Consider the following 288,358-nt stretch of genomic DNA (forward strand, 5'->3'; position numbering starts at 1 on the left):
CTGAAAAAACCATAGGTTATAGACCATATATAGTTAGGAATTAGCATTTACAAAACCTTGAAAATTCACTGAAAAAACCATAGGTTATAGACCATATATCGTTAGGAATTAGCATTTAAAAAACCTTGAAAATTCACTGAAAAAACCATAGGTTATAGACCATATATCGTTAGGAATTAGCATTTAAAAAACCTTATTTTACCCACACAAAACCATTGAAATTCCATATATAGTTAGTTGCACTAACTATATATCGCGCACCCGCAATCCACTGCTGATGATGTCACATATTACATCATTCATGACATGGTCAGTGACATCACTGATGACATATATATATATCTCTATTGCAGGAACCGGACAGACGAATGCGGACCCAAAAGTTCTTCGTGCAGAAAATATTTTATTTGTTGCCCTGCATATATATATGTTTAATACATATGCAATTTTTAATAATAAACTTGTTAGTATAACTAATATTTTAGAAAATATACTTACATTAGTAGTGCTTTACTTTTGTTGATGGTATGATTGGATGGTTGATGTTTATTCACTGTTCTATTTTCTGTTGGTATGAAAGCAAAATGTTTATGTTATTAAAATGTTAATGATATATTTTTTCTTTTATTGTATCATTTTGTATTTTGTAGTGAAACAAGTAATACTTACTAATTGCAGTTGATTAACTCAATTTCGTGGATGTTTTTGTTGCTGCAGTTTGTAGAAGCTGTGAAGAGAAAAGTATTTATTAGTAAAAAATTATTTTATTTTATTTATCGTTCATTATTTTGTTCTATTTGTTAGCTCCTTTATAGACTTACTAAGTTTGATGTTTTTCTTTAATGTAGATTTTGTAGTTTTCTTCAAAGTTGTCTGTTATCACCATTTTTGGTGCAGTTGTAGTGAAGTGCAAGCTGTGAAATAAAAGAGAAAAGTTTATATTTTTAGTTAATTAGATTATTTTATTAATTTACGACCACATGTATGAATCTAAAGAATTGCGAATCTCTAATAATGATATTTAAGGAATAGCTATGTAAGAGTCGCAATATTTAATGCATGTATGAATTGCTAAATACATTGATATTTATACACAATCTGTAATACGGAGTAGAATCTTTTGTTATTAATTGTTATGGTTGTAGAGGGCCATAGGAATGAATTGGAAACTATTTGCATTTTGATAGTACCTATTTTGCTATTGCGTTTTGAGTTCATGCATTTTAAAAGTACTTTTATCAGTTGTAAATGAGGCTATCTTGAGATCGTTTGCGACCCGTAATACGTTTGATGTATGTGCTCATTAGTCTTTATTTTAAAATATTTAGTAATACAAATTATATACTTACTATTTTCCGTTGATGAAGTGTTTTTTGTTGATCTTGATGTTTAGTAGAATTTTGTGGCAGTTGTAAAAAGAAAAGTATTTGTTAGCTATGTTTTGTACTATTATTCTGTTTAAAAAATCTAAATAATTTACTTTTTTTGTAGGTTAACTTCTATATATACTTTGGTATATTTTTAATGACGTTGAGTTAAATATTGTGGGCATGAAAATATTTGTCCTGTATTTTCTAGGTGTATTTGTAATGAAGTTTAATGTGTGATGTTTAAAGAAAAACGTCATGATTTTAGTTAATCAAATTACAAAAGTATTTTGTTTTTACCTGTATTGTACAATTATCAATGTAGTTGTTTATGTTGTTCTTGTTTCTTCTCTGTTCTCTCTCGCAAAGTAACGCTCTTCCTCCTTGTTTGGCCGATATACGGTAAAATTGCGTTAATTAATTAATTGTTTTTATAGTGTTTATTTAATTAGTTAACCTTTTCTATTGGTTTGTGTTTCTTTAGTTTAAATATATTGGTCGAGCTACCTTTTTTGAATTTTTTAGCAGGTACCCATAATTAGTTAAATATATATGTAATATTTATTTAATGTTTGCATTTATGTTATTTAATGTTGTTATTTAAATATATTTTTAAATAAATGTAATTTAAATTATCTATAGTTGTAATATTTAATTTGTTGTTCATTTTCCATTTGTTGGATATTTATTTAATGTTTTAGTGTTAATTTATTTATTTGTGTTCGAGTTATTTTATAGTATTTGTTTTAAATAATGTAATATATTTGATATATATTGTTATACTTTATTTTAAGTATTTGGGACATGCAATTTAATTCTATACTTGTAAATAGTATATTATTAATTTGAATGTTATTTTCAATATAGTTTATATGTATTGTATTGATATTTGTGTAGTCGATATTGTTAATATCGATATTTTTGGTGTGTTTCATTTTATTTTATTGATATTGATATTTTTGTAAGCTATATTTTTGTTGTCTATATTATTGTCATTGATATTTTCATAGGTGATATATTCTTTTTGATGTTTGTGTAATTTCTTGTGTAAATTCTTGTTTAATTTCTTGTTTAAGAAACCAAGTATCCTTGTTTTCATAGATCTTTGAAGACATGGTTATTTAATCAGTAACTCTTTTTAGTTTTCTCTCCTGCTTCCAGCACCGTCCAGGCACCGAGAAACCCTTTTTGGGTATCTGTTGCACCTTACAAATTCATTAAATAAATAAATAATAAATAAGTAAAGGGTGTCGATATTTTTGTGTACAATATTTTTTCTGCAATATTTTTGCAGGTCGAGGTTTTAGGAGCCGATTTTGCATCAGTGATTCAGCCATGGGCAAGTGCAACCAAGTACAATACTGTTCTTGTTGGTTCACAGTATAGCAGTGATGGTATTGCTCTAAACAATTGGTTGATTCTCTCTGTCTACCCATCGGTTTGGGAAAGATGGTTAGTTGATTTGAAGTTGGCCGTGCCCAAACAATCAATTAGTGTGTTACAGAATTTAGAAATAAATAGATATTAGAAATGGGGTCTCTAGTTGGCAGTGGTTTTCACCCAGTCCAAGTAGAGACCCACACTCAGAGTAAGTGTAATACACACTAATTTACCTCTGCTCACCCTCAGGTAGCTTGGCATAGAGCAGTCATGCTAAATTAAAGAAGCAATGTGTAAAATATTTGTGCACACACACACACACAGTAACCCAGTGAAAACACCACAAAAGTGCTCTACGCCAGTTTAGAAAATAGCCAATATTTATCTGAGTAAAACAAGATCAGAGTGACAAAAATCCAACATACACAAGTCAAGATACAAATCTTTCAATATGCAATCCAGTTGTAGAGTTTAGAAAACAATAGCTCCAACTGGGGCTATTTGGTTGCGCTTGACCGGGACAAATCCACAAGTTCCGCCCAAATGCGATGGAGCGCGGGCCAGCTACAGGAGACACATGAACCCCGGGACATATCTTGGATGAGTCACAAAGTCAAAGATGAGGTAATGCGCAGGGGAGATGAGGCGTCATGAAGGCAGTTAAGGCATCGGTTCCTTACTGCTATGCCATTGGCACGTTGGCACTCGGGGAGATTGCATTGCTTGAAGGAGGTGAGGTGTCACAGTAGCAAGGTCAGGCACCGGTGGTGCACCATCGTTGAGCCACTAATGCCCAGGGGCAATGTGGGGTGCAGGGTAGGAGATGAGTCAGTTGCAGGTGCGAGACCTCAGGTCCTGAAGGCAACGTGATGTTGATGATGCGTTGATTTCACAGTGTGGAGCATCAATTTCATGGCGTCGGTGTCAAACCACCATACTGCAGATGTGGTATTGGAGTCAGAGCGGTGTGTCACGGACTTAGGTGAATAGGTGCTCAAGACACATGCATCAGCGGTACTTCAGAGGTGCAGCAGCCCCGTCAGGGCTTGCGCTGTAAGTTGTGGTCATTGTGTCATGCACTCAGCGAATGGGGACCATGACTACAGTGCAAGGACTTGCCATTATGCACGACCAGATCTTATGACCATCGCGTCAAGAGACTCATCTGAGCTCCGCTAGGAACCCCACCGTGGGTCGAAGCGCTGATCCGCCGTATTTTGGGCTAATCTCCACCCTGCACAAGAAACCCCCCCTCCTAACTGAACCCGCTGTTATCCTTACAAGCAGGGTCCATCCACGGAACCCGACTCTGAGACCTAGAAAACGTGGCATTCAAGCATGCGCCACTCTAAGGCGTTATTCTTATTCATATAACCAGGCAATTATTATTGGTCCTGATGATGATCCCGCTAGTATAGGGGCAATGGATCGAAACGTCGACTTTCACATACAGTGTCGCAATTGTACCATTGTGTTAATATATTGCTGCCACTGACGTTTTGAGCTTGCAGTACTATGTATTAAGATGCAAGCCACGTTCTGCTCCAAAAAGTTATTGCCTGAAAATCTGATTTGTTTTCTACCTTTTCCTTGATTTTTTCTTTTCCCTCATACTGGGTACAGGACTGTGCCCTTTATATTTGAGTGTGTTCTAATTCCAAAATATTTTCTACATTTATGAAATAAATATTCCATGTCCGGCTGGACAGTGGAATTGACTTATAGCACTCATTGTGGTCTATAATTGAATTTGTTCAAATATTGTTTTCTTTTTTTTTTATTAAAAGTTTTTATAATTTTCCATCATACCAAACCAATAAATGTTACAGCACAATTATACATTTCAAGACCATAATCATTACATTACAATATTCATACCATCATTTGCGACTAATTATAATTCATCTAATTAAAACAGTTATGGAACTTAAGCTTACTACTCGATACAATCAGCCAACCCTACCTGATTTATCACCCCATTTTTCCAATTTGTCACTGGGTACCAGATCTTCTTTCCCAAAGATCTACTTTTTTTCCCCTTTCTATCATATATCGCTTTTTCTAGATTATAAGTTGATAATAACCGAGCTATCCACATCTGGAAAGTTGGTGGGACCCTTTCAAGCCATGATATCGCTACACAAATTCGGAAAACTGCAGCCAACATAAAAGTAAATTCAAGAAAAACATTCTCAGTTCTCCCCGAAACCCCCAGCAGTAATATCTCATCTGTGAGCTTAAGTTTGCATCCCAGTGATTCATCCAAAAATTTCTCAATCTCTTTTTTGAGGGAAAACAATTGTGGGCACTGCAAAAACATATGAATAATGTCTGCCCCAACTGAGTCGCAACGTGGGCATGTTATTCCTGTATTGCTCCCCCATTGTGCAAGTCTGGCTGGAGTATGATAAAGCGAATATGTAGTCTTGTAGTGTTGCGACTGCAGGGTAGCAGAGCATAAAACAGTTCTTCCCAGATCAAGAGATAACTGGAACTCTTCTGGCTGTACCCCTAGTCTAACCGACCACTTCCTGGCATATTTCTCTCTATCGTCGATTTTATATGTGCATAATTCTGCATATAAATTACGAATCATGCAATGAGGGCTTCTCTCTAAATGATCCATTATGCGACAAGACCCGAAACCCAACGTTCCACCCTGTTTGTTTGCCAAGTAACTTCTAATCTGTAAATATTTAAAGAAGCTGTTATTAGCTACTTTGAATTTGCTTTGGATTTCTTGGAACTGTAGGATTTCACCCTGTTGGTTCATAAGATTCCCAACTTTCTTAATCCCTTTGTTATCCCAGTCCCTCATCATCGTATCTCTAAAAATGTCACCAGGTAGAGAGCAATTTGTATACATTCGTGTGTAGTTGTTATATCTTCCTAAACCTATTTTCTTTTGTAAGACCTTCCAAATACTATAGGCAGCTTTTAAAGTTTTGAATCTAGTATGCTTATAATAGCTGAAATCAATTGTATTTAAGAATCCGTTTACAGCCCCTTTTCCCAGCAGTGCAGCATAAACATTAGTGTATCCCTGTATATCTTCTCCTGTCTCTATACCCCCACCACCTATTAGTCCCTGAAAATATTGCATCGCTGTGGCCCAGTAATAAAAACGAAAATCCGGTGCTCCCCATCCCCCCTTTTCTCTTGAAAGTGTTAAGTGGCGATATGCTCTCCTGGTTTTGCCTTGTGCCCATATAAATTTATTTAAAATAGCTTCTATTTTGTCAAACCAAGAATGTTCAAAGAAGAGTGGTATTGCTCTGAATAAATACAGGAATTTTGGAAAGGTAGTCATTTTGATCACGTTTATTCGGCCCATCAACGTTAAATTAAGCTTGTCTATCCTTTCCGTGTTCTCCTTCACTTTAGCTACCAATGGTTTCATGTTCATTTCTACCAGATTATCTAGATCGGCAGTGACTTTGATTCCTAAATATATGGCTACTTTAACGACTCTGCTGTCTTGATATATCATAAAGGAATTTTGTACTATTTGTGTTTTCTCACTATTAATTTTATATCCAGAAATTGCTCCGAAGCCTGTTGCTTCCATCTCTATCTCAGGTAGAGCAATATGCGGGTTGTTGGTAATTATTGCCACATCATCCGCGTATGCGAACACTTTATAGCTGATGTTATGTAGCCTGATTGGGGAAATCCTACAATTGTTTTCAAATCTGCGCAGGATAGGGTCAGTATACAGGGCAAATAATAGCGGAGATGCAGGGCATCCCTGCCTTGTGCCCTGTCTAATTTGTACTGGTTCAGTGTATCCCTTATTGATCCTTATTCTAGCATTTGGCTCTGCGTACAATGCCTGAATTGCCTTAATGTATCCATCGCCCAGCCCAAACCATTTCATTACTTCCCATAAATATTTCCAAGAGACCCTGTCGAAAGCTTTCTCTGCATCCAGAAAAATGGCCGCGATAGGGTCCCTTGCAACACCCATGGCATCTAAAATCGTGATCATCTGTCTCGTGTGTTGTGTAGTCCCTCTCCCTGGAATAAACCCATGCTGTGAAGTGCTCACCAAGTGCCCTATAATCTTACTTAATCTTTGTGCAAGAGTTTTAGAATATATTTTGGCGTCTGCGTTCATGAGTGTTATCGGACGATATGACCCGGGTTCTAATGGGGGTTTACTTTTCTTAAGTATTATAATGATATCAGCCCCACCCCATGAGGGAGGAATTGATTCACCAGACTGTGCCTGTAGGAGAGTTTCATGCATATCTTTCCCTAATACGCCCCAAAAAACTTTATAAAACTCTGCTGGGATTTGGTCTGGGCCTGTGGCTTTTCCTCCTGGGAGGATACTTACTGTTCAGTTCCAATGCTTTATTCGATTATTAAAAACAATCATAAAAGCGTACAGTAAAAAACACAATACAAACATTACAATGGGGAACAATAACTCAGCAATAAAGCATTTCAAGGTATTAAAACACCAGACTTTTCCTATGCAGAATGGCTTTAAGTAAAAAGGTAGCAGTAAAAAAGCAAATATCTGCAGAGTCAAGTGCAAATAACAATTTCATGGCTTGGGCAGTAGTATACACTGAATATTTTAAAAACACAGGTCTGAGGTAGAAACGGCGAAGATGCATATAGAGTGGGCAAATAAGCATAAAATGTAAAGTACTTTGTCTAGACTGACCATCACAAGGACAGGGAGAATGACTATGGAATTTCATCTCTGGAAAGGCAACTAGGTTATGTACAATACCAAGTCTAAATCATGTCAGAACAAACTGGTGGGATTGCTTGGTTATGAATTTTAAATACATAGGCATGCCCTTTACTTCCAACTTAGTAGTATTATAAAATACATAGGTAGACATAGTAATACATTTCGCCCTGCGCAAATCAGACTTAGTTTGGATAAAAGCATCTTTGAGGTCCTTTTTCGATAAAGTAACGGCACAGTAAGGGTCCTTGACGATGTCGAAGTTAAACACATCGCCATAAGAGGAAGAGACATAACTCAGCCAGGGGATCTTGAGGGCTTTGTCCAGCTTCAAACAATCAGTAATAATCCGCCTGGTAAAGGTAGTCTCGTCTTTTGCCCATATCGACCTCCATACCATGAGCCGTCTTAATCCCGTCAGATCTGTCAAATAGGTCAGGCAAACCTCACTATGGCACAGTATAGTGGGTGCCGAGGGAGGTAAACAGAGAAGTCTTCTAAGGAACCCATTCTCAGTAATTTGCAGTCCCCTACTTACTGCTTCCTGAACTTCTTGTGCTGTGAATCTAAGCTCTAGTTTTTCCCTTTCCACATCACATAGCCCTGCACAATATATGCCTTCGAGATAACCCGAAATCTCACGTTCTGCATTTACTAGTGACTGATCATAGAGATTAGTATAAAACTTTCTAAAAACCTCCTGTATTTCTGATAACTTGTTTACTGCCTCCCCTACCTCGTTCCTTACTTCCTTTATTTGCCCTGCAGCCAAGTTCTGCCTAGTACGAATTGCGAGGAGGTGTCAGATTCTTTCACTGTACTCATAGCTTTTCTCCCTTTTAGACAAGTAATTAGCTGCCGTTCTCCTCACAATACTTTCACTTGTATCAGCTTTGTTCAGTACTATTTTTAAGAGTATATCTTCCAAAGGTTCTTGTTTCGAAATGGCTTCTAATAAGCGCTCCTCCAAATCGATTAAATCCCTTATCTTTTTCGTCATTTCCTCTTTCTCCTCTTTTGTCCTTCGTAGCGTATAACCTAAAGTCTCTCCCCTAACACCCGCCTTAAAGGCGTCCCATACCATGCCTGCTGAAGTTGAACCTCTGTTAGTCTCCCAAAATTGGCTAATCCAAGTTCTCATTTTATTCAGATATTTTTCGTCTTTCAAGAGGCCTCTCTCAAATGTCCATATGTAAAGCTTCCTTTCCCCCTTATCAACTAGCGGGAGAGTTAGTACAAGAGGGTTATGATCCGATAATATCCTCGGTAGCCTCTCTATGTGGCTATTGCCTAACAGAGAGTTGGAGACCCAGAAGTAATCCAGCCTGGCCACCGTTTTATGCGGTGCAGAGTAGTATGTGCTCCCTGTGTCATATGGGTGTTTATAAGACCATACATCAGTCAATGCATTATGAAAGGCAAGGTTACCTACTGCCTTACATACTTTCTTTTTCCTTCCCCCATATATCCCCCCTCCCATCGTACCCAAACCCATCAATCCATTCACATTAAAATCCCCACAACAGATAATTGGTTCAGGCCATAAAGGTAATTCATGGTCTAAAAATTCAAAAATCTCCGGATCATCTTCGTTAGAGCCATATACCGAAACAATAGTACAAAGTCCTGCCTTTGATTCACCCTCAATCATAACCCATCTCCCTCCCTGATCCTCTCTCCTTCTCTTTACTATAAACACTCCTTTCTTTGCTAGAATGACTACCCCCTTCGTCTTTGAATTTTGTCTCGTAAAAGCTAGCACCTCAAAGCCCATTTGTTCTAATAGATATTTGTTATTTCCCTCAATGTGGGTTTCTTGTAAACATATTATGTCTAATTTTAACATTCTTAGCATGGCTGAGACTTTCTGTCTTTTCCCTCCGTCATTTAAACCACAGATATTTATGGTAGCTATCCTTATCGCCAATCAGGTATAATAAACTTTTCCTTCCTGTAGTTCCACTCGTAGTTATTATACCCATAACCAAGCAGTGCTTCTTTCCTACATACGTGATCTTCATCTTCATCTACTTCCTTTTTTAGTGCTGTACTTGCCAACTTTGATTCCTCCCCCCCCAAACCCCCCCCAGCCCCCCACCCTCCCCCCCCCGGGATCCCACCCCCCCTTACTACAGGCAAATAGGTCAATCTTGACCTATGTGTAGCCTCTGTAGTCTGTAGTGCCGCCTCTCCCCCCTACCCTATTCTCTTATCTCATTCATTTACAGTTGTGATTTTGCCATTTATGTCCTTTCCTCTACGGGGTTTTTGGTGGACTTCTTCCTCTATTCTCCCTCCCCTTATGTTGCTTAGTAATCTCTGTCAGAGATTCTCCTGCTTTTATTTCAGAAAAGAACATCCTAGTATGCTCCTTATTGATAACTTTTAATCTTGCTGGGTATAATAGATATGCTTCTGCACCTTGTTTCTGGAGGGGAGCAATCAATTGCCTTAGCTTCCACCTTCTTTCGACAGTAACATGACAGAAATCAGGCCTGGCGAAAAATGTAACTCCATCAAATGTTTTCCTGGACTCTGGTCTAGCCCTATCCATAATCTCTTGCCTCGCTAAAAAATTCCCTAGAAACACCAGCATTGCCCTGGGAAGTGTATTCTGCTGAGCCCCTCGATTTTATTTTAAGAATAGCGGGTATCTATGGGCTCTTTGAACTTCTAGTTCCCATTGCCACTGCGAATCCGGGAAGGCCCCTTTCAAGAGTTTTATCCCATACCCTCTAGGATCCTGCCCCTCCAGCCCTTCTTCAAGTCCCAAGAGTCTCACGTTGTTCTGCCTTTGGCGGTTTTCAAAGTCTTCGACCTTCCACTGCAGGTCTTCCACTATCTTTCCTTGTTCAATTTTGAAGGTCTGCCAGTCCGTTACCTCATCTTCCACCCTGCTGGTTCTTTCTTCCACCTGGGTTACCCTTTCCTCCACCTCTTCATATTTTCTATTTACTTTTCTCAGTGAGGCTTGCAATTTTTTCGTGTCGCGCCTTGCCCTCCGGCTTTCTGCCCTAGCTTCAATTTGCATCTGCTTAAGCGTGCCAAACAGCATCTCCAGTGTTACATTCTGTGGTGTAGACTTTGGTAGTCCACCATTATCGCCTTCTCCTTGACCGCTTTCTTGATAAGTCTCTGAGGTGGCAGAGTTATCCCAAGACAGTTTTTTATTCATACTATTCCTGGACCCTCGCCCGTTTCTTCTTGCTCCAGCTTTCTTTCTTTTTTGTGTACTTATGTCTCTGGAGCCTTTGCTTATATCTGAGCCAGAAGTACGGTCAGTAGAGCTTCCCTCCTCTTCATTTTCCGGTTCACTAATGTCCGTTGAGTCTGTCCCTTCATTGACTGAGAAGAATTCAGGAGATCCCCCTCTATTGCCTCTGTTACCTTTGCCACCATCTTGTTCCTGCTCCTGCTCTTGCCGAGATTCAATGCTTATTTACAACAAGGGGTGGTGATGGACAGAGTCTCTGAATTAAGCAGAGTACTCTCACCCAGTCAAGAGATCAGGGCTAGATCCAACACCGTTTTTTAGCTCATTGCACCATCCCAGTTTCAGAACCCGGCTGTATGCAAATTAGTCTGTCCCTGGCCCAGTGCATCATGGGAACAGGGCAGACCAGACTACAAAAGCCAATTCTTACACTGGGAAGGAAACAAGCTTCCGGGGACCGGTTTCTGGCATTACAGCCGTCTTCGGCCCGGCTTGCTTGAATCCTGATGGTGCAATGAGCAAGGGACTCACATCTGAGTATACCCTTCCACGCTTAGGGTGGACAAAATTATTTACAACAAGGGGTGGTGATGGACAGAGTCTCTGAATTAAGCAGAGTACTCTCACCCAGTCAAGAGATCAGGGCTAGATCCAACACCGTTTTTTAGCTCATTGCACCATCCCAGTTTCAGAACCCGGCTGTATGCAAATTAGTCTGTCCCTGGCCCAGTGCATCATGGGAACAGGGCAGACCAGACTACAAAAGCCAATTCTTACACTGGGAAGGAAACAAGCTTCCGGGGACCGGTTTCTGGCATTACAGCCGTCTTCGGCCCGGCTTGCTTGAATCCTGATGGTGCAATGAGCAAGGGACTCACATCTGAGTATACCCTTCCACGCTTAGGGTGGACAAAATTATTTACAACAAGGGGTTCACTAATGTCCGTTGAGTCTGTCCCTTCATTGACTGAGAAGAATTCAGGAGATCCCCCTCTATTGCCTCTGTTACCTTTGCCACCATCTTGTTCCTGCTCCTGCTCTTGCCGAGATTCAATGCTTAGCGTACTCCCCCAATTAGATTCTGAAGGCTGGTTGATTTTATTGTTAAGCCCTGCTTCTACTGTTAAAAGGGCATCTAACATTTGATCGTTATTCTGTCTCTCAATCTCCTCTTGATGCGCCCCAACCGTCTCCTTTCCCCCCTCACTCGCCTTGCTCAGCTTTGCAGCACCTTTGCTCACCTCTGTTTCGGCTTCCGCGAGATGCGTGCTGCTTCCCGTCATGCCTGCTGGTTGCCCGGCAACTGAAGCTTCGACGTTTGCGTCCTCGCGGACGGCTTTCTCTGCCTCCTCGCTGTCCGCGCTCAGCGCGGCTGGCTGCTGTAGATCACCGCCGCGATTCTGTGAAGCTTGGGGCCCCTTGAGCGCGAAGGATTCAGTCAAGGTAGGCTGCCGCATGGGGTCCTTTGACAAAGAGGGATGCGCTCGATGTATTCTGCTGCCCTCGACAACCTGTGGCGTCTCTTTCTGTGCTTTGCTCAAGCCGACCGCGGCAAGCCTTGTCTCTGGTTTTCTTTTGGGTCTGTCGCTTTTTTTCCCTTGTGAGCCCTTTGAGGAGCGACTGAGGGGGTCCATCTGCTTCTTAGCGCTCAACAGAACTTTAGGTATAGCTTATGAGCGTTGATCGTCCCGAGATGCTGGACCTTTATTCGTCCTAGTTAATGATGGTTTCTCTTTATCCTGTTTGCTGCGCTGCGACATCCTGATGGGTATATTGCAAGCGTTGACTATGCTTCTCCAATACCTGCACCAAGCCTGTTTCGCTGCTAGGGTTACTTGTCTTAATTGTCCCTTGCCAGACGTTTCACCAATGATGCGGTGTAGCAGCCCAGCCGAATTCCACATCCCTGTATTCCAAACCCCGGTACCATAGAAGCAGGGTAGGAGAGAGGTAAAATGCGACTTTCCTCTACAGAGCTACGGCGGCCATCTTGCCTCACAAATACTGTTTTCTAATCGTAGGACCACTGTTCCTTATAAAAATTAGTTACCCGCGGTCCGAAGCGATCCTATCAGGTCCCCTTGTTTTGTTTAATTGAAACGTAGGCCCACTAGTAGCATTTGATTTACAGCCCTAGGCACACACAATGCACTGTACTGGGGACTTATTAGTGAATCAAATAGGCCAATCATGGAGAAACCAAATGCCAAGATATTTTAGACACAGAGCTCTTAAGCACTGGTCAGATGAGATAAAGTGCCCAGAGTCCTAAAACCAGCAAAACGGTAGTTCAGCACACAATCAGAAACAGCAGGTCAGAAGCAGAAAGACATGAGAACCCATGCCCAAGATTCCAGGTCAAACAATAGAGAACCTCTATCTGTCACTATTTCATGGAATCTCACAGTCTCCTTCAGAAAAACAATGACTCATCGTCGGAGGGAGGTATATTTTGTAGTAGAACAAAGTGCGTGTACTTGGTAAACAGTTCCACGACAAACAGAACTTCTGTGTACTTTTGTAAAGAGGGCGTGGACATAAGGCAAGTGGATCTAAAAGTGTGTCATGGGCCCTAGTGTAAGGAAATACATGAGCACCCTAACCATTACTTGAACTGTGAGATGCAGCAATAATCAGGGGTTAGTTGGCACTGGTACCTCTGAACCTGCAGCAAAAAGGAATGCTACGCTCCTTCATAGAGCCTGGAGACATACAACATTCCACCCATACCCTGGTCCCTCTCTGTGTGCTGCTGTCTGACTATATATATGCACTTTAAGCTAGGATTCAGCCGCTTGCCTCTATGTGATCACAGAACACCTCGGTGACTTGCAATATCTTTAGACTTTTCATTTGTCCTGTATTTAACATTATTGTGCAAAGTTGCAGCTAAAAGGGAAAGTGTGAGGTCTTTGCAGTGTTTTATGGAATTATACACAGAAGCTTATCTGTTGCCTGTGCTTCGCTAAATACAAAGAGAGAGAATAGAGCAATGAAGAAAGCTAGACCAACTCATTTTGCAGAAATGATAATTAATGTACGGACATGACTTTAATTCATCTGCAAAGTGTGAGGAGGATTCCTTCGAGCGTCGGTTTGGATTGGAGCTGTGAGTCAGAGCTGGCTTCTTGCCCCATCTCTCTTTAATAAGTAATATAGAAATCAAAATTATATGTTAATGGAATATATTCAATACGAGGCAAGAATGACGATTCCACCACTCTTTCATGTTTTCAGATGATGTGCTGGGATTTTAAAAAGCGGAACATAGAAGAAATACATTCAATATTCCAGGGGACTATTATGGAAGAAACATGTCTTGACAAATAATATTAAGATGTGAACATTTGCCCAGGAAGGATTATTACAATTCTGTAATGTAATCCTAACAGAATGCATTTACAAAACAAATGGGCAGCCTGGAGAAAGTTTCGGAACACCTAATTAGAATGAACATAATCAGTTCAAATACATTTACATTCAGATTTGTCTTTTACCCTGGGCAAAGCAGAAATTCAGTGCGAGTTCTGTTTACAGCATACATATATGAAACCTATTTAACCAATGCGGCCATTCGTAAATGTGTGACTCGGTTTTCTTTCAGCTTGACACGGCACTAGTACTGCCAATAAACGATTTGTTGCCCACCACAAAAGAAAATATTCATATGTACTGATCGAAAACAATGGTCGTGACTCTATTAGGCAAAAAGGTACATTGTATTTGAGCCAAGCACGTTTCCTCCTTTATGTAAATGAGTGAATGCATACTCCTAGAGCACATACCATTAACTCATTGAATCTGTCAGCCCCTAGAGGCAAATCTGATAGAATTATTCAAGGAAATATAGAACTTCACCCTCAATTACTCCTGTTAGGAGCAATTCCTGATACAACTTTTGTTAGAATAAATAGAAAAATGTATGACAACATATAATAAACCAGACATCAATTCACAAAGGTCCAAACTCATAAAACGTCCATCCTTTGTCTTATCCTAATGTTTTCCTTTATAAAACAAGCAACAGAAAAAACATTTAAGTTTGTTGTGTAATAATTGTAGATACAGCAAGGCCGGACGAACATAACTAAAACAATGGCCTTTCATCAATTATATTTTAAAATGCCTGGCGTTGGAAACTTGGGTTATTGGTTGACCCGTGGTGCACTGTACTAGGGTCTGACAGTAAATCAAATAAGCCAATCATGGAGTCACTAATCCATACATCAATTTACAATAGGGAGAGCATATGCACTTTTGCACTGATTAGCATTTTTAAAGTTCCCAGAGTCATAAAAGCCGGCCGGCATCATCTTCAAGCTGCCATAGATAAGGGATGCGAGGTCCTGGATTGAAGATGCGCTGTGCCATCAGCGACACGCTGGTTCAGAAGATGCAGGGTGATGTAGACCTTCTGCGCTAGCCCAATAAATGCAGCAGCAGCAATGCTCCGGTTCTGCTTGAGGATGTGCCACTCAGCTAAGGAAAGAAGATGCGTTGGTTCGGCTCAAGGATGCCCCGCTCAGCCGAGAAGATGCATTTGTTTCACTGGTAAGCGCCTTAGGGCCACCTCCATGGGTCCACCACTAGGCTGGCACCACTTACAAGGTAGACTCACAGATGGCAGAGGCTAGGTGCAGATGCAAGGTTGTTGGAAGCCTGTTGTGTCCCTGAGACTTCGAAAGAGGAGGCCAGCCAACTAGCCCTTGGAGTCACTCTGGGTTCAAGTAAAGCAGGTCTAGTCCTTCTCACCCAGGCAAGGTGGCCAACAGGCCAGCACATCAGTGTAGCAGTTCTTCCAGAACAACAGTACTGCCAAGTGACAGTCCTTCAGCCGCACAGCAGTCCTTCACCCTTGCAGAGTAGCCACATGTCCAGAGGTGTACCGAAGTGGTGGTGTCTGAGGTCCAGTATTTATAACCAGTAGTGCCTTTGAAGTAGGGGTGACTTCGAAGGCAAGGCTTTGAAGTACACAGATGTCCTGCCCTCTCATTCCTGGCTCCAGACTTACTCCAGGGGGTTAGGCAGAGTTTTATGTGGGGACAGGACAGAGCCTATTCAGGTGTAAGTTAGGCTGGGTCCAGCTCTACTCTCCCGTCCTGTCAGGATAGCTCCTTCAATAATACCAAAGCTCCCATTGTGTGTGGCTGTCTAGGTGGGATACACAATGCCCAACTGCCAACTACACCCAAATGGCCAAGGCAAGAAATGTCCAACTTTCTAACAGTGTCAATTCCAGAATTATAATTTAAAATCCTACTTCACCATAAGTAAGGATTTCAAATTAGGATTCCAGAGACACCAAACATTAGCCAGTTATATCTTACCATTTGGAAATTGCTCTTATAAAACGTAATAAGGTAACTCCAATGTCATCCTATGGGAGTTGTAGGCCTTTTAAATAGATTGCACCCTACTCTCTGAACTGTCCAAGGCCTACCCTTGGGGTGACTTATATGTATTAAAAAATAGATCTTGGTGACCCAAGTTGAAAAGCCAGTCTTTAGCCAAGAAATATACATCACACTGTCTAAACTTAAACCGTCTCTTAGTACTGCCTGTCAGAGATTGGGTTTTCGGTTGAGGTGGATGAAAACTACACTCCTTGCTAGGGTGAACCACAAAAGTCACTAAAGTAACCTGTGCTTAACACACTGATATTCATGCACCACATAAACAGTAGTAAAGTGAAAACACAACACAAGAAAAATCTCAGACCATTTTAGAAAACTAGATTAGACTTTAACAAATAGAATTACACCAAAATTAACAAACAGAATCCAGTCAGCAGAACCGGAGTTATGAACTGTTAACATTTTAAGGAAAAGGAGCTGCAAAAAGCACAGCATGGCAACTGTAGTTATCCTATCTCACTGGCTAGAGACAAAGTCACAAGTTCATGTCAACCACGATGGAGCGCGGGCCAAGTACATGTCTGCATTCCGTTCACTGGATGGTGTACCTGAATGAACGTGTGCTGCGTCAAGTTGCAATTTGCTGTGTCGATTTCGATGAGGTTCTCGATGAGGAGCTGCAATGCGAGGTCTTGCATTGAGTTGCATCGTGCTGCATTGGTTCCAATGAGGCTGCCAATCAGGAACTGCAACGGGCTGCAATGTGGGGTCCTGCATTCAGTTGCATCATGCTGCATCGGTTCCTGGGGAACCCTCATTTGGTCAAAGAGGGATGTACTCCACCAAATGAGCTAATCACCAGATGAGTATCCTAAGGAAAGTGAAACCCTTCCTCCCACAGGTCGACTTAAAAATAGCTGTAAAAACCTTAGTGTTGCTAAGATTGGATCTATGCAGACAGCCCCAAACACAATCTGGCTCCACTGAGGGCATCGCTTAACACCGCGGCCAGGTTGGTCTCCCGAACAAAAAGAAATAACCACATTTCTCCGACCTTAAAAGCATTGAACTAGCTACCATATGAGGCAAGAATACAACTAAAGATCACCTGTATGACTCATAAAGCCCTTCATATCAAAACCCCCAGTTACTTAACACAAAAGCTAGAGCTTTCAGGAGGTTACAGATATTCGCGAAACGCGAGCTCACTACTACTGAAACCACTGACCTTCCACAAAAAGAGAACGTGCTGCAGAGTCTTCTCAGGTATCACACTGAAGATATGGAACTCCTTACCACCAGATGTATGCAGAATCTCTTCCTCTTCCTCTTTCAAAAAAGAAGTGAAAAGTGCTGGTAATGAACAAATTCACATCCTAAGACTTCAAATCATACTTTACTGTTATCAGTATATGTTATCTTCTCTACCTCTGTCTACCCCTTAAAACGAATGTATATATATTACCTCATCAACCTTCTCATGTATCCAACTAGTGTAATGTAAAGCGCTCTGATACCCTCTAGGGTGATGTTGATGGAGCGAGATAGAAAACAAAATTTTGTTTAAACTCGCAAAGTCACATTTCCATAACATGAATAAAATTATTAATGATTTGTGATATGTCGTGCTAATACAACCTAGATTAAACTTTACACGTGGGGGGACTAACATGTGTGCTCATAAACGTGCATAAATGTTGCATCTTTTTGTTCGTGCAAAATAATAAAATAATTTATTGTTTTCGTTTTTGTCATTACTAACTGCTGCAAACTTAAAATAAGCATGTGCTTGTTTTGCTTTTTCTTGTCTGTGTGATGTCATTTCTACTATTCTAGGTGCATATGGGTCTCATAGAAAAACGGAGACTGGTAAATATAAACGCTGCTTTATTTGTTTGCAATGGCTAGGTAACATTTTGATTAATCGGGTGGGCTAATTATTTAGTAAACCATGGGGTGGATACAGAAAATACTTTATTTCTTACATTAATACTTTTCTTGTGTTTGTTTTATACTAGAAATCATAAGTTGCCTGCTTTTGAGGCCTAGCTATTTGAGCCGCAAAATGAGAGTTGAACTATAATTCTGCAGAAAGTCACGAGACGCCCATTCTGAATTAAAACGTTTATTGAAGCTGCATTCACAAAGCAAAAACTGATGAGCTGACATCATTCTGTCGGACATGGCCAAGGTCGAAAGTGAACTTTTTGTCAGTCCTTAACTTGGCATCCGCGGAAGTTGTGCTGTAAGATTATGGAAGCTGCGAGGATGACTTAAAACAAAGTTGCAATCGCAGGAAGCCTCTGGCTTCACGTGGAAGAGACAATGGTCTTTGTAAGACATGATTTTGTGGAACTTTTTAAGAATCGGGTGACATGTCACTTGTCACTCTCAGCCAATGGGACGTCGAGTATTTCTGAAAACTTTCCTTTGCTAGTTTAGTTAGCGTAGAAAGGTATAAAAAGTCATGCCCTTAGGGTTGGGCTGGCTGCTGCTTTCTGACTTTCCGATGAGGGTGATGTGCTGCTGGACTTTGCGTGGAGCACGTAAGAATCCTCAAAGAACTTTACTTTAATTTCTGTCTATTTAGCTCAGTTAGGGAAATAGGTTTTAGAAATGCTAAACTTTATATAATTTCTTTAAATTGATTCAATTGCTTAAATTGTATTTTTCTTATTTCTTACCATCATGCTTGCTTTATTGCAAATAAATTTCATTTATAAGACTTACAACATATATACCATAATTTAGAAAATAAAATCTTACTTTTGACAAACAAGCTGGTCTTGGTTATTTAGAAGTATAGGTTACCATTAGCTAGATCACGTCGCCTATGGTGGTCGTTTAAATGGTTGGGTTTTATTCTAATGACAATATTCTTTCTGCAAATGTATAAAATGTTTATAGTTTGTAAATAATGTATATATAGATTTATTCTGACCACCTGATTCAGTAGGCCCAAAATATATCAGGTTCATAAATGGGTCCATATTTAGTATAGAATTTTGTTTATAGGTTATGAAGTTGGGTAGCGTAGTTTATGATATATTTTCTATAGCCCGCTGGATCAATTATCTGGTAGCAGAAATTGATGGTTGCTAAGCGGTAACCAAGGTAACATGTTGGTTGCTAAGGATTGCGTCATGGTATGAAAATAGGATTAATGTTTTAACACTTGTTAAGTTCGTTTTTCGTGCCTATCTGTAAGCTATACCGGTATAGATTGTGTGGCGAGAAATTAGTCACGCAAGCCATCTGTTCGTTTGTAGTGATATCGCCGAGTATCACAAGAGGTATCGCCGTGTACCATAGTGTTGTCGCCGAGCAGCACAGTTTTAGGGCTAGGTCTGATTCTTGTATAGTGAGGATTTTCTAAGAAATCAAAGCAGCATGAGAATAGGGACAAAGCGCCTTCCATAAAACTCACTGTGATGAGAGTATTAGTTATATCCAAGCTTGAGTGAAGGGTAAAATTTAACGTCGGTGCATGATTATCTATAAACAGGTTAGAGTCCTGTACGGGTACATGTTTCATATCTATAAACAGGTGAGAGCCCTGTACGGATAACGTCGTTATTTTGCTAACGGTGCATGATTTCTATAAACAGGTGAGAGTCCTGTACGGATTTCGTGTGTGTTTGAATTTAGGGAATTTTCCGTGTAAAAGTGCGAGTTTGAGTTGTATTTTATGTTCAAGTGGAACTCTTAGAACTTTCACTTCGCGGTGGGTTCAGAGCAAAGCGAGTTCATAATTATACTTGCTTGAAGGGTGGGGTAAGGTTACTCTACTAACAATTGAATATTATCCTTAGTGTGAATAGCGCCGTCTATTCCGAAGTGTGGATACTTGAATGTATGTAAACTATCCTAATTAGTGAAACGAACAGATGTTGTCTTTATAAGTCATTGTTAAGAATTAATTTACACTGAAAAGTGTTCTTAAAATGGCGCTGTGAAAAGATTTTGTGAAGGAGGGGTAAGCGCCAGGAGTGAGAAGCGAGAAACCGCAGCTGCTGTGTACGTCACAGAGCCGCGCAGGGATTGGGTGACCTACGTCACAAGCTGTATTCTGATTGGCTCCTGAGTCTCTGACGGCCTGTGAGCTGATTGGTCCTTAGGAAAATCTCAAAAATTATTGGTCGAGCTGAAAAGTGACGCAGCTCAACTGCCATTGGCTTGTTGGTGTGTTTCGCGCACGGATTGGTTGTTTTGCGGAACATCCCGGAAATATTTTACGAACGATTTTGTGAATTAAATTTAACTTTTAAAAATGAGTTATCATTTTAAACATGTTGAGAAAAAGACAACATTATTTCAGAAATTTAAGAATTTATTTTCACCTGACAAGAAAATCGAAACGCGAGGTGGTAAACTACTTCATAAGTATAAAACACCTGCAGCGTACATGGAAGGTGAATATGGATATCATACTGTCTTATGGTTCGACAGTTGGAAACGTTATACTAAAAACGATGGTGTTTTGGCTTGGCCTGATGATGGTTCATTTAATGTAAGAGTTTTAAGAAACTTACGAGAGAAAATGAATGCTCTTGTTCCAAAACCGAGACCAACTCAATTTGAAGCTTTAGTTGAGTGGGAAGATGAGATGTATCAGTTACAAAGAGAAGCTAGTGGAATTAAAAGACCTTCTAAAAATCCACCATGGAAAAGAGAAACTCATGAAGATAGATTACGAATGTGGAGACAGGGAAACATGAGTGAAGGATTGTATTTAATTCATGAAATGGTAATGGGTTCTCCTACAGGAAAATCTATGGAAAGTGAATCTGAGGATGCAATTATGGAAGAAATATATACAACTGCTAGAAAGAAACAGCCTAATCAGCCTTTGAGACCTCCTAGATCATGGTCTACTCCGGTGGTTTCTACTGAAACTTCACCGAGTGCACCTCCAATTAATGAAGCTCCTAAACTTTATCCAAATAATTGTGAAATTACTGAAACTCCTAGAAGACCAGAATTTGAGAATGCTCGAAATGAGGGTAGACATTTTTCAATGACTCCAAGAGCAAGGGAACCTCCAAAAGATTATACAAGAGAAACAAGAAATGTTGAGGATGATGATTATAATGAATACTTAAGGTCTAAAGAAGAATTAATCAAAAGAATGACAAAAGGCATGGAAGCTGTCACAGTTCCAGTAACAATAGGTCCTGTTCAGCCTGTATTTGATCAAAGAAATACAAACAAAACTGGATTAACTATTCCTTTAAATACAGAAATTCAAAAGCCTGCTGAAAAATTTTATTCAGATTTGACAGAATTAAACACTTCTAGATCGAGAATGCCTGATTTAACCTTTAATGAGGATTTATCTCCAAAAACACCAATGGGTGCTATGTCAGATGTAGGAAGTCCTGAAGTCAGGGTAACTACACCAAAGCTTGATGTGGCCAAATTAAAAGCAAATATTGAAGAATTAATAATTGGAACAATTGGCCCAGATAGTTTAAATTACTATCGGGATGATGAACTATTATTCATTTGCAAAAGTATTCAATGGAAAACGAAAAATAAATATGATCAATTAGAGGATCTAGCTGCAGAACTTGAAATCGATGTGAGTAAACAAAAGAATTTTGCAAAACATTACAGATTAGATTTCTCAGAAAGCGACATTGAGAGTTTGAACTCAATGGGAAGAATAGTTCACATTAAAGATTTAATTGTCTATATCAAAAAGCTAGGAGAACTGAACAAATGGAGAGTGAAATGGACTAAAAGGAAGGAAGATGAAAGGTTAGAAAAATTGTCAAAACAATTTCCAATGAGAGAAGTTGCAGGTGGAGGATATGTTCATGTCCCATGGTCGAGACAAGACATTCTGTTATTCACAAATGATTTTCCTAAATTAAGAGAGAAACCTGTTGAGTGGTACAGGCAAGTCGATAGATTTATCAAAGTGTCAAAAGTTCTGTGGATTGATTTGGATGGATTTTTTGACATTGTTGTTCCATCTGATCTTTGGACAGAATGTAAAATATCTATTAGTTGGCCAAAAACAGAACCTGAGCGAATCAAAGAAACAGGTGCCCCAAATCCACTCGTAATGGATTTTTATGAGAAAGTAATTGTTTGGATGAAAAACAAAATTCCACCCAAAGAAGTTGATTGGGTTAAAATAGAAAGAACAGAGCAGGAAACAAAAGAATCAGTTCATTCTTTTTATGAAAGACTACTGTTAATCTTTAAACAATACAGTGGTTATGAAAAATTAGATGAGAAAGACATGAGTCATTTTATCTATAGATTTGTTTATGGACTAAAACCTGAAATTGGAGAAATGATCAGAACTAGTATTGTCGGATGGCAAGCACTATCTATTGATGATATTCTGAGAAAGGCAAAATATTGTAGCGATGAATTAGAAGTAAAACAGAAGAAGCTGAAGGAGAAAGCCATGTGGGCACAGGTAAAAGTGGCTGAGCAACAGATTGCCAGCATGGGAAATAAGAACACTAATTTTGTTCAAACTGGAAATACGAACCAGATACAAGGAAAGTTTAAAGGTAATAATTTCCAAAAGAAATTTAGCCCAAAGATAGAAGAGCTGAAACAAAGATTACCTTGTTTTAATTGTGGCGAAATTGGACATTGGAGGGACGAGTGTCCTCATCCTCCTAGAAACTTAAAGAATCCCTTATTGAATCCACAGATGCAGAATGGTGTTAACGTGCAGCAACAGCTACAGATGCAACAGGGGTTAAATGAATTTAATATTCAGCGACAATTACAACAACAGCAACAACAACAGGTGAATAATCGTCAGGACCAGTTGCCACAACCACCTTTTCCGAATTGTGGGGGAGTTCAAAAAATATAATCCAAACGTGGGATTTCAGGGATGTGAACAGGTAATAAAACCACAAAAACAGCAAAAGCAGCAAAGGGTTCAAATGCAAAATGCTTCACAACAATTTTTATTAACAGAAAGCCAAGACAGTGATTCTGATGATTATTGCTGACGGTGCCCGAGAGAGGAGGAAGAGTGTGTTGTTGGAGCCACTCTTGAGGTTGACCAGTCCGGTCCTTATGTAAACGGGAAAGTTAATGATGTAGACATCACTTTTCTAGTGGACACTGGTGCTACCCGTTCTACTGTTAGATCAGTGGAAATTGAAAACCTACCTCTCTCTGGGGATACCATCCAAGTTGTCGGAGTAAGTAATCAGCAAATTAAAACAGACCTAACTGATCCAGTACCAGTTGAAATTGGAAATTACAGAGACAAACACAGATTTGTGGTTTGTAATAGTAGTCCAGTAAATCTATTAGGTAGAGACATACTATGTAAAATGAATTGCAGAATATATTGTTCTCCTGAAGGAGTTGAATTACAAACAATGGAGGAAGATGGTTTGTACAGAATGACAATGATGATGATGGAAGCAGAAGAAACAAAATTGTTTCCTGCATTTGAAGAAAAAGATTTACCTGAAGAGCTAAAAGAAACAGTGAAATCTGAAATATGGGATTTTACTGGGAATGAGATGGGTCTGATGAAAAACGTAGATCCTGTTAAAATTGCATTGAAACAGGGAATAGAATTTCCAAACACTCCACAATATAAAATGAAAACAGAGACAATTGAAGGTATTACACCTGTAATTGAAAAATTAATCAAGCAAGGTGTATTGAAAGAAATGAAGAGTAGCTCTTGTAATTCACCAATTATGGGAGTTAAAAAGGCTAACGGAACATTTAGGATCGTACAAGATCTGAGAAAGGTTAATCAAATTGTTATTCCATGTTGTCCTGTGGTTCCAAATCCAGCAGTGATTCTATTTCAGATTCCATATGATGCTGAATGGTACACAGTTATTGACCTTTGCAATGCATTCTTTACTGTTCCTCTACACCCAGACAGTTATGAAATCTTTGCTTTCAGATTCCAAGGTAAGACCCTTGGATGGACAAGAATCCCTCAGGGTTATACAGAAAGTCCTTCAATCTTTAACGAACTGTTAAAAAGATCATTAGAAGATTTAGACTTACCAGGTAGGTCTACGTTGGTGCAGTATATTGATGATTTGTTAATAGCTGCAAAGACAAGAGAAAATTGTGTAACAGACACAATAATTCTGTTAAATCGCCTTGCAGAAGAAGGACATAAAGTGTCCCCAGCAAAACTACAGTTTTGCAAACAAGAAGTGAAATATCTTGGTCACAGAATTGCAAAGGGAAAAAGACAAGTAACAATAGAGAGAATAAAAATGATTCAAGCAATGTTACCGCCAAGAACACAAAGACAGGTCAGAATGTTCCTGGGAATGGTAGGTTACTGTCGACAATGGATAAGTGGATTTTCAGTAATTGCGAAACCACTACAAAGACTGACCAAATCAGATGTAAAAGATCCAATTATTCTCAATGATGTTGAGATGGAATCTTTTGAAAACTTGAAAAAGAGCTTATGCCAAGCTCCTGCTTTGGGTATGCCAAATTATGAGAAAGATTTTGAACTGTATTGCAGTGAGAGAGAAGGATGTGCATTATCTGTGTTAATTCAGAGACATGGAAACCTAAAGAAACCTATTGCATATTTCTCTGCAGTTCTTGATCCAATTGCAAAAGCATTACCAGGTTGTTTAAAAGCAGTTGCAGCTACAAGTATCAGTCTTGAACAAAGTGAAGGAATCATTATGGGATTTCCTGTGAAAGTTTTTGTGCCTCATTCAGTTGAAATATTACTGACAAGAGGTAAGACTCAACATTTAACAAGTAGCAGATTGACAAAGTATGAGAAAATCATACTAGGAGCAGATAATGTTTCGATTTCAAGATGTTTGAATCTGAATCCTTCTACATTACTGCCTGATTCAGAAATCGTTAATGACATCGAGACAGAACATGAATGTTTAGATGTCATGGAATTCTGCACAAAACCAAGAAAAGACATCAAAGACAGACCTTTGCCTGAATCGGATTTTGTCTACTTTGTAGATGGCTCATGCTTAAGATCCGAAGGTGGTGTCTTGAAAGCTTCATACTCAGTTTGTACAGTCGAAAACATTAAAGAAGCATCATGTCTTGAAGGAGTTCGTTCAGCTCAAGTAGCTGAATTGATTGCTTTAATTCGTGCATGTGAAATATCAAAGGATATAAGAGTTACCATCATTACTGATAGCCAGTATGGGTACGGAGTTGTGCATGATTATGGACAACTCTGGTCACAGAGAGGATACATGACATCAACAGGATCACCAATTAAAAATGCAGTTTTTATTAGAAGATTAATTGAAGCAATACAATTGCCAAAAGAAATTGCCATAGTCAAGTGTGCAGCACACACTAGAGGAACTGATTATATTTCCAAAGGAAATGCCTTCGCAGATGAAACAGCAAAGTACTGCGCAAGGAAAAATTATTCTTACAATCGGAATAGAAGTACAGAAACTGATTCAAATTCATTAATGCTAACAACTATTGTAGAAACATGGAATGAGATTAGAGATTTACAAAACGAAGCAGATGATGAAGAAAAAGACCAGTGGTTAAGATCAGATTGTAGACAACGTGATGAAGATGGAGTGTGGGTTTACAAAGATGGCAGAGTAGTTTTACCAAATTGCATGATTTCTGACATGGCCAGATTATATCATGGTCCTGCACATTTAGGAAGAGATTCTATGGTCAGACTGTTTAAAGAAACATGGTTCAATACCAAATTTAGAACCATTGCAGAATCTTTTTGTCAAAGGTGTTTGTCATGCCAACAAATGAATCCAAACAGAAAATCAGTGGTGGGGACAGGAATAATTGGTCGAGAGGGTGGTCCCTTTACCAGGTTACAAATAGATTTCATTGAAATGCCATTACACAACTGTTTGAAATATGTACTTGTAATTGTATGCTTGTTCTCAAGGTGGGTAGAGGCTTTTCCTACACGACATTGTGATTCAATTACAGTAGCAAAACTAATGCTCAGAGAAATCATCCCAAGGTACGGTTTTCCAGTTACTATTGAGAGTGATGGAGGAAGCCATTTTGATAACAAACTGTTGAAATTAATTTGTGAAGCTATGAGCATTGAGCAGAAGATACACTGTGCATACAGACCAGAGGCATCAGGTGTAGTTGAACAAATAAATGGAACTATCAAAAACAGAATTGGAAAAATGTGTCTAGAGACAGGAGTTAAGTGGACTGATGCTCTTCCACTTGTTTTGATGTCAATAAGAAGTACACCAGATAAAAAGACAGGTTTGAGTCCTCATGAAATTTTGATGGGAAGAGTTATGAGGCAAGCTTTTGTACCTGTAGGTAAACTGTTGAGCATAAATGACAGTGCAATTTTGGATTACTGTAAAAGGTTATCTGATATGGTAACTTCTGTGTCTAATCAGGTGGGAACTGAAGCACAATCAAATGACAAAGTTTTGACACATGATCTGAGACCTGGAGACTGGGTCAGAACGAAAGTACATCGGAGGAGGAATTGTCTATCTCCTAGATGGCAGAAACCTAGGCAGGTAATCTTGATCACTACTAATGCTGTAAAGTGCAGAGGATTGAAGCGCTGGATTCATCCAAGTCATACTATTCCAATACCAACTCCTGAGAATTCTGATGTTGAAAGTGATACCACAGATGACTCTGATTCTGAAGCAGAAGACAGAACAGAAGGTGAAGTAATTCCAGATTCTGAAGATCGACAAGAAAGTCGACATCTGGAAACTGTGCCAGTGAATGGAAATCTGACAAGAAAAGACTTAGAAATAATTGAAATAGATTCTGAAGGTGAAGAGAATCTGTTAAAAGGAAAGATAACTGAGGATTCGGTCGTCTATATTGAAGACAAAGAAGCTGAACCAAAAGAAGTTTCAGACCAGGAGAGTATCGAAAGGCAGAGAACAAGCTCTGAAGTAAGGAACAAAAATCCGAAATCTGGGAAGCTAGAGGTAATTGAGGAAGAGGAGGAGAACGAATTACCGAGTACCAGTGATGGAAGACAAAGTGAAGTTCCTGAAGGAGTGAAATTGCCGTATAGAGAAGTTCCTGAGTCAATAGAAATTTCAGACTACGAAACTGAGGAAAGTGACGTGGAAGGTGGAAGTGAAAGCAGAAAGAAAAGGACTTGGAAATCAGAATCGAATAATTCTGAACCAAAGAAAAAGTACGTGAGAAAAGCAGACTACTGGCCTGGTGGAAGATTGAGAGTCAGATTGATTAAAAAGCCAATAGAACAAGTTGAAGAAATCAGTAGTCAAAAGAGTCCTGGAAAAGAGGTTGGAGTTGGAAGGAAAATAGAAGTGATATCAAGAAAAGGGAAGAGAATAATTAGACCAAACCAGAAATACAAGTCTCCTGAGTGGACTTACTTAGTAATTCCACCTGTTATTGATGTATATGATAGTAGTGAAGAAGAAAACGAAATCCAAGAAATTAGTGACAATGATTGAAGTACAAATTTATTAAATTGGCATAAGGCTGAAGAAATCCTGTTAGTTGACACAAGGTCGAAGAAAACTGTCTAGTAGAAGAAAACTTATGTATGACATAAGGTCGAAAAAATCTTGTTTAGGGTTATAAAAGAAAAATATATTTTAAAAGGGGGGTGTATATAAATTTTAAAATTTATTTTTAATTTTATTTTTGAGGCTAAAACTAACCTAAAAATGCCTTACATTAAGGAGAGCACTTCAAAATGCTCTGTTTTTAAAAGATGCTGTAAGATGACTCTGGTGTGTCTGCTCATTTTAGTTCTGCTCTGGTTGGTACTAGCTGTGATTATACCTTTAGAAATGAGTAGAGAATTACACAAAGTTAACTTAACAAGCAAAGCTCTGGTTAGCCAAACTAAACATAGTGCATCTGCAAAAGTTATTGATCATCAGCCTAACATTCATCAAGATAAATCAATAGGTGATTTTTCAAGCAATACTTTCACAAAGCTTTTGAGTGAATATGTAAAGGTAATGGATGCAAAGGATTGTTATGTATGCGTTAAGTTACCCGCTTCTGTTTCTGAGGGAGTAACATATAATATGCTTCCTCTCACTTATGCTGTTACATGTAGTGTATTAACTAGTTTATTTTATCAAACTGGTCGTTTAGAATATTACTATTCAAATTATGATGAGATTTTTGCTAATGTCAAGATTGATAATGCTTTAAATAAGCATAAGAAAGCTAAACAATTGAGAGAATATTTCCTTGTTACTAACGAACTCACTTATGAGTATGCTTACAAGAATAATCTAACATGTAAATTAAGTGCTGAAGGGAAGAAATTTCTAAATATGGTTGAGGAGAGAAGAGCAATTTATAAGAGAAATGAATTAGTCAAGCAGACTAAGTCATCATTCTGGCAAAAAGAGGATGAGAAACTAAATGGCAAAATGCTTGAAAATATTGCAATTCACATAGACAAACCTGTTAGTGGAAAGCTTTGCATTAGAAGAGATAACACACTTTTTGATAATTATTTTGTAGGTGCAAGCAACTGTGAAGATACTTATCAGATTATGGGAGGTTGGGGATTTAAAGGTGGAAAAGATCCTATCTTTCCTGGAATTTATTTTGTTTGTGGTGACAAAGCCTACTACAACCTTCCAGACCATTGGTATGGAACTTGTTATGTGGGAATTGTTTTTCCTAAAGTGTTTCATGTTGACAGAGATTCAGAAGGGTTATTTAAAATTCATAATTATGTAAATAGAGCTAAAAGAGAAACTTTTACTGAAGTTCTGGGAGATATTTTCCAAGCTGTAATACCTTTTGTTGGTATAACCCTAAATGCAGGGAGAATCAGAAAATTGTCCACTATAGTTGATAGATTATCAACTGACACTGCTGATGGGTTTCAATTAGTGAATGTTGAAGTTATTGCAATTAGATCCATGGTAATTCAAGACCGTCTTGCTTTAGACATACTCCTAGCAAAAGAGGGAGGAGTCTGTGGCATTTTACATGTCCAACATTGCTGTACATATATACCGGATGAAAGTAAAAATATTGAAATGTATATTAAGAATATTACACAAATGCATTCTGAAATAATTCCTTTAGAAGAAGAAGATTTTACTGGGAAACTTTCAAATAGGTTTCAAGCAATTAAAAACTGGTTTCATAATATCGGAAGTTCAATTCTTGGCAAGATTCTGGCACCTTTGATTATAATTATATTTATTTTTATTTTGACTAAAGTAGGTTGTCTGTTGCATAAAAGAAAGAAGCATTTAAGAGAAAAGAAGAGAATTTATAAACTCAGAAAAGAAGAGGAAAGGGAGATTGAGTTGCAGGAGTTACATAGAGAGCGTCATGTTAATTGTAAAGATTATGCTGAAACAGACTTTTAGGTTTACTAATACAATGAATTTGAATCGATTTCTTATAAATTTAATTTACCAAAATTTTGAGTGCTGGTGTGGTGATTTGTTAATCACCAGATGAGGGAGTTGATGGAGCGAGATAGAAAACAAAATTTTGTTTAAACTCGCAAAGTCACATTTCCATAACATGAATAAAATTATTAATGATTTGTGATATGTCGTGCTAATACAACCTAGATTAAACTTTACACGTGGGGGGACTAACATGTGTGCTCATAAACGTGCATAAATGTTGCATCTTTTTGTTCGTGCAAAATAATAAAATAATTTATTGTTTTCGTTTTTGTCATTACTAACTGCTGCAAACTTAAAATAAGCATGTGCTTGTTTTGCTTTTTCTTGTCTGTGTGATGTCATTTCTACTATTCTAGGTGCATATGGGTCTCATAGAAAAACGGAGACTGGTAAATATAAACGCTGCTTTATTTGTTTGCAATGGCTAGGTAACATTTTGATTAATCGGGTGGGCTAATTATTTAGTAAACCATGGGGTGGATACAGAAAATACTTTATTTCTTACATTAATACTTTTCTTGTGTTTGTTTTATACTAGAAATCATAAGTTGCCTGCTTTTGAGGCCTAGCTATTTGAGCCGCAAAATGAGAGTTGAACTATAATTCTGCAGAAAGTCACGAGACGCCCATTCTGAATTAAAACGTTTATTGAAGCTGCATTCACAAAGCAAAAACTGATGAGCTGACATCATTCTGTCGGACATGGCCAAGGTCGAAAGTGAACTTTTTGTCAGTCCTTAACTTGGCATCCGCGGAAGTTGTGCTGTAAGATTATGGAAGCTGCGAGGATGACTTAAAACAAAGTTGCAATCGCAGGAAGCCTCTGGCTTCACGTGGAAGAGACAATGGTCTTTGTAAGACATGATTTTGTGGAACTTTTTAAGAATCGGGTGACATGTCACTTGTCACTCTCAGCCAATGGGACGTCGAGTATTTCTGAAAACTTTCCTTTGCTAGTTTAGTTAGCGTAGAAAGGTATAAAAAGTCATGCCCTTAGGGTTGGGCTGGCTGCTGCTTTCTGACTTTCCGATGAGGGTGATGTGCTGCTGGACTTTGCGTGGAGCACGTAAGAATCCTCAAAGAACTTTACTTTAATTTCTGTCTATTTAGCTCAGTTAGGGAAATAGGTTTTAGAAATGCTAAACTTTATATAATTTCTTTAAATTGATTCAATTGCTTAAATTGTATTTTTCTTATTTCTTACCATCATGCTTGCTTTATTGCAAATAAATTTCATTTATAAGACTTACAACATATATACCATAATTTAGAAAATAAAATCTTACTTTTGACAAACAAGCTGGTCTTGGTTATTTAGAAGTATAGGTTACCATTAGCTAGATCACGTCGCCTATGGTGGTCGTTTAAATGGTTGGGTTTTATTCTAATGACAATATTCTTTCTGCAAATGTATAAAATGTTTATAGTTTGTAAATAATGTATATATAGATTTATTCTGACCACCTGATTCAGTAGGCCCAAAATATATCAGGTTCATAAATGGGTCCATATTTAGTATAGAATTTTGTTTATAGGTTATGAAGTTGGGTAGCGTAGTTTATGATATATTTTCTATAGCCCGCTGGATCAATGTTCACGCTATACAAAACTTTATAAATAAAAATATAAAATATACCCTGATGCAAGACAAGGGTCCAGTACCCGGGGTGAACCTCTCGAGGATCAGGACTCACTCCAGCGAAGGCCAGTAGAATGGCACAGGAAGGTCCAGTTGGGTATGGACTGATGAAGGACAGGTCTCGGGAGCTTGTTCTGTCCATGTAGGTCACACATGAGGCCAGCCAGTTTGACATTTAATTTACAGGCCCTGGGTACGTGGAGTACTATTTACTAGGGACTTACAAGTAAACTGAATGTGCCAATTAGGTGGAGACCAATTGAACCATGTTTTTTATAGACAACACATGTGCAAAGCCAGCAAACTAGGAGGGGTGAAGGCCAAAAATTTGGGGGCTACCAATAAAATGACACCAAAACCAAAACATCCATTCAGTAGAACCAGAGAAGACATTTTGAGGATTCCTGAAGAAGGTAGAGTACTCTGCGGTGCCATACCAAAGGCTGTATCCGATAGGAGGCTGTCAATGATAGGGAGATACTAGATGAAGTTTCAGAGAAGCCATCAACAATAGAGGGAAATGCTCCAAGCAGGAAAAGCTGGATTTTCAGACCACGGAGGTCATCGTTGTTGATTGGGAGATGGTCGTCTTCGAGCCTAGTGAAGATTCCCACCTAAGGACTTGACTTAGAAGTTTTTTGAGGCTACAGGTTATAGCAGAAGAGGTTTCCACAAGACTGGATACAGTCATCGACAGATCCCTCTCAAAAGGAAATGCTGCGGAGAAGAACGTAGCAGGAGCTGAAGTGAAGTCAATACCTCCAGCGATGCACCTTTATTGGATCGGCTTGAAGGTAGGTTCAAGTCTTCAAAAGGTTCTCAGAGCAGTTTTTGCTGAAAAGGTTTCTAAGTCTCAGGTTTTGGTTTTTGATAGGAGAAGGACAATCTAGCAGAACACCAAGGGTCCGGTACCTGTGGGGGCACCACTTGGAGGATATGACTCTCTCCAGCAGGCACCAGCCCTTGGAGTCACTCTGGTGGTCCTAGATTCAAGGAACAGGTCCAGCCTTTCTTACTCAGGCAGCAGGACAGTCTTTCCATCAACAGGGCAGCAGGGTTGCCCTTCTTGTGACTCTCTCACAGGTTCAGAAGTGATTTGGGGTCAGTGAGTGCCACATTGTATCCCCAATGCCAACCTTTGGGTGGGAGGCAACCCCATGCCCTCTACCAAACTAGTGCTGTCCAGTTCCTTGCGCTCCTGGGTTTGGCTTTCAAATGTCTAGGGTGATCCAGGTAGGACCTTTTGAAATGTAAACAGGGATGGGTTCAACTCTTCCCCAGGTATTCTACCAGGATGGTCCACCTAAGCCCCTTTGTCCCCATGTCTGGAAAGAATCAACAACCCATATGGAGAGACACCCACAGTCATGTGGACCTGGTTGCTGGCAAGAAAGCACTGCTGATTTGAGCACCCTAATGACAACTTTCTATAAGTAGATTTCTAGAATTGGGGCTTAAAATCAATCTTTATCATAATTACAGAGGATTTGAAATCACAATTCATGTCAAGTCAAGTCAAGTCAAAGATCTTTATTCGGATTTTGAAAACATCCATAAAAGTATATGTAAATCACAACAATCATCCATAAAACACAGTAAAACAGTCATTTAAAAAAACTAATAAAAGATGACATAATTGACCATCATTGTACATTACATAAAATGCAGATATCAGGCAGAAATGGTGATTTCAGAGAGTATGCAAGGCTAAAAATGGGATACTCAACAATTAAAAACAATGCGGAATCAATGGCTATGATATGTGCGAGAGAACAGCTACTAGTGCAAATAAGCAGTGTGCAAACTGGGCAAGAAATAGTGTAAAACATATCAGACCATGTTCAATGATACTCGTGAACGAACAGCAGCTTTAAAAAAGCAACTGACTCTGAAAATTACTTCGTCAGAGCGTAACATCAGTAAATCTCCAAAAGCTACATTAAAATTCATCAGGGCAGTCTTTCGAAAATAAGGGATTAAATAATGTTTAGTGTATTTTACATAAAAGCCACAAAAAAGCGTAAAATGTAAAAGGCTTTGTTTCCCGCCTAGGTTACAGGGACAACTTAGGTTTTCCAAATTTTTGTTAAAACCTAACGGGAAGCATAATAGATTTTTAATGCTCCCATCCCTGAACCGGAACAGCAGGCTCCTGTTCCATTTGCCCAGCTTTTTACACAGATAGCCTTGGGGCATATCATAGGGCCTGTCGCATGGTACCAAAAGGGATATGTACCTTATAATAGCTGGTTTTGCAAACTCGATCTTTTCCCTCTCATTACTGTAAAGGTTGTACAAAGCCCTTTTTACTAAGTTCTTGTGCGAGCGGTCGATAGTTTGGGGAGATGTAAATAAATGCCCCTGCTCCACACTTGCTAGGCTTTTCTCCACCGCCCTGAGCCATGGTATATAATTGGCCCGCTCACTTTTTAGACAATCCGAAATAATATCACGGGTCAGAGAAGCCGCTGTATTCAGCCATATTTTCAGCCAAAACAGGGCAGGTCTAGATCTTATGAAATCATCTGTGTATGGGAGATTCAATTCCTGATGGCACACGTAAGTTAGGGCGGAGATAACCCCCCCAAAACCTTCCTACAAAATCTGTTCTCCTCGGTCTGTATATTAGTACAGTTCAAGTATCCCCACACCTCAGCACCATAGGTTCCTGTGGGTAAACATTGGGTCTTATAGATTTGTAGCAATGGTATAATAACCTCTGCATATTTAGGTTGGCGGAGGGAGGTTATAGAGTTAATAGCTTTGCCCAATTTGTTCCTCCCCTGGGCAACGTGAGGTTGCCATGAACCAGACTCAGAGAACAACAGGCCTAGATATGGAAAAATGCATGTGCTTTTTAAAACATTATTCCCTGACAAGATTTGGTTAATTTTATGTTTTTTGGGGCCACAACACATTATAAATGATTTATTAAAATTAGTGCAAAGGCCAAGATCTGCCATATACGTGACAAATCCTGATATTAAAGTGCGCAGTGCATTGGGTGTGCGGCCCATAAGGACCGCATTGTCCGCATAAAGAAGGGCGGGAAGTGGTCTACCATTTACGTGCGGGACATCACTTGTTAACTTACACACAAAACTACTTAATTCATTTATGTACAAGATAAAAAGCAAGGGGGCCAGGACGCAGCCCTGTCTGACCCGCCTGCCAATTAAAATATCACCGGAGACTTCACCATCATTATTCAATCGAACTCGGGCTCTCAAATCGCTGTGTAGGTGGGCCAAAAAATAAACCAAGGGTTCATCTAAACCATAATTCAACAAATCTGACCATAAACGAGAACGGTTAACAAAATCAAAGGCAGAACTTAAATCCATAAAACCTAAGTACAAAGGGGATTTTTTGGCGATGGTATATTTAGCCATTAATAGATTTAAATGTAGGCATTGCTCCACAGTTCCCACGTTGCTTCTAAAACCTAACTGGCACGGGTGTAGAATGGCATTATCCTCTGCCCAAGTTCTAATCCTGTTGAAGATGACCCTACCTAAGATCTTCAAGGTGTTATCTCTTAAAGATATCGGGCGATAACAGCCAGGGTCCAATCTATCGCCTTTTTTAAAAATAGGCACAATAATGCTATTTGACCATGTTACTGGACTGGGGTATGTGATAAATATTGAAGATGTTACACAATAAAGGAGCCCAGAAGTCAGGTTCTGATTTAATTTGGTCGATGGATAAACCATCGGGCCCTTGAGCTTTATTCCCCGCGCTTTCTGAGATGGCATCTTCCACCTCCATTATGGTGATGTTCAGTGTAGTTAAGGGGGGGGCAGTACCCGTGGAATTAAGCGGTGCCTCATAGATTTTTGAAAAATTGTCCACCCACACATCCCCTAATATATTGCAATTGATGGGGGTGATATTTGTTCCCATTGATCTTAAGTTCTTAACTTCACTCCAGAACCCTGTGACATCTATCAACGATGCTGTGCGCACAAGGGAATCCCAATGGTCTTTTAGTAACTCCTCTGATCTTAATTTTAAAGTGCGCTTGTAGCTAGACCTCAGTCTCCTCACCACAGACTGGTCCCGTGGATCAGCTGTGAGGGCAGCCCTTAGTTCCCGATTTGCTTTGGAACATGAGGTGTCAAACCACCTTGGTTGTTTGTGATTGGTGGCTAAGGCTGGTTTAGAAATCTCCTTTTTTATAGCCTTACAAAGACCTGTGAAGGCCTCAACAATATCATGTTCAGAACTATCGGTGGATAGACAAACAGACACTAGTAAGGGGTGCTTTTTAATAGTACGAGTTAAAACCCCCTTATTATCTATCCCCCTCCAGACCACCCTAAGTTTGTCTGTGGATGCCACCAGATTTTGTGCCCCGATTTCTCTCTGGTTCCCCTGTTTTTTGATGGATTTAAGACTAATTAAAATCGGGTAGTAGTGATCACTATATGGAACACTGGCACCCTCAGCCTTTAATAAGAGGTCCCCTAACAAAGAGGATATAAATACATAATCTATTGTAGTAGAACTCCCACGCCCTACATAGGTGGCCTCAGGTTCTTTGTTCACAGTAATGTTTGCCTTCTCCATAACATTAACTAGGTCGCGTGTGGCTAAATGGTTGAGCAATTCTTCTCCTCTTTTACAGTTAGGGGTTCTTGGGTAAATGAGGGCATTGAAATCGCCTCCTATACAAATACCATCAAATTTACCATATTTATGTCCATCAACAACTTCATCAATCAAATCAAATGATCTTATAAAATTAGCGTTAGGATGAGTTGTGAAGTCATTATTATAAAAATTGATTAAGCATAGCTTCATCCTGCTAGTGTTTATCAACGCCTGAAAATTCTTATTGTTAATAAGCAGTGTTTCAATTTTTAACTCCTGCCATAATCTTGACCCAAATAGATAGTCCCCCACTAGGTCGGCCCATGGCCGGGGTGGGTACAATTTGGTTGTAACAACTATATCCTTCGTGAAGAAGGGGGCTGGTACACCAGGTTTCCTGGAGCATTAAGACACCAAAGTTAATAACCCAATCTATCCACTCCTTGATTTTCATTTTTGCGTTAAGACCGGCGATGTTCCAATGCAGAATGGTCAGGTCATCAGATGGTATGGGGGTAATGGTGCCCTGAGAAGATGTTAAGTGTTTAGATGGTAACACAGGCGCTCTTAGCCCATTAGGCACCATTACATTGGGGCAAATTGGCAATTCTTCCACAGGATCCATTACATTCAGCTGATCGCTGGCTGCTATATCAGAGAGGATAGGTGGTGGTGGTCAGTCCAAGGTGCCCAGCTCAGATAGTACACTGTATCTATTAAATAATGGATATGGTGGTGGAACTTGGCTAAATGATCTCTGAGGGGGCCTATAAAAGTAACCCAATGATAGAGGGGTTATAACAGTTGTTGGGCCAGGGTAGATGTTATTGTTGCTAAGTATATATTTAGCTGTACCAGGGTGCCTAAAATTAATTACGATGCAATCACCATTAATGTTCTTAAATAGGGGACCGATCCAGCTTACTCGGCGTGCTGACAGGATTTCGTTCGAGATGTCATGATCTACCCCTTTATGTTTACACAGCCAGTCAATGCATTTGTTATTCAGCTGGACCCAGGACTCTCCTTGGCCCTCCTTAAGTGGTGGTACGCCTGCTAAGATTAGGACATAAGGACATGCGTCTGGGGGTAGGTGAAGGGCAGGTCCCTGGAATTTTGTGGGCCTAGTAGTAGCAGCTTGTCCCTTATCAGGGCCGGTGTTAGTTGGTACTCCTGATTTAGTGATGGCTGGGGTAGGGCCACTCTTAGGTATGCCGCTAGCCGTACTGATGGAACAGGAGGACCCGGCTGCCACGACCGGGGTGTACTGTGGTTTCGTGGCAGTTTGGATTTTCCCAGCGGTGTCACTCCTAGGTGCAGTATTAGATTTTGGTATACTACTGCTAATAATATTGGGCCCACCACCCATAATGACCTTACTAGCAGACTCTAGATCTTTCAATAGGCGATTTCCCCTCTTTAGATCAAGACTAATCACCCCTTTCCTTTTTGCGTCTTCCTTTTTTACAAGGTTTTCCAATCTATCCAGTCTTTTAAAAATAGTATTAAACTGTTTGTTCATTAGACTTTCCATTTGTTTAAAAATTGTATCAACAATAGTCTCAATAAGATTCCCGTTAGACTTTGGTTGGATAATACTTTCAACTAGCGACTCAGTCTGTGTGCAGGCAGAGATATGTCCTTCTTTTAAGAAAATTTTTGGGGATGCAACAGGAACCACGTCATCATGTTGTGTAGACTCATTGGTGTCAGTGCCACCCCCTGGTAGTGGATTGTTCCCTTTAGTCCACATACTCTGTGGGGTCGGTTGGCTCTTATTGCGAGGGGGTTGTTTCCTCTTGTTTACTGTTAATTTGGAGGCGCCTCTTTTTCTTTTCTCACCTCCAGACTTGTTGCTCGGGGTCAAGGCGACAATAACAGTTTGTACAGCAGGGTCAGGCCTACTACCCCCCGGCAACGGTACCAACGGATTGACAAGTGGGGTAGGTTTCATAACTGTAACCACGGGTGAAAGCGGCAGAGCATTATTGGAATTTGCTTGTGATGGCTCTGGGTGTATATTTGCGAGGCAAATTGACATTCTCCTCTCGGTATTGGCAATTTCATTTGTTACCATGTTAAATGCATTTTCCAGCATGATTTCAAAGGAAGGCGGAAGAACTGAAGATCCCTCAGGTGCCTGTGTCACAGTGCTAATATTTCGTTTCACCATTATGGATTTTAATGTTTCGGGCTCACCTTTTGTAACAACTTAGAGGGGTGGCCTGCCCGACCACTGTTGACCTCTGAGGGCCTAAGAGGGCCCGCCCTTTGCCCGGGCTTCGCCGGCGACCCGTTCACACCCCGCGGACCGGGGTGCTCGCAGGCTTTGTAGCACCTCCTGGCGCCGAGATGACGCTTTCAACAAGCGCCACCACAGGGGTCGATGGGGAACCGAGTCCTCCGCTCGGCGGCCGCGGGGATAACAAAAGCAGCGGCGGGAGGACTCGTGCAACACAGCAGCAGGGTAAGGAGAAGTCCAAGTTGCTATAATAAATGCCCCAAGTCTATTCAAGAGCCACACCCGCTCCGCCGGGTGCTCGCAGGCTTTGTAGCACTTCCTGGCACCGAGATGACGCTTCCAACAAGCGCCGCCGCAGGGGTCGATGGGGAACCGAGTCCTCCGCTCGGCGGCCGCGGGGATAACAAAAGCGGCGGCGGGAGGAATCGTGCAACACAGCAGCAGGGTAAGGAGAAGTCCAAGTTGCTATAATAAATGCCCCAAGCCTATTCAAGAGCCAATTCATGTGAATGTAAACATCTGTCTATCTACTCCCATTCTAAAGTTAGCACTAATTAAATGTAAGTAACCCTTAGACTGTGGGAGAGACAGCCTTAAAACCGTGAAAATCATCTTGAGGAGCTTTTCACTGCCAGGATATATAAAACTTAAACCCACATGTTCTAGATTTTAAAGACGATGCACCCAGTCCAAAGAGCTTACAGGGTCTACATGGCTTTTGATGTATATGTATTAAAAAGAACGGTTTAGGCCTGGCAAAAGTTTTCTTTTGCCTGGTCAAATTGGCAGGTTAAAACCGCTTCATATGCGGTAGTAGCAAGCCTGAGACACATTTTAAAGTGCTACTAGTGGGTGGCACAATGAGTCCTGCAGACCAACAAGAACTGTAGTCGGTGTCTGGGTGGGGATTACCCCTCCACCTGCCAAACAATAACCCATTTTCTTACAATACCCTTAACTGTCTTAAACAACTCTCAACTTCAGGGAACACAGTTAGTGTATGGTCAATTGTTTATGCATATAAAGCCCACAATCATTCTAAAACGTAATGGTTATTCATATCACTTTCTGTTTGGGGTTGCCTACACTATTCCGTGATCCAGAGGGTGTTTTGAAAAATGTGTTCTTTCAGGTGTACTGATTTACATTTGAAAGCTAAAAACAGAAAGATATTCAACAGATAACAATTATTCTACCCAAATCCAAGGTACGTTTAAAAAATCCCAATCTTTCCCCTAAACCCATTTTTCATTAATTAGACTTTACTTTATGAATTGATGCATGATGTTTGATACACAATAAAAATGCATTATAGCCTGCAGCTCATTTGATTGCTCCTTATATCACATATTTGTGGGCAACCAACAAACACTATCTATCCCTGTAACCAAAAATGTCTGACACATGTAACAGAATATTAATTTTGCAAATCAACTATCTGTGCAAACAATTATAGATAAAACCATTGACTCATATCTCAAACAAAAGTGCAGTGCATACCCCTCGGTGCCCATACATATTTATGTAAGGGCACCAAAGGCTTGGTGCCCTTACATACTTATGTAAGGGCACCAAAGGGTATGCACTGCACTGCAGTGAATACCCCTCAGTGCCCTTTCATAAGTATGTAAGGGCACCAAGGGGTATCTACTCCAGTGCATACACCTCTGTGCTCTTACTTATGCACTAAGGGTTATGCACTCCACTGCAGTGCATACACCTCAATACCCTTTAGAAAGTATGTAAGGGCACCTAGGGGCCCTTATGTATGTATGTATGGGGATCCCTTACATACGTATGTAAGGGTACAGAGGGGTATGCACTGCACATTGTGGTGACCATCCTACCCTCCACAGAATTTAGTGAAATTTTACAGAATTTTTATGGAATTCTACAGATTTCCACACAATGAAATTCTGCCAATTCCACCCTCCTCTAATTATAAGCATCCACAAAATACTAGGAACAAAACTTAGAATTGCTTCCAATAACAAGGTAGGAGCTGGGATCCAGAATATATTTGTATTATTAGGTACAATTTTCTTTTGGTAAAACGCTGTGTACTAAAAGCTCAGATGATTTAAAAACAATTAATGAGCTCTTAGGACCCTATTAAAAGTCTGGCAGTGTTTAGACCACCAGACTTGTGGTGGTGTGGCGGTCGCGGAACCAGGCACCAGCAGTCTGACTGCCTGATTAAGACTTGGGCAGTCTGACCACCCTGGGACTACCGGCTCTACCAAGGAACCGCTGTTCCCTGGCGTAGGAGCAACGGTCAGAGGCCGCTATGTGCCTGGCGGGAACGTCATAACCCGCCAAGCATATTATGAGTTTCCTATGGGCCAGGGTTTTTATGGCGGTTCCATCACCATGAAAACCCTGGCACAGAGGAAACAAATAGGGCCTCCTGTGCCTCAACCCCATGTGCATGCACAAAGGAGGCATAACGCCCTCCCCTGTGTGCATGCACATAGGTTCCTGCATGCCAAAGACTTTGGAGTCCATGCCATGCAGGAACCTTGTAGTGCTGTCCCATTGTTGTACCTTTTTTAATGAAACCAACACCTTTAAAAGAAGCATGCCATTGGACCGCCCACCTGCCAGACTACTAATAAGTCGTAATCTGGCAGTTGGGCGGCGCAAACTTTGGTGGAGCAGTGTTGCGGCACCACTCCACCAAACACTCCTAATAGGACCCAGAGTGTTTAACAGCATTTTACGGGCCTATCTAAACAGATGTGGAATTCTTTGCTTGTTAGCTCATGATTGTGTGAATAAATGCTGGATTTAGCTCATTTTCTGGCTGTAGGACTTTCTTAGAAAGTAGATTCTGTGTATTTAAGTTTTATTTACTATATGTTTTCATTTTTATTATGATTAGGTGCCCTGGAAGAGATACCTTTGCACTAAATAACATTTTATAACAAGATAAAATAAACAAGAAAGCCTATTCATCTTTAATGTGAGCCAGAGGCGCTGAGTAGAGAGATCTATAGAGGGCTCACTTGTATTCACCAGATATTTCTTCCCTAAAATGAATTGCAAGAAAAGAACATGAGTTAATCTTCCACCGCACAGAAAACGTATCTTTAGCAGTGCCACATTTATTTCTGAATGCTTAGATTTTATGCCTTTTTCTGGATCCTAACCTTGCTGCTATTGGAACTTAGTACACTGTGACACTGCAGTTCAGTGCGACAGAGTGAGTGCTTTGGCTTTAAAATGGCAGTGTTAAAATTGGTGTCAAGCAATTGGTCTATTTAACTTTCCTAAGGATCTTAGACAGCGTAGAAATTGCACACGTTTTCAGGTATTTAAATGTTATTTATATCTGCAGTACTCATTTACAACAACCGCTTATATGACAAAATATTACATAGTTCTCAGGAGCACCACTGTAATCAGCCTGGACTGCCATTTAAAGGTGTCTTAAAACAATGGGAGCAATATGTGCTCGGGAAAGAGGAAGGAGAGAAACAGAGGCACTGGATGTTATATCTCTGCCTGGATACAGAACTCAGCTCATTCGTCAAACTTGGGAATGTTTATATCTAGAGACAGGAGGAAGCTTCTAATGATTTTATCATTCTAGCCCCAGCACTTAATTTCTGATATTGTATACATTTTAGCCATATCTGTATTTGCAAATCTGTATAGTTTGGTGAAACTATGTGTCTTTCTCAAGCAGAAACACAATAACTATTTGATATACACAAAGAGTATTCAGAATTATTATGACTCTCTTTTTAGATATAACTACCTTCCGTGGTATAAGACCACACTCTGGGGCATATTTACAAGCCCTCAGCGCCACCAGAGCCTCACTTTTTTCAATGCTCTGGTGGCGCAGCAACATTTTTCATATTTACCTGGTGGTGCTTAGCTACTTTGTGTGGCTTAACTTCACCTGGTAAATATGCTCTCTTCCGCTGCAGTCTTCTGCGGCAAAGATGGGTGTTGTATTCAGGGTCGGATTGAAAATCGGCCCGGGCACACAAAAAAATCGGCCTCCATTTGCATAATTCCTTTCCTCAAATCACTCTTCAGCGTAATTGCATTAAAAAGAAGGAGGAGGGGGGGGTTAAAAAAATGCACTCATTCGTTTACACTAGTGAAACACACCTGAAAACAAGTGAGGCCACTTCTACTCAGGCCCCCTGCCCCGCTCAGTATGTGCATACATTAATGGGCCGGCCAGCGAAACAAAGGGATACCTCTGCCTGATGCTAAACCGGTGGGTGGAGGACCGGCGGTATTGGTGGGGGAGAGGGGTGAGGGGGGGTGCTAATGAGCGTCCATCTGCCTGCAGAAAGGCCACATAGCCACCCACTGGGCCGCTGGCTGCATTCCGAAAATAGAGACACCGCCTAAATTGGCCCCAGACTGCTCAAAAAAGCAGCCCACAGCAGGAATTCAGACACCGGCCCCTCGGGCATTGCCCGAATGCCCGCGTTACCAATCCGAGGCTGGTTGTATTCCACCACAACACTCATTGCTTTTTGACACTGCCCCAAATTTACAAGGCTGAGGCAGCTTCAAAAATGAACGCCATGGTGTAATGTTTACAACCCCTGCATGGGGAGCGGAAGTTCCCATCCTCATGGCTATCATGTGACACATGTATTGCTCCCATGTAGTGGATGCATACCATGCCTCCTTAGAAGAATCACAAGGCGCATGGTGGAGCAGCAGATTTCCGTGCTCTATCCCTGACGGAGCCTCGACAGGGATCAGATCTGGGTAATGCCGGGGGACGAACTGCATATGTTGGCAGTGGAGCTGCTGCTGCCACAATTTTGTGCAGGGCTGAGTGACCGCGGCCGCTACTGCCTTCTTCGCTGCTGAGCCCCATCGGTCGTGGGTGACTCTGTGGTGGAGGCCCCACTGTGGTGCACCACTTGGAGCGTGTGGCGGAGAATCCCCTGAGGCTGACCGGTAGGTGAAAAGAACATCGTGTGGCTGGCCTGGAGGCCTCCGGCGTAGGTACGGCCATCCAGGCCTGGATGTGTGGCCCTAACTAACTGATTACGTGGGCTGGATTCCAAAATAGGGGAGACTCTGAATTTTGCACATTGAGCATGCTGTGTTCTCCTAGCGGTGGTGTTATATAGTTATAGTTATATGTACCGAATCGCTGGGTGATACTGAGGTCCCTGCGATCACCCTATTGGAGATACCCTGACCCTACTTGTAGATGGGAGATTTTTAAGGGTCATTGTCAAGTGTTAAATGCTCCCCACCGACTGGCTGAGTCTCAGTGCACAATATTCACTGAGAGTTGGAGGTGCGGGGGTACTACTGTATTTTTCTCCATAAATGGGCATTCTCGTACCCCTCCCCCCGTGTTTTGATGTGCGGTGGGACTCTAAATCATTTGTTCCAGCCCTGTACTACTTAACTACGCGGGGACTCAGAAGCAGAGGAGAGAGTGGGCAAACTACACGTCCCATTGATCCAGCGGGCTTTTGGAAATATGTCATAAGCAACGCTACCCAACTCTACTATATACACCATCAATCAATAAACACTCATAAGGCCCATAAATCTAACATGACATATTATAACCAACTGAATCATGTGACCTAATTAACCTATTCACAAATTATATACATTTATATACAACCATGGTAAATGAATTCATCATACTTCACAACTCTACAAGCTAATTAAGCCACTGTGGCGATAAGATCTAGCTATGAGTAACCTATTTCCATGAAAATAACAAGACCAGCTTGTTTTTCAAAGTTAGATTTTTATTAGCTACTCATTTGGATAATGTATTAGAAATTTTATTAAAGCATTTTTATTTGAATCATTGCAAATAGTTATGACAATTTTATTATGAATCAAAATTATTATTGCAAATGAGAATTATCAGTTTGGCATTTTTCAAAACCTAAGTCCCTAGCTAATGCTAACTATAAGCAAAATTAAAGAGTAAAGTCTTTGAGGGTTCTTACGTGTTCCAAGAGAAGTCCAACAGCATAACGCCCTCATCAAAAGGTCTGCAAGGAGAAGCATAACTCTTCCACGGGGCAAGAGTTTTTATACCTTTCTACGCTAAGCTAACCTGAGAAAAAGTAATTTTTACTGCTGGAATCAGAGCCTCATTGGTCCAAAAGTGACAGGCGACGGGTCACCGCATTTCAGAATCATAGTTCCGTCATCATTCTTAGAGACCATTGTCTCTAGTTTTCGAACAACGCAGTTTCCTCCAGTTTGCAACAATTGCAACAAATAAAGTTTTTGTTAGCTTCCTCGGATGCGTGAATGTCATAAGCCTTTTGCCGGTTCATGGCCTTGGCCTTGTTCGGCTAAGAGAATGTCATCTCAGCACGACAAACTTTTCAAGCAGGAGAAAAACTGTTGCCATCATGGACTCACTCTGGCTCCAAGCAGATTTTTGCAAGCACGGAAAATTCCACTAGGCCCAAAGCCTTTTTCATTAACTATTATATAAACAAACACAAGAAAATAATTAATGCGAGTAATATAAATTGTTCTGTTGCCACCCTCCATTGCTAATAATTAACCCATTAGTCTAAGTTACCTAGCAGAAGCAAACAAATAAAGCAGCATTTCATATTTACCATTCTTCTTATTATCCAGCAAGGTTCTTTATGCACCTATAGAGAATAGAGTGACACCACATAGACAGGGAAGCAAAATAAACTCATGCCATTTATTCTAAACAGCTGCAGTTAATTTTTGACATGACAAATAGACACAATTAATTTATTATTTTTCACAAACAAGGAAATGCAACATAATGCACGTTTATGAGCACACATGTTAGTATCCCGCGTTTTTCATGTGTAGATGCAACTTAAACTAGGTTGAATTAATACATACACAGCACAACTGTTAATTTTATTATTTTATTTATGGAAGTGTGACTTCACGAGTTGAAATGAAAAACATTTCTGAATCTCGCTCCATCAACTCCCTCATCTGGTGATTAACCAATCACCACACCACACCCAAAAATTTGGTAAATTTTATCTCAAACGAAAATGGTTCAATTTCATTCTGTTAGTATTTTCCAAAGACTAGTTTCAGCAAAATCTTTGCAACTCTCATATTGAGCTCTGCGCAACTCCTCAAGCTCTATCTTTTTCTCTTGCTCCTTTTTGATTTTATAAATTCTTCTCTTTTCCCTCATGTGCTTCTATCTCTTGTGTAACATGCAACTGATCTTTGTCAAAACTATCACAAAAATTATCACAAACAAAGGTGTTAGAATCTTGCCAAGAACTGAACCACCAATTTCTTGAAACCAGGTTTTAATAGCTTGGAATCTTTTTGAAAGACGTTCTGAAAAATCATCCTCTTCTAAGGGGACTATTTTTGAGTGCATCTCTGTGATGTTTCTAATGTACATTTCAATATTCTTACTCTGATCTGGAATGTAAGTACAGCAATGCTGCACATGTAAAATGCCGCAGACTCCTCCCTCTTTTGCCAGGAGTATGTCTAAAGCAAGGCGATTTTGCATCGCCATTGATCTGACCGCAATAACCTCCACATCCACTAACTGGAAACCTCCTGCTGTGTCAGTGGACAATCTGTCAACAATTGTAGACAATTTTCTGATTCTTCCTGCATTCAGGGTTATACCTACTAAGGGTATCACTGCCTCAAAGATGTCTCCCAAAATTTCTGAGAAACTTTCTCTCCTAAACCTGTTTGCATGGCTACTGATTTCAAAAGAACCTTCTGCATTTCTGTCAACATGAAAAATCTTTGGAAAAACAAGACAAACAAAACATGTCCCGTACCAATGGTCCGGAAGATTATAATAAGCCTTATCTCCACAAACAAAATAGATCCCAGGAAAAATTGGATCTCTGCCACCTTTGAATCCCCAACCCCCCATGATTTGGTAAGTGTCCTCACAATTGCTAGCTCCTACAAAATAATTATCAAACAGGGTATTATCTCTCCTAATGCAAAGCTTACCACTAATTGGTTTGTCTATGTGAATTGCAACATTATCAAAAGATTTGCCATTTAGCTTTTCATCCTCCTTCTGCCAAAACTTTGATTTGGTCTGTTTGACCATCTCATTTCTTTTATAAATCGCCCTTCTCTCCTCAACAAGATTCAGGAAAGTCTTTTCCTCAGCTCTCAATTTGCAAGTTAAGTTATTTCTGTATGCGTACTCGTAAGTAAGCTCATTAGTTACTAAAAATAATTCCCTCATCTGTTTAGCTTGTTTATGTTTATTTAAAGCATTCTCTATTTTCACGTTAGCAAAGATCTCATCATAGTTGGAATAATAATATTCCAAACGACCAGTCTGGTAAAATAAGCTAGCTATCACACTGCATGTTATGCCATAAGTAAGAGGAAGCATATTGTATGTCACTCCCTCAGAAACAGAAGCAGGCAACTTCCCACAGATATAGCAATCTTTGACACTCATGACCTTAACGTACTCTCCCAAAAGCCTTGAAAATGTATTGCTAGAAAAATCACCAACAGACCTGTCCTGATGAACATCTGGTCTGTGATCAATAACCTTGTTAGCTTTGTGTGTTGCACTATGTTTATCTTGACTAACTGAAGCTTTGCTTGTTATATTGACCTTGTACCTCTCCTTATCGATCCCGAAAGGAAAGATGACAGCTAAAACTAACCAGAGCAGAATTAATATGAGCACACATACCAGAGTCATCTTACAGCATTTCTTGAGAATGGAACATTTTGAATTACCACGCGCCATTACATAAGGCATCTCTTTTTTTTTTTTTTTTTCAAAACTTATTTACAAAAAGAGAAAACAAAAATTTTCAACATTTTCTAAAACCTCACACCCCCCTTTTAAAATTATTATTTTTTTTTTTTTAAACCCTCTAACAATTTTTCTTCGACCTTGCGTCACAAGTTATTCTCAAACTAAATACAATTTCTTCGACCTTGTGTCACCTAACACAATTTCTTCAGCCTTACGCCAAGAACAGAAACCTAAACTTAGTCCTAAATTCTAACAGGTTAGTACTTCAATCGTTGTCACTATTGTCCTCAATTTCTTCCTGACTGCTACTGTTTATTTCAATTACAGGTGGTATTATTATATAAGCCCATTCAGGAGACTTATATTTTTGATTCGGTCTCAAAACTCTCTTTGTCTTTCTAGAAATCACTTCTATTTTCTTTCCTTTCTCAGCTTTCTTTTCAGGATCTCCCTGACTAGTGATCTCATTCACCTGCTCCTTCGATCTTTTCACTAACCTGACTCTCAACTCACCGTTTTCAGTTGGCCAGGTCTCTCCTTTCCTCAAGATTTTTCTTTTTGGCTCAGACTCATTAGATTCTGTTTTCCATGATCTTTTCTTCACTCCTCCTTTCTGACATTCTTCATCACTTTCTCCAGAGTCACTGTCAGAAATTTCAATTGTTATCCCAGGATCTTTTCTTATCAGCAGCCTTACTCCGTTAGGAACAGCACTCCTTCTCCCATCACTGGTACTCGGTAATTCGTCTTCCTCCAATTCTTCAATCACCTTTAACTTCCCAGATCCAGATTTCTTGTTCCTGCTTTCAGAGCTCGTTACCTGCCTTTCGATACCCTCCTGGTCTTTCTTCTGAACTTGATCAGACTCTTCTGTTGTTTCTTTTTCTTTTCCCGAATCTTGATCAGGTTCTTTCTCTTCACCTGTTTCCTTTTCTCCTTCCTCTGCTGATTCTTTGTCTAGCAGGTTATTTTCATCACCAGAATCTATTTCAATAATCTTCAACTCTTTTCCAATCAAATCCCCATTCACAGATGGTTTCTCCAGATGTCGACCACTCTGTCGATCTTCAATATCTGGATTTCTTTCTACTTCCTCTTCAGAGTCTGAATCATCTGTCGTATCACTCTCTTCATCTGAGTTTTCAGGTGTAGGTATTGGAATAGTGTGACTTGGATGTATCCACCTTTTCAATCCTCTACACTTCACTGCATTCGTTGTAACAAGGATCACCTGCCTCGGTTTCTGCCACCTCGGGATCAAACAGTTCCTTCTTCGGTGAACTTTCGTCCTGACCCAATCTCCAGGTCTCAGATCATGTGTCTGCACTTTGTCTTTTGATTGTGCTTCAGTTCCCACCTGATTAGACACAGAAGTCACTACGTCAGACAGACGCTTACAATACTCCAAAATCGCACTGTCATTAATGCTTAACAGTTTTCCTACAGGTACAAAAGCTTGCCTCATGACTCTACCCATAAGGATTTCGTGAGGACTCAAACCTGTCTTGTTATCTGGTGTACTTCTCAAAGTCATCAGAACAAGTGGAAGAGCATCTGTCCACTTTACACCTATATCAAGACACATTTTTCCAATTCTATTTTTTATCGTTCCATTAATCTGCTAAACTACTCCAGATGCCTCTGGTCTGTATGCACAATGTATTTTCTGCTCAATGTGTAATGCTTCACAGATCAATTTCATCAGTTTGTTATCAAAATGTCCCCCTCCATCACTCTCAATAGTGACTGGGAAACGATACCTTGGTATTATCTCTCTAAGAAGCAACTTTGCCACTGTAATTGAATCACATTGACGTGTGGGAAATGCTTCTACCCATCTTGAAAACAAGCATACAATCACCAAAACATATTTCAAACAGTTGTGTATGGGCATCTCAATGAAATCCATCTGTAATCTGGTAAAAGGACCACCCTCCCGTCCTATGACTCCCGTTCCCACAACTGATTTCCTGTTTGGGTTCATTTGTTGGCAAGTCAAACACCTCTGACAAAGAGATTCTGCAATTGTCCTGAACTTGGTATTAAACCATGTCTCTTTGAAAAGCCTGATCATAGAGTCTCTTCCAATATGACCAGGACCATGATACATTCTGGCCATGTCAGCAATCATGCAATTTGGTAAGACTACTCTGCCATCTTTGTAAGTCCAAACTCCATCCTCATCTCGTGGCCTACATTCTGCTTTCAACCATGTATTTTTCTCATCATCATCAGCTTCATTTTGCAAGTCCCTAATTTCCTCCCATGTCTCAACAACAGATGTTAGCATCAATGAACTTGAACCAAAATCTTTGTTCTTTCCCCGATTGAGTGCATAATCATTTTTTGCACAAAATTTAGCAATTTCATCTGCATAATTATTGCCTTTGGTGATATAATCCTCACCTTTTTGATGTGCTGCGCATTTTACCACAGCAATCTACCTTGGCATTTGTATGCCATCAATTAGTCTTTTTATAAATTCTGCATTTTTAATTGGAGAACCTGCTGACGTCATATAGCCTCTCTGAGACCAGAGCTGTCCATAATCATGCACAACTCCGAATCCATGCTGGCTATCTGTAATTATAGTAACCCTCAAGTCTTTTGCTATTTCACAAGCACAAATTAAAGCAATTAATTCAGCCACCTGTGCTGAACGAATTCCTACAAGACATGAAGCTTCTTCAACATCTGCCACTGTGCAGACCGAGTATGCTGCTCTCAAAACACCTCCCTCTGATCTCAGACAGGAGCCATCCACAAAGAAGCCATGATCTGATTCAGGCAATGGTACATCTTTAATGTCCTGCCTTGGCTTGGTACAGTATTCCATGACATCCAAGCATTCATGCTCCACGTCATTTTCATCAATATTTTCAGTGTCAGGCAACAGTGTGGAAGGATTTAAATTCACACACCTTACGATTGACACATTATCTGATCCCAAAATGATTTTCTCGTATTTGGTCAGTCTACTGTTTGTCAGGTGCTGCGTTTTACTCCTTGTAAGGAGAATTTCAACTAAGTGAGGAACATAGACTTTTACAGGAAATCCCATTATTATTCCCTCACTCTGCTCCAGGCTAACACTTGTTGCTGCAACTGCTTTTAAGCAACCTGGTAAGGCCTTTGCAACTGGATCAAGAACTGCTGGGAAGTAAGCAATAGGCTTTCTCATGTTACCATGTCTCTGTATTAACACAGACAAAGCACATCCTTCACTTTCACTGCAATACAGTTCAAAACCTTTTTCATAATCTGGCATGCCCAAAGCTGGAGCTTCACATAAGCTTCTTTTTAATTTCTCAAAAGCTTCCAACTCAATGTCAGTAAGAACAATTGGATCTTTCACATCTGATTTTGTCAGTCTCTGCAGTGGCTTCGCAATTACCGAAAATCCACTAATCCATTGACGACAGTAACCAACCATTCCCAGGAACATTCTCACCTGTCTTTGTGTTTTTGGAAGTTGCATTCCCTGAATCATTTTGATTCTCTCAATTGTTACCTGTCTTATTCCTTTTGCAGTTCTATGACCAAGGTATTTTACTTCCTGTTTACAAAACTGCAACTTTGCAGGAGACACTTTGTGTCCTTCATCTGCCAAATGATTCAAAATTGTAATTGTGTCTGTCACACAAGTATCTCTTGTTTTTGCTGCAATCAACAGATCGTCAATGTACTGCACTAATGTCGATCTGCCTGGCAAATTCAAATCTTCCAAAGATCTCTTTAACAGTTCATTAAAGATAGAAGGACTTTCTGTATACCCTTGAGGGATTCTGCACCATGCGAGGGTCCTACTCTGGAACAGGAAAGCGAAGATTTCCTGGCTTTCTGGATGCAATGGAACCGTAACGAACGCATTGCAAAGATCAATGACAGTATACCATTCTGCATCATGCGGAATCTGGTAAAGAATGACAGCAGGGTTTGGACAACTGAGCAACAAGGAACGACAATCTGGTTAATTTTTCTCAAATCCTGAACTATTCTGCATGTTCCATTCGGCTTTTTGATCCCCATAATCGGTGAGTTACAAGGACTGCTCTCAATTTCTTTCAAAACACCTTGCTTGATGAACTTTTCAATTACAGGAATAACACCCTCAATCGTTTCTGCCTTCATTTTATATTGAGGAATGTTTGGAAAATCTATTCCCTGCTTCACTGTGATTTTTACTGGATAGACATGTTTCATCAGACCCATCTCATTTCCAGTTAAATCCCAAATTTCAGATTTAACTGTCTCTTTCAATTCCTCTGGTAAATTTTCTTTATCAAAGGTAGGAAACAATTTTTCCTCTTCTGCCTCAATCATCAACATCGTCAGTCTATACAACCCATCTTCCTCCATGGTTTGTAATTCAATTCCACCAGGTGAGCAATATATTCTGCAATTCATTTTACACAATATATCTCTTCCTAGTAAATTCACTGGACTGCTATTACAAACTACAAATCTGTGTTTGTCTTTGAAATTTCCTTTTTCTACATTTACAGGCTCAATAAAATCAGTCTTCATTTGTTGATTGCTAACTCCGACTACTTGGATGGTATCCCCAGAGAGAGGTAGGTTTTCAATTTCCACTGATCTAACAGTAGAATGGGTAGCACCAGTGTCCACAAGAAAAGTGATCTCTACATCGTTCACTTTTCCATTTACAAATGGACCAGACTGGTCAACCTCAAGAGTGGCTCCAATTACACACTCTTCCCCCTCTCTCGGGCACCGTCAGAAGCAGTCATCAGAATCTCTTCCTTGGTTTCCTGTTAACAAATATTGTCCTGATGCACCTTGCAGATTTTGTCTTTGATTTCTTATTACCTGATCACATCCGCTGAATCCAATATCTGGATTGAATTTTTGACCTCCCCCACAGTTTGGGAAAGGAGGCAGTGGAATCTGATTCTGCTGCTGGGTCAACTGCTGTTGTAGCTGTCGCTGAAGACTCAGATCACTCATTTGACGCTGCAGCTGCAGTTGTTGCTGCAGATCAACATCATTCTGCATCTGTGGGTTAAATGATGTATTTTTTGGGTGGGTTTTTGCACTCGTTTCTCCAATGTCCAATCTCCCCGCAGTTAAAGCAAGGCATCGTTTGTTTTAGTTCTTCAATTTTTGGATTAAATTTTGGCTTATTAGGATTATTGAAATTATTTTTAACATTTCCTTGACCCTGATTCTGATTTTGCACAAAATTTCCATGTTGCACAAAATTCCCATTTTTATTTTCAAAACTTGCAATCTGTTGTTCAGCTACCTGTGCCCACATTGCTTTTTCCTTTAATTTCTTTTGTTTAGCCTCTAACTCATCACTGCAGTATTTTGCTTTTCTCAAAATATCATCAACTGAATTTGATTGTCATCCGACAATATTATTCCTGATCATTTCTCCAATTTATGGTCTGAGACCATATACGAACCTGTAGATAAAATGGCTCATATCCTTTTCATCTAATTTTTCATAACCACTGTATTGTTTGAAAACCAATAATAATCTTTCATAGAAGGAATGAACTGATTCTTTCGGCTCCTGGTTTGTCCTGTCTATTTTAACCCAATCTACTTCCTTTGGGGCAATTTTTTGTTTTAACCAGTAAATCACTTTTTCATAAAATTCCATGACCTCGGGTGCTGGAGCACCTGTCTCTTTAACTCGATCTGGTTCAGCTTTTGGCCAACCCACAGCAATTTTGCATTCTGTCCAGAGATCTGATGGGACAACAATGTCAAAAAATCCATCCAGATCAATCCACAGAACTTTTGAAACTTTAATAAATCTGTCTACCTGTCGGTACCATTCCACCGGCTTTTCTCTCAGCCGAGGAAAATCATTAGTAAAGAGTAGAATGTCCTGTCTTGACCAGGGAACATGTACATACCCTCCACCTGTGATTTCTCTCATTGGAAACTGTTTGGACAGATTATACAACCTATCCAACCTCTCATCTTCCTTCTTTTTGGTCCATTTCACTCTCCATTTACTCAAGTCACCCAATTTTTTGATGTAAACAATCAATTCTTTTATGTGTGTAATTCTTCCTCCTGTATTGAAAATTTCAATGTCTTTTTCTGTAAAATTTAATCTGTAATGCTTTCCCAGATTTTTCTGTTTGTTCAAATCAATTTCTAATTCCTCTGCCAGTTCCTCCAGCTGATCATATTTATTCTTTATTTTCCATTGCATACTTTTGCTGATGAACAGGAGTTCATCATCTCGATAAAATTTTAAACTGTCAGGACCAATTGTGCCAATTATTAATTCTTCCAAATCTGCATTCAATTTTGCAACATCAAGTTTTGAATTTGATTCTCTTTTCTCAGGAGACTCAGCATCTGACTCTGCACCCATTGGTGTCTGGTTAAAAGAACCTTGATTAAAAGTCAAGTCAGACATCCTTGATTTTTCACGATTAATTTCAGATAAATCTGAATAAAATTTTTCAGCTACTTTTTGAATTTCTGCATTTAATGGAATTGTTAAACCTGGTTGTTTAATTTCTTTTTGATCAAAAACAGGCTGAACAGGACCAATCGTTACTGGAACTGTCACTGCTTCCATGCTCTTTGTTATCTGCTGAATTAATTTTTCTTTCGATCGCAAGTATTCTGAAGTGTTTGCAACTTCCTCATTCCTGTCAGTTCTCATCAGATTTCTAGGGGCTTCCCTTTCCATTGGAAAACTTTTGTTTTCAATATAAGCACTAGAATTAGTTCTTGTCTCAAACTGTTCTGGAGTTCCAAAAGATTCACAATTATTTGGGTACAATTTTGGAGAATCATTTATTGGGGGTGCACTAGGAGTGATTCCGGCAGAAACCGTTGGAGTGGACCAAGAACGAGGCTGTCTTAAAGGGGCATTTTTATTATTTGTCGTAAAAATTTCTTCTAAGACTGGATCCTCTGATTCGTTATCTATAACAACATTATTTTTCTTTTCAGTTCTCTTTTCACCTGGAGACCCTAAAACCATTTCTCTAATTAAATAGAGACCATCACACATATCTCCCTGTCTCCACATACGCATTCTATCTTCATGCGTTTCTCGTCTATAACTCGGTGTTTTTGGAGTTCTCTTAATCCCATTTGCTTCTCTCTGAAGTTGAAACATCTCATCTTCCCATTCAACTAAAGCTTCAAATTGTGTCGGTCTAGGCCGTGGTACTAGAGCTGACATTTTCTCTCTCAGATTTCTTAAAACGTTAACATTAAATGAACCATCATCCGGCCAAGCCAATACGCCGTCGTCCTTTGTGTAATTTTTCCAAACATCAAACCACAGAACAGTATGGTAACCATATTCACCTTCCATATACGCTGCAGGTGTCTTGTACTTAGGAAGTAATTTACCACCTCGCGTTTGAATTTTCTTGTCGGGTGAAATCAAATTTTTAAATTTTTGAAGTATCGAAGTCTTTTTCTCAACATGTTTAAAGTAATAAGCTATTTTTAAATCAAATCCGCTTAATCAGAAATGATCGTAATGTTTTCCTGGTTGTTCCGTAACAGCAGCCAATCCGTGCGCGAAACACACCAACAAGCCAATCAGGTTCGAGCTACGTCACCACCTTGCTCGACCAGTAAAAACAGAGCTTCCCACCAATGCCAATCAGCGTTCAGCTCGACAAAGTCACATGAGCCAATCAGAGTACAGCCTGTGACGTATAGTACCCAATCTCTGCGCGGACCGTGTGACGTACACAGCCGCTGCGGTTTCTCACGTCTCACTCTCAGCGCTCACCCCTCCTTCACAAAAACTTTTCACAGCGCCATTTTAAAGACACCTTTCTCAATGAAATTCGATTAATCAACAACAAAAGAACAAACCATTTGTCTGTTTCTCTAAATAAGGTGATCGTTTTTACAGACACACGAGAAATTCTTTGCGTGGAATAGACGACGCTATTCTCACAGAATATGCATTTGCCGATAAAGTAAACCTTTACTCTACCCTTCACATACGTAATAACGAACGCGCTTCTCTCTGAATGCACATAAAGTAGCAATTCAAAGTTTGACTCGAACGGAATTACAAAACCATTTACGCACTTTCAAACGGAAAATATCCCTAACCACACACACATGAAATCCTGGCGGGACTCTAACCCCCCACTGATAACATGAATCGTTAGTAAAATAAGCGACGTTACCTTACCCTTCACTCAAGCTCGAATTAATTCTATTACTTTCCCACAGAGAGTTTTAGAACAGGCGCATTGTCCCTATACTCAATGCTTCGATTTCATAGACAATCCTCACTATGCATACATTCTATCTGACACACCTATATCCCTAACATGTGCTGCACGACGACAACACTTGTGATATACGACGATACCACTATTCTGAAACAGATCAAATGCACTGTGTGACTTGTGACTTTACACTCTGGCCACACTACTCTGTACCGGTACAACTAGGGGTTTCCACGCCGGAAAAACCCTTTCGACTACATATAACGCAAATGAACAACCTCAACATATGTTAATCATCGATCCTATGCAACTACCATATAACATATCAGTTACCATAGCAACCATCAAATCTGCTACCAGAAAAATTGATCCAGCGGGCTTTTGGAAATATGTCATAAGCAACGCTACCCAACTCCACTATATACACCATCAATCAATAAACACTCATAAGGCCCATAAATCTAACATGACATATTATAAACAACTGAATCATGTGACCTAATTAACCTATTCACAAATTATATACATTTATATACAACCATGGTAAATGAATTCATCATACTTCACAACTCTACAAGCTAATTAAGCCACTGTGGCGATAAGATCTAGCTATGAGTAACCTATTTCCATGAAAATAACAAGACCAGCTTGTTTTCCAAAGTAAGATTTTTATTAGCTACTCATTTGGAAAATGTATTAGAAATTTTATTAAAGCATTTTTATTTGAATCATTGCAAATAGTTATGACAATTTTATTATGAATCAAAATTATTATTGCAAATGAGAATTATCAGTTTGGCATTTTTCAAAACCTAAGTCCCTAGCTAATGCTAACTATAAGGAAAATTAAAGAGTAAAGTCTTTGAGGGTTCTTACGTGTTCCAAGAGAAGTCCAACAGCATAACGCCCTCATCAAAAGGTCTGCAAGGAGAAGCATAACTCTTCCACGGGGCAAGAGTTTTTATACCTTTCTACGCTAAGCTAATCTAAGAAAAAGTAATTTTTACTGCTGAAATCAGAGCCTCACTGGTCCAAAAGTGACAGGCGACGTGTCACCGCATTTCAGAATCATAGTTCCGTCATCATTCTTAGAGACCATTGTCTCTAGTTTTCGAACAACGCAGTTTCCTCCAGTTTGCAACAATTGCAACAAATAAAGTTTTTTTTAGCTTCCTCGGATGCGTGCATGTCATAAGCCTTTTGCCGGTTCCTGGCCTTGGCCTTGTTCGGCTAAGAGAATGTCATCTCAGCACGACAAACTTTTCAAGCAGGAGAAAAACTGTTGCCATCATGGACTCACTCTGGCTCCAAGCAGATTTTTGCAAGCACGGAAAATGTCACTAGGCTCAAAGCCTTTTTCATTAACTATTATATAAACAAACACAAGAAAATAATTAATGCGAGTAATATAAATTGTTCTGTTGCCACCCTCCATTGCTAATAATTAACCCATTAGTCTAAGTTACCTAGCAGAAGCAAACAAATAAAGCAGCAATTTATATCTACCATTCTTCTTATTATCCAGCAAGGTTCTTTATGCCCCTATAGAGAATAGAGTGACACCACATAGACAGGGAAGCAAAATAAGCACATGCCATTTATTCAAAACAGCTGCAGTTAATTTTTGCATGACAAATAGACACGATTAATTTATTATTTTTCACAAACAAGGAAATGCAACATAATGCACGTTTATGAGCACACATGTTAGTATCCCGCGTTTTTCATGTGTAGATGCAACTTAAACTAAGTTGAATTAATACATACACAGCACAACTGTTAATTTTATTATTTTATTTATGGAAGTGTGACTTCACGAGTTGAAATGAAAAACATTTCTGAATCTCGCTCCATCACCATCACCCTTTGCGGCAGGAAGAAAGAAGCCAGCACTGTAGCCAGTCCGTGCCTGGAGGCGCTGCCCAAATACAACTAGGACTCCTGCTGCACTGGTGGGGACTCAGCAGGAGAAAAGAGCGGGGGCAAACCACAAGCCCATCACCCTTTGCAGCAGGAAAGAAGAAGCCGTTGTGCAGCCATCCCACGCCCGGAGGCGCTGCCCAAATAGAACCGGGGCTCACCTGGTCAAAGACTAGGCCAAGAGCCTGGAAGAGCCGGACTGGACCCTCTCTCTTGGTTTTTCACCCCATTACTTTTCTTTTGACCTTCCAGATAAGATAGGAAGTGCATTCTATTGTTAACCCTTTAGCCCTTCCCGTTTTAACTTTTATATCTTATTCAATTTGATTATAAATTATGGAACCATGGTGAAAAGAAAATTACTGGACAGTAGTGATGGGAAGCACGTCAAGGGCAAACCATCAAATTCAATCACGAACTAACTAACGAGCGCTGAGTGGCATATAGAAAGTGAAACTATAAACGTGGAAGAACAGTTAGCCGCAGCTAAACAAGTTACAGATGCGGCTATGGGCTGTGTTGCCATGCATGTACATAAAAAACAAAAACAGTTGGCAGGTAATTCAAGCATGGATCACACAAAGCCACTAAATAATCCATGCGTCCTAACTAAACCCCTTGAAATAGCAGAGAATACAGATACCTCAGAATTGATCTCACCACCACTCAAATGATTAAATTGCTTAATAAGACTCCTATCTATTAAAATAAATCCCCCAAAAAAACTTAAAACAACTAAACACTGGTTAACTAAAAAAAGGGACCAGGGGAAAAATGCAAAAAAGCAGCCAGATCTTGAGATCCAAAAAATACTCGAATTGTTGGTGGAATAATTATACACTAAGATAGACTCTAGGGACCAAAAGGTTTTGCCGGATCTAAATGAGATAAAAGAACGGGTTGCTATCTTAGAAAGATACTGCAAATACACCCCTTTTAGCAATAACTCATGTAAAACTTTTGGAGATACAAACGAGACCCTACACACTAAGAAAAAACAAGCCAGCAATACTGATTCCTTGAGTATCTACCCCGTCAGACAGTTTAAGAAATGTATCACCCCAACAGTGATTTGGATCCTGAGGTAGAACAAACAGAGAGACTAGTATTAAGCCACATGCATTGGAGCATAAGAGGAATGGGGTACTTCAGCAGCATACCAATGAAGAAGATCAGGTAACTTTCCACCCCCCATGCTGCATCCTATGTCATTGTTTTAAAGGATGTAGATATATTAAAATCTGGGACTAAGAACGCGGGGTCAGCTTAAGAACAAAGTGGTGCATTGGTTGTCACATAGAAATTTTAATGAAACTCTTTTACACACAGAGATTATCATGGTAAGGAGTATTAGTTGGGTGGGCTCTAGAAATAAATGAGAAAGTGGTGACTGTGTTATAGTTAATTTACTCAATCACACTCGGGTTCAAACACTTCTCTTCAATTTACAACAGAGACAGAGGCACCAAGGATGTCACAGTGAAAGGACTGTAGCTATTAATCTAGCTTATTTTTACAAGTTTTCAGAGCCTCTGCAGAGAGACCAGGGGTCATATGTAGGTAATTTCCATTTTTGCGATTCCCAAATAGCGATTTTTAAGGAATCGCTATTTGAGAATAGCAAAATGGAATGTAGGTAAAAATTTCAATTTTTTTGCGAATCTCTAACATTCCTTAATTGCGATTAGTAAATTGCGAATCGCAATTAAGGAATGAGTGTCCCATTCATTCCTATCAGCTAAGAGGCCCATAGGAATGAATGGGGATACATTCTCAAATTGCGATTTTCTATGAGAAAATCGCAATTTGAGAATTGCATTTCCAAGGATGCCAGGTTGTCCAAAGGACACCTGTTGCACCCCTGGAATGTGCCTCTAAGTACATGTGGCGCACACACTGCGCATAAGGGCATGTATGTGCGCCACATGGCACTTAGAATTTAAAAAAAAAATGCATTTAGAAAGGGAATTGCAAAATACCATCTACTTGGAGTAGGTGGTATTTTGCGATTCCTTAAACCAAAATCGCATTTTAAAATTCACTCCTACGTGGCATTTAAGGAATCGCAAAATTGCGATTCATTAAATGCTTGAGCAAAATAAGGAATCACAATTTTTTCGATTCCTTATTTTGCTAATGTGCACCTACATACCAAAGCACCGTTTGTGATTTGCAAATGCCGAAATTCGCCGAATTTCAGCATTTGCGAATCGCAAACGCTTACCTACATATGCCCCCAGGTGCGGAGACCCACTGTTATTCAAAATAAACCACAGAGAAACTAACACAGCACTGTCAATCAATAGATTCGCTCCCCTTTTGTCCTTTGATAACCAAGATTGACTAGGTAACGATATCAATCAGAGTGGTAATGGAGGCGTCCACTGTGATGTTGATGAAAATAAGGGGAAGGCAAACATATCCATATATATTGTCATGAAGACCCTTATTTTTAGATCTTGGAATATTGTGCTCGTTAAAAGTAAGCTGGCTAACACTGAATGGTGCAATTACATCCGCAATGCAGATTTTTTGTGTTTTCAAGAAACTTGGCAGATTGGGAATTATTCTATAAACAGGTTTACTGCTCTCATTAGTCCTGCAACACTATCAGCACATGGGTGAGGCAAGGGCAGTTTGTCTGTCCTGGTTTCAACTACAGCTCCTGTGACTGTTATAAAGTCATACATTCTTTCACCCTTTTTCCAATTGGTCCTATTTAAGACTAACATGAAATTATTTATTGTTTTAGTAAATTATTTGTTAGATTTGGGGTCCCTAGTTGACACAGGTAGGTACTTGTGACAAATAGGGACCCTTGCCTCAAGTCAGGATAAGGGGATTACACTCCTAAAATAACCCCTGCTCACCCCCTTGGTAGCTTGGCACGAGCAGACAGGCTTATCTCAGAGGCAGTGTGTAAAGCATTTGTGACCACATATAGTAACCCAGTGACAACACTACAGATGGACACCACACAAGGTTTTATATCAAAAATAAGTATACTTTCTATAGATTTACCACAAGACCATGAACAACAAAAATACACAATACTGTTACTTTAAGATGGTAGATTTAGCTTAGTACAGTTCAGTTCTTAAAATGCGACACTTTGCGTCAATGTACCTTACGATGTTTTTCGCTTCCACGACAAGCAATGTCGCAGCAAGGGAAATGCGGCAAAGTTAAGGTGCAAAGAAATAAAGACATGAAGATTTTCCAGATGCGGCATGCTTCTCCGGGGATGGGACAAGTTCTCGGTTCGATGCGTGGACTGCAGCTGCAAAACCCTTGTTCAGAAGTGCGACGGCAACAGCTTCAGCTGCGACACTCTTCTCCCATGATGCGTGAAGCTTCCGCACAATGCGACAACTACAGCAGCGACTTCCTTGTTCAGAAATGCGACGGCGTCGTGCTTCTCGGGGATGCGAGGGGCTTTCCTCGACGCGGTGCAATGCGACAGTTCCAGCGGCGACACCCTTGTTTAGAAGTGCCACGGCAGGTACAGCGACGGGACAGGTTTCTACCTCATTGCGAGACTCTTCTCTCGATGAGGTGCAGTGCGACAACTCCAGTAGCTACACCCTTGTTCAGAAGTGCAACAGAAGGCAGCAGCGACTGCGACATGCTTCCTCTTCATTGTGGCACGCTTCTCTCGATGCGGTGCAGTGCGACAACTCCAGCGGCGACACCCTTGTTCAGAAGTGCGACGGCAGCAGCAGCGACGGCGACACGCTTCGTTCTCGTCGATTCGCGCATCCAGCTCCTTGCGACATGCAGTTCCTCAGAAGTCCCAAAACAGCTGCAGGCAGTTCCAAAACATCTCTGGGGAGCTGGGGGTTGAAGTCTGTTGTCCCTGAGACTTCAGCAGGAGGCAAGCTCTTTTCCAAGCCTTTGGAGATTCTTCACAAGTTGAAAGCAAAGTACACAAAGTTCCTTTCTTCTTCCTTTGGCAGTAAGGCAACCACTGCATGCCAATCCCCCAAGTAGCACTTCAGCTTGAGAATAGTCTCTCCTCAGTTTCTTTAGGGGCCTCTCCTCAGTAAAGGTTTCTTATTGTAGTCCAAAAGTGATCTAATTTCATGGGACCAGGGTCCCAATATTTATACCCCAAAATCCTTTGGTCTCCCAGGGGAGAGGGGCCTTGGCCCAGTCCAAACCAGTTCTGAAGCACTTTGTTTACCAGACTTCTCCTTTCCTTTCAAAGTGCAGGGCAGAAACATCAAACGCCCCACAGGAGGTGGAGCCAGCATTGTGGAAGGCAAGTACAGTCCTAGAGCACTTTGTTGACAGGACTCCTTTTCTTTCTTTCAGTGTGTAGGGCAGATACATCAGCCGCTCCCCAGGAGGTGGAGCCAACATTGTGAAAGCCAGGCACAGCCCTTTTCAAGGTTCAGGTGCAACTCCTCCCTCCCATATATATGCAGATCTTTCTATTCACCACTGAACTGACTCATCCTGTCTCTTGGAATCTCCCAGCCTTGTCACTCACAAAACCAGACAAAGGAATACACAACCTAGCAGAGGCAGACTTGAAAGGTTAGACAAGCAAATACATACTTTCTAAAAGTGGTATTTGCAAACACAGAATGTTAAAACCAACTTCACTAAAAGATGCGTTTTATCATTCTGAGTCCAGGCATACTAAACTCGAATTTCTGCCATGTTCTCTGAGTCAGTTAGGATTATAAAATGTAATAAGTCTAACAGCCCATTCTGGCCTATGGAGAACAGGTAGCCTTGCAATAGTGAAAAACTAAAATGGCTGTAATTCACTATTAGGACATACCAAACACATCAGGGCTTGTCCTACCTTATCCTTACAATGCCCCCTGCCCCTGGGCCTACCATAGGGGTGACTGATATGAAGAAAAGGGAAGGTTTAGTGACTGGGAAGTGGGTGCACTTGCCCAGTCAGCATGACAGTACCAGACTGTACGCGCGCTGTGCAATGGCAGACCTTAGACACATTTTACAAGGCTGCTTCTGTGGGTGGCACAACCAGTGCTGCCGGTCCACAAGCAGCATTTGGATTTACACGCCCTGGGCACACTCTGTGCACTGTACTAGGTTCTGAAAAGTAAACCAAATAGCCAAACATGGAACCACTGATTAATACATCAATTCACAATAGGGAGCACTTGCACTGTGGCACAGCAGTGGCACAGTGCCCAAAGCATCTAACACCAGCAACAATACATGAGCCAACAGCAATAATGGAAGGGAGACCCACACCAAGGGTGCCAGGTCTAATAACAATGTTTTTAGTAAGAAATGCTGTGAGTCATCAGGTCCCTCGAAAGAACTGGACTCTTTTTATAAAGAATATTGCTGGAGACTGTGTGCTTATTTGGGCAAGAGACTTCAATATTGAGACTTATGTTATTCACCTGATGGTATTTGTGGCCATGAGGACAGGTAATAACTTGATGCATTTTCCCCATAATACATATGGGAACAGCTTAAATGTGCTAATATACAAGTACAATTTAGAAATACTGACTCAAAGCGGATGCACCCCCCTGTCAACTTTTTGTAGAAATAGGGTACTTCCTGTATGGACCATTTTTTCATTTCAGCAAACACTGCTTAATTTATCTGGTGCATTAACTATTGATGCCTCCTACTATAGCGACCACGTTCCACTCACACTCACAGTAGTATTAGCAATTTAGCCACAAGAAGTTTTTCAGATGTCCATTTCGGTCGCAATAGGCAGAAAAAATGAGTTTAGCTTAAAATGGTCGGGAGTAATTGCACCACTGTTCTTGGAAGAATTGGTAAAAAGCCATCTAAAAGAGTTCTTTGCTTGTGCAGAATTGAACGCTCAACTGAGGAACTTGTTCTAGCTTTCAGTAGAATTACTTCAGCCATAGCAGACATATAAAAAAAAGAAGAGCTCTAGAAAACAGGTACGACACACTGGATGGTTTGACCAACATTGTACACAGGCAAATTACAAACTAAGAATGAGTCTACATAAATCCCCCAGGGATAGAGAAGAAATCAAGCTCCTTACGTCTAATTAAAAGCAGGCCCTGGGCCAACGTAAGACTGTAATGCGGGATCAAGCCAGCCTGCACAGTGGATAGTGGTTTATTTTGGAAAATGATAAAGTCACCTTTTCTGTCGGATAATACGGATCCCAAAATAGAAGTCTTGGTTGCTCCATCTATTTGGATCAAACATTTTGAAGGCATTTTTAACCCTTGTATGGATTACTCTGTCGCAATACAGAAAAACAACACAAGTGGTCTGCCTCTAATTCCTTTAAAACAGATTACAGTGGAGAAGGTGGTTGTAGCCATAGGAAATCTACTGCTTCTAAAGCCCCTGGCCCCGCCGGGGTACCAGGTCACACTTTTAAGGGCGCTACTGATTTATGGGCACCAATTCTAGTTAATGTTTTTAATGCTGATGGTAGAGGAATTATCCTTCGTACCTGGACTGATTCTATTATTGTACCCATATACAAAAAAGGAGACTGGGGGGACCCTAGGTGTTACCGCCCGATATCCCTCCTGGACTCATCGGCCAAAATCCTGGGGAAAAATTTCTTAGGACGATTGGATGGTGGATAATCATGTGCTGACTGATGTTCAGTGTGGTTTCAGGAAGGATATTGACCATGGAACAATGTATAAACCTCCATCTTATATTGAGTAAATATACATTATTGAAGCAGGGTTTTATTTACCTCTGTTTCGCTGATTCCTCCAACCCCTTTGATTTAGTTAACCATTTAACCCGCTGTAAAACTTTTACAGGGTCAGACTGATTTGCATATAGCCATGTCTGAACTGGGGGGGCAGAGTGGGCTAAAGAACGGTGATGGATCAAACCCAGATCTTTTGACTGGGTGTGAGTGTTTGATAGGCTCAGATGCTCCGTCCATCACCACCCCCTTTTGTACCGCTTTGGCCACCATAAGTGTGGCAGGGTATGCTCAGACGTGAGTCTCTTGCTCACTTTGCCACTGGATTCAAGCAAGCCGGGCTGAAGACGGCTGGAATGCCAGAAACCGGTCCTCGGAAGCTTGTTTCCGGTCCAGGGAAGACATGGCTTGGCAGTTCGGGCTGGACTGTTCCCATGAGGCACAGGGTCAGACTGATTTGCATATAGCCATGTCTGAACTGGGGTGGCAGAGTGGGCTAAAGAACGGTGATGGATCAAACCCAGATCTTTTGACTGGGTGTGAGTGTTTGATAGGCTCAGATGCTCCGCCCATCACCACCCCCTTTTGTACCTACTGGAAAACTTTTATTGACATGGGTGCTCCCATGGATATTGTCTCTCATCTCTCTCAGATGTACTCTTCTTTGACCTCAAATGTAAGATTCGGGCTGGAGGGAGAGCGCGCATCGAGATTTAGTGTTAAAAGAGGGATACGACAAGGGTGCATCATGGTTCCCATTTTTTTCCTCTTTATGTGAATGGGATTGACAAGGAACTACAGCTGATAGATGATGATGCACCCAAAAATGGACCTCATTGTACCCCTGTGCTCCTATATGCCGACAATGCAGTGTTAATGTCCAGAACCACAAATGGTTTACAAAAATTAAATGATGGTTTTGTCTGATACATAGAGCATAAATATCTCAAATTACATCTGGCTAAGACCTACACTATCGTGTGCGCAAAAGGCAGACCCAAAAAGAAATCATCCTTTGTTAGAGAATTCAAATTATCAGAAGTAAAGAATTTCTCTTATTTGGGAGTATTATTCTCAAGTTCTGGTTCTTGGACTTCGCACTTAAAATTAGCAAAGTCACGTTTTGTTAGATCGATTGAGGCTTTGTTTAGGTTTGCCAACATAGGGGCCCATTATGATAGCGGATAATCCGCATCCTCCGGGCCGGCGGAAGCCACCACCGGCCCGGAGGATGCGGATTATCTGCTGCGGACTGAGAAAAGACCCCCCGCCAGATTAGGATGGCTGGGGCATCTTTTTTCAGTCCGACGCTTTTCCGCCGCGGTCGCCTTCCGACCGCGGCGGAAAAGCTCTAACATGGCTGGCGGTGTCTATCAGACACCGCCAGCCATATTAGGATGGCTGTGCTCCTATGCCTTTCCACGGCGGCATTTCCGCCGTGGAAAGGCATACGGTGTTTACTTTGGGGGCCCATTGCGGGTCCCCAGGGGTGAAGGGGGGCTGGGGGGTGCACATGGGGGGTACCTATGGTACCCCCCTGCCTTTACGTGCACGAAGTGGCAGGCACCACGCGGTGCCTGGAGCTTCGTGCATGCAAAGGTAAACATGCCTTTTTTAACATTGCGGCGTGTGCTGCTTCAAGCAGCACCCGCCGCAATGTCAAATATACAGGATGTGACCGCCAGGGTGGCGGTCACATCCTAATTAGCACGGAGGGACCGCCGCTGCCCCTGCGGACGGTCCCTCCTCCTCCTCCTAATAGGCCCCAAAGTCGGCAATGCACCCATTCGGGAGATGTTACATCTATACAGGAGCAAATGTATACCCTCAGCCATCTATGGAGCAATTCTCTGGACGTTGAGGGAGCAAAATACTTTGCAAATACAGGAGAACTTATTCTTGGCCAGGCTTCTTGCTGTATGACGCTCAACCCCTATCTTTATTACTCACAGGGGACTAGGTGTAACATATGTGGGAAATAAAATCGACCTATCTGTAATTACTTGTTGGCATAACTTTTGGAGCAAAACAGGTATGACATTTACCATAGATGTAATTAATGACTGCCTTGCCTTCGAGCAATGTAATACAATTCCTTGGCTGGTGTACTTCAATAGGCTTTTTAGGGAAATTGACGTAGAATTTAAAATTAAGAATCCAGCGAACATCCTAAAGTATGGCAAATATGAACTAAAAGTCATTTTTACCAATAAACATTCAGGATAGAAGGAATTCAAAGAAATGCAGCACACTTCAGTAAATAGTTACCTGGAAGGGGCCCTACAAAGTGGATTGCAGGGCTATCTTGTGATGGTCCCAGTTATACAGAAAAGATTTTATCTTACCAGGTTCCGATTAGTTATTGCACATCGTCTTGTAGCAATCCCAAAAAGAGACATATGGTCTAATAAACTTCCTAGATGCCCTTGTGATGGAGCGTTAGTCCAATATTCAACACACTTTATATTATTTGGTGTTTTTTATTGCCAAATCAGTAAACGTGTTTTATGCCCTGTCCTATTATCGAAGAATTTTACAATGCATCAGGAAGCCTATAAGTATCTATGCAGTCATGAGACTGATTATATTTGAAACGCTTTTTCTCTTTTTATTAGTTGTGTTATAAAAGTAAGGAATACTCTTACCTTGTATGATAAATCAATGAATGAATGCTATTAGCTATGTGACATATATTTGGAATATCCTCCTTGTCTGATATTATGGTGTATTATATTATTCTTAGCTTTTCATGTTGTTATGTATTTTTAAACTGTGGTTTTATGATATAATAAATTTGATGATAGATTTATATAATTATGTGTACATTTATGATTATATATAATCGAATAAAGTTGATTTTTACTTGACTTATCACTATGAAATACCAGGCATCCGAATGGTGTAATGAGGAGAAATTATTAATTTCTCTTTGTTTTTTGCTGTTTCCCTGTGCCCTACATTCTGCAGCACACATAGAAGGTGCAAACCACCGTTATTGATTGTTTATGTGCATGAAGGTGTCCCTTACAGTTGCGCAGACACTGATGCAACATGGCAGCAGGTTTTTTTTGCGCCAGTGCAAGGGGGAACACAAGGGTGCGCCGTATTCTTGTGAATACGGTGCATCCCTGCGTTTTGAAAATGTCAGAGCGGGGCGCTTCATTTTCTTGTGACAATGCCCCTCTCTGATTTGAATTGTATTCAATGTGACAGATTCAAAAACTATAACACAATAACTGCATAGTAGTATTTTAGTGTACACCTAACAATAAGCAATAATTTTCTTCTCTAAGGGCCAAATGTATCAAAGGGTTTTACCCATTCCGTGTCTATGGGAAAATGTGTTCATACATATGGCCCTAAGTGGAAACAGTCGTACCATACTTACAAAAGAAATTTATCAAAGTATGTGCAAACGTGGATAATTTTTGCTACTCTCGTGGAAAAACAAAGCTGGATATGTAAGAGTTCACAGTTCTCAAGGGGCAACTCTTGAAAGAAGTGTTTCAAAAGCCAAGAGTCCAGCTTAGAAATAGAATTCGGTGGACAGCACATTCTTTTGCAAAGACCACTAATTACCCTGCTTGTCAAAGTCTAGATGAGCCCGCCTCATTTAGAGATAAGTGGGCCTGTGACCGAGGTCAAGGTAATAAGACCTCGACCTCCGTCACCGCCGCTGAGCCCCCTGCCTGGGAGTTTGAGGCTACTGTATGACCTGCCGCCGCTTTTTTAAATTTTTTTTTTTTTTTTTTTTTTTATGTAAGACCTTTATTTACCATTGTTAAACATACACGGCCATGAGCCTACAACCCTGGGGCCGGCTGCGAGTTATAGCGTTGATTGACGTTGAATTCACACAGCCCTTTAGCTGACAACACTAGGTCCGGCGGCGTAATGCAGCGCATGAAGTCTTACATTTTTTATATTTATAGGTTATAACAACAAACAGAGGACCATAACTTAGAGACCAATAATACATATCAGTACATTTAGCAGCGCTAACAGCTCTAACCTGCCGATTCCTGACGTGCTTCCTTGCCTGGGCTTTACGGCACACCACTCTCACAGTACACGTCCTCACCACTCAGTAAGCATAGGTAACTCATTCATCCGTGCCCGTTTGTAATGTGTTCATGTGGTCCGTGAAGTAACTCCAAATGTCCCTGGGTCTCAATTTCGCTTGGAGCTCTTCCTCCTATGTTAATAACTTATCTCTACAACCTGACATGTCTTTCAGCCATCTAGATGTCTGTGGCGCTTTCCTACTGTGCCAGCATTGCGCAATCTGTCTTTTGGCCAACAACAAGGCTATTACACAAAATTTACGTTTGGTGGCTTTCAATTGCGGTACTATACCCAGCAGACAGGATCTCATTGTGCATTCTACCTCCACCTCTATCATAGTTGAGATCGTATTGGTTATATCTGCCCAATATTCCCGTATCTTAAGACAAGACCAGGCTAAGTGTATGAAATCTGCGCCCTCTGTACCACATCTCTTACATCTGTCGTCCTCCTGTAGGCCAAATTTAAGCATACGTGCGGGCGCGTAGTATGCTTGGTGTATAAACTTAAAGTGTATAATTCTAAGGTTGCCATTAGGGGTGAGTATTTGTGTTAATGCGCACGTTTGTTGCCATTCTAGATCTGTCAATGCATCAACTAAAGCCATGTCCCACCTAGCTCTAGCTTTATTAGTGTTGTGTGATATTTCGGCCTGTGCTGAGGAGTATAGCCTTGACACTAAGCGCGATAGATCCTGGGTGGTAATGATCATCTGCAGCGAGCACAGACTCTCTGGTTCGTCGGGAAATGTCGGATAGAGTTCTTTCAGTGCCCGCTTCAACCTGTAATATGTGAAGTAGAACATTGGCGATTTATTTTGGATACATGTTAGGTTCTCAATGTCTAAAATTTGCCCTCTTGGAAGAGATCCCCCATCCGAACTATCCCTGCACATTGCAGTAGTGACATGCCCACTTTCTCGCTTGTTACCGATAGCCCTTGATGGTAATGCAGTGGCACTGCAGGTGCGTACAGCGGCGTTTTGTGTGCAAGTTGCCCCAGTTTCTGCCAGGCTTTGACTGTGGTGTCTATAGTGTTGATGTCTTGGGCATGAAGGGGCTGTGTGACATGAGATAAGATTGCTGTCAATGGGACGGGTTCCGCATCGCCCTCTTCGATGGCAGTATGTGTGAGATACGGTATCTCATGATACCAATAGACCGCGTATTGTGCCTGAGCACACAAATAATACAATAGAAAATCTGGCACCCCGAACCCACCACGTACATATGGAAAAGTCAGTGTTTGAAGATCTATGCGAGCCTGTTTGCCTGCCCAAATGAGCTTCAGTACAAGTGACTTTATACGGCGGAAGACCTCTCCAGGGGGTGTGATAGGGATGTTATTAAAAAGGTACAATAGTTTAGGCAACACGTTCATCTTTACAATCGCTATACGGTCCGCCAATGACAGTGGAAGTTGTATCCAGCGATGTATTTTGTCTTCCAATTTGGAGATGGCTGATCCATAGTTCGACCTTATTACCTCCGCAGGGTCTCTATGGTACATTACGCCCAGGTATTGTATGGGATCATGCTGCCATTCCAGTGGGTATTCAAGGGCAATGGGAGTTGTCGCATCCGTTAGAGGGATGATGGAGGATTTGGACCAGTTTATGGCCAATCCCGAGTGACCCCTAAATTTGATGTATTCCCTGAGCAGCCTGTTGAGGTGTGGGTCTGGATCGCGAAGGTATAGTAGCATGTCGTCCGCGTATAACGAGATATGAAGAGGTCTGGAATTGAATCGCAAAGCCGATTCTTTGTAGTTTTGTCTTATGAGGCAGGCCAATGGTTCTAGGGCAAGCGCGAAAAGTAAGGGCAAAAGAGGGCACCCCTGTCTTGTGACTCGTTCTATAGTAAAGACGTCAGACACATATCCATTTACACGAACCCGGGCGCACGGTTTGGTGTATATTAACGCCACCCATTGCACGAAGCGTTTGGGGAAACCCATTCTATTCAAAATGGTAAGCAGATAGCTCCACTCAATGGAGTCAATAGCCTTGGCGGCATCAAGAATGACCGCCGCCGCTTTCATGGAGGGCTGGAGGTAATGCGATAGGGCAAAGAGCGACCTAGTGTTATGTGATGTTGTTCTAGTAGGGATAAAACCTGCCTGCTTTGGGAGGACCAGTTTCGTCATCAGTGGAGTCAGCCGAACCGCAAGTAGTTTGGCGAGTATTTTGGAATCCACGTTTATGAGCGATAACGGTCTGTAAGAGTCACATATCTCCGGGTCTTTGGAGGGTTTCAAAAGGGCGATTATCATGGCCTCTCGAAGTGTGGGGGGCAGCTCTGATTGATCGAAAGACGCACCGTACATTTCTACCTTATAAGGTGCAAGGACATCCGCGTATTGTTTATAAAATTCGTTCGTGTACCCGTCGGGCCCAGGAGCCTTTCCATTAGGGAGTGATTTGATTACGTCAGTCACCTCCTCAACCGTGATAGGCAGTGCCAACCATTCCCTCTGGCCATCTGATAGCCAGCCTATCGCCACATCATTCAAATAGCTGAGTATCTCCCCCTCTGATTGTATTGGCTGTGATTTGTATAATGTCCCATACGTGTCAACAAAGCTATTCAGTATGTCTGCAGCTTGTGTCTGTGGTGTACCATCTTTTGACTTTATGCGCAGTATAGCAGTGTGTCCCCTACCCTCACAAATTTTGTTGGCAAGTACGCTGCCAGGTCGACCTCCCTCACCGAATAACCTCGCTGTGTGTTTCCTATCTAGGTATTTTATTTCATCGTCGACAAATGCTTGATATTCTGTGTGTATGTGGCGTAATTCCCCCAGTAATACAACGTCCTGAGTGGACTCATAGGCCACCTCCAATTCTGTCATACGTGTCTCACAATGCTTTATCTGTTGTCTAATGTACTTCAATATGCCTATTGTGGTGCTTATGCACGCGCCCCTTATCGTGGCCTTAAAGGCCTCCCACAGTAGGCCTGGGTCTTCAATCACTGGCATGTTTATCTGGAGGTATTCCTGAATCGCTGTATTGATGGTGTCAGCGTAAACAGTGTCAGTAAGAGCACGGGAATTGAATCGCCAGTAAAACGGGGGTGGTGTGTAGTTCGGTATCGTGAGTTTGAGCAATACAGGGTTATGATCTGACAGTGTCCTCGGCAGAACACATAGATCACGTGTCCACAATGTAATGCTGTCTGTGCCTAGCCAGTAATCCAGGCGCGACCAACTATTTTGGATCGTAGAAACGTGAGTGGCTCCTGGCGTGTGAGTATGTCTATGTCTCCATATATCTGTTAACGACAGGTCCGTCAGCATATGATCTAATTTCGCCCTTGCCTGTTTGTGTTGTTCTGAGGAGTGTAAGGAACGATCCACCCCATCCACCCTAGTCACGTTCCAGTCTAATTTGTAAAATATGAAGTGCAGGTGCTCACATTTTTTTAGGAGGCCACACCCACTCCCCCGGCTCCTCCCACTCCCTCCAGTGGCTCCACCCACTTAATTTATTGGCTCCACCCAAACCCATAAGCCTCAACACATCAGCGCTAACTCCATACTTCTTGAGTTCTGCAAGAAGCTGCAGCCCTGGCTTAACACATAAGCACCTCGGAGGCCTCACACCTACATACCTGCCCAAGCACCTGGACACCCTCTTGAGTGATTAGTTCACTATACAAATCAATATTACATAACATAATTTAACATATAGGAAGCCTATGACAACAAACTTAAAAATTAACTCAAATGTGGGAGTGTGTAAGAATCTCAAAATGCAGCTTTAGGAAAGGTCACTTGAGTACTTGAAGCAGTTTTGCAAACTAAAGAGAATGTGCTTGCACTGCGCTGTTCAAAAGAAAGGAAGGGATGAAGGAAGGAATACATTAAAGAAGGCAGCAACAAATGCAGGTGCGAAGGGGAGTACTGGAGTGAGGAAACAAATAAGTCATGGATGAAAGAAGGAGAAAATAAGAAAAGAAAGTGAAAGGAAGAAATTAAGGAATAGTGCGAGAAATAAAGTGAACTATGTGTAATGATACATAGAAAGAAGAAAGGAAGGCGGAAGAACAGCAGAAGGAAGGTTTAAAGATAAGAAAGGAAGAAATTCAAGAATGGGGTGAAGGGAGGAGAAAGGAAAAAAAGAAAGTAAGGAATAAATGGAGGAAAAGTGCACCAAGGGAGGAAGGGTGGGGAATGAATGAGGATGTATGTAAGCAAGAATGAAAAGAAGAAAGGAGGTATGGCTGGAGAGGCGGAGGAAGAGAAAAGGGAAAAAGATGGGACGAAGGAAAGAAAATAGGTCAAGGGAATGTATGCACGTTTGAAAGGTACTGGATGAATCAGGGACAGAGGGAATAATGACAGTTTTATTGCAAAAAGATTGAAAAACAAAAGATTAAAATTCATTTATCTCTCCTTAACACACCATGTATGTTTGTAAAGCACATATGCACCAGAGGGGGCCTTGACACCAAATTCAAAATGTTGCTATCCAGCTCAATGGCACTCATTTTATTGACCCCAGAAAGGTGAAAGACTGAGTGACCACATCAAGATTTAAATGTATAACCCTGAGATCAACACACAGATTCCTAGAGTGGATATAAAGATATGTACAAGAAGGAAAAACATAAAAGGGAAGGGGAGGAAGAAGGAGAGGTCTGAAGGCAAGGATAAATACAAAGATACAAAGGTAGACAAAGAATGTGAAAAGAAGTGGGGAAAGCAGAGATTGGGAATGCAAATTTGGAGTGAAACATGATGAGAATGAAAAGTGGAAAGAGGAGAAAAGCAAGGGAAGAAGAGCAGACAGCGGGGAGTGCATGAAAGGAGAGTGTAAGTGAAAGATGGAAAGGTGTAAAATGAAAAGCAGTTAATGAGGGGAGACGGCCATTAAGAGGAAACGTGGACGTAAGGCAGAAAGTGAAGGTAAAATGGAGAGAAGCAAAGGAGTGAGTTATGAATGGGGGAAGAAAAGCAGATACTGAGGGACAGCCCCTTCTTCCCCTACCCCCTCCACAGTTCTGGTGTAGCTTTCCTGTGACTCTGCTCCGACCACTAGGAGAGGAGTAAGGGGATATGGAGTTAAGTGCTTCTCGCATTTTGGGTGATCATTATACGTTCTGTTGATTTACTTCCTTTCCTCCAGAAATCCCTAGATTTATAATTATCACCAGACTCGTTGGGAGGGGGCAGTTACCAAACCCTGCGGGGTTTGAGATGGAATCGCTGTAAGCTTTTCCTTTCAGAGTTTGCCTTCCTCTGTTCCAAAAATGTTTTGAAAAGAAGGGGGACCTGGGTTGGCTCTACCAAACTTGAGAACCTGGGCTTTCTTGTGGGACACCACCGGCACAAATTAAGCACTGGGAAGTAAATTTGGCAGTGCTCTTGGGAGGGGCAGACACAGGATGGACAAGGAAACCCTTCGAATAAGAAGCAGGCAAAAGAGAATGGCAGGAGATCAGTTGTAATCAATAGGAGGGCTCTAAGCGAATGTATGGTCTTAGAAACCCCACAATATGCCTTACATGAGCGCATGCACTGTCTTGGAGGCTCTACCTACCACGGAGCCAGACACAGACCTGGAGGCATGGAAACATACAATGAAGCTGACGCATGGTCTGGCTATCACATATACAGAGACCACTGGATGTAAGGAGAGCTAATATGGGCCCTTACTGATTTATAAGTTGGAAATTATTATTATAAAGCAAACTCTGAAAGAATGACAGGCCAGCCAACTTAGTAAAGAGTTTGGAGGAATTCAATTACAGATGTCTTAATCGCAAAATGATAAACTGTGGTCCTTGTTCTGGCAACCTCTGCTCTACTTAATTAAGTGAAATGCATTAATTTAGTGTTGCTCGCTGAATCACTAAAAAGCGTATTCTCTCAGGTGTGCCACGCTAAAAAGTCATATGTAATTGCTGAGTGATGCAATACATTGCAGAGTAGTTAGTGAATGCCCTTTAACATGCAAGTTTATGGGAGTGCACAGCCTCATGGGGCATTCCAAACCAGAAACTAGCGCTTCCTGCCTACTCCTAGTCGCTGTATGCAGTGCTGTGCGAAGGTGGAAAAGTGATAACCTTCCAAGAATCTAGACACAGATATAACAGGAGCCACAGCATAATTAAAGACGCTGTTAAACTGATATAATGGGAACGCTGCTCTAATCGGTCTACTTACTGCATGGCACTAAAAGAGTAAAGTAATTTGGAAGTATCATATTCCTTGCACAAGAAGATATTGTATACGACTCCCCATCCCTGAAACGTTTGGTTTGGTTAAAAGTGGGAGGGGGGGGTGGGGATAGTTTAAATTCCATCTGGTTACTGCCTTGGTTGGGCAGAATGTCCTCAACCTGGTATTGCTCAGTAATGCCATGTTATTAGTCAAAATATTATACTCAGTTAAACAGAACTCTGGGCAAACAAATACCAGATCAGATATACATATGTCGTAGAGTCACGGGTGTCAGTGTGCCCACAACAGCTCTAAATAGCGCAGAGCATCATAAAATACAAAATATTAGATGGAATACACTTCCAGCACTGCACAGATGTACCACGTAGATGTATTTTACTGTGCCCACAACAGCGCTTGCACACACCATCAGGACCCACCAACAAACAACAGAATGTGTGTAAACAGAGCTCCTTAACTCCACACAACACAGCCCACGAAAGCTTTCAGTTGGCTATCCAAGTTCACAAACAGCACCCACAACATCAAGTTAATACACAGATATACCTCCGGCCACACCCAGGAAACGGAAAACACATATGATTATCAAATATCAAACATTGTCACACTGACTGCACAAATCACTTGGCATGAGCATTTAAAATTCCAGTCTGCCATGAAATCCTTTAAAAGAAGGTGACAAGACACCGTTCGCAGTGGGGTTTTTAAGGCAATACCCTTAACAGCCCGATGCAAAACAATTAATTATAACATAAAATAACAAAACAGATGACTTGATTATGACTTATTTGGAATTTAAAAAAAAACAAAAATCGAACACAAAACAACAGTCCTTACACAAACAAACCTTATATTCACAGATGATATTTACACATAAACGTTATCAAATCTATACATTTACAGTTAAATATAAACATGCGCGCACTCATACCTTTCCTCCGGCTCTGTCGCCGCCTTCCTCTCACTTCCCCTGCCCCTTCTCTTCCTAGGTGTCTGTACGTTTCTGCTCCAGCTAGTCTTCTTTCCTCACACTCACTCGCTCTCTGCACTTCACTTTCCTCAGGTTTTCTTTGCGCTTCTTTTCTCTTCTCTCTCATCCCCATTGTTCTCCTAATTTTCATTATCGTCTCCTCTCCCGCCACCTCTTCTTTCCTTCTTGGCAGGACTGTCTATGCGCCTCGCTCAGCTGTGCTAGCATGTCCCGGTACTCTGCCCTTCCCAAAGTTATGGCCTAGAAATGGGAACAAGTAAGATACCCCGGCGCCCCTCTCACCTCACTCCCTGTTACACAAACCCCAGCACAGCCCACACACCGAGAGCACTGGGGACTGACACAGCCACGTCCTGCCCAGAGAGAGCCGGGGTGGAGGCAGGATCTCGCTCCTGTTATCCCAGAGCGCAGTGAGCGCTCAGAGTTTGACTTAAGGAAAGTTTAGCATTTAAAGTATGCGAGGTGTCAGGGGGCGCAGGACCCCCGAGCTGTGTCAAGCCGAAGCGTAGCCCTCCTTTGTGGCCGGGGCCCGGATGGGACAACCAACCAACCAACCAACCAGCTCTCACGCTGCCAAGAGTGCCCCGGAAGTCGATTTTCTGTGCTGAAATCAGCACGTTCCGTTCGCGCCGAGGCCTGCCTGTCCCTGCAGATCCTTTAAGGTTCCTCGGACCACAGCCCTGCTCACCACTTCACTCGTCCTTGCTCCGCAGCTGACTTACTCCAATCAAGCCTCGCTGCCTCAAGCAATGAAATAAACTTTACCCGACCCGGAAAAAGTCGGCACCTGCAACATACTCCTCTGGAGCATACCTATGCTCATCAATTCTATAGACCCGGTGCTGAGAAATAGGTGCCGGTGCTTAGCACCGGAAGGCACCGGCACAAATTAAGCACTGCCCACATATGATATGCGTGTCAGTGAATGTCTGTAAGTGCCCCCAAACTTCTTGAAAGAATTCTGGCGCATCCACATTCGGACCGTATACATTGAGGAGTGTTATCCGTTGTCCACGTAACACACCGGACACTATAACATATCTCCCATCAGGGTCCTGAAGCACATTGTGTACCGTGAAATTCACGCCCTTTTGGATCAGTGTTATTACTCCCCTCGAATAAGAGGAGTACGGGGCAGTGTAAGATGATTCCGCCCATCGTTTGCCTATATGCTGATGTGTGTTAGGCGCAATGTGGGTCTCCTGCAGTATGGCCACATCTACATCCCATCTGTTCAGATAAGCAAACACCTGCCTTATTTTCTTAGGTTGTGTAAAGCCTCTGATATTCCACGTTAGGAAATTTAAGTGTGTTCTGCCTGTAGTTTTATCTGCCGGAGTCATTGAAACGGCCATATAGTACATGTCAGGAGCTGATAACAATCAGGATCAGAGTCCAAACTCACTGCAGTGTGTGAGGCTATTCGTGGCCGACTAGCCCTTTGCCAAGCAATGCACAAGATCGCATCAGTGTTCAAATTTCTTGGTCCCGTAACATGAACAACATCCCTACTCCCCCCCACCCACTCCAGCAACCCAAACCTGCCGAAGCCATATTCCCATTTGAGACACACCCTTCAAACTAGCGAACTTCAGGTCAGTGCCTGTCTTAACCAAAACTTATTTGGGGAATACCCTTGTGGAGGTCCGCGTGGGGCACAACTCAGCACCCAACTCAATGGATGCGGACGACTCTCTTGTATATCTATACATACACGTTTGGTGTGGTAGGCTGCCCTTACCCCATACACCTCCAAAAAGAAACTCGGATCAGGTCTGAGAACCGCAGCAACAGTACCCATGTAAGCAAGGCATTCATGTCGGCAAGCGGCCACCGACTTAGGAGCGTCCGCCTCCCGGTGGTGCCCACCAGGTGCTCCGATCTACACGTTGGATTGGGAATAAGTTGTAAGGCTTACAATTACATGTAACATTTACACCTGTAATATTGCAGTTTTGAGGGTATCAGTGATAGTACAGATGACACAAAGTACGCAAATTAGCGTCTCTGACCCGCCCAGAAACAAGACACTGGTTACGTGCGTCGACAGTCCGGACAATGTGATACAGTGTTCCACTCTCCTAGTGCAGCACATCACAATAAGTGGTCTCTGGATGGTCCGGGATCAGTGAGTTATTGACTCCCTGGACGGGACTTTGAATGCAGAAGAGAGTGCAGGCCACATTGTGGGTTAATATCATGTTCAATGACCCAAACGCTACAACAGGTCTACGTAACCAAAGAAACAGTGGGCTTATTTGGTGGGCATAGTAACTATACACTGTTCCTTGCAGTGCATGGGCCACCCTCCCGATGTGGGAGGCAGCACGATCCAGTTGGTAATGTATCTCGCAAGGACAGCACCAAACCCCGAAAGCAAGCATGTGATATCTTACCGCAGTTCACCAGTGGTCCTTACCAGCGCCTTCATTCCGAGTCTTGATGCTGTTCCACCCTAGCATTAGTCTTGTTGTGTTTCAGTACTTTTTTAACAAAATCCTGCGCCGCTTTGGGAGACGACAACAGCACCGCCTTGCCCTCCCATGTTACACGCAGTCTGGCCGGGTACAGCATGGAATAAGTGATGTTAAGATCTCTGAGTTTGGCTTTCACGGATGCAAATTCCTTTCTCGCCTGTTGTACTGCAATGGTGTGGTCCGGGTAGAATTCGAGAGTGTTACCCTGGTAGGTAATTTTTCCTTTTTCACGTGCCAGACGCAAGATGGTATCTCTGTTGCGATAATTTAATATTCTCGCTACAATTGTTCTAGGCGCAGCTCCAGGTGGTGGGCGAGGCGCCAGAGACCTGTGTGCGCGTTCCACTATGAAGATCTGGGAGAGCGCATCTTCGCCGAAGAGGTCCCTGCATAGATTCTCTACATATAGTTCCATCCTCCAGGTGTTTGTCGGCTCTGGAAGGCCTGAGATGCACACATTATTTCGTCGTGAGCGCGCTTCCAACTCCTCCTCCTTCGCTTTTATCACCTCCAGGACGCGCTCCATGCCGGTGCATTTGGTAGTTGTTATGCGCGATTCATCCCCTACAGCTGAGATCTGAGTTTCGGCCGTGTCCAGTCTCTCGCCATGTTTTTCTTGTTTGGCAGCCATGCTGTCCATCCTGCACGTCAGATTATCCAGTTTGCCGTTGATGTCCTGCAGGTTCGCCTGGATAGACAGCAATATCTTTTCCATGTTGCTGCTCGGAACTGGGTCTGCCGGACCCCCGCTGTCTGCCATTTGCTCCGAGGGTTTGGGCGTTTTTTTGCTCTCGAAGGATATCTTTTGCTGTTGCCTGTCGGGTTTCACCATCGTTACTGGCAGCGATGTTGGTGTTTTCGCGGTGTGGCTTGAAGACCTGGTGACCCTGATTGACGTCGCCGTATTGATTCTCGGGACGATGTATGCACCTGGAGGCTACGTGTGTGATCGAGGGCGAGATGTCCTTCCTGCTATGGCCCGGTAACAGCACCCTGCAAGTAGATGCACGCCACAATCCGATTGATCCCCGAATCCAGCTCTGGGGCCGTGCATGCAATGCCTGTGCTCCCCAGTTTCACGGTGCATACACCGGGGAGAACGGTGGGCAGTCTCAGCAGCAAATGAGGAGCTTCAGAAGGGTGTAGTAGCGCCCGGCATGACGCTCGTAGTGACCCCCCCTGTTCCGATCCCCATCAATGCGCAAACGCCACCTTTTTCTCAGACAGGGTGCCTCAACAGATCCACCAGGAGTCGCGGGCTTGTCGATCGACGCGGCATAGGGTTTCGCGCTGTTTTACCAGCCTTTCCTCCGAAGCAGCATTATTCATTCATGTCCCGACATCGCGTGGATAAAGCCGATGCACACAACTGATCGCATAGTCATCAGTGAGGTATGTCCTTCTTTTATTGCATTTTCATGCCGTTGATGGTTATCAGAGAGAATATGTACGTTTGTCTGGCATCGGCCACTCGGGCGCCGCCATCTTGTTCTCACGCATAGACGGTTGCCTGTCGGACCTCGCAGTGCGGCACCCGTGAATCGATAAGCGTTTCTAAAGCATTGAACGCGGCCCCAGCTATGCAGCTTTTCCTGCCCCTCCAGCGTCCACTGCAACCTTGTGCCACTCTGTACTCACTGTTGCGCTGCGGTGGTGTGTGAAACGGCAGCCGCGTCCTCTGCCATCTTGCACTCCGGGCAGCCGCGCTCGCAGATCCAGGCTGTTTTCTCCGCGTTGCGTTCAGTGTTTCAGTCCATCACTGACCCGAACGTGCATGGTGTGTTTACACGCCTTGGGGAGCGGTCAACTGGTACTTTAGAGGAGCCAGAGGCAGGTACAGGCCATGACGCTGTCGGTCGTCCGGCGGAGCTGCGGATCACCCAGCCATTCCGCTGTGCGCCCCTTGGCGCCTCCCCGCCTGCTGCTTCGCGGTAACTGTTGACCTCTGAGTTATTGTTGCTTTACTATTGCCTTACTGCTTATTTTTTGTCTTTTGGCTTGTCATTATCATGCCCCGCTCACTGTGGTTTTTTTCTGCTCCGCCCACTGTGTTCTATTTTCTGCCTTCCGGTAACTGTTGACCTCTAAGTTATTGTTCCCTTACTATTGCCTTATTGCCTATTTTTTTGGTCTTTCGGTTCGTTCAATTATTGTGCTTGTGCCCCGTTCACTGTATACTTTCCTGCTCTCCATTCACTGTTTAACTGCCCCTCTCCATTCACTGTTTCACCCCTCTCTGCTGTGTTTGCTTGGCTGTCACTTTTTCACCCCTTTCTCATACCTATCTCGCCTCAATTTCTCTATTGTGCCTTTCTAATTTTTATGCCTGTTATATCTTTGTCTTTCCATCGACCTGTCAGTTGTCTCTTTTTTTGCCTTTCTTAAACTTTTCTTCTCTCTCCCTTCCACACCGGTCTATCTCTCCAACATATATTGCTTCATCCTTCCATCTCTCTCTGCGGTGTCTTTATTTTTCTTTCTCCTTATAGCTCTCAGACACAGACACACACTAACCTTTTCCTCTGTGGCTCACCTATCTGTTTGGTCTTCTACCTGTTCTCCAGTCTCTCTGTTGCTCCTACAACCTTTTTGTAACTCTTCTTTTCTCTGTCCTCTTTGCCCTATTCTTGCTTTCCCTGGCATGCCTAGAACTATTGAAGCGCTTTTTTACTGGGCTCTCTCAATCAGTAACAACAAATTATGTTGCAAGTGTGTTCTTTTCATTTCAAAGGCACCCTGCTGGGTTCTTGCTGGAGATGCATGCTTCAAAAGCAGCTCCGACCATGTCACCTAGATCACGTGTTAGGGTTTTCTGGGGTTAAACATACTTTTACAAAAAAGCTCTGTTTTAACGCGTCTGACAGTGCCTTTGCTTTGCGGTCTCTTAGGATAGGGCTCGAAAGGGCAGTGTTAGAGATAGAATCCAAAGAGAAATGAACTCTGTTAAAGGAGCGGCGGCTGGTGACATTTGAAAGTGGAGGGCGTAAACTAATTTGCATATTGCACCACAGCGAGCGAGCGCAGCGAGCGAGCCCAAACCACCTTGCATCCATCCATACATCATTCATGCATCCACCCATCCATCCATCCACCCACCCACCCTGCATCCATACATCATTCATTCATGCATCCACCCATCCATCCATCCACCCATCCATCCTGCATCCATCCTGCATCCATCATTCATTCATGCATCCACCATCCATCCTGCACCCATCCTGCATCCATCATTCATTCATGCATCCATCCATCCACCCTGCATCCATCCTGCATCCATCATTCATTCATGCATCCACCCATACATCCACCCATACATCCACCCACCCATCCTGCATCCATACATCATTCATTCATGCATCCACCCATCCATCCTGCATCCATCATTCATTCATGCATCCACCCATCCATCCTGCATCCATCATTCATTCATGCATCCACCCATCCATCCATCCTGCATCCATCCTGCATCCATCATTCATTCATTCATGCACCCACCCACCCATCCTGCAGCCATCATTCATTCATGCATCCATCCATCCATCCTGCATCCATCCATCATTCATTCATGCATCCACCCATCCATCCACCCACCCATCCTGCATCCATACATCATTCATTCATGCATCCACCCATCCTGCATCCATCATTCATTCAGGCATCCACCCATCCATCCACCCACCCACCCATCCTGCATCCATACATCATTCATTCATGCATCCACCCACCCATCCATCCACCCATCCATCCTGCATCCATCCTGCATCCATCCATCCATCATTCATTCATTCGCCCCAATGGACGCACCGCGCCTGCTCCACTCTCCCTCCAGTCTCTCTCTCTCTCCATCTTCAAGTCTCAGCCGCTCTCTCTCTTCCATCTCCGAGGCCCCGCACCCTCTCAGTCTCTCCCCTCTCCACCCTCAATAGGATAGCTTCAATTTCGCAGACCGGGAGATAATAAGAGAGAATGCCTGGTGTCAGCTGGAGCATTGTGCATAATGATTGCATAATGATTGGCCGTGTTGCTCGTACACACACTCTCTCTCTTTGCTCTCACTCTCTCCCTCTTGCTCCTGCCACACGCCCTCACCTCGGCAACCCTTACTATCTTCCCTCCTTCAGACTCAGAGCCGACGTGCCGCTGCCACATTCGAGGGTTTCTTGGAAGGCAGTGCCGGGCGTTCAGCTGCTCTGTGGTGCAGGAGGGAGGTCTTACTACAAAACTCAAACTACAAGTACCAGATTTCAAAGTGACGTATAACTGGATGACCTAGGCGGTTGGGGAAGGTGGGGGGGGGGGGGGGGGGGTGATAAGGAAGGCGTTTCATTTAATGATTACATAAAAACAAATAAATAAACTTACCAGGCATCTCCCGCTCCGGTCCCGTGTATCATCACCCACAAGATGTCAGTGGAATTAACTTCTCCCCGCTCTTTTCTTTGAAGTGGACTGGCAAATCAGAAGAATGGGGGCAGCTACTCGGCTGTGTCCTGGCATGGGACAGGGCATAGGGCGACCCTACGTCACCGCCCGAGCAGGATCCTATCCTCAGACTCCACCACTACACTAGGCATGCGCAGCATACCTAATGTAATGTCTATGGAGTGGGGAGCTGAAAAACGAAAGCGCCCTTCTCGCAGATGCGCAGTCGGAGTCCATTTCTGGACTCCTGCTGCTCTCACCTGCGTGCGCTGTGCGTCTGTTGACTCATGCGCACTTTCACTTGTGAAGCTGCTGCCAGCACAGGTCGGAAATGTAAACAGACGATAGTCTGCTTGCATTCTTGCCCGATTCAGTGAGCAGTTTCTCTTTGTGATTGCTTAGTGGGGCGCTGCCCAGCTGCCCCTATGGACCAGCCGCCGCTGCCTCGCACTCATGTCCAGCTGACCGTAGAAGAGTCAATAACCAAAGGCAAAGCATAGAATCTACTTAGATCAACAAGTAGTTATCAGATAAAGAATATATCTAAATTAATGGCACAGAAAATTAGTAGCATGCTTCACACATGTATTTACAAAAAGAAGGGATGCCAAAAAGGCCTGAGACTGATACAGTTGCATTGAGCATAGCAGACTGACTTTGTGCACCAAATGTCTCACATGTTTGGCCTCTTCACTAGTAGACAAACCCTTACACATGAACAATATCATCAAAATAACTGCGTGCTTTGGTTTTCAGCTTCTCAAGTGAGTATTTGGTGCTCTGCGAACTTTCACACTACAGCATTTATTTGACTAAATATGGGAAGCATTCTATATTTGTATGTGTGTCGGCAGTGTGGAAAAGGCAAATTTAGATGTACTTTTCAGCGCTCTCAGATCCTCAGTACCACCAGGAGTGACTCTTCGGCTGCTATTATTGTACATATCAATCACTGCCAGGAACTTTGAAGATAAAAGGCCATTTGGGTGGCAAGAAAAGGCGAATTTATAAAGGAATGGGGGATTTGAGAGTACATTTTTATTCGCGCAGCGATTCAGCATACGACTGATCCAGGTTCTTACATGAAGGTGTCAGATCGGTTGCTAAGGAACGAGTTAGTAGAACAAACATAAGAAACGATGCCATTATAAGCTGTTATGAAATGGATTGCTCTGCACGTGTTTGTTGCTTTGCCTTGAACAGACAGCAGTGAGAATATTTAAAGACTGACAGACTAGTCCTTACCCCTGTGAACTCAAAGTATGATAGTTTAGTGTTTTTAAAACTATGCTATATAGTGCTTAGAAGCAATCCTAGGTTATGGTAGCCGTTACTTAGGATACCAGCAGCAAAACGGTGCCAGAATGTGTTCATAAGTAATATTTTCTACATACCTCATTGCCCTTAATCTGGCATGGGCTGATCACAAGATAGACAGTATTTGTGGGGTGGTAAATTCGTACCCAAAATGACCCTTTCTCTGGGATTTCAGCCCACAATTACCGCCGTTATAGGCATGGTCAGTGACGGCTACCGCCCCCTCCCATCGAACCCTTACCAACCCGAACACAGACATGAAACATGATTGTCTTTGGAAGGCGGGGGATCCGAAGGTCCCCCCGGCCGTATTTATTAAAGTATAAAACAATAAAATTGTAATATAAAATATAACATTTCCTATGCAAAATAACAGAATATTAGATACAATATTTTCAACAGGTATGAGAGGCTAACCTTAACAAACTTCTAATACAGATTGTTTCCTAACCGAATCTAACATCCTCATCTTCATTTTGCATACTAACATTTCTGGCCATATGGCAAGGTCGCTAACCGGTGTCAGGTCCCACTAGCTGCACCTCCCCGTAGGTGCGCATGAGCAGCCGAGCCCGTTAATTACTCGGTCCACGCCGTGAACTCCATTTACCCACTAAAGGAGGGCCCTTACTCTGCGCCATTCGCTGACGTCATGAGTACGCGCGGGGTGGCTACCGGCCTATGGGAAGCGTGACTCACCCACCCGCGCCCCTTTGAAGCACCAGTTCACCCTGCCCCTGAAGTTCTAGGAGGGGCCATTGGCCCCTCCCCCACCTGGGCGGGCACCTCCGAGGATGATGCCGCCCCCCAGACCTTAAAATAGTTGCTCACGGTCATAACCTTACCGCATGTCCACACCTAATAAATACGACGACCTGTGGAAAAAAGAACTAAAGGACAGCTACACTAACTACATCACCATGTCATGCCAATATTGTCGAACTACTAAAGGAAAAAAGGCCTAAGCAAAATTGTAACCAGACATTATACATCAACACCACTTAGTAAACTGGGAAAAAAGGCCTAAAGAAAACTTACACAAGATATTTACACATTAAACCGGTATCAAGTAATGCAAAACAACTTATAATTCCAGGGATGGTGGGTGGGGAAAAATTAGGCAGCCCCGAGTGCGGGGCACGACCAGTGTGGGGGAGCGTCCGGGCAACAAGGGCCATCCGAGCGCTCCCCCCGCCTTTATTCCAGGGGCGCAGGGAGGGGGCAACACGCCCCCTCTGCCCGCCCCTTCAGCAGCCCGGCCCCCCTGACCCGGAAGTCTTGCTTTGCCTTCCGGGTCACGGTCGGGTGCCAGCCAATCGGTGGTGGGGCGCACACCCCCACGTCATCACTGGACGTCGGGGGGGTCACGCCCCACCACCGGGAAGCAGGAGGAGGGGAGGGTCGCCGCACAGCCATGCGGGCGGGGGGGCCAATGGCCCCCCCCTTTGACATGGTCAGTGACGGCTACCGCCCCCTCCCAATGAACCCTTACCAACCCGAACACAGACATGAAACATGATTGTCTTTGGAAGGCGGGGGATCCGAAGACCCCCCGGCCGTATTTATTAAAGTATAAAACAATAAAAGTGTAATATAAAATATAACATTTCCTTTGCAAAATAACAGGATATTAGATACAATATTTTCGAAAGGTATGAGAGGCTAACCTTAACAAACTTCTAATACAGATTGTTTCCTAACCGAATCTAACATCCTCATCTTCATTTTGCATACTAACATTTCTGGCCATATGGCAAGGTCGCAAACCGGTGTCAGGTCCCACTAGCTGCGCCTCCCCGTAGGTGCGCATGCGCAGCCGAGCCCGTTAATTACTCGGTCCACGCCGTGAACTCCATTTACCCACTAAAGGAGGGCCCTTACTCTGCGCCATTCGCTGACGTCATGAGTACGCGCGGGGTGGCTACCGGCCTATGGGAAGCGTGACTCACCCACCCGCGCCCCTTTGAAGCACCAGTTAACCCTGCCCCTGAAGTTCTAGGAGGGGCCATCGGCCCCTACCCACACCTGGGTGGGCACCTCCGAGGATGATGCCGCCCCCCCAGACCTTAAAATAGTTGCTTACCGGTCATGACGTTACCGCCACAGGCCAGCATTGGTACCCGACGATCTGGCCTCCCCCCACTCCTACTCTAGAAAGGTCATACTTCCTTTACAAAACCTTCTAACCATGCCAGTATATTCTTGGCCCACAGGACATTACCTGCCTCTGTCAAATGTACACCATCCCTCAGGTAGAAATGTTCCCCCCAAATACACCCATGCAGGATCATCTGCAACCGGGGGGCTCGAAACAATTTGTCCAGTTGCGTGTTGATCCTCTTTACCGAGTGATTCAACACCTTAACCGAGTCCCCCCTCGCCACTGCCACCGAGGTGTAAGTTGAGACCAAACTACAGTGCAACCCGGGCACGTCTTGGCCACCCACCCCGCAGTGGAGATGATTTCCTCAATAAGGATGCGCCTACCTAATTTGGCCAGATCATTCTCCCCCAGGTGAAGTATCACCACTGACGGGGGGCGGGCTGCTGGGATAGTATTTTCTGAAAATAATCTCTGAACTGACTCAGACATAAACCCCACCCTCCCAAAGAAGGAGACTGCAAACCCCTTTTGCTCAGCCCTTTTCTTAGTGTCACCTGTAAGAAAGACATTTTTAGCGCGCCTCACTTAAGAGTGGCCCACAATCCACGTCACCAATGTCCGTTACTCCTTTTGTCGCTTGTCTTGAGTTGTTGAAATTTCTTGACGCCCCGCGGCAAGTTCCTCCCCCGCGTAACAGGTTTGAGAAACTGCAAGAAACGAGAAAAAACACCCGGCGTGAGTCCCTTGCAAGTTACAACATGTCAATCCGTACATATTGCTTGTAACAATCACTAGACCATCTCCCAATTCTCTTAACATTCTCAGCTGGGAGTCCCCTACTCACTGCTTCCGTTGCAGCCCCAATTCTAAAGGAGTGGGTCCCAAATTCCTTGGGGTCCAAGCCTGCCTTCCTGACCGCCGATTCCAAGACTCTCCTAAACTGATACCTGGTCAATGGTGTCCCATCAGTGTGACTCAATAGTGCCACCCCCGCTGTCCCTTCCCGCTGCTTGCTAAAGACCTCTACGTGTGATACCGGGCAGCAGGGATTGGTCCGAGCCCGGTGGAGCACTATGGTGTCCCCCCGTGCCTCCTGGTCCGTTTTCGATCTCAGGATTGTCCCCCACATTGTATCCTCCCTTATCTTGACGCAGGCCCAGTGAAGGCCGCCCTGTTTGTCTCCTTTAGAAGCTGCTACCAACTCGCCTATTCTCAACGCCCCGTAGAACGCCAATGCGAACGCGGCTTTGAACAACAGCACTTCCCAAGTTGAACTACAGACCTCCTGCAGTGCTGACAATAGGGCTGCTAATCGCACTAGCCCTATTGGTTTTCTTGAATCTACAGAGTGTCCCTGCATGCGGCACCAACCCCTCAAGGCTTTGCGTACTAGAAAAGTGTTAGTGGGATCCCTCACGCCCTTGGCCTGCGCAAAGAAGGAAATCGCCGCCCTATGTCTGCTTGCCATTGCCGCTGAGCTGTCGACTTGCGCCCACCTAACCTCCCACTCACACCCCAGGAATGTACGGTAAGACAAGAACGCCCCTTCGTATGCTGTCTTGGTCCTGGGGGCTAGGCTAGCTACCACGAGGTCCTGTAATCTAGGGCACCAATCCGCCAGAGTGCTGTCGGGAATTGCGCTGGCCATTGGTCTGCTGCCGGAAGCTGTTCCCTGAATACCTGCATTTTAGAGCGAGAAAGGGCATCAGCTGCATTATTGAGGACGCCTGGCACATGTTTAGCTCTGAAAACTACGTTCCACCTTAAGCACTGCAGTACAATCTCCTTCACCAGGCGCATTATGAATGCACAGCGTGCAGCCTGCTGGTTTATGCATTCCACCACACTCATGTTGTCCGACCAAAACACCACTGATTGATTACATAGGTGTTCTGGCCAGATCATCAGTGCTACCCATATCGGGAACAATTCCAGGAAACCGATGTTGGTGGTCAGACCCCAGGTCCTCCATTACTCGGGCCACCTTTGCGCAACCCATTTGGTCCCTAGGATGGCACCAAAACCCACACTACCAGCCGCGTCTGTCCACAAAGCCAACTCTGCTGATGTGGTGGGGGGGCCGGACCACACCACCCTGCCATTGAAGGGCTCCAGGAAAGCCGACCATATCCGCATATCCTGGCGAACCTCACATGACAACCTAGTGCGGTGGTGTTTCTCCCGCAGGCCTTTCACGGCCTGGGCAATGGAGCGTGAGAAAGGGCGCGCCATGGGGATGACCTGCAATGCAAAGTTCAGTTGCCCCACCACCTCCTGTAGTTGTTGGAGGGAGACCTTGTCTTTGCGTAAGCATTGCTGGAGTGCTGCCTTAAACTTAGAAACTTTGTCCCTGGGCAACCTGAAGCACCCTTCCACTGAGTCTATTTCGATGCCCAGGAATTCTAGACACGTGGACGGGCCAACCGTCTTCCCCGGCGCCAGCGGGACCCCAAAAGCCCGCATGAGCACGCAAAATTCCTGCAATGCCCAAGCACACTCTCGAGTTCCCGCTGCCCCAAGAAAGAGGAAATCGTCCAGGTAATGCATGACCCGTTGATGGCCTGTCGCCTGCCTCATGACCCATTCTAGGAAAGAACTAAAAGTCTCAAAGCATGCACATGATATGGAACAACCCATTGGCATGCACTTGTCCATGTAAAATTTTCCTTCAAAAGTGAAACCCAGGAGGTGGTGATCCGAAGGATGGACTGGGAGTAGACGAAAAGCAGATTCAATATCTGACTTTGCCATCAGTGCCCCTGGCCCTAGTCCCCGCAGCAGTTCCACCGCCTGGTCAAATGAAGCGTATCTCACACTGCATATATCAACATCAATTGCATCATTCAATGAGGCTCCTCTTGGTGCTGAAAGGTTGTGAATGAGCCTGAACTCTCCCTTCTCTTTCTTGGGTACCATGCCCAGCGGTGAGCACACAAAGTTATGGACAGGGACATCCTGGAAAGGGCCAGCTATTCTGTCCAGCAACAGTTCTTTCTCAATCTTGGCTGCCACTACTGCCGGATTATGTGTGACTGACAACTGGTTTTTACAATGTGTGCTGCCCTCAAACCCCCCAGCCGGGATCCTAAAACCTTGGGAGAACCCCTCCTGAAGTAGGGTAGCCGCTGTGTGGTCCGGGTATCTGTTCAACCATGGTATCATCGCTAAGACATCAATAGGAGTGTGGCCAACTAATCAGTCCCCTCTATTCTGGTTTCCTTCTCCCTCTCTGACCTTGATTCCCATTTTTGGACCTGCAAGTTGTTTCAGGGTGGGATGGGTGACCGCAGATCCCGCAGGCATGTCTAAATCTACACGTGCCAGCCGGTCTCGAGCAAGTTCGTTTATTGAAATCCCAGCAAACCCCCCTCCTGTCACCCCCCCTACTCTTTCCCGGGAAGTCATTCCCCTGCGCTGGCCGAAAGGGCTGCTGGGGTCTGGCAGAGAAAACTTTGACAGTACTGGTGGACTGAGTCACGCATGTATTCCCAGAGAACTGTTTGTGCCATGCCATTGAATCAACCCTGTCCCATGTCAATGATGCATTAAACTCTTTGGATTTCCTAAAATTAACATCATACTCCTTCCATGCGTCCCCAGGGTACTGCTCACTCCACCCCGCAATCCTACTCTGGTAGCAAGCCATTGCTGCATGTACATCAGGAGTGCGTTCAGTCATGATAGCCGTAAAGACCGAGAAGGCCCGGAACCAATTAAGCAAAGTCTCTTCTACCCTGAATCTAGAACATTGCGCCCTCCATTCACTAGGGTGCATCCATTCCTTTAGTGTCTTGGCATGTTCCATCTCCCTATTATCTAGCAACAGGGAGAAAATATATATATACTTTCCGGCCCAAATCATCTCTTTCACAGTCTGAGAAACATGTTGCGCTAAATCTTCCCTCCCGGACGGCATTGAGCCGTTGCCCAAGAGAGGCAGAGCCACCTCCTTACCATTTCCAGACACTTGGCCCGATACAACTCCGTTTCCGTTCGGTTGGGCGGTGTTAGAACCTGTAAGGGAAGAAACAGAGGGCCCTGCAGCACTATCTGTGGCAGTCGCTGCTCTAATCTTTTCCAATAACTTCGCCGCCTCTGCGAAATGATCTGATGCGCCCCCTTTCTGTAACCAAGGCAACACTGCCGCCAACTGAGCTTCCAGCTCGGGGGGGATTGGGGCACTCACAGCTGGCACCACAGCGGGCACACCCACCCCACCCGTCGGTACACCTAAAGGAACTGATGGCGTTATCGGGGCTGACACCGGTACTGCTGGCGTGAGTGGCGCCACCAGTGCTGGCACTGGAACTACCTGAGGGGCAACCGGGAGCGGTGCCACCAGAGGGATTACCGGGGCCTTTGGGGGCATTGGCGGCGCTGGTGTGGAAGGACCTGAGGGTGCCACCAGAGGGATTACCGGGGGCAGGGCCGGGGCCTGTGGAGGGAGTGGCGGCGTGGGAGCTGAAGGACCTGCGGGCCTGGGAGCGGCCGAAGCGCACCTCGATCTCTTGGCCCTGCCCCTCTTAGGCGGGGTGGCGAAATCCCCCCTTGGTAAAGGGGGTGTAATGTGACGCTTGGGCCTTCCTTGTGGCTCCGCTGGACCATAAATCCGTTCACTAATGCGGTCCAACCTTTCTCCAAACTCATCGACCCTCCCCAACCTCTTATCCATAGCGGTCATTCTACGCATCATGGCATGCATCATTACCTCCATTGGTGACCTCTTTCCCCCCCTTGCCACAGGCATCTTGCCGCCAAATGAAGCTACACTCCTACTTAACGCCCCCTAGTGCACGTCTGCGCTTGTACCTGTTCAAAGATGGAGGATAAACGGGGGGCTGTAAGCACCATGCAACTATGACCACAACACACCGGCTTGCCCGATAGTCCGGGGCGAGTGAACTCTAACGAAACTCACCCGGCGGCCACAAGAAGCAATGAAATGCAAGCCCCCCGCACTCCCCTTACCAGACGTGGAAACCGACACCACCCAGCGCTCGTCTCTACGTCCAGAACCCGTACACTGCACCCGCAACTGCTGCGTGTCCCTCCTGCCAAAGCACGTCACCATCACCGGTGATTCCTTGACTGCGCAGTCCGCAGCAGCAAATTCTGAAAGCACCAGGAAAACAAGCACCCTAGGAAGAAACAGAAATTAATATGTGCAACAGTTATCCTCATAAAATACTGGTCCCAAAAGGTCACTCAGCTTGTTTAGATGTACCCAACATACTGGCTCAGTTATAAGCCCCCAGCTCAAAGGACACAGTTGAAAGCAAGGTTCATTCCAATCAAAACAGGGTTCATGTAATTCAAAACAATCCTTCCCAGAACCCCGCTCTCTAGCTCTCCCAGCAATCAAAACCAAACAGGGTTCATTCAAAACGCTTTATACAACATTAACGCTGTCTATTATGCACCCATGTCTCCCCTCCAATTGCTGCCCTAAGGACTCCTGCTTCGCATCCCCTTAGTAAAACCGGCAATTTCCCTGCTCTCGCCGAATAACAAATGCGCCGATTCACCCGCGGAGGCAGGGGGGGAGCGGGGTGGTTGTGAACTCTCCTTACTTGGACCAATGCGATTCACACGCTCAGGGCCCCTATGCGCTGCTGTTCGCACCCAGCGATCTCCACCACACGCGGGAAGCCGAGGCAAAGCACACGTGCAGCTTGCCCGGCTCCCGCTCTAACAAGACCTCACCGGAGAAATTACAGCCTTGCCGGTCGCCTTCTCTGCCCGGGATGCCGCACTGCCGGTCGCCTTCTCTGCCGGTGATGCCGCCTTTCCTCCAGCGCTTTTCCCTTAATTGTCACGGCGCTGATGCTGGTCACGCAACACCAGATCCACTCGACGACGTCCCTGTAAAAGAAAGAAAAAAGAAAAATTAGGCAGCCCCGAGCGCGGGGCATGATCAGTGTGGGGGAGCGTCCGGGCAACAAGGGCCATCCGAGCGCTCCCCCCGCCTTTGCTCCAGGGGCGCAGGGAGGGGGCAACACGCCCCCTCCCCCCGCCCCTTCAGCAGCCCGGCCCCCCTGACCCGGAAGTCTTGCTTTGCCTTCCGGGTCACGGTCGGGTGCCAGCCAATCGGTGGTGGGGCGCACACACCCGCGTCATCACTGGACGTCGGGGGGGGTCACGCCCCACCACCGGGAAGCAGGAGGAGGGGAGGGTTGCCGCACAGCCATGCGGGCGGGGGGGCCAATGGCCCCCCCTTTTCATTTTTAGCTCACACAGTGAGAAAGACGATGGAGGATGCGTAATTACTGCACTGTTTCTGCACGTCTTCAGCCATTACAGTGCCTTTTACAGAGCACATCTTCCATATGCTTTGTCAGGATGATCTATGCCCGAATTCACGCACCTTTTATAACTGGATGTTCTAAAGGCCTCCATCTTGTAATTCCCTTTCACTGAAAACTGACCTTTACAAAAGATAAGTCTATAGAAATCTGAACGTAATCGGGGCAATTCACAAAGACATCTATAGTATGGAAAGTAGCACCACACAAGTACTCGTTTTTGTGAATTGGCCTTGAAACATCCAATTCCTTATTAGTAAAATTGCAAAGCGCATGGTGGTCTGTTCTACTTGTACTAGCTTATCTTGACACAGTTATTTTGAGTGACATATGACTTGTTTTGGGTTTGTGAATAGGCACAGAAGAGCGGCAGTGGAAGCAGGAAATACATGAAAAGCTAAATTATAGGGAAAAGAAAGACTATACGTTTCTGATTTTTTTAACCAAGAATTGGAACATCAGCCACTCACGTGAGTCAGTGGTGTAGTCAGAATTCCTTGACTAGTAGGCTTAAATGTTAGGGGTGGCTCCTCCGTTATGGTGGCAGAGCATCGCCCCACTGCTGAAAGGCAGCAAATGAAAAATAACAAGGTAATAAAACTATTTTCTCATTTTATTTTTCACTTGCTCGGCCCAGTTTGCTGTGTCTAAGGAGGGGCAGGGCCATGCTCCGAATCAGCAACAGCCAGGCCCAGGGAGGAGGAGTGTTAGGTGCACTGTTGATAGAGCGTGGGCTTACCTGCTTGTTTTAGCAGACTCAGCTGGGCCCATTAAACAATACACACTTTGAACAGGTAAACTTATGCTAATCAGCAATTTAATTTAACCATTTAGGACCTATACCAAAGATTTACCAATCCTTGTCATCTGTACCTTTAGTCCTAAGGGATCAAGGTAGTTAGCATAATAGGCAGTATATAAACATTTGCACTCAAAAATAACCACAGACTCGGGAAAGGTTTAGACACTTTATCTAGGTAAATTCTTAAATGTCAGAGTCCATACCAATTCAATTAAAGTTAGTTCAATTAGAAAGAATATGATCAAAGCAAGATGATGTGAAAATATTACAAGACTTTCTTTAAGCATTTAAACATAGTAAGGGTAAGAAAGAGAGAAACAGGCACAATGACATACCCACATTGATTTATACTTACCTAGAATGGTGGGAAGACCAACCCTGGCCACGGGCTGGGATAAAGGACAGGATCCCAGATAGTTCAGGTGCCAACAGAACAGGACAGGTGTAGACCAGAATCAGGACAAGTACGGACCAAATTGGATCTGGACAGGACCACCGCAGGTCAGGACTGGCACCCAAAGCTAAAGTGCAATGCCAGCGTCACACCCCTCTCTGCAGCTAATAGTCGAACCCCGATTGGGTTATCAAACTCCTCCCCAGAACCCCGATTGGGTTATCATACTGCTTCCCAGAACCCCGATTGGGTTATCGAATCTTCTGACATAGTGCTCCGGCAGCACCTCTGCTCTCGATCGCCTATTGAGTGCGTTGGGTCAATGACAGGTCAGCTATTCGGACAAGTCAGACAATCTAACTAGCTAAGCCTACCTTAGATATACCATTTTCCAGGGCAGTGTACCACCCCCCAAAGTTGCAAGTTTGTGTATTCCCGCAATTTGATTGATCAAAAGATGAGGAGAGTTCATCACACCATACCAGTTATGAGGTCACTTGATTCAATAATGCAAATTATCTTTCCCGCCCTTAACTTTATTTTCCCATGCTTTTTATTCCACCCAACAATGGATGTTCTAATAGTAAATACAATGTTAAACAATTTATCAAATTTGTCTTCCTCTTGGAGGTTCATACGGTCGGGTTCCCAGGCGCATCACAGGTAAGACTGTCGTTGGCAGGGTTTCAAATCCATGGCTTGTGGACTCGAGGGATGTCAGCACATGCGCAGTTGCGGGACCCAAAATGGAGCAACATTGTACTTGTTTGGTCCAAACACGAGCTAATAGCTAAATCAAAAAGAACAGTTTTAGAACAAAGAATAAATGAATGCACTGTATACCACTTATCTCTACTCTATTCCCATTACTTTATTTTAACTACAGCAATAGGAATTAAGCAGAACGAACAGTTTAGTAAAAGCGGTAATGCAAGCATTAGCATGTGAAAACATAGAGCAGCCATCTTTAGTTCTAGTGCGCAGAAGTAAAGATTTCCCACCAAGCAGAGAATACGTCATGTCACGTGAGTGTGACAGACGCATGCGCAGAAAAGTTCCCACATTGCGATGGCCATTTTAGGACACTCGAGTTACGGTTACTAAAGGCACATAGAAAAGCTTCCCCTAGATACTAGAAATGTCGTGTGGTTCATTATTAGTAAGAGAAAACATGTTTATTAGTGCATTATAAATTATTTCGAGAGGGTTGAGTCCAAGCAAGTCTCTTTACGTGCGAAACCTTGCTCCATCAATCCCCTATTTGATGATATTTGATATCATCACAAATTACAGAAACAGAATCCAACTTTCAACATTTACTCAATTCTATTTCCTTAAACATTCTTTTAGGTTTTTCCCCATTATTCATGTGGAAGTTTTTCATCTTTTTATACAAATCCCCATTTAATTCTCCAAGTTCAATTTCATCGAAGTTTCTTTTCTTCCCTTTCTTATTTACTGTATATGTCTTTTTATGCCTGTGACATTTGCAACAAATTATTATTCCTAAAATCAGTAGGGCTACTCCCATATTCGATAAGCGATCCACCACTGTTGACAATTTGCAAATTCTTTAAGTGTTTAGAACCGCTTACACTGAAGGTATTATTGCACTAAATATTTCACCTGCAATTTCAGCAAATGATGCTCTTTTACTACGAGTTAATCCATTAGTTTCTTCATTGCTTCCAGTGATTTTCTCTACATGGTACACCTTTGGGAATACTATTCCAAATTAGCAACTCCCATACCAGTGATCAGCCAACATAAAATAGGCCTTTTTCCCGCAAATATAATAAATCCCAGGAAATACAGGTGCAGTTCCATCTTTGAAACCCCATCCCCCAATTACCTTGAAGTTATGTTCACACTCACTGAAACCAATTAATATATTGTTATAATAATCTGTTTTCTCTCTATGGAGACAGAGTTTCCCTTTCTTTTCGAAATCCAGCAACATAGCAGCTTGAGTCTTGCCATTAGGGTTAAACTCTTTAATTTCAGCCCATTTATGAATCTTTCTTCTATGATCAGATGCTTTCTTATGGAAATCGTGTCTCCTTTTCTCAACTAAATTTGAAAAACATCTTTTCTTTCTCGTGCAGTATGCATGTTAGATTATCTTTGTGAGCCTTAGCTTTATATATTGATCCTACTGTTAGAAGATAATCACCCATAAAGTGTGTAGAATCTCTAGTACTAGAAATACAATTTAAATTTCTACGTAAAGGAACTTAAGAAAAGATTACATCAATTAGAATAATAATACTGAAATTTTCCAGTCCTATAAAACAGACTAGCTAAAATGCTACATGAAATACCATATGTAAGGGGTAAGTGTTGATAGGTGACCCCTACAGCTACTGATGTGGGCAATTTCATGCATGCATAGCAATCACTGATCTACATAGCTTCTACATAATGCACTAACAAATTAGCAAATAAATTTAAATATGTTCTATTTCTAGCTCTTTTATAATGTAAATCTCCCTCATCTAGTGCTTCTAAACCTACTCCAGGTTGCTTAGGACTAACTGCTTTCACATGTGTATATGTATTTATTTTCTTAGGTGAATCTACTTGCTCAGGTATATTAGTGTTATTCTGCATTTCTTTGCTCATTAGGTAAGGTATAGCTAATGTCAATCGAAACCATTCTATAACTTCTATTACTATACTACATGTGCATATTCTACAACATGTCTTAAGAAAATTTATTTTCGGTATTCCGTTAACAATATAATCAGTCATTTCTGACAGACTTTAACCTGTGAATTTTTCTCAAGTTGGTCTCACTTCTTCAGCAGTCTGATCAACAATGAGTTTGTCATCATTCAGTTCTAGATTTTCAAAATCCTGTAGTATGACGTAGGTCCACTCAGGTCTTTTGAACTTGTTATTCAGTCTTTTCAAACGTAGACCTCTTCTTCTTGGTTGCTTTTGGGACGGTCCAGCTTGATTTGTTACTTCATTTACTTGCTCTGGTTCTTCATTTATTGTTTTAAGGCAAAATTTTAGTCTTTTGACAAAACCAGGCCACTTATCTCCTTTTCTGAGTCTTTTAGCTGACACTGTGCTTTGACTTTCTTCAGATACTCTTTTATTTTCGTTCAGTTGTGGCACTACCTGTTCTTTGTCAACTTCTGAATTCCTCTCTATCTGACTTGGTCCAGGTCTTATTTTTGTTTCTTTTGCCTGGATTCTAATCTGACATTGTTCAGGAGTTTGCTGTATTTGACTTTGGGTTTGACTTTGTTCGCCTTCTTCTTCCTGAACACACTTTTCTACACCTATCTGGTCCTGCTCAGGTCTTTGGATTTCTTGATTGTATTCTGCCTGAGCTTTTGCCCTTATACTTATCTTTCCCTCCTCAGACTCTGGATTTCTGACTGGAGTTTCAAATGTCTGAGTACATCGATCTTTCCTTATCTGGTCCTCCTCAGAATTACTATTGGCTTGGATTTCTGTAATCTGAGTACATTCTTCTTTTCCTGACTCTTCCTCACTATCACTCTGTCTATCTAGATAGGTTTGACTTCTGGATCTCACAAATTCTGCAGGTATGTCGACTACTGGAATCCATTCATCCTGACTGGTGCTCAGTTGCTCCTCATCAACTACTTCGGGATCAACTTCTTGAGACCCCTCAGCTGCACAATCTTCAGCTTCTACTTCATCAGGTTCAGTCACCCTCTTGGTATGACTTCCGTGGATCCAATTCGGAATTCCCCTGCACTTCACAGCTGTAGTGGTGACCAATATCACTTGATGTGGGTCTCCCCACCTCGGTGCTAAGCAAGATTCCCGATTATGTTATTTTATCACTACCCAGTCACGTGGATTCAAATCATGTGCTGGAGTTGATTGTCTGGTGACAGCTTCTTCCCCAGCCTGGTGAGAGATAGAACGCACTTGGTCAGCCACTTCTTTGCAGTACTCGAGTACCAAATCATCAGATATATTTATCAGCTTGTGTCCTGGTACCCATGCTTGCCTCATCTCTCTTCCCAAGGGTATTTCATGGGGAATCAAGCCTGTGTTTCTGTCTGGAATGCTTCTGAGCCCCATCAGAACAAGAGGTAACCATCAGGCCACTCCAATCGGGTAGATTCATACATCTTTTCCAATCGTGACTTGATTGTGCCTTCAGTTGTTTTACCTCTCCAAAAGCCTCTGGGCGGTATGCACAGTGTAGCCTGTGCTCAATTTGGAATGCTTCACAGATCAGATGAATTATTTCATTAATAAAATGAGACCTTCTGTCTGATTCATTTGTTACTGGAAAACCGAAGCATGGTATAAGTTCCCTCAGTAATAGATTAGCTACAGTGATGCTATCGTTTCTGCGAGAAGGGTAGGCTTCCACCCATTTTGAAAACAGGCAGACAATGACAAGGACGTACTTCAGTCCTCGACAAGGGGGTAACTGGATGAAATCAATTTGGAGTCGTATGAAGGGACCTTCTGCCTTTCCAATCTTTCCTGGCAACACTACAGTTCTCTTACCAGAATTCATTTGTTGGCATGTTAAACACCTCTGGCAAAGACTCTCTGCTACGTTCCTGAATCTCGCCTTGAACCAACTCTGTCTAAACAGCCTAATCATCGCGTCCCTACCTATGTGTGAACTTCCATGATACATCCTAGCCATAGGAGCAAGCATACAATCTGGTAACGCAGGTCTCCCAGCAAGGTAAACAATAACACCATCCTCAACCCTTCTCCGACATCCTATTTTCTCCCACTCTTCCTTTTCCTTTATTTCTGTCTCATTTTGCAAATCTCTCACTTCTTCCCATGTTTTCACTCTTTCAAGCAACATAAGTTGGCAGCTGTTTCCACATGCATCAATTTTCCTATTTATTGCCATCTTATGTTTGGCACAATGCTGGGCTAGTTGGTCAGCATATCGGTTACCTGCTGTCACTTTGTCATTTCCAGATTGGTGAGCAGCACACTTGACCACAGCCACTTCCTTTGGTAATTGAATTGCATCCAGCAAGTCTTTTTACATAATGTCCATTTTTAATAGGAGTACCCGAAGAAGTCAGAAACTCCCTTTGAATCCAAAGTTGGCCAAAGTCATGCACAGCTCCGTAACCATACTGACTATTAGTGTATATGGTTACTTTCCAATTTTTCCCAAATTTGCAGGCTCTTGTCAATGCAACTAATTTGGCTATATGTGCAGACTTGACTCCAAGTAAATAGGATGCTTCAACGACCCCACAAAGTACACACAGCATATGCAGCACTCAATTCTCCTTCCTCATGTCTCATGCATGAGCCATTGACAAATAACTCATATTCTGAATTAAACAATGGCTCTTCCTTAGGGCTGGACAGGGCTTGGTACTGTACTCTGTGAGGTCAATGCACTCATGCTCGAAATTCCCTTTTTACCTCTTCAAAGTGTGAATCAGGTAACAGTGTGGCTGGATTTAAGACAGTGCATCTGGCAATGATCACATTCCCTGCACCTAGAAGGATTTGCTCATACTTAGTCAGCCGACTAGGAGTCAAATACTGAGTACGTGTTCTGGTTAACAAAATCACCACTGAGTGTGGGACATACACGGTTACAGGGTGTCCCATAATGATGGATTCACTTTGTTCAAGACTCATGCAGGTTGCAGCTACTGCTTTCAGACATCCCGGCAATGCAGATGCCAACGGATCTAGTGTGGATGAAAAATATGCCACAGGACATCTCATTAAACCATGAGTTTGAGTCAGGACAGACAATGCACAATTGTCACGTGTATCACAGAACAATGCAAATTATTTTGAATAATCAGGCATCCCTAAGGCTGGAGCTGAGCAGAGACAGTCTCGCAGCTTCAAGAAGGCAGTCATGCTTTCGTCATCTCACTCTCCTGGGTCTTTTGCTCTCTTTATTGTCATTTATATCAGAGGTTTAGCTAGGACTGCAAATCCCACAATCCATTGCCTACAGTAACCTACAACTCCAAGAAACATTCTGATTTCTCTCTGTGTTTGAGGTAGATTCATGTTTCTGAATATTGTTATTCTTTCAGAGGTAACTCTTCTGACACCTCTCTCTATCTGGTGCCCCAGATTACTGATGTGGTGCAGAATTGTAATTTTTCAGGTGACACTTTATGCCCTCCTTCTGCCAAATGATTTAGCAATGCGATGGTATCAACAACATAGTAATTTCGAGTCTTAGATGCCAGCAACAGGTCGTCTATATATTGCACCAGGACAGACTGTCCAGGCAAGACCAGAGATTCAAGAATTTTTTCCAATATCTGATTGAAAATAGATGGACTTTCTGTGTACCCCTGAGGGACAAGATTCCAAACGTAAACTTGGTCGTCGAATTTGAATGAGAAAATACATTTGCTATCTGGATGTAATGGTATGGAAAAGAATGCATGGCATAAATCAATTACTGTGAACCATCCTGCTCCCCACGGTATCTGATACAAAATTACTGTAGGATTAGGCACAACTGGACAACATGGGATGACAATTTTATTAACCTTGCGGAAGCCTTTATTTCAATTATAGGTGATTTACATGGACTGCTCATTATTCCTTGTAAAATGCCTTGCTCAACCAAACGTTTTATTTCTGCTGCAACACCTGCTTTTATTTCTGTGCTTATTTTGTATTGTCAAATATTTGGGTAAACAGCACCTTCTTTCACTGTCAATTTTATCGGGTCAACGTTTGCAATTAATCCTACATCTTTTCCAGTGAAATCCCACACTTCAGGATTCACAGTATGCTGTAATTCCTTTGGGAAATCTTCCACTAGCATCTTTTTATTTTCAGTCTCTTTTTTTGCTAACATTAGTTTATAAACTCCATCTTTGTCTGGGGTTTGTATTTCAACACTACTTGGGTTGCAAAAGATTGTGCAATTCATTTTACATAGTAAGTCCCTACCTAATAGGTTCACTGGACTGGAGTCGCACACCACAAATTTGTGCATTTCTTTAAAATTCCCTATTCTGATTTCCATGGGTTCTGTAACAGGGGTACTAATTTGTTTATTCGAAATGCCCACTACGTGGATCGCTTTTCCAGAGAGGGGTAGGTTTGGAACATCTGCTGTTCTCACAGTAGAACGGGTAGTGTCAGTATCCAATAAAAAAGGTAACATCATTTCCCTAATTTTTCCCTCAATGTATGGACCTGACTGATCTACCAGCAAGGATGCGCCAGGTACGCACTCCTCGTCCTTCCCTCTCAGGCACCGTCAGTAACTACCTTCCTTGAAAAATGCATCACTCAAAAGAAATTGTGATGTCACTGCGTCTCTCCTTCCACTTCCCTCCCAATTTGTGGTATCCACACTGTATTTTGCTTGACTCGCAGAATCTGGCATAGGTGCAAGTGGTAACTGATTCTGTATTACCTGTTGCTGTGCCTTCCTTGACATCCCATTCTGAGTCTGTGGACAAATTGTCATTTTGTACATTATTACTCAGCACAGCCTTACACTCATTCCTCCAATGCCCCATTTTTCCGCACCCATGACAAGGAAACTTTTTCTTTGCCTCCTATATGTTCATTCTTCCTCTTGGTTTACCCCCATTTCCATCTCCTTGATTTTGATTATTTTTCAATTGCCTTAACTGGAGTTCCTGCTGCTCTGCTAATTTTACCTGTGCCCACATTACTTTTTTTCTAAATTCTTTCGTTTGTTGTCAATTTCATCCCCACAATATTTAGCATATTTGAGTATCTGGTCAACAGGCTTAGCCTGCCAGCAGATTTTATGATCTTTAATCATTTGCAAAATTTCTGGCTTTAACCCTGACACAAACCGATAAATAAAATGTGTCATATATTTCGTATCAATGCTTTCCAAACCACTCTACTGCTTGAATACCTGTAAAAGGTGTTCATAATATGCATGTACTGATTCATCTTTATTTTTGGGTAGTTCTGTCTATTCTTGTCCAATCTGTTTCTTTTGGGGGTACTTTCCCTTTCAGGAAGGTTATGAATTGATGATACTTTTTCATCACATCATCTGAGGGAGCTCCTGTCTTTGGATCTCTAGGGTACTCATCACTGGGCCAATCAATAGTGATTTTACATTCTGTCCATAAATCTGCGGGTACTACAATGTCAAATGACCCATCTAAATCTTTCAACAATACTTTTGAAACCTTTACAAATCTTTCGACTTGTCTGTACCATTCTACAGGTTTCTCTCTGAGTTTTGGGAAATCATTGGTAAATGGTCAAATATCCTGTCGGGACCATGGGTCATGCACATAACCTCCTCCTGGCACTTCTCTCATTGGACACAACCTTTCTACCTTTTCTGGTTCCTTTAATAAAGATTCATTTGCAGTATTTTTCGCTTGGACTTCCTCCTTTTTCTTTGTCCATCTAGCTTTCCACTTATCTAAATCATCCCACTTTTGCAACAGTGACAGTAACTCCCTAATCTGCACTTTTCGTCCTGACACATTCATGTTTTCTAAATCTTTGTCATAAAATTCAGCTCGGTGAGGTTTCTGCAACACTTTCGATTTTCCAATATCAATTCCCATTTCCAAAGACAAATTCATTAATTTTTCATGGAAAATTTTCGTATTTCGAGTAATACTTCGACATATAAACAATAATTCATCTTCACTGAATGTATTTCATCTATTTAACCCCACATTTTCAGCAAGCAATTCTTCCAATTCAACTCTTAATTTGAAAATATCCAATGCTTTCGGCTGTGATTTTGGCTTTTCTATTTCTCAAGACCACCTCTCTATTTCTTCTGGGGACACTACAGTAGCACTTCTTGTAACTGAGGATGTTTCCATCCTTACTTCTCTATTGCTTCCGGGTTCTCTTATAGGTAAACCCATTAAAGATACTACTGACTCGCACTCCCTTGCTTGGGCATCAATAATTAAAGTTTCCTTTCTAGGCTTTACTACAGGCGTGGTCAGAACAGGAGTTTTAGGACAGATTTGTATATCTCCGTACAAGGGAACAACAGGACCTATAGTTACTGGTATAGTCAAGGCATCAGGACTCGTATTTAACTGGGAAATTTTCTGAATTAATTCATTTCTCTGTTTATTTATTGCCTCTCTTTCCCGTTCTTGTAAGGCTTTTTCTAGTGAAAGTCCATGTACCACTAGTGGAACCAAAGGCCCCTACTAACTGCATGCTCATAAACTGCAGTTCAGCCATCAAACACGCCACGGAACTATCTGAATCCATCCTCACTCACGACATAGACATAGCATTCATCACTGAAACCTGGCTCAATGACTCCTCTGCACCTCTCCTAGACACTCTCGTTCCCCCAGGCTTCACTATCACCAACAAAGACAGAAAAGACTAAAGAGGAGGAGGCATAGCAATCATCCACAGAGACAATATTTCCATCTCGGAAAAAGACTCCCTCAACTACAACACCTTTGAGTGCCTAACAGTCAACGTCAACACAAGCAACAACAAAACACTAACCTGCAACCTTATTTACCTCCCCCCAGGCAACCCCACCACTTTCACCAAGCACCTGTCTGACCTGATTGCCCACTACTCACTACAAGAGGCGAATAACCTAATTCTGGGAGACATCAACCTACACTGAAATGAAGATAGCAACCCGCTAATTCAAAACCTGAGCGATTACTACATAACAACAACCTCTCGCAACACTGCACAGAAGAAACTCACAACAAGGGAGCTATCCTTGATGCCATTATCGCCAAATGTGACACAGTGAAGATAATCCACACCCTGCCCATAGACTGGTCTGACCACCACCTAATTCTCTTCCACCTCACTCAGCCAGCCACTCTACAACCTCCCATCCAAGAAGAATCCAAATGGACCAGAAACCTTACCCAGATCAACATGACCGACCTGGAAGAAAAAGTCAATTCCCTCATCTACACCTCCAGGGGAGAGCTATCCATGACCGAACTCACTGACCATTACAACACGTCCCTGACATCCATTCTTGACCAGATATTCTTGACCAGATAGCCCCTCTGAAACAAAAAAAAGCCAGGAACATTCCCTCAAGATCCTGGTTCAATACAGGCATCAACAATGAAAGGCGGCAACTCAGAGCCACAGAAAGACTGTGGAGAAGCAACCCCTCCACCAGCCTACTCGAACAACTTCAAGCAGCTCGAAGAAACTACAAAAACCACATACGTAAGGAAAAGTAAAACTTTTTCTGCTCAACCCTAGACAATGCAAAAAACAGGCCAAACGAACTGTTCAAAATCATCAAACAACCAACCACCAAACCCCCCGTAGCCTCTACCCAGGCCTCAAAAGAACTGTGTGAAAACTTTGCCAGCTTCTCTGAAGAAAAAATCTCCAAGTGTGAGCTCTCACTTAACATCACCACCAACTACGCCTGCGTAAGCCTGCCCCCACTCCCAACCGAAAGCACATAAAGGTACCTCACTAACACTTGGAAATCCTTCAATCCAATCTCGGAAGCCGAGGTTATCAATCTAACCTCCACCTCCAAACCCGCCTTGCACGTCCTTGATCCCACACCTTCTCAACTGACCAAGAAACTCAAACTCACAATAGCCCTGTTCTGGTGCAGAATCATTAACAGCTCCCTGAGAAATGGCATCATTCCGGATTGCCTCAAAGAAGGCCAAACAACGCCTTTACTAAAAAAAAACAGGCCTGGACTCCACAGACCTGAACAACTTCAGACCCATCTCCAATCTCCTCCTCCTTTCCAAAACTCTCGGAAAATGCGTCCTTTCTCAACTGACTCAGCACATGGACAACATCAACCTTCTTGATCCCCACCAATCAGGCTTCAGAAAAGGCTACAGCACAGAGACGGTGATTTAAAAACATCACAGATGATATTCACTAGTCACTCGATAAAAATCACTGCTGCCTACTCATTCTCCTTGACCTATCGGCAGCCTTTGACACTGTAGACCACCATCTCCTCATCAAGGCCCTACAAGAAAGGGTGGGTGCCAACGAGATGGTCCTCCGCTGGTTCACCTCCTTCCTCCACAACCGATAGCAAAGGATAAAAATCAAAAACTTCACCTCCGACCTCCACCCCATCAACAGGGGTGTGCCAAAAGGCTCAGTGCTCTCACCGCAACTGTTCAACATTTACATGGAACCCCTCACCTCCATACTTAAAAATGCCAATATCCCCTTCCATCTATATGCTGACGACACCCAGATCTATCTGGAAACCTCCTCTCCTGATGACATCCTCAGACTAAACAACACCCTAACAGAAATTCATCACTGGCTATCTCTCAATCACCTTAAACTTAATCAGGACAAAACAGAGATCCTCCTCATCTCCAACAAAGAAGAGAACTCACACATTGCAGAATGGCTTAATGCTCTGGATACTCTAAACGGCAACCTCAACCTAGCTAACTCTGTATAATCACTAGGAATCACCTGTGATCCAAACTGGACATGACCAAGCACATCAAAAATTCAGCACAGACCGCCTTCCACAACCTGAAACTTCTCTACAAGATTGAACCATTCATTCCCAATAAAGACCTCAACCAAGCCAACCAAAGCACTGGTGCTATCTAGACTTGACTACGGTAATGCAACCCTAACCGGCACCGCAAAAACTCACCTAGCTCCCCTCAAAATAACCCTCAACGCAGCAGCCAGATCGGTAACTGGAGTCAGGAAATACAACCACATTTCGCCTGCTCTAAGAGATCTAAAATGGCTCCCTATTAATCAGCAGGCGTACTTCAGAACAGCCTGCCTCACGCACAAAGCACTACACACAGGGAAGCTGGACTACCTAGCAGCCAAGCTCAAAAGGGCAAGTCAGGTAAGGAACCGCAGGAGCTCCAACCCCCTCCTTCTCATCCCCATGAGAGCACGCAAGCAATCAACAGCTGCTAGGTCATTCGCGGGAAATGCGCCCAAAATTTGGAACTCCGTCCCAGCAGACATCAGAACAATCCCGTCCTTCACTAAATTCAAAATGTGCCTTAAAGCCCTCCTCCTCAACCGCTCCAACCTGAAGGGATAACCAGCGCCTAACCCTACCCCCGCGCTGGCTCCACTCCATCTGACTCACCACAGCCAAAATCGAGGCTTCCCCAGGTCTCCTGAACGACCTCAACAATGCATGTAACAAGATCACCCCAAGACTCTACTACTACCTCTAGAATTTGCAGCACCCTTGAACTAACTCTACAATTGCATGCAACAAAGCCTCCTCAGTACTCTACTACTACCTCAAGAATTTGCAGCACCCATGGACTTCCGAACTTTTTTTTTAGACTGCTTTATTAAATATCTCCACTGAAACACTGTTGTAAAGCGCTCCGATACCCTTGGGTCAGGCATAGCGCTATATAAAGCAAAAACAAAAAAAGAGAAATAATCTTTCCACTAACATAGACTGTCTACATTTCTTCATTTGCTTATCTCTTGTCTCTTTTGGAAATCTGGGATAAAATGTACTCCAATTTCTGTCACTTCTGGGTCTATCTCGCGCAAATGCCTCAGTTTCCCATTCTTCTAGTGCTTCGTACTGGGTCAATCTAGGTCTAGTATCTAATTCAGACATGCGTGTTCTCAGATTATACAGAGTTCTACCATTAAAGGTACCATGTTCTGGAAATGCCAAAACACCATCATCTTTAGTGTACTCCATCTAATTCTCTAACCACATGTATGATGCGGGTGTATTTGGTGGTGGAATAATAATCCCTTCTCTTGTTTTAATCATTTTATCTTTCTTAAAGAAATTCTTGATTTTCTTAAATGGCGAAATTTTTCTCTCTCCTCTGTACATGCTATGAGGTCTTCCTCTTATGTATTGCTCTTGTGCAAACCCTAAGTACATGCATATATATTTTCACCGATAAATTTAATATATAGCTATACTCTATTGTTTACTAAATGCTTCACCAATACCAGCGTGTTTCTTATTTTCAAGAACCAATCAGACTTTAGATTTCAAATAAATTTCGACCAATAATTGTGCGGCTTTTCTCGTGAAACAAGTTCTCACGCTCTTGCACTCACCCCTCCTTTACAATTATTACCTCAGCTACACACCCGCTGTCTCAACCAATACAAGCGCGGCTCTAGTGGGGCACCGCAACTGACTCCCTCTTTTGCAAGGTAATATGAAAACTTATTTCTTTTCACTTAAGTGCAATATTCATTAATTAACAACGTAAAAACATTCGCCAGTGTGCCTAAGTGTCCATTTCAAAGGATAGATGTTTGCACCTACTGCGAGTAAATCTTTTCCGCTTACTATTCATACACTACGAGTAGATCTCTTCCGCCTACTCTTCATACAAGCTTTAGAGAACCTGTTACTCCCTCAGGCTTACCCTTTCTAGGTGATATAAGGCCAAAGTTTCACCAGCGAACTCCTTTGCTCTCATTTATTCACACATTTATACAGAAAAATTCCTAACCAGTGCTTCCAGTTTTACCTAACCATGCACTTACTTCCTTAGGCAAGTGACCTCACTGCAGTGTGGCTTCCATTTACCACCCGCTATTCTGCCCCCCGGGAATTCCAAAACAAACATAGAACAATAAATACGGGTTTTGGTTAATACATAAAATCAATACAAATCAAAATAATCAATATGCAACTAACTACCTATCTTAACTAAACCCTAACCACTTCTCTGCTACCAAAAGAATACTGATAGAGCGCTGGCTCACCTGCTCGTTTTACCATACTCACCTGGGCCCATTAAACGATACACACTTTGCACTGGTAAACCTACGCTAATCAGCAATTTAATTTAACCATTTACAACCCATGCCACTGACTTACCAATCCTTGTCATCAGTACCTTTAGTCCTGAGGGATCAAGGGAGTTAGCATAATAGGCAGTATATAAACATCTGCACTCATAAATAGCAACAGACTCGCGGACAGGTTTAAACACTTTATCGAGGTAAATTCTTAAATGTCAGAGTCCATACCAATTCAATTAAAGCTAGTTCAATTAGAAAGAATATGATACAAAGCAAGATGATGTGAAAATATTACGAGACTTTCTTTAAGCATTTAAACATAGGAAGGGTAAGAAAGAGGGAAACAGCACAATGACCTACCCACATTGATTTATAATTACCTAGAATGGTGTGAAGACCAACCCTGGCCAGAGGCTGGGATAAAGGACAGGACCCCCGATAGTTCAGATGCCAACAGGACAGGACAGGTGTAGACCAGAATCAGGACAAGTACGGACCAAATTGGATCCGGACAGGACCACCGCAGGTCAGGACTGGCACCCACAGCTAAAGTGCAATGCGAACATCACACCTCTCTCTGACAGTCAGCTAACAGTCGGACCCCGATTGGGTTATGGAACTCCTCCCCAGAACCCCAATTGGGTTATCGAACTCCTTCCCAGAACCCCAAATGGGTTATCGAATCTTCTGACAGAGTGCTCTGCCAGCACCTCTGCTCTCGATTGCCTATTGAGTGCGTTGGGTAAGTGACAGGTCAGCTATTCGGACAAGTCAGACAATCTAACTAAGCTAAGCCTACCTGAGATATACCATTTTCCAGGGCAGTGTACCACCCACCAAAGTTGCAAGTTTGTATATTGCCGCAATTTGATTGGTCAAAAGACGAGGAGAGGTCATCACACCATACGAGTTATGAGGTCACTTGATTCAATAATGCAACTTATCTTTCCCGCCCATAACTTTCTTTTCCCATGCTTTTTATTCCACCCAACAATGGATGTTCCAATAATAAATACAATGTTAAACAATTTATCAAATTTGTCTTCCTCTTGGAGGTTCATAAAGTCGGGTTCCCAGGCGCATCACAGGCAAGACTGTCGTTGGCAGGGTTTCAAATCCATGGTTTGTGGACTCGAGGGATGTCGGCACATACGCAGTTGCGGGACCCAAAATGGAGCAACATTTTACTTGATTGGTCCAAACACGAGCTAATAGCAAAATCAAAAGGAACAGCTTTAGAACAAAGAATAAATGAATGCACTGTATACCACTTATCTCCACTCTATTCCCATTACTTCATTTTAACTACAGCATTAGGAATTAAGCAGAATGAACAGTTTAGTTAAAGGGGCAATGCAAGCGTTAGCATGTGAAAACATAGAGCAGCCATCTTTAGTTCTAGTGCGCAAAAGCAAAGATTTCCCAACAAGCAGAGAATACTTCATGTCACGTGAGTGTGACAGACGCATGCGCAGAAAAGTTCCCACATTGAGACGGCCATTTTAGGACACTCGAGTTACGGTTAGTAAAGGCACATAGAAAAGCTTCCCCTAGGTACTAGAAATGTTGTGTGGTTCATTATTAGTAAGACAAAACATGGTTATTAGTGCATTATATATTATTTCGAGAGGGTTGAGTCCAAGCAAGTCTCCCTACGTGCGAAACCTTGCTTAATCACTGTAAATGCGAATATCGGATTGGCCAGCCATCTTAGGATATACAAATTGACATGCACACTTACATTTCTCCAACCCTGCTGTTTTGCACAGCTAGGTGGTGCTTCTCTCAATGATGAGTGCAGCATCTGGATTAGGTGGGGAGGGGAGCAGAGGACCACCGAGACGGCTAGAGCAGAGAAGTATCGAGAGGCGTACGGGAGAGGCAGGTACGTTCTTTTTTATTATTATTTTCCCCATCCCCACAAACCCCCCCATGCTGCCTCACCATGTTTGAGTGGCAGCAGCTGCCACTTCAAAATGTTAGTGGGCTGATTCACTACGTTTAGAAATACGCACAGAATTCTACAATTATGCCTGAACTTACTTTATACCCTTTTTTCCCTACCCACAAAATAGGTGGAAAGCCACACCAGGTGCATCTTTCCTGGCATACTAATCCACCAATCATGTTACTTTTTAGAACCTCCCTGTCACCCTTGTATGGAACTGTATATAGCCTACAATTCAGCACAGTAGGACATGTACGTTGAGTCTCCAAAATACCAATGGCAGAAACAGTAATAATACACACCCTTTGACCTTAATGGCATCACAGGAAGTGGCATCCTATGAACATTGACCTTTAATCTTCCCAGAAATATGGCTTTAACAGTGATGACATTTCATTAATTGCCATAGCTTACATTACATAATATCTGCATGATAAATTTAACGACAAAGTAAATGTCTATTTTAGATACCACCATCATTATAGTGTTAATATGACATGCTAGGGAAACGTTACTTATTTCTCTAAAAACCTAAATTATTTACACCACAAACTCACATAATTTAATAGTTACCATTGTGTGTACCATAACAAAAACATTATTGATAAAACATAGGGAGATGAAAAAGGTGATTTAAAAAAAAACAGCGTCCACATGTATTTATTGATATAGACCATATATTGAATACAAAATATTTTATTTAGGTAATTATTCCTATATGCTCAAACATTTTGATTTAAAATCATTCTCAAGGCACCATCACTTGTGTAAAGCACGGAGATAAAGGTTTTATTCAAATAGATAATTTTCCATATATTGACAATAATGAAATGGCATCATCTTGTTTAAAAATGAGTTTTTTGTTCATTTGTTACTTAATCAGAAAAGCGTGTATTACATTTCAGAATTAATTTATGTTATAAAACTTAAAATGTAAATTCCATGGCCCAGTGGACCCTGCAGAAAGTACACACTGTTTATTAGGACACTGTTTACTATCTGTTCTTGCAGTACTGGCTGGTAAACTTTGAAAGTGGTTGGCCTTAATACTTACATAGGATTGTATTGTATTGTATTGAGCAAGTAAAGTGAGTGAGCCTGACCTCTGATAGGGTCGGTTAAGAGGTTCTCCTACAAGAAAAGTTTTAAAAAATGGTGTAAAGTCATGACTTTTAGAGTATGATTTTCACATACGTTTGATAAAAAACCATAGGTATTCATTAACTATTCAAGTCATTTCATAGTGTGCCAAGTCAGTGAGACCTCACCCTCCCAATGAGCTAACCCTAGTTATTGGTGCCCCCATATTTCAAAACATACATCAATTGTGCCAGGTCCTGAATTTTGTCATGGTTGCTGTTAGAAATGGGGGTCTGTCGTTGGCAATGGTTTGCACCTTTGTCCACGTAGGGACCCTTGTTCCTAGTCAGGGTAAAGGGGATACACTTCTAAAATAAGCCCTGCTCACCCACTTGGTAGCTTGACATAAGCGTATCTCTGAGGCAGTGTGTAAAGCATTTGTGCACACATACAGCAATAAGGTGAAAACACTACAAATGGATACCACACCAGTTTAGAAAACTAAGTAATGTTTATCTAAACCAAAGAAGACCAAAATGACCAAAATGACCAAAATCCAACCTACAGTTATCAAGATACGACTTTTAAAAGATAAAAACAGTTCTGTCCTTTGCAAACTATAGATGCAACACTTTTAACACAAAGTAACTTGGAAGCGTCAAAATCATTAACAAAAAAAGCCACAGGGAAGGTGATCCCCTGTTCCTTGCTCCTGGGGAAGTGATGTGTCGGTTTCTGACTGCCACGCAGGGGAGGTGATGCATCAGTTCCTTACTGAAGAGGAGGTGATGCGTTGGTTTCTTACTGTGCCGGGAGGGGATGGATAAGTTTCTTATTGCAGCCCAAGCATTGTTGTAGACTTGGCGCCCGATTGCAATTCATGGGGATTTGAGTATTTGGCGTTTCTAGTTGCGGCTGCGGCAACGGCGCTGCGTTGATCGTACAGCCACAGTCCCACGGTGCGTCGCTTCTTGCAGTCACACAGCAGGGCCTGCGTCGAAATCGGAGTGGTGATCTCAGACGTCGGAGATCGGTGCATGATACTCGGTGTGCGGTGATTTCTCCAACCGTGGGCAGGCCGGTCCAGGCGCGGGCAGGCGCTGCGTCAGTTTCTTCAGTGGTACGATGGCGATGCATGGGAATTCTTCCCGCACAGCAGTGTTGCTTCAGAAAAGGGTGCAGGTGAGTCACACTTCTTTAGTTGCTGCTCTTTTCTCAGCTCCCAGCAGCAGAAACAAATTCCAGAGGTCCAACACATGACCAGGCACATCTTGGCAGGTCAGAACTCCCAGCAAGCAAGTTCAGGGGAGCTGGTGCTAAAGTCTCATTGTCCATGAGACTTCAGAACAGGAGAGGAGGGCTACTTCAAGTCCTTGGATATCTTCTTTAAGCAGGATAAACAGCACACAGCAAAGTCTTTGTCCTCGTCATGATAGAAACAGCTGCTGCAGGCCAACCCAGACAGCACACAGTAAAGGGGCGGTACTTCTCCTTCAGCTTTCCCAGCTCTTCTCCTTGGCCGAGGTTCCTCTTCAGTCCAAAGTTCTGGGGTCTGGGCCCCAATATTTATACCACATTCCCTTTGTTCTCCTGTGACAGAGAGACTCTGTGCTCAGTCAAAACCAGTTCTGTCCTTCCTGGTCCAGCTTCTTGGCACAAGGTGGAGATAACATTGTGTATGGCAGACCAGACCCATTCAAGTGCAAGGTAATCCCCGTACTCTAAATGCAGACCAGGTCGATTCAGCCCAGCCCTGAAACATCCAGGAAAGGCAGGACACACCTCAACCCCCCAGTGACTGCCAACAATAAATGCACATCTCTGGCCCCTGTCACTCCAAAGCCAGACAGTCAATCCACAAACCAACAGAGGCACACAGGATGGCTAAGCAAGAACATACCCACTTTCTAAAAGGTGGTATTTTCAAACATACAATATAAAAATCATCTTTACTAAAAGATGCATTTTTATATTCTGAGTTCAGGCATAATAAGCTCCAGCTTTCTATCTTGTCCCAATGGGAAGTTATACTTATAAGATGTTATAATGAAACTCCCATTCTATCATATGAGACAGATAGACTTTCAATAGTGAAAAAGGAAATGCACTGTAATTGACTATCACTCATACCACTACATATCCTACCTGTCAAATACACTGCACCCTGCCCACAGGGGTACCTTGGGCCTAATTTAGAGGTGACTCATTTGTAATAAAAGGGAAGGTTAGGGTCTGGCAAGTGGGTGCACTTGCCAGGTCGACATGGCAGTAAAAACTATGCACAGACACTGTGGTGGCAGGTCTGGAACCCTTTGAAAGGCTGCTTGTGTGGGTGGCACAATAAGTGCTGCAGGCCCACTCGCAGCATTTGATTAACAGGCCCTGAGCACACACAGTGCACTGTACTAGAGACTTAGTAGTAAATCAAATAAGCTAATCATGGAAACACCAATCCAGACTGACAATTTACACAGAAAACATATGCACTTTAACACTGATCAGCAGTAGTAAAGTACCCATAGTCCTAAAACCAACAATACAGGGTCAAAAACAGGAGGCCCAAAAGCAAAATGTCTGGGGATAAACCCACTGGAAAAGCCAGGTCTAACAGTTGCCCATATTTCATAGATTCCCCCATAGCCATGGGAGCTCGTTAGGCCACAAATTATATAAAATATGTCAGTGTCAGAATTTTTCCATTACTGCTTTCAATATACTATAGATGTTGGACTTCTCCCTCCCTGCAGGGTCACCCCCAAACTGTTTGACCTCCACCCTTCTGTTTTCTGAATCTAGTTTTTTTTGCCTTGTACATATAAGTCACCGCCAAGGTAGGACCTTCACAGCCCTTGGAGCAGGGTGCATTGTATTATTGTATTTAAAAAGTTGGAGATTTACTTTTCGTTTTATAGGTCCTCTTGTTATTCAACTTATATTTTCCCAAATAAAACTGTGTGTTTGTCAGACAACATAAACACTAAAACTGTGCAAGACTGATTCTACGCACACCCTCAGGATATGTTGGCCTGAGTCATGGTAGTCTACAGTGCACCATCTGTTCCCCTAACCTGACAAGGTAACATCTGTATTGTGCAAGCTAGGAACATGACAACCCTGACTTCCCAAGGAATCGAGGCAACATATCTAAAACATTTTTGTTTGGTTACTTATATATACCCAAATAGATACAAAGGACATACTCAACAAGGCATTTTATTATTTATTGAACCAATAATTAATAGAACGAAACAGAATAGCGTAATTAGCACTATAAGAGTAGTGAAGAAAATGAACAATTCAACCATTGTACTATAACAGTGGATATATGTGGGCATATAAACAGTATATTATATTGTACTCCTACTAAGTGCTACCTAACCTAGTATGTCTAGGGTGGGTGGTCTGCCAGATACTTGCAGGGTGATCTAACTCCCCATTACCTGTGGGTAGGTGTCATCCAGGTACCCTTCTTGGTGTACAGCTGAGTCGCTTTCCTCACAAGAGGTAAATAGAAATCAAACAAAGTGTCATGTTTCTTTAATACCAAAAGCACAGTGAAAACCACTTTGTTAAAAAGTCTAAAAATGAAAAGAACGTGCTAAAAGAGACAAAGTTTAAAAATTAATTTACCGTCTAAAACATGGCTGAATTAATAAGTCCAAAGACTCAAAACTTCCAGATAATTTATGTGTTCCTATAGGACAAAACATTGCTGTTCCCAGCAACCACAGACAATGTTCCTAGAGGCACCAATTGGATCAGATGCATTTAGCAAATATGTTCCACTCCATCCCCCTCAGCAGCCGCTGAAGGAAGAGCAGCCAGTGTGGATTCTACAGAGGTTGAGCAAAGTTCCAGATCCCCAGGAGCTTAAGCATGCCAGGAAGGCTCATAGGTTGTGTTTAGAATCAACAGCAAGCACGAACAACAACGGTACAAGTTAGCCTTCAGAGGGCCCACCAGCAGTTTTATGTCTGGAGATTGAACCTGTTGCGTTCCTAGTCAATTGTCCAGGGCACACTCAAAAGTGCACCGCAGACAGAGGAAAATGGGCTGCAGACAGTGTAGCTGGTCAGGCTGTAAGGAAGGCAAGAACCAATGCCCATTGAGTTCCTGGAGCAAGGGTGTGCCAAAGCACTGTATCATCCTTTCACAACACAGGAGTACATGTGGTAGTGACAGTTTCATTGACTTCATGATGGGACATCCATTGCAGGGCAGAAAAAATTAAAGTACAATCCAGACTACTAGGAACAGGACAAGCGGAAAGTCTCCAAAAATGCTTCCAAGCACGAAGTGTAAAGATGATGGAATAACTCCGAAGACTGGAAGGTCCTAACTGACCCAGAGCCGAGTGATTTACAAAAGCATTTGCAATGCAATCGGTCTCGCCTTTGGTACCCAATATGTATTTAGCTATGCAGCACATTAGCCTAGGTGCTGAAACATCTACTGTTCTTTAACATAGGGGGAAAGTAAACACCAAACTGCGTGACACGCCAGATATGGGAACACATGGAGAGAGCTGTTGCCTTTCAGCAGGAAATTGTATAGTCCAAAGCTCTGTTTTTAATAGGGTCTTCAGTGGTCATATCACTGAAAATACAAGATTTGAAAAAAATATTATTGTCTACGGGTGCTCGTGGAAGACAATTTTTATGGACTGGAATCTAGAAAATGCTGAAGTGATTCTGGTATTTTACTGACCTCTGCTGGTCGTTTTCTATCAAGAAAGTTAAATAGAGGCAGTTGAACAAGCAGAAAGCAATTATGGTATTTTACTCACCTCTACTGGTCGTCTTCAATCAAGACAGTTAAATAGAGGCAGTTGAACAAGCAGAAAGCAATTCTGGTATTTTACTGACATCTACTGGTCGTTTTCTAACAAGACAGTGAAATAGAGGCAGTGGAACCGAAAAAAATTCTTTAAGCATACAAGTCCTAGGGCTTATCTCCAAATCCCTCAAAGTACATACACATATAAGTATATACTAAAGTATATAAAAGAGATCTCGAATGCTCGACTTAAAATGGTTATACTGTTAGGGGAGAGGGCGTAACCAAATGACAAATGTTTTTGCCTAGAGCTCTAAAAATCCCTGACTTCATTTGAAATTACACTTACAATGAATTAATGAAATTATACTTATAAAGCGCTGCTGCTGCTTCATGAGAACTGCCATGGCACTGAAATACAACAATGAAAGAGGTACTGGGGTTCAGGGAACAAGAACGTTTTCAGCTGGGCTATAAATATATTTATACTGGGAAGATACATGGAAGAGAATTTCGAATAGGGGCGGAAAAAAAGGAAAGCGATCTGTCATTGGATTTAGATTTACCCAAGTTAGGGATGAAAAGCAGATTTTGCTTTGCAGAGTGAAGCGCCGTGGAAGGTACTTATTTGTTTAACAACTTTTTTTTAAGGAAGGTTTGGATAAAATCGGGCAAATTGTATTTTCACCCATTACCTAGTTTTGCAGCGGAGGAAGTTTTAAGAGGAAGAAAATTAACTCATTAAAAAAATGCATGGATGTTGCTTAAATTGAGTGTGGGTACATGTCAATAGATTTAGTCATTATCTGAATGAGTGCATGGGATGCCCTGAAAAAGTATCCCATAAAGAGTTCAGTACCACCTCCTATTCTTACAGATTTTACAAAAATGTTTTGTAGAGCACCTCTAGACTCCTCTCAGCCACTCTGTGTGTCCTCATGCAAGGCAGATTATTTACATCAACTCCCATTGTGAACATGTGCTCACTGGTCACCTAGCGCTGCTCCAAGCTGGAAACCAAGCAAACAACACAGCTAGGATAGCTCAGTGAGCTAAATGCTCACTGCTTAGCTATGCAGGTTCCAAGTTTAAATTTCAGCTAGGCCTACTGAGCCAACCAGCCTTCCGAGGAAGATAAATTGAGTACTATTAATTTAGTCAATAGTGAAACTATTATCTAAATGTAGGACAAGTCGTTTTAACACGTGATATTTACTGTAGTTTTTGTATTACTTTAATACTGTTGTCACAGAATGCGTTTTTTTGTACATAACACCATCAAACTCTCCCATCTTCAGTGCTGTGACTAGCACGTGCTACATCATCCAACTCATCAGTACTCATTAGATCAACTTCAAAAGATAGAAAGTCAAGCATCCTTGGCTGATATCACGACTGTGAGATTGCACACACACGCACACACACACACATCTCTGTAGATGATGATCCATCAAACTATCTTACCAGCGAACTCTACACCTTTATGTTACCGTTGTAATGTCTGCATGGCTCGGAATTTATTTTTCAGGTGTGTGGGTACACGTGAACTAAACCTTGGCTACGATTCCAGAATGCACTCATGTGTAACGAAGACACAGGACTGGTCTTCAAACTTTCAATACAAGACTCCAATCACAGACATTTGTTGTTTGTGTTTAAAAGTTTTGTAATTTATGATGCGGTGCACTGCAAGCTCATTCTGTATCCCATATATTATTTCATCAATATGTGGTACTGTTGCCATATGTACCTACTGAATTATAAACTTCATTAATGCATGGTGTCCTGACGCCCGAGGGGGCTTGTGCTCGCCTAAATAAAAATTGTAAGACAAATAAATAAATAAACATTCATGAAATCCAGAGAAAGGGAGAGGCATGATTCTGCGCGGCCCCCACCCATCCTGCCTTAATTCACCGAGGCCGACTTGCCCATGGCTTTGGCCAGCTGCTGGGGGAGCTCGCCCAGCAGGTTTTCAGGCACAGCGTCCTTGCAGACGTTGGTGTTCACTCTGAACATGGGCATCTCAGAGGGGTGACGCACTGCCTCACTGGTACTGTATGGGTGGGAAGGGCCTCTTTGCTGCGATGCTTCTGCCGGAGGGGATTAACGATGGCCTCTTTCTGTCCTTCGGTGCTGCTGGAGGGACAGAGGAGCGTAAGTCTCAATGCTGCCTGTGCTTGGTGATGAAAGATGCAGGGCGGCCGCAGCCTCTTGTACTGTTTCTAGGTCCCAAGGGTGGCACATGTGACTGGATGCCTTAAAGAGGCAAATACCATTTCCCCCCACTTTTTGCCCTGTCGCGCCCAGGAGGCGTCAGAGCTGTCTATAATGTTTTGGCCTGAAAAACCAAGCATTTGCAATGCAACAGGACTCGTATTTATGCAAGACCTATTGCATTGCAAACCAAAGTGCGGACGGGTGGGCGGAGAAGGCACGGACAGCGGGTGTGGGGGGTCAGGGCTCGAGAAGGCACGGGCAACTGGAGTGCGGGGCGCAAGAAGGCACGGACAACGGGAGCGCGGATGGGGGAGGGGTAAAAATAGTGCTCTAAATAACACATAGCGTACTTACAGTGTAACACCCGAAGTAAAGGGGCCAATAGCCATGGGAGGATACAAATGACAACATGGCCATAATAAGGTGGAACTAACAAGCCCCATAATCAATCAGAAGGCAGCATTTACGAAGGACAAGGACAAAGACAGAAGCAAATGAAAAATATGGGCGGAGAATGAGATTAGCATGTCTCCCCATACTCTACTACTGCATGCCGATCTAAAAAGTGCACTACTCTCACAGTACTAGACATTTTAAAATGCGGTGCAGAAACTTCCTGAAATGATTTAGGAAATTTGTGGGGAGTAAGGAAGACCTTGCACTTGTAGTTCGAATGTCTCCTTTGCAGATGTTAAGGCCACATCCTTCTGGAACAATAAGGCTTTCAGTCTGCTTAAAGCATCAAAGGGTACTTTTAAATCTTTATTGAAGGCCACAGTGTAGCATCCCTAACTGTGCACCCAGGTAGAAACAGTACTTGTGACCAGCAGGTCACGAAGTCAGAAACTATTACCAGATAGGGAATTCCTGGTTTCATCCCAGAGCCGGGTGGATTACAGCAGCAGGAGAACCCTTCAAAAAACACAAGTTAGCCTTAGATGCATTACATGCGCCATGAAGCAAAACTTCCCTACGCATTAGAGAATGACCCAATGAACTCTCGCAGTCAGCTTCTTTAAGAAAAACAGCAGTCCCACCATTCTTACAGTGGTATTTGAAAGGTAAGATCCATGAAATTTGCAGAGAAATGAAGCCAATTTTCGAATCTGCAGAAGTTATTTCTGTAACTGTAAATGGTAGTTTCTCCAATATGTCTATGTGTAACATAGTGTATGTTGCATCCTTCTTTGCCATGATGGTTTGTTATTTTGTACGATTATATGGTAAAACAAGCAAGTGGCATTAAGGTGTCTCCATGGTACGAAACCAGCACTAAGTGTCTGACGAGTCCAGCTCAGCAACATGATAGTCCTAAGATGTGACTGCCCATGCTGTAAAGAAGACACGTTAATTTGTATGATGTTATTGCAGATGACATAATGTTACACAGAGAATATATTTGAGTGGACAAGGTTGTCATACCAGTATCAACTACTGCCAAAGCCCTCTCTAACTTAAGTCTGTCAATTTCATGCAGTCTCTCAGCAGCTTCCTGCTGTGAAACCTTCCACACTTCATTATCTATTACATACAGGAAGTGCTTTTGATGTGGTTTTCGAGGACCTAAAAAACTCCTTTACTCCGATGTCATCAGACAGAATGGAAAAGTGTTGTTTCACCTGAAGTTTTTAGCCAATCTAGGAATAACATCCTAGAACTGTAAGTTGTTACCGCCCCTGAATGTTGTGTCTTCGCGTAACGTAAGTCAGGCATACTGATTTTAAATGCCTTTTATCTGATGTAGGAAACGTGCCTGACATATGTTGGTGTCTAACAGCCACACGTACCATCCCTCCTCATTGGTACGTGATGAATTGAATGAGCTATTGCGAAGCATGGGGTCTAATGTTTCCTTCGTGAAATTTGTGAACCGTTGCCAGTTCACAAAACTTGAAAATGTGGGAATGTTTGGTGCGTTGAAATCTTTGATCTTAGCCCAGACAGGTTGTTGGCTGCACAGTCTTGTTCAGGAAAATCATCTTATGTAGTATAAGGCATGCTCTAAATAAAGCCTCATTCCCCTCAACCTGCCAATCTTTTGTTTTCCATATGGATTTTAATTCAACTCTCTCCAAAAAGTGCAGAATAAACCAACTTGGTATCAGTGAACATATTTTTCTTCAATTGTGATGGTGTGAGCTCATAATAAGACCCTGGTTCAGCTGGACTGTGACCAGAAAAATATGCAAACTTCTGTGAAAATGTTGTTGAACTACCCTGCAGTGGGACGGGCAGTGTTCCCATTGTGTGTAATTAAATACTGCACATTGTGTACTTCTTTTATGCAAGAAAAGGCGACCAGAAGGTTGAAAAAAACATTTCATCATAGTTAGTCGTTCCCTCAGACAATTCCTCAGAATTAAAAACGGTTAAATGCTCTAGATCGTCTAGTATTTCACTCACTGTGTTAATGTCTCAATCCTCAGAGATAATACTAGGAGTGGTAAGGTCATTCAAAGAAATGTGAACTACATAGGGTATTTGCAAAGTTTCAGCCAATCCAAATATATCAGAAGATGCCTTATCCCAAACAATTCTATAAGGAAGCACAACAGCAAAAATGTTCACCAGGGAAAGTCTCTTTGCACATGGGGGTATTAAAACAAGTTCACCAGTTCAACAGCAGAGCGTTCTGCAAGATAGTGTCCATTTAGGAGCAGATTCAATCCAAATGATGCAATAATGAAATTGTAGCTGCCACCCTGCATGAACAGATGCTAGGCCCTCATGTGCTGCTACTATTAAGCATAAACTGTAATCTGAATTTGGTTTTATTCTATCCCTCACTCTGGGATTATGAGCAAATGGGATGTCCTGTGCACTTAGCTGGTAGGACTTGGACTGGGCTCAGAGACTATTGCCATAAAGGGAACAAAGAGAAAATGTGGTATAAATCTTGGTGCCCTGACTCGAGGACTTTAGAACTCTTTTGGATCAATGCATCTGCCAAGAAGAAGAGCTGGAGAAGCTGTGAGGAGGAACTACTACTTTGCTGTGTGCTTTGCTGTGTAGGCCTGCAGTGGCTGCTTCCGTATTGGGTAGAGAAAGGACTGGAGTTAACTTTCTGCAACTTTTTTGTTTGAGTTTCTCCAAGGGCTTGAGGTAGAGCTTGCCCCTTGTTCAAGAAGTCTCAGGAACAGCAAAGACTTCAAGTTCATCTGCTACCAGCACTGGGAACTGTCTGTTTTTGTGCTGCAACAGAAGAAAAAGCAACACAGCACTGTCAGCGATGCTGCTGCCGGCTCCGTGTTCTGAAGGCATCGTGGAGGGCACCACCCCATGTCTCACCACAACCCTGGCATCACTGATGACAATGCCACCAAGCCACTGCTTGCACCGTGGTTTGAGGGCACCGCTCATAAGTTACAAAATGCACGCCCCGTCCCACACCGAAACCCTTGCACACTGATGCCATCGACTCCAGTTCATCAGCCAACGACATTGCTTCAGCAAGGACAATGCCGCTGCTTGTACTGTGACCTGTCAGCACCGCGACGAGCACCATACCACTTTGCATAGCAGCCCTGGTCTCACGATGCTGCTGGATGATGGTCACTGAGTCGCAGCCTGCAGTGAGTTCTGAGGGTATCACACGCAGCACCGCTGCACTTCACACTACAGCCCTGACACTTGCCAACGCCAGTGCTCCTGGCTTCAACCGCGCGAAGTTCAATCTGCAACGCATGTGACTTCAAAGGCACGGCGACTCCTGCACTGACCTCCGGACCTGATGGATGCCGATGCTGGCTCTTCAGAGCTCACCGTAAGGCCACCGACACCCTGCCTCTCTAAAGGTACTGTTTGCGGGTCTTCCCGACATCGTAGCTGGTTTACAATGCCAGGGTCAGCCAGAACTGTTTGGATTTGTTTTTCATGATGCCATGATAGCCCCGGACAGAGCTTTCAACTTAAAGGAACTTTATTTTAGTCTATTTTTTCCGATTGATATTTCTAAGAACTATATGGTGGATTTTTATCATTGTTGGTCTTGTTTGCACAGATAAAATATCGGATAGTTTTCTAAAACTGGTGTGGTGTCCTTTTGTAGTGTTTTTACTGTATTACTGCTGGTTATGTATAAATGCTTTACACACTGCTTCTGAGATAAGCCTGCCTGCTTGTGTCAAGCTACCAAGGGGGTGAGCAGGAGAAGTTAGAAGTGTATACCCCTTATCCTGACTAGGAAGAAGGGTACCTACTTGGATAGGGTAACAACCTGCCAAATAGAGACCCCCATTTCTAACACCTATGAATTCAGTAGTAAATATTTCAACCAGTTTCTAAAATGAAGAATAGAGAAAAAGGGGTTGCAATGGCATTTGTATGTCCTTGTGTTGAAAAGAGGTCATTTCAGCTAGGTGCAAGCGGCCAATTGAAGCGCAAATTTATGTTCTGTATTAGCAAGGAATTTCACGAAGCAGCAGTTCAACTGTCTATCCGTGGGCAAGAAACTGACCAATACTAATTTTCTGCATGATAGACTGCTTCTTTGGTTGAAGAGTGGGTGTAGCATGGCTCTTTGCTCAGCCTTTCAGCTCCTTGCAGATGCACACCAAGTGTACCATGTCTTCTTTCCCTTTCCCGCACAACTGGCTATTGGTCGTAGTGGGGTACGTAACGTTTCCAGGGTGGCTTGTATAGGAGCGATGGTAATAAGACCAGTCAGTATCTCTATAATTTTTCTCTTATTGACTTTGTGTATCCAGTATGAAAGCAGGACCGAGGTGTTGCTTTACCGTAACTGTGCATCACATACCAGCTGTGGGCTCTGTCTGGTCACTGGTGACTTGTCTTTAATTGACAAGACCTATTTAATGATTTTAGTTACTAGCTTTTTGAAGCTGGTGTGGGTTACAGGTGTTTCCCAATGGTCCTGTTGGCCAAGCTGAGTGATTGCTTCATTAAAGTAGACCTTATTGGGAGAGTTACTCGTAATCGACTATCACAGCCATAGATGTTCATTTAGTTTGTTTGGGTCTGCGTTCTTGATTTTGTGGCAGCACTTGATGAATGTGCCTCTCCTGGCAAAGGATTGTTTCTGAAGTCCGAACTCTAATCAAATCTGTGTGGGAGAGGTGTATTTGGGGAGGCCGAAGATCATTCTGTAGGATCCAACCATGATCCCGTCCAACGTTGATGTATCTCTTCTGCATAATGGCCCACTCATGTATGTTAATATTGGGATAAATTTTGCTTGTATTAACTGGAGCAGCGGTGTTAGAGTCGGCACAGCCGCTATTTTCTTCAGGTTTCGTAGGGCCAATGCTCGGGCATTCCCCTTTTATTTCAAGGCCTCTTACTATGGTTTGAAAGACCCCTTTTTATCAATGATGATGCCTAAATATTTGAATACCGACACAGACTCCGGGCATTGGTAGGCAATATGTCAGCCTAATGGTTTTGTTTTTGTTCTGTTCACTGCCATTGTTTTTGTTTTCTCAAAGTTGATCATTTGGCTACTTTCTGCAGAATATGCTTGGGTGACATCAAGAAGGTGTTGCAAGCCAATCGGGGTGCGATTTATTAGCACCAGGTCATCTGCCAGGAGGAGGTTGGAAAACGTTAGCCTACTCATCTTCAGAGCCTGCAGTTATCCAGTTTTGTCATTAGATTAACTAAAAAGAGATTGAACAGGGTAGGGGTGAGTATGGAGCCCTTCTTCAAGACATTGGTGGTTGGGCTGCGTCTTGAGAGGAGTATCCCTGACCCCACCTTGGCTTGCCCCCACATATCTGTGTGTAGCCGAATCAGTAAGTTCAGAAGTGCTGATGGGACATGCCACAATCAATATGATCAAAGGTGGCGCAGAAGTCTATGAAGTTGAGGTACAGTGGTAGTTTTGCGTTTTTGGACCCATCTATTAGTAAGGAATGGGTCATGAAATTTGTTATGTTTCCTGTATGTTTGCAAAAGCCAGTTTGGTTTAGTGGAATGATATGGTTAGTTGTAGTCAATGATGTTGAGATCCTCTAGGGTGGGTCCGGCAAGATATTTGGCCTTGTTGTTGATAAGCGCCACAAGCCTGCAGTTATTTGCCTGTTTTATTGCCATGTTTGTGGATTGGTGAGATTATGGATCCTCTCCATGAGGGAGTGATTGCAACATCTGCTGATATTTGTTGGAAAAATTGGCTCTGTTTTTTCTGACCAATAGCTGAAGTCCTTTTTAAATAGTGCATGTGGGATCCCATTTGGGCCCTTTGTCTCTTTTTTGCTGCCTAGTTGGTGTGAAAGAGTCCATGGTAGGGCCTTGGAGTGGGCACTGGGCTTGAGCCATGCTCGCATTTTCCTTTTTATCTGTGCTGTTTAGGGAATTGTGTGTGGTTTCTTCTTCTAGCACAGTTGTTTGGTTCGCCTCACCCTCAGTGAGGTTAAAGTGCTTGTGCCGGAATTTTGCCCATGCTTCTTCAGTTATATGAGAACTGATCCCTTGATGTGCGGGATGCTGTAGCCTGTTTACTTTTTGCCAAATTCATGGGTGATCCTTACATATTATACAGTGCAGGACCCTTGCACAAAGCGAGTCTTCTTCAGACCTTTTTATTGTCCATATTAGTTCTTTCAGTGTTGCTTTGTTCCATCTCAGCTCTTGTTGCAGGCCATTGTCACACAGATTCCTGTGAAGTTTTCTAAGCATTGAATTTCTTCATCTCTTAAGTGCCTTTCCTTGCTGACGGGACCCATGTTGTGGTGTGTGTCTGGTTGTCATTGGGTGTCAAATAAATTTTGAAGCTCTTTTGTAAACGGCTCTGTTGTGAGGTTATTTCACTCCCTTCTTCTTTCCTTAGAATGTTGGGTGCATGAGGTTAGGCAGTTGGTGTCAGCAGGCTGAGCAGTAAGGATACTGCACCAGTGGGGCATACTGTATAGCCTAATTACCATCTTGGCTCTACCTTGGGCTTCCTGCAACTTAACTGCAAATAAAGATATCACTTGGAACCTACATCTTGGCATCCTGAAGATTCTTACTTGCAACATGTTGGCGACGAGGATGGGATACGAACCTGTGCGTGCATAGCACAATGGATTAGCAATCCCATACGGTTACCTGGTTTGTAAAGGTATCTTTCTGTTTTTCTAATATGTAATTGGCCGCCCCTAACAGTTGGTATATGGAAGTGATGTTGCACGTAATCCTTTTGTTGTTTAAAGTGTGTGCAGTGCAGGCAACTTCAGACAGTCGGCAAGCATATTCGGGGCTTTGTTTGAGTGTGACTACTTGCGGGAGATGATCGCTGGAGTCCTCCTCAGCCGGAGAGTATGAGGAGACAATATTGTGCAGTGTTAGATTAACACATGTGTAATCTAATGTTGATAAGGCTGGCATAAAGTGAAAGGTTGCTGCCTGTGGGTTATCCTCCAGAAAGCGGCAGTTTAGTGCCTGAAGTTGAAATGCATTAGGTTTCTCAGGAGTTGCTTGCCTAGCTTGCTTTGCCTTCCCGTCATGTTCTCTCCTTATGCTGGAATGTCCCACTGTGATAATTGTGCATCCATAAGTTCTTCATCTGCCAGAATACCGAGTAGATGCAGGTTGAAGTCCCATGACAAAATTAAGTTGGGAGTTTGTTCATCTCCTAGGAGCCTTTTTATATTGCCAGTCAGTAAATCAGAACCTTTTGCCCTGCCTTTAGGGTGAAGGTATACATTAATGATCACAGAGCATAGTATTTTTTTCCCCCGTGGTGGACCGTTGCCCTGATTGTCTTCATTTCTATTTTTATCGTTGATGCTTGTTGTTGAGGTGTAAATTGACAGACCTCCTTTAGGATGTCCAAACCTAGCTCCTTTGTGGGGCGGGATGTGTTATTTTGCTTTTAAAGCCATTGACATTCCAGGTGCATATATGTAATGACCTTGTGCTGATCGATACATTTTGAGTGATTTGCGAGTTCTGTCATTAGGTGGGGATAGGAGTTGGCCTAACTGCTAGGGCGGTCGACCTAGAATTGGGGGAATTGGGTTTGAGTCTCGGTAACGACGCTGAACATACTGTGATTCTGGGCAAATCATTTCATCTCCCCGTGCCTAAACCCCAAAAAATGTATGTGTCCTCATGTAATGCAACTGGTGCTATGTAAATCGCTCTGATACCCGATTCGGGTCAAGTTTGTGCTATATAAAACTCTGTAAAATAAAAAATAAAGGTGCTATTTTATGCAATTTATTGTATGAGATAGCCAGTTTCAGTTTAGTTCTGATTCCTCTTTTGGTAGTACATTTGAGCTACATTGAGAATTTTGCTTGGTTCTTTCTGTAGAGGAGCTAATCCTCGCCTCCTTTAGTATCGAGAAGGAGGCTTTAGGGTTTTGTGTGCCAATTTTGAGCTGACTAGTGTTTAGCAGGGGTGGAGGGTAGCCAGGGGTATAGTAAGTTGTCAGTGTTATTCCCCATTGCTTAAAGAGTGCCTGTTCATACAGGATCTTCTGGACTATCTCTACCATTGCCCATGTGGCCTTGGTTGCCTCGTTTACCAAGAGTTTTCCTGTTTGCAAAAGTTTGATGGCCACATGGGCTGCTGTTTTTAGATGTTCCATCTTGCCAATCACTGCTAGAAGGCATAGTATATTCCCTCTATTTATTGTGTCCTGTTGCCCATGTGATTTATATTCTGGTAGAAAGACTGTGATGTTGGTGTCTGGTTCTTCCTTGATGGCTGGTTTGTAACTGGATGAGCACTGCTGTGCTGATGGATATGCCTACTTAGTTGGTTCCTTTTGTTTAGTGTCCTTTTTGAGATTGCAAGGGGTGCAGGGGATGAAGTAGCTGATATTAAGGCTAGCCCGCAGACGCCCCTCTGCTCCTGAGATGGTGCACAGATTGCCATCATCCATTTGTATTGATTCTGCTTCCAGAGCATGTAGTTTGCTTTAAATCTATTGGTAAATTGCCTAGCATGGTTGGCAGGGTGGTACATATTTCCAGTACTGGGCCGCAGGTGCAGCCTATTTGCGTTAGCTCTGTGGCAGTTTGGAATCGCTTAATAAGACTGTTAAGTTTGTCAAGTTTCCCGTCTTGTCCAGAAACAAATACTGTTGAGCAGTGATATCAGAATGTCCATTTTGTCTGAATGATACTATAGGGTGTTTACTGAGAGCTGCATGGTGTTTAAAAGTGAAGACCAAATGGTGTCTGTCTATCGCTCCTTTTCCAGGATGGGATCAGCTTTGAAGGTAACCCTGCCATTTAACCGGGAGGAGTTCTGTATGTACGATACTGCTAGTTCTTCCCATTCTTAAGTTGCTAAGCACGAGATATCATAATTGAGATCTTGTATGGTCCTCTTTTTGTTGTTGTTTGCAAGTTCCCCTTGAAGGACTCAGAACGAAACGTTTGGTGTTGTTGGTGAGGCAGTGGCTGGCGTTTGAAAGCAAGATGGGTGAAACCTCCCTCATTGTGCTCTCGGCTAGATCTGTCTATGGGACTCCCCATGCTGTCGCTTGGCAGTTGGGTCTATCTGGGCTACTTGCCCCCGAGGAACTTTGACCAGAGGTTGTTGCTCCCATTTCTTCTGTATCACCCTCAGTAGTAGGAAGGTGTAGAGCACTGTGGGCCCAGCGGCCCCCTGCCTCCATTGCTCCCTCAGTTGCATCCTTGATGTGTGGTACAGAGTGAGCTGTGTTGTGCTACTTTTGACCCCTGTTGGTCGTTCTTTCTGCTGGTTCTCCAGTGAATGTGGGCACTAAGTTCACATTAGTAGAGAGAGGGGCTGAGCAGCCTGCAGATCCCTCAGATGTGAGGTCGATAACTTCAGGCTGTAAACGTGATGGGAGCCCCTTAATTCTGTCATTGCTAGAGTATAGTAATGTGCCTGCGTCCTTTATGAATGACAATTTTGTGTATATTTTAGGTTGAAGATTGCATGGCGTTGCTTTTGCTGTGATATATTTTACGCTGGGGGAGCCTGTTCTGATGTCAGTCTCTGTCTCTGGCTCCTGTAGTGTTAGAACTAGGGGGTTTTCACCTTTTTGCAGCCTTTTGCCGTGGCAACTTTGATTTCCTGTCGGCCGCCTTTCTTTTTCCTGATTCCTGTGGAGATGGGGCTTCTCTCCCAGCCCAACCTCATTTTGTGGCTGGGTGTATCTGGTAGTTCCGTAATTTTATGCCTTTGTAATAGGCCTGGGTGTAAATTTCGTTCCGCTCTCGGAATTTGCGATATTTTGACAATTTTGCGTTCCGCCGAGAACGCGGAAATGTCAAACATTCCGCAACCCACCACGAAACGAAGTATTTTCTTGTTTTCACTTTAAAAATGCGTTTGCGCGCATGCGGTAGCGACTTACCGGGTCCTTGCGTTCGGCAATGAGTTTTCCTATCCGTTCGCATGTGCCACGAGATGTTGGATTGTTGGTAGGTGGTCGCACAATCCTGTGAGAGTTTGCGATCGCGAACACGTCATTCGACCCGGAACAGGAAATAAGCATCGCGAGCAAGATGGCCGCGCCCATTAGCAACCAGATGGGCAAGTTAGAGATATATTTCCCCGTGAGCACGCAAAAACACATCGCGAACGGGTGGGAAAAGCAATCTCTGTGTCGTCGCGAAAGTTCTGCATGCTCGTGGAGATTTAAAGCAGTTTCACGATAATTTGCGTAGGGCAACTTCGCAAATTCCGCCCACCCCTACTTTGTAATCCCTGCTTGGTGGTTACTTTGCTGTGCTTTAACAGGTGACTAGTGCAAACAACCAAGGGGCTGAAGACATTGGAATACAGCGGTATTGCCTCTGTCCTGTTAGGCTGCTACTTCTGGATGACCCAGCCTCTGCTGGTTTCTGATACTTGGTGTGCAGGGTAATGCCTGCAGGGCCGTGGTTCCCAAACTGTGTGCCACGGCACCCCGTTGCGCCGTTAGTAGCAGCCACGGATGCCACACAAGTCTTTGGAATATGCAAATCATGCTGTGAGCGATTTAAAAATGATGTGTCTTTTGACGCCCTACCTGTCAGCCGGCGTCAGGATCCGTGGTATGGCCCAGTGTTCTATTATTATAAGACTCATGCAACGGTCTCCTCTTTTGTCCATTTTTGCTGAGCTTGCAATGAATCGAAGATAATTGCATTTTATTTGTACTTATACCGGTAGCCTTGGCTTTGTCATCAGCCTTTCAGCAAGTGAACCTCATTTAAATACACCTAGAAGCAGCGCAACATACTGGGGAGTTACAAGCGCCACCTGTAAAATCCAGAATCATGTTTTGGCCCAAGAGCACACGCCTGCCTTCCGCACGTATGCGGTCACGTAGCCTCCACTTACGCAGAATGACTGTTGAGCGTTATTTGTGCCCGGGTTTTGCCGCGCCTCTGGGGACCCTCTTCACAAGTTACATCAAGTAGGTTGCTAGAATAACTGCAAAGACAAACTCGTGACTACCAAGCCCATGTATTTTTAATGAGGCAATCATATTTACTGCTTTCCAGGGGAGGAATAATAACAATTAAATTGTGATGGGGTAAATAGGTTAACTGCAAAAATATCCAAATTGTTGAGCATATAATAAGACAGTTATTTCTCTACATTTGTTGTTAAGAAGTTATTGGGGCAAAAAGGCAGCACAGAGTTTTGTCTGGTTCACCTGGTAAAAGTAAACATAACACGGACAGTCAAATCAAATCAAAACAAGCTTTACTCGGTATATAAAAGAATATCCATAAAAGCATTCTACATTGTAAAAACGATTTGTCAAGAATTATATAGCAATAAAAGGTTATTTCATCGAAATACATTCTCCTGTAACCTAATTACCCCCGATGAAATTGTTTAAAGGAGGTACATATTTAAACAATAATATATATACACCATAGCAATCAATTAATTTTTCACAGAACCAATAAAACTACAAAAACCTTAAAAATACTTGATATGGTTAGAGAGGTTAGAGATTTTATAAACTATTCAGTTTCATAGACAAGTGATTCCAGATATGAGAGCTCTTTCCTTCGCTTAATGGCTAGTCGGGTGAAGGCAATTACCATGTTACAAATCAAAACATGTTCTAGGTTACAAATAAAATAAAAAGCGATTTTATAGGAGTATATATTATTGGAAATAAAGAGTGGGCATAAAATTGATTTCCTTAAGTCCCTATAAATATTACTAAATAGTACGAAGTGCAGTGTGCTTTGGGCAGATTTACCATCACATGGGCACATTGGAAGGTTTACGCTCCATTTACCCATCTTTGGGAATGCTATCTGATAATGCAGCGTTCTCAGCCTTAATCTAGTCAAATAAAATCTATGTTTCGTATTTATAATAAAAATAAGATAAGGCTGGGTGCCCAGTGTTAAACGCTCTTCACAATATAATCTAACATTTGATTTAGTATGCAATCCGGCTTCACTTATTGTTTACCTAGATCCAAGGAGTCTCGTTTCCAGCTCCCCTTACTAAAATTCTCAATACTCATTGGATCTCTAAAATCAGGGTTCACATCACACTCAGTAAGAAGATCATGGATATATGTTAACCATGGTATTTTCTTCGAGTGATCAAGAGTTAAACAGTCACATATTATTTCCTTAGTGAAATGGGTTTCTTCCTTTGTCCAAATTCAATACCATACATTTATAGCAGCTATGCTAATCAGATCACTTAGAAAAGGAACATCAGTTTCTCTATGGACAATACAGGTAGCAATGGAATTAGGAAAAGATAACACTTTATTTTCCAATGTTTGTAATATGGAGGTGTCTGCCAACCTTCATAACGTTCAACCGTAGCATACCCCTGATATGCATTTACTCCCGTATAGTTTTAAAATCTCTTGCACTGGCTTATTACCTATTTTCTGTGAAAATCTAAAAATAGCCTGACTTGTCCATAAAAATGTCAATTTACTTAAGTTAATATGTGTATTCCAGGTACCTTTACAATTAAAAAGTAATCCTAAATAACAAAAGGTTGAAGTCCTTTCAATGGTGCACCGTTAATGAAATGGGTACTGCTTTTAGTTTTACTTTTCCCACAACCAGGGTCTTAAACAAAAAATTAATCGCTAGGTCTTCATCATTAAAAATCGGGATAATCACACTTTCGACCCAGATAGCGGGCAACACCCCATCAGTAACAGCGTTTAAAAAGTTAACTAAAATGGGGGACCAAAAGTCAGTATCATGTTTAAAAATGTCTATCGGGACCCCGTCCAGGCCAGCAGCCCTCCCACTTACACTATCTTGTAAAGCAATTCCAATCTCATCTGCTGTAATAGTATCGATTTTGCTAATTTTTAATAACATGACACTGCCATCTTTATCCTTTTTATTGCAGCATTTAGTGGGGTTAAAAAGTTCCTCAAAATGCAGTAGCCAATCTTCTGGTGTTACTGCGGTGTCATCCCCTGCCGTGGAAGCGTCCTTAACGCCTTAACCGCAGCGGCAATTCCGCCGCGCGGCGGGCGTTCTAAAGGGTGGGCGGGGCTACGTCGTCCAACAGTCATTCACAGCACCAGGGAGGGAGTGCACGGAACGGTGTTGATCTATACTATTCCAGAAGAGAGTGGAGTTCTTAGTCTCGGATGCCTGGACCAGGTTTTCCCAAATGATCTCTCTAATCTCTATTTTCCTTGTATGTAAAGCTTTTTCTGAGGTTTCTAATTTTTTTCCCATTTCTGGGTTTAACTTTCAATGCATCCTTCAAGTCTCCATTCAATTTTGAGCATTCTTGGTTAAACCATCGTGGGCAAAAACCCTTTTTATTATTATGGTTCTTATTTTTAATCTCAGATCCTTATTTATACCTATAGAGATGGTATTAAAAGCAGTAACATTGGGTGTGCTATTTCCTGTGCCCTGTTTGAACTCTTCAGTACATTCTTGCAGTGGGCCTTCACAAAATTTAGCGGCTGTCGGGATGTCACTCACTACCTAGATGATTTCCTTTTCCTTGGGAGGATGGGCTCGGGAGACTGTGGCAAGGCTTTGGCAGGGTTTCAGGAGTTGGCAGTGCGATTTGGTGTCCCCTTGGCGCGAGAAAAGACGGCTGGTCCCAGCTGCTGCTTGACGTTCCTGGGGATTGAGTTGGACTCAGTCCGGTGGCGGGCTCGCCTCCCTGTGTCTAAGGTTGAAGAGATTCGGGCGTGTTTGCAGTGGGCAATTGGTGAGAAGAGGATTGCTTTGAGGGCAGTGCAGAAGTTGCTGGGTTTCTTGAACTTTGCTTGCAGAGTAGTCAGGGCGGGACGGATGTTCTGTCGGCGGCTCGGCACGGCCATGTCGGGGGTAGTGCTTCTGCATCACAGTGTTTGGATCTCCATGGGGGTGCGGGATGACTTGAAGATGTGGCTGACGTTTCTGACGGACTTCAACGGAGTGTCGTTGGACTTTGAGGAAGACAGGGAGGTTTGGCTATGTCAAATTTTCTCAGACGCGGCGGGGTCATCTGGGTTTGGCATCTTCTGGGATGGCAGGGGGTGTGCGGAGAGCTGGCCGGCAAACTGGTTGAAGCAGGGGAGGAGAATTTCCTTTTTGGAGTTTTTTCCTTTACTGGTGGCTCTGGAGGTGTGGGGGCTGGAATTCCAGAATAAGTCTGTTCTTTTCCACGCTGACAACATGACAGTGGTGGAGTTGGTCAACCGCCAGAGAGCCAGAGATCTGAGAGTGCTGAGGTTGTTCCGAAGTTTCATGTTGAAGTGTCTGCGTTTGAATGTGGTGTTTCGAGCCAAGCATGTCCCTGGAGCGAATAATGACATTGCGGATGCTTTGTTTCGTTCGCAGTGGCAGCGGTTCCGTCATCTGGCACCGGGAGTGCAGCTGTGCAAGACCGAGCTGCCGGCCGGCATCTGGGCCTTGGGGGAGTGAGAGTGGTAGGCCTGGTGGAACACTCTATTGCCGAAGCCACAAGGAAGACATACCAGCTGGCGTGGGCTGAGTTTGGAGCTTGTATGGGTTGGCAGTGTGATTTGGTGCCGGGGGACCGGTCAGCAGTGGAACAGCGAGTGCGGTGTTTGTCTTAGGATGCATTGACAGAGGATTGACTGCGGCGACGATATCTGGGAAGCTGGCAGGGCTGCCCTTTAATTGTACTTTGTTCTTGGGGTTTGATCCGACGAAGGATGTAGTGTTGAGTAGGATACTCCGTGGTTGGGGTAGAGAGCGACAGAGGGGGGTGGGAAGTTGCGGGAGGCAATCACCTTTGAGTTGTTGGTTCGCCTGGTTGGGGTGTTGCCGGAATGCTGTTACGACATGTTTGAGGTGCAAGTTTTTCGGTTGTGTATGGTTTGGATGTTTTTTGAGGATTTTTGGGTGTCTGAGTTGTTGGGCACAAGGTCCTTGGCTGGGAGACGGTATGAGGAGATACGGATGGTGGACATTTGGGGATTTGGCTGGGGCATTCTAAGACGGATCACTTGGGCAGGGGTAAGTGGGTCTGGCTGAGTGAGGCGGGTGGGGGTGTGTGTGCCCGGTGGAGGAATGGAGGATGTTCTCAGCCGCATAGCTTGGGAGGCAGGGGGAGATCTTCTGTTATGAGTCTGATTCGAGGGTGAAGTCTGGGCAGTTGCTGGCGGTGTTGCGCATGGCTTTGCGGCGTCTGGGGCTTGAGCCAACAGGGTTTGGGACTCTCTCCTTTCGCATTGGGGCCGCGACAGCTGCGGCCCGTTTGGGGTGGTCATGGGAGAGGATTCGGCAGATTGGGAGATGACGGTCACGGTGCTGTGAGAGGTTTGTGAGAAAGTGAGGGGAAGGTGTGAGTTGCTGTTGATGGTTTAGAGGTTTATTCTCGGTGGTCTAACATATCTTTCTTTCGTAGGTTGCGTGGGCGGACCGGGGGCCAAGACGGTCACCTGGATTGTGGGGCATTCCTTTATGCACTGGGCATCAAAGTACACAGAACAGCAGGTGTACGGCCGTAACCTGGGACTGAAAGGACATCAACATGAGGTGCACTGGTGGGGAAAAGGAGGGATGCGATGGGGGGCACTACTGCCTTGGCTCGCAAGGATGGTTCCGCAAAAAGGATGTCAGGACTTACTGATAATCCATTTGGGGGAAAATGACCTGGTGCAGCTGTCGGTGTTTGGCACTCTTGCAGCTGATGCAAAGGGATATGGAGGTGCTCAAAGTAAGGCTTGCAGGGACTTGCATAGCCTGGACTGAACTTGTCCCCAGGAAAGTTTGGAGGGGTGCAATGAAGCATGGGGCCATTGAGAGGGCACAAAGGAAACTTAATAGGGCATGCGACTGTTCTGTGGTGACAAGGACATACAGGTGATCTCTCATGGGGGTATTCGACTGGAGGAACCCTTACTGTTCCGGGACGATGGTGTGCATCTGTCGCGTTGGGGGAATGCGTATTACATGATGAAGATGAGGGATGTGGTCAGTAAGTTGTGGAACGAGGCAATCTGGTGCCGTAGGTCAATGTGAAGGGTGTGCTTGAGGTATACGCTTGAGGCTGACTGGAAGCAGGGGGGGTGGGGCAGTGAACCGCCCTACAGGGGGTTCACTGGTTGGCGTTACTTTGGAGGGACAGGGGGGTCAAGAGCGGGCGCACCCATCCCTTGGGGGGGAAGTTCAAATGATCTGAGGAGCTGAGAGCATGACGGGAATGTCAGAGGTATCGGGATATGAGGACAGGTGATTTTGTGAATTTGATGAGGTACGGTATGGAATGGAGCGGTTGGCGTATGAGGCAGAGTGGCGGGAGAGTGTGAGGTTTGAAGAGTAATATTGGGGGGGTTTGTTTATAATGTTGATGTTAGTTATTTGTTACTGTTATGCATCCTGGTCTAATAAATGGAGTTTTATGCTTTAACACCTGCGTGGTCTGTTTATTGCGCGATGGTCACTTACTTGTAAAGTATTAAACTGTGGCTGGCCCATGCCAGATTAATCGGCTGGGCCTGACATAATTATTGCGTTCTGGAAACATAAATGAAAGAGCGCTAGTAAGGACCTAAAAAGTGACATCACCACAAATACTAAATCGCATTGTATTTCAAATCGTGCTGAAAAGGGAGTGAAATACCTGAACTACTGTAAAGAGGTGGGGCAGAAAAGTGCCTGGTTCCGTTAGGATCAGTGAAGATATACAGAAAAAGTCATGGTCAAAAAACGGAACAGTCCACTTCAAAAGAGGGTATTGAGATCATACGCAGGAGCTGTGCTCAAGATAAACGTGTCGCATGGCATTGTGCCTCATTCTCAGTGGAAGATTAAATTACCTATTGAGCTTTAGACTACGGGCCAAAATAATCCTGGTTTCTTTTACGTCTAAAACAGTAGAGACAAAAGGGTTCCGGTTAGTAAACCCAAACCTTTGATTGTGCCCTAGAGTGGATGTTTCCCTGCTCTGAAGGCTACATGCCACTGCCAGCACCTTGGTGGAGGCTGCTGCTAGCGAGCCTGAGCCCTGCATGCTTTTTTCACCCCCATGCCCTTTGTGCTTATCAGTGATCCAGCAACTCAGTGGTTCGCCTGGCTGTTTGGTTTGCCGTGTTTGAGTTGCGATTGTGCAGCTGGGTGAAAAAGCAGGCAGCGGGTCTTTAACTGAGGTGCCACAGAGAGTCAGTGTGCTGGGGAATGCAGAGGAGCCGTGATCCTCGACCACGATCCCCACAGCTTTCCACAGCCCGCACAGACCTCGACTCCCGGTTGTCGGCTTGCGGGCTCCAACCACTCTCGTGGTCCGTTGCTGTAATCCTTGCTTCTTGCTCGGTGTGTGAGATGTAACAAGGTGGCAGATGACTAGACTAGTCGATATCATGGAGTTCACCCAAACACACATGTCATGGCACTGGGGGTATCTTGCAACAACTCAAGCTGTGAATTACACACTAGGTTACCTCATATGCTACTAGAGGTGTGCAAGTGCTCTTATATGCAAAAACAAGTGCACGCATACCCAGTCACTTTATATCTGGCGCTGTCCCTCACTTAGTGTAGGTTCCTTTTATGCTAAATGCACATTCCCCATCAGTGCTTCTGATTATACAGAGAAAAAGTGTGTGGGCAATTGTATTCTCTGTCCCCTAGCCCCTGCAATCTGAAAACACAGTTTGAATCAGCTCTTTATGTATTTACATGGCTCACCAGTACCTGTCAGGAGAAAGGCAACTACTACGCTGCAAAATGAGGGAGTGATGTAAGCTATCTGAGCAGCTAACAGAGCAGTGATGTGCCAGCGAAGTATTACTGAATAAAAGTAGTGCTTGTCATAGATCTGCACTGGTATCAGTTTCATCAGCTTATGTTCTGGAAACAATTAATGCTTTGGTATTTTAAACTGAAGTTGCTGTCAAAAAAATGTAAACCTGTCAATTCATAATCTACTAGTAATGCATAGCTCTCAAATAATCATAAATGTTCAAAAGAATGTAAAACTTTCACGCACAATGTGTAAAAGAATTAGTGATAAAAGAAATGTATTGCAGAAGTATGAATCCTTCTGACACTCATCTTCTAATCCATCACAAATAATTGGAGACCTAGGGCCCGATGTAGGTAGGCATTTACCGGTCGGTAACGGCCGAAAATCGGTATTTTCGGCCCTAACCGACCGGTATTAAGCATTCGGGATGTAGGAGTCCGAAAATCATCAGAATCGGTAAATTTACAGAATCGGTAAAGTTACCGAATCGGTAAATAAGAAGTGGTAAAATTGAATAATGAGATGTAGGCAAGCTCTGAAATACCGAATTTGCTTCAAATTTGGTATTTAAGAGTCGGTATTTACCATGGATTGAAATCAGGTGGTAACAAGTGCAACCTATAAAAATGGACCCAAAATGCAAATCTTCTTGCACAATGGCGGCATTTTATGTCATTGCAAGACAGCAACGGCTACAGGAGGAAGGAGAGAGGGAATGGCAGAGAGAGGAGCAGGTCTACAGACAGAGGATCACCCTGTTCATGCTCACAGAGGCAGAGATACTCCAGAGGTACAGGTTGGCCCCAGACACCATCACGGACCTCATCAGGGACCTCCACCCACTGTTGGAGCATACTACCCCAAGGGCACACGATATTCCACCCCAGGTGCAGGTGCTGTGCAGCCTACACCTGCTTGCGTCTGGGAGCTACCAGAGTGTGGTTGCTGCGGTAGGTGGGGTGACCCAGAGCAGCCTGTCAAGGTTTTTCAACAAATTCCTTGATGCCATGTTACAGAGGATGGAGCATTATATATCTTTTCCTGCAACCCATGCTGAACTGGTCCAAACAAAATCTGACTTTTACCAGATGGCACGATTCCCCAATATAATTGGCTGCATTGATGGCACGCACATTCCCATTTGTCCCCCTGCTGCCACAGAATATATATACAGGAATAGGAAGTCAACGCACACCATCAATGTGCAGGTGATTTGCAATGCAAAGTGCGCCATCACTGACCTTGTGGCAAAATTCCCTGGGAGTACACACGACTCCTATATATTTCAAAACAGCGGCATCTATGCACGGCTGACTGCAGGGGAATTTGGTGAAGGATACCTCCTAGGTGAGACACAGTGTTCGACCCCCATAACACCTATTGCATTAAGAAGTACAAGTATGCATGTGAGCAATGTATTCCCATTTCATTTTAGGAGACAGTGCATATGCCCTCCGCTCCTTCATACTCACCCCCTACCTCAACCCCTCAACACCCAGCCAAAGGAGATATAACTGGGCCCACAAGAGCACAAGAAATGTCGTGGAGCGTACGTTTGGTATCTGGAAAAGCAGGTTCAGGTGCTTGCCCAAGAGTGGAGGTGCAAGGCAGTATACCCCCATCACCTGCTGTAACATCATTGCTGCCTGTGCTATGATGCACAACCTTGCTGTGAAGAAGGGTACTGAGGTGGAGTTGTCAGACTATGAGGATCATGACAACGACATGGCTGTGCCTGAAACACAACCTGCTGGAGTGTCAACACCAAGTGATGGCAGATACAGACGTGAGGAGATTACACGCAACTATTTCTGAGTAAGTAATGAGACTGACACCTATGTTGAAAGCACATATTTTGTTTAATGTAGTATATATCTCGGTATGTTAAAGAACAAAAGTGCACCAGAAAGCATTTCACTGCAATGCTCACAGTGAGTAAACACACACAGACAGGTGTTGAATGCACCCACCGTAGTTGTATATTGTCACTACGCAGGTTTAAATGGCACAAATGTGCAACACAAACTTTCAAATTTCTAAATTGTCTGTCCAATGGCAGTAGCCCATACTAATAACTGTTCATATGCGGCCACGCTTTGCACTGGCAGATGTATGTGGCTCACTCTGTTTACTGGGCGTTTGGCCTTTAGCCTCACCCTGTCGCCTGCTGCTCCTCCTTGTCTCTACAACAAGGGGGCTTGCCATGCTGCTCCTACTGGTGCTACCTTCACTCTCCGGCACGTCAATAGCAGTAGTTTGTACAGTTTGAGCATTAAGTAGAGCCTCTAGCGCATTGGTCATTACGGCTATGCCCCTTGTCAGCTGATTGCTGTTTTGAGTCAGGACTTCCTGACTGTTCAAGCTACGCCTGCATAGCAGGGATGTGGCTGTTGCCAGGTGGTGAATAGCTTTCTCAGTTCTCTGTGCACGCTGCTTCTCCCTGCGCCTTGATGTTATTTCAGAGTCCAGTTTTGTGCACAGTTGCTGCATGGATTGGGTCATGTCATGTATCCCTGTAGCCATGTTCTTGTTAACTTCCACCAGTTCCCTGATGCCCTTACCAATTTCCTGCATGTTCATATTGAGGTTGCGCATTTGTCTTTGACAGGACATGATGCCCTTGCCCTGCATCCTCTGAATCCTGACCATGGATCCCTCCAGGCCTTGGAAGACACTGGACCCCTCCCCACGTGCACCTACACTCCTTCCTGGTACTGTGTGGCGTCTAGTGGTACTGGGTACAGGCTGTGCGCTGGGCCAGTGTGGCAGAGATGTCAGCTCCAGGCAAGTTGTGTGAGTCTTCACCCACCATTTCACCAGCAGCTGTCTCCATTTCCATCAGTGGGGAAATGACATGCCTCCTGCTAGGTTGTGCTGCAGGTGTCTCAATATCCAGGGATGCTGGCATTTCTGGTGAAGATAACAATAGTGGGGACTCTGATGGTCTTGGGGATGCCTGCATTTCTTCAGGGAAGTCAGGTTCTTGGGAAGGTGGCTGCCCACTCGGTACACCTGTGTCCTGTGATGCACTGGGACCTGGCTCATGACTTTCATCCCTCTCGGGTGCCGTGCCTTCTGCCTCCTGTGACAGCCTTCTGGATGTGTGACCTGTGGACATATGAGCGCATATCAGCTAAGTGCAAATGTCTCACAGCCACTACAATTAAACTTAGGAAATTGCACTTATTACATGCTGCCTGCCCTTCATTATGTCTGCAATCATTTGCCTAACTTGGTGGTTACTGTGCTGTATGACATGGTCTTTCATTTACTGACTACATGTACCATGATGCATTGCTACTGTTTTGCACAGTCACACTGGGACTGGGGTAAGTTAGCTTCAAGGGGTGAGGGATGGATGAGGGTGTGAGGGGGATTGCTGTGCATGCATCTTACCTTTTCTACTTGCAGCTTTCGCCAAGCTGTCCACTTCTCCCAGTCCATGGACGCTTTCTGGCTCCAAGGTTGTGGCCACCATCTCCTCCAGGTCAGTGAGGGGGGGTGCTGTGTTCTTTCCTCCACCTGTTTGCGAGGCCTGTTTGTGGTGGTCAGCAATTCTTTTTTGTGAGGCTCCTTAGGTCATAAAACCTCTTTTTTAAATCTTCTGTGACTCTGGTGGTCACTCCCAGTGCATTGACTTTCTCAAGGATTTCGAGCCAAATCTTCCTTTTTGCTGATTCAGGCACAGAGAGGGACTGCCTTCCAAAACGTTTGTGGTGCACCTTTACCACCTCCTCCACAATGACCTGGAGCTCCATGCTGCTGAATTTCAGCTTTCTTTTTCTTTCTGTCTGCTCTGTGTCCTTGCTGCTTGCCATGTTTAAGGTTTAAAAGTGCACAAACTCTGTCTGCTGCTGCTCCCAATCTCTCTGCTCCAACTGCCTCTCCAGAACCTTCTAATTAGTTGCAGCTGCCTGTGTAGCCACTTCCTGGTAGGAAGGGGGAGGGTGGTTGCACCTGATTGGCTGTTGTCTTAAGTTTCACTTTTGCTTGCTTTCCGATTCCGTATTTAACGAATCGGTATTTACCGATTCGGTATTTACCGATTTGGTATTTCCAATGCATTCCTATGGGCCTTTTGGGATGAATGGGAAATACCAATTCGGTAAATACCGATTCGGTAATTTCCGAAAGTCAGATACCAAATTTTACCGATTCGGTAAAAAATACCGAATTTTTCCCTACATCTCCTTTACCGAGTTTTAAATACCGAATCGGTAAAATTCGATATTTAAGAATCGGTAAATGACATTTACCTACATCTGGCCCCTAGAGTGCGTAAAGGTCCAGCATACATGCTCCACTGTTAATTCTCAAAATAAAAGGTATGCTGTTCCTAAAGGGGACAGAGGACAAGAGGAAGCATGTCACAGAAAACGAGTCACTACAAGGGGAGTGTTCCTTTTTTGGAAATGGGACTCTAACACCCATGCAGGTCTCATGCTTCATCATCATGCTTGCTCCTAGTCGGGCCAGCGCTGCAATGCCTGAGGGGCACCCTCAAGGGGGCTCTTTATCAGAGATCTTTTTCCAAAGTTGGGATGTATAGTGCAAGTTAAGGACCCACCGCGTAGATTGAGGAAACATAGGTGTCGATGTAGTGATTAGCTACTTAAAAAAGGCTGAACAAGTCTCAAATCAAATTTTAATCCATGAGTATGCCTCACTTATTAAAAACGTCATGACAACAGTAGGGACAATGATCCCTGGTGACTTTGAAGTCTTCACATCATGGCTTGTAGTGGCTCATTTTCTCTGACCTACTTCCCTCTGTCCTATGTTCCTTTAGGACCAGCATACCTTTTTCTTTTGAGCTCATCTTCTAATGCCAGAAGTTGTGTTGTGCATTCATTTTATTACCCCACCTAATCCACAAAATGATACAGAATGTGTAGCTTTTACTGAACTATATTAACAATAACATTTGCTAATGCAGGTGCAAGCCTGCCGGGTTCCTCCTATAGCTAGGGAAGAAAGAGATTTGGACTTTGGCATTTCGTCTCTTGTTTCTGGGTGGTGTTGCCATGCTTGGCATCTGCAAATCCAAGAATGAGTAGCACATGAGTGTAAAACATACAAATGGTGACAGCTGTTGAGACTGAAGGGAAAACCTACAAACAAAGGTTAAGATCAAGACCCAAGGTTACTGGGCCAGGTTCAGAGAAAGATGGTGTAGCTGTACTAAAGCTCTTTGAGACATACAGAATTGCCTACTGGTCTGAAGCCAGATAATGTTATATACAAGAGAAGAGGATCTGTAACAGCGATTTTGGTGTTCTACAAATCTGCATCTAGCTCTCTTCCCACAATTCTAGAGCTGTTGTGAATGAGCAAATAGGCCATGATATTCCACATTAGCTCACTTGCAGCTCCAGTAGGAATTGTTGAGTTGTACTTGTGACGTTTGATGGGTGTCCAATAATTAACGTACAATTACAAGCACATGTAGAAGTATGTGTGAAGTACATAAAGGTGATCCTAAAACAGAGGATCTCCATGAAGCGACACTGAAGACAATTTTTTTCTCTGTTATTGGGATCAAAGCACAGATGAAATAATGTCATCTTCATGAGTGGGGGAGAGAAAGGAAGCCCAGGCGATAAAGAGGAATTGAATTGACGGCGAGGATAAATAGAGATAATATGACTTAGATGTTGTTTTAGACTTTGTGGCTTGGGAACACCTGACAAAAATCAGCAGATGTCCCTTCCACCCTGTTTAGAGTACATGGAGGCCTAAACACTCAAAATGGAGTGAAAGGGGCATCCCTCACTTTTTGTCAAATTTCCTGCATCTGCCATTCTCTAGATAAGGCCCTTAGTCTTTAGGAATAAAAGTCTGAAATACACAGAGCTTTGTAAACCCACAGTGGCTTGTTAAAGTCTGTGTTAGCCAAGTTCTTTCTTTAGTTTACCAAATTTATGTGTATAAGTTTTTTGCCAATAGGGGTTTCCAGCCAGACTTTGTTCATTATCTTTGACTATGGCAACTCACTCTACACCGGGCATCCCAACCAATCTCTTTCACAGACTTCAAACCATCCATCAAACCACACCACCATCAAACTTGTCCTCGACCTTCCGGACCAAACCCAGATCACACCACTCCTCAGAAAGCTCCACTGGCTACCCATCCAGAAAAGCTTCCAGTTCAAACTCCTCACACACGCATTCAAGTTACTACGTGACCTGACTTCCAGTTCAAACTCCTCACACACGCATTCAAGTTACTACGTGACCTGAAACCACATACTTCAATCACCGGTTTCACTTCCACCAACCACCATACAACTTCACTCAGCATCACCCTCACTCACACACAAACACACCCCACATTCACAGAAGCAGAACAAGAAGTCAATTATTCTCCTACCATGCTGCCAAATCCTAGAACGACCTCCCCCAACACATCAGCGTTTCCTCCTCAGTTCTTGATTTCCGCAAGAAGCTGAAGACATGGCTATTCAATTAGATTTCTGGTGGGGCCACTGATGCTGCCTGTTTTCCCAGTGGTTGGATTCTGTTTGATAATAATATGAAAGAGGTGAGAACTGCAATTCAGGATGATGTTGTTTGAATAGGGTATGTGACTTAAGCTATTAAGGGTGATCCTCTCCGTCTCGCTTCGAACCTACTCATTCTTCACATTACCAACATACAATGTGCACCAAGGACAAGAGGACAGATTTGTTACTTACCCAACCTGTGAACCAAGAAGGTGTGAGTAGAAACCCAAAGGTTGGCCACTCTGAAAAACCAGCTGCTAAAGGGTCCATGACCCAGGTATACCTGAGCCACTGTGAGGTACAACAGTGAAAAAGAGGAGAGTGGATTTTTGTAAATTAGCACAATTCAGTGCTGACTGTTAGCTAGAAATATTCCTTTTCCCCTCCACAGAATTCATATGACAATGCAATTAAGCACTATGCCATACACTATTAGACAACATCAACTATAGTTCCCCTTTGAAGTGCTACAGTTGTTTTCATGTGTTTTGATAAAGAAGGAGACTTTGATCTTAGGAGTGGCATGACCCAAACAATCCCTGTCAAGTAAACTAGGTACAGAAATCAATCAATCACAAAGCAATTATCCTTCACACTTAAGCCCATAGCAAAGTGAAAGTCATGGCCATTCCATATAAAAATTGAAGGATAGAATACTTGCGAAAGGCTCTGCCACTGGCAATCATTTGGGATACATTCCAGCCTGTCATATTATTGCCTACAATGTTATTCCAGACAGCAACCCCCCAAATACAAATCAGATTTGACTCTAGGATGTTGCACAGAAACCCACATGTGAAATGTGGAATGTTTGCAAAATTCATAATCAAATGCAATCACTAGGTTTGCAACACCCCTCAATGTTTTTTGTTCATTAGACCTCTCGAGACCGGGCCAAATCACATGCAAATATAACTTGGTCCTGCTCAAAATAAGGCTGGGTCCGATCCAAATGGCAATGCAAGCAACCCCAGGCTGGTTTCAACCTTGTAGGGCATAACCTGCAAGGTGCATGCTGACAACTGAGGCGCAGTGAGCATGGGACCCACATCGTGGCATAACTGCCTAGTTGTGAGTGTCTCAAGAAAACACAAACAGGATGGTGAAGTGCTAGCAAAAGTCTCAGCAAGCAGAAATCATTTGGGCCCCATGGCAGTCCATCATTGGTTTGCCCACAACATCACCCTAAACAGGCACCAATCATATGCAATCCAGCAAGTTATGTCTGATTGGTGAAGTAACATTGGTAGCTGGAGTATGGTAGCAATCACGTGGTAGTCTCTGGTTCTTTTGGGAAAAAGTTCAGAAAAAGATTCTAAGTGTCCACTTTTGCAATCCTTGGGGAAGTGCGAGTACACTCTAGCACTTTCGAAGGGTCCAAGACCTTTTGGACAGCACTTGGTGAGATAGGGCTGAATCTTCCAGAAGCCACCATCAGGGGCCAGGGCAAAACCAGTTGAAACGGGTCTGCTGGGCTCTTCTTTGTTGCAGAATTCTTGCAGCTTTTGTGTTCCAGGAGATTAATAGGAGGCTAGCCAACTAGCTCTAGGAGTCCACTCTTCTGTCCTAGGTTCCAGTGGGAGAAAGTTCAACAGGTAAAATGGCAGACTCAGGCATTCTTCTGAGTTCCAGTCCTTTAGTTCAGCAGGCCCAGGACTTCTGTTTTCCCCAGGTCCAGTAATGTTCTGAGTAAGGTAGTCAGGGGTGTCACTTTTATGCCTGGCCCTAGCTTGTGGGTGGGGGTGACTACATAACCATTAAGGAAAAAGTACCCAGGTACAGGCCCTACCAACTTTGACATAATGTAATGTTTGGCCCTAACCAAAATCTAACATGGCAGAATCTTCCTTCTCTTGGTCAGAACTCTGAACACACCCCTGAGGTGTGCCTAAGAAACTGAGGAACTCCTTGTACGAAACTAGTTCTGGAACAGGTTTTCCACCACTGAGACTAGTGCCCCTCTGGCTACTTAGACAATGGCAGGAGCAGGCCTAGATGTGGATTACATCCAACTGTGTCAGGTACCTGACCATTTGAAGCTCATTCTTGTGGTGGCCTTATCTCCCCTGGCCATCCTGTGAGGATTAGAAGGTCATGGCTACTGCAAACAATTCCCTTTTGCTCTCTTTCCTGAGAGCAATTCACATATTCCAGCAGGCTGCCAGGTGACAGTTGAGGAATATCTCAGAAAGCGCTATTCTAGGCTTTAGGCAGGAAAATTCAAATTTTCTATAAGTTGGTGGAAGGAATGCCTGAATAAATCTCATTCACAGGTAATCACTTGGGCTGCATCCCAATCAGAAGGACATTGATCCTAAGTTGTTTGAGTTCCCATGCCACCGCAGTTTGGACCCAGCTATACTCAAATCAGTTTTGAACCTGCTCCATTGGGAGCAGTCCAGCCTGAACAGCCAATCCAGGACCTCCCTGAACCGAAACCCACGCAAGCCAGGACTGGTTTCACTCTACTGAGGGCTCATCAACCTGGTACACATTGGTTCATGTGACACAGTGTGCATGGAACTCCTGTCAGCACAAACCCATCACACATAGGGTGACACAGAAAATTATACAAAAATTTGAGGGATGGAATGCTTGAATCAATCTCAGCTTCTGATAATCACTCAGAGCTGCATCCCAATTCATCATTATTTTGCACACCATGACACCTCAGTTAGGACACAGCTATATACAAATCAGTTTTGACCCTGCACCAGTGTGAACAGTCCAGCCCGAACTGCCAAGACAGGGCCTCCCTGTACCAGAACGCAAACATCCCAGGACCAGTTTAGCCCTAATGATGGCTCATCAGCCTGGTACAGCTGGATTCCAGTAACACCGTGTGCATGGGACCCATGCCTGGGAATACCTGTTCCACTTAGGACAACATAATGTAGGATACAAAAAAGTGATAGATGGAATGCTTGAAGCAATATCAGTTACTGGTAATCAATCAGGCACATCCCAATCCAGTGTTATGTTGTACTCCATGCCACCTCAGTTTCGCGGTGGACTAGGCTGTGGCCCCTGAGTACTTACCAGTGGCTGAGATTAATTCTACCTCCAAACTGAAGTGGCATGGTGTGCAAAAAAACCAAGGATTTGGGATGTGGCCTGAGTGATTACCATTAATGGAATGTGACCATTTGTGTGTATGCTTTAGTGTGTTACCCTAAGTGGGTGCTAAAATTGTTCTAGGTTGTCCTAGGTTGCATGAGTTCCAGTTCAGGGAGGACCTGATTGGGCAGTTCGGCTAGACTGTTCTCTTTGGAGCAGGGTCAAGACTGATTTGCATATGGCTAGTCAGTCCAAACTGAGGTGACATGGTGTGCAAAATAATGATGGACTGGGATGCAGCCCGAGCAATTTCCAGTGGCTGAGATTAATTCAAGCATTTTATCCATCACATTTTGTAATTTTCTAACAGTGGCATTTTTGAAATAGTAACATAAAATCTGCCATTACCATCAGATTGGATTTTAAACTCCTATTAATTTGAGCCTTTGAATCATGGGTCTAGCTATTCCCAAACCAAAGTTTTACATTATAAAGTGCTATCATGTAACCCAATAATTTTCCATGGGAGACCCAGCCTTGTCAAAATGAAAAACAAATTTGGAGATATTTCACTGCCGACTCATGTAAAATTAAGAACGCATGTCCATCTTTTTTAATACCGTGCACCCTGTCATATAGGCACTCAGGGCCTATCTTGGGGGCTACTTACCATTATTAAAAAGGAAGGTTTATGCCTGGTAAATTATTTATTTTGCCAGGACGAAATTGCAGTTTAAAACTGAACTAGAGTCTGCAGAGGGAGGAATGAGGCATGTTTAACAGGGCTACGTTAGGTGGTAGCACATTGAGTGCTGCAGCCCACAAGTAGCATTTAATTTACAAGCCCTGGATACATGTAGTACTATTTACTAGGGACTTATAAGTAAATTAAATGTGCCAATTAGGTGTAAGCCAATTTCACCATGATGAACGGAGCGACCACAAGCATTGTACCCCTGGCTAGCAGGGGTAAACTGCACAGAATCCTAAAGTCAACAAAAACGAGTTCAGCAAAAATAGGGGAGTAAAGCAAAATGGCTGGGAGAATACTATGCCTAGGATGTCAGGTCTAACAAATAGTTTATACACTCTTTAGTTAATTAGTGAAAATTCCAAATGAAATTGTAAATATACAGCAAGCAATTTGAAGGCAATGTGTCTAAAGAATTGCAATGTATAACAAAGTTCTTATTCATGCTACCTCTAGGTAGGGTCAAGTAAGGGTTATGGATACGGAATGTAATTTGAAGCACTACATCAGAGCATAGGATGAGGCAGTTTTGCACATTTTACTCTGTGCATGTAACTTTTTATCTGGTCACCAATAGTACTTTAGCGGGAAAGATGTTCTGCAACGTGTCATGAAAACTCATGCAGATTAGAGATCAATACAAAGAAGAAGCAAATTTCAAGTGGGATAAAGATTTTTTTTGTTTATGGAAAGAAATATTGATCAATCTGTGCCAGGTGTTGATTATAATGCCAGGGAGTCCAGTGCTGGGAGTAGCTTTTCGTACTCGTTTCGAAATAAGGTCACTGTTATGTTGAAGTTGGTACTGGAAACCGTGCTCTTTCATGTAGCCGTTTTGAGAAATATCTGAAGCAGGTATTTTCAATAGTTTCATGTTGGAACCAGCCAGTTCTTCATCTTTCTCCTGAAACAAGTGGGTATCAATGGCTCTTATTTTGCGGGAGAGAGAGTTCCTTAATTTGGTACTTGTATACAAACTGATCTGCCATCCACTTCTTTCCTCTTGTATGGAGGAATTATTAGTTGTGGTGCTAGTCCAGAGTGTAGGTTCTTGCCTTAGTCAATTTCATGGGTGTTATCTGTCATAAACATTACCTCAACCTCTCCTTTCTAGAACAGCAAGGTAAGATGTACCAAATAGAAACAGGCCACTTCTGGAATTTGACAGTAACACTTCTTTTCATTTTCCCTGGATTCCCACCAGTGATCCCTTGAACTGAATAAAAACTTCCCTGGGCCTGTTATTTGTAATTCAATTGATCCCAGAAGACGCTCTCCAGTTTTAAAACAGAGGCAGGACCAGCACCACATAATCCAGTGGTGGTTGGCACCAAGCCTAGGCCACTAGTGACACCCTGATACTATGTCCTACTGTCAAAGGTGAACCTTTACACTTCAGAGAAGTAAGGAGCTGGCTGTCCTTGGATGACAAAAGAGAAGGCCATGTGTTCTGGATCCTAAAGGATGATTTGAGGAACTGAGCTCGAGCACTGAGACCACAGTCAGCTAGCTGTCACTGCCCCACATGATAACTGTTTCATGTGGCAGTCAAGGACATAAGTGGACTATCACTGGCAGAGCCATGTGAGGAGCCAGCTCCTCCTACCGAGTCTTCTTAATATGCATGAGACTCTTAGCCTATTTCTGGCAGCAGATTTACTTGTTTGAAGATGGTCACTGCTTTTAGGAATGTTTAAACAATCTCTACACTACAACGTTCAATGCAGAACTTTGACATAGTGTAAAGATGAATCAGGTGCAAAGACTTCCCTTGCTATGTATATTGTATGGAGGTAGAACAAGTATTTTGCCTTTGACATACAGAGAAAACAGACTTGGGGCCAGATGTAGGTCACCAAATACCGGTCGGTAACGGCCGATTTCGGCCGTTACCGACCGGTATTTGGTTTGTGACATGTAGGGGGCCTAAAATGTACCGATTCGGTAAATTTACCGATTCGGTAAAATACCGAATCGGTAAATATACCGAATCGGTAAATCTACATGTAGGTGGCACTGAAAACAGTGCCACAGGCCCTTAAGAATTCGTTATTTACCATCAAATACTATTTGCTGGCAAACAATGTGATTTATCTGTAACAATAAACATTTCAAAATGACTCAGTAATTTGTGGAGGAAAGAGATTCACATGAGGAAAGAGACCTCCTACCCTAACAAGTCCACAGATTTTAGTTCTATTGTGGGAGCCAGTCATTCATTTTGATAGGGAACTATGAACCAGGGACAGCGTAATGCTTCACATTACACTACAACATTAATTGAAAGCCAGACCTTTTGATATTTGCTAATGCTTTTTTGTTTGTATTTTATTCATTTAGCTTTGTGTTTAGAGTCTGATGTGATAGTAGGCCATTTTTAACAATTCTTCCATGTTAAGCACAAGGCACATTTCAGCTTTATCAGTTCTTGTCTCCTCCTAATAATGTTGGAAATTCCTTTTGGAGTGTTTATCTGAAGTGTTAGTTGCATGGCACAGCATGCCAGATTGCACCTGTTTGAAACTGTTCCTCTTGAAGTTGTTATTTTTAGGTTGAGCTAGACAGTGCATGCATTTTTGCTTCAAGACCTGCTGTAATCAGTCTGCGTACTTCTAGTCCATCCCCTTTCTTGGCATTGCTTTTCATTTGTCTGTGTCGGTTTCCTTGCTAGTGGTCATGCCTCTTTGTCCCTCCATTCTCTCAGGACTTAGTCCTGTTTCATTCCATTATGTCTCTTTATCTGTTCTTTGGCGGACTATTTTTTCCTTTGTTTCCTGGTCTGTTACTGTTTGTCTGCGTTTAGCTTAAGCGCCCTAGCTGCTTACATTCAAACATTACATTCTTCCTCCCATCTACTCTTAATGCCACAGTTGTGTTTCTGCTGCCTTTTTTTACTGCTGCCTCCTCCACTGTGGCTGTCGCTCCCTTGCTTGTATGTGTTTTTATTTAGGCTTTTTGCACTTTTCAATGGCAACCGTCAGTTGGGCTTTGTCTAGTAGGATAGTTGCTTGGCTTGGGCGTCATTTTAAGGTGGATTGGGCTTGGTTTTTTAGGTACGACCTGCAAACAGTTTATATCCTGCCTCCTCTCCTCTTTTCATTGGTGACTGTGCAAATCAATTACTTTTCCTCCATTCTTTTTACATTGACCAATATTTGTTTTTTTGTAAACATTGTTTTTGTCCCAGTGAGAGTGGCTCACAGCCCCTCATCCATATCCCCCTCCCCTCCAGCGCTTCGCTTAATGTTGCAGGTTTGCGGTAGAAGTAGAGATATTCAGAATTACATATTTATAAACAAATATTTTTAAACAAGCATTGTAACTCCTGTCTTAAATTGCTGTGTCTCGGGCAAACTAATTTCTGGTGAATAATGCACCCAGAGCAAAATCCTAACCTGAGGTTTATACAGTTGTTTTTGCAGTTTTATAGCACAAATTCGACCCGAAGGTATCAGAGCGCTTTACATGAGCATCAGTTACCTTACAAAAGTATGTATTTATTTTTTGGTAGGCATGGAGAGATTAAGTGATTTTCTCAGGATCACAGGATGTTGAGCCAATGCCGAGACACGAACCTGGTTCTCCAGCTTCAAAGTCGGCAGCTCTGGCGGTAGTGCCACAACCTCTAACTTTGTGCATTTCTAGGTACTAGCTCTTATTATGGGTCAGTCTCATCAAACCCCTTTCCTTCTCCTCAATGGCTCTTCACCAGCAACATCTTATTTTAGGCAACAGAAATCTGGGAAGCATGTGTTTGCACCTGCTGGGTAGTTCACTTCACCGCCCATGTATAACTGCAAACTGAGCGTCCCGAGTCCGCTTTTACTTGTGCTTTATTTGGGAGATCGATACTGGCCAGTAGTGCATTTTCTGCTGGTGGTGTGAAAGCTAACTTTCCACAGTTCTTGTTCATTTCCTGTACATTGCAGTTGGCGGTAGTGACATGCATGTTCAGCAGGGTGGTGTCGTTTTCTTTTCCTTCTGGCCAAAGGAGTGTAGTGGGCTGGTGACATTCCTTTCCTGCTTTACACCTGGACCTCCTCCCTGGCCAAAGTTATCCAGGTGAATAGGCTGGGTGCAGTTGGAATCAGTTACTTTTTCTCATCTAAATACTTTATTCCCCACTTTTGCTGCACAGTATCTCTTGACTTGTCATTAAGCACTTAATGTTTGTGTTGTTGGTACTTGATATATTTATTGATTCATGCTTGTGATCTTAGACTTGCAACTGTAGCGGCATGTTTCTGTCCAGAAGGAAATGTATGTATTGAAACAGGCTGCCCACCCTTTATAATTTAGAGGGAGGTTAGTATCAGAGGTGGTATGACAGTGTTTATTTTGTTACTGCTACATGGGGGGGGTCACGTTAGCTTGCGACAGATGCAATGTGTGAAAAGTTAACTTACAGTGGCTGTTGGTTTAGTTTAGTGTTATTTACAGAACATGAACACGTGATGGTGGGCGTAATCAACATACTGTGTGCTGATAAAGCAGGCTGTCTTCACTAGACTCGTCAAGCAGCAAGCAATGTCAATGTAACTCCTTGCGCACACGACGGCAAGTAAACAGACGATTTTGTTTCAATCTAGTCATGTCTGACTTTTTTTGCTCCAAGTTGTTGTCAGGTCTAATTTTTACAAAATATATATTAGCTCTCATTTTGCTTTGACAGATTCAGTTTCCTGAATTTTGTTTTATTTTTCTTACTTTTTATTCTGTGTACCTAGTTAGGATACACCCTTCCTTTACATCACTTGAAGTCCCTTTCAGTTTTTCAACTGTGGTGCAATTGAATTGCAAGTTAGTTGATTCTTGTGTTTTGAGCTGTTTCTATTGTGTTGTATTGTGTGAGGAGGATGGGGACTTGTATTATGATGCGTGTGAAGATGGTGAGCTCTGTTATAGATTTGTGTTCTGGCAACAGGAGGCAAAGCCTAAACTTAGATAGTGGCAGTTTGTAGGAATGTTAGTACCACCACCCAACTTGCCACTGTTACTGGAATGAAGATGCTAGTTTTATGCACTGCCTGGTGGTCCCTTTGTTACTCAAGTATCAGGGAATCTCAACCTCCTCGCAGGTGTAGCAGTGGCTTCTAGGCAGGGCTAAGAAATTAGTTTCCGGAACAGATGTGAAGTTAAGACGGCACTAGCAAACTTCGACAGTAGCTTTTTTTCTCTCTCTCACTTCACCAGAACCTTTTTTTCTCTCTCTCCCTCTCTCTCTCTCTCTCTCTTTTTCTTTCTCTCCTTAAGCTGTCCTGAAGTTTAGGACCCAGCGAACATTCAAGCACAAAGGTAGTTTTCTATGACATAGTCCTACTTTGAGACAAGCATACTATCTTAACCCCTTCCACGCTCATGACGAGCTGGGCTCGTCATGCAGTAGCCTCCTGCTACGCTGATGACGAGCCCAGCTCGTCATGAATAATGGTGTTTGTAAAGTTACAGCACAGGAGAAAAATCCCCATAGCGTTCAAGGTGTTAATTAGTTATTTTTTTGTATGTTTTACACTTCTTCGATATTCTACTGGTGTTCACTATTGATTGCATGGTCGCATTGCCTCAAGTCTATTTTTTTTGCCCTCTAATAGGTGGTTAGAGGGAATTGGTAATAAAAGAGGCCATATATTGGTATGTATACATGATGTATAGAAAAATATATACTCGGCCAGTATCAGTATTTACCAGCTTGGCTAACTTATAGACAAACTCAGTAATTCTCTTGGTGTTGCTGTGCAATTTTCTTGGTCTAACGGGCCAAGGATTGTGATGAGCATGACTGGTCCAATTTGCAAGACACAATAGATTTGTTTACAAAATCTCTTTTGACTCGTAATGTATTTCAATTCAATAAACTTTATTACGGCCCTTTTGAGCCATAAAAGATGCATAAAAACAAACATACAATCGATTTCAAGGAAATTGTAACATACACACATACGGATAGCACAGAAGGGTTTGGGATTTGTAACATTAAAAAGTTATAAATAATCTAAAAAGGCATAATTTAAAACAGTAAAATCCTGTGAATGAAAATAATTTTAAATCATTTCCTATTTAGAATACATTTGATATCCGAACTTCATAAAATAATAGCAGCAACAATTTGTAAGAGGTTCCTATACTCTTAGGTTAGTTAAAAGTTCTTGCAGCACATATTTGATTAAAGAGACAAGCCCATTCTTTTACGTAGAAAACTAATTGCCAGTAAAAACTTACTAACACAAAACACTATCACTTGCCGAGTATCAGTCTTAATAATCCTTTCCGCATCCTTGTAAGAGCGTACACCCAGGATTCGACAAACAGGTATAATCCACTTTTTCCTTGGTACCTCATAAAAAGGACAGTAAAATAGGATATGTGCAACATCTTCTTTTGTATTACCCAAACATAAAGTGGATAAATCATATGCCTTTTCCTTACATGAACTTGTCCACCTTGCAACAGTCTGATTTATCTTCGTAATGTATTTATATTCCTCTGTTGTACAGCCTGATAGAAAAGTGACTCAAGGGTGGTTTGTGCTTTTTTTTGTCTCTAGTTTATAGACTTTGTTAGTTCCTGCTGTCACAGCTTCTGCTTCACCTGTAATTTGCCACCTGAAAAGTTGCCAATGTACCTTACAGATGTAGAAAAACATTGTTAATATATTTTGGATGAGTTGGAGGTGCAAATGTGCTACCAATTCCTACATCTCGCCTGAGACATAAAAATCTGTAATACTCCTGCAATACTCCTGTTAGCTTTTAGATGTCCTCGCAGTGCATCATATTTCCCTACACTAATTCACCACTAATCCTTGTTAGGATCCAGAGTAGCATGCTACTCACCGAAAAGTGCTACAACATCTCATCGGTGGTAGCAAGCGCTAGATAAATGCAAATCCTTACCTTTTCCATCCCTTCACTCTCCTTTATAATCCAAATAACAGACTAACATTTCCACCACTCAAATTATGTTCATATTCCACTAGACTAATTCAGCTGTATCTTTTTTCTAGTTCCATAGTAGCGTGCTACTAGCCAAAAACAACTTCAACACCTTATCAGGGTTAGCAAGTCCAAATTAATGCTAACAATTTCCTCTTCTATCCCTCCACTATCCTTCTCAATCCAAATAAAATAGTAACATATCCACCACTCAAATTGTCATATTTCACTATACTAATTCACCATTATTCCTTTTTGGGTTGCAGAGTAGCGTGCTACTCACCGAAAAAGCAATTTGACGCCTTGTCAGGGGTGGTAAGCGCTATATAAATGCAATTACAATAAAATACAGTGCAATACATTTAATAATGGCGCCCGTAGCTCGCAGTAAATTATGTGGTAAGAAAAGGCAAATAATATTGCACATTTTAATATAATACAACACGCACTCAGTGATTCCAAGTATTTTTATCACAAGTACAGAAACATTAGACAAGACCATCTACCACCCTAAATACACAAAGCGCCTTCTTAAGTGTACAATACTTCAGGACAGTAAAAAAACATTACATTTCCTTTGGTGTTAAAGCAATGAAAAGCTCAAAATAGTGCGTAAACTCACACTTTGTACTTGTAGTCCTTGCTTACGAGAAGTACGGTTGGCAGCAAAAAAGACTCAGTTACTTGTAGGTTTTCAAAATACATAACTAACTATGCATTGTCATTTGCTATGCCTTGTGTTAGTATGCACACACTGAAGTGCATTTATACCTGCACTACCTTATATCATGCTGGTTTGTATATTAAGGACTACGGTTATATTTGTAAACCAATCTGTATGCCCCGCTTGAATGTCTTTCTAGTTTCACCCATTGGTCTGTTGTTGTGTCATTAACACTGTTCATCCTGCCACTGCAGCAGGTATCATGTGGCAATGGGCAAGCACACTTTAGGCAATGGCTGACTTCACTAAGAGTTACAGCATGCTGCCCTTTCACAAGATTTTGGAAAAGGGGGTGGTGATGGACAGAGTTTCTGAATGATGCAGAATACTCTTACCAAGTCAAGAGATCATGGTTTTAATCCATCACCTGTTTTTTAGCTCATTGCACCATCCCAGCTCAGAACCTGGCTATATGCAAATTAGTCTGTTCCTGTCCCAGTGCATGATGGGAACAGGGCAAACCAAACTACCAAGCCAATTCTTATACTGGGAAGGAAACAAGCTTCCGGGGACCGGTTTCTGGCATCACAGCCTTCGTCGGCCCGGCTTGCTAGAATCCTGATGGTGCAATGAGCAAGGGACTCACGTCTGAGTATACTCTCCCACACATAGTGTGGATAAAATCGATTTTGGAAAAGGGGGTGGTGATGGACAGAGTTTCTGAATGATGCAGAATACTCTTACCAAGTCAAGAGATCATGGTTTTAATCCATCACCTGTTTTTTAGCTCACTGCACCATCCCAGCTCAGAACCCGGCTATATGCAAATTAGTCTGTTCCTGTCCCAGTGCATGATGGGAACAGGGCAAACCAAACTACCAAGCCAATTCTTATACTGGGAAGGAAACAAGCTTCCGGGGACCGGTTTCTGGCATCACAGCCTTCGTCGGCCCGGCTTGCTTGAATCCTGATGGTGCAATGAGCAAGGGACTCACGTCTGAGTATACCCTCCCACACATAGTGTGGATAATATCGATTTTGGAAAAGGGGTGGTGCTGGACAGAGTTTCTGAATGATGCAGAATACTCTTACCAAGTCAAGAGATCATGGTTTTAATCCATCACCTGTTTTTTAGCTCACTGCACCATCCCAGCTCAGAACCCGGCTATATGCAAATTAGTCTGTTCCTGTCCCAGTGCATGATGGGAACAGGGCAAACCAAACTACCAAGCCAATTCTTATACTGGGAAGGAAACAAGCTTCCGGGGACCGGTTTCTGGCATCACAGCCTTCGTCGGCCCGGCTTGCTTGAATCCTGATGGTGCAATGAGCAAGGGACTCACGTCTGAGTATACCCTCCCACACATAGTGTGGATAATATCGATTTTGGAAAAGGGGGTGGTGCTGGACAGAGTTTCTGAATGATGCAGAATACTCTTACCAAGTCAAGAGATCATGGTTTTAATCCATCACCTGTTTTTTAGCTCACTGCACCATCCCAGCTCAGAACCCGGCTATATGCAAATTAGTCTGTTCCTGTCCCAGTGCATGATGGGAACAGGGCAAACCAAACTACCAAGCCAATTCTTATACTGGGAAGGAAACAAGCTTCCGGGGACCGGTTTCTGGCATCACAGCCTTCGTCGGCCCGGCTTGCTTGAATCCTGATGGTGCAATGAGCAAGGGACTCACGTCTGAGTATACCCTCCCACACATAGTGTGGATAATATCGATTTTGGAAAAGGGGGTGGTGCTGGACAGAGTTTCTGAATGATGAAGAATACTCTTACCAAGTCAAGAGATCATGGTTTTAATCCATCACCTGTTTTTTAGCTCACTGCACCATCCCAGCTCAGAACCCGGCTATATGCAAATTAGTCTGTTCCTGTCCCAGTGCATGATGGGAACAGGGCAAACCAAACTACCAAGCCAATTCTTATACTGGGAAGGAAACAAGCTTCCGGGGACCGGTTTCTGGCATCACAGCCTTCGTCGGCCCGGCTTGCTTGAATCCTGATGGTGCAATGAGCAAGGGACTCACGTCTGAGTATACCCTCCCACACATAGTGTGGATAATATCGATTTTGGAAAAGGGGGTGGTGCTGGACAGAGTTTCTGAATGATGCAGAATACTCTTACCAAGTCAAGAGATCATGGTTTTAATCCATCACCTGTTTTTTAGCTCACTGCACCATCCCAGCTCAGAACCCGGCTATATGCAAATTAGTCTGTTCCTGTCCCAGTGCATGATGGGAACAGGGCAAACCAAACTACCAAGCCAATTCTTATACTGGGAAGGAAACAAGCTTCCGGGGACCGGTTTCTGGCATCACAGCCTTCGTCGGCCCGGCTTGCTTGAATCCTGATGGTGCAATGAGCAAGGGACTCACGTCTGAGTATACCCTCCCACACATATTAGTGTGGATAAAATCGATTTTGGAAAAGGGGGTGGTGATGGACAGAGTTTCTGAATGATGCAGAATACTCTTACCAAGTCAAGAGATCGTCCTTTCACAAGAAGCACCCCTCATACAAAGCAGTCCCCCTCTGTGTTAGGAGCTACCATAGTAATGTTTGGATTTTTGAATAAAAAATATATTTTTACCTTTTAGTCAATTATGTTTTTAGATTTATGAGAGCCAGTTGCTTCCCCAACAAATACGTTTTGCACTAACCAAGACAGAACAAAACAAGAACTGCCAAAACGCTGGCGGCCAACCACAGACCTAGAGATTTGCCAATGCTTGCTTTTTGTTGCTGCTTTGAGCTCCCACACTTCAATTGCCTGCGAAAGCATGTTGAATGAAGGAGGAAAAATGCAGGCAGCGCCCCAGTAATGGCGCTATAAAACATATTTTCATGACTCCATAACTGAAGTGCTAAAATGAAAGAACTCGATTTATGTCAAAACGACTAAATGGGTATATTCACATATGGATTACAAGTTATTTTAACGGCTACGTGTATTAGAAAACATTTAGAAGATCTCTGTGCCGATCAAGATCTGTGTCTCAAATCTTCGATAACGGAACTTCTGGTCTAACTATTCGATGAGGACCAAGTACTGGGAATATAACACTTCGATGGGTAAATGTTTACTGCCAATGATTGGCCCAGTACGTGCCAGGCTACAGGCACAGTAAAAAAAATGTTATGTACCGTAACGCTCGGTTTGCGGCCTGTGGTGCTTTAGGCTCACATGATGCAAACACACTCCACCCAGCGCCTGGCAGGAATGACCCTAAACTGGCCCTGCTTGAATAATGAGCCCGGGCCCCAAGACGGTCTGTGGGACAGTCCCCTTTCCCCTCACAATGCACGGGGGCACAGAACTATCTAATTACTGCCTATGTGATTTGCTTTCTCATCCAACGAATTGGATGTATTGCTGCTCAGTGCCTGGGATCAAGGCAGAGGCCTTGATGTGGAATTTATGGAGATGGAGGAGCCAACAAAATAAATGGATGACTCGAATCTTAGAGCCATGTAACTTTTGCTATTTAAATCATACAAAAGACATCATGTATATGATAGTCTCTTAAAAATTCTAAAAGTGTTTTTAACATGTGGAAGTTTGACATTAATACGTTACATTATAGCAATGCATGTGTCCTTGTGTAACTTAACAAGTGCTCATGTAAAGAGCTCCATTTACTTTGAGTCAAGTTCGTGCTATATAAATCTGCAAAAAAGAAAATGCACCGAGAAGTACTTATTAAAAGTGATAGGGCCCGATTCACAAAGGAAAAAAGAGACAAAAGTCTAACTTTACGACTTTCAGCGCTGCGAGGCCTCCAGGTAGTTATGCGCTATACAAGTGCAATTTTTCATTTCATTTCATTTCAGTATTCACAAAGGGCATTTACTAATCGTAAATGCCCATAGTGAATACCAAAATTCGTAAAGTTAGACTTTCGTCTCAGTTTATTTTTGTGAATCTACCCCTAATTTTTAAACATGAAACATTAGTGAACTAGGTTGCAAGACAATTGTCGTTTAAACCCTGCACCTGGCCCCGATTATTATAGAGCAACATTATAGACTATACAATCAAACACAATAGGTTTTTGTACAGCTGGTATTTTAAAGTGCTTACATATGCCATAATGAAGAAAAAATAGTTTTTAAGATCCTGCAATGAAAGCAGGGAAACCATTATATGTGTAGGTTTTCTGGATTTAATTTGTGCACAACCCAGGCAGTAAATAGGTATATATTTGTCTTTCCTTATATGAAGGTTTTTAGGTCTCGCCTGTCGATGCGCATGCGCATCGAGCAAGCGAGACTATGGGGGCTTATCCACTCTTTGTCCAACTTGCAAGGAATCGTGGCGATTCCTTGCAGTGCCCGTGACTTTTAAGCTCAATGCGCATGCGCATTGAGCTTAAAAGCGCGTGCACATGCCCCCAGCCGCCTGCCTTGCCTACTCTCCCGCCCCCTCACTTCTTGATTGCACGGCCGCTAGGCCGTGCCTCCCCTACTCTCCTCCTCCTACTCTCCTCCCCTCGCCGTCTGTTCCCGCACTCCTCCCACAGCCCCGCTCCGCCCCCTCCCCTGCCTGGTCGCGTCGCATTGGTGTAAACATCCAGCCCTTCCATGAGCCCTCAGAGTCCAGGTCTGCCCGCACATGCCTTTGAAATGTCTCTCAAGGACAGACAACTGCCTACTGGGGTGAGCTAACCCTTTCAATGCCTCTTTGATAAACACCTTTACCTCATCCTGCAGGGGCTCCTCGAGACCCCCTGACATTTCCGCCACTCTTTTAAAGGCAGCTACACAGACTGTTTGGCTTCTGTGTCTGCCTGCTCACTTCCTCTCCTCTTTCCCACATTGCTTTCAACCCCAAATTAAACACAGCAAATTAAGCTGTCAACATCGCCATGCAGACCCAGCCCACAAACATGGTTTATTCTGATCTTTTTTTAATCACACACGTAGGCCCCCGCTCCGCCCCCTCCCCTGCCCGCCGTGTCGCATTTCTCCTCCCCCCTCCCCTTATCTGCCTTCCCTCCGTCTGTTCCCTCTCCCCGCTCCGCCCCCTCCCCTGCCCGTTGTGTCGCATTTCTCCTCCCCCCTCCCCTTATCTGCCTTCGCTCCGTCTGTTCCCTCTCCCCGCTCCGCCCCCTCCCCTGCCCACTCTCCCTTTCTATTCTCCTTTACCACTCCACTCTGGACTCCTTCATTTTGTGCTGTTTGACATATTTCTTCTCTCATCCAACTCTTCTGCGGGCTCCCCTACTTCTCACTGTAGTTTGCAACAAATCCATCCTCCTTAAACCGTGTACACCATTTGCCTTTCACCCCTCCATTCCCTCTCCTGTCGCTCCCTTTAAATTCCCCCCTCCTTCCTTTTACTACCACTTTCCCTCTTTGTCACAAAAAAACCCTTTTATTCACTCGCTTTTCGTCTCTTTCTACCCTCCTCTCCTCCTATTCTTTTCCCTTACCCTGTCTTTTCTCCCCCTTTTGTCTTTCGAATCCCACTCTCTCTCCCTCCCCTCACCCCCTCTCATTCCCCAACCCATTTCAGAGCTCAGTTCCGGAAGTGCCTCTTGGCAGCCGTGAGCTGCTGGGTAATTGCGCGTTTTGTAGCATTCCCAAAATGCATCTTTGACAGCTTGTCCAATGCTTCAATCTCTCCCCCAAACCTAGTGGGGCAAGTGCTTCGCTGCGCGCCGCAGCGGCGCTCCAGCGCGCCGGTAATGTTTCCAACCCACTGATATATCATAAGCGCCATGTGCTGTTTTGTGGCTGAATTTTTTTTTAAAAAGGGGAGCGGATATTAAACATCATACGGTATGTTAATGTCAAGTACGCCTGGATAAACATTGAAGACTTTTCTCTGACTCCAGCGTGTGGGCTACGAGATAATTAACCTTTTCCAACCATCCCTGTATTTTTTCTGGATGTCCACTTCTACAATGTTAACGGCGGTGCACTGTTCCGTTTGTTGATTCGACTCTGCTGAGATAACACAGCCCCCTCCCCTGCCCGCCGTGTCGCATTTCTCCTCCCCCTTCCCCTTCTCTCTCTTCTCTGACATGCAGTGTGGGGCCCTAACTGAAGTAGTGTAAACCCCGGCGCACAATAGCCAACACCCTCACTCACCCTCAACCCCTCCCCCTCACTCACCCTCAACCCCTCACCCTCACTCACCCTCAACCCCTCACCCTCACCCTCACTCACCCTCACCCTCACTCACCCTCAACCCCTCACCCTCAATCCCTCACCCTCACTCACCCTCACTCACCCTCACCCTCACTCACCCTCAACCCTTCACCCTCACTCACCCTCACTCACCCACCCTCACTCACCCTCACCCACCCTCACCCACCCTCACTCACTCACCCTCACTCACCCTCACTCACCCTCACTCACCCTCACTCACCCTCACTCACCCTCACTCACCCTCACTCACCCTCACCCTCACTCACCCTCAACCCCTCACCCTCACTCACCCTCAACCCCTCACCCTCAACCCCTCACTCACCCTCACTCACCCTCAACCCCTCAGCCTCACCCTCACTCTCACTCACCCTCACTCACCCTCAACCCCTCAGCCTCACCCTCACTCACCCTCACTCACCCTCAACCCCTCACCCTCACTCACCCTCACTCACCCTCAACCCCTCACCCTCCCTCACCCTCACCCACCCTCAACCCCTCACCCTCACCCTCACTCACCCTCAACCCCTCACCCTCACTCACCCTCAACACCTCACCCTCACTCACCCTCACTCACCCTCAACACCTCACCCTCACTCACCCTCAACCCCTCACCCTCACCCTCACTCACCCTCAACACCTCACCCTCACTCACCCTCAACCCCTCACCCTCACCCTCACTCACCCTCAACCCCTCACCCCCTCACCCTCACTCACCCTCAACCCCTCACCCCCTCACCCTCACTCACTCACCCTCACCCACTCACCCTCACCCACTCACCCTCACTCACTCACCCTCACCCTCACTCACTCACCCTCACTCACCCTCACTCACCCTCACTCACCCTCACTCACCCTCACTCACCCTCACTCACCCTCACTCACCCTCACCACAGCATCTTCACTAAATATATTTAATAAACTGTAAGCTATTGGCAATATAAAATAAAATCCATTTTATTTACGTATTAATTATTAATTGTTTTTTAAAGCCATTGATTTTTTTTATATCAATACATATAAGTCACATATAAGTCCCGTTAATACAAAACATGTTGCTTTACAAATGCTAGAGGTGTCACATTTACAAAAATTATAACTATTGGCTTTGTAAAGAAGAAAGCTATTAATTTAGCTATTTAGAAAAAACAACACATAAATAAAAAACAAAAAAATAAATAACACCTATAGCTCAAACTTTCCTACTGCGAGACCTATTGCATTTCCAATGCTTGTTTATGTTGACATCTGTGTAATTTCTGCACTTTTGATGTAGCGCCAATGTAGAGGTTTAATACGAGTACCCATTACATTTCACAGTCACACTCATTGTTTATTGGCACGAGGAAATTAAGTGATTGGACCAGAAAAACAGAATGTTGATCCAACACCAAGACTCAAACCTGAATCCCTATGTCCAAAGTTGCAGCTGTGGCCATAACGCCACATCCAGGGTATAGGGCGGGCGGCAGGAAGAATCCACGTGAAAGCTTGGCTCCTTATGGGCTCGGGGGTCCAACAGGATCTCGAGCTGAGCCAGGCTTCAGACTCGAGCCAGGGTAGAGCGCTCAGTGGATTGCCCATCAATAGCAATGTATATGGTATCTGAAATGTAATCTCACAGTTTTGTATCAGTCATATAATTTTCTATGCTTAGGCTAATTAACAACAACACTTCCATATTTATATCTGTTTGCTGGCTCCTAGTGCTGAGAGTGTTGGAATGGGTAGTTCAAAGTTATAATGGGTAGATTCAGAGGAAGCAAGATCAAAAAACAGATACTGTTAGGGAAGAGTAAGGCAAGCGTGTTGAGAGGTAGGTTTTCAACATACAAATAAAGAGGGCAAAACTTCACATTTTTTTATAGAGAGGAAGCCTGTTCAAGAGCCTGACTTTGGCGACAAAGGCACGTCCCCTGCTTAGCTCATCTGTATTTTGGAACAGACAGCAGAAGTTGGGTTTAGGGGTTTTACAGTTCTCAAAGGCCTTTGGTGCCAGATTTTGTGAGGCAGGCAAAGTGATGTGAACTGAATGCATTCCTTAGTGGTCAATCAGTGCAGAATTTCCCAAGCTGGTGGTACACGGTCCATCATCGGAGGCCATATTTTGCACTTACAGACGCATTTTAAAGTCGCTGAGGTAGATACATGCTACTTTGTTATGATTTTCAAATTCCATGAACAAGGTAACCACCGTCGTGGTCACCTGCACTTTTTAGGCCAAGTTTCAGAATTTAAAAATCTTAATCAAGTGTAGATGATAAAAAAAAAACTGATTTTGCACATGCCGAACTCTGAGCTCTCATACACCCCTGCGGATCCATCACAATGGCCAGTTTCTAACTCTAAAACAGCAAGCGGTTTTATGACTCAAGATAATCCAAGGGCACGTTTGGGTAGTAATATATGCTAATACCACAGATAGTTATAGCACCTGTTAAAATGTACCGTATAGAATAACACTGCGAGTAGTACTTCTGCATGCAGCAATAAAAGTGAACCAGTAATGAGTGCATGTTAAAACTATGCAGTATTCCACTATACACACTTTGGAACGTGTGTTCATAAGCATAATATATTCTTAAATGCAAGCAGTATCTGAATCAGGATGGTACTGATTAGACTGAAACAAACGTTCCAAAATTGTATATATTAGTATTTACATAGGCGAACACAGCTAGAAAGCAAGGGGCGCTGTACATTACATGGGGGTGGGGTGATTTGGGAAATGGTCACACTCACAAGATTGTGTACATCAAGCGGGGATTATACAAATACATCTCGCGTTTTTGGGCAAAGGCAGATTAAGGGACTTTCCCAGAATCATGCCGATGTTGAAGCAAGCGCCGTGATTTGAACCTGGTTCCAAAGTCGCAGTTCTAGCCACTAAGCTACATCTCCACCCTTGAATGTCGGCGCTAACTCACTGATGGAGACTTCTGCTTACTTACACCTTTCCTTTGATGAAATGTGTTCCACAGAGGTAGGCGTGTGGTAGCGTCACTACATTTATTGGGAGAGGAGATGGCCATTAAATGCTCACTGCCCTTTGACCTTCAATGCCATTAAATTAACTGACAGTATGACCTTTTACCGTGATATGGGCAACTGCACGTTTGAATAATATTTGTTTTAATACACGGGGATGCTTTCTAATAAATTCTAATAGGCCAAGGTCAGAAACAACCTTCCACTGTTAATAGCAAAAACACATTATATATTTTAAAAAAGGTCTGCGGTGCGGGTGATTAATTATTACTGTCAGTGAATGGCTCACAAATGGTGACTGAATTTTCAGTGTGATAAAGTGATGAAATAGATGAAGGGAAGTGATGCATGGTTTCTAGCGATGGATTTCATGTGCATGACAATTGCAAGAATCACTAACTGGCTTTTTATGAAGACTCTCAGTCAGAAAGCGTTCAGGAATACGGTCACGTTACATGGTGATATTTTTTAAAGGAATAGTGGTAAGATTTTATCTCCTTTTAACAAATGTTTGCTGTTACACTGGATGAGGAGTATGCAGTGCTGGGGCATGACGTTTTTGATCTGGACACTATCATCAACAATTAGGCACAGATTTTAAACCTGGAGACGGATTTATACTTCAGTAGTACAAGGTGTGTTGGTCATGCGAATGAATCGAAGAATGCAATATCAGAGAAGGTGGATGACACCCTATTGCTCTGTTTTTGTTTCCAAACGGTCTAGCATTTGGACACCAGGAAAAAACGCAGGATATCTATATAATAAAAAGTAGCAGAGAGCAGTAAGTGACCTTGCTCTGCTGCGCGACAGAGAAAGGGCAGGAATGCGCTGTATTTATCCCAAGACAGCACATTCCTGTCCTTTCCTCAGCGCTGGGGCTCACAATTTGCTCCTAGCCCCAACATAGGCAAGGGTGCCTCTGTTACATGCAGGATTGTTTTTGTGCAAGAACGGACACCTTCCTGCACAAAACCAATTCTCTGAGCATCTATGTGGGGTGCAGAATGCAGTACATATAGCAAGAGGAAGTAACACTTAAAATAAGTATATTTTTCCTCAGTATGCCTCCTCTGGGACGGAATATCTTTTTGGTGCATTCCCAGATCTGCCAGTAATAGTAAATCTAGGAATGCATTCAGGGCCGGATTGGCTACCGGGCAGTTGTGTGTGCTGCCGAGCTAGGGGCTAATTTCACTGTGGTGGGGGCTTATTTCGTTGACGGGGACCTGCGTGCGATTTGAAATAAAAAAAGCAAAACTAATTTCGTTTTGCACACGCAGGTCCCTATCAACGAATTTAGCCCCCAGCACGGCAGCACACACAACTGCCCGGTAGCCAGCCCGGCCCTGAATGCATTGAAATCTATGGGAGATGCGTGAAAGCAACCACGCAGGGTCCATGAAACGCCATCCCAGGTCAGAGTAATGCAACACAGCGATTTGCGCTGCCTTACTCCTGATTTATCAAGCCACTCAGGGTCACATAAAGTGGCCTTGTTTGGCTTGATCAATGGCATTTGGGTTTGCGTTTCACATGTACCAAGTTGCGTGGTGCAAACGTGAAGCAAAGTCTTTCATAAATATGTCTCAAGGTGCTATGCTTCCTTTGCTTACCCATCCTATGTTAGAATCTTAGGGGCAGATTTATGAAGGCCTTGCGCCGCCGGTGCGTCACTTTTTCCAATGTTAAAAATGACGCACCGGCGGCGCAAGGCCTTCATAAAACTGCCCCTTAGAATCTTAGTTAGGGTAACAGTAAGATAGGGACCAGTCCTGATGAATGCCACTGACCTGTACTAGGCTTTCATGAGAGCAGGAAAACTCACTCTGGGTCTGCATTATATAGATGTTTTAGGAATATTATTTTTAATTATGCAGGATAACGTGGACTGGCTCCCGGACAAAACCGAGATAGTCAGCTCCACGATGAAAACTGTCAAATCTAGCCATGCTTACTATCAAACACCATGCTTTTTCACCCCAGACACAATTCTTGTGTTGAGGGTGAGCTGTCATATACCCTGGTGACATCCTTAGTGGTTGCCCCCAAGTGGCCACAGTACCCCTGTGCATTGGCAGGCTTTCTGAGCCTCTTGTTGCCAAGACAGAAGTCTGGCCACCTGCTGGGTAGTGCTACTACTCCCCAGAGGATTGAAACAACGGCCTGAGCAGGAAAGAGGTCAAACCTCCCCCCTCCCAGGTGGCTAGTGAATGATCCATCAGAAGTAGTGAGCCTCCAAGGTCAAGCCGCCTCTGATATGTAGGAACTTATCTCACAGTGAAGAGAAAGGCCCAGCCTGCCCCCATGCACTCGTTTTTGCGAGCAGGTAGGAAATTAGATATCTAGATGTACACCCCCCAAAGGCTAACCACACCTCTAGGGTGGGCTAGTTACAAAAAAAGGGCAAACCCGTAATCACTTGGACCTGGGTACTAGACAGTATCTATTAAGGTGGTCCCAGTGTTTTACTGGCTTTAACATGGAGGGGAAGACATTTTTTTTTTTTTTAAACATGAATCATGAAGCAATATGAAAAGGGAAACAATAAAGTTCGACCAATGTTATTTAATAACATTGGTAATGCATTTTTATGATCAGTTTTAAGAAAAACCTAACAAGGTATCACATTGAAATTTGTGGTGTCCAGGGGGTGGAAGGAGAGGGGGGAAGGGTTGTGAAAGAAGGTTGTTCAGTGACAAGTATTGGAAGAGAAAATGTTGTGATGTGACAAACATATCACATACAGTTTTGGTATATATTGGTGATAACCAGATAGTCCACATCATATACACTTATATGCCATATCACATATGAAATCACAGTTTATCAATCACTGTCGATTCGGTATTGGCAGATGTTGCAAAGTCGACAAAGTGTTCACCTCAGAGGTGGATTAGCCACAGGATCAATAGCCCTTTGACTACTGACCCACACCCCCTTAAACACGCCTTAAATGCAGGATTTAAGGGGCACCCTTGACACCAGAACTCTAGATCTGCTCTGAAGAAGAAGCACAAAGAAAGGAGCTGTGTCAGCACAAGGCAGAACTCCACAAAGAAGAGTCGTGAAGCACTGCAGCTGAGGCAGTCCCCTGCACTCGCTGAACTGCAAATTGTCTTCAGGACCTGAAACCAGATCCAAAAGAATGGTAACCTAAAGAGTTCACCAGGACTCCTTTAAACTATAGAAACTAGTTCCATGAATTCGGCAAGCACTAACCGCCCTCCCATGATCGAAAGAAGGACTGACCACTGGGCTCCGTTGTGGGCCAGCATGCAAGTAACCTGCCAGGTGCCTCGCGGTAAGCGTAAAAGACACACTGATGATGGTCGGAATACAGAGCAACTCGAACATTCACCCCCAGTGAAGAGGTCTGGGTTAAAACCATTGTTCTTTTGCTCACCATGCCACCCCAGTTTGGACTCAGCCATATGCAAATCAGTCTTGACCTGTTTCCCATAGGAACAGTCCAGCCCGAACTGCCAAGCCAGGTCCTACCTGGACCAGAAAAAAGCATCCTGGGACTAGTTTCGGGGCTTCAAACCATATCAGCCAGGCTAGCTTAAATCCAGTGACACAGTGAGCTCTGGACCCATGGCTGAATTGGATATGGCTGGGTCTAAACTGGAATGGCATAGGGAGCAAACAGCGAAAGATTTAGGCTCAGATCTCTGTATTGGGGTGAATGTATGACATTGTTTAGCATTCTGTCCATCAAATGTTCTTTTTGCATTTGTGGTAAGCACAGTCCAGAATCTCAGTGAGTCTCGGCCCTCAACAGCATTCCCGGGACCTCTAGTAGTAGATTGGCCCAGAAGTGACCTTTGACGGGACCAAGGCTTGTTAGTGGTCTGGCAGACTACAGTTGGCTTCACTCTGTGCTCCACTCAGAGGGACCCTTTGCACCGTACCCCCTCCCCATCCAGTGGCGCAGTTGTTGATATCTTGCTTTTCAAAGATGGCTTTGTTGGCACCCCTGGTAAAGCCAGCACCCGCAATCCTGTTCAGCACCAGGGACAGCCAATTCACCTCTGCACCCGGACTCTCTGGGCAAGGTAAAATTGTTCTGACTGTCGAAGCTTGGTCTGTGGACTCGCAAGACCCTAACTCCAATTGGGTTCCATTGAACTCATCTGCAAGTGACTGAGTGTCACCTGTGATTTTCCCCATTGACCGAAATGGCAAAGTTTGACAACCCTGCAAAGTACTGATTGATTGAACACTTTAAACGTGATAACTCTAGTTATACAACCTGTATTGATTTCCTTATGGTGTCTAAATTTATATAAAAATAAGCTCTATTTTTATAAATTGGTTTTTCTGATTTCTTTCCAGTCGTGTCAATTACTTATTGTCCATGTTGGTATTGTAAAATGCTTAACACATGTTCCTCTTTTTTTAAAAATATTTTTATTATGATTTTTTTCCGCAACAATTTTACCCCTCTCATTATTACAGTACACAACTTTACAACACTGAGCATATATACATTATATTGACCAAAATACCTAAATAGAAATAAATAAGATACATATCTTGCAACATCAGTCCTCTACATCCAATTATACAAAAGCGTTAACAAAATTTCAAAACTAATACAGAAAAGTATATACTAGTGTGAGCCTATTACCCGACTCCCATCCTATTTTGTCTAGTCTTCCACTCCGTAATAGGTTGCCATATCTCCTCTCCCAATTCCCTTTTCCTTCTCCCCTTCCTATCATAAATTGCTTTCTCCAAATTATATGCAGCAAGCAAGCCTGCTAACCAAGTTTGAAATGTTGGTGGTGTCTTGTCTAGCCATGCCCTTGCTATATTGATTTGATAAACAGCCGTCATCATAAACAAAAACCCTGTGTAGTCGTTTTCCTGCTCACTCTTCACCCCCAATAGTAATAATTCATCATTTAATATAATCTTAATATTTAGTGATTTCTCCATAAAATCTTCCATAGCTCTTTTCAGGGTATACAGTTGGGGGCATTGTGAAAACATGTGTACTATATCGGCTTCTACTGCATTGCATCTAGGGCAGGTTATGCCTTCCGTCCCACCCCACTGTGCAATTTTTGCTGGCGTATGATAAAGGCTATATATTGTTTTATAGTGCTGTGACTGCAATGTTGCTGAATACAGGACTGAGCTACCTAAATCTAAAGACTTCTGGAGAGGTCTCCACCTTTTCCATCCATTTTTTTGAGAATTTCTCTCTATCGTCTGTTTCATATGCATGCAGTTCCACATGTAGCTGCCGTATCTTACACTGTCTACTCTGTTCTATATAGTCCATTAGCCTGCAATGTTTAAATCCAAGCCGTCCACCCCTTTTGTCTCTCAGATAGCTCCTAACCTGTAGATATTTAAAAAAAGGGCTAGAGGGTATATCAAAAAATTTTTGTAACTCCGCAAATTGTATTATCTCGCCATTAGTATCCATAAAGTCTCCTATTTTCTAAATACCCTTATCATTCCAGATCCTCATTATTCCATCTCTAAATATCCCCCCCGGAAGGGTTTCATTGGCCGTCAATCTGGTATATCTACTAAATCTGCCTATACCTAATTTTTTCCCCACACCTTTCCAGATTGTATATACTGCTTTTAAAGTTTTAAACCTAGTGTTCTTAAAAATTCCATAATCTATTGTATTCAGCAGTCCATCCACCGCTCCTGCCCCCAATACAGTTCTATACACATTTTTATATTCACATCCTCCCCCTAATAATCCTTCAGAGTACTGCAGAGCTGCAGCCCAGTAGTATAATTTAAAATCCGGCGCGCCCCAGCCCCCTTTTTCACGTGTGAGTGTCATATACCTATAGGCTCTTCTGGTTTTCCCCTGCGCCCACACTAACCTATTCAGAATTTTTTCTATTTTAGCAAACCAAAATTGCTCAAAAAGTAAGGGGATGGCCCTAAACAAGTATAGCAGTTTCGGGAGTGTGACCATTTTAATTACATTTATACGTCCCATTAACGTCAGGTGTAGATTGTATATTCGTTCCGTGTTGCTTTTAATCTTACCTAATAGTGGTTCCATGTTTAACTTCACCAACCCCTCTAGGTCTACTGACACCCTTACTCCTAAGTATACTGCCTCCTTAACCACTCTGGGGTCTGAATAGCATATGAATTCATTCATGATGATCTGAGTTTTCCCCTTATTAATTGAGTATCCTGCTAAGACTCCAAAAGCTGTTGCCTCCTGCTCAATTTCCCTTATAGCCCTTTCAGGTTCCGTAGTTACCAGCGCCACATCATCTGCGTATGCAAATACTTTATGTTCTACCTCCTGTAACACAACTGGCGGCATGTTAGTATTGCCTATCAATCTCCTAAGTAATGGGTCCAAATATAAGGCGAAAAGTAAGGGTGATGCCGGACATCCCTGTCTGGTGCCGCGTGTGATCTTTACCATTTTTGTGTAGAGCTTGTTTATTTTCACCCTGACCTTCGGTTGCATATACAAAACCTGTATAGCACTGATATACCCTTTACCTATGTTGAACCACTCCATTACCTTCCACAGGAATTGCCAGGAGACCCTGTCGAAGGCCTTTTCGGCATCCAGAAATATAGCCGCGACAGGGTCCCCTGCTACCTCAGCCGCATCTAATATTGTGATTAGCTGTCTGGTATGCTGAGTGGTCCCTTTCCCAGGGATAAAGCCATGTTGTGTCTTGCTTACCATTTTCTCTATTACTCTGCTCATCCTTTGCGCAAGTGCTTTGGCATACATTTTAGCATCCGCATTTAGGAGGGTGATAGGTCGATATGACCCGGGATCTAATGGGGGTTTGTCTTTTTTAAGTATATTTATTATATTTGCATCATCCCAGGACTGTGGCGCAGATTTTTGCATCTGTGCCTGTCGAAAAGTCTCCAGCATATCAACCCCGAGCCTATCCCAGAATGTTTTATAAAACTCGGCGGGTATTTGGTCTGGCCCCGTAGCCTTGCCCCCTGGTAGGTTATTCACTGCCATTTTCACCTCCTGCAGTGTAAGTGGTAAGTCCAGTTTCTTTCTTTCTTCGCTATCCAGTCTCTCATGTGGTATCCCTGCCAAGAAGTCCCTACACCCTTTTCCTGAGTCCTCTGCCTTCTGATCATACAACTTCTCATAAAAATCCCTGAATACCTCCTGGATATCTTCCATTTTATTTACGACTGCCCCATCAGTGTTTCTAATTTCTTTAATCTCCCCTGCAGCTAAATTTTGCCTGATTCTGATAGCCAGTAGTTGTCCTACCTTCTCGCTGTACTCATAACATTTTTCTTTTTTGGCGAGGTAGTTCCCAGCCGTTTTTTCCATTAGGACTTCTCCTGTCTCTGCTTTCCTAATTTCCATTTCTGGTAATATATTCTCTATCTCTGTTGTATTTGAACTAATAATTGCTCTATTTAGTCGCTCTTCTAGCCTACTCATTTCTTTTACCCACCTATCCATCCTTGATCTCTCCATCTTACCCCTCTTAAGCGTATAACTCAGGGTCTCCCCCCTTATCCCAGCCTTAAATGTATCCCAAACTATCTTTGATGAGGCCGTTCCCCTATTACTTTCCCAGAACTGTTCTATCCACTCATTCATCCTACTGATATAGCTTTCCTCTTTTAACAACCTTCTTTCAAAAGTCCATATGTACGGTTTGCTACTCCCTCTATCTGCCCTTGGCAGGGTTACTATCAAAATATTATGGTCCGAAATCATTCTGGGCATCCGTTCTATCTAAGCCTCCCTTATTTTATCGTTAGACAACAGAATGTAATCCAACCTAGTAATTATTTTATGAGGGGCCGAGTAAAAGGTGCCCCCTGAGCCAAATGGATTATAATAAGACCACAGATCATTTAAAGCGTTATTCTGCATTAAATTATTTAAGGCATGACAAGTTTTCTTTTTCCTTCCTGCATATCTCCCTCCGCTTGGTCCCCCCAGCCCGAACAAACCGTTAATATTAAAATCACGGCAAAAAATGACAGTCTCTGTCCATAGTGCTAACTCCTGATCTAACCATTCAAATATCTCGGGGTTGTCATCATTAGGGCCATATACAGCTACAATTGTTATATTCCCAGCTGTAGTTTCTACTTCGATTATAGCCCATCTCCCCTCCGAGTCTTCTTTCTTCCTTCTAAGTTTTGTAACTCCTTTCCTTGCCAGTATAGCTACCCCCTTTGTTCTTGTATCTTGATTTGTGTTAGCCAGTACCTCATAGCCCATCTGTTCCAATCTGTATTTTTCCTTTCCCATTATATGTGTCCCCTGTAAGCAAATTACATCTAGTTTTAATAACCTAAACATCGATGCCGCCTTTTGCCTTTTCCCACCATCATTTAAACCACATATATTCACTGTCGCAATTCTTAATGCCATGTTTTATTTAATTTAGTCCCTTCTGTTGCAAGTTTTATCTCGTTAAAGTTCGCTCTTTTGTGTTGTTTTTCCATTTTTGTCAGAACTTTCCCCCCCCTCTCTCCCCCCGTGTCCCTCCCCAAGCTGCCCCTCCCCCCCCTTATACAGGCAAATAGGTCAATCCTGACCTATGGGCTGGCTGCTAGCATTGTAGCGTCGCTCTCCCTCTCCCTTCCAGATACGCCAAAATCTTTTTCCATTGACCAAGATATATAAACCCTAGGCAGTATCAATATTATTGCTCCTCATTTCCCTTTGCGTTGCTCTGTCAACTCTGCGAGATACTCCCCTGCTTTTATCTCTGAAAAAACATCCTAGTACGACCGCCCATGATAACCTTAAGCTTAGCTGGATACATCAGATATACTTCCGCCCCTTGCTGCTGTAGTGGGGTTATCAATTGTCTTAATCGCCATCTCCTTTCAACCGTAACGTGGCAAAAGTCTGGTCTTGCAAAGAAGGTGGTCCCCTCTGCTTTTCTTTTGGAGTCTGGTCTTGCCTTCTCTATCACCTCCTGTCTTACCAGAAAATTGCCCAAAAATACTAGCATTGCTCTAGGCATATTGTCCTGGGTCCCTCCTTGTCTTTTCTTAATTGTAAGTGGGAATCTGTGGGCTCTTTGGACCTCATCCTCCCATCTCCACCTAGCCTCTGGGAAGGCGCCCTGTAGTAGCCTGATTACGTAGCCCCTGGCATCTTGTCCTTCCACTCCTTCCTCCAGTCCCAAAAGTCTTACGTTATTCCGTCTCTGACGGTTTTCGAAATCTTCGACCTTCCATTGCAAGTCTTCCACTATCTTGGTCTGTTCCTTTTTGAATTTATGCCAATCAGTAACTTCGTCCTCCAGGTTTCCTGTTCTTTCTTCTACTGACACCACTCTCCCCTCCACCCCCTCATATTTTTTATTCATCTTCCTGATAGAGGCTTGTATTTTTTTTGTATCATGCCTAGCTCTGCGGCTCTCTATCCTTGCCTCTCCCTGAATTTGCTTCAACATATCCACTAGTAAATTAAGGGTGGCGTGTTCTTCTCCCCTTCCCCCGTCCTTTTCTTGGCCCCCTTGTGTCTCCTGCAGTCCTTCTTGGAGGAGACCCGTGGTGGCGGAGTAATCCCACATAAGTTTTTTATTTATTTTTGCATTCAAACTGCGTTTTATGACTGACTTTTTCTTCTTCTGTTGTTTTGCACCTAATATTTCCGATTCTGAACTTCCTTCTTCCTCAGATGACAAATCAGTGGACACTATCTCTTCTCCCTCACTTGTTGAGGTAGAGCCTTCATCCACCGTATAAAATTTATCTCCTTCTCGCTCTCTCTGTGAGTCTAGGCTCACCATGCTCCCCCAGTTTGCATTTGCTCTTGCATTATTACCGAGCTCAGCCTCTACTTGTAATAATGCATCCAACATCGAAGCATTGTTTAAACCTTCAGTCTCCCTTAATGTGGGCCTGCCGCTGCCATTACCTTTTTTTCCACGGGGTTTGCTCTCCCCCAAGCATAGAGCTGTGTTCTGGGGTGTTGTATCTGCAGCTCCCGGTGCCACCACTGCTAGGTCTGATTCCTCCAGCGCTCCCTCCAACTCTGTCCTGGGCGTGCGCACCTCCGCGTATTCCTCTGGTTGCTCAGCAACCCTGATGCTTTCTTCCGTGAGGTGAGTCTGCCTTGTATCGCAGCCGGTTGGGAGAACGCCATTACTCACTGACTGTCCCTCGGTTGGCGCTTCCTTCTGCTCGCCGCTCTTCTCCATCCGCGCCTCACTGCCTCTGCCATCAACTCCATCGCGGCCATCGGCGCCATCGGCGCCCAGCGCCTCCGCCTTCCGTGTCTGCATGTTAAGCGCGGGCACGGCCTCCGTCTCACCGCCAGCTCCCGAACCGCCAGATAGAGCCGCAGATACAGCCGCCATAGGACCAGGTCTCCTGACAAATGACTCAGACAAGGTAGACTGCCTCAGCGCTGCTTCTCTTTCCTTGTCTTTGGTTATAGCGCAGCTCTGCTTTTTGTTTTCTATGCGCTCTGCACCGGCCTGTGCTCTTGCCTCCGCTTTTCTCTCCCTTTCTGTTTTACGCTGTTGGGCTTTCTGTGCATTGCTTATTGCGGGAGTTATCTTCTTATTCGGTATCAGGATTTTTGGGATGGCCTCCGGTCCGCTGCCTTCCTTAAACCGTGCCGCCATTCTGGTTTTCTCCCAGTTAGAGACTCCTGCCCAGCGCATCTTCTGTGCCTCGCTCCAGAGCCTTATTACTGCCCAGTATAACAGCCACATAATCGCCTTTATTTTACTGCATACTCCCGGTCATTGAATCAGCTCAACAGCCTAGTCAGGAGAGGAAGTGTAATGCGACTTCTCTCTACAATGGACTAGCGGCCATCTTGCCCCCTGACTTAACACATGTTCCTCTAAGCAAGCCTGTCTGCTCTTTGCCACTCTACCAGGACTGAGAGAAAGATTGTTAGTGTGAATCAGAGTTCCACTTTTGTCAACTGTGTTAATATTACATAGCAAGGCCTCCCAGTCATACCGCATAATATTGCCACTTTGCTACAGGCATAGAGGAGAGTGTCAAGGAGTGAGGTGGAATGGAGGGTGGTGGAATGGATTCAGTCTCTTAAAGTGGAGTGGAGGAGAGTGTCACAGAGTTGAGTGATGTATAGTGTAGTAGCATAGATGAAAGTGTAGTAGAGTGTTGCAGACTGGGATTGATTACCATTTTGTAGAGTGGACTAGAGTGGCGTAGACTGTCCTCAAGAGGAGTGACATAGAGTGGAGTAGCATACAATGGAGTAGAGTGGAGTGGTGTTGAGTAAAGTGGCGCAGAGTGATGTAGAGTGTCGTAAAGGGGAGTGGAATGGCATAGAGTGCCTTAAATTGAAGTAGAGTGTCAGAAAGTAGAGTGCTGTAAAGTGGAGTAGAGTGGAGTGATGTAGAGTGAAGTGGCTTAGAATGCTGTAGAGTGTCATAGAGTGGAAGGGCGTAGCGTGGCATAGAGTGGAGTAGAGTGTCAGTGTCTGAAGTGGCGTAAAGTAGAGTATAGTTTCATGGAGTGACATAGAGTGGAGCGGCATAGAGTGAAGTAGTGTCATAGAGTGGAGTGTGAAGACTGGAATGTGGTAGTGTAGAGTGTCTTAAAGTGACTGGAGTAGAGCGGTGCAAGGTGGTGTGCATGCGTGGACTGGAGTATACTAGAGTGGAGTAAATTGGCATTGGTGTCGTGGAGCGGAGTGTCATTGAGTTTAGTGGGGTAGAGTGTTGCAGAGTGGAGTGTCATAAAGCGGAATGGTGTAGAGAGGAGTAGATTGGAGTATAGTGTCATGGAGCAGCATAGAGAGAAGTGGAGTAGAGTGAAATAAAATGGAGTGTCACAGAGTGGGATAGTGTAGAAATGAGTAGAGTGTTATACATACAGTGGAGTGTCATAGAGTGGAGTGGCTAGAGTGGAGTGGGGTTGAGTGAACACGTGTTGTAGAGTGAAGTGGTGCAGAGGGGAGTGGCATAGAGTGGACTGGTATTGTAGAATGGAATTGGGTGGGTTGCTTAGAGTGGCACAGAGTGTCAGAGAGTAAAGTAGCATAAAGTGGAGCACAATGGAAGGGCGTAGAGTTTTATAGAATGGTGTGGCTTATATTGAAATAGAGTGTCGTAGAGTGGAGTGATTCAGAATTAGGTTAAGTGCCATAGTGTGAAGTTGCATTGAGTGGAGTATGTATGGTGTGGTAGCAATTTTGCAGTGAACACATTTTCTAATAAAATAAACATTGCATTTGCGCAGACATAGGGTTTACCTTTTGTTGTGTACTAGAAAAAATAAAATCCTACAGCCTTTTAGGTCGAGCCTATAGTGGCAGCGCTAATGCGCTGCTCGCTCTGTGAGGCATGCAGTAATGGAGTATGGAGTGGAAGCTGCGACCACTCTCTGCCCATGTTTTTTATTGGCTTGTGTCATTGTCTTTTGTAAATGCTGCCTTCTGACTGATTATGAGGCTTGTTAGGCCCTCCTTATTATGGCCATGTAGTCATTGTATACTCAAATGGCTACCTGCCCTTTTACTTCGAGTGTTGCACGGTATGTGTTATTAGATTGTGAGCACTATTTCCTTAAATAAGGTTGCCCGTGCCTTCTCCGACCTCCCAGAGTCCGTGCCTTCTCAGCCCCGCCCCCTGCCCGCACTCCCATTTACAATGCAATAGGTCTTGAGTAAATGCGAGTCCTATTGCATTGCAAATGCTTTTTAGGGCTCGGGCCTACGTCACACTGCGTAGCAGTGTAGGCGGAGTCCAATTCCTTGTGTGAGGGTGTCCGAAATGCTACCTAACACATTCCCGGCTGCTCGTGATTTTTCATCCTTTTTTTTGCCAGCTGCATGGCGATCGGGCTTTGCATGAGTGTGTTTTTACAAGAGAGCACGCAATAGGCCACAGGCATTAGAGTTGCTCCGCCTAGTGCATATTCCGTGCGGACACGCGCAGCAGAAGGGCATATGTTTTGAATTATCCCGGCTTGACAGCCGAGATAATTTAAATCATATGCTAGCAGTGGTGCGCGCCTGAAATCGTTCACGAGCTTCTAATTGTGCACATTTCCTGTTCTGGGAGGGTGGAAGCGCGTGCATCGCGCGCGATAAGCTGTACTTAAGCTGTGAGTTTTGACAGAATGGTTTTCATAGTGGGTTCTACTTGGAATGGATTGGAAGTTTATACGCGCGCTCTAGTCATGTAATGCGCAGGGGTCTAAAGCAGCGTGCTGAGGTGAAAGAAGGGGTCAGCTAACGTGTGGCAGAAAGTGAACTACAGACGCTATTGTTGTGGGGGCTGCCGTGTGCGAGGATGACATGCAGGGCAGCACGGTGTGCAGTGTGGCGGAGGGTTACCTGCTGTCTCCCGCGGCGGGGAGCGGTGACACCAGCAGAGCCCCATGCCCGTCTGCTCCCGCGGGGGCTGGAAGTCTCGCAGCTGTCAGGACCTTCCGACGAAGCACTTCCTCTCTCCCGTGAGAGCGCTGCGGCCGGTCCAGAGTGCACCTAGCCGGCAGGCGGCATTCTTGACATCGGGTGCTGCGTCTGCCCCGTGGCTCTTGGCTTCTGTGACACAGCTGTGGCTAGAAACCCCCACAGCTCGCACTCTGTTTCTAGGAGGCTGTTCGCAGCCCCAGGGCGGCCAGCGCTGCCCCGACCAGCCAGTCAATCACAGGGCAACCCCCGCCGTCCCTTTAGCCTTTAGCTGTCTCCCTTTACGAGGTTTGGAGATTATTTAGGAGGCGCCGTCCCTCCTTAAGGTGCCGGCTCTCGCTTTAAGGGACACTTCCCCACTTTAGGAGGAACGGTCCCGCATTAGGGTATATTTCCAGACAAAGACTATCTATTGTTCTTCCACAGCCAGTTCTTCATAGTGCATTAAAATCGATCTCTATCTAGCCCGGAACATTGTCAAACCCAAAATGCCCCTCTATTTTTTTTTAATCTTTCGAATATGGGAAAGGTTGGCCCGTCCCAGTTGGCTCACCCGGACCCTGCCTGCACCTCGGCTCCTCCAGAGTCACTCTCCGCTCATCGGAAGTAGAGCACGGGAAGCAGCAGTGTGGGAGCCGGGCATCTCGCCAAGGACCATGAGCCCTGAAACGAGTTATTTTTAGGTCAAAGTGGAAACACGGGAATAGTTAAACAAAAAACGATATATCTCCCGAAGGCATTGCTAGCTCTAACTTCTAAAGAATTAGTCCAAGAGGCTGGGCAGAACGAGCATCTGCACCAATGCATTCTGGTAGTTTTAGTACTTGTCTTCACTTAGTACAGCCAGGGCTCCAGACTCAGGCTCCACATGGGGCATATAGCGCTCGTCTGTTAAGGCTGCAGTGCTTTAAATGGGCCGGTACTGTCCGGTGCTTTTATGTTCAGGGGCAAGTCACTCTTTAATGCTTTATAGTAAAATAATGCTGTGGGCACCATTAAAACCTAGAATTATGTTAAATGAAGCTGCATCTTTTTTTTGTGGGGGGGGCAGGGTGAACTATTTTCACTTCACCTATTGTCTAGCGTTTACTAGCCATGATGAGGCACTTTCCCGACAGGTTGTACACTACGTATTGGAAGCCTTATGTTAGTGATTGAACACGTATGACATTTGTTGGTGGTAATATCGTTTACATTACGAGCCATGCAATTTGAAATAATCCTATGTAATTTAGTACAAGACTTCATATTTTTATGAAGTGTAGGTGCCATATATAAAATGATACACCCTTATTTTACACTGTCGTTCAACTTCATAATATTCGTGCCACTTAATGAGCGTTTCGCTGTTATTTTTGTGGTCATTGTTGTAGATTAATGATGTGGACTGACAAGCGTGAACAAGGAAATAATGTAAAGAATCAGTGAGTGCAGAGAGAGTGCAGAGTGAGTGCAGAGTGGGTGGAGGTGCAGAGTGAGTGCAGGTGCAGAGTGAGTGTGAGTGAGTGCAGAGTGAGTGCAGAGTGAGTGCAGAGTGAGTGCAGGTGCAGAGTGAGTGTGAGTGAGTGCATAGTGAGTGCATAGTGAGTGTCAGAGTGAGAGTGAGTGCAGAGTGAGTGCAGAGTGAAAGTGAGTGCAGAGTGAGTGCAGAGTGAAAGTGAGTGCAGAGTGAGTGCAGAGTGAGTGCAGAGTGATTGCAGAGTGAGAGAGAATGCAGAGAGATTGACAGCAGAGTGAGTGCAGAGTGAGAGTGAGTGCAGAGGGAGAGCGGAATGAATGCAGAGTGAGTGCAGAGTGAGAGTGAGTCCAGAGTGAGCGCAGAGTGAGAGTGACTGCAGTGTGAGTACAGAGTGAGTGCAGAGTGAGTGCAGAGTGAGAGTGAGTGCAGAGTGTGAGTGAGTGCAGAGTGAGAGTGAGTGCAGAGTGAGAGTGAGTGCAGAGTGAGTGCAGAGTGAGTGCAGAGTGAGTGCAGAGTGAGTGCACCAACAGCCATCAGTGCACACATCAATTGTTAACGCATCCACAATAAACTATTGTAGCAATCGCAGTATGGTGCACTTTACTTTTAAACATATTCATCTAAACCGCAGCATGCCACCATTGATACAATTCCAATACAACCCACATATTTCTACTACACACCACATGCATACACTCCATAACAAATGGATAAAAGACATTGCCATTTACAATGCCATTACCTCTAACTCAAATAATTCCGAGACCTATTGCATTTTTAATGCTTGTTTACATTCTTATAGCCAGGAAGATTGTCACATAAATCCGTTTTCTTTGCAGTCAGAGTAATAAAAGTAAACATCAAACTGGCAGACAGAGCCTAACATCTGACCTCTGTCTTTGAATGCTTGGCAAATTTGACAAGATAAAAAAAAAAGTAAATTCCTATTAATTGCTCCTTCACTTTTGAACACCAGCATGTTTATTTTTAGGGTATTTCAGCACCACCTCCACTCCCCGTGCATATGACATGGGTGCAAAATTGATGAAGAGTATTGTTTAAGCTATGCTATTAGAAAAGAGCGCTGACCAAAATAAACACGCTCAAATCCAGAACACAGGAATATGAGATTGATGAAGTGGAGTGGCACAGATAAGTCAGGCAGAAAAATAGGAGGCAGGAAACAGTTTTCAAAGAAATACAGCATGTTTACTGCTTCCTGAACTAGAATACAAAGGTGATAACTGAAAGCCAATCTACGCTTGTGGAGGGCCTCACAAAAATGAAAAAAGTGTTCCCAGAAAGCCAGCACTCATAGAAGAATATAGGGAGGGAGGCAGAGATTTGGTAAACAGTCTATCCTCCACGGGAGGGACAAAACATGCCAGACGGCCTAAGACAAAAAAGCCAGCATAAAGAAAGAAAGCAAATCTGAGTTACAATCCACGAAGCAAATAGTAAACAATGGTCGGAAAGCATTCCCAGGGAAGCTTTCAAGAATATCCCCAAGAAGTCTTTTGCAACCAGATTGATCTGCTGTCTGGTAGGCTTCACCCTAAAAGGGCTATACAGGTGATCTCTTAAACTTGGGTGCTAAGGCTCTTTCAGATTTGTAATGTAATTTCCATTGAAGTGAATGGCAACTCCATGACGAGCTGAGCTCGTCATGAGCGTCCAAGGGGTTGGTGCAAGCGACTGTCCGTTCCTTTAATTGTCAGATAGAATACCCAGGACAAAAATATTGTGTGGACTTGTGTCAAAAATATTGAGGCCCAAGATACTGAAAAGGTAAAGACTAATAGGTAAGTATAGATTTACTATCCTTAACTCCACATCTTCGTACCCTGAAGATATATAAATCGTCAAGGTAAATACATAGTAAAAATTTGCTTTCCCATAGAAAGTTACCTTTACTATATTTTTGTCCTCAATTTTCTTGACACAATATTACGTCCACACGATATTTTTAATTCTGTATTTTGACTAAACACTACTCCTTTGCCTGCTGTGAAGGTAAATTGTGCAACTCCCTGCAGTGCCGGTTGTATACAGCTACTAATGATCTTTTCTTTAGAAAGGCTTCGAAAACGTGGTTGCTTTGATTGTTCCTGGTAATGCTTACGACAGAATGCCCATTTGACTGCGGTTTGGATAGTAAAATGCACCACTGTCAGGGTTTACCTGGCCTCTCAGGTCTCGGGCCCTGGTGCAACTGCACCTGCTGCAGCAATGTTAGCTACGCCCCCTGAATCACGTGCCGTATAAAGCCTTTCAAAACAACAACAAATATTAATTCTATTGAGTATGAATTTTACACCTCGTGCTTTGTAGCAGTACATCTAAGCACTGATTATTCACATAGGCAATAGTAGACATCAAAACCATGAGCATACCAATTGTGACATGAAACGTATGGTTTATGCCTTGCAATTTGCATGTCCAGTGTTCTACATGCAGCAAACTGATGTCATGGTTCTCTAAATATCTGACCTGTGGCTTTTCACAACACAGTTCCGCAGGAGGTTTTTGTTACCGAAAATCGTCTAGTAGTCTTTGTACGGTTCTTGAGGGCTTTGGGGTCTGGGCACCACTTTCGGTTCTAAGATTCTCATTGACAAAAGTAGCCGTATTTTTGTAATTGGTTAATAAAATAAAATAAAAAAAATTAAAGACTGAACCTCTTCTAGATTCACGTGGCGTGCATTCTACCATCTAGTGTTGTGTCTGGAATTAATAATCTATTGCTTTTTAAACTTTACATTGAACACGACAGAATGTTGTCAATTGCAAGCCCACAATGTTGCAATATGTTACCACCATTGCCAATACCTCTCCTCTCCCGGTGATAACTGAATTCAAAAGAAAATTTCCTTTAGGAAAACAAGACCTAAACAACCGAGGCCTGGAATTAGGTTTTTGGGAGATGCAGACAATGCAGAAAAGGCTATTGTGGAGAAAGGTTTTGACTCTGAGATGGAAGAGATCGAGACACCATGTGGAAGCCATGGACCTACGTCCAGAAAAAACAAAGACTCAAGGTAGTCAGTCGCTCAGTAATCTTCTTCCAAGGCGAAAAAAAATTGACATTAAAGGGTCAAAACAGACCCCGCTCGAAGCTGATAAAACATAAACCCTTCCGGTGGATTACTTTTGCATCAAATCACATATGACTTCAAAGCATGAACAGATTCAAAAGCTAGTTATGGCGCCTAGGTCTCTGAAAAAAGGATTTCAACGGTAGCTAAGGCAGAGAGGACCCTGAAGGCTATGGGTCTGGCAAGCGAGTTGAAGGATGTCAAAAGTAGCTCATTGATATCTAGGAATGAAGAAAAAATAAGCAATTCATGTGGCCATGGAACATCAAAAATCCAATGCCAATAATATTAATTAAAAAAGGCCTCACGAGGAAACAGGCCGCAACAAATGGAGGAATGCTGACCTATCCTCAACAGAGGGGAGGGAGAAGACTAACGAGGGCAGTAAACATAAAAATTGCAATCCAGGGGAGACTAGTACATCCCAAGAGTATAACAACTTGACAGGATAGAGACTGATTCTATTTAGGAGGGGGTAGAATTATATCTATGCCGAGAATTTCCATCTGGCATGTAACCCTGGACGGGCAACTTCGCTACGCCCACGGAGTGGGCGTAGTGTTGCCTACTTCGCCCTTTGCAAAGTAGGCGAAGCAGGCAACACTACGCCCACTTCGTGGGCGTAGCGAAGTTGCCCGCCACCCCCCTCCCTCCCGCTCTCCCTAAATGCTTAAATGACATTATAAATGAATTATAAAACCACTTACCTTGTCCACCGCGTCCCCGGGCTCCCTCTCGTCATCGCGCCGCCGGCGCCGCCGTCTTAGATACTAATGCGCATGCGCGGGTGGCCGCGCATGCGCATTAGTATCCAAGAAGCGCGCGTCGGCGGCGCGATGACAAGAGGGAGCCAGGGGGACGCGGCGGACAAGGTAAGTGGTTTTATAATTCATTTATAATGTCATTTAAGCATTTAGGGAGTGTGGGAGGGAGGCGGGAGGGAGGCGGGTGGCGCGTAGTGGGGCTACGCGAAGTGCGTGGGTGGGCGTAGTTTTTTGCCCGCTTCGCGAAGCCCCACTACGCCCAGGGGGTGTAGTGAAAAAGACAAGTATTTTAAAAAATATATATTAAATCAGCAACTGCCAAAGCACTAGCACCTCAGGTAGAGAAAGTACAAACCATAACCAGGAGACCCTACATACGTTTAAGGTTAGAACCAAGCCAACTTAATAGTAATCATGGCAAGGTAAAGCTCAAATAACATCTTATCAGTGCTGCTGCCAGATATAGGTCAACAAACCAAATAACAATGCCAGTACTGATCAACACTTCAAAAAGTATTACATCACAGGGCCAAAGAAGTGAATCAAAGGTACCTGACAATCATATTTTAATTGTAATTCTCAAATTAATTTTTGGAATTCTTTTTTCTTTTTTTCAAAGAGTGGAAAACTTTATCTATTTCAGTCAAAATTAATAATAGAATGTAAAAAACCTATACAAATAATCACACAGAAGACACCATACTCTCATTTCAAGTTCCATTAATACTACAAACATCCCATACACGCACATTTATAACCCATACAATGCTTCAGAAATGCACATCAATCCGCAACTGGCTAAACCACCTTATTTTGTTATTGAAGGAAAACCAGGGGGAAGGGAACACACAGCCAAACAATGGTAGAAATGTTACTACAGTCTGTCTAATGCACAATAAACAATATCGATTATGAAATCACTAAGTGAAAAAGAGCTATTTACAGTGCACAAAAGCCAAAATAACTATTACAACACGTTTGTTTGACACACAAAAACGCTAGGTCGACGGGTTTAGAACCCAATCATTAGAAGGGTTCTCTTCAGGACCAAAATATCTTAATCTATCATATCTGAGCCTCCCGTGCTCTGAGATTTTTAACAAGCGAATGCATGATGCGGTATCCAGGTGATCCACTTTCCTATAAGCAACCAGTTATATCTGCGGAGTCTTTTAATTACTATCCAAACCAATCTGTAGAAATAATACTTATAAAAAGACCCCAGCATTCTCCCAGCTTACCTTGATCTATCTTATCTGAGCCTACTGTGCTCTGAGATTTTTAACGAGCGAATGTATCTGTGGACAAAAAGGAATTTTTTTTAAAAACGTCCTTAACATAAAACCTCTTACTAACGTTTGTCACTGTCAGTGTGAAATTACGATGCCGTGTCCAGGTGATCCACTTTCCTATAAGTAACCCGTTATATCTGCGGAGTCTTTTAATGTTTTCAGACGGCACATGGATAGACATCTGTCTCCTTCAAACTCATAATGGATGTCATTTCTGTTGAAAAAAGAGAGAATCCAATAAGACTCTCCCGACCTTTCCTAAGCAGGACAGAGACCTCTGCATATCATTCCGATGTACGTTTAACTTTAACTTTAACACAGGGAGGTAATCGTCAAGTCTCCACTCAGCATTAGTACTCCTCTGTGTGCCGATAGCAACAAGCAGATCTCGCCATGTCTATAGGAGAGAGAAAACAATGTGTCTGCTAACATTCTGAAAATCGCTCCAAAACAGTCCTGTATTCAAGATGCACTCGCGGTGTCACAATATATTTGGGTGCCTCATGGCGAAGAACGTAACTCATATTAAAAGTTTTTAGGTGTTACTGCATTCAAGAAGTATCTCGAGGATCCCAACACTTATGTGTATCACGGGATCAGTCCTTCTTTCATTTCCAATAGTCGCACCTAATGCGTCCAAGACCGTAACGTGTGTCACTTACTTAAGATTCCTTTCCCGGGGAATTGTGGGAGGAAGTGCTCATAATCATGGGGATTGTAGTCTTGGAAATGCATGAATCCGATCAAGTAACACCTGGAATGGAGCAATCCACCGTGTGCATCAGAAACAAATCATAAAAGAGAATGGAAAAGGGGATTCAGTCCCAGTAACCAAGCGACAACGTCACTGTACATGACATTTTTTCAAAGTTTATACAGTTCAGAAGCTTTGTTCAGCCCATTCACCGCAGTATTGAATTTCATAATAAGCATAGCCTCACATTGAGGTAATCGTAGATCTGTATAGCCACCCCTTGGGTCAACTTCAATTTTGGAAAATTACCGTCCATTTCAGATCTCTTTCCACGTGTCCTTTTGATTTCCAATGGTTGACCAACGGGGCAGTTTCAACACTTTTCTTAATTCTAGATTTATGTTGCATAATTCTCTGGCGTATTTCCTGGCTGGTTTTTCCCACGTAGAGCTTCGGACACGGGCATATAATGCCATATACCACACCTTTAGACTTACAATTGGTGAACGTCTCATGTTTCCAATGTATCCCTTCATGTGAAAATAGTGATCCTTCAATTGTCTGCTCACAGCAAGAGCATGACGAAAATGTTTGATGTCGATTTACAGGTGCCAAACCAACATATTTCCTGAGAGTTGTTTAGAGGGGCTTTAGTAACTCTGCCCGCACCACATGGTTTGCAATGCCTTTATCCTTCTTGAATGCAAAAATAGGAGCCTGCGTGAGTGTTTTATCTAAGTTCTTTACCAGATGCCAATTTTGATGGATGATTTTCTTCAATTGATTTGAGTTAGGACAAAATGTGGAGACACAGACTAGTCTATCCATCTGTGATCCTTCCTTTTTTTTCTAGAAGTGAATCGCGTGGTGTCCACCATGCTCTCTTCATAGCAATTTTTAAGAGTCTCATTGGGTAACCTCGATCAATAAGTCAACTTAGCAAATTGTTTGCATGCAAAAAATACTAATCTTTTTTTTATTTCAAAGTATTTTATTAAGAAATGTTTAACACATACATTTAGCATTGCTTTCACTTCGCGGGGTAACATCACAATCTAGCTTTACATGACAGTATACAGGTAAGTTGTCTACATGATTGGATGTCCCGTTTTAGCTGTCCTACTATGGGGATGATAGAAAGCAGGGGGTGAAAGAAAGAGCAGGAAAAGAAAGAAGCAAAAAATGCACCTGGAGAGCTCTTGCTTGTGGTTCTATCTTAGTTAGCAGGAGTGTGCCCTATGGGTGATTGCTCTTATAATGAAGAGCCTTGTTTCTGTTAACCAGCTTTCTGAAAAGAGTTGTGACCAACTGACCGTCTGGGGGATATACTTTGACATCTAAAAAAAGTAATTTGATATTTTGAAGAATTGAGACTGAATTTAATATCTTCTGTCCTGGTATTAAACCAGTTGCAAAAATCATTCAGTTGTTCTTGTGAGCCAGTCCAAACCAAAAAGATGTTGTCTATGTAACGCATCCAATTAGAGATATACTTTTTAAAAGGATTGTTATTGTAGATAAATCTTTCCTCGTACATAGCCATAAACAAAACGGCTAGCTCCGGAACAAATAGACAACTCATGGCGACTCCCTTTACCTGAAATGTTTCTGCAGTGCAAACTTAGCCAATTGAATGATGAAACTTGTGGGTACCCTGGCTGGTTTAATTCTTGTTTCCAGAACATGCTTAAGTACATCCACACCGTCATCCTGGGGAATCTGGGTATGCAAAGATACTACATCTAAAGTTACCATGATGTTTTTATTCTCCTCAAACTTAATAGATGTCAGCCTGTTGATGAAAGCTGTTGTATCTTACAAGTGAGCCGGAATCTCATTTAGAAAAGGCTTCAGGAAGTAGTCTTTGTATTTGGAAATAGGTTCAATTAAGGAGTCATAGCTAGATACTATGGGTCTCCCTGGTGGACTGGTCACATTTTTATGGACCTAGGAGAGGATATAAAAAACAGGAACCCACGGATGTTTATTATGCAAAAATTCATATTCTTTCTGACCCAAAAACCCTTGCTCTGAGCCTGTTTTTAGAATCTCAAAAAGTTGGCCTTGGATTTCCAATGTTGTATTTTTGGCAACTTTTTAAATAACATTCCACATCACCTAGTTGCCTCATGACTTCTTCTGTGTACCTAAGGGTGTCCCACACCACCACTGAACCACCTTTATCCGCCTGTTTGATAACTATAGAATATTCATTTTTCAAGCAGGAAATGGCTTCTTTTTGGTCCTTCGATATATTGTATTCCTAAAAATCACTTTCTCTGATACATCATCATCATCTTCTGGAGGAGAGACAGATATTAATGAAGGATGCCCCACTATAAATAGAAGAGGCAATAATCCTCAGCAGCAAAATCCACTTAATTTTTTAGGAAAAGGTCAACAGAGACAAAGAGGACGCAATCAATTCAACAATCAACCATGGGAAATGACAACACGGAGACAGTATTACAAGAATTAAGAGATAGTATTACAAGAACTGAGATAAGGGGCGTCCTTCATTCATATCTGTCTGGTAGTATGGGACACACTTAGGTTCACAGTGGAATGTTATAAACAAGTTGCCAAAAATCCAACGTTAGAACTCCAAGGCCAATGGGTCAGAAAAAATATGAATTTGTGCAAAATAAACATCTGAGTGTTCCTGTTTTTTATATCCTCCCCAAGGTACATAAACATGTGACTAGTCCACCAGGGACACCCATAGTATCTGGCTGCGACTCCTTAATTGAACCTATTTCCAAATACATAGACTACTTCCTGAAGCCTTTTCTAAATGAGATTCCGGCTCACTTGCAAGATACAACAGCTTTTATCAACAGGCTGACATCTATTACATTTGAGGAGAATAAAAACATCATGGTAACTTTAGATGTTGTATCTTTGTATACCCAGATTCCCCAGGATGACGGTATGGATGTACTAACGCATTTTCTGGAAACAAGAACTAAACCAGTCAGGGTACCCACAAGTTTCTTCATTCGATTGGCTAAGTTTGCACTGCAGAAAAATTTCAGGTAAAGGGAGTCACCATGAGTTGTCCATTTGCTCTGGGAGCTAGCTGTTTTGTTTATGGCTATGCACGAGGAAAGATTTATCTACAATAACAATCCTTTTCAAGAGTATATCTCCAATTGGATGCGTTACATAGACATGTTTTTGGTTTGGACTGGTTCACAAGAACAACTGAATGATTTTTTTTAACTGGCTTAATACCAGGACAGAAGATAATAAATTCAGTCTCAATTCTTCAAAATATCGAATTACTTTTTTAGATGTCGAAGTATATCCCTTATACAGTAAATTGGTCACAACTCTTTTTAGAAAGCAGACGGACAGAAAAAAGGCTCTTCATTATACGAGCAAACACCCAAGAAGCTTGAAATAAAACTTGCCCTTTGGACAAGAATCCGCCGCAGTTGTTCTTTTAAAGATGAGTTTTTTTTGCAATCAACCATTTGCTAAATCGACTTATTGATCAAGGTTACCCAAAGAGACTCTTGAAAAATGCTATGAAGAGAGGATGGTGGACACTACGCAACTCACTTCTAGAGAAAAAGGAAAGATCACAGATGGATAGACTAGTCTGTGTCCCCACTTATTGTCCTAACTCGCATCAATTTAAGAAAATCTTCCATCAAAATTGGCATCTGGTAAAGAACTTAGATAAAACATTCACAAAGGCTCCTATTTTTGCATTCAAGAAGGATAATAGCATTGCAAACCATGTGGTGCGGGCAGAGTTACCAAAGCCCCTCAAAACAACTCTCAGGGAATATGTTGGGTTGGCACCTGTAAGTCGACATCACAAATTTTCGTCATGCTCTTGCTGTGAGCAGACAATTGAAGGATCACTATTTTTCCATGAAGGGATACATTGGAAACATGAAACGTTCACCAAATTGTAAGTATAAAGGTGTGGTATATGGCATTATCTGCCCGTGTCCCAAGCTCTACGTGGGAAAAACCAGTCAGGAAATCCACCAGAGAATTACGCAACACAAATCTAGAATTAAGAAAAGTGTTGAAACTGTCCCGTTGGTCAACCATTGGAAATCAAAAGGACACGTGGAAAGAGATCTGAAATGGACGGTAATTTTCCAAAATTGAAGTTGACCCAAGGGATGGCGATACAGATCTGCGTTTAACTCAATGTGAGGCTATGCTTTTTATGAAATGTAATACTGCGGTGAATGGGCTGAATGAAGCTTCTGAACTCTATAAACTTTGAAAAAATGTCATGTACGGTGACGTCACATGGTTACTGGGGCTGATGAATCCCATTTTCCATTCTCTTTTATGATTAGTTTCTGATGCACACGCTGGAGCGCTCCATTCCAGGTGTTACTTGATCGGATTTATGCATTTCCAAGACTACAATCCCCATGATTACGAGCACTTCCTCCCATAATTACCCGGGAAAAGAATCTTAAGTAATTGACACACGTTATGGTCTTGGACGCATTGGGTGCGACTATTGGAAACGAAAGGACTGATCCGTCGCGAAAAAACAAACCGCCAGGTATGTGATACACATAAGTGTTGGGATCCTCGAGATACTTCTTGAATACAGTAACACCTAAAAACATTTAATATGAGTTACATTCTTCGCCATGAGGCACCTAAATATATTGTGACACCGCAAGTGTGTCTTGAATACAGGACTGTTTTGGAGCATTTTTCAGAATTTTAGCAGAGGCATTGTTTTCTCTCTCTATAGACATGGCGAGATCTGCTTTTTGCTATCAGCACACAGAGGAGTGCTAATGCTGACTGGAGACTTGACGATTACCTCCCTGTGATAAAGTTAAAGTTAAAGGTACGTCGGAATGATATGCAGAGGTCTCTTTCCTGCTTAGGAAAGGTCGGGAGAGTCTTATTGGATTCTCTCTGTTTTCAACAAAAATGACATCCATTACGAGTGTGAAGGAGTCAGGCGTATATCGTTGTGCTGTCTGAAAACATTAAAAGACTCCGCAGATATAACGGGTTGCTTATAGGAAAGTGGATCACCTGGACCCCGCATCGTAAGTTTACGCTGACAATGACAAACGTCTGTAAGAGGTTTTATGTTAAGGACGTTTTTTTCAAAATTTCCTTTTTGTCCACAAATACATTTGCTCGTTAAAAATCTCAGAGCACAGTAGGCTCAGATATGATAGATTAAGGTAGGCAGAGAGAAGGCTGGGGTCTTTTTATAAGTATTATTTCTACAGCTTGGTTTGCATTGTAATCAAAGGACTCAGCAGATATAACTGGTTGATTATAGGAAAGTGGATCACCTGGACACCGCAACATACAATCGCTCGTTAAAAATCTCAGAGCACAATAGGCTCAGATATGATAGATTAAGATATTTTTGTACTGAAGAGAACCCTTCTAATGATTGGGTTCTAAACGCGTCGACCTAGCATTTTTGTGTGTCAAACAAACATGTTGTAATAGTTATTTTGGCTTTTGTGCACTGTAAATAGCTCTTTTTCTCTTTGTGATTTCATGATCGATATTGTTTATTGTGCATTAGAAAGACTGTAGTAAAATTTCTACCATTGTTTGCCTGTGTGTTCCCTTCCCCTGGTTTCCCTTAAATAACAAAATAAGGTTGTTTAACCATTTGGGGATTGTTGTGTATTTCTGAAGCATTGTATGGGTTATAAATGTGTGTGTAATGGATGTTTGTAGAATTAATGGAAGTTGAAATGAGAGTATGGTGTCTTCTGTGTGATTATTTGTATAGGTTTTTTGCATTCTATTATTAATTTTGACTAAAATAGATAAAGTGTTCCACTCTCTGAAAAAAAGAAAAAAAGAATTCCAAAAATACATTTGTGAATTGAAATTAAAATATGATTGTCTGGTAGCTTTGATTCACTTCTTTGGCCTTGTGATGTAATAATTTTTGAAGTGTTGATCAGTACTGGCATTGTTATTTTTGTTTGTTGTATATGAGCTCTGCCTTACTGAGTAGAGTCAAGACCCTTTGGTATTTATTGCCGGATATAGGTAGCATAAGTGTAGAAACAGGTAGGTGTAAGCAGCAACGAAGTGGTACAGTGCAAATCCTAATGCTCTGCTTAACGTATTCCCATCAACAATGGAAGGGAGTAGTTCATCAATGTGATGAATAGGTCACTGTTACTTAACTTCTGTTAAATATAGCTTTACAAACAATATGACAAAAGTAAGGGAATGGAGATGACCTAGGTTTATTAAGAGTAAATGCGCTATAGTTGCATATATCAAAGCAATAAATCAAACACATTTTCAGAGAAAAAGGAATTCAAACCCTTTTTAAGAACTAAAGCTATACCACCGCATGAGGTACCACAACCATCATAGAATAAAAAATGTCCCAATTATCATAACTGAAAGCTACAATTCTATTAAGGACACTGAAGCAAAGATTAGTTTGTTCTCTCTTCACTTTTATTAATCAGCATCTATTAACTTTAATTTGATTTCAACAACGTTGTTCCAAAAACTACATTTCCCATGGATCATAGGGAAGAGTCGATCCAATTCACAGCCAGCATCGTCCTTCAAGTTCCCCTGCAGACGCTCCTTCTCCCTCTTTCTTCCTCTGACCACAGTCGGAGGTTCAGGGATTTACTCTTCTTTACAAGAATCCACTTCTGAGAAAAACACAGTAATGTCAGAAATCGGCTATCATAAAAGATATTACTCTGTACGGGAGGAAAAAAGGTGCAAGTCATAAGATATGCATACAATATGATCACACCAGACTAAAGAAACAATAAACTATACTGCAATTCCTGTTCACGTGTGTCACAGGAAACTTTCCAAGCAAAATATGCTCAATTTACCTTCAAGCGGGTGGGTAGCATAAATAATAAGCAGAGACCAGGGATGGCTAAACCTCACCTCCGTGTCCTTAATAGAATTGACATTTTCTGTTATGATAGCTAGGAAATGTTTAATTCTATGTTAGGACCCAAAGATGAGAATTAGGCTGGTTTAAAGCTTCTCCAACACCAGGTTTTGAACTAGTTTGAAGTAAAACTTCTTAAAAGAAGAGTCCGAGGACCAATCAGTTGCATTGAGGTTATCTTTTAATCTTGTGCCCAAAGAAAAGGCATTTGAGGCTATATTGCCCCTCATGGATTGAGCCCCAAACACTGAAACATCAATACCATCCTCTTGCATGGCCCACTTGACCCACCTGACAATAAGAGGGAGAGATACCACTTTATAGGGTTTATTGAGGGCAATCAACAATTGAAACTCCCCTGGAGGGCAGAGATCTTCTGTCAGGGATTAGTAAGCGTTTACAGTCTTGACCACACATATTTTTAGTACATCAGGGAACTTAGGATATGAAACACATTTTGAATTACATTTAGTTCGTCGTGAAACATTGAAAGTCACTTTGTCCGTAGTGAATACTCTACCTGTTATGTCTAATGTTATATCAAATGCTCTCACATTGGGGACTCGTCTACAGGAAACCAAACACAACAAGGTGGCTAATTTTTATTGACATCGATGTATGTGATAAGTATTTATTAGTAGGCCAGGGTTTGAAAAGACGTAGGACTCTCTTAACATCTCACAGAGTGGAGTTTCTGGGACCCGAGGAAGAGACAATCTAACACCTTAGATATGTTTGCAAATCAGAGGATGTTTCCCAACAGGACACCCATCTACCGGAATTTAGCCTGCTGATATGGCATATCTAAAAGTAATAATAGATCTATACACCAGACCATCTAAAGCCAGAGAGGCTAGAAAGTTCAGGATATGGACAACTTCTGCCCCATGGGTTCCAATTATGTTGATGGCACCAACCCAACCATCTTGATCAGTATGAGTGATATTGTTTGGTTGTGCTGCCCGCCCAAGATTTGGAGAGTAATTAGGCAGCTTCTCATTAAATACCTGGGACTTTCAAGCGTTCCTGCCATAAGATGGAGCGAGCCCTCCAGAATCAGATGTTGACGGTTCCCTTGAGGATCTCGAGGAAGATCTGGAAACAGGGGTAGAGGTTTTGGAATATCCTAAAAAAGTTCCATTGGAACTGGAAAACAAACTTTGATATCTCAATATTGGGGTTATGACCACCAACCGGCCTGCTGTCTCCGAATTTGGAATGACAACCTCATTATCATGGCAAAAGGAAGGAATACATAGCCTGCCTCCTTGCTCCAGTCCCGTAGAAAGGGATCCATTGCCACTTCACTGGGATCTGGTTTCCAACTGCAGTATCTCTTTAACTGGTGATCCAGCTGTGAGGCGAAAAGGTCATGAAAAAGGCCTTCACCTTGATTGCATCTCCCAAAACACCCGGGGAGGAAGCTCCCACAGGCTGACATCCTGCCACTGACATGAGTGCCAATCTGTTATCTGATTGGAACTCAATCCCTCACACACACACCCACTCACTTGCCCATACACCTACTCACACAGCTACCCACTCACCAATACACTCACTCACACATCTACTCACTCACCTATACAGCTACACCCAATCCTGTTTTTTCACCCATGCAGCCCCTCACACACCCAGTCAATCACCCATAGAGCCTCTCAATAGAGCCGATCACACATGGATATTCACATATCCATACAAGCACTCACATGTCTACTTGCTCACCCATACAGCAACTCATACAGTAACTTTCCAATACAGCCACTCCCACACCCTTTCAGTTGACGAAGCACCCACTCAAACAGCCGCTCACTCACCTATACAGCCACTTACACACCTAATCACTCACCCAGTCACTCACATAGCCACTCAAACGGCCACTCACACGCCTACTCACCCACCCATACAGCCACTCACACACCCACTTATTCACCCATACAGCTACTCACACAACCATTCACACACCTAGTCACTCACATGCCCACTCATACACAGATACACACAGTCCCTCCCATAATGTATATTAGAAATAGTATCACTCATTTGTAGTGCACAAAGTATACACATGTAACTTTTGTAGTAACTTAGTATATATGTTTAACACTCATAAACCTTTAGAAAGCACTCACAATTGCTGGATTATGTAATCAGTGATGTCATTTGAGAAGTCATCAGTGATGTCATCAGTGATATCACTGACCATGTTATAAGTGATGTAATATTTGAGTTCATAAGCAGTGACTTGCAGGGGTGTAAGTTATAGTTATCTCAGCTAACTATAACTGCTGAATTTGACTAGTTTTGTATGAGTTAAATCTGAGCCTAACAATAACGTCCCTGTAACCTTTAATTTTTTTCAGTGACTAACTAAGGTTTTGTCTTTAGTCTATTTCCTAACTATAACGACCCTGGAAACTAATTCACAAATTTTGCAGACACTTTGAAGTTGGCAACTGGGATCATTAATAAAATAACAGACTATGTGCTCTCCTCAGAATCTGTCTTTGGAAGAATCGAAAAGGAAACAAAGTGTTGCCTACATAAAACAAAAAAAGACTAGCATTGCCAAAGGTAATAGGTTTTAGCTGAAAAAGCTATCGGCTTTACCAATCCTTTTTTTCATTTAAGTACGACACTGTGAATATGTACATATTTGTGGCCGCCAAATATGTATATAATTTCTTCAAATGTAACAAAATGTATTGAAAGATGCATGCTGCAAATGTGTTCACATGGGTGCAGAAAATAACAGCATGAAATCTATCAGTTTCAAGCACCATGGAGTTAGTGGACTGCAAGACCTGACTTGCAATCAAGCAGTGAGCTCTGTAGTTTCAGATGTGACTCTAGTCTTGGAAATTGCATGGCTTCCTGACCTCTAGATGAGGCCTAGAAACCATCAAAAAGATAAACAAGACTTCTTCCCATTTTTGACAGTTATTCTGATACTGCCCTTCTCAAAATTACCCCTTATATCAAATTAATATTCAAGAAGTGTATCTGAAAATGGATCCAAACTGAGTAAATTATAAATGGTCTTTCACTTCTGTGCTTCACAAATCACAAGAGTGAGAACCTTCATAAGCCAAGATAAACATTGTGTTTATTAAGCAATGCAATCCTCAACTTGGCCAACCAGTAAAGGTTAAAACGACCTAAGACTTAATAGGTGACAAGACGGGGGTCTTGATCTTTGGCAGTCAGACATCAGTATGGACCCATTTGTGGTGGCCAGACAGGCTAAGGGCTCTACCCACTCCAACTGACTCCGCTAAGAACCGCAGGGTATTGATCCATACAAATCTATTGTTGGACCTGCAGGGCAACCTGGAAATTTCGACCTATTCTTGGATTATGAAGTCCCTTAGGAAAGTGTTTCCTTATACCTCCTTTCTGGCACTTAATCAATTGACTTTGGCACTCATTATTTCCAGGTTAGACTACTGCAAGGCGCTGTACCTTGATATTGATAAGAATGCTCTGGCCAACCTGCAGTTGTTCCACAACACGGCAGTTAAACTCATCCTTAAGGTTACTAAATTCTTATCAGTCTCAGAGGGGATTGGGAAGCTTCACTGGTTGCCTGTTAACAAATGAATCATCTTTAAGGCTCTGTGCATCATTCACAAGGCTTTCCATATTTTTAGGCCTGGAGGGCTTAAAAATATGTTCTAACAATACACTCCCTCAGACTGCTGTGATCCTCATGCAAACATCTTTTAATTTTTCCTAGATACATTTTTCAATCTTTATTTCGATCTATTTAGATCATAAAAGAAATACAGAGAATATACAATCGATTTAAAATAGTGCCAAATAGGGAAAAGATTGAAAAACGTTACAATATACAGAAATTCAAGATGGGGAGTCAGAGCCTTATCGGTGGTCACATCGAAGCTCTGGAATTCTATTTCTTATTCCATCCCCAATCTTCAAGCTCACATTCCTCTTTGCAAGGCCTTAAAAACTTGAATTCTTACTCTTTAATGGAGTGCTCAGACCTATACCTTTTGCTGCCTCTTTTCTTACCTAAGGCTAACCGCTCCAGCGCCTATGGGCAAATGTTTGCTGGTTATACGTTTATTTTCATTGACTCAGAAGATTAATTCATCAAGATGATTAATGAGTTGTATATGGGTGATAAAGTACCCTTCAAGTGGATGATGCACCTCTTTATGAATGGCTGAGATTTGTAATGTCACTGGTCACTAATGAGTTAAGCACACACTGCTCAATAAAAACCTATTAATGCTCTTCATAGCTCGTATGTCAGGATATTGTGTACGAAAATATTGTCTGACATAAATATCTTGTCCTAAGGATTGTTTACAAAAATATAATTCCTGTGGTTGAAGATTTACTTTTATAAACTCTATTGGCGCAATATTTTTGTGCAAGATGTTTAGGACGAGATATTTTAGGTAGATGATTTTCTGACTACGATATTCTGGTACTATACCTCAGTAGGCATATTTAGACCTAGGATACTTAAACTGCCTCACCTGGCCTGAAATTGTATAGAGGCAACCCATTTTCTCATGAATGCGTGTGCTTGAAAATATCCCTCTTGCTACTGTACTAGGGTTATGCTGGGACAGAAAAATAGGCCCAGGCTTCAAGTTAAAACGTGGCCCACATTAGTGAACCTAATAGCTAAAAATAGCTAAAAAAGTGGCCCACATTCGAAATCAGGGCAGTTATAAACTTATAAAGACACGCTGGACAAGTGTTTCATATGGTATGGGAGCCAGTATGCATTTGTGTTTGTTGTAGGTAATGTTTGTAATGATATCAGAGAAATCGGCAGTAAAACACGGACATCAGACCCTAAAGGAGGCCCACAAACACCCAAAAAAGTTCATATATGACGTGTCAGACCAACCCTTTGGGCACTGCCGGGTTTACCTATAGGCTCTCCGACTCTGTACTGTACAGTGTCTACAACAGTATAGAGAAGTATAGAGAACAGTGTAGAGAAAGAAAGGTAAAGGTGCAAGTGCAGAGCCTTGGATACCCCTACCCCATGGAAGAACGAAGAGAGAATACAACTTGTAAAGAGTCCCTCACTTACCCAGAAATAGAGAAGTAAGGCAGTAGATTAATTAGGAGACATTTTAATGGTTTACATGGGCCCAGAGAGCACCTTAGAAGACTTAGGAAGAAGTAAAATTCCCAGAACACAGCAAATAACTGAACAAGCAAATTAAATATCGTAAGAGGAATGTTTAGATAGGATTAGCCATGAAAGCTCTTATCAGATCAGAAGGAAAGGCAGTGGAGTTGACCTCTGCCTCAGTCACAGGAGAAAAACAATACAGAGCATTTGAGTGGAAGGTAAGAAAAATGAAAGAAGCAGAATCAGACAAAGCGAAGAAAATGAAGCATGTGTTATCGGCAATCTGCACAAAGAGAACAATTTAGAGAAGGTTAATGAGAAGGAGGTAGGAGTAAAGATTAACAAAAGGATCCAAATGTACAGCAGTGTTAGACTGAGGTGAAAAATAGGTAAAATGTCTTTTTTCATTTTAGAAATATATATTGTATGATATGGCAAAATGCACGAGAGATCAATGGTAATAGAGGTTTATGCCAGAGTCGATGAAAAGTGTACGAAGTTAAGACAATTCAGACATCAGCCAAGACTAAGGAGGTTTTGCCGAAGAGTTGCATGCTTAAAGAGGCTGCGAGCACCTTTTGAAAGGGGTGTCTGAGCCAGTGAAGCAGGAGCAGTATCAATGGAAATGTAATACTAGAGAGAAGAAGAAAATGGGATGCTGCGACCACTGCTTCAGAAGCAGCCATACTGAGTTTGCAATACAAGTTTGATTGAGGATTCAAACCGGAACAGGGTGATGAACAAGAGGGTAAAGGAAACAGTATACAAGTATACGTCAGGTATCTAAGCAGCAAGGAGCAACAATCCACAGAAACAAGTAAAAGGTGTGCAAATGAGAAAACTAGGAAACAGCCACGTACACTAAACCCTTTCCTACATGAAAAGTGCAAATCGAAGCTCTATTTTCTAGAAAAACTGTGTATCATGCTATGGGAAAAGTCGTTAGAATGCAAGCTGCAATCACCCACACCACATTTCACTTAGCTCAGAATCAATGTGAGCTTCACTTTCAGCTCCCTGCTGTGTATCCTTAACAGCTTTGAACACTGCTACGTGCTGTACATATTATCTCTCGGTTGTCATGGAAGCATCGCCATCTATACGACATGTTAACCCATTCTGTTTTTCCAACATTTGTATGAAGAGGGCTGCTTGTTAATTTTAGCAGTCTAAACAAAAGCATGGTTTTGTAGTGCCTTTTAAATAAGGCATGTTAGAAATGGGGTTTCTGGTTGGCTAGGGCTTGCGCCTAAGCCAGGCAGAAACCACCACTCTAGTTAGTGTAAGGGAGATACACGCTGAAGATAACTCCTGCTCACCCCGCTGGTAGCTTGGCACGAGCCGTCAGGCTTATCCCAGAGGCAATGTGTCAAGCGTTTGCGCAACACACACACAGCAGCAACACATTAGGAACAACATAAAAGAAACTCCACACAAGGATATATATAAAAATAGCCTTTGTTTTATCCAAAACACATTAGAATAGTAATCACACAATATACACTGTGCCAACTGATACTAGGCAAATATTTACGGGGGATTATATACACATGACAGGGCCAATTGGGCCACTGTCAGAACCATCACAAAGCACAAATAGCAACAGTAGAACACAACCAGTAAATACTGGCAAAATCAGGAACTTAGCATTGTATTCTGCAACATAAAACACAGGATGCATAAATCACATTACGCATGAATCATATTAGGCATAAAACACAGTATGCCCTAATCATGGGGCATGATACCCTAAAATGACCCCAAGGCCAACTGGCCTTCTAGGGGCTAAAATGCCCTATGTCAAAATGTCAGGGCGTAGCTGCAAATGCAGAGAAGCCAAATGTGCACAGCGCTGGGGCAGGGGAGTGTATCTCACTCCTTTACTTCAAGAGCCAAAATGCCCCCTAAAAATAATGGCGCTGCCACTACTGTGCCTCCTGTGTCCCCACTGAGACTCTCTAGAACAAATGTGCCCCCAAACGTTGCAGCTGCTCACTGTCAGGTGGGGCAACTGTGGCAAAATGAGCACCAACACTGTGCCCCGATCGGCACCAACAATGCTATCTGACTTCACAAAGAAATGTCCCAGTTGCAGCTGCCCTCTATCCAGTGGGGTAGCTGTAAGAAACTACCTTGGGCACCACAGTGCCATGAAAATCCCCACTCCGGGACTTCATGAACAGAATTGCCCCAACGATGGAGCAGCCCGCTCTATTGCGGGACCGCTCAGGAAGACAGGCACAACTACTACAGTGCCTTGTGAGCACTGCCAATGCACAGATTTGAGCCCCTCTCACCGGGCTCTCGGGGAACTCTGCTCCTCACCACACGCGGGATCTCAGGTCTCCGGGCAGGTCCTCAGGCACCGACAGTGTGCCTCGGCCAGACCCGCACCGGGGCCTCTCCTGACTTGACATGGGCCAACACCGTGGGACTCAGAAGCATGCAGGGCTCGCTCTCCGGGACACGGGAGCCCCGCTCGGCGTGTGCAGGCTCCGCTCACAACCAGGAGAGGCCGCCTGGCTTCCGGGTCGCGGCGGTGACTTCCTGCGGCTCCGTTTTTTCTTGGCGGGGCAATACGGGGTGGGCACCCGCTTTAACATAATCACAACAGCGGGGTGGGCACCCGCTCCTGGAGGCAGAAAACAGCGGGGTGGGCACCTGCTTGTTAATAAAGTATAAATGCGGGGTGGGCACCCACAGGAGTAAAGGCCAATGCGGGGTAGGCTCCTGCCCGAGCATCAGTGCAGGGGGAATTCCACACGCCAGAATTCCCTCGGGGCATGTCCCAGCCCCATGCTGCCAGGCCACACGCTCCTCTCAGCAGCGGCAGTGCAGGGTGGACTCCCGCTGTGTTTCATAAGCACTCACAGTGCAGGGGAATCTCCCTGTCGCAGCCCAGTGCTGCAAATCAAAAATAGAAGCGCTTTTTCAGCTGGCAATTTAAATATAGCTCTCACGAGGCGCAAGAGGTCCTTTAAAGTCCAAGGGCATAGCTGGGCCCAGAGAGGCCAGCACACAGGGCCCTCCAGCAACGAGGCAGTCCCTTGTGGTGGTTCCTCCTCAAACCCAGCAGCAGCAAGCCCCCCAAGCACAGGAACAACACCCCAAAAGCACACCTTTCATGGGGTCACAGCCCCTATATTTATATTGCATCTTTGGTTTGTCTGCCCTGGCACAGGGCTTGGGGTAACCAACAAAAACTGGTTCAGGAGGGAATTGGAGCAGTTTGTTTACCAGGCTCCTCTTCCCCTTTGTCAGGTGGGGGCTCGTCATCAGACACACCACAGGGGGGCCAAGCCAGTATTGTACAGGCTAGGCACAGACCTATTCAGGGACCAGGGAATTCTCCTCCCACTACTACAAATGCAGATGTCCCGTTCAGCCTACTGCTGACTCACCCTGCCCCTCCCGGAGCCACATACACCTCACCAGCTTCTGTCACTCAAATGCCAAACATGCAATTCACATCAGGCAGGCAGACACATAGCACACAGAAATGCCAACTTCTAAAAGTGCCATTTCTAAAATCGTTATAATAAATCTGCGCACACCATTGCACAGCATTTATTATTACCATCCCAAAGATACCAAACTTGACCACGCTGCTCCTCTCATATCAGGAATTACCACTGAAACACTTATCAGGGGATGCCCAATGGATTCCTATGGGAGGGCAGCCTCACAGTAGTGAGAAACCAAAATGGCTGTTTGTCACTACCAGGACATGTCCTACATTTTACCTACAATGCACTCTGCCCATAGGGCTAGCTAGGGCCTATCTAACGGGTGGGATGTATGACGTTACAACGCATACTTTTACAACGCCTACCTTTACATCGCAGTTTTTACAACGCATGCTGTTACAACGCATAGTGCTAAGGGGTGCTGGATAGTGAATAGTTTAATTTACTATTCCAACTCCTGTCCCCGTGGATAGTAGGGAAGGTGTTGGATAGTAAATTAAATCTATTCCCTATCCTAGAGCGCCCCCCAGCGCAATGCGTTGTAATAACATGCGTTGTAAAAGTTGCATCGTAATGGTAGTGCGTTGTAAGGGATGTTCCCTTAGGGGTGACTGATATGCAATAAAAGGGGGGTCACAGACATGGCACACATTTTACGTGCCAAGTCACAGCGGCAGACACTGCACGCACAGACCCTGCAATGGCAGAGGCCTGAGATAGGTTTGAAAGGCTACTTTGGTGGGTGGCGCAATCAGCGCTGCACATCCACCAGGAAAGTCCTGCTGGCTGGGAGTTTCACAAACCTCTCAAAAGAAAGGGCTTAGTAAGAAGAATATTATTTACAACAAGGGGTGGTGATGGACAGAGTCTCTGAATTAAGCAGAGTACTCTCACCCAGTCAAGAGATCAGGGCTAGATCCAACACCGTTTTTTAGCTCATTGCACCATCCCAGTTTCAGAACCTGGCTGTATGCAAATTAGTCTGTCCCTGGCCCAGTGCATCATGGGAACAGGGCAGACCAGACTACAAAAGCCAATTCTTACACTGGGAAGGAAACAAGCTTCCGGGGACCGGTTTCTGCCATTTCAGGCGTCTTCGGCCCGGCTTGCTTGAATCCTGATGGTGCAATGAGCAAGGGACTCACATCTGAGTATACCCTTCCACGCTTAGGGTGGACAAAATTATTTACAACAAGGGGTGGTGATGGACAGAGTCTCTGAATTAAGCAGAGTACTCTCACCCAGTCAAGAGATCAGGGCTAGATCCAACACCGTTTTTTAGCTCATTGCACCATCCCAGTTTCAGAACCTGGCTGTATGCAAATTAGTCTGTCCCTGGCCCAGTGCATCATGGGAACAGGGCAGACCAGACTACAAAAGCCAATTCTTACACTGGGAAGGAAACAAGCTTCCGGGGACCGGTTTCTGCCATTTCAGGCGTCTTCGGCCCGGCTTGCTTGAATCCTGATGGTGCAATGAGCAAGGGACTCACATCTGAGTATACCCTTCCACGCTTAGGGTGGACAACATTATTTACAACAAGGGGTGGTGATGGACAGAGTCTCTGAATTAAGCAGAGTACTCTCACCCAGTCAAGAGATCAGGGCTAGATCCAACACCGTTTTTTAGCTCATTGCACCATCCCAGTTTCAGAACCTGGCTGTATGCAAATTAGTCTGTCCCTGGCCCAGTGCATCATGGGAACAGGGCAGACCAGACTACAAAAGCCAATTCTTACACTGGGAAGGAAACAAGCTTCCGGGGACCGGTTTCTGCCATTTCAGGCGTCTTCGGCCCGGCTTGCTTGAATCCTGATGGTGCAATGAGCAAGGGACTCACATCTGAGTATACCCTTCCACGCTTAGGGTGGACAAAATTATTTACAACAAGGGGTGGTGATGGACAGAGTCTCTGAATTAAGCAGAGTACTCTCACCCAGTCAAGAGATCAGGGCTTGATCCAACACCGTTTTTTAGCTCATTGCACCATCCCAGTTTCAGAACCTGGCTGTATGCAAATTAGTCTGTCCCTGGCCCAGTGCATCATGGGAACAGGGCAGACCAGACTACAAAAGCCAATTCTTACACTGGGAAGGAAACAAGCTTCCGGGGACCGGTTTCTGCCATTTCAGGCGTCTTCGGCCCGGCTTGCTTGAATCCTGATGGTGCAATGAGCAAGGGACTCACATCTGAGTATACCCTTCCACGCTTAGGGTGGACAAAATTATTTACAACAAGGGGTGGTGATGGACAGAGTCTCTGAATTAAGCAGAGTACTCTCACCCAGTCAAGAGATCAGGGCTAGATCCAACACCGTTTTTTAGCTCATTGCACCATCCCAGTTTCAGAACCTGGCTGTATGCAAATTAGTCTGTCCCTGGCCCAGTGCATCATGGGAACAGGGCAGACCAGACTACAAAAGCCAATTCTTACACTGGGAAGGAAACAAGCTTCCGGGGACCGGTTTCTGCCATTTCAGGCGTCTTCGGCCCGGCTTGCTTGAATCCTGATGGTGCAATGAGCAAGGGACTCACATCTGAGTATACCCTTCCACGCTTAGGGTGGACAAAATTATTTACAACAAGGGGTGGTGATGGACAGAGTCTCTGAATTAAGCAGAGTACTCTCACCCAGTCAAGAGATCAGGGCTAGATCCAACACCGTTTTTTAGCTCATTGCACCATCCCAGTTTCAGAACCTGGCTGTATGCAAATTAGTCTGTCCCTGGCCCAGTGCATCATGGGAACAGGGCAGACCAGACTACAAAAGCCAATTCTTACACTGGGAAGGAAACAAGCTTCCGGGGACCGGTTTCTGGCATTTCAGGCGTCTTCGGCCCGGCTTGCTTGAATTCTGATGGTGCAATGAGCAAGGGACTCACATCTGAGTATACCCTTCCACGCTTAGGGTGGACAAAATTATTTACAACAAGGGGTGGTGATGGACAGAGTCTCTGAATTAAGCAGAGTACTCTCACCCAGTCAAGAGATCAGGGCTAGATCCAACACCGTTTTTTAGCTCATTGCACCATCCCAGTTTCAGAACCTGGCTGTATGCAAATTAGTCTGTCCCTGGCCCAGTGCATCATGGGAACAGGGCAGACCAGACTACAAAAGCCAATTCTTACACTGGGAAGGAAACAAGCTTCCGGGGACCGGTTTCTGCCATTTCAGGCGTCTTCGGCCCGACTTGCTTGAATCCTGATGGTGCAATGAGCAAGGGACTCACATCTGAGTATACCCTTCCACGCTTAGGGTGGACAAAATTATTTACAACAAGGGGTGGTGATGGACAGAGTCTCTGAATTAAGCAGAGTACTCTCACCCAGTCAAGAGATCAGGGCTAGATCCAACACCGTTTTTTAGCTCATTGCACCATCCCAGTTTCAGAACCTGGCTGTATGCAAATTAGTCTGTCCCTGGCCCAGTGCATCATGGGAACAGGGCAGACCAGACTACAAAAGCCAATTCTTACACTGGGAAGGAAACAAGCTTCCGGGGACCGGTTTCTGCCATTTCAGGCGTCTTCGGCCCGGCTTGCTTGAATCCTGATGGTGCAATGAGCAAGGGACTCACATCTGAGTATACCCTTCCACGCTTAGGGTGGACAAAATTATTTACAACAAGGGGTGGTGATGGACAGAGTCTCTGAATTAAGCAGAGTACTCTCACCCAGTCAAGAGATCAGGGCTAGATCCAACACCGTTTTTTAGCTCATTGCACCATCCCAGTTTCAGAACCTGGCTGTATGCAAATTAGTCTGTCCCTGGCCCAGTGCATCATGGGAACAGGGCAGACCAGACTACAAAAGCCAATTCTTACACTGGGAAGGAAACAAGCTTCCGGGGACCGGTTTCTGCCATTTCAGGCGTCTTCGGCCCGGCTTGCTTGAATCCTGATGGTGCAATGAGCAAGGGACTCACATCTGAGTATACCCTTCCACGCTTAGGGTGGACAAAATTATTTACAACAAGGGGTGGTGATGGACAGAGTCTCTGAATTAAGCAGAGTACTCTCACCCAGTCAAGAGATCAGGGCTAGATCCAACACCGTTTTTTAGCTCATTGCACCATCCCAGTTTCAGAACCTGGCTGTATGCAAATTAGTCTGTCCCTGGCCCAGTGCATCATGGGAACAGGGCAGACCAGACTACAAAAGCCAATTCTTACACTGGGAAGGAAACAAGCTTCCGGGGACCGGTTTCTGCCATTTCAGGCGTCTTCGGCCCGGCTTGCTTGAATCCTGATGGTGCAATGAGCAAGGGACTCACATCTGAGTATACCCTTCCACGCTTAGGGTGGACAAAATTATTTACAACAAGGGGTGGTGATGGACAGAGTCTCTGAATTAAGCAGAGTACTCTCACCCAGTCAAAAGATTGTCTCCTTTCTGGTGAAGAATTGGCTTGGTAGTTTGGTCTGCCCTGTTCCCATGATGCACTGGGCCAGGGACAGACTAATTTGCATATAGCCAGGTTCTGAGCTGGGATGGGGCAGTGAGATAAATAATGGTGATGGATCAAGCCCTGATCTTTGGACTGGGTAAGAGTGGTCTGCTTAATTCAGACACTCTGTTCATCACCACCCCCTTTTCTGAATTAGTAAGAAGAAAGCACTGCTTCGCAGATGCTGATTGGCGTATACATTTTTTCAGTTATCTTCTGCGTGTTGAGAATGCATTCCAAGTCAATGAACATGATGGACTCTCAGACAGCATTTCAGGACTATGATGGTTCCCTTATGTATAGACATCCCTAAATATCTAAAGTGCTCGTGTTGCAAAATGGGTAGGCATTTGTCTGCCTCAGACGCCAAACTGAGCTGGGTTACCTGAAGGTGATTAAATAGGAATGCACTGCCTTCCAAAACGCCACAGCTATTGCTAATATTTTTGAAATCTCATGAGATGATACCAGCTGCCTGTTATGTATTTCAAGCCTTTAAAAAGGCATGCCTATTTTGTGGTCTAGGCCAAAGGCAACTTTAGCTGTCTCTACAGAGCTTTTGTAAATGAATGTTATATCATGACAGTGTATGAAGATGATCTTCAAGTATTCGTTATGCGAGTATCACTGAACATTGTCAAGGCCACTCTGTCACCAACAGCTTCTCAGCTCCAACTGCCAAGAGGTGGAGGAAGACAAGTACATCAACTTTCTAAGATTCTTTGAGACATCAAGGAACATAAGGGACAGAAGGGAAGGAAGATAGTGAAGGAGGAACTAGAAGAAAAGAGTAATGAGAACATAAAAATACATTGCAACACATGTCCCTCTAGAGCAGAGGTCTTGAAACTTTTGATGCCGAGACCCCCTAAAACCTTTTTAGGCGTAAGGACCCACTTCCGACAAAAGTTTATAGAAACTGGTACTCCTCATCATCAACTTTTGACAACCATAAATGCGCCTGTTAGACCTCATCACATCCATCCATCCATCATTCATCCACCCACACTTTCACACATCAATCCATCTTTCATCCATCCACCCTTTCATCCTTCCATCCATACATCCATCCTTCATCCATCCACCCTTTTATCCTTCCATCCATACATCCATCCTTTACCCATCCACCTTTCCGTCCATCATTCATCCATGCAACCTTTTATCCATCCATACATCCATCCTTCATCCATCCACCCTTTCATCCTTCCATCCATACATACATCCTTCATCCATCCACCCTTTCATCCATACATCCATCTATCCATCCACCCACCCACCCTTTCATCCATCCATCCACCCATCATTCATCCCCCCACCTTTTCACACATCCATCCGTGCATCATTCATCCATGCAACCTTTTATCCATCCATACATCCATCCTTCACCCATCCACCCTTTCATCCTTCCATCCATCCATCCTTCATCCATCCACCCTTTCATACTTCCATCCATCCTTCATCCGTCCACCCTATCATCCTTCCATCCATCCATCCATCCTTCATCCATCCACCCTTTTATCCATCCATTCACCCATCATTCATCCACCCATCTTTTCACACATCCATCCATCCATCCATCATTCATCCATGCAACCTTTTATCCATCCATACATCCATCCTTCATCCATCCACCCTTTCATCCATCCATTAACCCTTTCATCCATCCATCCACTCATCATTAATCCACCCACCTTTTCACACATCCATCCATCCATCCATCCTTCATCCTTACATCCATTCATCCATCCTTCATCCATCCATCCACCCTTTCATCCATCCATTCACCCATCATTCATCCACCCATCTTTTCACACATCTATCCATCCATCATTCATCCATGCAACCTTTTATCCATCCATACATCCATCCTTCATCCATCTACCCTTTCATCTTCCATCCATCCATCCTTCTTCCATCCACCCTTTCATCCATCCATCCATCCATCCAGCCATCCGTCCACTCATCATTCATCTACCCACCTTTTCACACATCCATCCATCCATCCATCCATACTTCATCAGTCCACCCTTTCATCCATCCATCCACCCATCATTCATCCACCCACCTTTTCTGTGCATCTCTCATGGGGGGAGGGGGTCAGTATCTCTGCGTCTTCTTCCTTCTTCTTTCCCGCTCATGGGAGGGCATCATTCATCCATGCAACCGTTTATCCATCCATACATCCATCCTTCATCCATCTACCCTTTCATCCTTCCATCCATCCATCCATCATCCATCCACTCTTTCATCCATCCTTCCACCCTTTCATCCATCCATCCACTCATCATGCATCTACCCACCTTTTCACATATCCATCCATCCATCCTTCATCAGTCCACCCTTTCATCCATCCATCCACCCATCATTCATCCACCCAACTTTTCTGGGCCTCTCTCATGGGGGAAAGGGGTCAGTATCTCTGTGTCTTCTTCCTTCTTCTTTCCCGCTCATGGGAGGGCATTTCTGTGCCTCCCTGCTGGGGGAGGGGGCAGATAGGCTGTAACAACATCTCACCATGAAGAATAGACTCTCAAGGCACATTTCTCCTGCACAGGCGCCAGGTATGAGGGCTCCTGGGACTTGAACCAATGATTTATGGGACACAGGACCCACAGCTCCAGGCGAGCAATGTGTACAGCCTCCCCCAGCCCTCCCCAGCTCGTGTATGTGAGCCGGGCTGAAACAGTTTCAGGGACACACACACAGCCACACCCGAGTACTTCACAACTAATTTTGCACATGGTTAGGCATCCTCTAGGAACATATATCAACTGACATTCAGGAATAGTTTCCATAAAGTATCCTCTGATGCATCACAATTTAGCCATGTTTGAAACTTGCACTAATGTCTAGATGTGTTTAACAGTCTCTGTCTCAGAATCTGACATCTCATTTTGAATTGCAACTGCACAGCCTGTCCACCCTGTCCATCCCAATATTAGACCATTTTCCAGTCTGACTAGGTTTTTGTCCGCTCATCAAACCTTAAAGGATGAGAGAAGCTGCAATACTTACCATGGAGAGATATATGGTTCCTGCCTCCATGTCTTTGATGGAATGGAATTAAGAAACTGGAATGAAGAAAGCTAGGACTGGTATAGTGGGCATATATCATTTCCTAAAATGCCCTTTTCTTGGGATCCTATTCACTGTCACAATTGGAAACACTATTGAGCCATCATGTGTTTCAACTCAACAAAGCCATTCACTTTGGAACAGTACAAAATAGTCGTCAAGTGATGTACAGTCAACTCTTGCAAACAGTCTTTCATGTTGTCGGACAACAATTGAACATGGTTATCAGTGATTATTTCTTGAGGGATACCTTCATCAGGAAATACTTCCTTCTGAGTATCTATTAGCACATTATTGTGCCTTGAGGTACAGTCTTGGAAAGCGCCATCTTTTGGGGTAATCCACTAATACATAACTGCCTTCCACCCAATCCCACTTATAGACCCAACTGTATGAAACACTACTCTATCCCAATCTGGAACAACTACAGAACAAAGAGGCGGGTTGCAAGTCACTTTGGCTAAGTCGTTGATGACACAGGAATAACATTACTTGACTTTCTGTCCCATCCAGTAAACAATTCTAGACACCTAATAATAAAGCCATGATATGTTACTTGCATAAGGAGGAAAAATGTTCACCCTTAATTGTTATCAGGTACAACTTGTATGATGTAACCAAAGTTTCCAATATAAGTTAGGTTCGCCTACTTCATTTAAGGATGGAAAAGATCAGGAGACATCTGCTGCTACAAGAAGAACAAATAAATCAACACTACACAAATGTATGTTTCTGCACTCTCAATATCCTAACAAATGCAAACTTATGGTTTCAGCTAGCTTCACAAATTTCTGTACTGGCTCATACAATTGAGTGGTAGCACAATAGCTTTCATAGAGATATAGATGAAGGGTGGTGATGGTGCAGCTAGCTCTCCCCTCTACAGTTGTGGTGGAATCTTGTACCATAACATTCCAATATTCCGAATGTCATCAGAAGACGGACCAATGAGACAGCGTTGGGAATACAAACCTTTACAGGCACCGGGGGATTCAGGGCTGCTATATGTGTTCTGACAATTGGGTATCCTCACTGGAGTTTGCCATTAAGTGCGCCTGCAGACCAAGTACTTAAAAAAAAGGCACCCAGGTCCCCATGTCCAAAGTCAATAGAGACAGCCTCTAATCACTAGATCAAATGGTCCCCATTTTCGGGCATCCAACCCGGGGCCAAAGTGTCATCATGGCGTAAAGCCCTGATCACACCTTCAAAGAGACTTGAAGACTCCGGCAAAAAAGGAGGCCCCCTTTCAGTACTAAAACTAAGCTGTTCTCAAGTTGTGGGAACCAGGTTTCCCATGCGCTTGGGATAGTGATGATCCCATAACCTCCATAGCACACGCAGAAGAGCCAATAGGTTGCGAAGCACCCTCATGGAGTCAAGTCAATTGGGAGGTTCACCAGATTAGCCAGACATCCCAGAATTGCTAGGCAGTCCCGGTCCAGTCATCATCTCTAGGCAAAAGTTTGGTGAGGGTCTGGGCCTTGGTCCAGGATACCCACACTATTGTAAACTTAACAATGCTTTCTTTTCTTTCCTCTGAAGTCTGGTCACCATGCCATACCCCTCTAAAATAGCAACAGGAGCATGTCTGCTAGTTAGAAGTACCTAGCCACAAGTCAGGAACCACAGATCCAAACACAACTGTGAAGACATGATCCGAGGGAGAGGGGTGCCTGGGAGAGCAGAGACCGCAAATTCTGTAGCAGCTTGAGGCAGGAGTAGAACGCAGAAGGCACTCACCCTCCGTATCAAATGCAAACACAACAATTGATGGACAGAATGCAGAGCAATGTCATACATTCACCCCAGTACAGAGATCTGGGCCTAAATCCATCGTTTATTGCTCACCATGCCATTCCAGTTTGAACACAGCCATATGCAAATCAGTCTTGACCCTGTGCCCAATGGGAACAGTCCAGCCTGAACTGCCAGGCCAGGTCCTCCCTGGACTGGAAACAAGCATCCTAGGACCAGTTTCAGGGTTTCACCCCTCTTCAGTCAGCATAGCTTGATTCCAGTGGCATGGAGAGCACAGGACCTACGTCTGGGCATACCCGTCCCACTCGGGGTGACAAATGCAAAAACAACAATTGATGGCCAGAATACAGAACATTGTCATACATTCACCCCAGTACAGAGATCTGGGCCTAAATCCATAGTTTTTTTTAACACAGCCATATGCAAATCAGTCTTGACCCTGTGCCCAATGGGAACAGTCCAGCCTGAACTGCCAGGCCAGGTCCTCCCTGGACTGGAAACAAGCATCCTAGGACTTGTTTCAGGGTTTTACCCCTCTTCAGCCAGGATAGCTTAATTCCAGTGGCATGGGTGAGTACAGGACCCTCTGTATCAGGCCTAGCAATCAACCAATGCATCTGGCCTCACTTACACCATCCAGAGAAAGCAGTAAATCCTGACCTCGGACACTGCAAGTTGGCATGATCAGAGGTACATGGAGGCACAGAACAACGTTCCGACCCCCTCCACCTCCTGTTAAGTGAGATAGCAGATCTTGTGGGATCTAGAAAAAATTCAAAAACAAAACAAAAGTAGCCCAAGAGAGAGGGCGTGGTAGAGAAATCTGACTACAAGGGAGTGCATGTTCCATGGCACATGCTGCGGCACACATAATATTGGGGAGTATTGCAACCACGAACAACACTTAACAGTAACATGTCCCTACCTTATTCAGTCCTATGCATGTGTAGGTTGAAAGCAACTGACACCCGTGGTGCCCCCATGCACACATCAGCAGAGACAGGGTCTCAGAAAGCTGGTAGTGCCCATAAAGCCCTAGATCAAAACTGATACTATCCATCCCTATGATCAAGACGACACCATAAACATAAGTAACTAATCCAAGAACCCAGGTGAGTACGAAGGCTCCTAAAATAGATTAATTTCCCTGATTTCCCATAAGCCACCTTTAAGCTTTCACCATCAAAAAGATACCTCGATTGGGGCCAACTTCCGGTGCCTCATTCAACATTGCATAAAAGGAGTGGGGAGAACACACCCCTGAGGAAAATACAGGAACCCACAAAGAAATAAATTACCAACAGTGCTCATGCAAGGTTTTTCTGAATTAACAAATGAACCAATGTCTTATTCAACAGGTTTGCAATCAAAATCTCCAAGTGCACCAACGTTCAGATGCCACATCATCACCCCAACATGGATCTAAAGTGTGTGAATCAAACTTACGAACTGAACTGGAAACGTTTTGATTTAACTGTTGAACAAAAAAACACGATAACCAGAGGGCCACAGACATCGCCCCTGGATCCATACCAAAGACCTGCAATGTATTTTTGTAACCTCTGTCTTGTTTGGGTGCTGTTGCACCTATTTGCTCTTAAAGAACTGCCTGTCCAAATGGAGTTTGCTCCGAAACTATCACAGTGTTTGTGTAGGGATCTCTCCCATGTCACCTATAATTGCACCAACCCAAACACTAGTATTCCATATGGACTACACAGCAGCCTTTTTTTGTCCCAATTTGCCATGCTTGCTTCCAACTGAAACCTCCAGCTTCCCCTCTGCCTAAGTAGTCTGCCCTTAGAGGAAACCTTTCGAGAAAACAGCATTGTGGAAAGAGGGTCTTGAGTACCGTGTCATGTACCCAAAAGGCTGTAATCATAGGACCCAATCAAAAATGAACCTATTTCATCCCTTCCTAATTGAACTTGAACATTATTCTCCATCATTCCTTTTCAACCAAATAGTCAAGGGGCCCATAACATAGCCACATTTTTTAAACAGGTACGGCTCAAATCCATCCTATGAACATATAAAACTGAGTCAAGCCACTTTGCTTTTGAGGGGGACATCAAATGGATCCAATACTTACAAATCTGTCTTCTTCCCAACAAAAGTAAGTAGAATACCATTTCATTTTGTTCTCATAACCCAAAGGGTCTCCAACTTCTGGTGACATCCATGAAATAATTCAGGGCTTACCTGGATTTGAGAATGTAAGCAGGTGTTCAAAAACTTAGAAACATCCTCCTACAAATCCTGAATATTTGGGGCAAAGTATGAACATATGGACATCGTCAGCATTTTTTGGGCCAAATTTCTTGCAATATGCCTCTTTAGAACCCTTCAGTGTTGCAAGCCCTTTTGGTGACCAGTAGGCTCTGTGGAGGTAAAAAAGATGGTTCCTTCTGAAATATGGTACTTTAACCACCCTATATAACTGGAAAAATACTTGAGATATTTGATCGAGATTTGAATTCAGCATTATTTCTACCCAAGAAGAGTTAGGTGTTCTCTGACCTTCCTCTGAGATATCCATAACCATCCCTTACCAGGTTATCACCACCTTCTTACATTGCGGGCTGTAGATCAAGTGCTCCTCCAAATTGTTGGTGCCAGCTTTATCTCCTTCCATTGCTCAGGACCAACTTTTTAGTTGGATACATTTTAACTTGGACACCATCTTGTTGGTTACTTGCTGAAACTGCTCCCATGAACAAAGCTTTCCCTCTTGAAGGATCTAGCCCCATTCAATAATGTCTGCTTCCCTTAAATTCACAGCAAGCCTGTCTTCAAAACATTCTCGGGAGTCTGGGGTATCCCATATTGGAGCCTACCTACAATGGTATGACAGGTTTTTTACTCGTCGAATCTGGGCCCACAATCAGGCCACTGCTTGCAACATTTTTAGCCTTACTTTTCCAAAGTACCTCTGGCCCCTGAATTTATACATAAACTTAGACCCACCAACTTCCACTTCATTTAGCAAGGCCCCCCATAGCTTATAACTGCCTGACCCATCCTTTTCAGACAACAAACACTTAACGTTTTTTAAATTGAAAATCCCATGCATATAATTGAAAATCTGGAAGTGCAATGCCCCTTTATCATATTTCCTCAGAAACACTTGTCTTGCAATTCTCGTGCCCTTAGAGGCCCATATAAATGAGTCTATTCTAACATGAAGATTTTGCAGCCATGTGCTCTTGAAACGGAAGGGTATCATATTAAAAAGAAGAAAGTACATTTCTAAAATATTTGCATTTTTATTAAATTAGTCCACCCAAGTATCATTAATTGAAGATGGGACCAACTAAGTAATAACCTTATTGTTTTTTCCATTGTTTTGTGGAAGTTTAGCTCTGCCAGTTTTTGTAAAGAGCAACATACTTTTAGACCCAAATATTTTAGTTCCCTCTGTATCAACCTGTGGCTCTCAGCTATATTCCACACCATACCCTCTGTCTTGGAAGAGTAGGCCTCATGCCCAGCTACCATCCCAAAGTTTATCAGGTGGTCTAGGCTTCCAGATAGGGATTTAAACCTGTCAGCAAGCCCTCACAAACACCCTGAATCTCCTTTTGAGTGGCTTGACAAGTGGCAAACCCCCTTCTAATCTCCTCCAGAAGAGATTTTCATTAACTGTTCTAAAGAGCAGGCCTGAGACTCGGACTCTACAAGGTTTGGAGTGAGTGACATAGGAAGGGAGAGAGAAACTCTGTTTATTTAGACCGTGGTCTTTAAACAATGAGATCGAAATAGAAATGCATCACATCAATATCAAAAACCGTAAAAAAATTATAAAATCAGGCTGTTACTCTCCATGCCGCTTCCTAAATGTTATACAAATTTTAAAAAGGCATTCTATGGGTAGCACAGACATAAAATCGTTAAAAAGAATTTTAAAACACATGCTATACATAATAAAACTGGAAGTTATTACATTTAAAACGAGGTCATTTCCATATGTTTCTCATTACAGTACTATCTGATTTCTTATGGGCTTGCAATCCCTCGTATCTTAGCTTTTATTTATATCTGGGAATGGGATACAAGTAGGTTCCTCAATTTGATTTCTATTGCTGTTCCTGCGCTAAGCGATTCACCCCTTTCAGATAGTTCCCAAGTGCAATTTCCATATCCAGATTTTCCATTCCTATCAGTAAGTTTGTCGCTTGTACACGTTGTCTTATGCCATGTTTTATAAATAAAGGTCGTAAGAACCGTTTTCTCACTTATAGACATGTCAAGCAGTCAAGTAGTATGTGCAACATTTCACACTTGACCCCCAGGCCACATTTACATGTACCATCTGGATATAACATTTCTGCCTTAACTCTCCCCTCCATTAGCCAAGGGATGGTGCCAATTCGGTTTTTCAGTATCTCCCACCTAAGTCCGTAATTTGGCATGGTTTCTAAGTATGGGTACCCCGTCTCGTTTTCCCAAGATTCTATCATATTTACCACTGATTTTTTGTTTCTTAGATATCCTATATCCTGCCTTCTAGAGTACTCCCTTCCTTGTGCTCTGAGTGCACTCTTCGTGAACTCCACATCTAGGGAATTTTGGTTTACTCCTACTTTTAGGTTCCCAATTATTTCCTTTATTTTTCTTTTTGCGTCTAGTGCCCATCTTAGGTTACTGTGGCGGATTTCCTCACTACACCAATGTGAGACCTTTTCCCCTTCCCCCTGGGATTGGCGTTTCCAGAATCTTACCATCGCCATTTTGGCCTGAGTATTCCATCCGATCGTATCTGTTTCCAGTCTAATTGCCTGTATCATTGATGACTTTGGCAGTGACAGTAATGTTTTCAGGGCCTTACCTTCCTCCCGATCCCAGCCTCCCTTTCCGCTTAGAAGGAGCACTTCGCACCATACAGTACTTGGGGCGGTATCATGGCCTCATATGCTTTTAGTATCGGTTTGTGTGACATATCCCCATAGTTTTTATTGAATTTTTTCAGGCCACAAATGGAGGAAGATGCTTTTGCCTTTCGGTGTTCCAAATGTATATCCTATTTTAAAGAGGATTCAAACCAAAGACCAAGATATTTATATTCTTTTACCGTTTCTAATTTTATTTTATCTATGTACCAGCTAAAACTCTTGGTCCCTTTTCCGAAGTGCATGATCTTTGTTTTTTCTATGTTCACTATCAGCAATTTATCCTTACAGTAATCATGGAATGCATTTAATTTTCTTTGTAGCCCGAGCTCTGTTAGGTCAGTAATCACAAGGTCATCTGCATATAGCAAGCATGAGACCTTTCTACTATTCATTCTCGGGCTTGCGCTTCTTTCTACCTCTAGTGCTGCTGGCAGATCAGCTAGAAATATTGAAAACAGGAGCGGAGCTAAAACGCAGCCCTGTCTCAGCCCATTCCCTATTTCAATTTTCTTTGTCAATGCCCCTTGTGTGTCTTTAATGACTTGGGCCCAATTCCCTCTATGTAATTCTTTCAGGATTTCAAGTAAGCACACCGGGATTTCATATTTAACCAGGCATTCCCATAGTTTCCCCCGGTCCACCGAATCAAAGGCTGCCCGGAAGTCGACGAAACAGCAAAACAGGTTCCCCTTTTGTTCTATCGACTTCCGGCCAAGGGCCCACAGGGCATAACAGTGATCCACGGTGGAGAGCCCTTCTTTAAAACCCCCCTGTTCCACCGGGATAATTGAGTTCTCTTCTACCCAGTCCTTTAATTTGCCAAGCACTATTTTGGCAAATATTTTCTCCCCGATGTCTAGTAGATTAATTAATCTATCATTTTTCAGGTTGTTCATCTCCCCTTTCTTATGTATTGGCCTTATTATAGCCCCATTCCAGTTATCAGGGAGTTTCCCAGTGTCTAGAATGACTTCAAACATATTTGCAAAAAATTCCGCCAACCAATCTACATGAGTTTTGATTATTTGAGCCGGGAGGTTATCTGGGCCTGCCGCTCTTGAGAGATTCAGACCCTTTATCGTCTTTTTAACCTCTTGGGCAGAAAAACCGGGTTTTATATCTGCTACCAGACCGCTCCAGTCTGTGTACAGATTTTCTTCCCGGTCTTTCCCTGGGCTATACAGATCCTGTAAATACTCCTCCCATGCTACCTCTTCTACTATGCAGTTCATTTTCCCTGGTTGGCGATCTACTGCTGAGTGGACTAACTTCCAGAAGTGGCGTAAGTTCTTAGTTTCAATTGCCTCGAGTAATTTTTGCCAGCACCCCTCTTTAAATTCCATTTTTGCCCTTCTGATAAGCATGGTATATTCTCTTTTTAGGCCCACTTTGGTGTTTACACTATCTTGGTCTCTCTTTTGCTTATTGCAGCGGGTCATTCTCCTAACTTCCCTTTTTTCCTCCTGGCATTCCCTTGTAAACCAGCCGGTGGGTTTCTCTGTCTTCTGGCTTTTCGCTTTGTTTTTATTTTTGCCTCTATTTATATTTTTTAGTCCTATACTAAGAGTTTGGAACACCTCCTCAATTTTTCCTACATACCATTCGAGGTTTCGACCCCTTGCTGTCTTCAGGTCTAGGTTCTGTTGTAATTTTATTAATCTGGCAACATATTCTTTTTATTAATCTGGCAACATATTCATAGGAAGGGACTTTCACTCCAGGGTGACCAAAGGAATATCATTATGCTCATGTCCTACTTTTCCTGGTCTAACAGACACATTACTGGGTTTTGGTCTAACTAAGCTAGCAGTGTCACCTTCCATCTCTCCTCTCCTGCCTGCACTCCCCAAAGAGTCTGCCAGGCTCTGATACCGATTTGGACCAACAGGAATCTGAGGCACTTCCAATGCCTTCAAACTGTAGTCTTGACACTGCTCTTCCAATGTATCCTTGAGCCCTTTATCCATTACAGTGGTTGTTGCCTCAAACCTTGAGTCTAAGACCTCCACAGAGAGAGCTTGTGGTGTGTCAGGAGAAGGTGGAACCTTACTGGATTCCAGGCTTTTTTCAAATAATTTGAAAAAAGCTCTAGGAGAGGGGGTAATATTTAGAGTTTTAAATTTAGGGGACTGAATTGTCTTACGTGACCTCAGTGATTGAGAATGCCCAAGTACACCTTTCTGCTCTGTGGGGGGCAAAATCATTTCTTTCGGCAACACCGGAGTTTTTTCTTGCCCAACCTCAGTACTTCGCTTTCACTTTTATGGGGCCTACTGCCAACTTCCTTCCTTGAAGGACTTGCTTCTTAGATATATTAGGGTCACCACCAACCTCCCTGCACTCCTCAGTGTGTATCTATTTGGCTTCTGTACCTCCCCCTGTCATTAAGCTGTCCCCTGCCATCTTCCTACCTTGACAGCTTCCAGTTTGGGTCTCCCCTTCTCTCACCTCCTCCAGTCCTCTGTCTATATTTTCAGATATTCCGGACAGGTCCTGTATTTTTACTATCCCTTGTAGTGTACTCCGACCACCTGAAGATGTTCTAAGCAGCGTCTGAGATGTGTAAAGCAGGTTTAGGGAAGCTGCCTCTAACACAGCTGTTTCCCCCCTCCACACAACCCTGGAAGTAAGCCTACAGGTTTTCCTCACTCCCTGGACAGCCATCCTCAAACACTCCACACTGGTCACCCTCACCGCTGGCTGCTCTCTCACTGTGCCGGTTTCTCTCCGAGCCTCTCGGAGCTGGCTATGCACACCACTCTTTGCCCAAGAAGCCACCGGTAAGAAGTATTTTCAAATCTCGATGCTCCACACAATCAAAGCCTCATTCTCATCACTTCACATTAGAAATATATCCCTTTACTCCTGGTGAGCTCGCGGACAGCTCCAGCCCCAAGTCTTCTTCAACAAGTGCACCCCAGACATGGAGTTCCTATGTAGGGCCGTACAGCTCGATGATGCAAAAGGGAAATGAGTCTTATAGGGGAGGGTTGAACAAAAGCATAGACACCCCATGTCAGGAAATCTGGGACACCGAGGTGGGTGGATACAGTTGGCTTGAAGGGAAGGCGCAACTTCTAATTGTATAGAAACTTACACTGTACTCCTTGTGTTTCAGAGGGAAAAGAACGCTTCCCCTGGGCACAAATTAAAACTGCAGCACGATCCTTTACATTCTGGAAATGCAATGGGGAACCTCCATGCTGAATGCAATGTACTGGTAGTGCAGCGATTTTGCCAACACTGAGCTCGTTCATGGATGGCGTGGACTTAGGGGCCTATTAGGATGGCGGGAGGACCTGAGTCTGCCCGCCATCCTCATGGTGTTGGAACAAGCCGCCAAACATGCGGCGGTCCCACACCGCAAATTAGGATGCCACCCTGGCGGTCGCATTCCGCATTTTAACATTGTGACAGGATTCAAGCAAGCCGGGCCGAAGACGGCTGTAATGCCAGAAACCGGTCCCCGGAAGCTTGTTTCCTTTCCAGTAAAGAATTGGCTTGGTAGTTTGGTATGCCCTGTTCCCATGATGCACTGGGCCAGGGTCAGACTAATTTGCATGTAGCCAGGTTCTGAACTGGGATGGTGCAGTGAGGTAAAAAACGGTGATGGATCAAGCCCTGATCTTTTGACTGGGTAGGAGTGTTCTGCTTAATTCAGATACTCTGTCCATCACCACCCCCTTTTGAATCGTTTTGGCCACCACAAGTGTGGAAGGGTATGCTCAGATGTGAGTCCCTTGCTCACTGCACCATCAGGATTCAAGCAAGCCGGGCCGAAGACGGCTGTAATGCCAGAAACCGGTCCCCGGAAGCTTGTTTCCTTTCCAGTAAAGAATTGGCTTGGTAGTTTGGTCTGCCCTGTTCCCATGATGCACTGGGCCAGGGTCAGACTAATTTGCATGTAGCCAGGTTCTGAACTGGGATGGTGCCGTGAGCTAAAAAACGGTGATGGATCAAGCCCTGATCTTTTGACTGGGTAGGAGTGTTCTGCTTAATTCAGATACTCTGTCCATCACCACCCCCTTTTGAATCGTTTAGGCCACCACAAGTGTGGAAGGGTATGCTCAGATGTGAGTCCCTTGCTCACTGCGCCATCAGGATTCAAGCAAGCCGAGCCGAAGACGGCTGTAATGCCAGAAACCGGTCCCCGGAAGCTTGTTTCCTTTCCAGTAAAGAATTGGCTTGGTAGTTTGGTCTGCCCTGTTCCCATGATGCACTGGGCCAGGGTCAGACTAATTTGCATGTAGCCAGGTTCTGAACTGGGATGGTGCAGTGAGCTAAAAAACGGCGATGGATCAAGCCCTGATCTTTTGACTGGGTAGGAGTGTTCTGCTTAATTCAGATACTCTGTCCATCACCACCCCCTTTTGAATCGTTTTGGCCACCACAAGTGTGGAAGGGTATGCTCAGATGTGAGTCCCTTGCTCACTGCACCATCAGGATTCAAGCAAGCCGGGCCGAAGACGGCTGTAATGTCAGAAACCGGTCCCCGGAAGCTTGTTTCCTTTCCAGTAAAGAATTGGCTTGGTAGTTTGGTCTGCCCTGGTCCCATGATGCACTGGGCCAGGGTCAGACTAATTTGCATGTAGCCAGGTTCTGAACTGGGATGGTGCAGTGAGCTAAAAAACGGTGATGGATCAAGCCCTGATCTTTTGACTGGGTAGGAGTGTTCTGCTTAATTCAGATACTCTGTCCATCACCACCCCCTATTGAATCGTTTTGGCCACCACAAGTGTGGAAGGGTATGCTCAGATGTGAGTCCCTTGCTCACTGCACCATCAGGATTCAAGCAAGCCGGGCCGAAGACGGCTGTAATGCCAGAAACCGGTCCCCGGAAGCTTGTTTCCTTTCCAGTAAAGAATTGGCTTGGTAGTTTGGTCTGCCCTGTTCCCATGATGCACTGGGCCAGGGTCAGACTAATTTGCATGTAGCCAGGTTCTGAACTGGGATGGTGCAGTGAGCTAAAAATCGGTGATGGACCAAGCCCTGATCTTTTGACTGGGTAGGAGTGTTCTGCTTAATTCAGATACTCTGTCCATCACCACCCCCTTTTGAATCGTTTTGGCCACCACAAGTGTGGAAGGGTATGCTCAGATGTGAGTCCCTTGCTCACTGCACCATCAGGATTCAAGCAAGCCGGGCCAAAGACGGCTGTAATGCCAGAAACCGGTCCCCGGAAGCTTGTTTCCTTTCCAGTAAAGAATTGGCTTGGTAGTTTGGTCTGCCCTGTTCCCATGATGCACTGGGCCAGGGTCAGACTAATTTGCATGTAGCCAGGTTCTGAACTGGGATGGTGCAGTTAGCTAAAAAACTGTGATGGATGAAGCCCTGATCTTTTGACCGGGTAGGAGTGTTCTGCTTAATTCAGATACTCTGTCCATCACCACCCCCTTTTGAATCGTTTTGGCCACCACAAGTGTTGAAGGGTATGCTCAGATGTGAGTCCCTTGCTCACTGCACCATCAGGATTCAAGCAAGCCGGGACGAAGACGGCTGTAATCCCAGAAACCGGTCCCCGGAAGCTTGTTTCCTTTCCAGTAAAGAATTGGCTTGGTAGTTTGGTCTGCCCTGTTCCCATGATGCACTGGGCCAGGGTCAGACTAATTTGCATGTAGCCAGGTTCTGAACTGGGATGGTGCAGTGAGCTAAAAAACGGTGATGGATCAAGCCCTGATCTTTTGACCGGGTAGGCGTGTTCTGCTTAATTCAGATACTCTGTCCATCACCACCCCCTTTTGAATCGTTTTGGCCACCACAAGTGTGGAAGGGTATGCTCAGATGTGAGTCCCTTGCTCACTGCACCATCAGGATTCAAGCAAGCCGGGCCGAAGACGGCTGTAATGCCAGAAACCGGTCCCCGGAAGCTTGTTTCCTTTCCAGTAAAGAATTGGCTTGGTAGTTTGGTCTGCCCTGTTCCCATGATGCACTGGGCCAGGGTCAGACTAATTTGCATGTAGCCAGGTTCTGAACTGGGATGGTGCAGTGAGCTAAAAAACGGTGATGGATCAAGCCCTGATCTTTTGACTGGGTAGGAGTGCTCTGCTTAATTCAGATACTCTGTCCATCACCACCCCCTTTTGAATCGTTTTGGCCACCACAAGTGTGGAAGGGTATGCTCAGATGTGAGTCCCTTGCTCACTGCACCATCAGGATTCAAGCAAGCCGGGCCGAAGACGGCTGTAATACCAGAAACCGGTCCCCAGAAGCTTGTTTCCTTTCCAGTAGAGAATTGGCTTGGTAGTTTGGTCTGCCCTGTTCCCATGATGCACTGGGGCCAGGGTCAGACTAATTTGAATGTAGCCAGGTTCTGAACTGGGATGGTGCAGTGAGCTAAAAAACGGTGATGGATCAAGCCCTGATCTTTTGACTGGGTAGGAGTGTTCTGCTTAATTCAGATACTCTGTCCATCACCACCCCCTTTTGAATCGTTTTGGCCACCACAAGTGTGGAAGGGTATGCTCAGATGTGAGTCCCTTGCTCACTGCACCATCAGGATTCAAGCAAGCCGGGCCGAAGACGGCTGTAATGCCAGAAACCGGTCCCCGGAAGCTTGTTTCCTTTCCAGTAAAGAATTGGCTTGGTAGTTTGGTCTGCCCTGTTCCCATGATGCACTGGGCCAGGGTCAGACTAATTTGCATGTAGCCAGGTTCTGAACTGGGATGGTGCAGTGAGCTAAAAAACGGTGATGGATCAAGCCCTGATCTTTTGACTGGGTAGGAGTGTTCTGCTTAATTCAGATACTCTGTCCATCACCACCCCCTTTTGAATCGTTTTGGCCACCACAAGTGTGGAAGGGTATGCTCAGATGTGAGTCCCTTGCTCACTGCACCATCAGGATTCAAGCAAGAAGGGCCGAAGACGGCTGTAATGCCAGAAACCGGTCCCCAAAAGCTTGTTTCCTTTCCAGTAAAGAATTGGCTTGGTAGTTTGGTCTGCCCTGTTCCCATGATGCACTGGGCCAGGGTCAGACTAATTTGCATGTAGCCAGGTTCTGAACTGGGATGGTGCAGTGAGCTAAAAAACGGTGATGGATCAAGCCCTGATCTTTTGACTGGGTAGGAGTGCTCTGCTGATACTCTGTCCATCACCACCCCCTTTTGAATCGTTTTGGCCACCACAAGTGTGGAAGGGTATGCTCAGATGTGAGTCCCTTGCTCACTGCACCATCAGGATTCAAGCAAGCCGGGCCGGAGACGGCTGTAATGCCAGAAACCGGTCCCCGGAAGCTTGTTTCCTTTCCAGTAAAGAATTGGCTTGGTAGTTTGGTCTGCCCTGTTCCCATGATGCACTGGGGCCAGGGTCAGACTAATTTGAATGTAGCCAGGTTCTGAACTGGGATGGTGCAGTGAGCTAAAAAACGGTGATGGATCAAGCCCTGATCTTTTGACTGGGTAGGAGTGTTCTGCTTAATTCAGATACTCTGTCCATCACCACCCCCTTTTGAATCGTTTTGGCCACCACAAGTGTGGAAGAGTATGCTCAGATGTGAGTCCCTTGCTCACTGCACCATCAGGATTCAAGCAAGCCGGGCCGAAGACGGCTGTAATGCCAGAAACCGGTCCCCGGAAGCTTGTTTCCTTTCCAGTAAAGAATTGGCTTTTTAGTTTGGTCTGCCCTGTTCCCATGATGCACTGGGCCAGGGTCAGACTAATTTGCATGTAGCCAGGTTCTGAACTGGGATGGTGCAGTGAGCTAAAAAACGGTGATGGATCAAGCCCTGATCTTTTGACTGGGTAGGAGTGTTCTGCTTAATTCAGATACTCTGTCCATCACCACCCCCTTTTGAATCGTTTTGGCCACCACAAGTGTGGAAGGGTATGCTCAGATGTGAGTCCCTTGCTCACTGCACCATCAGGATTCAAGCAAGCCGGGCCGAAGACGGCTGTAATGCCAGAAACCGGTCCCCAAAAGCTTGTTTCCTTTCCAGTAAAGAATTGGCTTGGTAGTTTGGTCTGCCCTATTCCCATGATGCACTGGGCCAGGGTCAGACTAATTTGCATGTAGCCAGGTTCTGAACTGGGATGGTGCAGTTAGCTAAAAACGGTGATGGATGAAGCCCTGATCTTTTGACCGGGTAGGAGTGTTCTGCTTAATTCAGATACTCTGTCCATCACCACCCCCTTTTGAACCGTTTTGGCCACCACAAGTGTGGAAGGGTATGCTCAGATGTGAGTCCCTTGCTCACTGCACCATCAGGATTCAAGCAAGCCGGGCCGAAGATGGCTGTAATGCCAGAAACCGGTCACCGGAAGCTTGTTTCCTTTCCAGTAAAGAATTGGCTTGGTAGTTTGGTCTGCCCTGTTCCCATGATGCACTGGGCCAGGGTCAGACTAATTTGCATGTAGCCAGGTTCTGAACTGGGATGGTGCAGTGAGCTAAAAAACGGTGATGGATCAAGCCCTGATCTTTTGACTGGGTAGGAGTGTTCTGCTTAATTCAGATACTCTGTCCATCACCACCCCCCTTTTGAATCGTTACAGCAGCACCCGCCGCAATGTCAAAATCGCATACCTGGAATTTCCGTGCACCACTTGGCACTACGTGGTGCCTGACACTTGGTGCAGGGAACTGCAATATCCCCCAAGTGTACCCCCCACACTCCCACCACCCCGGGGCCCACAACGGGCCCCCAAAGCCAATCCCCACCAGCTTTTCCATGGCCGCATCGCCGCCATTGGAAATGACTGTCCGCAAGCCACATTGTAATATGGCTGGAGGTACCTGCTAGGCACCGCCACCATGTTACTGGCCCAGCACCGCCCGGCGGGCAATTGTTCTGATTGGCGACCAGCAGAAAAGCATCGGGCGGACTTTGGGTCCGCAGCGATACCCCAGCCATCATAATATGGCGGGAGTATTTCACGTTACGATGCCGGCTCAACGGTGGCGATCATTACGCTATTGTAATGAGCCCCATAGTTCCGTTATAAGCATACACACTCTGACCCTGGTCATTTCTGGAGAAGAACCTTACTGCATCAGGCTCATGAAAACGGAACTGCAAAGTATTTTGGTTGGACTCACTACAAGAATACTCCAGAAGAATTCATACGTTTCTCGGACACACAAGTATTGGCAGGAGGGTCCATACCCTTCTTCACCATGCACACAAACACGAATGCCAAGTGGTTACAGATCACCAGGTGGGAGATGTTTAAAATGATTGTTATAAATAGGGGTCTCAAGTTGGCAATGGTTTGCACCTTTGTCTAATTAGGGACCCTTGTTTCTAGTCAGGGTAAGGGAGTTATACCCTTAGACAACCCCTGCTCACCCCCTTGGTATCTTGGCAAGAGCAGGCAGGCTTATCTTCAAGGCAGAATGTATAGCATGTGTGCACACATACACTAATACAGTGAAAACACGACAAATAGACACCACACCAGTTTAGAAAAATAAGTAATCTTTATCTAAACCAAACAAGACCAAAATGACAAAGATCCACAATACATATACCAAGACATCTTCAAAATTAGGTTATTCACACAAATAAAGCTTGTAGCAACAAATAACTCAACTTGGAGCTATTACAACATTGTGACAGATGAAAATCCAAAGTACGGCGCCGACTACGAGGTGAGCAGCATCAGGCATGGAGTCACACAGACCCCTAAAGAACAGTACAGTGGCAAAATGAAAGCAAAGGCAGTGCACAGCGTTGGGGAGGTGATACTTCGTTGGCACGAGGTGCCGTTGGTTCCTTACAACCATAGGGGAGGTGATGTGTTGGTTCTTTATGACCCCAGGGGAGGTGAGGCCTCGGTTTCCTACTGTAGTCGGGGAGGTGAAGCATTGGTTTGTTACTGTTGCCGGGGAGGTGATGTAGCGGTGGCGGCGAGGCTTCGGTTCCTTACGACGGTGCAGTGTTGATGGATTTAGGAAGTAATCCACATCCAGTATCGGCTCTGTGATGATGAAGCACCGGCGTTGATGAAGTTGGGCTGTGGTGTGAGTCGGTCGGTACATCATGAACATCACTTGCTTTGCCTTGGCTTTAGTGCAGGCAGCGGCCTCATGATGCATCTGTGTAGATATGGTGCAGCATCGGCACGTGTCGGAGCTGCAGTGCAAGTCGAGGCAGTGCGTTGTGCTCTTCCCAAGTGGTACCCACGGCTTCATTGCAGGTCACAGCATTGCTCACTGCTATTGGTGTTGCAATTTTCCACTGTGGCAGCTGAAACAGCAGTTTCAGATGCAGGAAGACAGAGGATGTGAAGTCTTTGTATCCCTGAGACCTCAGAACACAAAGCAAGCTCTACTTCAAGCCCTTGGAGATCTTCTTCAAGCAGAATATACATCACACAGCAAAGATGTTGTCCTCTTCTTGGCAGAGGCAGCCACTGCAGGCCAACCCCAGACAGCACACTGCAAAGGGGCAGTACTTCTCCTTCAGCTTTCCCAAATCTTCTCCTTGGCAGAGGTTCCTCTTGAGTCAAGAAGTATTCTAAAGTTCTGGGCCCCAATATTTACACCACATTTCCCTTTGTTCTCTTGTGGCAGGGAGGCTCTGTGTTCAGTCAAAACTAGTTCTGTCCTCTCTGGTCCAGCTTCTCGGCAGGTGGTGAGACAGTATTGTGTAAGGCAGACCAGGCCCATTCAGGTGCCAGGAAATCTCCTCCCCCTACTCTAAATGCAGCCCAGGTTTATTCAGCCCAGCCCTGACTCAACCAGGAAAGGCAGGACACACCTCAACGCCCCCCAGCGGCTGCCTATAGGGAATGCACATCCCTAGCCCCTGTCACTCTAAAGCCAGACAGTCAATCCACAAACCAGCAGAGCACAGATGATGGCTAAGCAAGAAAATACCTACTTTCTAAAAGTGATATTTTCAAACACACAATATAAAAATCATAGTCACTAAAAGATTAATTTGTATACTCTGAGTTCTGGCATACTAAACTCCATCTTTCTATCTTGTCCCAATGGGAAGGTATACTTATACGATGTGATAAGTAAACTCCCATTCTATCCTATAGGACAGCCTTTCAATAGTGAAAAACAAAATACACTGTATTTAACTATCAGGGCATGTCACACATATCAGTACATCTTCTACCATTCACATACGCTACACCATGGCCACAGGGATACCTTGGGCCTACCTAGGGGTGACTGACATGTAATAAAAGGGAAGGTTAGGGCCTAGCAAGTGGGTGTACTTGCCAGGTTGACATGGCACACGAGACATACGTTCCCTCTAGGGCGTGCGCGCACCTGCCCTGACGTCAACGCGCAGCGCCTCGCGTGGAGCACGCACACAGGACGTCGCGGGAGAGAGTCGCGCCGCCGGCCGCTTTAAGGAAGCGAGCGGCACAAACATCAGGCACTTTTGAATGCGGTGGCGGTGGAGCGGGCGTAAGGAGTGCAGGTAAGGAGGCGGGGGCTGATGGGGCTTGTGGTTCTTGTGGGAGCTCGGGGCATACTGTGGCCTTTTGTTTAAGTATTGCTGTTAATCAGAGCCCCTTCACGGGCTCCGATTAACAGCAATACTTAAACAAAAGGCCACAGTCTGCCCCGCGCTTTACTAACAAAAGCGTAGTCAGTTTCCTAACACAGAGTGTGCTAGAGTATGCGCTGTGTTCAGTGATGGGTGAAATTTTGGGGTGGTGAGGAATGTTTAGGGGTCATGGATTGATGGTGTTTAAGGCTGCTGGGGGTCATTCAAGCTTTAGGGATGGGTGGAGTTTGGGGGTGTTGAGACACTTTAAGGAGTCAGGATGGGTGGGGTTTAGGTGTAGAAAGGGATTTTATGGTTCAGGAATGGGCGGAATTAGGGGTAGTGATGGGCTTTAGGGTTCAGTGATGAGTGAAGTGTATGGATAAAAGGGGCTTCTAGGGTTCAAGGATGGGTATACTTTAGGTGTAGTGAGGGTTTTTATAGGTTTCTAGGATGGGTGGAGTCTAAGGGTAGAAATGACTTTTAGGGTTCATGGATGGGTGTAGTGTAGGTATGGTGACGGTTGTTTAGAGGCATTGATGCAGTGGTGGCTCCTCCATTTGAGCGTGGGGTTGTCGCCCCACTGCTTTCTCACCGTATGAGAAGGCGGAAACATAAAATGGTGAAACTACCATTTTATGATTCTGCTTCTCGCACGGCGAGTAAGGAGAGGTGCCTGGAGTGCTTGGTTGTGGGCGGGCGGGTGGGTGGTCCTCCTCGAGGGTGGGGGGGAGTGGCTTGCCCACTGTTGTGGGTACTGGGGCCGACCAAACCAGTCATGAACACTCTCCCTTTTTCTCTATGTAGGCTGCATGCAGCCTACATAGAGAAAATGGCCCGGCTGGGCGCTCTCCGCTTGTGCCTCACCAATCACAACGCTGCCATTTGATTGGCTTAGGGAAGCAGGAGGAGGGAAGCTGCCTAAAAGGCGGGAGGGGCACAGGAGCTGAGGCTCGGTGCGAGATGCAGTCATGTAGAAAGGTACTCTTTTTTGGTTAGCAATATAGTAAGATTGAAATAAAAGCTATCCATATTCATGTTTAAAACTATCGGCAGATAAGGGGTTTTATTGTAGCGCCACGTTGAGGCTAATGTTTAAAAGATAGTCCGTTTTTCAAAAGCAACTGTTTTTCCATAGTAGGAAGAGGGGCTACCTAGCAGGACAGCTGAAAGTGTTTTGTTTTTAGGTAAATAATACGCCACGTTAAAGGGGTGACTGCTCCTCCGGGCTGTCACAATCTGATGTGCTCTATCTGTGCAGTTTATGCGTTATTGCTCATTCCAGACTCCCACACATTTGCTTTGAAAGAAAACTGCACTCCAAATTAGTCACCCAAGCTTCTTTGTTGTCAATAACAATATTTACTGATATAACGCTTCAGAACGCACTTCTCTCGTTTTGAGCGCTGTAAACTGCAGGTTTATGTGTTTGCATTCATTTATTTAGCTCATGTTTTTCTAATGTTCAGTCAGCTAAGGTATTAGAATAGGAATAACTAGAGACTGAATAAGAAAAGTAGTGATAGACACAATAGAGAGAGAGAGATGAAGTGACACAGCCAGTCTTTAACAACCTTCATTCTGCAGAAGGGTTACTCAGTTGATAGACTATGAAGAGGAGAATATGTGAAGTTCACGTGAATGCATAGGTTTGGAGCAGGTGCATTAGTCTGCTGAGCTGTCATAGGACTAGAAATACCCCGCCACAGTTCTATGCTGTTAAGCACATGGAACTGCCTTGTCTGCTGGTGACCTCTTCTCGGATGCACAGCCCTTTCATAGCACATGGGTAAAGTAAGGATCTGTTTCCATTTTTCAGCAAGGTCCGTTTTTAGGTTTGACTAGCAGCTGTGGCTGCAGAGGTGGGATCAGGGGTTAATGTGGACTCCATAAGGCCCGGGTGACTCTCTGCCTGTTCATAGCGCTTAATGCCTTGACATGGTCTGTCCAATAGTCATTAGATTGGCAATCTCTGTCCTCCTGTGTGTGGCCCAATGACTGCATACCTCTGTCCCACTCCTCACACACTATCTGTCCGTCCACTCACGTAGTCTGTTCATTACTCGTCTATCTCTGTGAACCGAGTCACAGTGCTTGTCTGTCAGCTGCATCCTGTTTGTCCTGACCCCCTCTGCCCCTCACCAACATCCCCTGTATAAAGCATCTGTCTGTCTATCCTGACACCTTGACACACGTTCTGTCCATCACTTACCTGCCTGTTCGGTCAGTCCCTCTATCTACAACCCACAGTCTACGTGCCTGATACACTGTCTATTCCGACAAACACTGTATCTCCATCACCCATCTGTCTCTTCCTGTTCTAATACATGACACGAGATCTTTACATCACTTACCTACCTGCCCGGTCAAAGTGTGGGTCCATCACCCCTGCGCCTGCCTGTGTCCATCACACTGATTCTTTAGTCCCCATTTGTAGGTCTCTGACCTGACACATTACCTGTCCATCGCTTGCAGGCCTCACCCTGATCCCTTCTCTTCATCTCATTTTGTGTTTCCGTTATTTTCATCACCATTTCCGTCTGTTCTTCTCATTATTACAATGTGCTAATGGTGGTGATAATAAAAAGAGCTTCAATTTTTAGTAGCCTTGTGTATTATTGAGATTATGTGGGGTTCCTTTTGTAGTTAGTGGAGGGGGGGAGCAGAAACCAGTGCTTGACTGTTTGCCTTGCCTGGATGCATGTGTGCCTAGCTAGTGTGTAATGCAATAGAGATCACAGGGGTGACCTTAGTAGGACCCGCGGGGTGTGGAGGAGCCAGGCCAGGTTCTGGATGGGGTCATCAGACCTCGGAGTGGTTGACACCTTCCTGCTTTCTCAAATTTGCGCAAAAATACACCATTTGCACACTTTTTTCAAAATGTTCTCGAGGGGGAGAACACCGCCAAATGCCCCGTAGGCGGTTCAGGCTCGCTCGCTATGCACGCGAGCCACAGTGAAGTACGACACTTGTTTTATGCCTCACCACAAATGTAACCAGCCGCCACTGCATGGATGGATGGTGTTTGGGGGTGGTGAGGGGTCAGCGAATTAAGAGCATGCAAAGAAATTATAAAATTAAGACCTGCAACCATTCCCTTAAAACCTTTTAAAACAAACATGCAAAAGACAATTTAAAAAAAAAAGAAATTCTATGAATTGGCTTCTATGAAATGGTAAATGTCATTCATTCTGAAACATTAAATTAAATAGTTAAGTTGAAACGGTTTCTCTGTAATGGTAAACCACAAAATCATTTTTCAATAAAGTTACATACTACTCCTTTCCACTGTGGAAAGACCTGTCCCAGTGGAGACAGAAGCCAACTGGAAGTCTTGAAAAGTTCTATGTTCCTTTTATATTGAGTATTGAGCTGGAGAAGGAACTGAGGAGCGGGGAGCAAAGAAATAAAAGCTAATTACATTTAAAAGCTGAATATGTGTAAGAAATGTGTGGAGATAGATGGTTCGGGCTGTAATATACATGACAGTGTGCATGACTGTAGTCAGCCATTCCTGTGTTAATGGAAGGGATTAAATGATTTAATGTAGTTAAATTGTGTGTGGAGATGTATATCAGGTACATTGTTATTATGTTAATAAGTGTTATTTCTCTATTTCTAAAGATTTGCCTGCCAATCAAACAGAAGACTTCGGTGTCTCCTTCCGACAAAGAAAATGCAAATATTTTGATAGATGCAATATTGTTTTATCGCCCCATTTCTTCTGCTCAACAACAGCCCCGAAAGATAAAACAGCCTTATCAGACCCAATCCACCCAAGTCAAGATCACAGAATACCAGATCATTCGGCACTGTCGCCAGATCCTGTGAATTGTATCAGAGTGAAAAATAAACATCTGTCATCAACGATCACCCTGCCTGAAAGGTGCACCTTCAGATATGTGCAGGCATCCATGACAGCCGGGGATCCCTCAACTTCCGGCTCAGATGCTATGCAGAAAGTCAAACGACTAATTTACATCACAAACTCTAGTTTACTGACTGGAAAGAATACAGTGCAAACGTCCCACATTTTAACAGATTCATCCCATGATGGATATAAAGATCAAACTCTTGCGGTGTTGACACCCCGACTGTGGGAAATAGGCCAAGAGGAAGTGACTGGTGTAAACAAAGAGGTCAAGACAGAGGCTCGCTGTGGAACTAAGAATAGACCGAACTTCGATTACCGGGAGGTCATTGCAAAGCTAAGAGAGCAGCAAATGAACAACTTAAGAACTCAGGTGAGAAGCGGTGGCACCACATCCTTGCCCTTGCGCCCAGGAGGTCCAAAAATTGCTGAACAACTCGGTGGCAGAGGCACTGACACGCACGCAGACAACTGGCCCAAAGAAGTGCGGTCATCGCCCCCCGGTGGCAAGGCCGGTCCAAGTACGGAAGAAAAACCTCAAGTCTTCGGTCCAATGCCGCCTCCGCGCGCTTCCCAGGCAGACAATGGAAAAGAAACGAGAAAGATCCGGCTTCGTAGGCCTCAGTCACATCCTTCTGTCTGGAGCCGGAGAAAGCTCGAGCCGTCGGACGCGACGCAGGGCGAGGAAGGGCAGACAAAGTCAGACAAAACATCGCTTCTTACCTTTGTTGGCAAGAAGTGTGAGCCGCGGGCTCCGGTGAGTCATTTAAAGAGTCATTAAGAATGTGTTACAGATAAACATTGCAATCAATATCAATCCGAGTTAAAACGCTCTCTTCATTATGGCAGTAAATTAAAGCTCCCTACGTGGTCTGTAGTGACGGAGCACATCTCCATTTAACGGATTAATTTGTGAATGCGGGAGGGGGTGTTGTATTTTTTTCCCGATTTTTTAAATGATGGATTACTCAGCTGTTAGGCAGGTGATAAGGCACACGAATTAGCCAATTCTGATTTAGTACCACCTCGCATTTTGCGGGCTCATTTCGAGCCAGTCACCGTCACTGTTTAATGTTGCTACTTTGAAAACAAGGTTGTAACTGCATGTGGTTTGGAAGACGCATTTATTAAATCAAGCTAGGTGAATTATTGCCGAAATAACCAAATGAAAAATAACGATATCGACGACACATTTACTTATCAGACTCCCTCTTATAAATCAAGCGTGTCAAAAATGCTCAATATTTCTTTAAAGTGGATTTTCTTTGGGAATGCCCAACACAACTGACTGCATAATGGTCCTGGACCAATGAGACTATTTGCTGTTGCACACTGGGAAAGAACATCTTTATTGATTTGAGTTTGCAATGATGGCGTTTACAGTAAAGTGAAATTATTCAATGTACAAGAAACTGTCCTTATTACACGTAGAAGTTTTCCAGTAAATTATTTCTGCCTTTTTATCACAACTTTAGTTCCTCTGTGTGGATAGATCAATTTAGGAACGAGACAGCTTCCTAAAATGCAAACATATTTTATGATGTATAATTGTTAGATGACAACTTGGGCTCACCTAACAGTTGTTTTCATTTATCTGTTTTCATTTGATATTATCCCTCATATTTGGCACCCCACATTCGAATTAACTAGAGTGGTAAATTCTACGTGCAAAATCTTGCAGCCTCGGAAACATACCATTTACAGGTTCTCTATTTCAAATTGATCCGTTTCAATTCTATTTTTACAGTTGCTTTCATATCAGTAGTCACTGACTCACATGCTCAAATATGTATGAAAAGTACCACACAGTATCCCAGAAAGAACTGCCCTGGACAGAATCTACATGGTGTCATAACTGGCATCTCTAACCACAAGACCACACAACAGCACCCCCATCAGCAGCAGGTGAACTTAACAGGTAACTACCTCCTGGAACTGCTGACCGTAATTTTGAAATTATGCTGGTGTTGCTGCCTTATACTAAAGTCATTGATCTATGGTGTCCCTCTGGGAAATGTATGCCAATGTGTTGCGCTCTTGATGAGATTTCAAAACGTACTCATGCTGACGTGTTGATGTCACATGCCGTAATGCTACAAACTCCGGCGAGGTGCTTCGATGTGTTCCTGGCTCCCGGTCCAAGGTTCCCTGGGCTGTAGTCTTTACCCAGGTCCAGTGCTTTAAATGGGCCGGTACTCACCGGTATTGAGTACCGGCTCTTCCGAATTTACCTGCCGTCAGTACCGGCACTTCTCTGTAGCCAGGGAGAGTACCGGTACCCTGATCCGCAGAACGGCAGGTTCATGTTAGGCATCTCCTCCAGCACAGGGCAGACGCTGCTCTACTTCCAAGGAGCTTGTAAGTCGCAGAGCCCCTCAGTGGCCTTTTGCAGAGTCACTGCTGGAGAAGCGCCCACCTGAATGTCCCAGACTGCAGGGGGTTGAGAGGGCGCACATCACGCTGTGATTAACATGACAGGGTATAGACAGGCACTGTCGATTAGACGTGCAACGACCATTCGGCTGAAAGGGATTACGGCCCCCTCCATTAGGTGAGTGAAATGGGCTAGGACTGCTAGACAGTCATCCAGTCCTATTTAGTGTATTGCACTGGCCCTACTAAAGCGTGCAGCAACACAATACACTCCTCCACCTTCATCAAAGACGGTTTTCTTTCCATTTTTGTTCAGCAAAGGAGCTGCTTCCCTTTGTGCCCCGCAAACACTAATTGCTGCATTGACAAGATAACAGGGACTGACCAGGGTACTTGGACAATGGGTGTGAATTTAGCCCTGCCCATAGGGCAATGCACAGCAGGGAACATTGGGACACTCCAGGAATGAGATCCCATGACACCTGGTAATGGATTTGGTTGGGAAAGACGAGAGGAACACAGAAGGACGAGGGAGGGAGGGATGTAAAGAAGTGAGGTGACAGGAAGTTAGGATTGACGCTTTTTCAGATAAAAATGGCAGATATTTGCTGAGTTCCGAAGCCATGAATGGACTTAGAAATGGTATTTTACCAAAAAAGTGTGTACTTTAAAAATTCTGGTGAATTCCTTCTTAACACATATTCAGCATGGACTCATATGCTTGATGTCCATGTGTTCACCATCACACCCTGTTTGACAGTGCAGGGCCCATTAAGTCCCTGTGCTTTTAATCACAGCAAATACTGGTATGGAGGTAGCGCACTGACAGCTGCAATTAAGAAAGCCATGGGAGATAAGTGTGAGTGTTTGCTTATGTCTGTGTGCTTGCCTACTTGTGTGTGCCTGTTTTTGAGTGAGAGAACGAGGGAGAGTATCAGGACACTTTCAGGAGATATATTAAAGGGAATGTGTGGAATGCTTTTGTGTACATGTCTGCTTGTTTCTTTCTGTGTGTACGCGCATGCTAATATATAGTATTATGACAAAGAACAATAAATAACAGAAGGGTATTAGGAAACAGCAAATATTACAAAACAAGGAAATGTAACGTGTTATCCTGTTTGGCTTTAGTTATTTGTAATGAGTTAACTTGTTTTGTTCACATAAACGCATTTCATGTGTTTTGATATGTGCTACAACTGGTACACTAGCCAATATGTACCACCATATCTTGCCCTTAGCCCCACCTCTAGCCCCGCCCACTTGCCACAGCTCTAGCTTATCTTAAGGAGTACCTGCACATATTTTTTCCCATTTAAAGCACTGCCCAGGTCTGACTGCTTGACCTTTTCTGGCCGTAACAAGACAAACAGATTAAGGCCTGGCTTACAGCAGCGCACCACATTACATGTGCAGGCTCCGGAGTTGGGCGCATCAGGGATGTAGGTGAGGCCCTAGGGCCGCGTTCCTCTCTGAATAGGTGCAGAAGTGGCCGGTATTAGGCTAGTGTGCCTTGCTCCTAATGGGGTCCTGGACTCTCTATCGCATGCACTGCATGTCTCTTCTGGGCCTCATTTGCCATCTTAGCAGGATCCTCAACTGTGCACTACTGCCTGGAAACTCCAGGAGCCAGGGCGGTAAGTCCATTCCTTTGTGCTCTATCTCCCTAGGACGGCAGTAGGCTGAGGCCGGAGAAGCACAAATAGCAGCACTGCTTGTAGTGGTACAGGAGTTGCTGATAATTTGCTGGTGAGTGGGGCTATGTGACCTTGTGCTTCACTGGTTTTTTAAAGTTCAGTAGAGCTGCAAGCCCTCATGGTGGTGCGAAAGGTGTCATTGGGCCTAGAGGATAGCTTGCTTTCTGCAGACATATTCAACCATTCAGTCATTGTCTGCCACCACTTGTCTACAGCTTGTCCATTGCTTGTGCACTTCTTATCATTTGGTCATTTTCTGAAGCCTGGGCAGTGGCATAGTTGAAGCAGGTCATCTAGTGCCTTGTTGGCGGGCGTGGCTTGGCAAGCCACGATGGCGGCTGCAGATTGTTGAGGCTCCACAGTCGGGCGGCCAATAGCCCATTAATTCTCGTCTTACCGGGGTAGAAGAGCATCATACCAGGCGGCGGAACTCCGGCGGCATCAGGAGCGTCAGGAGCGCTGGTAAAACCCGGGTGCCCCGCGCCCGATGAGCAGACAGAAGCGCGGATCCAGCCTCACGGACTGGAGCCCAAGATGGCGGTGGCCAGTCCCTGACGGCCACGATTTGCCCGGACCTGCTGTGACCAGAGGATGCGAGAGACCAACACAGGCAGCGCTGCGGCCCCACCTGCCCTTGGCCGCTGCGCGAGGTGGCATCGCAAGATACCGGGGGGTTGTTGCAGTTGCCCCCCGGAGCACAACAGCCACCGGGACGATGCGGGGGATCACAGCCGTAACACCGACGGCTGCGGACGGCGGGAGAGGTTCTCGTCTCCCCCCCGACACACCGTCCCCCCCTGACAAGACGGTGCGGGGGCTCACAGCCGCAACACCGAAGGCTGCAGACAGCGGGGGAGGCCCTTGCCCCCCCTCCGACACACCGGAGCCCACGATGGCGGCGGCCTGTCCCTGAACGGACCAGAGGAGACGGCCATGATTCGCCCAGATCCGCAGTGACCAGAGGGTGTGGGAGGCCAGTGCGGGCCGCACGGCGGCCCCGTCTGCCCTTGGCTACTGCGTCTGGGGACATCGCCGGGTTCCGGGGGGCTGCCAGGGTCACCCCCCGAGCGCAACAGATGCCCGGACAGCGCGGGAAATCGCTACCGCAACATCGACAGCTGCAGAAGGCGGGTGAGGTCCTTGCCCCCCCCTGACACAAGCGGCATTCTCCCTGGGAGGGGCCAGCAACTCGATCTACCCCCCCCCCATAGGAGCTGGACTATCGGCGGGTGCCAAAACCTGCCTGACCCTAAAATGGCGCCCGCGGTGACACTGAGGCTGAGAGGATCCTGGGTAGCCACGAGAGCAGTCATCCGGGGGTGAGTGCCACGCGCTGCGACCTTCCATGTGGCCCCCCCATCCCCTGTGGGGTTCCCTTGACGGCTCGGACACCCCACTGGCGGGCCAACCTCCGCATCACCTCCGCCTGACCTTAAGATGGCGGCCCACACCCACTCACCTAAACAGGAACTAGATCTCATCCCCGATCGCACCACAGCGGACAGACTCGCCCGGGCGCTCGTTGGACAGTCGCTGTTGGGACGGGGGCTGAACTGCAGTTGCAGGGAGAACCCCCACCCCCCCACCCCATTTGTGAGCGCGGAAGTACTAAGTGGCTCAACGTAGGACCGACTGACCGCGGTGAGGCCTCACCTGACAGGCACGCCTGGCGGCACGGCCTGGCTGCCCATGCTGGGGCGCCGGAGACCTCAGGGCACACTACGCCCCCTAACGCAAGAAGGCAACGAGTCATACGGCCACCACACGGGGGGACGACCCCCAGACCCTATCTCCGGGCCCGAAGAAGACGGCCACAGGCTGTGCGCCCCGAGACATCGCCATGGGGTAGCCGAGGGCCACGCAGCAGACGGCGGTTCCAGAAACGACGCCAGAAAATCAAGCCCGCACGAGCGCCCTTATCAAGACGCCCTCATCGCAACTGGACCCTACCATCTCCGACAAACTGGACCGTGTCCTGGCGGCTATAGAACTCTCCAGGGCCTCAATGGAGGAACTCCTGGGTAACCAATATCAGCCTTATCCGCGACGACCAACGAAAACTGGCAGACAGGGTCTGGGAGGGAGAGCGGACATTGGCAGACATTTAACCCACTCTGAAGAGCCAGCAACAAACGCTGCGAACGGCCATGGACCGCCTGGCCACAATGGAGGAGCGGGTGGACGATTTGGAAGGGCGCTCTCGGCGCTGCAACATTTGTGTGCTGGGGCTGCCGGAGGGGGTCGAGGGTGCACACCCCATCGAATATGTAGAGGCCTGGGTAAAGTCCTTCACCCCGACCACGGATCGCACCGCCTTCTTCTCCTTGGAACGGGCCCATCGGGTTCCAACCTGGAAACGGCCGCCCGGCACCGCCCTGCGCCCCCTGCCGGCGAAATTCCTCCATTTTCAGGACGGAGATGCAGTGTTGCGCACAGCCAGGCGAGCAGGCCCCCTACAGGTCGAAAACCAACCCGTCATGATATTCCCGGACTATGCCAAGGCGGTGCAAAAACTCAGTGCATCCTTCCTAGAGGTGAAACGGCGCTTACGGGAGAATGACATTCAGTACTTCTTGCTCTTTCCTGCCCGCCTGAAAGTAATTCACGCAGACTCCACACACTTTTTTTTTTTACAGCCGAGGAGGCCTGCGACTGGGCAGATCGCCACTGCACACACGGATCGGCGGCGGCCCCATCGCAACAATGCAACCACAGGACGCCCCGCAGCAGAGGGCGACACCCGCGTCAACCGCAACAACAAGGACGACAGAACTGGAGGGACCCCTCCAATGGTCAGGAAGTTGAGTCGCCGGACTTGGAACAGCTCATGCAGGAACGCCGCAAGGCCCTACAGGCCGTGGTGGACATTGAGGCCCCCCAATCGGAAGAGGATGGCGAGGGGATTCCTCATCTTTTCTCATCCAGCAGTGAAGAGGACAGTAATTCGGCCCAACCCACAGCAGATTCCATTACCATGGCCCGGTTACCCCCTTGATCGCAGACTCTGCCCAATAACGGCACCACTGGTCCCAATCCGACAACTTACCCTGCCGGAGGAATCCCGCGGGTGGGCACCTCGACCTGGGGCCCCTCACCTAGGGGGCCAAGCAGGGGCTCTTCCCACACGCAATGCCACCATACTCTCAGTCACACCCGTACTCCCCGTATTCGTGCCACCACTCCTAGGCAAGAGTCACCTCTCATCAACCTACCCACGCAGCACGCAGATGTTAATATACTCACCCTGAACGTGCGCGGCTTGCACACACCACGCAAGAGATACACAACCTATGCATACAGTAAGCGCCAACGAGCCCAAACCGCGTTCTTACAAGAAACGCATCTCACAGCACCTGAGGCAGACAAGTTAAGTTCCCGATGGTGTGGAACCCTATGCGCCACATCATATTCCACGTTCGCGCACGGCGCGCTTATCTGGGTCCGCCCGGGCACCCCCTTTCAGGAGACGTGCAGAGTAGTGGATAAGGAGGGGAGATTTGCCCTGCTGGAAGGAATACTGGACGGACAGCTGGTCCTATTGGGTAGTATTTACGCACCCAACGTAGACCAGGATAGATATTGGGAATCTCTCTCGGGTGCGCTGGCCCAATTCACCACTCTCCCTTGGATATTAGGGGGCGACTACGACTGCGAACTTGACATTACACTTGACAGGTCCCACCCACCACCTTAACGGTCCGCGGCCTCAGCACGCACGGAGAGATTCCGCCACTGGGTCGATCACTGGTCACTAGTAGACTCATGGAGAGCTCATCACCCCCACACCTGATTGCACTCATTCCACTCCATCCCACATAACCTGCGGACCAGACCAGACCGATTCCTATGCAGCCCGTCCCTGCTACCCAAGGTCCTATACACTGACTATCTCGGCCGCGTAGTCTCCGACCATGACACACACATCCTCAGTATCCGCTGGAGGCCACTCCACCCTCTGGTGCCCACCTGGCGGCTTCCGAGAGATAGTCTGACAGACCAAGTATTTAGACATGATCATGCGCAGACGGTCTGAGAATACTTTGCTCATAATACGGGGTCCGCCACTTCTAGGCTTGTAGAATGGGACGCTTTCAAAGGCGTTGCACGGGGCGCTTGTATTAAACAGATAGCGGGGGCCCACCGCACACTCGAACGCACACTCGCCGACTCGGAACGTATGCTAGCGACACTCACCAAAAAGGAGGATGCTAAGTCAGCTACAGTGGCCCAGCTCACCGAGGCAAAAACAAAGTATGCTACTGCCCTAGCAGACCCGCGGAAATTCAATTTCCGTGCTTATGCCGCTCGTGTGCACCGTGAACGCGACAAAACAGGCACACTACTGGCGTGGCTAGCACCTCAAGACACAGACGCTGCACCCATTACCGAGATCCGGTCCTCCGCGGGCACACTGGTGCGTTCACAACAGGAGATACTTGACCCGTTCCAGCACTACTATGCCGCCGTGTACAGTACCCAACCACACTGCCGACAGGATGCGGTTCCTCAGTTCCCGGATCCACTGCCGCTCCCCCATGTCACGGAGGCCACCAGGGAAGTCCTAGACACGAAGAACACAGCGGCGGACGTCTCCTGCGCTATACGCTCCCTGGCCAGGAATAAGGTTCCGGGTCTCGATGGGCTACCCCTCGAGTACTACAGCACCTTCTCTGCCCTGTTGACCCCCTGGCTGACCGCCATGTTCACGGATGCCCTTGATCGGGGGGAACTACCAGTATCGCTCCGGGAATCGGTCATCGTGTCATTTCTCAAACCGCACAGAAAGACGCAACAGCTGTCCTCCTACCGCCCGATCACGCTTCTCTCGGCCGATTGCAAGATCCTAGGGAAAATTCTGGCTGCCAGGTATGAGCAGATACTACCCCCCTTAGTACACCCTGACCAGAATGGTTTTGTCCCCAAAAGGAACACGTCCCAGAACATCAGATGGGTCTTCCATGTTCAAGATCAGGTGGGAGACGCCTTTCCACGCGTGGCCTGCATTATCTTAGATCTCGAAAAAGCTTTCGATACAGTGACATGGCCCTACCTCTTTGAAGTTCTACGCCGGATGGGAATAGGCCCAACCCTTTTACAATACACTCGGCTCCTTTACACTAACCTTACGTCTCGTGTCAGACTTGGCAAATACATCTCAGCCCCCCTGCAAGTCGAGAGAGGTACCAGGCAGGGCTGTCCCCTCTCACCACTGATTTTTGCCTTGGCAGTAGAGCCACTTGCGATCCGTTTGCGCCTGGAGGGCACAGCCTGGGGCATTCCCATAGCCAATACGATCCACTGCATTTCGATATACGCGGACGATCTCCTACTGTATGTCCGGGACATCACTGCGGACCTCTCCTCCATCTGGACGATTTTGTCTGAGTGCACAGAGGCATCAGGCCTCCGTGTGAATTGGGAGAAGTCTGTGGTGTACCCCCTACATCACTCCCTTGACCCTCAGGAGATCCGGATAGGTACGCAATGCCTCTCTTGGACCACAGGCGCCCCTGTTATCTTGGGATTCGCCTTTATCGCTCACCCGCCAACATCTTCGAAGGCAATCATGGCAAGGTTCGCGCTGGCATCCGTGCCTCGGTGGGCTTCTGGAAACACCTCCCACTAGCCCCCATCGGGCGAGTAGCCCTGGCCAAAATGATCATCGTCCCTCGCCTACTGTATTACTTCACCAACCTTCCGGTCGTGCCTCCCAGAAGTTTCTTCCACGAACTGGACACGCTGCTCCGCACTCTTGTGTGGGGAAATGGTCGACATAGAATAGCCATCGCCAAACTCCGACTATCCACCACGCAGGGGGGCCTGGGTGCCCCTGACTTCGAATTGTACTTCCTAGCAGCGCAACTCCAGTAGCTCTCATACTGGATGGCAGGAAGGCATTCCAGGGAGACTCACACAACGCACGGCCCTATCCCCGTACCGGAACTCTGTCGGCTGCTGCTCCCTGGCACAAAACCCCACCGGACCTACCCCTTGCAGGTGTCCGTGGCCCGCCAATGTATGTTGCGAATTCACCGCATGGCGGTGAGGACCACTTGCTACTCCCCTTGGCTGCCACTAGCGGGGTGGCCATGGGGTGACTCTTAATTTCGAGCGCCATGGTACGCGCATGGACAAACTCTGAGGTCACAGAGGCGGAGACACTGTTCGAAGAGGGCCAGCTTCGCCCGTTCGCACAACTTATGGAAGACCATGGCCTCCCCCCAGGGCAGTTCTTGACACATCGCCAACTCATTGACTACTATCGCCCACATGGTGACCTAACAGTCAGTGAGCCCGCGACACACCCAGTAATACACACTATCCTCTACATGGGAAGCGGAAGGCACTTAGTCACTTGGCTATACAAGTCCATCCGAGAACTCACATACAAGCCATTGCTCACCCTGAGGACGGTTTGGGAGGATGAGATTGAGAGACAATTACACGACCGGGAGTGAGACAGAGCGCTAGAATTCCCAAAGAAGGTGTCGAGAAAGGCGCGGTTCAAAAACATACAATACTACCTTTTACATAGGGCTTACCAGACCCCGGCGCGCCTTCAGCGATTCTATCCTGACACTCAGTTCTTATGCCCCAGATGTCACTCCCCGGACGCACACTTCCACCACATATTCTGGGACTGCCCAACCCTTCAGACCTACTGGTCAGCCGTCCTTGACTCCATTAGCACCCTCACAGGCCTCACCGACCTGCATTCCTGGGAGGCGGTTGCCCTGGGGACAATCCGCAGGCCTAAAACTCACAAGGTGCTGTTCAGATATGCTGCGCTATCCTTGCTTCTAGCCAAGGGGAACATAGCCATGCACTCGAGACGTGGGTGGGTGCGGTGAGAAAGTGGGCTGCAGCGGAAGTGGACGCCCTTAGGGAGGAGGAAGCGAAAGGTCAGCGCAAGCGTCCTATCTCTCTAGAATGGGCCACACTATCCCACCAGTTTCTGTCAGCTCACAAGCGTGATACCCCAAGTCCCTCCCAACGTGCCCCAACACCCCGGGTGGCATCAACGCCTCCATAGGGGAATAACCGATGTGCCCCCCCCATTTCCGAGTCCACCTCTCCGGCCTCCACCTCGCTCCACTCCGCTTCTCCTCAATTCCCCCCCTCACCCCCCCCCAAAGTTTTTTACTCTGCAGGTGCGCCCAGTACAATTCACCTGCCCAGCTCCCTAGGCTCAGTCCACATCCCTCTCCCTCACCCCCCTCCTTCCCAGTTATTTCATTCCCCTCCGGGGCTCTCTCTTTTCTCTCTCCCCCCTCGCAGGGACACTGCTCTCGTTACCAATTTCCCTCATCCCACACACAGGCCCCCTGTTCCTTTCCCCCTAATTCCCCTTGCGCTCATGTTACATCAGTTCTTAGGGGCCCATGCCCCTACCCCACGCATCCTCGGAATATTGTATACATCTAACGGGCATGTCTTTACGATTGTAACATCTCCGCCGCATTATGATGTATTGTGAATATTATTTTAATTGATAAAAAATTAATAAAAAGATTAAAAAAAAATAAATCTAGTGCCTTGTTGTCCTCGGTGGCATTGAGAGGCAGGCTCCTCTGTAGGCCTTTCCTGGTGTGTGTGCCCGTGAGCAGTATTTTCTCAGACCGTTTGGCTGCCATCAAACTCTCAGGTATGGACCCTGTTATTAGTTTGTGTAAAGTGCAAAAAAACAGATGATGGATTGTTCTTTTTGCTGTTTCTGTAATTGGCGTGAGAATATGATGACTGCAGAAATTGCGCTCTGGGCTAGTCATTTCTTCCTCCCCTAGGCAAAACCAAAACGCAAGGAAATCATTTCACAGTGCTAGAAGCTCTCAGCAACAACATTTTAAATGCCATCCAGCTATCACTGGGTTTTGTTAGAAAAAGCCCAGAACGACCTCCAAAGCGGTGACACACGATCTTAGCCGTGGTTCTGCTATTTTATCACTTTTAACTATGTCCTCTTTCCTGGGCCACAAAAGCTTTGCAAGAGACTGTATTGTCACTGGGGGTGGGGCTCTTATGGTTGGAGGTGCTTAGGAGGGATCAGTCCAGCAGTCTTCCATTGTTCTTTCAGCAACTGCTGTGGGATCCTCTGCCGCTGCTCAGGCAATGCCATGCAATCCCCCTGATAAGACTTTCAAAGACTGTTGCTCTCCAAACACATCCCTGGAGGGAGGTGCCCACATGTCTTATGCGTCGGCTCTGTTCTAGATGAACCTTCGAGAAATGAAGCTAGTATTGATGTAGTGACAGCTTCATGTAGAGAGGCAGGGATTGGGAAAGATTTCACTCTCTCAGACATTGACAGTGATGGGCATATGGAGGTTAGGGGAGGTCCCTCTAATTGTAATCCTTTGCTGAAAATATCAGACAAAGGGAGTTTCTTGACTTAATACCCCCCTCCGCCCCGCCGCCACCCCCTTCCCGGCTTCCCTCTTTGCCTCCTCTGTATTATAGTTCAACTCCTTTGGAGGGTTCACCTTCCGAGTTATATCATGATATTTCATTCTGAGCACACAGTGGAGGGGAGGGTGCCCCATCTGATATTTTATCCTGCATCGAAAATATCCTATTTTATAATTTACCTTTATTGGAAAACACTGTGGTAAGTTCCTAACTTGTTTTGGAAATGATGTCTGCAATTTTGTTCGAAGTCCAGAATGTAAACAAGATTGGCCTCTCCAAGCCAAAATCAGCAGTGAATTCCTTTAAGGATAATTCTGTGAAATTTCAGTCCAAGATGACTAGGACGGTCTAGAGATGCTTCTGTTCAAGCTGGTATACCACTTTATCAGTTGCCTCTCCCAGAAATCTTTTGCAACTTTGAAAATGTAGAGCTACTTTTAAATATGTTTACAAAAAAAATGGGAACCCTGGCACTCTAATCATTTACATGTACAATTTTGTATATGAGTCTCTAAAGCAAGGAAACATCATGATGGGGCGAGATACCTTCTGTTACAGGAATCATCTACGAGAACAAAATCTGGTCATTTATTGGAATGATTATTTGCTTATAAATATCAAAAAATATAATCATTGGCACAACATCAAATATCATAACATTCAAGAAAAATGATTTAGTGATGTGCTTAGAAATTAAGTCCTTTGTCAAATAGAACAACGAAAACAGCCAACTCGCGTTTCGTCACCACCGTGGCTTCCTCAAGACTGTAGAAGTAAGCGTGAATACAATAATTGGTACATGTATCAGCAATTGTAAGGCCACAATATACCTCATTGTATTGAAGCAGAGTAGTGGTGTGGAATAGGGACCAAAGAAAGTGGCTGTCACAGAAGAACACCCAGAACAAAAACACATAGACTACTAGAGTCTGAAAACACCAATGAATGAGTGAAATATAATACCACACAAACACAACATTGTGCAGTGATTTGTGCCGTGACGCATTTAATTATAGAGTGGATCTCTAAATTAGAAAAACACATGAAAAAAGGAACAGAGAGAACCAAGCAAGAGTCCAAAAAGCAGTCGTTAGCCAAAAGGAGAAAATTCTAAAGTAAAACTGAAGGATAATACCCTTAGATCATTTAGACACAGGGGCATGAACATTTTCTTTGGCTCAATTGTCCCGTATATGTAAAAACTCCTGAGTCCTTACTCGAATCATTAAACAAAATACCTAAAGATCCTATTGACATATATAATCCTTTCTTACATATAATCCTTGAACTGGTTTTATTAAATATGCCAGCCAGGGAACCAAGACTCACTGCTTCCACAGTTTTAATATACCACTTAAAAACTGCAAAATGTCCCTCTTCAGTTACCTTCGTGCTCCTTATTGTCCACAATGTTAATGCTATTGCTGCTGCGTCCACCCTCCTCTTGTCTCCTGCTCCTTCTTTAACCTAATTCTTTATTTGCCACAATGCTTAAAACATGACTGTCCTGGGCAGCACATATGTTCTACCATGCGCCAACCTACTCCCGGCTCCTGGGGGTAAGAAGGCACCATGGCAGTCCAACCAAACTGCGGCACTTTAAGCTCATACACTTATGGAGACCACCTAATCCCCTCGACATCTCTCCTTAGTTATGTGTGGAGGGGGCACAGCTCAGCAAGCTACTGTTTGCTGCTTTCAAACGGCTCACCAAACAATACTGCCAACATCCCTTACACTTTGAATACGTTGCTAACAGCCAAGCTCCAAAAAGCTCCACAAATCTATCCCAAAGTGGCCACAAGCAGACAGGACTCCATTAGAATGCCGATTTCCAGCATGGACACGAGCACGGCAACACAGCACAGGTACAAGCGATAAATCAGGGAGGAGTCTGCACTCCATCAAGGCCCTAGCTACCACAGGTGCAATTATGGTCCTCAGAGGGATGGCCTCTGTGTACCTTGTGGCAAGGTTCACAAAAAACACAATAAACCTGTTACCCAAAATAGTTTTGGGGACCAAGGAACCAACAATGTTGATGCCCATCCTTTCCAAAGGGGTGCCAATGAAAGGCATGGGAGTCAGGGGAGTCTTGAGCTTCTTCCCTGTCTTCCCACAGGCCTGCCAGGTGAGACAAGTCCTACAGAAAGCATACAAAACTGCCCTCATCCGGGGTCAATAAAAGTTGGTGACAAGCCTCTCACAGGTCTTGTCCTGTCCCTCATGCCCAGTTAGAGGTATCTTAAGAGCCAGACTCAGTAGGAAGGCCCTCTAACATAGGGGGGCCATCAGCACACGTGCTTCCCATGCACAGGTGCCTTAGGCTTATATTAAAGGAGGTTGTTCTCCTAATCAGGTGATCTCCAGAGGAGTCACTAGCTGCCTGGGCTTCACCCTGCTGCCTCAGCCCCTCTAAGTTTGGGTACTCTATCTGCGCCTTTCAGAACTCATCCCTGTGGGTTCATACACAACTTGCCACCCAACAAGCTAAGGTAGGTCTCCTAGCGAAACAATGTCTGCCTCCTTCAGCACCCCATCCACCAGTACCATGGGAGCATCAGAAGCTGGTTTCTCGCACCTCCTGATCTTCCCTTTCTGTACAGCTTGAGCATCAAACTAAATAGTGGCTATGCTATTGGTTTGCACATCACACAAATAGCATCAGGAGTATTATAATCAATATATGTACCAACGCGATTTCCCAAAGTCTTTGATCAAGAAAGAACATGCAGTCCAAGTGTGGTGCTCACATGGTGTCGGCACACAGCTACTGAGGGTGTTTTTTCCCATACTGTGTGCACAGGCGGGACAAATTGCAGCAAAAGCACTGAAGAACACACTCTGTTATCTCAATGTGATCCTTGATAAGACAAAGTATGTAGCTAATTTTCAGTTCTTTGCAGTCTCTCCATTTATTATGCAATATAACATGTAATAAGTAGTTTCACCATAGAGTCAGCTGATACGTGTTTCGTCTACAGCACTTCTGTGTTATTAAAAGAGCAAACCCTTTATATTGTCCGTGATAGACTAATCATATTCTTTTGAGGCAAAGCAAAGGGAGAATAAGTGATATAGTGATATGTTCAGGGGTAGTGGTAAAATACATAACGACCACACCTAGTGTGAAACCCCAAAAGTGATTTGTATGGGTAATTTCAATATGCACCGAAATATTTTTTTCTAACATGTGCCACAAAATTCAATGACTCCATTGCAAGGTAGGAATCTCTTGTGACTGCAACTGCAGAGTCACTGTCTATGCTCCAATGTAAACTCAGTAAGCATGTATCTTTTGACCCAACATGGCCCAGTAGGTGCTGAAAAGGAAATACCAGAAGTTTTTTTTTTAATACAAAAATTCAACAAAAAGTTTTAGCCAGGCATCGGGGCTGTCAAACTATTAATACATATGAAGAAATCATCACCACTAAAGTTTAAAATACACCAAATGCTATTGGTGCTAACCTTAAGACAAAGTGGATCCTCATAGGGGCGTTGCTCCAGTGCACCCCTTCAGTGGTTGTTGGAAACAATTGATCTCAAATATAACAATTCACTAAAGCCACTGCCAGTTACACCAGCCCAAAATAATTATAAATTGCATCCAATTTAAAATATGTTGGTTATTTGAACAAGTGGTAATGTCAAGCACCATAGACAGCAATATAGCCTAAGCATAAAATGATAAAACTTGTTTATACCATCGATAACAATAGTCACTATATGCCATGAACCCCGTTAGTTAATGAGCTGCAGGGCCATTATACACCTGGGAAGTATGAACGCCTCCATTGTAAACTACATTAGTTTACGTTCTCCAATATCATACCACTATGCATGATGATATGCGACTTACGTGCCCCTTTTACCAGCTAACGGATGGCAAAAAAATGTGTGTTCCACCAGTAGGTCTGTAAACACAGTAAACATAAATGCAAGAGAAAAAGGATGATGACTGGAAAACCTGGCGTTGGCGTTGGATGCAGCTTCACCACTCTCCTGGACCTATGGCGGTTACAGATTTGGAGCAAATCATTCTGGGGCAACAACACGCTATTCAAGTGGCAGTACAGATCCATGGCTGTGACCAGAAGGATGTGTCTACGCAGTCCTCGAGTGATAAGAGTTCTTCAGCTACATGGTATGATTTGGTGGTCTCACCTGATAACACTCTGCAGATGTCGGCCAATATAATATGAGTCCTCCACTGTTACTTTGCTATTTGTGTCAGCTGTTCTTGCATGTATAGAACAGTTAATTGCAGTGCTCTATCTGTTGATTAGGGCTTGCTTCTTGTTTTACGTTATTTGCTGATTTGCCTTACTGTAGGTATTATGGCCTATTAGACGCAGTTCCTAAGGCAGTGACAAGATACATGCTTTACTCATATGTGGGTACATGTTACATACCATGTCGAAAGGCATATTACTAGGAGGTACCAATGGTGCCACCCCATGCTAATGTTGGGGATGTTGTCTCCCGGGCCTACAGAAACGCACACCTCCCTTTGTATTCACCTTGATTTCCTGTGTTGGACATAGTTCAACCACGAGTTTGGGCAGCTTCACATTAGGGGTTCGCTCTTCTGGTATTATGATAATGTTCTGTTGGTTTATTGTTATGTTTAATTGTTGCCTTCGTCCCGTTCTGTCATATTCCATATAGGTACCCTATATAGGCGCAGGTAACACTGCAACCTTTAAACTATATCCTTCCTGACATTAGATACATAACGGTTCATAGGACTGACCTTTTATGTAGATACGACACTGCATTCAGAACAAATTTTTTTCCCCAGTTTGGAACTCATACATTATGCATGTGGCTTCTTGGAAGCACTAAACAAAAGAATGCCAATACTGCTCTTATTCTCCTTATTTGAATTCAATAATACATATGAATTAAACAATATGTATCCTCGCAATTTGTCCAGAATAAATCTATTTATTTCTCAATGTATCGGATGGTTTATGGCTTCACAGACGTTAATGTCCACATCCGGTTAAGAAGACATCGGAAAATCAACCGGGCGAAAACGCTGGATTAATCGTTCCCGTGATCCACAGATCAATCAAGCAGTTTGTGAAGCCATAAACCATCCGATACACCGTGCCTGCCAACAAAACACAAGGCACACCACGAATACATGTATGCAAACGTATACCATAAATCACGAGCTTTCAAGCGTCGTCGTACACTCAGGCCGACATATAAGCTCCAATTCAGAAAGCTTTTGTCCTGATGAGAACTCCAAACTTGCAGCGAGTTTGAAACGCGTAGACACTTGTTTTTGAGCCATAAGATTATAATACTCTTGTTCCAACTGCTACAAAAACTAACAAAAAATTGTTCTATGGCATATTGTGAATATTGTAATTAAAGTATGAATAGGATGTATGTGTATGTGTGAGAAAGTTTGTTTGAATGTAGTGAGGTTGAATAGAAATGTATAGAGGGTAATGTTTTATGAGAAATGTGTGTAAAATTGTATATGTTATGTACAGATGGTGTTTTGAAATACAAAATTGGTAAAAATCAACCAAAATGAAGTAAAAAGAAAAATTGAGAAATAAATATATTTATTCTGGACAAATTGCGAGGATACATATTGTTTAATTCATAAGTATTATTGAAACCAAATAAGGAGAATAAGAGCAGTATTGGCATTATTTTGATTAGTATCAGTCAGTGGCTTGGCCGTGCTGTTGGGAGCCCAGACCCTGTGGTGGTTTTTCGTTCTTGGAAGCACAGCAGGACTGACAGCAGGCCGAACATCTCCTGTATAAAGTTCAGGCCCAACGTCATCCTTTAGGCCGACACAGTAACACAGCAAGGTAGGACCCGTGGGGAGACCTGTGGCTTCTTGGAAGCACTAAACAAAAGAATGCCAATACTGCTATTATTCTCCTTATTTGAATTCAATAATACATATGAATTAAACAATATGTATCCTCGCAATTTGTCCAGAATAAATCTATTTATTTCTCAATGTATTGGATGGTTTATGACTTCACAGACGTTAACGTCCACATCCGGTTAAGAAGACATCGGAAAATCAACCGGGCGAAAACGCTGGATTAATCGTTCTGGTGATCCACAGATCAATCAGGCAGTTTGTGAAGCCATAAACCATCCGATACACCGTGCCTGCCAACAAAACACATCATGTCATGCTTAGATAGACAGAGGAGAGCATGACTTCCCAGCTGACACACTGACCAGAGACGCTGAGGTTCCTGAATGCCGACACTCCAGCTCGCAGTGACCTAACATCCCTCGTGGAGTGTCCAATTTGAGATCAGGACGGGGTCCCTTATTCTCTCATTCTCAGGTAATGGGGTTGACTAGATCCTAGAGTGATTCTTGGCATTACTCCTACACAGATGTTAGGTACATTGAGGTATCATAGGAGTATGCACTTTTTATCATGTATTCTATGTACTTGTATATATTCATGAATACTGCAAAATGGTAGAACTGTACCATCCCTTTACTTTCGTAGTACTGCTAATCATATATCTCTGCTAGTGCCTAATAGTTGTTACAGCACATCTATTCTACGCTAGAATAACAACAGTTCAATTCATACTTATTGACAAACGCCCTGTATGTTAATTCTGTGTATCTCTGAGGCAAACTAAGGGAGCATGAGTGACTGAACGAAAGGTAATATATTGTTTCCATGATTCTGAGGGATCAAGGCTGTCATGTTCTGAGGTTGCCAGAAACTATTCTTTCCCTGATAAGAGGAGATTCTAGTGGCACAGTGAGCTAGCTAATCCAAACAGGCTAACATATCTGGTGGATCTGCTCGGAACAAGTCTGCCACCAATCCCACAGTTTATGTTATCCAAAAGTACAGATCTTGTATAGGGTATATAGGAACTACACAACAGCACTGCTCATATAATGGCAGAGTCTGGACTGCTTCTGGGTATAGGACTAGCTGCCTTCCAAGATGCGATCACCAGTCACACACATACCCCACTCCAGGATGACCTATCATAACATTATAATGTGGAATGTGTGTGGTATGCATGCCCCATCTCGTCGATATACTGTGTATTCCTATCTTAAACGCCTCGCCGGTCTTATAGTGCTACTACAGGAGTCTCATTTAAAGCTGCCTGAGTTGACCAGGCAGCAGCGTCTGTGGAGAGAGCAGTTCTTTGGTATGAATTTCTCATCGTATGACTGCACGGTATTGATCTGGGTCAGACCAGGGACTCCTTTTCAAGTTGATGAGGTTGAGACAAATGTAGGGGATCAATATAATTTTGTTAAGGACAGGCTTATTGGCAGACTTGTCTTACTGGGGAACATCTATGTCCCTAATGCAGACCAAGCTACATTCCTACGGACGATCTTACATAGACTATTGAGGTGGAGCGTACTTCTGTGGCTGCCAGGTGGTGATGACAAACAGCAAGCTGGACACTAGCCTGGACCGCTTCTTCCCTCCCTGTCACATACAGTCTCCACCACTAACACCTTGGCACTCCAGAAGTGGCTGCGCCACTGGCATCTCATGGATATCTGACAGACACACAATGCCCCAGAGTGTATTCTTTTTACTCCCACCCACGCAAACTACACGTCAGTTTGGACCGTTTGCTTTGTATCCTTAATTTACTATCTTCCAATATGCACACAGACTATCTGGGTTGTACCCATTTAAGCCATAACCATCAATATTTACATCTTACATGTGATTACGGGGCCCCTCCAGTCCCCACTTGGCATCTGCAGCTCACCCCATTGATGGATCCTTCTTTTCGGACATCACTCAGCACTGCAATTGAGGAATACTTTGAACTGACACAGCTTTCCCAACCTTGTTAGAAAGGGTCGCATTAAAGGTGATGCTTAGGGGTTGCTGTTTGAGATTGGGGTGTGGTATGCCATGACAGGTGGAGTGTGAGCTTTTCCTTATTGAATGTGATTTACTTGTACTTGAGACCTGCTCAGTGCCTGAGCCATCACGTATGCCTGCTCTCGAAAAGGCACTCCGAACATGCAGCACTGCTGGAGGACCTGCGATGCTTCAACTATGAGGCCCATTCTGCCAGGGTACATGCGACCACTTATCAGTCCAGCCCCCTTCTAGCATGGCTGATCTGACAGGAACAGCCAACACACCCTGTAATATCGCTGAAGTCTACTGAAGATACCCTGCTTTATACGTTACATGCTGCAATGGAAAACTCATGGCATCCCGTTAAGACATAGCTTTCCTCCTCTCCATTTTGTCCTTTCCTCACATCACCTTAGAACAGCAGATGGAACTAGCGAGTCGCATCACTCCGGCTGAAATTCACGAGGATATATGGGCGCTTGCACCCAGAGTGGACCTTTCCATTTGAAGTGCTGCTGTGCTATGGGGTTCGGTCCCGATACCTTCTCCTGGTGAAACTCCTCTACAACCAACTAATGTCAAGGGTTAGGATGGGACACCTTGTTTCTGATCCAATACAGGTACGCAGGGGCACTATGCAGGACTGACCCCTATCCTCTCTTCTTTTTCCCCCAGCCATAGAGCCGCTAGTCCTCACAATAAGGGCACAGGCAAAGGCATGGGGGATACCCACCGACAATGGACTACATGCTCTTTCACTTTATGCAGATGATCTACTTCTATTTATTAGGGATATCCGTCCCCCCCTCCCACAATCCTGTATAAGGCTTGCATATATGCCTTGGTTGCCCGTGAGCTGGGATAGATCCTGTTTATTCCCATTTTTCCCTAACCTGTTGAACCCAGCTCTTACCATTAACTGGGTGCCTGTGGCATGGCAACCCACTACATTCTGTTATATCAGTGTCTGAATTGATCAAATGGACCAAGATTTGTTCGACGGGAATCTCACACCGACGGTAACTTCCCTAACATCCTAAATGTCTTTCTGGAGGACGCTCTTAATGTCAGTAGCTAGGTGTATTGCTCTTTTAAAAATTGTGGTGCTCCTTCGCCTCCTCTACTATGTTACAAATCTGTCCCCTCTTCCTTTGTTAGAAAATATGTTTCTGACAGATAGTATTTGAGCATTTGCTCCTCCATTTTCTATTTCGCTTTCATTGTTCATTTTTCTTTTAGAAGTTTCATTCTTCCTGCAGTTTCTGTTCTTGGTAAACTGTAAGTTATGTTTTAGCATGTTTTATCATTTCTTGTAAACCATGTGACTCTTGTGAAACAACCCAGCTGCACCTCAGTCTTGGGGGGCGCTCTGTACTTCTTAAGGCTGTAAAGTCAGGTTCTGATAAGGACTTGTTTTGCCACATCTACAGATTCCTTTAGTTAACATCTTAGCCTAAACAGACTGGTTCCAGACGGTTTGTTATCACCTTCCTGTTTGTTCACTGCTATAAATGTAACCCTCAGATAACTAACGTCAGCTCACTCCTGTACATCCTCCCCTGAGGCTGTAAGGACCTGTGCCCGTTCAAGTGTATAATAAACATAGCTTGTTTTACTTTCCCTCCGGCTACCTGATTGTTCGTATTGGAGGGGACAGAGAGGTTTTAAAGCCAGAAAAGATGATTGAGTTGTGTCTCTGAGAATTTCTCGTATCCACATATGGTGCCTGAAAAGGGACCGCTTCGAGGATGATCCATCGGACAATTTGGAAGACCGACTGAGGCTGAGGAGCATCCACCCGAGACGGCTGGATTACAGTGGCCCCATACAAGGAGACTCGTTTCTCTGGTATCTGAAGTTTTGAACTGAGGCTCTTTGGCACTGGGTCATACCAACAGAGGTTCCGAACTGGTGAGTCTGGAAGAGGAGATTGTTTGGTCTCGGAACAGGTGGTCAGACGGAGAGAGAGAGAGATCGGAAGACATTATCAGGGGAGATTGTTCTGAGTCGAAATTGTCCATATTTGTGTGATAGAATACCCCTGCATAGAAGTTTTCCGAGCAGCTGTTGTTCTTCCATTGTGAGATTGGATGAAAGTCAGCCAATTCAAAAAGATGGAACTCTAGCGTGGGATAAGATGAAAAGAAAGGGATATGATGCAGTGTTGTTTAATTGCTAGTGGCACAAGTACACAAAAAAGAATGTAGCATTACATTGGCCTATATACAGTAGTTTTGATTAACAGAAACTTGACTATCCTGAGCAGTGCCTATTCGAGGGGGAAGTCCTGACAGGCTATGTTTGAGGTTTTGAAGTCATGACAAGACGAGGCAACTTGCAGATGGAAGAGGTAACAAAAGAAGACACAACAGGAGCAAAATAAAACTATTACAGAGAAAGCCCAGGAGCAGGGATGTGACAGGATAAGGAGCAGTATAGAATGATAGGCAACAATGAATTCAGACAGATAAAACATATGTCACTCGGCCGTCCAGTAGAATCGCTATGAAGTTATGAAATATTTGTTACAGACGACTCCAGTGGCCCTGCTGCCCTATGTCCCTACTGCCAATGCCACAGCTCCTCCAGACCTGTACTTGCATTCTGGTTACCCCACCCTGATACCCCACCCCCTCTAGATGCGTCTATGGGGACCCAATCCGACCCATACCACAAATTCATAGTTCTGTTCCACCTAAACACCAGAGAACATTGTGCGACAGCATAACGGGACAAGAGCAATATATGATTAAAAAAACAGTGTGATGAATGGATGGATGCAGATGACTACAAATTAAGGGACATTATAGAGGTGGTGAAAGGAATGGATATGTTCAACCAGAATTTGGCCATCCAATATTTGATGGCAAGAGAAGAGGAAAACTGAAAGGAGTTGGAGAAAAGGCGATTATTTACCTCAAGAAGTCAGTCATGTGGAAACGAGGGCAGAATAGTGAGATTTCATCTAAAGATATCCCCAATGTGGTGGAACAGTGTGTATGGTAGTAAGAAAAATGTCTCACTAGTAAGGTATATCAGTTTCCTATGTAGAAAGTGCCCCCAGTTCCATGATATCCCATATCTAACAATGCGACCAACAGACTAAAGCCTCATTTCATCCATGTCCCTTGGAGACGAGATGAAGTGATGGAAGTTACTGAATTTCTGAAAGAATCCCTCTGGATTTTATAAACAACTTAGGCCTGCTATCTTGGCTACTAACATGACTTTGGGAGATGTAGATTTTTTCTTTAAATGTTTACTGCAGCAGAGATATGGAATTCTATTAGGAATACTGGTGATGCACCAACCCTAGGCAAAACGTAAATTACAGACCATTATACCAGCAGAGACTCTAAGCTGGAACAAGTTGACAGCATGCAGACAAAAGCAGAGTTACAATATATTTTACCTATTTCGAGGACACCTTCACCGACTTTAGTGGACAAGACTTGACTACAGATGCAGTTAGGATATTGTTAATTGACAGATTTGTGGGAGGTTTGTTGAGAGAGATAAATGACAAATTAGTTCAGTTAGAAAGTTCCTGGACTGTTAAAAGTCTGGTGGAGATGTTGCATATTGCACAAAATTATGAGATGTGGAGAAAGGATGAGGAGGAGAGGTCCAAGAAGAAAAAAGGAAAAATTGGGAGACTAAAGTATTACTGCAACAAGCGTTCCCCAATAGGGGACCTGGAACAGGTCAAGGCAGAGGAAGAGGATGGGGCTTTTCAGCTCTACCTCTCTGCAGACCATTAGGACCTAACCAATGTGCCTAGTGGAAACAGGAGGGCACCGGAGGTCCGGGTGTCCCCAATTGGTTGAAGGAAAAGGTAGGTCAGTACAGAGAGGAAGAGGACCTGGCCAACTGAGGTAGTCAGGAAATGGTGGTGCTGAAAGACAGAATGCAAATATCTCTGACGATAAGCAATATTTCAATCATGACTATCTTGAAGATTATTTTTATTAGGACAGCCACGGAAAGAGCACTGGTCAGATCCAAATACCTGTTGACCAGTCAGGACAGTACGTAGATTTAGCAGTAGATGGCCAACCGCAAACATTTTTAGTGGACACTGGAGCCACCCGAACTTTAGTGGCCCACTATTTGGTACCAAGGGCTACTCTTTCCCGGCAAGCAAATGTTTCAGTGAGATTTTCTGGGATCCCCGTTAAGAGCCCAGTATCTGCACACATGACTGTTGCAGTCAGCCCATTCACTGTAAATACACCCCTTGTACTGACAACTGATTGCAGTGAGATTTTCTAGACCTAGACATGCTGAAACAATTACATGCTACTATACATTGTACCCCTGATGGCGTTTATGTAACTATGGACCCTACCCGATATGACAAGTGCATGTTTTCCAAACCTGCTTTTCTGCCACCAGAATTGAGTGAGATTAATGCCAACCTTTGGGCCAAGGGTGACAATGATGTGGGCAGTATGGACATAAACCCGGTTGTAATAAAAATAAAAGAGAATCTTAAATTACCTCGGATACCACAATACAAGATATCTAAAAATGGGGAGGAGGGCCTTAATCAAGTAGTTTCAGATCTTGTCCATGCTGGCATAGTAAAGGGGATAGCTTGAAGCCCATGCAATATTCCTATAATTCCGGTGGTTTTCAAGGGGCAGGAGGTAAGAAAGATACCTATTGGTTAGTTGTTGATTTGCGAGCTGTCAATAAGGTAGTAGTTCCCCAGTTCCCCGTGATCCCTGATATGAATTCCATCTTTACTAGGGTCCCTCCAACTGCTCAATATTTCACAGTCCTTAACCTTAAGAGTGCTTTTTTCATCATCCCCTATTGCTGAGGAAAGCCAGTTTCCTTTTAGATTTTCCCTAGCTGGCCACTCATTTACATTTTGCCGAGTGCCTCAAAGGTATAGAGACAGCCCAAGTATTTACAGTCAGGCGCTGACGGTCAACTTGATGAAATATCCCTACCTGGTGGGTTGATCCTTATACAGTATATATATGACATTCTTAAAAGCCCTGGACACTGAACAAAATTGCAAATTTGTTCCAATAGGACATACGTTTTTACTTTCCAAATTACAGTATTATCAACAAGAGGTTACCTATCTTGGTCACCACCTGTTAAAGGGGGGTAGATTAATACATCCAGATAGAATGAAATTGAGTCAATCAATGCCACACCCTACCACTCAATCTGAAGTGCGTGGCTTTATAGGTACAACCTCCTTTTGTCGCCAATGGATACCGAATTTTTCTTCGATTTTTAAACCTGTATTAGCCCTCACAACTAATGATGTCAGTGAACCTTTACCTTGGACTGAAGAATGCGAGAATCTCTACGTACAATTGAAGTTAGCTTTATTTTCGGAAATCCACACTACCACAAACCCTTTACTTTGTTTGTGCATGAAAGAGGGGCTTTGCTTTGTCAATTTTGACACAGGACCAAGGTGGGAAGAAAAGGCCTTGTGCTTAATTTTCATCCATCTTAGATCCGGTTTCTAAAGCTTTGCCTAGTCATTTGCGCAGAGTGGCTTCAACTGCTGCAGCAGAAAACCAAAATGAAGATTTTGTGGGAGGCAATGATATTACCGTATTGGTACCCCATGGGATGGATACTCTACTAAATAAGACAAAGACACAGCACCTCATCAGTGCACATCTGACAGAATATGAATTGACTTTGTTCAGCTCTAATATAACCCTAAAAGGATGTAACATCTTGGCAATGTTACTACCCCTCCCTTTGAAGTAAGAAAAGGTTGATCATGATTGTTTGTTTGCAACAGTGGAATAAATTAAAGGACTGGGAGACCTGAACGATATACCCTTATCTGACCCCAGGGTGTGCTGTTCATAAATGGTTAATGTTTCAAGTTGCCTGATGAGAAGACCAAAGCATCATATGCAATTACTACACAGTAGTTGAGACTAAAAAGATACCCCACAATTCTTCTCAGGCTGAGGAATTGATAGTAGGGGTGGGCGGAATTTGCGAAATTCACTTTTGCAAACTATCGCGAAAATGTAAAAAATCTCCACGATCACGCGGAAACATCACGAAAACGCAGATGTTTTTTCCCTCCCGTTCGCGATATTTTCTGCGTGATCGCGGCTCGCCAACTTACCCATGTTGTTGCTCACGGGCGCGGCCATCTTGTTTTCACTTGTCCCGCCCGCCCACGATGCTTACTTCCTGTTCCGGATCACGCAATGCATGCTCGCGCCCGTTCGTGGTACGTATTGCCTGTTCGGGAAAGCTTTTACTTGTTTGCACCGCTTTTTGCATGCTCGGGGAGAAAATATCGCACAAACTTGTGCAAGTGGTCGCAATGGGCGCGATCATCTTGTTTTTCACTCTATTGCATGGTCCTAGGGACTGATTTTGTATCTGTATCTTTGCAAACCTTTGTTTCCGGCCACTTTTTTAAAATCTTTTTTATTTATTATCTCTCTAACTATTTTCCTGCTTCTATATTTTTCGTTTTTGTCTACTTTTTTGAGTTTTTTAGCTACTTTTTCACTCTTTTTCTATTCCCTGCTATTTCCTTTACTTACTTTTTAAATTGTATTACCTTTTCATTCCCGCCCCGTCTCTCTCTCCCCAGAACCATGCCAACGGGTAGGGCTCTCCGCAGCCAGAGCCGCGAAGGCGGCGCCCACAAGGGGTGCAGGCAGGGGCCTTATTTGGGGAGGTGGAGTTGGCTGCAGTTATCTTCTTTGTGCAGCGCCACCTCCCCTCAACCCTCGCAGCAGGTGGCAGGCCTGGGTCCGGGTAGGTCTCCGGGAGCATCAACAGCACTGAGGGAAGGTGCGCAGGGCAGAGCACTGAAACTTTCGAGACACTCACCCCCAATCACCATTAGATCTGAGTTAAATCTATCATTGTTCTTTAGCTCACTAGAAGGAACAATTGGATTTATGCAACTCATTGAAAGAACGTGACTTTGCCCCCCTGTATGATCAGTGGGTAAAAGACAGTCTCTCAAATGTGGAGTGGGAGAAAATGCCTACCTTTGTTCCATTCAGTGGTTGAGTTTTGGTCGAGTATGCAAAGCTACGAGAGTCTCAGGAAAGGAAGCTTCAAAAGTCTCTGTCGCTTTCTGACAACACTCCCGTTTAGAAGGATCATGAGCAACTTGGTCTCCAGTGTTACAATTTGAGGCCACGTAAGCCCACTACACATACCATTGCTTTGGACACCACCTTTATCATTGAGGGACTTAGGGGTATATTATCAAGGGGGTTTATCTCCGCTTTTTTGGCTTTAAAAGCCAAGAAAGCGGAGATAAAATTATCTCCCTATTACCAAGCTGTCGCTAACACCAGTTAGTGACAGCTAATAGGAGATAGCGACCATCTTGGGCCCCACTTTGCATGTCAGTGATATTTATCACTAATGACATGCAAAGTGGGCGTGCCAAGATGTTAGCGACTGGAAACAGTCACTAACATCGCTATCTCCTATTACCAACTTTTGGAGATATTCGCGCTAAGCGCGAATATCTCCAAAAGCTAACACCTGCCCTGAGCAGTTCTTCACCATGTTATCCAATGGGAGGTGGATAACATGGCTAAGAGCATTTGCTCGATAATGCATGAATATCGCTGACTTTTCAGCGATATTCATGCATTGCGGCCGTTTTTTATCGCATTTGCGATAAACCTTGCTAATAGCAAGGTTTATCTGCGATAAAAATCGCCGATGTGCGGCGATAATTTTTGTCTCTAAACAAGTTAGAGACAAAAATTATCGCTAGTTGTTGGTAATATGCCCCTTAGTTAGGAAAGAGCTTCAGACTGAGCATACTCCAACTGCCAGGTGTTCAAGAGCACCAACTTTAATGGACTAACTTGTGCAGCGGGTTTAGTAAAATAGGGCCGCTGTGAATATTGGTTCTCCTATCACCTCTTTGGGCTTTGAACACCCACCCAAATGTTCTGCATATATAATATCTGTGCACACTATAATAGATGGATATCTTGTTATATTTTTAGTCATACCTCTGGGTTGTCCTAGATGCTAATAGTGTAAATAATAGAGCCCCTCCCTTGACTATTCCTCAAGGAAGTGATCTCTATAAAGAGAATGGAGTTGCTCCAATTTGGCAGAAGCATACATCCTGATAATGTGGAGGAAGGTGTCCCATTCGTTCGACGATCACCTCTTGGTCTATAAGGAAATGATGATATTGGCCTTTATCCTATCGATAATACTTGCATGAATATTTGGCATATCCGTGTTCTTAGAAGAGGGCACATTTCAAAAACATGTATTAAAATTTTTCTTCTCCCTTTTTGTTACATCAGTTCGTCTATCAGTGTAGTTTTGTGAGTATTGGTTTCTGTTTTATTGTTGCTTTGTTTATCTGTAGGTTGTTGATATGTGTGAGAATAGCTGTTGAATGAATGTTCTGAGAGTTGTATGGGCGATGAATTTGGATATTAGTGGGGTTAGCTTTGTGGTGCTCAAATATGTGGCACACCCTTTTCTTTGCTGTTTATGAATGTTAGTTATATTTTGTATTGGTATATATATATATATGTACTCCAAATCCTGCACTGCCGCCACGTTTCAAATCACGCAAAGCCGTCAAAGCAGGACACGGACCCAATTTTAGTGCTCGGTGTTATTTTATTCGCCCAAGTGTCTGACTTATATGTATATATATATGTATATACACATATTACCTACTGGCGGTTGCCAGTAGGTAGTTATTGTTAGGACCTATATTCCACAGGAAATCCGCAACAATCTATTCGCAATAACTTTGGCGCCGGTTGACGACTCTTCGCAAAATCTTCAAAACTTAATGTCAGCTCCGGTCCGCTCCTATCCTGAAAGTTTGGGGGTGATTCGTCAAGCAGGGGGCCGAGAAAAAAGGGGATCCAAAAACGCGTTTTCCCCATGTTATTTCCCATAGGAAATTTTAGACACGGCTACAGCCCAAACTGCTGAATGGAATTACACCAAATTTTGCAAAGATGTAGCCCTTGGTTCAGAAAGCAACCCTTTTTTCAAAGCGTGTAAATCCGTTCAGTAGTTCCTGAGAAATTAAAAAAATAGTGGTGAAAAAATAATTTTCCCATAGGGAACTTTAGACACTGTTATAGCAAAAACTGCTCAACGGAATTACACCAAATGTGGCAAAAAGTTACTGCTTGGCTCAGAAAGCGACCTATTTAAAAATGGTGTAAATTGGTTCAGTATTTCTTGAGAAATTAAGGAATACAGATAGTGATATCTATGGCTGCGGAGGATCCGCGCACCCTCCTCGCACCCTCCCGAGCACAAGCTTCATGTTAATTGGCTGTCAATACTCCAAACCAGGAAGTGTTGGCAGCCATCTTGTGCCTAGGTAGCCCTCACACGCCCCGGGTACCCCCACTTCCCCGGTACTCTAAATATTGTAATTGCGGGGGCCGTGATGGACCCCCCAGCCCTAGGGACCACCACCTCCCCGGGGCTTTTGAAATATTGGGAGGGGGGCCGCGCAGCTCCCCTCCTGGAGCCCTGTCATGGCACTGGGGACTGCCAACCCCCCCCCCCGGGTCGGCTCCTGCAGTGTCCCGGTGTGCCCACCCCCTGTACACTGTAAATTGCTATGGCAGGGCGGGAGCCTCGTGGCTCCCGCCCTGCCATGGAGCCAAGGCAGCCCCCCTCCAAAAAATAATCCCAAAAAAAGGGCCATACCCCGGGGGGTGGGGTCCCCGCCGCAGATTATGGCCTCAGGAGGGGGGCAACGTGGCCCCCTTTCCGATTTTTTTGTTTTAAAATAAAAATAGGGGGCAGGCCCTGGGGGATGGGGTCCCCAGGGCCAATACATTAGAAAAAGAAGGGGGCCACCCAGCCCCCCTTCTTAAAAGAAAATAATAACAAAAGACCAGCATTGCGCCGGAGGCCACGCCCCCTCCTTAAAGCACTCTGCAAACACCACCCCCTGGCGCGTTTGCAGATGGGGAACAAATTCCCCTTGAATACTGAGGGTCTCTGGGGGCCAATGAGCCCACCAGGAACCTCCAGTATGCGCCAGGGGGCTGCGTTGCAGAGAGATGTGTTCTGAGGACATGCCCCTTTTTACACCTCCCTGCAACGCAGCTCTGTGGCACTTAATGGAGGTAGCTGGTGGGCTAGTTGCACCCCAGGGACCCTCAGGATTCAAGGGGAGTTAATCCCCAAACTTAAAACGCGCCACAGGCGCGTTTGCACAGTGGTGAAGGGAGGGGCGGTCCTGAAGTGACAGGTGTGTAAACACGCCATGTGGCGCATTTTAAGTGGCGGAATACTACCTCTTCAATCCTGAGGGTTCCTGGGGGCCAACTAGCCGACCGTTGCAGAGTGTTGTAAAAAGGGGTGTGGCCTCTGAACACCTCTCTGTAACACAGCTCTCTGGCGCATACTGGAGGTACCTGGTGGGCTAGTTATAGTTAGTTGGACATTTCACTCAAGCAAAACCATTGGAATTCCCCCGTTATAGTTAGTTTAACTAACTATAACTCGCGCGCCTGCAATGCACTGCTGATGAAGTCACATATTACATCACTCATGACATGGTCCGTTACATCACTCATGACATCACTGATGACATCTCAAATGACATCACTGATGACATCACTGATGACATCATCCTTGTGATAGAGTGGCAGACTTCCTCTCACCCTAATGTAACCTTTGATACACACACTGAAAAATAGAAACTAACATTTTGAAAACAATGGGCATACCAATACCACTTACAACACACCTATTTAGTCATTCCAAGTTCTACACACACATCCACTCATTCACCAACAGTCCTATACAGTCACTCATACATGAACTCACTCATCATATGTACTCATACACCTATACATCCTCTTACACAATTACACTCATTCATAGAGTTACTCAAACACATAGTCACACATGCAAACAAAGTATCAAACATACACCAAATTGCATATACAGTTATACACACACTACCACACTTACTTCTACAGAAACTTACACATACTTACTTTCTTAAACAATCACTTATAGAAACAGCTACTTATTTGCTCAGGAGCTCTTCCAATCTCTCACTCTCACATATACTCACTTATATACACCAATACTCATATATACTAGTTTAAAACATATGTAGTTACTCATAATTACACTATTGAGACAGTCATTCACTCACTAACACACCCACAAACAGTGAGAGCTGGTCAGAGGCCCCACCCCCTTTCCCCACCATTCTGCAAAGACCAAGGTTACAAGTAAGTTAGGAATTAGCATTTAAAAAAATCTTAGAAATTCACTGAAAAAAACAAAGGTTACAGGGCTGTTATCATTAGAAAATGGTATTAAAAAAACCTTAGATATTCACTGAAAAAAACAAAGGTTACAGGGATATTATAGTTAGGCTGATATTTCAGTCATACAAAACCAGAGAAATTCAGCAGTTATAGTTAGCTGAGCTAACTATGACTCACGCTCCTGCAATGCACTGCTTGCGACCTCACATATTACATCACTCATGGCATGGTCAGTGACTGAGTATTTCTAAAATGTTTATGAACGTTAAATATTCATACACCAAAGTGTATTGATGAATCAGTGGGTGTATGAGTGCCTGTATGGATAATTTAGTGGGTGAATGTATGGATGAGTGACTCATTTGTGTGAATGTCTGTATCAGTCTGTCAGTTGGTATGTAAGTGGCTGCGTGGGTTGGTGAGTAGGTACATGAGTAGCTCTATGGGCTATTGATTAGTTTTCAGAGTACCTAAATGGGTGTATGAATGTCTGTGTGTGTGGGTGATGGGGTGCATGACTCCCTGCATGGATGAGTGAGTGGGTGAATCACTGGCTGCATTGGTTTATAATTGCTTCTGAGAGGGGCTGTGTGGGTGAGTGAGTGGGTACCCTCTTTCCCTGAACCTGCCAACCATGGTTTCTTTTTCTTGCCAGTTATGCTTTACTGGTACTGCAATTCCTCCATGTCTGAAGGAGCTCACCATAAGGGACACTCCATTTCAAATTGTCAGGATGTCCACTCAGGGCATGGAGGAGACTATTCCCAGCAGTGTCGTTTCTGAAAAGTCTAGTGTGTATTTCATTGCTGACAATCTCAACACGCACTTCAAGATATCCAATGCTGGTGTAACTGGTCATATGAGTGAACACAAGATTGATAGTGCTATTATTCAGTTTAGACATGAAGTTGGGAGCGAGGCAGTCTACCTCTTCCAGATGATAAACAGGTCATCGATATATCTCAGTCACAAAACCATATTGTCCAGAACAAGTGTCAGGGTGACATCCTCAACCAGCTGAAGTAGCCAACCTTAAACATGAGTTGCCTGTCATTATTGCTAATGTTTACACATCCCTAGGACAAAATAGCTTGGGAACCAAACCTTCAGTAACACCACTTGGCAAACCTAGTTCTGACAAGGATGCCAGACCTACCCATGAGTTTCCTAAGAATCCATGGGACGAAGGTTAGGAGGGCAAGTGAGGGACTATAGCCAGTTGGACTTACGGATACTGAGGAGGTATTGTGACTCAGTCCCTACATACTAATTTTGTGTGGTTCCAAGCATAGTTCTTGTTAGACCTGCCACCATTAGCGCGAGTCCCCCTTCCATTTTGTTGCTGTTGCCTCATATACTATTGCTGGTTATAGATGCTTTGGGCACTGTGCCACTGCTATTAAGTGCCACAGTGCAGGTGCTTCCTATGGTAAATTGATGTATGGATTAGTGACTTCATGTTTGGTTGGTTTGGTTTGGTTTACTTGTCAGACCTAGTACAGTGCACTGAGTGTGCCCAGGGCTTGTAAATCAAATGCCGCTGGTGGGCTTGCAGCACTGGCTGTGCCACTCACAGAAACAGCCTGTAAAGTGAGTCTCAGGTATGCCATTGCAGAGCCTGTGTGCAGTCTAGTACTGCCATGTTGACTTGGCAAGTGCACCCACTTTCCAGTCCCTAAACCTTCCCTTTTCTGCACATTAGTCACCCCTATGCTAGGCCCATGGGCAGGGTGCATTGTATGTAAAAGGTAGGACATGCCCTAATGTGTGTGGCATGTCTGATAGTGAATTACAACCATTTTCGTTTTTCACTATTGCAAGGCTACCTGTTCCCCATAGGCTAGAATGGGCAGTTTGGTTATACCAGCTTATAATCCTAACTGACTCAGGGAACTAGGTAGAAATTCGAGTTTAGTATGCTGGAACTCAGAATGATAAAATACATCTTTTAGTGAGGTTGGTTTTAACTTTCAGTGTTTGAATATACCACTTTTAGGAAGTAGGTATTTTCTTTCCTAACTGTCCATGCCTGCCTCTGCTAGCTGGTTTATTCCTTGTCTGGAGTTTGAGTGACAGGGACTGGGGTATTCCAGGAGACGGGGTGAGCCAGCACAGGGCTGAATAGAGCTATCTGCATGTAGATGGGTGGGAGGAGTTGCACTTGATACCTAAATAGGGGTCTGCCTGACTTCCACAATGCTGGCTCCCTCTCCTGCGGTGTGTCTGATGTCCCTGGCCCACACTGTCAAAGGAAATAAGGAGTCTTGTCAACAATGTGCTCCAGGACTGCACAGAACTGGTTTGGTCTGGGTACAGGACCCTTTGCCTGCAGAGGACAAATGATTTGATATTATAAATATGGGGACCTAGACCCCAAAAATTTAGATCACTTTTGGGAAACAAGAAAAACCTTTGCTGAGGAGAGGAACCAGAGAGAAACTGAAGGAGGAGACTATCCCTATGCTGAGTGCTCTTTGGGGGGTTGGCCTGCAGTGGTTGCCTGACTGCCAAAGAAAGGAGAAAGGAACTTTGTGCTACTTTAATCAACTTGTAAAGGATCTTCAAGTGCCTGGAAATTGAGCTTGCCCCCTTCTGAAGTCTCAGGGATAACAGACTTCACCAACCAGCTCCCCAAGTTCTTTTGAAGTGTCTGCTGTTGTGCTGCGCCTTCTGAGGGACTTTGTGTCGCAAGGAGCTGGAAGCGTGACTCATGAAGAAGAAGTGGGACGCAGCTGCTGTCGTCGCATCACTGAAGAAGGGTGCCGCAGCTGCTGTCGCATCGCATCACCGAAGCGCCTCGCATCATCGGAGAAGAGTGTCGCCGTCGCAGCTGACACCTTTGCATCACCAGAGAAGCGTGTTGCAGGGCCTGTCACTGCTCTGAAGAATCATTGAGTCGCCACACGGCTGTTGGGCGTGCACGCATCATTGTTGTATGAAGAAGAAGACGCCATTGCACCTGATCTTCATCGCATCATGGAGTTGCGGGTCGCATCGCCACAGAAGTGCAATAAGAAACCAATGCATTACCTCCCCATGCAGAGAAGAACCAACACATCACTGTCTCTTGCGCAGCAGTAGGGAACCGCACAGTACCTTTCTTGCGTGTAAGGAACCGGCGCATTACCTTCCCTGCAACACTTTCGTTGTATAGCGTTACGCATCCAAAGGTACATTGAACTTAATGTGTCGCATTCACCATCTAAAGGGAACTAAGCTATCAGTACCATTTTTAAAGTACAGTATTGTGGATTTTTGTCGTTTGTGATCTTGTGTTAAGTCTATATAAAAATACTTATTTTTATACTACAACTTTTGTGGTGTCCATCTGTAGTGTTGTTACTGTGTTACTGTATGTGTTCACAAATGCTTTACACACTGCCTCTGAGATAAGCCTGTCTGCTCGTGCCAAACTACCAAAGGGGTGAGCAGGGGTTATTTTAGGAGTGTACCCCCTTACCCTGTCTAGACGCCAGGGTCCCTATTTGGTCAAAGGTACCTACCTCTGTCAATTATAGACCCCCAAATCTAACAGCTCTGTTCCAGAGCGAAATCCCTGCAACACTGTGTGGACATCCCGACAACTTGAAGCAGAGTTTCCTAATTGTGAGCTCCTCCAGGAATGGAGGAACTACAGTACCAGCTAAGCATACCTGGCGGAACAAGAAACCATGGTTCACAGGTTCAGGGAAAGATGGTACATGGAATGGGTATTGAAGAGGGCCCTTACACAAGTTGGCAATGTCACAGGGAACAGCTTCTACTTAACAACACCACCCCTGAACCAGACAGACCCACTTACAGAGTGATACTTACCGTTAATATCAGCTCCAAGAGAGTAAGACTCATTTTGTCAAAAAAATGGCCTATCCTGAAGAGTGACCCTGTGGTTGCTCAAAGTTTGGACAAAATCTGAGTATCCTATTTCATAAAGCCAAATCATTCAGGGACATGCTTGTCAGAAGTTACATCACTGTCACTAAGGGTATAAGTTAATGTAACCTTAAAGGTTTTTACCCATGTGGCCACTGCAAGGCATGTAAGGGCGATAACACCAGTACACTTACACTACCTTCCATGGCAACACTCACAACATTCATCAATTTCTGACATGTAGTACCAACCATGTGATGTATGCTTTAGTGTTAACAGGTAATTTGTGATACATTGGTAGCACTATTTCTGCTGCCAAAAAAGAGCTTTGGAACATCTTAGGGCAATTGAACATAATGATCCTAAATACCCTATGGCAGGACTCTTCCATGATAAACATTGCGGTGACCGTAATGTATTAACATGTTTTGTCATTGAACAGATCTCACCGAGTCCCAGAGGAGGCAAGCCAATTTTGAAAATGAGAAAGAGAGAGTCACAATTGATTATTGATCTCAATAATATTAGCCTGGGTGGGCTTAACTAAGACGAAGAAATTAATATTAATTTATTCAATGAAAAATATAATATTTTAAGGATCAATATGTTCCTTGTTTTACTGCTTCTTTTTGCCAATTTGTGATGAAGTGCAAGTTGTGCTTCTCTGTACTAACTTTGGTATATTGTGTGTTGTTTGCACAAGGAAAGGAAGGGTTACTCAAGGACACTGCTGGTATCGTCACCGAATGAGTCCCCCTACCCTTTTTGTTTCCCATTTTCATGGTGTTATTTCACAGCTCAGATACGATTTTGGATGCACTTCTTTCTTTTATTTAGATTTTCACATTTTAATATTAATTGACATTTGCTTTTGTTTTGGACAGAATATTGCATGAAATTTGAGATATTTATAGTTTGCATTGATGCATTCAACTTTGAAACATGATTTTGTTCTGTTCCGGTTGCCCTTTGGGGTTTACGTTTGAATCCAGTGTCCATGTTTACACATAATTTTCCTGTGTCCCTGCCCACTAGGGTATACCAGGGTCATGCTTGTTTAATGTGTAGTACATTTTGATACGTATCAATTGCTGTATGTCGTTTTTTCAGCTGGATTGGTGCCATTATTACTGGCATTGTACTTTGGTTGGGCACTACACATTTTTTCTTTTATTTATTAATTTAGCCAGATACCTGATGAGCATCTGGCTATAATTCTTACCACAGTATGTTTGTCCTACGCTTGACTTGTGCAGTCATTTCAGGGCATGACCTTTGCCTTGTGCCTTACACTATTTCTGTCTGGAACTTCACTGTCTCCCCTATATTTTTGGTGTCTGCTATGTTCCCTTTGGGTTTTTCTGAACCCATGCGACACACATTCCAAAGCACTTATTTCCAGACCTGCACTGGCCTGCCCACCTTCGATATAGTCACTCTGTGCTTCGTTGACTCCTGACAGACGTACGTTTTGTGCCTCTCACATATGTTATGTTATGTTAATAATACTTGTAGAGCGTGTGATTACCCTAGGGTGTCCTGGCGCTAAGTACTGATTGCCTGAGAAACATAGGGCCTACCAATAAGAAAAAAGCCATGTCTTAAGGCTCTGATGGAAGGAGATGAGGTCTGGAGCATTTCTGAGTTGGAACAGGAGTTCATTCCAGGCTTTAGCTGCACAATGAACAAAACGTCTACCTCCCCAATTGTTTTTTTAAAAAGGGGGATTAGCACAAGTTTAGATCCGGTAGATCTTAATGTTCTCCCTGGGATATACCGAGCAAATTTCTTCCTAATGAACTGCGGACCAATACCAGTGACTGCTGTAAAGACAATAGATAGTGCTTTAAAGTGTGATCTTAACGGTACTGGGAGCCAATGTAGTTTTTTTAGATCTCCCTTGACAGAGGTAAACCTGGATGTTCCGGTCAGCATTGTAGTTTGCCGCGTTCTGGACCAATTGCAACCTGTTCATATGTTGTCTTTGAACATTGACATATAGACTATTGCAATAGTCCAGATGCGATATTATGACATTATTATGACATTATGTCAGCCATACATTAACTGTTAACGGCGACCCGGCTCCCATAAAGGCAATCTGGGCCTTTGCACTACAAGCTCCTCTTTGTCAGATCCATAAAAGACCCACATTTTGGTGTCTGCTAAGCTACCTGATTTTTCTGAGCCACTGCATCATGCATTCCAACATGCTCATTTCCAGACCTGCACCAACCTGCCCACCTTCTATATTCAATATGCGCTTCCTTGACTGCTGGCAGAAAATGTTGTGCCTGTCCCATACATTAGCCATACATTACATTTTCAAGGCGAGCCTGCTCACATGAGCATACAATGAGCTTTCACATTTAAAGCCCCGGCATGCATGCCATTGTCAGATCCTACTACAGACCTCTGTTGCCTACCTTTCTTGTTTCATTTAAGTACTACTTTTCAGCGGCAGCGTCTTCATTTAGATTTTCTTTACCATTGCACCTGTGAACCTTCTCTTGAAATGTTGATATTTTGCCATGCATACAAAGTTTGTTGGCTATATTATTTGATTTGATACATCATGGGCTTTCAGAGCAGAGTGTATATTTTCGGTTGATCACGATTAGGATTTAATGCCGATGTTGGTCTACTCTAGCATGTTTATATTTATGTTTCTATCATGGAGCTCACGTTTTACCTTCAGTGTTCATACATTCTAGTGTGGCTTTTATTTTCACTTACTTTGGTATATATGCACTGTGATTTCTTCCACTTGTACATGTGATCACGGCCACTGTATTGGCCAAAATGCGTCTTGTTTGGAAGTAAAGAGAAGTTCTCACATATCTCTGAATGAGAGTTAATTAGTGTGTTGACTGGAAATTAATGCCGGCAGACCCGTTCTGCTGTTAAGCTGCACCACTCATGGGACTCAGGTAGTTTATCGAGCAGTTGGAGTTAAATGCTCTGGTCTGGGAACATAACCTACGGGCTCTAAATGGGCAAACTGTTTCCGACCGTGATGGAGCAATGACTTTTAATAGGCTAGGTTGCCCATCACGGATTGATTATATCCTTCTGGATACGCAGTCGTGGGTTCATCTGGTGGATATGAAGGTTAGACAAAGATCAGATAGTGACCACAACCCTCTATGTATGGTAATTCATTGGGGAGACGGGATCAGCAAAAGGGGAATTCTAGAGATGACTACAAAAGAAGTTTTTCCTTCAAACTGCAATCGTAAGCTCAAGTGGAATGCAGTTAGGTGTGAAGAAGGGAAACTTGACAGTATTAAAGAGCTAGTTATGGCCGAATCCCATGCCCTGGCATCGGTTGCTCTAGTGGCCCCCCATCCTACGGGGTCAAATTTACCAGCTATGTATAAGAACTTAACAGAGGAAATTGGAAAGCTCTTTACTAAAAAATCCAAGGGGACGTCATTGACACACCATAAACTAAACAAGGGCAACCTCTGGTACACAGCTAACTGTAGGAGGAAGAGGAAAGTCATTACGTTGGCTATAAAAATTAAGGACCCTTTAGCAGTAAGAATTGCTAGACAAGATTACCACAAAAGCATAGCGACAGCCAAAAAGGACTGGGAGGAGCAGCATTGGCAGGAGCTCAAGGAGGCTGCCTATGGGAAAAATCCTACTCTTTTTTGGAAATTAATTAACACTCTTGATAGACGAGGGGCCGAGCATATTTTAAACCACATAACCGAGCACCAATGGTACTCTCAGTTTTCAAAATTGTACTGCGAGGACAGTGTGGAGGGCCAGCCAACATCTCCTGCTTTGGGTACCATGAGCAAGATTAGTACAGAGCTTGGTGCCAACGAAGAGTCCTTTTCACCACGTGAAGTTCAAGACGCCATCCTTAAGATAATCCCGGGAAAGGCGCCTGGCCCTGATGGCCTCCCGGGGGACCTATTGTTGTACGACCCCAAATCATGGGCAGACCTCATATCTATGATTATCAATTTAATTCAGTCTGGCCACCCAGTACCCGAATCCTGGAAAGGTGCAGAGGTCATTACCATATTTAAAAAAGGTGATAGAGGGGACCCTGCCAACTACAGACCAATTAGTTTAATTGATACCATCCAAAAAGTAGTTGGCAGGGTCATCATAAACCGGACAGAGATGTGGTTAATGGAAAACGATATCTTGACCCACTTCCAGGCCGGGTTTAGGCGCAATGTAGGCGCCATGGACCAGGTCTTTAGATTTTGTGCGGTCTTCTGGAAGTCTGTGTCTGTTGCCAGGGGGAGTTTATACCTGGCTTTTATAGATCTGAAAACGGCTTTTGACGTTATCCCACGCACCAAACTCTGGGAGGTCCTTCTGGACTTGGGGTTCCCTAGTTATTTGTTGCAGTTCATAATTAAACTCCATGAAGGAAATTATGCAAGGATCCGATGGGGGGACCAGGGGCAACTAACTATGTGGAGAAGCGTGGCTCAGTGGTTAGAGGCGGCAGACCCGGAAGCTGAGATCGGCCGTGGACCAGGGTTCGATTCCCCGCCTCGGCGGGTCTCGGGCTCAAAAATTCCACGGACTCGACAATTCTCGCTCCGGTGCCTACTCGACTCACGGGGTCACACTCTGTGACTCTGGGCAATAGCTTGCTTAATCTCCACTACGGCCCCTCGCGGTGGGATGCCTGGCTTTCCCCTTGTGGATACCCTGCCGGGGTATCTCACAGGGGAATACAAGGACGGGTTCCCTAAGCAAGCGCCTTGATGCCTACGGGTGATACGTGCGCTATATAAGTCGCAATACATTTACATTTACATCCCTGTCAGCAGAGGGGTGCGGCAAGGTTGTGTGATGGCCCCAACCTTGTTTTCTCTTTTTATAAATGGGGTGGTGGATCATCTGAGAGAGGACCCAGCGGATGCCCCTGTCCTTGCTGGGGAGAAAACACCCACACTCCTCTTTGCTGACGACACCCTCCTGTTGTCCAAAACCCCCAGTGGCCTGCAAAAACTCCTTGATCGTTTTAATGTGTTCTGTAAAGACCGTGGGTTAATGGTAAATACTGCAAAAACTAAGTTGGTGGTCATGTCTGTAAAAAGAAATCATAGGAAGGTCCATCTCTCCTTTAATGGGTCTCCTCTAGAGGTAGTGGATGAATTTGATTATCTCGGGGTTAGAATTGGCAACAAAATGAATTGGGAATCCCATCTGTGCAAAATGGTTTTAAATCTTAAAAGGGTTTCCGGTGCTATCCTAAATAATCAACGTCTTTCAGTCAGTAGACCGGTAGCCCCTGCCCTAGCGGTCTATGAGGGGAAGGCGTTAGCCTCTGCGGTCTACGGATCCGAATTATGGGTCACTGAGAATATTAAAGCACTGGTGGTGGCAGAGAACAAGTTCATGAGAGACCTAGTCTCGCTCCAACTCGCGACCCCTTTGAAACCATTATTTGCTGATATGGGCAAAAGATCTATTTTTGAAATAGTCCAACTCCGACCATTACTATTTTGGGTGCGCCTTAGAAGGACCCCGGAATTAGTAAAATATGCTTTAGTGCTGGACGAGCTAATTAGCCTGAATGCTTCAAATAAAATAAAGTGGCTAAACAATTTAAAGAAGCTTGTGGTATCTTTGGGATTGAGCGACTCCTGGGCCTCCCAATCCCCCCCACCAAAACAAACAGTGAAAAAACTATACTGGAAGTGGATAGAGGCCAAGGTTCTGCTCAACCCAAATTGGGGTCCCTTAACGGAGAAATTTTTCGAAACATAAGCATGTTGTAAAGTTAGAACCCTTCTTGGATTTCATACAGACCCCTCGAGACAGAACTTTATTTCTGAAACTTAGATATGGCATTCTCCCTCTTAAAAATTTCATGGCAGGATGGAACGAAAGTAGAGAAGAGGACCAGAAATGCCCAGGTTGTCCTTGCCCGGAAGAATCCCTGGGCCATTTCCTCTTTGCATGTAAAGCATACAAACAGGCCAGAGATAAATGGTTGAAGCCAGTCTGTAGAAAGCTAGAAGTTAGGGACCATAGATCAGCCCTTCGCATTATTGTTTCCGACACCTCTTGCATGGTTATTGTTTGCGGGGTTGCCAAGTTTTTGGCTAGTGCCTGGATTATCCGGTTAAGGTTGTTGTCCCATTCGTGCACAGATCATGACTCAGTATGAATTTTAACTATGTTATTTTCTTTAGTTTTAATTGTTTGTAATGTTGCAACGCTTTTAGGAGGACTGTAATACCTGAAATCTATGTATGTATTTTTATGTTTGTACTTTTATGATACATGTATCGAATAAAGTATTACAACAACAATATATATATGTATACATATATATATATATGTATATATGTATATATATACATATATACATATATATATATATACTAAAAAAACAAAGGTTCAAAAGTTAAAGTGACATTATAGTGAGAATTAGAATGATATATTACTTTACATAAAAAAACTAAAAAATATCTAGAAACTCACGGAAAAAAACAAAGGTTATTGGAACTCTATACTTAGGTGAAAATATCAGTTAAAGCATACAGTTTAAAACTAACTAAATCACTGAACTTCACCAGTTATAGTTATTTCAAATAACTATAACTCAAGCCCTAGAGTAACTATAACGTGCGCACCTGCCTGGAACAGTGTTGTCATCAATGAAGTAATTTCAGATGTTATCAATGATTTCATAGAACAAAAACTATTATTGAGAAGATTGTGGACCAGAATGACACCAGTTTCAGGCAGTCCCATGGCATGTGTAAGAATGAGGCGGGTTGAAACCCGCAGCACCAGCAGCTATCGTCATCTCTTATCCCCATACGATGTAGACCGAAGGGCGTCCTGTAAAATCTATTGAGGAATTTGAAGTGAATTAGACGAAGCCTATAATTTGGGGACAGTTGAGGTGAGTTGAAGACAGCAGTACGTCCATTGATCCTCAGTCAGTGGCACATGTAGTTCCACTTTCCAACCCTGTAATGCTTTGGGCTTCACCAGTGGAGTCGAGGTCTGCATCTGTGTGTGACAAGTTTACGGGGTGAGGGGGAGCAAAGCAGGTTTTCTAATGCTGGCAGTGAGGGAAGCGGCGCTGGAAAGCTGTCATGGAGGGAGCGGCAAGCAGCACGCAATATATGATATAGGAAGAGTTCAGCAAATGGTACCGTGTAACCTTCATCTGCTGTTGGAGGGAAGCAAAATGTGTTTTCAAGATACAGATCAGCAAAAGTGCGGAGGCTCATTTTTTGCACCGGTTGTTTGCTAATACCATCTTTCAAATTTGGTAATATGGGGTTGTGTGCTAGTGGTATCGAAGGGCAATACAATACAGGAGCGTCCACCCGCTTGCTTAGTACATCCCATGCCCAGTGTTGGGTCTCCAGGGTGTCTATGCCATTTCTAGGGTGGCGATATGACTGGTACAGTGCCACATGTATGGTACAGGTGCAACTGCATCGGTTTCCACAGCCACGTGGGGCTGAAAAGGTGTTGGTGAACCCAGTGTTATAGGAACTGAGCCTGAGCGCATGAGGCGTACAGTTGCATGTCGGGAGCGCCCATACCACCCTGTGTCAACAGGAGTGTAAGCAGCTCCCATGAAACCCTAGCCTGTCCACCCGCCGAAACCAGAGAGCCCAGTAACAATCTGAGGGTCTTAAAAAAGTAGTGTGTGAGAGGGATCAGGATATTAGCGAATAAATAAAGGAATTTTGGTAAAATGACTATTTTTGCTCGGGCTACTTTCCCTGCTAGGGACAGCGGGAGTTTACCCCGTAGTTTTACCTTCTCCTCCAGCCAGACAATAGCGCATCAATAATTTAAGGTCCATATTTCTTAAAGGTTACGGCTGATCCAAATGCCCACGTATTTGACCGTGATCGGTCTCCCATCTCAGTGATAACTCAGAGGTCACTGGGCCATATTATCCGTTAGTGGAAACACGACAGACTTGGCCCAGTTGATAGAAACCCCAGCCAGTCCACCGAATCTAATAAATTCACGTAAGAGGGGGTCCAGGTTTACCACGGGGTCTGTGATGTATAATGTGACATCATCAGCATATAGTGAGATGAGGAGGCTTCTGGTGCTGAAGCCTATGCCTCTGGTTGTATGATGTTGCCTGATGCGCGCAGCAAGGTGTTCCATCGCAATCGAGAACAGCAAGGGGGATAGTGAATTCCCTGCTTTGTGCCACGTGAGATAGGGAAGGGTTCCGACAGGAGGCCATTCACCTTGCAATGAGCCTTTGGCTTGGTATAAAGTAATCTAATGAGATTGATAAAAAGGGGGCTAAACCCCATGCGGGCCAAAATAGCGAATAAATATGGCCAGTCGACCGTGCCGAATGCCTTAGTGGCATCAAGAAAAACTGTGGAAGCCTGTACATCCAGGTGGAGGTAATGTAACACCGAAGAAATTGTCCTGAGGTATGAGAGGTAGACCGCCCAGGAATGAAGCCCGAATGGTCGGGCATGCGATGAGGGGAAGAAGGGGTTGCAATCTGTTGGCTATCAATTTGGCTGAAATTTTGACGTCTACATTTATTAGTGAAACCGGCCGATAGGAACTGAGTTCAGTCTCGGATTTTCCAGGTTTTAATAAAGTGATAACGATTTCCTCGGGCATGGATGAGGGTAGTATGGCAGTGGTATGGGCTTCTTCATACGTGCCAACAGATGTGGCGTTAGTTCTTCCACATATTCCTTATAATAGGCGGTGGTTAGGCCAGCCGACCCGGGGGCCTAGTCTAGAGGCAAACTTCGTATGACCTGTGTGACATCCTCTACTGTAATCGGGAAGTCCATGTAGTCTCTATACAATTAGATAAACCAAATGAGCTCCAGAGAGTCAAGAAAGGACAGCATACCCTCTGGGCATATCTCCTGGTTGGCAGTGTGGAGTCTAGAATAGAATGAAGAGAATTAATCTAGGATATCCTTCTGCCCCCGGACAGTAGCACCATGCACATTGATCAACTCATGGATGTAGGTGGTGGAGCGTGGAACACGGATCATGTCAGCCAATGTCTTGCCCGGCCTGTCAACCTCTGCATATTTTCTGAGAAACGTAACTTCCCGCTGTGCCTCCTCATCGTTTTCAATCAATTTGGCCTTCAATAAAGCTAAGATAGATAGGTCATTGGAGGAATAAAACTCTGTTTCCAGCCCTTTAATTTGAGACTCAAGAGAGTGCCCTGTATGGCTTTCAACACACCAGCCTGATGGGCAATGCATTGACCCCTGATGACCACTTTGAATGCTTCCCAGAGGGAGACTTTCGTATCCACCGAACCGGAATTAAGGGTGAAGTTGTCCGTGATATCTGTCCTTATTTCTTCCTTGAAAGCCTCATCTAATAGGGCGTGTGGTAGGGGATGCCAGGAGAACATGCGTGGGGGGGATTCTGGAAGTAACGATTTTAACAGGCATGTGGCATGGACCGAGAGGGATCTCGGGAGATGAGTCACCTCAGTAGTCCAAGTGGCCACGTCACGAGAAACCAACCAATAATCCAGGCGGGACCAGGCACAGTGGTGTTCAGGGATACAAGTGCCTTCATGGAGCTCAGGGTGTCTATGGCTCCAAATATCAACCAGGTCTCCATCTGAGATTATGGTGTTTAAAGCAGTGCTTGCTGAGGGTTGTAAGGTCTAGGCCGCCCCCATTCTGTCCATATTGTCATTTAGTAAGGCATTAAAGTCCCCCCCCCCAGATAGTGGTACTTCAACCGGGCGCCATAACTCTGGCCCAGACGTCCTGGAAGAAACTAGGGGAGTCCATATTGGGACCGTATAATGTAAGTATCGCAACCGGGATCCTACCCAATGAACCCAGTATGAAGAGAAATTTGCCATCTGGGTCACTATGTATGACCCCCATCTCTCCACTCCAGCCCCCTCCTGACCAACACCACCACCCCTCGGGAATAGTTGGAATATATGGAGGAGTAAACGTTGCTCCACCTGTTGTGTTTGAGTCATGTGGAAGGCACAGTATTAAGGTGGGTCTCCTGTAATAAACATATATCAACGTTATGTCTCAATAGGTAGGCATGCACAAGTCTAGATTTTCTTCAGTCATTCAGTCCTCTGATGTTCCATGTGGGAAAGTTTAAAGTGATATAGTAATGGTATCTAGCATGAAGTATGAGTGATCAGCTAAGCATAGGCAACTCAATCTGAACCCGGAAATGTTGATGCATTCAACATAGTAGCAAGCATACGTACTGGCTAAGAACATAAAAACAATCCCCCCCAACCCCACACCCACTTCAACCCCCCAATCAGGTTATTTAGAAGCCCTCAACATTATAAGAGAACAGGTAATAATAGGGAAACCTCTCATAGGGGCGCAGAACCACAGGGGTACTCCCCTGACAAAACAGGGTGGCTGGGAAGCTGCGGAGAGCTCAACCAAGGGTACAGATAAAGCAGACATGACATCTACGTGTCGTAATAATGGCCGGAGATACAGGCGCGCATACAAAAATAACACATCTCAGTTTCATATGTACCAATCCCCCCCTCGCATCATAAGGTCCATCAGATCCACCCTCGGGTGCTCGCAGGACATACGGCTGGCTGCTACTAGTGGAAGGGAGTGCAAATTTCAACCAAAACACAACAGTCAGATCTCAATAGAGCTTGAGCCTACCGTATTTCCTCCCCCAAAAGCTGAAAGCCAGACATCCCTGACAGATATTGCAACTATTGCAAAGGTCCATTAGTTGTTGTTGCTCAGTCTGTCTTCTGCAGAAGCTGGAGATCTGTTGCCCTGCTTTGACTGTTTACCACCGATGTGCTTTGCGAATTTCAGAGCGGATTTGGCATCAGTGAAAAAATGTGCTGTGCCGTCGTGGTTGATCTTTAGTTTGGCTGGGTATAGCAGCGAGTAAGGGATTTGGGCCTGTAGTAAGAGACGTTTAGCTGGCAAAAAATCAAGCCAAGCAGACTGTATCGCAGGCGTGAATTCAGGATAAAAAGAGATTTGGTTGCCCTTATGCGTGATCTTCCCATTCTCGCGTGCCAGACATAAGATAAGGTCTCCGTCCTGATAATTAAGCATCCGGGCCAATATAGGTATGGGTGTCGCGACTACTGTTGGCTTAGGGCCCAAGATCTGGTACGCCCTCTCAAACGCAAATACTGCAGACAGGTGGGTTCCAAAGAGTTCTCGAAGTAGTTCAGACACATAAATTTCCATTTTGTTGATGGCTGTAGTCTCTGGTTTGCCCGTGATGCGCAGGTTGTTGTGGTGCGATCTAGCCTCCAAGTCCTCATTTTTGGCGCGATTGAGACCCAGTACTTCATCCATCTGCAGTAGTTGTTCCTTTGTTTCTACCTGAAAGTCGTGGAAGTTGAGTTCCTGTTCTCAAGGATATCAAACCTAGTTTCGTGGGCGCCCACCTGTGTCTTGACCATTTAGAGCTGGGTAGTGAGCCTATCCAGTTTGGTGTCTATATTGCCTAGGCAGGACCGCATCTCAAGCATCAGAGTAACCAGGTCCTCTCCCCAATCTTCCATCTGTGACTCCGCAGGCCTCTCCGCGCAGGCCTCGGGGTCCGACTCAGTGAGCCTCGTGGCTCTCTGCTGGTCGAAAGTCAGCTTTGGCTGCTTGGCGTCCTGCTTGCCTATCGTGCCTGCATAGTGCGGCAGTAGTGACACACCGGGGGTGCACCCGCCCCGATCGGCACACCCGCTACTCGAGGATTCGCAAAAGCTCCACACCCCTTGAACCTCAGATGCAGGACAGGGGATCGCCCACACTCAGCATTAAAGAAGAACAACACGTATGTGATGGACCTGGGAGGACCTGGGAGGACTACGCCCTGCGTGGACACCAAGTGGTAAATGGGCCAAGGGAAATGCGCACTAGGTGCCAATTCTGATCACAGAGTGCCCCAGCACACGGTATAGTCCACAGGGATGAGGCACCCACACGAGGCAAGCGGATATTTCCCCAGGGTAGCGTGGATCTACATCGCACTTCACCTCCGCCGCATGCCCGTGGACCCCTAGTGACCAAAATAGCAATTGGGGGTGATTACGGCGCCAACCAGATCCCAATGGGAACAGCCCTGGCGAGCAAAAAGGGGGTCCTGCAGGGTATGGGGCACCCACCCAGGCTAGGTGTTTATCAGTCATGGTTAGAAGGTATCCTCGCTTTTGGGACTTTTAATATTGCCGTTGTCCCCTCAGCAGATCCGACAGAGTCATCCAAGCCAGACAGCTGCAGCAGCAGTGAAATGAGCTCCTCCAAATGCTACAGCAGCGGGGCCCAGAGATTGTAGTCAGAGCAAATGTGCTCAACAGTACTAAGCCCCCACAACAAAATGGCCATCTCGTAGAGCGCGGGCCCACCGGTATCAGGCTGGTTCACAGGCGTAAAGTCATTCAGGGCAGCGCTAATTGAGGCACATTTGAAGATCAGTGGCAGCTGCGCAGCTCCAAAATGTGGCACAGATGCGCCACAGGCGAGATCTACACCCCCCCCCGGGGATTTGGTAGCGCTGCAGCCGCCCGCGGCTCCAATTGAGCTCCGCAGTACCTCACCTCCTCGCGCTAGTCAGGGGCCGCCTCCGGGGCCCATAAGAAAACAGGAAGTCCACGGGTCTGCTCTGACCAGGGCCCTCAGCACGCGTGCAGCCGTGGATTCATTTTGTACGATGATCCGCCCAGATAGCAGCTCTGCCGGCGCGCGCCATCCCCGCCCAATCAGCAAGCGGGACAGCTCAGTCCCGGAGTGGAGCAAAGACTTGCAGATCACAGCGATCGTCTCAGCCTCATGTCCGCTATCAGTGAGAGCATGTGGAACACAGTGGGAGCTCCCCAGTTGACCGGATTATTACAGGATTATTAGCTGGCCAGCGGAGCTCACTCAAAGAGTGGACATCTTGCAGCACCGCAGGCCACGCCCCACTGCTAGCAAAGTTCACTGAACAGATACTACCCATGACAAACAATCTACATCTACTCAGGAGGCACCCAGCTGGAGAGCTGCCCCTAAGTAAACCTAAAAAGGCACTGCATATGACCAAGTACCCCTGAAATACAGAGGCACAGCCAGAACTAAATACCTCCCTAACGGGGTACAACTTCCCCTCTACTCACTCTGACCCATCTAGCTAAAATCGATCACCCTTGATCACAAAAAAAGGCCTAGCTCCATCTAGAGGAGCCATACACAGAACTCCCAAAAATAAAGACCAGTTTTCACAACAGAGCATATTTTACATGGGAGCATGAACACTATAAAAAGATCAAATATTTTACAAATCCTGAAACATACCCCAGAGCTGGCTCACTACACAACCGAAGACTTCTTACGAGTTCAGTTTAGGAAACTATTTTGTCACACATCACACATCAAAAGAGTACACAGCTGCCACTTGGAAACACTGTGAACAAGCCCAGAAAATATTGCCAGAGAAGGCTCAATTTGCTAACTTGGGGGATCCTGGCTCAGGCTCACATAACGGAAATAACAGCTCAGAGCCAATCCAACAACAAGGGAGGAGCATACAAAGAGGAACATCATTTGCACTTACCAACAACCTACCTAACCTGAAAATGTGGAGCTCCATTAACCCAAATAGGCCAACAGCAGTGCACATAATTATTGTAGACGTGCCAGATTAACATAAAGTAAGCGACTGGGGGTGGCTAGCTTCCAACTTGGCAGGGTGGCACCTTACTCATTCCTAGCACCCCAAGATCAAATAGGGTGAAACCCCACACCAAAGCCTTTGTAAAACCTTTCTTAGTTATCTCATGGAATGTATTCGGGCTCAAGATCACCATAAACAACGATGAAGCAATAGCATTTCTTCAGAGAGGCGATTTGTTATGCTTGCTAGAAACATGGCCTTTCTCCCTGCTACTAATACCTGGCTTTGCAGAAGTCCATCAACCGCCAAGAAGACCAACCTCTTTGCAGACCATCCGGAAGCCTATCCACTTAAGTAAACTTGGCATTAGTCACAACAGTTGTAAAAATCAAACTCACTACAGATCTGGCCCAGGCTGTGCTACTGGCTGGCCTAAATCTGAACAGGGTGATTGCACACATATTGTTACTAAACATGTATTTTAACTGCCAAGACACCTTGTAGCTAGATAAGATGGGTGTACTTGTGGGCACCATAGAAGATCTAATCTACTCGTACCTCACTAGCGAGATAATCATTACCGGAGATTTCAACACTCGCAATATAAGGGCAAGGTCTGATGGCAACAGTACTGTCGACCCAGCTGGCAGCATTTTAAACACATTCTTTAAAACTCACCAAATGAAGTCTGCTGAGGATGGATTTACTATTGTAAAAATGCCTAAGTCTTACAACAATGTCTCAATGTTGAACTGTGTGTTCCTGAGCAAAAGATTCCGGGCCACCAGTTGGATTTCTCAATTAAGCAGCATCAGAGAAGTGATTCCTACCACTAATCGCTATGTTATCTTTGCTGTGACGCGGTCGCCACAACATAAACTTCTTGGGCTCTCCTACTGTGGAACAAACTTATAAATTACTAAGAAGGGTGAAATGACATAAAATAAACCCCATGAGTCTGGCTGCCTGGGAATCTGACTGGATACAAGAGAACAACCCCAGCTCTGGTGACCAGATATTCTCACAATGGCCAAAACAGTAGTAGCTCTGCATCAATTACTCCAAGGGAAAACATTTGGCAAGCAACAAGGAGACCACACAAAGGAGAGCCACTTCCAGCAACGATAGAGCTAGGATGTGAAACAGCGTGAAAGAATCTTGAGGGATGACATTCAGCAATTTAAACGATATGGGAATGAGTAGCACTTCAACAAACAAGCCATAGCTAAAAAGTTTCACAACAGGCTCATATGGCATAACAAAAACAAATGAAGTCCCACTGACTTGTGTTACAACTTTCAGTACAATTTCCGACCAGTTCACCTAGTACATTAACAAACACTGGTGAATACCACAGAGAGGCAACATGCAGTGAGAAAAAACATTATTCTCATTTAAAAGAGCAAGGAGCCTAAAAGACTTTCTAGTCTCCACCAATCCGAGGAAGGAGATCAAGGCTGAAACTGCCAGAGTGCTTCACTCTTGGGGCCTCCCCAACTTGACTGGACATTTTCCCTGTGGAAATTGTAGTGTATGTCAATCTGACGGCCCTGAACAAGAGTCTGGACTTGGAACCCAACAAGACCTGGGTACTCCGAGCACACACTAACTGTAACTCAACAAATGTGGTGTATCTAATAACATGCCTCTGTGATTTGAGATGACAAGCAGAAAGCTAAAATAACACATCTGCGAACACCGCAGTAATATTAGGTGTAAGAGAAACACCACCAAAATGACAGATCATTTCCTACAGATAGAACATACTACCAACAACCTCAGGTGGACAGTCATTGAACAAATCAGGACCACAGGGAATGCACAAAATACTCTATCAGAAAAAGAACAGAGGTGGTTTTATAGGCTCTCTACCTATAAGCAGGGTCTCAATGACAATATCCTGTGTAATACACTATACCAAAGATGAGCCACCAGTAATGTGTAGTCCAACCGTATATGATTCTAGGACCCGAGGACAGAGGCTCAACTACACATATGAATGTGTGCACCCCCAATGAACATCAGATAGTGGTCCTTAATCCACATACATCAGTAACATCGGTCCGACATCACCATAATAAACAGTGGTGCCTTGATTAATATGTTAGAGGGAACATCAGAAAACTTGTTAGTGGTGTTCTGCGTACACTATTAGTCATACACACTTTAGTATGGAGGAGCATCCATCATCTGTTAACATTACTATTGAGTACAATCAATATATGGGCAACATTAAGGAAATGGTTGGGGGAACGGTCGGTCTGCCGTAGTTCACTTATATACTACAATTTTACGCTAACTGAGTTGGTCATCGCTCAAGATGTGATCACACGTATATGCGCAGCAATTTAGTCATACACTTGTCCTGTGCATTTTAAAACGAGAAGGATATTCAGCCTCATTTTCATAGGATACCAAGGGTTAACTCGCCCGAGAATGAGGTAGACGTGTTGACGTCACCACGCTTTCACGTTATGACGTACACGGACACAAGCCCAAGATACCGGCTGCTTAAAAATGCCCTGTATCTTTATCTTCAGGACCCTGAGCCGGGACGAAGTAGGTGCCAGTGGCGGGTGTTTGAACTTGACGAAGTAAGTAGGCTGTCTGATCGAACTTTATGTTAATCTACCACCGGATAGGGTTGTCGATTAAAACTCTCGATTTATTAATTTCCAGGGTTTGACTATATGCAAGGCCCCAGGCAGGGGCCATGCGGTATTGCTATCTTACGCTTCACGTAAGCTTTAAGATTTTTTCTCCGCCCTAGATTTTGAGAAAACTCTAAATTTACCACTGCATGAATAAGATTCTATGCCACCACGAATGTAGTTATGAGCATGCTCTTCAGTATAAATTGCATTCGCTTTTGCCCACAACACACATTAGGTAACACGGGTGGAATAAATGATTGCAGATCCTGGCATGTGGATCTTTTTTATCGCACCTGATGAACCTAATTATGTGTCTACTGCTGTGGAATACATGATTTGCCTGAATATAAGATGCCTTATATCATGAGTTGTTTTGTTTTCCAGAACAAATCGTTGATGACAAAACCGTAGGTTTTGTGGTTCAATAAACACTTTATGGGTGCACCTTAGCGTGTGCACTCAGTTCCATTTCACCTGTCCTGAAGAAAGCCTTGCTACCAGACACAAAGGGGCTGAAACATGTAGTCTTTGCCACTATTATATCACAGATGTCTGTGAGCAAGAAAGCCAGAGAAGACAGCCACCAACTCTGTTTTTAATCTTGTCCTATGACCCCACCACTAAAAAATGTCTAAGGAATTATTCCTGATATTATATGTCTTCAGGAAACCCATGTGGCTTGGGGTAATCGGAAGATATTGACTGAACTGGGTTATACACTATTAGTGGCATCAAGACAGGTTACTATGAACTGCGGGGTTGCAATTCTGGGGCGCCAAATGATAACTGCCACGGGTAAAATAAAAGCTGATAGTCTAGGACGGTGGGAAATCGCTGAGTGTATTTTTGGGGGGGTCACGACCACAGTATGGACTGTATATGGCTCGAACTTAGATGATACTGAGACTCTCGAGTTTTTGAATGTTGAGCTGGCATTGTGGGGTACACCCCTATTATTGCTAGGGCATTTTAATATACATGGCAAATTTTCTACTTGGGATCCTTAATTTACTAGCTATAGCGGCCGTAAGCCGCATGTCTTTAGAGCACTGCGGCAATTACTGCTCCAGCATGGTCTAGTTGATGGTTGGCCAGTGGTTAATCCGGGAGACCCTGGGTATACGTTTTTTTCCTCTCCCCATAATAAGTTTGTCCGGTTAGATTATATTTTTTTGCCTAGACCATTTACTAGTGGTGCACGTATGCAGGTTATGCCGCGTATTACATCTGATCATGGCCCTGTCGTTATGGACTTGCCTCCATTTAATATCCAGCGGGCACAGCGGTCATTTTCATTTAATAAGAAATTAATATCTGATGAAGAATATGTATGCCACATTCAAGCATGGGCTAAGCAGTTCCTGGAGCATAATAGAGGAACGGCTACTCAAGCAATGGTCAGGGACTGCTTTAAGGCTGGGATACGTGGTGAAACTTGTAGTTATGGTTGGTCTCAACAGAGGAAACAAAAAGTTGTTATGAAAAAACTGCTACTAGATTTAAAAAATGCAGAGCATGAAATTATTCTGGCAATTAGAGCACACCGTGATAGTCAATCTGCACAGACCAAGGTCGTATCTCTTAAGGCAAAGATTAATGGTGTTGGGAGTCGAGATATAGCAACTCAGTATAAAATCAACAAAGCTGAGAGATATGAGTATGGCGAATCTGTAGGCAGATGCCTAGCTCAAAGACTTTGTGGTCGGCAGACATCCCTGCGTATAGAGGCTTTAGAGAACGACCAGGGCTGCTTGGTAGAGACAACGGATGGCATAATGTATGTTTTCCAACAGTACTATAATGAATTGTATACCCAAGAATACTTATCCTAAGATCAGATTGACCAGTTTGTGTCTAGATTTGACTTTTCTGTGGTTGGGCCCACTGTAAGAGAGGAATTAGAAGCCTCAATAACTATTTTGGAACTTGAGACACCACTTAAGGATATTGCGTTTGGGAAAGCCGCCGGCCCGGACAAACTTCCTTTAGAGGTATATCGTTTGCTATTTTCTATTATTAAAGACGATATGCTGGCCACTTTTATTGCTGCTCAAACTGGCACCCCTCCTCCTTCGTGGGATGATGCAAGTATAGTGGTATTTAAAAAGAAAGATAAGCCCCCACATCTTCCGGGGTCATATAGACCCATATCATTAATTAATGTAGATGCCAAGATATATTCTAAAATCCTTGCTACTCGCTTAATTCAAATTGTTCCATCATTGGTATCTTATCATCAGCATGGGTTTCTTCCTGGCAGAAGTACTGTTAATCATCTGCATCGCGTGATTGCTATCTTATTATGCATCGGTATTTCACAAAAATATGGGCTTGGTGTTTCTGGATGCTGAAAAAGCCTTTGATCGTGTGGCATGGGCACTCCTATGGGCCATAATGGGTAAAATAGGGTTTGGGTCCCAATTTTTGCTTGCCTTACAAATTATGTATAAACGCCCAAGGGCCAAGATCTGTGCGATGGGACAAGAGTCATCCTTTGTTTATATTACCCGGGGTACACGGCCGGGATGCCCATGCTCGCCGTTATTGTTTGCCATTTACTTCGAGCCATTGCTGCGAATGCTTGAAACTACCCAGCGTATACAATCAATGGTAGTGGGTGATAATCATGTACGGGTCCTAGCTTACGCTGACGACATTGCAGTCGTCACATCTGATCCGGAACAAGCACTACGGGAAATTGAAAATGTAACACAAGAATATGGCAAATTCTCTGGGTATAAATTGAATATCTCCAAATCCCAGGTAGTGTGTAGTACTACTGGGCTATGCCCTAATGATTTACGAGTTACACACGAGGCTAAGTACCTTGGAATTAAAATCAGGATGTCGCTCCAAGAGATAGTAACCGTGAATTGGGCTGATATATTACGATCAGTCAAGCAACAGTTATAAAAGGTGAAATGCCTTCATCTAACGATGGTGGGGCGACGAAATGTTTTAAAGATGTGCATTTTACCCAGGGTACTCTATTATTTCCAGACCGTACCGCTGGAGTTGCCACGTGCACAATTAATGAAGCTGCACTCCATTACAGATAGGTTTTTGTGGGGTTGGAAGTCTCCCCGTCGGGCTTCAAAATTTATGACATTACCGCTTTCAAGAGGTGGATGGGGAGTACCGAATTTTGTTTTTTATTATTTAGCTTGCCTTTTCCAGAATATTAAAATTCTGGTGATAGGGGGGGGGAGACACCGGTATTTATTTAATGTTATTAGGATGCCAATCTCGACAAGTGTTTCTGCGATTTCTTGAACCGAGCTATTATAAAAGAATGAGATTTAAGACCGTATTAGCAGCATTTAAAGGGTGGAGGTGGGTACGTTAAATCATTGCTCTTAATCAAATTAACTTCTATACCGCTTGTGATTCTATAGAACTTTTTCCTTCTATATTTTGGGATACTAAGATGCAGACTTGGGCGGATAAAGGGATTGTCTGCTTAGGTAACATGTTTCATGCTGGTATTATTGTTACATTTGATGAGTTAAAGGATAAATATGCGATTCCTCAGAATGATTTTTTAAATATCTACAGTAACGTGACTTTATTTTTAAGCATCATAGCATTCTGCCTATAGGCATTAACGATTTTCTCGAAGTTTTGAACAAACCGGCCAAGATTGAGATTCTATATGATAGTTTGTTGCGCATGCAGCGTGATGATATTGATATACAAGATGATAAATGGAGTATTAGACTTGTCACTCCTGGCCAGTTTGTTCAAGAATCTATTGACATGGCTGGCAAAATTACTTTGACTGCCAATTTACTGTCCCAACACTATACAACTTTGTTCAACTTACATCATACACCGGCTAAGATGAGGAAGTGTGGAAACAAGCATAATGGGAAATGCTATAGGTGTCAAGCCGATATAGCCGACATTGTACATATATTTTTTGATTGTAGAGTGCTGAAACCATTTTTTGTATCTGTTGCACAATTTTTGTCAAATATTTAAAATTTTGATGTGGCGATATCTAGAGAGATGATGATGTTCGGATTATGTAAAGATATGGATAATTTGTCGCTGTACTACCCATATCGTTTTTTTCTTTTCATGGCTATGTCAGTTGTCGGACTATGCATCGCTTCCACGTGGCTGAAGCCCGATGCGCCCTCATCTGAGATGTGGGGGGCAAAGTTTTATAATGTATTCCATTTAGAATTAAATCTGTATCGCATCAAATCACTGAAGAAAAAACAATTAGGGATTAAAATTTGGCAGCCTATGATTCATCACTTAGAAAGCGAATGCCCAGATTAGGTGCTGTTATTTATAGTTGATTTATTTATGGAATCATTGTTCAACCACCTTGTTTCCCCCTTTTTTTTTTCTTTCGTTATCATGGTTTGTTTTTCTGGTGTTTCATTGAACTTGGAACACTTTATCTAATGAATTGATGTCTATACGGCTTGTATTTGCTTTAACTATGCTATGAACTGAATGACAATAAAAAAAAAATTAAAAAATGTCTAAGGAGTTATAGAGGTAATCTTAAAAATCACTTTCATTCATCTTGCACAAAAAAAAATATTCCGCTGTTATTCAGGCGTTGCAGCATACCCGAGAGGCACTCATCCCTCAAGTGGGAACCCAATGATGAAGAATGCCACAAACTAGGTTGGTGGGTAAGAGTTCCTCTTAAAAAAGGAATTGCTTTCCATTTTTTGACCACAGTTAGCAGTAATCCTTCCCAGGAATTACGCCTACTTAGTTGTTTGTTCAACAAAAACAACAGGAATCACAATGGCTATATGTCTTTAAGCTTCTGAAACAACACAATAAGGCCTAATTCTGACAGTACATTAATAACTTAAACTATCGTACCCAAGACTATCGCAATGGCGTATTCACTGACTCTTGGGTTTAGTAAGTCAAAGCATTGTACTGTAAGCCTCTCACCAGAACAAGCGCCCCCATCCAACTTGAGTCACAGTACAGTCCAGCATCTAATCAAACACACCTCAAAGCCAAGGGCCTGCACATGATCAGTCTTGCACCAAGCTTCACTTATGCGGACCGCAGCCGGGTTACTAAAATCCTGAAGAACACAAGGCAAGACGGGGCCCTTAGACCAAATCGGCTGCCATGAGGATTACGCATTTTTAGCTTCCCTGCTTTCCCCACTTTAGCAGCAGTGCATTGCAACAGCCACAGTTCATGACTCCTGGTGAAGATCAGTCTTCCAAACTAAACATAAAAAGGGCAACAGCACAGACCCGACCAATTACAGAACAATTGTGCTGCCAGACATCAAAACAAAATCTTTTACAAGTAAGACTTGGAAAACTTGGTCAGAGAAGAGGGTATTATTTATTTTATTTATACAGCTTATAGAGCGCTTGGTTACACTGGCTAGTGTGTCCCCGCGCTGGATGCTTAGATGCCGCTTCTCTTACGTCCTGGCCTGAATAGGGAGTGTCTTTAGTTCATGCACTAGTCTTTGGGAAACAGAATGGTTTTGATCTCTCTCCGGAAGATGGACTCTGATGTCTCCAATCGCAGCCTCTGTGGCAATTTGTTCCACTGAGTGGCGGTCAGGACTCTGAAGGAGCATCCACCCATTCGCACTCTATTGAACTTTGGGACCTGAACTTGCCCAGTACCACGGAATCTTAACTGGAGAGTGGGCTCATATCGATTGGGGAGACTATGAAGGTACTTGGGGCCCTTTCCCTGTAGGATGCGGTGCCCTACACAGAGGGCCTTGAAAGTCACTCGCTCCCTGACCGGGAGCCAGTGTAGGGTCCTCAATGCTTTTTTTGCTGACGCTCTTCTGGGTAGTAGTAGGATCAGGCGGGCAGCCGCATTTTGTATGCGTTGTAATCTCTGGAAACATTTTACGCTTGCACCTAGATATAGGACATTTCTATAGTCCAATCTGGACGTTATCAGGGTGTGGGCCAGGATTTGTCCTACCGGCACAGGCAGAAGATCTGGTGTTTTCCCTAGGACCCTTAGGGTATCCTGCCATTTTTCAAATTGGACTTAAGGGAAGGGGATTCTACTACTGACAGCATCATGGCACTAGCATATCTGGCAGAGCAGGTCAATCAGCCTAATAACCCCTCACTCTTCACATGCGTTGTTGATTACACCACAGCATTCAAATCTGGTTAATTTACACATCTGGGGAATTCTGAAACAAATGCTGGATACAGTAAATGCAGTCTATTCTCAAACTGGATGAGAATCAAGCTCATGCAAAACACAGCAACCACCAAAGTTTATATGGATCGAGGACTAAAACAAGGATGTGTCCTTTTGTCTATGATTTTCAACCTGTACACTGCTGATTTATGACAGTCTCTAATAGCTGCACACCTGTTAGTGCCCAAAATAGGCCTGGTGTGCTTATTCTTGATGTAGTACACAAATTATATGATCCTAATGAACCACACCAAGGTGGGAATGCAGAAAGCCCTGGATGCCCTAAATTCTACAACTTTAAGAACAAATTGGTGGCAAACTGCACTAAGACAAAGGTTGGCATATTTGGGCATTACCCAAACAAGCAAAAGTTGCAATGGAGATTAGGAAACCTGAAAATAAGGAGTGCCCCAAATACAACTACCTGGGCATGTGGTTTGCGAGCAATGGTAAGTCAAAGCTGCACATTACTCACATGGAAGAAAATGGTAAGGCAATGACATACGCTTTGAGAAAACTCCACCCTAGCCTGCACAGCCTATCTACTGGAGCAATACGAAAGGTAATAAGAGCTAAACTCCTACCTATTATCTGCTATGGCCAACTAGCCTTCCTGGTGAATTAGTGGATATTATGGAGAGGGCGCAATGTCAAGCCTATAATCGCATCTTCTGTGTACCTTCACATGCCCCAAACACAATGAAAGAGGTCCTGGAGGGCAAATTCATAGTAAAGAATAACCTCATGCCAGTTGTCGGATTGCTTAGTGGAAGCATGCACAAAACTAAACCTGTCCAGGGAAAATTGGGAGAACATCCAAATCTATCCAATGCCATTATATATTGCCCTGAAAAATCAAGTTAGGCTTCTATCCAGGCAGGAATACACAAGACTCATGGCTCTTCCATTCAAAGAACTAAATGGAAGCTGAAAGTCACCCGCCAATGCTGGCTTGTGCAGATTATGCCACTCAAGCAAAGAAACATTTGAGTACCTAATTTGCATATATGTGGCTCTTCTAAATGCATGTTGCACTTTACTAAAGCCTGTGTTCTTAACACACAGAGTGCGCACTTATAGGGAAGGAAATTAATTGCTCTACTGCTTGGAAACCATGGCTTAGCTGGAAAGATTTGGCAAATTCATGGCCTTAATCCAAAGACTGCTAACTGGCCAATTACTCATAAAAACGACAGCATAGTGAACAAAGCACAAGTCTGAAGCAGCCTCAAGGTAAAAAATCGAAACCCAAACCCTGATTTTGCCTCCACGATGAACACCATCCACTTTTAACTGTGGCTGCACTAATACATTTTAGCTCTAAAATCAACACTTTGACAGGCTGCAATGCGGGTCTTTGCAACAGTTCTGACCCATGTAACTGCAGCGATGCATGCATTCTGCTGGATCCACAGAGGCTGGTTGAGCAATCTAGATCCACTTCCAAGAATCCGGGACAGGGGCACAACTTGGCAGGGTGGACTCAAAGGTGGCAGGGTTCAAGGTTGTTGGAGCCTTCTTTCCCTGAAGCTATAGTGATGAGTCCCTTGTAGTCAATTTGGAGTCCAGGATAAGCAGGTTTAGTCTTTCTCACCCGGGCAAGAGGGCAGCAGGCAGCAGGTCAGCATAGCAGGGCAGCAGACCAACAGAGTGGTAGCCCTTTCAGCAGTACAGCAAACCTTGTTCCTGACAGAGTATCCACAGTTCCAGAAGTCTAATAAAGAGGTGGTTACGGAGGCCCAATATTTGTACCTGGTGTGCACTCTCTGGTAGGTTGAAGAAACTTTCCAGAGGCTTCCCTTTGAAGTTCCCAATTATCCTACCTTTCCTGTACTGGCTCGCCAGACTAGCTACTGGGGTATGTATGCAGCTCTTTGTGCGGCGGCAGGATACATCCTATTCAAATGTAAGTAGGGATGTGCCCAGCTCCACCCTCCCATCCTGCCAGTGATGGCCCATCCAGACACACCTAAGCTCACTATTGTGTGTAGCTGTCTATGACAAATACATAAAACGCAACTGTCAGCTACATCCAGTCGTGTGACCCAGAGACAGGCTTAAGGCACTACATGGGACAATGACAACTTTCTAAAAGTGTAATTTTCAAAATTGTAATATAAAATCTGACTTTGCAATGAGAGAAGATTTTTCATTACAATTCCAAAGAAACCAAATATGAACTGGCTAACTTTCGCCCATCTGGAAAATACAACGTATTCAATGGTATAATGTAACTCCAATGTTATCGTATGGGAGAGGTATGCCTTGCAGTAGTGAAAAACATTTGTAGCATTTTATCACTGCCAGGACATCTCAAACTAAAAAGTACAATTCCCACTTTTTAGGTACATTGCACCCTGTCCTGTGGGCTGTCCAGGGCCTACACTCCAGGTGACTTATATGTATTAATAAGGAATGTTTGGGCCATGCAAAAGGTTTATTTTGCCAGATGATAATGGCAGTTGTAAACTGCATACAGATGATATAGTGGCAGGCTTGAGATATGTTTGATTTTAAGTGCTTCAGACCCACTAGTTGAAATTAATTTACAGGCCTTGGGTACATGAAGTATCACTTTACTAGGGGCTTATAAGTACATTAAATATGCCTGTTGGGGTTTAGCCAGTGTTTCCATATTATACAGAAAGGGCACAAGCACTTTAGCACTAGTTAGCAGTTTATTAAGGGTTTTAAAGAACTGCTCCATTTGCTTGCTAATTTTGTCCATTTCTACTTTTAGGGACACTCAGTCTGACAGACACTAAAAATGTCAATTGTCCCTCGTATCTTAACACAATGATGATCAGGGTTCCAGGACTTTCATTGAAGTTTGAAAAACTTGATGGGTGTTGACTCCAAAATACCTGTTCGCAAGTTTAAAAGATAACTCAAGATATAATACATTGAGTAAATAATGTAATTGAAATTGTGTTAGCTTAATGCGCACTAACATATTCAAACTCTACTACATCATACAGAAAGCAGGTTCAGATTGAGGGCAGTGATTGTGCTGTGGTCCGAAGTGCAGCAGTTTATAAATTACACGTGTATGTAAATTTGCAGCATATGATACATGCCTTTTTCAAGCATTCCATCTATTTCGTTACAACACCATGTGGTGGATTTCTCATAGAGAAAAAAACTCATTTATTGATTCATATATGGCCTTTCCTCATTGTGATATATCTCACTAGACACATGTGCCTAGTTTATCATTTTTTCAAGCAGCACAACTCAGCAAGACACTTTGCTGAACTGCAGAAATGGCAGGAATGTGCCCTATTTCAAAATATATGGCACATTCCTGTCATTTCTAGCACTAGTGCATTTTTGGCACTTAGCAACAATACAGGCACAACTTGCATCATGGTGCCTGCGTTGTAGGGAGGATTGTTTTTGTGCCAGAAGGGACACCTTCCTGCACAAAAACAATCCTGAGAAGTATTTTCCTATTTCTATGTGTGCACATAGAAAGTAAAAAACGAAGAGAAATAAAGATATTTCTCCT

The sequence above is a fragment of the Lissotriton helveticus genome, chromosome 1_1 (genome assembly GCF_964261635.1).
Source record: "Lissotriton helveticus chromosome 1_1, aLisHel1.1, whole genome shotgun sequence".
NCBI lineage: Eukaryota > Metazoa > Chordata > Amphibia > Caudata > Salamandridae > Lissotriton > Lissotriton helveticus.